At 39.8% G+C, this 255,332-nt stretch overlaps 1 protein-coding gene across 1 annotated transcript; it reads right to left on the bottom strand.

Moving 5' to 3' along the window:
• Positions 1 to 37,111: 37,111 nt before the first annotated feature.
• Positions 37,112 to 195,689, bottom strand: LOC131949376 (uncharacterized). The gene is made up of 18 exons (XM_059311241.1): positions 195,544 to 195,689; positions 76,079 to 76,309; positions 65,264 to 65,371; positions 64,631 to 64,824; positions 62,008 to 62,227; positions 59,865 to 60,031; positions 58,745 to 58,765; positions 56,817 to 57,021; positions 55,700 to 55,894; positions 54,830 to 55,029; positions 53,054 to 53,221; positions 50,621 to 50,702; positions 49,493 to 49,596; positions 48,758 to 48,874; positions 47,753 to 48,030; positions 44,097 to 44,156; positions 40,175 to 40,398; positions 37,112 to 39,119 (listed from the first exon to the last, which is right to left on the bottom strand). The coding sequence occupies exons 1-18, from the start codon at positions 195,617 to 195,619 to the stop codon at positions 37,366 to 37,368; spliced, it is 4,404 nt and encodes a 1,467-aa protein (XP_059167224.1). The 5' UTR covers positions 195,620 to 195,689; the 3' UTR covers positions 37,112 to 37,365.
• Between the last annotated feature and the right edge of the window lie 59,643 nt (positions 195,690 to 255,332).

The following is a 255,332-nucleotide window of genomic DNA, read 5'->3' as shown; positions in this document are numbered from 1 at the left end:
CTTTTTAATGCACTCCTTCCACATAAAAATACGACACTTTCTTTAGAGAAACACCATCGCTAAATGATTTTCAATAGGCCTACATAATGCGAAATCTGAATCTAAAAAAACCACAAAGAATGTGTATTATATCATAGATAAACACATTTTGCACTAGTAGATTATGTTTTATAATATTAACGCTTTGATAAACATAATGAATGTATAAGAAACAAAGCAGTCAATCGTGAAAAACAAAATCTTGGGGAAATAAACCGGAAGTGATCTCCCCTAAACTTTCTCGAATATTCTTATATAAAATAACAGGGGATGGGAACTCGGGCTATAGACATGATTTTTAATCCATTTTAAATACTTAAAGTTTTAAAAATAGAATAAAATCTCGTAGACAAATTAATTGCACACCAAGTGAACGCCAAATAAAAAAGCGCATAATAGTGCGCAATATTATTATTACTTTTAAAATTTACATTAGTTTTTTGAGAAATCGGAAGTAGCGTAAAGTACCACTTCCAGTCAACGGAAATGACTCAAAATTTAATAGAAGGTAGAGAATTAGATCTTTTACTTACGTATGAAATTTCATTTATCTATCTGAAATAGTACTCAAGTTATAGGCTTTTGAAAAATTCAAAGTAGGAAAAGTACCACTTCCGGTTATCGAAAATCGCTCAAAAGTTTATACGGATCTACGATTTTGATTAAATACTTATATATGAAATTTCATCAACCTAGCTGTAACGGTACTCAAGTTATCGTGTTTACACACGGACAGACAGACACACAGACAGACACACAGACAGACACACAGACATACGGACAAGATTGCAAAATTATGTTTTTCCGTATCAGTGAGGTGTGAAACGTCGAGATTTGTAAAAATCTCGATTTTTTTTTTTTTTGCACGATTACAAGACTTTCTCTATACTTCGTATATACGAGAAAGTAAAAAAAGGTCTTCCCATAATAGTGCTAAATATTATGCTAGTATGCTTGAAACATGTTTGCATTTTTTAAAATGATAATTTACACGTGTGCTTTGATGTCTTGTTTTACTGCCAATATAAGTATAAATGTATTTTGATTTCACAAAAAGTGGGCACTCTGCATGTTATCTAGAATACTTGGGAGAAATACCAAACCCTAACAAGTCTATAGCATCGCATGTAGAATTATAAAATATTCATCCGTGTTATGTTCGAGGATAGGGGAGGGGTGTCGACGGGAGGGGGAGGAGGGGTGTCGACGGGAGGGGAGGTGTAAAATAAGAGAACAACAAAGGCTAAACAACAAAGGTTATGAACGTGTCAACTGCGCATGCGTCCACCCGGGAAATTCCCAGCGCCGACAACTCGAGTCAATTTCTCCGGCGATTGCCACAAGGAGTTATCTTGCTGCGGGTGACATTAATGGCCGACATATGCTGGTCTAGCCGGGGGGAAATGGCTGGTTTATTGCTAACCGATTGCCAGCGAGGGGCGATTCTCTGACCAACAATAGCCTTGATGTCCGCGGACAGGTTCGATCATCGCGGTGATTTGTCACCTCCACGTGGATTCTCCCCCTTTGGACAGGCGCTTTATTAAACTTTTCAAAGAGTTTCTCCTTTGAATCTTTCACCGTTTCTTACTTATAATTGGGAATTTTCGGAATTTTGTTTTTGTTCTTTGTTACTCATGCTCAGACTGTTTGCTAATTATAAAATAATAATGTATTTTATAAAGAAGTTTTGATACAAATATATGGTTATGAAAAGTAAACATTCATTTTATGCAGAAAAATGAACGTGCTTTTACGTGAAGAAAAAAAAAACCAACAAAAACATGAATTATAATTTTATACTTTTTAAAAAAATTCTTTGATTTTTTTTTATTTTTTTTTTTTTTGCGATGATAATGTTTGCATGCAACTGAAAGACGAATTTAATTACATGCCCAATTCAGATGAAATATTTACGCAATAGTACGTACAGTGAATCCTATTTAATTGTAATAGTTACATGTAGTTTTTTATGCTGCTGTTTAGTAGTGTGTGCTTAAATTTCTTATAGTTATCTCAGTATTGTTTAGATACACACGATTGGGTAGTAAAAAGTAGTAAGTTTCCCTTTCAAACCTGACGGTCTATGGGGCAAGTGAAGTAGAGTTCACTTGTTTCTGTGACTTCGGCATATGAAGAGATAGTGTAGTACACTAGCACAGAGGCGTAGCGACCCATCCCGGCGCCCGGGGACATACTTTCAATTTGGCGCCCCCCTCGGGAGCAAAGTTTCGATTTGCACCCCCCCATCGAACTTTTCATTTGCACCCCCCCTCAAACTTTCAATTTGGCGCCCCCCCCCTAAGGTCGACGCCCGGGGACATATGTCCCCCCCCCCGCCCCCCCCCCCCCCTCGCTACGCCTCTGCACTAGCACGATTGGGTAGACACATTATATTCAAATATCATGGTGCATTTGGAAGAATAATTTGCCTCATTTTTTAATTTTAAATTATCATATTTTTTGAATGATTTTCTGATCTGAATTAACAATTGTAATATTTCATGGTAGTAAAAAATTCAGTGTGTAAATTATCAGGATTTATATTCGCACATCACTGCAACTTTACATCTCTAATTATGTGGTTGTCGGTTGTCGGTTAGGTGGTTGTTTATTATGTGGTTGTCTGTTGATGACAGTGTTATGTGGTTGAGTGGTATGTGGTTGTTATGTGATTACCAGTTGGTAATGCTAGCTAAAGCTGTCAATATAAGGTTATTGTTTAATGAAAATACTTTAATACTGATTGATCGCTAATTAGTTTTCTTTTAATTTTTAAAATAAATATTTTAAATAAATGGTTTGAAGAAAGTTTTGATAAAAATATTTACGAATTATAATGCAATCATAAACAGAAACGACAAAAGTTTAAATTAATCTCAACTGAAATAAATGGAGGCTAGTTAATAACTTAAGACGGTCAGCTGATTGAGTACTCACGTTGATATGCTCGTACATCCACAGTGATAAACTATGGGATATCCCATCCCATAACTTAATGTAGACAACACACACACAAGTTGATTCATTAATAAATTAATGTTTGTATCACGTGTTTTAATGTTATCGCTAACCTAGAGAGTAGGGTTAAACCATTTAAAATAGACTAAGGTTAACACCAGTTTGTTAAACAAGAGACTGTTAAACCACATATATTATTGAAACCGCCGTCACATTATTTAATCACGTGATCATCCGTACACAAATTAAATCCTAATTAACATGTGGATCAATTAATGAGAGCGGTTTCACACAGCGCCTCGTCAGATTAGGCGGAACACGACGTACGGACTGGATCAATTTAACTTTACCGGGTTTTTTTTTCATTAACCCCCACCCCGCCATGTGGGACACGCCCCCACCCCCCGTCGGTCCTGAGGTTAAACGACCTCACAACTTGGACAAATCGAGAAGTTGGATTGGGGGCAAATTTGGGGGAGAGGGGTGGGAGTGGGGGATTGGGAGGGGTAATGTTTCGAGAAGGAATCTCCACCACGCTTGTGTTGATTGATACAGTTTAGTGATCTGTGATAACACCATGTGAGGGATATACATATACATATATATATATATATATATAAATAAATAAATAAATAAATATATATATATATATATATATATATATATATATATATATGTATATATATAAATAAATAAATGTATATATATATATGTATATATATATATATATATATATATATATATATATATATATATATATAAATGTATATTTACATACTGTTGTGAAAAACGAAAGAGTTCATCAAAATTGTTACAACAATTATTGCGATACAAGTTGAGGTTGTACAGAAATGTTTATTAAACACATACAAAACGTTAAACCTAAGCACAACATTTTGAATATAATCGAACGTATTGTCCATGAAAAAAAAATGTTTTTCTTTATGATTTTCTTAATACAGTGCTGCATATCTTCCACATTATTATACTTAATCCCCTTCCCTATCCCCTAAAACTAAATTACTTATCTGGTTTATCTAGTATCATTCCCCTTTGTACCACAAACCTCCATCACTGATCGTACCGGATCATCCTTAAGGCGCCACGCCTGAATGTAGCTTACACTAATTCAATTAATTCTCCCTTCCCACGGCATTACCTCCCCCTCTTCTCACATGTCTCCACACCTCTCACCAGCATCACCATTTACCGAAAACATCTACACCTCCCACTCAAATCTCCACACCTCCCACTCAAATATCCACACCTCCCACACACCTTTCCAAAATTTCCCCTCCTTCCATAGGCCTCCACGCCTCTCAAAAACCTCCCCTTAACACAAATCTCCCCCCCCCCCCACACACACACAAATTTCGATACCTTGCACAAACTTCCTCCGAAAAATCTCCCCTTCTCCCATAAGTCTCTCTCTCTGCCTATCACACATCTCAATCCACCCCCCCCCCCCCCGAAAAATCTCTCCCACAATACATCTCACCAGTCCCCACCCTTTCCCCTGCAAATCTCAAATCCTCATACAAGCCTCCCTGACTCCAAACAACCTCCCCATAATCCATATAACCCACCCACCCCCCACACACAGAGACACACAAATCTCCCTGCCTCCAATAAACCTTCCCGCCCACACAAACCTCCCCACTACCCCACACATTTCTACCTCCCTCCCACACACACACAAAACAAATCTCCACTCCCCTACAAAACTCCCCGCCTCCAACAAATCTCCCCCCTCCCAAACAAACGTTCCCCTCCCCCGCAACCTCCCTGAGTGAACGTGCCTGAGCATCCTTAAGGCGCCACGCCCGAGACAGTTCCCCTGGAGCTTGTTTGAGTACCAGATTGCCACAGCCGGCCTAGGCGCATTAAGGGATTGAGCCGCACATTTTCTGTCTGTGTGTCCACAGCTTAGCACCAGTCCACCACGACATGCTACGCATATCGCTTCAGGCCTGCCCGGACCCCCACCCCAACCCCCGCCCGACCCCCAGGCCTCGCGGTCAGCGGATGTGACGTCATACGTTGAACTACCACGATATTTCATTCATAATTTAGGCGACTAAGTTGTTCGTACAACAGGACAAGTTAGTGCGCAACATATTCAAGTATGTGACATCGTTTCTAACCCCCCCCCCCCCACCACCCTACCTGTATGGGAGGGGCAGACAACCGCGTATTACCACCTAGAGTTTCACACTAACTCACCTCCCCTATCCTGCTAACGTGAATGGAATGGACGCGCATAAAACAGACCAAACTAAATGGGCGCCACGAAAGAGAAAAACCAGATTAAAACGGATGCAAATTAGCCGGTTCTAATGATAGGGGTGCGCAGACCGATCCTCCTAGTGGAGATTTACCTCCGTCGTCTTGGATTAATTATGTCTGGAATCCTGGCTAATAGCTTTAAAATATCCGCCGGAGACAATTCGGCAAGTCGCACTGTCGGAAATCTCGCACAAGTGGCTCAAGAAAATACCAAAAAAGTGAAAATTTCAATTGTATTTTCCGGTGACTAGTTTAGATAATTAATTTTATTTTCAAGCAATTTTGCAGTAGAAAATGTTGAATTATTTGAAGACGTGAACTTAACATTTGGTACTCGATGTTCTGTAGTATCGATACCACCATTATACACATTGGGTACTCATGTGTTGTGTAGAATCGATACCATCATCATAAACACATTTGGTACTCATATGTTGTGTAGTATCGATATCAACATCATATACAACGTGTGACGTTTATCTATAACAATGAACCAATACTTTTCCTTACGGGGAGAAAACTAAATTGAGCTTTTGTCCACGGAAGACGAGAGAGACAACTACTACTAATCGGATTTTCACCAAAAAAATTTAGTCGTGTGGTGTTGACTTAAACTGATTAAGAATGATCGGAATACAAAAGGGAAAAAAGCAAGCGTACAAATCTCATAACATGTTGACACGTAATACTTGTGTTGGATTAAATCCCATTAAGATTAAGATTATTTATTAAGAAAAAAAGAAAAAGATTATATTTCTGTAATTCTTAAACACTAAACATTAGAAAAGAAAAGAATGAAAATCGTTATTAAAACACAGGTTTAGGTAAATAAAATATTTCTGATATTTAAAAAAAGTGTATATTGTTGTATTATATTAAACAAACGAACATTTTTTTAAATTTTTTTTTTACTTCACGTTTTATAATGGTTACAGTGAAAATTAAAAAGTTAATAAAAAAATATTTTTAAAGTATATCTAAGGGTTTTACTTAAAGTTGACCATGACTAATTATCTTTAGGCTGAAGGTTCTAACTAGATTTTTTAAATTAACTTTTGTCAGCGAGTTTAAAAATGAAGAAACTATCTTAACAATCTTCATGGATAAATATAACCTATCTAATTAAAATGTATTCTTAAAAGAACCAAATATTAAAGATAATATTACACTAAATAAGAACCTCTTATTTATCAACTTTGTTTTTTTTTTTTTTTAAATATTAATTCTATTAAACTATAATAAAGCTTTGTAATTAGCTATATCCTAATTTTTTTTTATTTATCACTCTTAACGACATGTGCATCCAACCTATACATTCCAGTCATAAACGGTAAATGTAAAATATTGAACGGACATTTTTTAAAATTTTAACTAACACTATTTCAAACAATGAATAAGCATGTATGAATACATTATTTTACCTAGTAAACTTGACATTGTACTCAGTAATAAATCGCTACAACCAACGAAATCGATGTCGGTGTTCAACATTCGTTTCTCAACTTAATAAACTAAAATTGTACCTTAACAACAATGTGAATGTTATTTTTATTCCACAATTTTGTGTAAAATAAAATTCCATTCACGACCCATTCTTAAAATAATTGTCCTGAATTTATGACTCCCATCAAAGTATCGTGAAAACGAAATGGTCCCTTTTCTCTTCACTTTTTTTTTTTCACAAGTCTATAAATATTTGACTTAATGACAAATATGAAGTGTAACCAAGTGTTTGTATGGCACGCCGAAAAGTCAGAAGTCACGTTTTCCACATCAGAGGGTGTTTTAAACCAGACCATAAAACCTGGACCGCCTAGCCGGATCAGGGGCGGCGACTCAATAGAGGCTTGGGAAAACAATGGAGGAGGGGGAGTTGACGTTAGCTTAGACCTGAACCCTGTTACACTTGAAGCGAGGAAAAATTTGCTGTGTATGTGGGTGGTCGAGGGCAGGAGGCTGGGCGGTTAGGTCCGCTGGGTGGGGGGTTGGTTCCACTACGGGTGGGCAGTTGGGGTGGTTCAGTGGTCCGTTTAGAGACAATGATAACTATGGGCTGTTTGGGTCTATTGAGAATAGCGATGTTTTACCTCACACGTATGGAACGTAGGGTCCACTAAATGTGGGCCGTTTGACCCCCACACGTATGGGTCGCTAGGTCTTGTAAGTTGGAGAAATGGGCCCACTAAATATGGGCCATAGGGTCCACAAAATGTGGGCCGCTGGGTCCACTAAGTTTCCGTTGTGAGGTCAACTAAGCCGTTTGGTCCACTAAATGTGGGCCGTAGGGTCCACTAAATGTGGGCCGTTGGGTCCACTAAGTGTTGACCGTAGGGTCCACTAAATGTGGGCCGTTGGGTCCACTAAATGTGGGCCGCTGGGTCCACTATGTGTGGGCCATAGGGTCCACTGAAGTGCGAGAAACTGGGGGGGGGGGGGGGTACCTGGACATGGTTTAACGACTTGTGTTTCACGTTTAGCGACTGTCGTGTTTTTAACACCAGGCCACGCTTGATTGACTCCAGCGGGTCTGCGGTGGGTACTGGAGTCATTCAACCGTAGCGTGATTTGATGGCTGTATCGAGGTCACTAAGTTTAATAACACATTGTTACTGGCAACATTGTGATGGTGTTGTTAAGCTGTCGCCTTAATTGTCTAGTTGATGTGGTGTTTCTTTATGATCGTTTAACTGCAATCAATGAGGGTTATTCAATTTTGTGTTTACAAGAAGATCTAACTTCACAAATTTATTCGGAATTTATAAAAAAAAAATTATAAATTTATATACGTTTTCTGATTATTCAATAGTCAAATATTGAAATTATAAGACTGACCGATAAAGTTTTCATTTGTCTGTTAAAGGCGTATGTTTAGATTGCGAAAAAATCAGAAAAGATGCACAGGTTATGTGTACTTAAATATATCTGTTTTACCCTGTTGTCAAAGAACAGCTGCTTGAGAGAAAATAAAAATATAATTGACAGTAAGGGACAGTGAAGGCGAATGATAGGGAGAATTCGATCCGAGTTGACCAGTAGCTGACTAACTCGCCGACCTACAAGGAAACATCCCGGTGGGTCACCAGAAAAAGTGCTGTACTAGGCCTATTAGTGCTTAGATTTTTTGTAAAAAATAATTTGTCGCGCGAATTTCCTTCAAGTTGAGGATGATCATTAGTCTTTAATGAGGCAAAAATAAACAATGAAAAATTTAATTTAGGGTTGGGGTGAAATTTCCCCGGGCCTAACGGACAAGGCCAGTCCACCCCTGTAGATGAACCCTGTCATTGTCTTTACATGACAGTACGGATGACCCCTGTCATTGTCTTTACATGACCGTAAGGATGACCCCTGTCATTGTCCTTAGATGACCGTAAGGATGACCCCTGTCATTGTCCTTACATGACAGTACGGATGACCCCTGTCATTGTCCTTACATGACCGTAAGGATGACCCCTGTCATTGTCTTTACATGACAGTACGGATGACCCCTGTCATTGTCCTTACATGACAGTACGGATGACCCCTGTCATTGTCTTTACATGACAGTACGGATGACCCCTGTCATTGTCCTTAGATAACCGTAAGGATGACCCCTGTCATTGTCTTTACATGACAGTACGGATGACCCCTGTCATTGTCCTTACATGACCGTAAGGATGACCCCTGTCATTGTCCTTAGATAACCGTAAGGATGACCCCTGTAATAGTCCTTACATGACAGTACGGATGACCCCTGTCATTGTCCTTAGATAACCGTAAGGATGACCCCTGTCATAGTCCTTACATGACAGTACGGATGACCCCTGTCATTGTCCTTACATGACCGTAAGGATGACCCCTGTCATTGTCTTTACATGACAGTACGGATGACCCCTGTCATTGTCCTTAGATAACCGTAAGGATGACCCCTGTCATAGTCCTTACATGACAGTACGGATGACCCCTGTCATTGTCCTTACATGACCTTAAGGATGACCCCTGTCATAGTCCTTACATGACAGTACGGATGACCCCTGTCATTGTCCTTACATGACAGTACGGATGACCCCTGTCATTGTCCTTACATGACCTTAAGGATGACCCCTGTCATTGTCCTTACATGACAGTACGGATGACCCCTGTCATTGTCCTTACATGACCTTAAGGATGACCCCTGTCATTGTCCTTACATGACAGTACGTATGACCCCTGTCATTGTCCTTACATGACAGTACGGATGACCCCTGTCATTGTCCTTACATGACTAGGATACACTCAGATTAAAAATAATATACCAAATCAAAGCTTACATCCCCATTATAATTAGCCACAAAAATCGCAGGGTAAATAAAAAGTGAGAAAATATAGAAGTGAATATTTTCAGCGAATTTACTGGACACCAGTAGCGTAGCGAGGGGGGGGGGGGCGGGGGGGGGGGGGGACATATGTCCCAGGGCGCCGGGAAGGGTCGCTACGCCTCTGCTGGACACAACTGTGTTAGTTAAAAACATGAACCAGCGACTGGTGCCTTGACCACTACTCTTATAAACACTCAGTATTCTCTCTAGACTGATGTGTAATACAAAGGTGATGATGCATCTTGATTATGTAGAAAACTTATGAATTTATTTTCTGGTTTTGAAATAGTTGATCAAAGGTTTTAAATCTAAGAGAGGACTGAGACTTTACGATATAGGTTGAAGGTAATAGAGAGGAATGGAGAGATGGGCAGATGCTGGTGTACATTGGGAGAAGGGATGCTGCTGGTGATGGTGGGTACAATGTACCGACATAGGTTGGTGAGAGGACACTGTGTAGGGGAGGTGAAGATGTGTCGACTTAGTCCAGGATATGTGCAGATACGGTCTTAGAAATGTGCCGACATTGAGTGTTGTGCCGACATTGTCTAAAAAATGTGCCGCAAGGTCTAAAAGATGTGCAGACATGGTCTTAGAAATGTGCCGCAATGTCTAAGAAATGTGCCGCATGGTCTTAGAAATGTGCCGCAATGTCTAAGAAATGTGCCGCAAGGTCTAAGAAATGTGCCGACATTAAGTGTGGTGCCAACATTGTCTAAGAAATGTGCCGATATTGTCTAAGAAATGTGCCGACATTGAGTGATATGCTCACATGAACTGTGATTCCGACAAGTGTGTAATTTTTGTGCCGACAAAATTCGATACAAATATTTTTTTTTTCAGAATGAGATGATCCATTAAAAAATTTTTTTCATAAAAAACGTTTTAATAACAAGCGTTTATGTAATAATGCACTAAAAAGTAGAAAATAAATTATAGACTACTATTTAAATAACTATAAAGAAAAGCGTGGGTGTCTTCCTTAACATTAGTAAAGGTATCCAATAGATACTAAAGTGACCCACGCTTTTCTTTATAGTTATCTAAATAGTAGTCTATAATTTATTTTCTACTTTTTAGTGCATTATTACATAAAAGCTTGTTATTAAAACGTTTTTTATGAAAAAAAATTTCAGTACTTTACATGTTTTAATTACAATAAAGTTACATGACTAAAAACCATTTCGCGCCTACTGAACGTGATGACGCAGCCATTGAACGTGATGGCGCAGCTATTGAACGTGATGACGCGTATGGTGTGGTTGGATAGACATGCCTATTGATTCGGTCCAAATTTTAATTAATTCATAAAAAAATAATTAGGCATCCAATTAAGTCAAATTTAATTTCAGATTGCATTGTCTTCATGTCTTGACCTACGTGTCAACTGTGAATCGTATCGGTCAAGTAGAAGTGTCCGAATTTTCACTCTAGCATTTCGATCTAGACAGACAGACTGACGACAGAGGACGCGAGATAAATAAAAGCTTGTAAAAAAAAATTGAGCTTAGGAAATATGATTTATTGAAACAATACATCAACACAAAAAGGAAACGGCAATTGAATTTTAATTCTAAAGTAGCTAACTTGGTTGGTAGTTTATTAAAATAAAGTACGCTTATAAACTTTAAAGTTAATTGGGATTGTCGCGTCTGCAAGGATTTTTTTAATGTAGTTTTATGTATGATTGTGTTTGCGTTTGTAAGATTATCTGTGGGTTTGTATGATTATTTGTGGGTTTGTAAGATTGTGTAGGTTTCTTGGACTGTGTGTGGGTTTGAAGGATTATGTGTGTGTTTGTAGGATTGTGTTGGTATATAAAATTGTGTGTCTGCGATAGTAAAATTATATGATGGTTTGTAGTGTTGTGTGGTCAGTAAATTAATGGTGTGTACTATTGTAATGTTCACATTCGGTTTAGCTAGAATACTAAATGAACAGAAGTAAAAAATTATATAATAGTTAATTATGTTTTTGTTCGATATCGGCCCAAGCCTGCTAAGTCCCTAGTTTAACAGATGAGGTCCGATAGCTAAGGAAAGAAACCCATCTAGGAAAGAAAAAACTCAAAAAAAAAACAACAGAAAAGCAGACTGAAATCGGAGTCAGCGACAAAAAGGGGCGCATAATAAAGTTGACGTGTAATACTTAGTTGTGTCGAATATTTAAATTAAGAACGAATAAGGAGAAGATATCAAATTTTTGTTCGTTACATTATGTAGATTTTAATAAAATGACTTATTAGGCATGTTACCTATGTTAATGAAACTATTTATAAAACAAATATAATGTTTAGACACACAATGGCAGTGAGATTATCGTGTAATATCGTGAGAGTTATTTATTAATGGTAGACTGTCTCATGTTTGAGCCGACTCAGCTATTATGGGTATCAAACATATGTTGGCGAGGGAATGCAAGGTGCATAGACAGTTAATGAGAACATTGGTCCATTCTATTACTATTTCTCTATTAAAAAGAATGTTTGTTTTGCTTGACTGAACATAATACTTTTAATTAATCCGCTGTTCTAAATTATAATTAATTTTATACAAATTGGATTTGTCCGTATTAAAAAAGCATCGATTTTAAATATATAATATATACTCATGACATATTTTGATCCCATATAATATTGATATTTCATGCCACAAGTTATATCATTGACATTATAATGCTACAAATGACATCAGTGATATTTGATGACTCTTCGCTGTCGGCAAACATTTTATGCAAAAAGAACAACTCACCCCCACTCCTAAATGAAGTCACATTTAACTATTTTTCACCCCCCCCCTCGCTAAATATGCAGTTGCTTTTTTTAAACTTACGGAGTTTAAGAGAGACGGAGTTAGCATTGATTTATTTTGATTATAATAGAGATCTATATGTGTTATTTTTTTAAAAAATGTTTGAATAAACACTCGCGAAATAATTGCCAAAATCAGTTTCAAAGTTTCCTGTATTAATTCAAAATAGGTGTGACGCAGCTCACTTTTAATTAGTCCGAAATACTATCCCCCTCCCCTCCCCACCAACGTATAGAAGTGTGACGTCAATTATTGATGTCCCCCCACCCTCGTGTTCTGAAGTCAGACAGTAACAGTGAGTTCAATCATCGTTTCAATCAATTTCAATCATTGTTTCAATCAATTTCAATCATAGTTTCAATCAATTTCAATCATCGTTTCAATCAATTTCAATTATCGTTTCAATGAGTTTCAATAATAGTTTCAATCATAGTTTCAATCATATCTTAAATCATAGTTCCAATCATAGCTCAAATCACAGTTTCAATCATAGTTTCAATCGTAGTTTCGATCGATTTCAATCATTGTTTCAATCATAATTTCAATCATAATTTCAATAATAGTATCAATCAATTTCAATCATAGTTTCAATCATATCTTAAATCATAGTTCCAATCATAGCTCAAATCATAGTTTCAATCATAGTTTCAATCATCGTTTCAATCAATTTCAATTATCGTTTCAATCAATTTCAATCATCGTTTCAATCAATTTCAATCATTGTTTCATTGATTTTCAATCATAGTTTCAATCATAGTTTCAATCATAGTTTCAATCATAGTTTCAATCATAGTTTCAATCATAGTTTCAATCATAGTTTCAATCATATTTTAAATAATATTTCCAATCATAGTTCTAATCACAGTTTTATTCGTAGTTTCAATCAATTTTAATCATTGTTTCAATCATAATTTCAATCATAATTTCAATAATAGTGTCAATCAATTTCAATCATAGTTTCAATCATAGTTTCAATCGTAGTTTCAATCAATTTCAATCATTTTTAAAATCATAATTTCAATCATAATTTCAATCATAATTTCAATAATAGTTTCAATCAATTTCAATATTAGTTTAAATCATAGTTTGAATCGTAGTTTCAATTATAGTTTCATTTCTAGTTTCAATCATAATTCTAAACATAGTTTCAATCAAAACATCAAGCATAGTTCAATCATAATTTCAATCATAATTCCAATCATAGTTTCAATCATAATTTTAATTATAGTTACTATCACAGTTCCAATCATTGTTTCAATCAAAATTTATTTTAATGCAATCAATATTTAAATTGATTATTTTTACTATTTAAAAAAAATCACTAGAAAAAAAACAATTTCTTTGCGGTCAGTCGTGAACTAAAACAATTATAAATTACTGCTAATTATTAATCAATTACAAGTTATTCCTTAGATTAATTAGACAGTCCAAGTGTGAAGTATGGGAATTAGTCTAGCAACTAATGTATCACATTCTGTAACTGATAATATCTCATACTACATTAAACAATAGTATGTCTATATTTACATTTACCACTAAATATTATTTAACTCTGAATTAACTGATGATAATGTAATTACATGAAGTTAAAAGTAGAGTTAATATAATAAATTGGTAATTAATCAATAATTAATTATTAAAATATCAAGTTAACAGCATCATTACTATTTAATGAACAATAATCAACATGTTGGATGTGTATTCTAAAAGATAACTATTGATATGTCCATACAACAAATCGATTAGTCAAATCAGTTTTCAACTAGAACTTGCATCTAGAATTGTAAGCAATTGATTATTTTGTTGAAATTCGGATAATTATGATTTCATTTGTGATCAAATAAAAAAGATGAAATGAAAATGTAATTGATTATAGAGTATATAATAAGCATGTATATATATATATATATATTTATTTATTTTTTTTTTATTTTTATTAATATATCAAAGTATACATATACATACATACGTATTTATTTATATAAAATACGCATGTACATGAGCATCATAATTCTATTATGTTCGTTTGCTAATTTCATAAAGAGATTTTATCAAATAGAAAATGATGCCCTGAGGTAATATGGACTAAAATGTTTCTAATAATGATCAGCGTAAGAAACTTCGCTGTTTTGTTATTGATACGAATTTTTATAAATATATATATATATATATACATATATATATATATATATATATATATATATATATATATATATATATATATATATATATATATATATATATATATATATATATATATATATATATATATATATATATATATATATATATATATATATATATATATATCGACTAAAGCAAATATATATATATATATATATATATATATATATATATATAAACACACTACGATATACTACGACAGACGGTCGCAACATTATGACAGAAGGCTTTTGTCAGACGGACACGGTACTACGACAAACGTATTCGGCACTACACGACACTATGACCAACGTATCCGGCACTACACGACACTACGACAGACGAACACTGCTCTATGACAGACGGACGTAACATTACGACAGAGGCTTTTGTCAGATGGATACGGTACTACGACCGACGGACAAGGTACTACACGACACTACAACAGACGGACAAGGCACTACACACTACGACACATGGACACGGCACCAAATACACGACACGGCACCAAACACACACGACACATGGACACGGCACCAAACACACGACACGGCACCAAACACACGACACGGCACCAAATACACGACACGGCACCAAACACACACGACACATGGACACGGCACCAAACACACGACACGGCACCAAACACACGACACGGCACCAAATACACGACACGGCACCAAACACACACGACACATGGACACGGCACCAAACACACGACACGGCACCAAACACACGACACGGCACCAAACACACGACACGGCACCAAACACACACGACACATGGACACGGCACCAAACACACGACACGGCACCAAACACACGACACGGCACCAAACACACGACACGGCACCAAACACACACGACACATGGACACGGCACCAAACACACGACACGGCACCAAACACACGACACGGCACCAAACACACGACACGGCACCAAACACGCGTTACCTGTTGATAGCAACCTGTGCTCCACTCCTCATGCTCAGCTAATGACGACACTATTGGAACTAATCGTACCCTCCGAGGGTAGGTGTGTACGGGGGTGGGGGGTGGGGGACTCGACGTTTCATCTGGCTCGACACATTCGGGGGAAACTTTTTTTCGGTACATTCCCCTTAAACCGCTAACTACGTCATCATTACCCGCGCAGACGAAGGGAAAGAACTCCATCTTATATTTAGGTAACCAGCAATGAGTTCTGGTTTTTCTCTTAAAGTCTAGCATGCCAAATTGGCGTCTAGCAAGAATGTATACAATTGTTTCGGAAATAAAATATTTCCATTTTTTAAGTTCATACAAAAATTTAATTTTCTTAATTATTATGTAAATTTTGAAATTTTATATGAATTTCTATATTGCCTAAGATGACACGTTTTTCTAAATATATTTTTAAATATATAATAAAAGACTAGAACAGTTTTCATGTAGGTTTAAGGTTCTATAATAAATTTTATGCCTACACATAACAAGCGCATAATTAAGGTGTTACAATTAGTCGCACTGTGAAATATAAAAATCCGTGCAAATGTTTATTTAAAAATGACATTTGGGATAAATTCCGTAAATATATGTGTTAGGTAGTTAGTAGTATTTTAATCTCGATTAGGTTTTAAGGTTAGAAATTAGGGTAAGGCTCCTGTTAGGACTATGGTTGTGGTTAGAGTTAGAGATAGGGTTAGCATTAACTTGCTATGTGTGTATTTAGTTAAATATCAGTAACCTAACACCCCTTTTTAGGAAGATTCTATTACCGGGCACTTGTATAAAAAAAATTCCCCGAAATTTGCAGATGAAAATGTATGTAAATGATATCACAAGAGATGTATATCAGAAGTGGTTGTGATCATCAGTGACTTTTTATAGCAATCAAACTCACATAGTCAAACTCGCTTAGTTTTGTGTTGTTATCGTGTTATTTATTCTGTGCTGAATCATTCTTTGGTTAGAACTATATTGTACATTGCGTCGTACTGATACCCTGTGACTTATAATATTAGCTTTCCGTCGGTGTAGTTAGTCCAAAGAAATGTCGGAAAAAAAATGTGTCGGTAAAGAAGCATCGGAGGTTATTTGTCGGAAAATTGTGCAGGAAAATAAAAGTGCCAATGCTAATGTTAAAATACAGCAATAGTATGTGTGTAGTATGTGAATAGACCATAACGAATCATTGATACATCTGTTTGCTAAATTTCTGTATTCAGCGAGTCACGTGTTGCCCGTGTTATCGGTGAAGCGATGAAGTCGGTTATAAACTGAAGTGTAATGTTATCACATCGCCGCTATAACTTAACACTTTTCTTAACATTAACCTGTTTACCGTTAACCTGGTTAACTTTAACCTAGTTACTCCTTACCTGGTTACCACTAACATATTGCCACTAACATATTGCCACTAACCTGATGCCTCTAACCCTGATCACCATCAACCTGGTTACCATTAACCTGTTTACCACTAACCTGGTTATCACTAACCTGGTTGCCACTAACCTGATGCCTCTAACCCTGATCACCATCAACCTGGTTACCATTAACCTGTTTACCACTAACCTGTTTACCACTAACCTGGTTATCACTAACCTGGTTGCCACTAACCTGATGCCTCTAACCCTGATCACCATCAACCTGGTTACCACTAATCTGCTTACCACTAACCTGTTTACCATTGTCCCTCCACTCAACTGAATCAGATTTCCAACGTTATACTGACCAGCATGACTTCACAACACAGTCCATCACTAGCAGAGTTCTGGTATCTATGTCTTTGTTACTGGCATCTCAATTCAGCACTAATCCTTATTGCAAACTGCGTCATTTTAATCACTAACACAAACTATTCAAATAAACTTCAAATCTTATACCACTTTTCTTTTTAAAACTGTACAAAAAATTTCTGGTATTTTAAAATTTAATGTAGTTTTTTTTTTATTCCGTAAAAAAATACCACACCACAGACCGCGACTTTTTGGGTATTTTAAACACCGAAACCTAACCGAGATAACGCAAGGCCAAGAAGAAAGCTCTCCGTTGCTCGTGTAAACAAACAACAGTAACGTCTAACCACCGAGTTCCACCGCTCATGCCAATTTGTCACCGAGACCTCAAACCGTCACCCAAAAAAATCGGTTCACCCCCACCCCCCTCGGAGAAAAATCAGCATAGCATTTTAATATTTTTAACCCAACTTTAGAGAGGGTGAGAGTAGTTGGGGGTGGGGGTGCACGCCCCATCACTCCCCCCACCCCCTGTTGACCTGAAGACACGGACACACGATAAAGAAGATCTGGCCGAAGGCGGGTCATTTTCTTGAAAACATTTTCTAAGTGGCTACAAAGTACTCAAAATGTAAGCGATTTCTCGAACGAGCAAGGAGGTTCAAAATCTTTTAGTGTTACCAAAACTAACGAAAATGGTATTAAAACCCATTTTACCATCAAACGGTTAGAATGCAATAAAAAAATAGTTTTAAACTTTTTTAAAATAAAATTTTGGTAAAAAAAAATTTAAACTTGTAACATTTAAAAAAAAAAAATGTTCGTGTGATAAGTATAGAAAATGTGAAAAAAATAAATAAAAAGAAATTGTACGCACCATTTTATAACGGTATATAAAATCCTAAAAGATTATTGAAAACTTGATTAGGTGTAGAAAAAGACGTGTTTGAAATAAAAATGACTTGGCAATATCCAATGCGTTTTATCAATGACTTGCTTGGAATACAAAAATCGAATCAGACACTTTCAAAGAACCGATCGCAACAGACCTTAAAAGTGGATGAATCATGCCATTATATACTTAGCCACCCAACCGAGCTTAATGCTTCCATAAACATTCAAGAAAACGTTTTAATTTTTAATTTCGACCTAGGAAATACACAAAAGAAATTCTCCGCCTAATTGATAAGTTTATCAATTAGCAGGAGCCGAATATTTGACATACCACCACCATGACGCATGCGACTGTGTCACCCACGGTGGTATGTCTAACCCATTAGGGACTCCCAGGCTCAGAGCCATCTGCGAGAGCCACGCCGAGGAGCCCGAAAGATGCTGAGATAAAAGTTATTTCCCCTACATGTACGTGACCAGTTGCTTCCCCTGGTGAAAGAGGTCGGCAAAGCGTGACCGACGACGTAATTCAGAAGCCGTTGATTCTCTTGTCGCTTCTTGCTTTAGCAGTTTTGATCTGACTGGCTGTTGGGGGGTGGTTGAAAGTGGGAATGTTTTTATTGGTGACGCATACACAATGATTAGTTTATACATATTCGTTGTTTTTCTTTCTATATTATTTAAACTCAAATTATATTGTTACACATACATTTCTCCCACTGAATAAATCTGTTTAGACTAATTAATCATCCTGTAAATATTTCAAATATGTATAGTTTTTTTGTTGTTGATGTCGATGATTATTCGAGCATTTGTTTATCAGTGGGATAGGCGTGGTCGGGTCGGTAAAGCTCATGGCTGCTAAACCGATTAGCCCTGAGTTCGAAACCACGCGTAGATGAGGCTCGATAGTTAGGAGACAACTCCTAAGTCAAATAACTGCTGCCGTGCAGTTTGTTTTTGGTTGGTCAAAGACTATGAAAGCAAATCCACTTAATATTTAGATGTTTGAAGGAAATCCCATCCAACTTTACAATGAATCACGAAAAGAAGAAGTTCACGCATGCTGTACCGTGTTTGTATGTTTATTATTCTATGTATATCTATCATGTGAGCTGAACCGTTGTTCAAAAATAAAATTGTTTCCCAATAATTAGTTGTAAATGTCATTATTTTTAAGTCACTTACAGTCTACACGCAACACAGTTCATTAATATAATGTTTGACAGAAAAACAATTTATCACACCGTGAAATCACTAATCATTAATTTCACACTAAAAAATAATTGCACATTTTATCAATAGTGTTACGATCATCTTTTAATTAACTACTCATTTAGCAATCAAATACAAATTCTACCTCAAACTATACAATAATTAATCATCTGTACAAAAGTTAGTAAGGCACGCAAATATCAATTATAATTTTTAACCACACGTTCAATCATAAATTGCACACTTAGCATTACGTCAGCATTTGACAAGTAATTACACACTCAATTTTAATTACATACTCGGTCTTAATATACACACATTACATACATTTATTATAAACACACTAATTAATTACAAAATCATTTCTTATAAACACAAACATTTAAATTATTTTATACAGCAAACTATTCAATCATGAATTACACGTTTCTATTAATTACGCAGTCAATAGCAAGACTGTAAATTATTTAATTATTTCTTAATCCCATGATTATTTGTAAATAACATACTCAATCATTACGGGTTTGAATGATGCTAAATCCCTATTTGTCAATTATTAATTAACCACTAATTTGTTCACTTGCTCACGTGATAAATTAATGATCAACTGAAAGCATCTGTGATGTAAATTAATGATACACTGTCACATTCTGGGACTTGCATTAATGAACTACTGACATGAACCGTCTAATTCATTGACATAAACTTCTAATTAACTCCAACTCATCGAAAACATAAACACCAAAAATTACTTTCAAACTAATTCTAGTAGTATATATGGATTTGTCAAATCACATGAAAAAGAATAGGAACCAAATACAAATTCAACCAGATGTTGAATTATTTTTCATTGGAAAGTTGCCAAAAATTAAATGTTTTCTGATTTTTAATCTTGTCTCTTATCAGTTAATTCAAGTTCAAGCTAATTTGTTTGTACTACTAGGTCGTATTCAATTTTTTTTAAATAATAAAAACTTTGAAAAAACTGTTTTAATATAATAATATGCTTGAGAAATTTAATTTAATTTAATTTTTTTAAATAATTAAATAACAATTATTTAATTTTCCATTAATTTTTAACTATCTGAACATTAAATAAATGCAATTACTTGTTTGTTTGTTGTTTTTTTTTTTGTTTTTTTTTTTTTAAGTTTTAAGGAAACAATGAAACAATGACTAATAATAGAATATAAACGTACAAAATATTTATTACACGATGTCTAACTAAAAAAAAATTACTAGGACAGTGACTCTACACAAGTCGAAATTAGCCACCTCGTCAACTCACACATCCATCAATAGCACACATACTACTATAAATATCCAACCTTTGTAATTAACATCGTCTGAACTAAACAATTCGCGAAATATTTCTCTACTTCGCAGTAGGCTAGTGGGTACAGAGTTATAATAACGTGAAGAAACTTTGCGGGTCAAGATTTGGTTCAATGGTTAACCCTAACTTTAACGTATCGTTTGTATAACCTGTAAAATATGTGGTCACTAAGGCGTGTGATATTATGTTTGATTGTGTTCAAATATCGCTCCATATGTATCAACAGTGTTGTATATAATTTATGTTTTTTTGTTCAAACAAGTATAGTATTTGAGGTTATTTCCGTGTAGGTTTCTGTTTATATAAGTTCATTTTAAAAAAAAAACAACAACGCATGAAGTGAAATATCTTCAAACGCGTCTTTAAATGCACATTTAAAACGAATATTTCTTATCTAATTGAATTATTCGATTAGTTTTAAATATATCTCTGGTGTTAAGTGGTTCCGCATAACCGCTCGGGTTTATCAACGTCTAAATTTAGAAGTAAAAAAAAAACGGGAATTTCCAAACATGCCCCGTTGAACTTTTTTTATTGTGCAACAAAAAACTCGAGCAGGGAAGGTTCATGTTACCGAACATAATGTTCAGTTCAAACCTATTAAATGTCTATCAAATGGGTTGTAATACTATATGAACATACACGAGTCTAACTTTGTCTTAAAGGGTTTGACCATAAATAAAAGTCACGCACACGGTGGACGTGTGTGTGTGGTGGGGGGGGGGGTTGTCCAAAGTGAAGAAGAAGGGGGGGGGAGATGTTGTGATCGTGTTATCGATAGTTTGAGAACCGGGTAGGTGCAGAGAACTTTGGCAGACTGTGAACTTTTATCAACGTATTTTTTGTTGATCCATGGGACGGCGTGGCATAGCGGTGGAGCGCTAGACTGCTAACCCGAGAGTTTCGAGTTCGAATCCGGCTTCAAGTTTGTGGAACGTCGCTGAGTCCACCCAACTCTGATGGGTACCGAACTCACGTTAGGGAAAGTAAAGGCGGCAGGGCATAGTGCTGACAACATTATCTCTTTATATGCCGAGGTCAAGAAACATATCAACTCCACCAAAAAAAAAAAAAAAGAAATAAAACGTATGCTCTGTAGGTCACGTGACTAAAACCTATGCTCTTGCTCATCACGTGATCAAACCTATGATTGTAAGTCACGTGATGTAGGTCACTACGTTCATACAATTTTGTGGAATCTGAGCAGCTGAGAAAGGATTGGTGCTAATTAACTCGGGGGTTAATTAAATCATTCACGCGGAACAGCTGAGCCATAGAAGTACATATTGGTGTAATGGTTCCTCCATGTAATGCAGAGGCGTAGCGACCCTTCCCGGCGCCAGGCGACAATATTTCAATTTGGCGCCCCCCCCCCCCCATATATTTTTTATATTTACAATGCAAAGCTGCAGCTAAAATGAGCTTTTAAATTTTTTCCAATCCAATTTGGCGCCCCCTAAGGTCGGCGCCTGGGGATATATGTATTCCCCCCCCCCCCCTACGCCACTGATGTAATGCCCCCCCCCCCCCAGCCGGAGATGACGTCATTTGATGACACAGTTCTATCCTCGACAATAGAGGTACGGCTATGTTACCAGTTATTATTAGTGGACGAAGTAATTATATGTATAGCTGACGGTACGGCTAATCCACCAGCCAAACAACAGTCGTTATGACTTGTGTTACGTCATACCACACGTCACATCTGTCATAATTTTACAAACTTTAAAAACAAAAGTCCCAGCATGTCAGTCATTATTTTTAATTCGCAGAGAAGATTTTTTATAACGCAAGAACAAGCAAATAAAAGAATTGTGCATCAACAACGATGTAAATTTTTTTTTAAACACGTAACTTACATTTTTTTAAATTTAATTTTTTTTTTAAAAGTTGAATAGCTAAGCTTCACTTTTTTTTTCTTTCTTTTTGTTTTCTTCCAGGCGGGACAACTCCTGTCAACGAAATCCCCACCCATTTTAACACACCCGGGGTAAGCCGATACACTTACAATCACAGATTCAATTCGCAGCCCCTGGCCAGGCAACACTTGACTTGTCGCGCTGATTAAGTTGCCAGATAAACTCGTCGTAAACTTGCAACACCTAGCTCTGTGTGACTCACCGATTGCCGGCACTTTGTGTTCGATTCAAATTTGCGTCTCCTTGTTGCGTTCAGTCGCAGCAGTAAAAAAAATATAAACACGGCGACATTCTCAATTTTTTTTTTAAGTTTCCTTACATAAACAGTTAATTAAAATTTAGGAATGTCTAGATTCATTATTAAAAATTTTAAACGATGACAATTTATCGACCCGCCGCCATGAGTGTACGGGTATTAATAAAACTTTTTTTATCAACATTAAGCGCGGTTTATTTTTAAAAATAAATAAATTGTAAGTCCAAGACCATATCAATGGGTTACTGTTTAGAAAAGTTTCATATATTTTAAATATGTTGGGTTAATATCTAGTGCGATGTGTTTAACATAATAAACGAATTCGTATGGCTTAACAAGTGGTAATTGTATGGCGGGTTTAAATGGCTATTTAATGTTTTTGTTATAAACCTAAGTATTGTGAAATTAGATAGTAATGAACAGAATCGGGTAAAATAATGCATATTCTTGGTCTTTAAATTAATGTAATTTTAATTACTGTTAAAGTCGAATCGATTTTTAAAAATGTGTTGTTGAGAATAAATTTTTTTATGTTCGTGAATGTATGTTATTAAAAACACACTAAGTAGCATAACGTTTAACCCGGAACTGATGCTTTCTGGAATTTTTGTTGTTTTCACGAAATAAAGAAAGACAAAAGTAACGTTCGAAAACTCGAACCACATCAAGAAAGACAACCCACAGAAAGCTCTACGTAAATAAGAAGGGCGGGAGTTATCTGATCTTTGTCAATACAGGAAACATCTTTTAATAATTAACTGAAGTGAAAATATCAACTGTGCCATACGGAAATTTACATTTTATAACAGATTGTGTATGTAAATTCAGGTCCAAACTATATATATATATATATATATGTATATATATATATATATATATATATATATATATATATATATATATATATATATATATATATATATATATATATATATGTATATATATATATATATATATATATATATATATATATATATATATATATATATAATTTATTTACATTTCTTTTTTTAGAAAGTAAATCTTCAGTTATGCGATTTACTTACAACACTATAGCTGATCAGCTTTAGCCAAAAGAACTAGGTATGTTCCCAACCCTCTCCAACTCCTAACCCCTTCCCCACCCTACCCTACATCTCACCTCGCACATTTATCCAGATTAAAAATGCTTTAGCATGAATCATTTAACGAGTTTTAAAAAAATGATCAACTCAAGTTCTATTCGTGTCCTTACAATAAAACTCCCCAATATAAAAAAAAAAAAACAACCAATCAGCCTTTATTTACAGCCGGTCTGTCTATTGCGGCACGCACCAGTACTTGTCTATAGAATTACAATCTGGCACATCAAAGCTGGGAACACAGAGATTGTACTGGCCACTCATATGTTTTCACTTGCCAGGTACAATCAAAAATTGTTGGCCAAATAAACAGGGAGGACCACACACGAGAGAACCATACAATCGATATGTATAGAAACAGATTTAAGCCTATATAAATATATATATATATATATATATATATATTTATATATATATATATATATATATATATATATATATATATATATATATATATATATATATATATATATATATATTAAAATATGTATATTTATACATCTATATATATATTGATTTATTTTTACTTTTATAGATATACATAAATATATATTTGAAATATATATTAAAATATATTTGAAATATATATATATATATATATATATATATATATATATATATATATATATATATATATATATATATATATAATATATATATATATATATATATATATATATAGAGAGAGAGAGAGAGAGAGAGAGAGAGAGAGAGAGATATAGGCCTATGAATTTTATTTCTTTTGTTAAAGTAAGTTTCGTTAAATCGCGGAGCTAAAATTAGAAACAGTGATGAAAGTACATTGAGTGATGTCCCTTTAACTTGGCATGTTGTAATTTCCCCTTCCACGCACACCGGAAGTGCGCAGTTCGCCCCACACGCAACGGGAGAGCTGGGAAAAAAATTCGTCAGCTTACCGGTGGCACCCTGGTTCTCGTGACCCCCAGGTAGAGTCCAGGTATCGGCGCGGTGGTCCCAGGTCCGTGGTACCATGGTGGTTGTGCTGGTGTTGGTAGGGTTGACGGACTGACGAGTGTTATCGCTGCACTATCAGCTTGTGAGTGTGGCTTTGTTACAAACAACTTTCGATAACAAGATTAGCCCGGTTTGATGTGGGACTGTGGGAATAGACGTGGGCAGCGGCGGAGGCGGTGGGTGGTTGGGATGGGGGTGGCTGGTATTTTGAGGGTAGGGGCGTAGGTGGTGTTTTGTTGTAGTGGGGTGGTATTTAGAGGACATGTGAGTAGGTGGTGTTTTGTCAAGTGGGGGGGGGGGGAGGTTGGTGTTTAGAGGACAGGGGCGGAGGTGGTGGTTGGTTGGGGTGGGGGTGGCTGGTATTTTGAGGGTAGGGGCGTAGGTGGTGTTTTGTTGCAGTGGGGTGGTATTTAGAGGATAGGTGAGTAGGTGGTGTTTGGTCAAGGGGGAGGAGGTTGGTGTTTAGAGGACAGGGGCGTAGGTGGTGTTTTGTTGGGGGTGGGTTTGCTGATATTTAGAGGACAAGGGCGTAGGGGCGGTTTTGTTGGGATGGGGGGGGGTGCTGGTACTTAGACGACAGAGGCGTAGGTGGTGTTTTTGTAGCGGATAGGGATGGGGGGGGGGTGGTAATTAGAGAACAGGCGTAGAAGTTGTTTGGTGGGTGTGGCAGGTATATAAATGACAAGGGGGTATTGTTTTGTAATGCTAACGATGGTAAATTCTAGATGAAAAGTGTGGGGATAAAATAAAATCTTGTGGTGGTGTGGGTGATTTATTAAAGAAAGTGGCAGCCATAGTGTTTTGTTGTGGTGGGGTGGGGTGTACATGGGTAAAGAGAATATTGTATTATGGGGTTGAGGATTGATAAGATAAACTGGGGAATGGGGCCCCTTTTTCTATTCTTTCGTGTAATATTATGAAATCGCTTAAAACAGTAAACAATTGTTGCATCGGTAACTATTCAAACGATCATTCTTTAGTTTATTATTGCTTTACTTAAAGATTTAAGAAGCAGCTTTGATTAATGCCACTGTAAATACTATCGCACGTTGATTTGAATACATTAACTTTCATTCTATGAATATGTTTATGTTGACAGCTGCACAATAAAGATCAACATTAAAGAGCCATTAAACAAACAACAGCCCAACTGTCACGTGACTCCTGTTTCTACAGTACTCCAACCCAGTACTGTAACAATATCTTAACACTACAACCCAATATTGTAGCACTATATAAACACTACAACCCGATAATGTATCAACAGCCTAAAACAACATCCCAACATTGTAACACTATCTTAACACTCTAACCCAATATTGTAACAACAGCCTAACACTACAACCCTATATTAAAACAATAGTCTAACACTACAACCCTATATTGTAACAACAGCCTAACACTACAAGTCAATACTGTAACAATAGTCTAACACTACAACCCAATATTAAAACAATAGTCTAACACTACAACCCAATATTAAAACAATAGTCTAACACTACAACCCTATATTGTAACAACAGCCTAACACTACAACTCAATACTGTAACAATAGTCTAACACTACAACCCACTACAGCTTAGCATTGAAAATGCACGTATTGCATGAAGGAGTAGGTTTTATAAAATATGTTTGTAATCATACTACTAGCAATAATAGCCGTTTTTTTGTGGCATTTATTTAGGCTTTCAAAATAACTTACTTTTCCTAATTATTTCAATAAAGTGTAAAGACAAATAACAGTAGTTAATAACTTGCTTCGAATATATATATATATATATATATATATATATATATATATATATATATATATATATATATATATATATATATATATATATATATATATATATATATATATATATATATATATGTGTGTGTGTGTGTGTGTGTGTGTGTGTGTGTAAGTGTGTATGTGTGTTGTAGTAAAGTGCTAGTTATGTGTTTACATGTGCATGTCTGTGAGAACCATGCTAAACACCATAGTGTGCTCATAAATTAAACACCAGACCATAATGATTGAACATTCCATAAACAGATAAACCTATAAAGTACTAAAATTCGTATTTGTAAAAACTAAACATGGTCCTAGAACTACTAGACACACTAGAAATTGATTTAGTTATACCTGATGAATGGAACTGATTTAGTTATACCTGATGAATGGAACTGATTTAGTTATACCTGATGAATGGAACTGATTTAGTTATACCTGATGAATGGAACTGATTTAGTTATACCTGATGAATGGAACTGATTTAGTTATACCTGATGAATGGAACTGAACCTTACCGTGTTTTCTGAAAGTAGTCCATTTCCTGTAGCCATCTTGTTTTCCTGCAACTGGGCTAGTGGTCTCAGTGTGTAGATCCATGTTATGTGAATTTCTGGAAGATTCTATAAGCAATATCTGACTTAAAGAATTTCTAGTCGCAATATCAGACGTAAACATATCATATTGACGAAATATTAGACTTAAATAAATTCTTGACGTAATGTCATCTTAAAACACATACAAGAAGCCTTACATTTCAACTATATGTAAAACGAGTCATACAAAATAAAAATTTAAACTCAAAATAACAAAGTCCGATAATTAGTAAACAAAGAACTTGTCACTATTTTTAAAACAACCGAAATATTCCATCACATTTATTCAGAATTGCCAAAACTTTGCACTAGAAACACAGAACGGCATTAAAAACTTTACAGTAGAAGATCATATCACTATGTAGCTTCATTAGTAGAAGTAATCTACGCCAGCTCTGACCCAGTTACATAATGATGACACCAGGTGTGGTTCTACCTAACACCCAGGCCACTTCCTGTACCAAGTCAAGCGTGAAGCGGAACGACCTATGACCCAACTGAAATATATCAGGTCTTAAAATCAATGGCCAATAATTGACTACTCACAACAAATCACATAACCTATAACTTTTTCCTTTAAAAAAAAATAAATTTCACAGAAAATCCAGATATACATTAAACCACATCATTTTTTTAAATACATGTGAAATAACTGTCTTGATATATTACATAAGAGTAACGGCAAATCACATCCTCATCGTTGGCTTAACGAAGTTACGTTAGCGTTACCAGGCCTGGCGAATAACGTTATAAGGCCTCCTCCATACACCAGCATCCATCCTAATAGAAAAAAAAAACATGAAAGAAAAAAACACCACAGCGAGAGAGATTGGCACATCAAAAGCTATTCCTTGCTAGACATCAAAAAAACTATCTCTTTCTTGTTTCGCTGTTAGCTTCTTTTGAACATCAAAGGGCTAAAAGTGATTCTTTGATATTTTTATGACCCAGATAATTGGCGCTTAAAAGTGTGGAAGTTGAAGCCACGACATACAGATACGTCATGCGTAATCACAGGGAGAAATATCACATTTATACCACCAGTCAGGACCCAGCATTGCGCGGATTTGGGTAGGTTTACACGCGTATCGTGAAAATTTGCGTTTAATTGATGTCGATTTACACCCTTGCGCCAGATGGTTACTTCCCCTTGATGTGGGGGAGGGGTGGAGCGGGGGAAGCGGGTGGGGCGAACATTATAGTACAACAAAAAAAGGGTTATTAGTTTCGTTATGTCGTGATGGTTTTAATGTCGCCCACGCTGATGAGGTTACCATGGTTACTAGGCGCGTCCGATGTTTTATACAGTGTGGACGCGGTCACGAGGCTGATGGTCTGTTCAGTTTTTTGTATCAATTCAGATCCGGATCGACTGGTCTGTGAATGTTGCAGGCGTCTGGTCGTTCTGCCGGAAGCTGGAGAGTTGAGAAGGTGACAACAGGAAGTAGAATTAAGGTCGGATTACCAAGTGGTATTAGGGTCTGTCTGATTATCCAGCCAGAAAATCTTACTTATCGCTCAGTGGCCTTAAGATCAGTGGCCTTTATCTCAGTGGCCTTTAGCTCAGTGGCCTTTAGCTCAGTGGCCTTTAGATCAGTGGCCTTTAGCTCAGTGGCCTTTAGATCAGTGGCCTTTAGCTAAGTGGTCTTTAGCTCAGTGGTCTTTAGATCGGTGGCCTTTAGATCAGTGGTCTTTAGCTCAGTGGTCTTTAGATCAGTGGCCTTTAGCTAAGTGGTCTTTAGCTCAGTGGTCTTTAGATCGGTGGCCTTTAGATCAGTGGCCTTTAGATCAGTGGCCTTTAGATCAGTGGTCTTTAGCTCAGTGACCATTAGCTCATTGGCCTTTAGATCAGTGGCCTTTAGCTCAGTGGTCTTTAGCTCAGTGGTCTTTAGATCGGTTGCCTTTAGATCAGTGGCCTTTAGATCAGTGGCCTTTAGATCAGTGGCCTTTAGCTCAGTGACCATTAGCTCATTGGCCTTTAGCTCAGTGGTCTTTAGATCAGTGGCCTTTAGCTCAGTGGCCTTTAGCCTAATGACCTTTAGCTCAATGGCCCACAACCCAGCGGCCATTTGATCACTGACCTGTTGCAGTTACCAAACACTATATGCAACAAATCCCACACACTATATGCAACAAATCCCACACACTATATGCAACAAATCCCACACACTATATGCAACAAATCCCACACACTATATGCAACAAATCCCACACACTATATGCAACAAATCCCACACACTATATGCAACAAATCCCACACACTATATGCAACAAATCCCACACACTATATGCAACAAATCCCACACACTATATGCAACAAATCCCACACACTATATGCAACAAATCCCACACACTATATGCAACAAATCCCACACACTATATGCAACAAATCCCACACACTATATGCAACAAATCCCACACACTATATGCAACAAATCCCACACACTATATGCAACAAATCCCACACACTATATGCAACAAATCCCACACACTATATGCAACAAATCCCACACACTATATGCAACAAATCCCACACACTATATGCAACAAATCCCACACACTATATGCAACAAATCCCACACACTATATGCAACAAATCCCACACACTATATGCAACAAATCCCACACACTATATGCAACAAATCCCACACACTATATGCAACAAATCCCACACGTTAATTAGCCCCGCATGTGTTTACTCTTTAATTCTAATTAAAATATTTCCATCAACACACTGAAGATTTAAATCAATACAGCGCCCACAGCTATTTTTAAACCTTAAATATCGTTTTCACACACCGTATATACCCTTACATAAAACAGGTACAAACCGGACTGAAGCAACTCACAGCACGAGAACTGAACAGGGACGAACGGGACAGGGTACTAAGTACAATTACCCCCATTCATGCCCCTTCACTCGTTCACTACAAGTAAATTTTTAAATTATTAATCTCTAATTTTGAGTCCACCCAGCTCTGATAGGTACCTAACTGATTTTAGGAAAAATAAAAGCGGCTGGGCATAGTGCTGACGACACTATCCCTTTATATGCCGGGGTCACTAATACAGATGAACTCTACTTCATCTACTTCATGTGTCTCGGGCACGAACGAGAAAAGACGATGATCAATTTGTAATCGATTTGTTAAAAATTCGATGGATTTCCTATACGTATCTGTAATTTTCAGTCGATTTCTATTTAACTTTTGCACTCGATTTTCTACATTTTATGATGAGTACAAATGTTCCTTTCTTATCACATTTTCTCTTTTTTTTTCTCATTAGAGTTATCTATCCTAACTTTACCAAAAATGTCTGCAAGCAATTTCGTTATCAATTTTTTTCACTTTCATTTCCTCAATTTCAGATAAACTTACACACACACTTTTCAATATATGCACCTAATGCATCACACATATAAACACAGTTTAAACATTAGAGTACACATTTGAACGCACACAAACACGTGTAAATGTTTTAACAATTCAGGTTTTGTTCCAAGTGCTTTTAGGTAAGTTATAGATTGTGACGTAATCGGCTCTCTGAAGTCACGCAAGCTTAGCTTAATTCCTGGCACCGATGTCATAGTCGACTTTTATTGAACACACGAGCCTCATCGTCATATACTTCTGGGCACTCTGACGTCAGAACGTCAAGGTTTTGACACTGGATGTGTGTATGGCTAATAAAACAGAACTGTTTGTATGGCTAGAAAAACTAGCTGTTCTATCATTCAGAAATAGGAGATGGTAGGAGTACTTTGTGGTTTTTTCTAAAAGCGTTATCCACTTATACATACACACGCACACACACACACACACACACACATATATATATATATATATATATATATATATATATATATATATATATATATATATATATATAATTGTATATAAATAAAGGCACAGAATCTGCAGCCCGATGCAGGACAAGACCCGCGTTACAACCAGCTCGGCACAAGTCAGAAGACAATAAAGAAAATACCCGGATGAAAATTTCAAGATGGCGTCTGTCTTGTTTTATCTATTTGTTTGCACAGCCTTTGTCCACAAGACGAGGCAGCGGTTAATTAATATTTTAATTAATTACAAAATTTCTCTCCTAGATTGGTTTATGTCCGAATTTCGGTCAGAATTTGTGACTTTTGGCGTCAGCAATCATTTGCTCCCCCCCCCCCCACCCCCACTACACAGTCCACGACCTTGAACTGATGTTTGAGTGATTCGAGAAAGTCAATCAACCATATTGACACAATTGAAATATGCGCTTATAGAAATGTGTTTCTCTGAGATTTTTTGCCTTGTCCGTCATGGCTCTAAATTTTCGAGCAAAATTTCCACCATTTTTAAAGAACCGATGTGTGTCAACGTTGTCACGTGGTACAAACCTGTACACTGTACAGTACGACACTCACTTTTATATAACAAAATGTTTAGTTTAGCATTAATCAATTAAAGATTCGTAAAGTACTAATTTTTTCACAATGTATCACACATTCATTACATTTTTAAATGCGATTTTTATAATTACGCGAATTTAATTTAATAAAAAAAATTAAAAAGCTAATAACCACCAGCTTTTTTTTTAGTTGTATATCATTAACATGCACCATCGTGAACAAAATAAAATAATTGTATTAAATAAATAATAATGTGTAACTATCAAAATTACTATAAATAAAGAGTGTGTAGCCGAAACAATTTTAGTCAGGGCTTTCAATACATAATGTAGCCACCAACGATTTTCTTTACAGTTTTATAAATAAAGGTTCATTAATATTTATTTAAAGGAAGTCAATTTATTTTCTTCTTCATAGTTCAATTATAAATGTATGTTATTAAAAAAGTTTATTAATATTTTTTTTCATGATACATTTTGACTTTTAAACCCACTCATTATTTTTTTTTTAAATCAGTGAATGCAAGTTAAACTTGACTTAAAATGTATGCAGCAGTCTCTAGCAGTTATCGCCCCTGCTCTAAGGGGCCGCGCTGTCGAGGGCCACGATTGAAGTTTTATTTTCAGCGGAGGCTTTGATCTCCCGGCTTAAGATAGACGGAGGGCCGGCGCGAGGGCCCTTCAACGTCCAGCCTTTCAAACCTGGGCCACTTTATCGTTGGGCCTGGGGTTTGATCCCACCGACAGGCAACGGGCCTGCGCGCCGTTTACCTGCTTTTTACTTCCGGTCGGTAGCCTTAGCTACTGGCATGTAGCCGTAGCTACTGGCTTGCTGTAGCCTTAGCTACTGGCTTGCTGTAGCCTTAGGTCAATTCAGTTGTTGCAAGCATTTTGTTGTAAACTTTGAATGAGTAGGATAACTTTTATGTTGGTTATATCTATATCTATATCTATATATATATATATATATATATATATATATATATATATATATATATATATATATATATATATACATATCTGAATAAAGGAATACATGGAAAAAATACAAAATGAATAAATGGATCAAAGGATATAAATGAAAAAATGAAAAAATGAAAAAATGAAAAAATGAATAAATGAATAAATGAATACATGAATACATGAATACATGAATAAATGAATAAATGAATAAATGAATAAATGAATAAATGAATAAATGAATAAATGAATAAATGAATAAATGAATAAATGAATAAATGAATAAATGAATAAATGAATAAATGAATAAATGAGTAAATGAGTAAATGAATAAATGAATAAATGAATAAATGAATAAATGAATAAATGAATAAATGAATAAATGAATAAATGAATAAATGAATAAATGAATAAATGAATAAATGAATAAATGAATAAATGAATAAATGAATAAATGAATAAATGAATAAATGAATAAATGAATAAATGAATAAATGAATAAATAATTGAATAAACAACTGGATAAATTTATAAATAGATCAAATGATAAATGAATAAATAAATGAAAATTTTACTGAATACGTTATTAAAAATGCAATGAAAAAAACAACAAATAAATAAATGTAAGAATAAATTATAACTAACAACGAATAATTAAATAAACGAATTAATAATCTTATGAATTAATGAATAAATGGATAAAAGAATAAATTAATACTGTAATAACAAATTAACTGTTAACTCTCGATTTTTATTTATTTAGTGTTTGATTAAAAATTAAAATGTTCATTGATTGTCAGACTGATAACATTAAATTATTTTTGAAAATAACGAAATCATAACAATTTTAAATTAAGTTTCAAATTAATTTTTATTGCAGCGCCTCGACTTGGAATGATTTTTTAAAAGAGATTTATCTGATAGCTGATTATCTGTGGAAGATAATCTCAAGATTACATTAACTGGGTCAGATAAAGATATACTGGGTCATGTAGCTCTTCATACCTGTGTGTTTCTCCACTGGTGGCAAGTTATTAACTGTTTCAAAGTTGTTTTTTTATTTGTTACTAAGTTTATACTTAAACCTTTGAAATATAGTGTTGTTTTTAAATAGAGTAGAGTAATAATAATTGATTAAAACTCACATATGCGTACATTAATACACACACATATAAACAGTCAAACACTTAAATTCAGAAACTCATCAAAAAAATATGTGATACTTCATAAAATTTAATTTATTACTCAAAAGTTGAATACATCACATACGCAATTTAATAAAGCATTCATACAATTTCTTTCAAATGTCGCACAATTTAATATAATATTAAATAACGAATCAAACATTCACACATGTAAATAGAATTTCACATTATTTAACAGTTTTCACAATCTTAACTTACGATTTACACACATTACCTCAGCATTAACAAAAATTAATTAACAATTAATTCAACATTCATTAAGTCTGACATTGACAGCTGTAATCACTGGCATAATGATGACAAGATGGAGACATCCCAGGAAAAGTGAAATAAATAATATGTCAACATCATGATCAAGATGACAGTTAACATCAGCTCCATCATGTTAGTTAACATCAATGTGATTGTGTTAGTTAACATCAGTTGATAGATTAACGCGAGTATGTTGTATGTCTTTATGAGTTTGAGTGTCGACGTAATGGGTCACAGATTACAGCGATACAAAATGGAGAATGTATGTTATGTTTGTTATGTGGGTGGGTGGTTACTTTAAAGTCGTGGCAAGGCTAATATTTAACGTAATGTAAGACCTAATGTAAGACTTAATGTAATACATAATGTAATACGTTATGTAAGACCAAGTGTAAGACTTAATGTAATACATAATGTAATACGTAATGTAAGACCAAGTGTAAGACCTAATGTATTACATAATGTAATACGTTATGTAAGACCAAGTGTAAGACCTAATGTATTACATAATGTAAGACTAGCTGTAAAACAAAATGTAATACATAATGTAAGACATATTGTAATACATAACGTAAGGCCTAATGTAAGATCTAATGTAAAACCTAATGTAAGTCTATTTGTAAGACCTAATGTAAGACCTATCGTAAGATCTAATGTAAGACCTAATGTAATATCTAATGTAGAACCTATTTCATAAAAAGTGGCTACAACGTTTTGGTAGCGCTGCGTTATGAAACGATTGTTTTTATCTGTGCACTTTTAGGTCACTACAAAGTATCAACCAGTGGTTGGCCTTGAGGAAAACCATATAGTCAAAGCCATGTAGCTAAAGCCATACATTTTTATTAGAAAAGTATGAATTATGAATGTGATGTAGCCAGTGGCGTAGCAAAGTCGGGTGTCACCCGGTGCGGCACTTAATGGTGTCACCCCCCAGAGGTGTAGCGACCCTTCGCGGGAACAAACTTTCAATTTTCTATTCGCACCCCCCCCCCCCCTCCTCAAACTTTCTATTTGCACACCCCCCCTCCCTCAAACTTTCGATTTGCACCCTCCCCCCCCCCCCCCAAACATTCGATTTGCACCTCTTTAAAGACTATTTAACACTCGAATTAATCACTTAATTAAGTAGAGTTATCATTTTTCTCTATATATTTTGCTATTTTTTGCTGTCACCCCCTAAATGGCGTCACGCGGTGCGGTCCGCACCCCCCGTCCCCCCCCCCCTCCTCTCGCTACGCCTCTGGATGTAGCTATATTTTGTATTTCTTAGATGAAAAAACAGATAAAAATTGTTAAATTTCCCTTACAGATAATAAGAGGTGTGAGGTGTGGAAATTTGTCATTTTAGAGGGATTTTGGATTAATATTTGTGGCTTGTGGTTTGTGGCTTGTGGTTTGTGGCTTGTGGTTTGTGGCGCTGTGCGTGGATGGGCTTCTACGGACAATAAGGGAAGAAGTGGATGAAGATGACGTAAGCCATGTAAAACAAACCTGAAAGCGTGGTGAGGGGGGGTTGTGGGGGTGAGGGGGTTCATTAGTTATCACGTTCAGGTAACTTAACCGATAATAAATTAAAAGATAATGAGGTAGATGAAATTGAAACAGAGGAAGAAAAAAATTAACTTTATAAAATAAGTTTTTAAAACGTGACGGCAATGAAAGAACAATACATTCATGACATTGTTGACTTGGGCTAAAGCAGTGTTTCTTTCAGGCATCTCTTCGGAGGGGGGAACGGGGGGGGGGGCACCGCCATCCCCCCTCCCCATCCGTCGAACGAAATGACATTTATACTTTTACCAATATTCGCTCCCCCCCCCCCAATCCGCCCCCGCCCCAAGTTTCAAGTGTCAACCCATTCCCCCCCCCCCCCCTACAGAAAAAAATATGGAGCGTCAAAATATAGTACTCTAAAATGTTTTCATTGCGAGATGCAAATACAAGGGAGGTAATATACAAATGGGATACAACCAGTGATATTTACAAAATGTATTCAAATATTTAGTTGAAAAGGCATGTGAAGGAACGAATTGCGTTCAAAGTCGCGTCTAAGTAGTTCATTTTAATTACGTCATACAAAACTTGCGGTATTTGAGAAGGTGGAGTAGAGTAGGTCTAGCTTCAGATAATGTCTTCACATTTATACAATGGATGAGATGCCGTTTTCTCGGATACAAGTTATTTTATTTATTGATCATTTCATGGCTGCAGATCGATGGTCGGATTTGATAACGTATAGCTTGTGATGTTTGGATGTTGATCTTTACCTGGCGATGTGTAGTTGATGTTTTGTAGCTAATTGTGTGTAGTTGATGATGTGGGTCTAATGATATGGAGCTAAAGATGTGAAACTTATGATTTGTAGTTTATGATGTGTAGTTTATGATGTGTAGTTTATGATGTGTAGTTTATGATGTGTAGTTTATGATGTGTAGTTTACGATGTGTAGTTTATGATGTGTAGCTGCTGATGCGTAGCTGATGATTTGTTAGAAAGCGGTGTCAATATTAAATAACATATACCATATTCTATAAATAGAAACGTAATCAAGTACTTTCAGAAAATTGTGCTGAAGACTTTGCCAAAAAATTTGGAATGACTTGTTAAAAAACACTGTTTCAGTACAGTATTCGTCATATTTATATTGACATGTTTTGTATACAACGTTGTGGTAGAGAAGTTTTTTATGAACAATGTATGGTAACAATGAACTTAGGATATCAAACAACAATCGTTCATTCGAATTTTTTTCTAAATAAAAAATATTCATTTTATATAAAAACGTTGTTACAAAAATTAAAACTTTTTCAGAACGCAAAGAGTGATACAAAATATCAAATGTTTGTTTTGTTTTGTATTTAGTCAGGTGATGTTTAAGGATTGAGACGAGAGGTAATTAAGAACGGCAAATATTTATCACAATGAGTTTCATTTTTCATAAACAGTAGTTGATAAAAATTGAGAAATGAACATACGCATTAGTAAGGTGATCATCGATGAATTATAATTACACAGTTCAAAGGTGTAATAATTTTGAGAATAATTGACGCTAATTTTAAAGTTTCACACGATAAAATGGTAGTGATGGTAATCAGTGTAGACCCTAACCACGTGATACGGGTCTAGGTCACGTGTCCGATTTTTTTACGTCAAGTTTTCTTTTGTCAAGTCCAGGTCGGATGCCGACTCGGCTTGGCTGAGAGGGGCGATAACTGGGGTATCATTTCCGGTTAGAGGGTCCGGAAACGGCGAGAATATTTCCAGGCGTTTCGTTGGCCGGTTGGTTTGGTTGGAATAATTTGGACCAATGGCAGACGTGGAGGCTGACCTTGACCTCTTGGTGTCCAACGAGGGCGGGGTTAAAACCGGAAGTTGCGACAGAGACGGGCTGTGCGTTTTGCTCGGGCAGAGGAGAAGAGGGTATTTTTCTGAGGCGGCGTCGGCGTCGATGAACTCAAGGTCGTCCGGGCTGCAAGGTGATCGACCTTTGACCTTGTGGGAAGAGGGCGAAGGTATCAGAGGTGTGTGAGTCTGTGGCGGGGGTGTGAGGCCTGCCAGGATGGGCAGGGAGGCGGAGCTTGTGCGGTCAGCTGGGGTCCCGGGGGAGGTGGGTTTGCTTGAAGCGCTGGAGGAGAACGAGACAGTTTTGTTGAGTTTTGTCGCGGAGTGCGACGAGCTGAGAGAAGATTTACTTCCGCTTCTTGACAGAGCTGACTTCCGTTTATGTTTAGGTATCGTTGACGGTGATGTGAGCTTGGCATCGATACCGCCGACTGTTTGTTTGTTGGGTAAAGGGTTGGAATCGCCCGTGATGTTTGTATCGAATTGAGGCGAGGGTGATGAAAATGAGAGGTCCATGTCTGAGAGTCGTAGAGCGCTGGCTTTCTCGCAGAGGCCTGATCTGGCATCGCAGGGTTCCAACTGGGTGAGGTGGTAGTACTGGTTCTGGAAGGTGTTGGTGTCTAGGGTGAGCGGGCTCAGGGCTTTCTCGCTGGCGGGGCTCAGGGAGAGGGAGGCGGAGGTGGAGGTGGCGGCCACGCAGGGTTCAACGGGTTTAGGGTTGGGTTGCTCGGGGAGTGAGCGAGCGGGTTTAGAGAAGAGGGATTTAGCCCGGCGTGACTGCAGGGGGGATAGGTTGGATGGTCTGCGGGTGGGGTTTTTGAGCGGGGAGGTCAGCGCGTCCATGTCGATGACGGTTGACCCCTGGGATATGGAGCTGGAGGTCAAGGCCGAGGGGGAAACTGAAGTCTGGCTAAGGGAGGTGAGTTTATCACACCGCGGGCCGGGCGAGTGTAAATGTCGTATACTGCCGGATTTATCTCCTCTTAGATCGTGCGACGTTTGAGCTGCCGGGATTCGATCGCTAGCGGGGTTCAAACCCAAACCACCGTTTCTGTTGAAGGAAGGGAAGTGGTTGAGTAGCGGGCTGGGGCTGTAGTTGATCCGAGGGCTTGCTAGAGGGCTAGGGGATCCAACCCCGTTGTTGATCCCTAGTTTAGACGAGTGGAATGGGCTCAGGAAATGGTCGCGGTTGTGTGAGAGGTACCCTGGCCAGTCCGGGGCGGGGGAGGACGTCGACTGCAGGCTGACCGTGTCCCGGGTGTCACCGTCCGTGGACTGACTGAAGTAGAAGCTGGGGGCCGGGTACAGGTTGGGGTTGGGGGAGGGGGAGGGGTTGTACGACGGCTGCAGGCTGTTGCTGGACAGGTAGATGTTGCTGGGCGAGGAGTTCTGGGACACCAGACGCAGCAGGCTGTTGACGTTCCGGGAAATGGTCGACAGGTCGTCGTGAAGGTCATCCAGCCGTCGCTCAAGGCCGATGACCGAATCACGTGTGCCCTCGAGCTCCATCTGTAGCGTGTGTACCATGACCTGTTCGACTGACCGGTCTGATGCCACTGTAAAATAATAGGGGGTGTGGGGGGGGGGGGGTATGGAAGAGTATAATGTTATATGTGCAAACATGCATTAAAGTAGCAAAAATCGTTGTTTAAACTTTGTTAAATAATATATATATATTCAATGTGAACAGTACTTCAAATTTTAATTCGATTGTTATTTGAAAATACATTTTGTAGTGCGCGAGTTCTTATAATTAACACGCCCAGTAAATATATTCATTTTAATCCTCGCATCTTTTGTAAAAAAAAAAAAACAACCGTCAAATAGTATTTTAGCTGTTTGTGTTGTCAAGGCAGGATTGACGTGTGAGAAAATGTTACCCGCTCATTTCTGAAGTCAACACTAAATACATTTTTTTACAGGAGTGTAAGATTTTGTATTTTGTGGTCTAAGAGGAACAACTCAATAATTTGTATGGAGGAAAAAAGAAAACCAAGAGTTATGTGTCTTAGTGTTTCAGTCATCAATCGTCATTATGTGTTATTGGTCAAACAATATTAGTTGTGTAAATTATGTAAGAGTAAAAGACAGCATAGGGTTATCGCTGTTGATTGAATGTAGGCACACTATTTGAATTCTTAGTCAAACAGCAATAGTCTAAAAATAAAAGTAACTGTATTGTTACTACATTTACTGCTGTCAGAACACTCGGAGTCAGCACGGTCAAAGCGAGATAACCGTGAAAAATAATAAACAAAAAAGTAATACTAGAGTTACTGCTGTTGATTGTCAGCACCGCTGTTGGCTGTTCGGTCAAAGCGAGATAACCGTGCAAAATAGTAAGCTAAATAGTACGGCTAGAGTTATTGTCGCTTAGTTTCGGAACTTTGGAGAATGCATGGTCAAAGGGAAATAACAATGAAAAATAGTTAAAAAATAGAAAATTCATGAGCTATTTCCCTTTCGGCTAATGAGTGGAATTAACCTTAAAATTAGTAATGTAAATAGTCTTGCTAGAGTTATTGCCGTTGAGTGACGGCATACTCTATGACTCATTGTCTTAAGGAAATAACCGTGAAAATATTAAAGTTAATAGTAAATCTAGAGTTACCGCTGTTGAGTGTCGGTAGAGTCCTGCATGGCTTTAGCTTGTCACGTGCCCGCCTGTGGATGAGCCGAGGCCCAGTCGAGGCCGTTCTCCTGAGTGCTAGAGCCGAGAGAATGGGGGGCGCCGCTGGCTTCACCCTCGTAGGGGCGTGGCTGGCCACCTGGGTGGGGGTGGTGGGCACAGAAGACACCAGAGGGTAGGCGGCAGGCCCGGCCGGGGCGTCGTCCCTATCAGGAGCAGGAGAAGTAGAGTTAACTATGTAAAGTATAATAAGTGGCTGATTATTAAATTTAATTATTTGGTTTTCTATTAATTTCTAGATGTATTAAACACATAACGCATATTATACACACTCAAACTTCGGCATGGGTTAGGTTAGTCACATTTTAGGTTAGGTTAACTTTTAGGGGTTTGAGCAAGTGCAAAATGTTTAGGTTAGAGTAAAGGTTAGGTAAACACAGAGACACAAATTTCATTGATTTGTACGGTTAAACTAGTGCCATTATCACCTTCATAGACTTATATCTATATTTAGCCGTTGACTCCAGTATGTATATACGGTTATTAAATGATTTGAATATTGTTACATGAAGGCTATTACATGAAATATGGAAAGGTGTGCCATTTAGGGTATTGTATAATATAAGGAAACATTTTCTTATTTAGGATTTCATTAAATAAATTTATGTTTTAAATATTTTCTAAATTAGATTTTAGAGAAACATTAAAGTAAATAAAAAAGAACATCTTTGATATGTAACTAAACATGACTTGATGATAGGATTGTGGGCATTAAAATTTTGACGTCAAGAAGGGCCAGGGTGAGAAAGTTCACTGGACATGCGCACTCACGTGTGTTTACGACATCAACAAATAGACAGTTCACTCTCTCACGTCTAAAGTAACAAAACTAGACTGACAAGTTAGGTAGTTGTTTCGTGACAAGTGTATGTGTATGTAGGGGGATGGGGGTAAACTAAAGTGAGATTTATATTGACGTTAGGTAGTTGTTTAGTGACAAGTGTATGTGTGTATGTGTGTGTGGGGGGGGGGAGATGAGGGGAGGGGTGGTGAAACTCATATTGACGTTAAATAGTCGTTTCGTGACAAGTGTATGTGTATGTAGGGGGAGGGGGTAAACTAAAGTGAGATTTATATTGACGTTAGGTAGTTGTTTAGTGACAAGTGTATGTGTGTATGTGTGTGTGGGGGGGGGGGGGGCTCAAGTGAGACTTATGTTGACGTCATCTGGAGCTGAAGCAAAGGTCAAAGGTAAAGTAAAATGAAATGATAAATTACAGATTTTAATTATAATTAAAAAATAATTTCAGAATTATTTGGTTGCCTGTTAGTCAAACATACCTTTTAAAACATGATGAATCAAGTAGGCTAAAACTATTCACTTAAGTCTTATTTTAAGTAAGAATACACGCATAAATATGAATTGTTTTACTGTTCTAAACCATGACTTTTTAAATATATCTGTATCATAAAAAATCACTTCATTAAATTATGTTAATTAGTTTAATGCAATTATTCTGAAAGTAGTCGAGCTAATTTGTTTTTCAATAGTCACTATTTCTTTGTATATTTTTGCAAAATAAAATGGCGCTAAACTTAGAACAACTGCAGTGGAATGGTGAAGTCGGGGATTGTAGTGTGTGTTGGTCGTGTATGTCGGATGGCAATGTTGGATGAGAGCAAGTTAGCAAGACAGCAGAGTTGTCAATGACACATGACATGTAATGACACGTTACTGTCACATACAAACGAAATGACAAAATACAACAACTAACAGAAGATGGACGGGAATTTATTTCTGGTGAACTAATTAAAACATTTCAGGTGAACAAATTAAAACATTTCAGGTTAACTAATTAAAACATTTCAGGTGAACTAATTAAAACAACACTGCCGCTAAAATTAAACTGTATATACATAAATTTATGTTCAATTTTACTCAGTATGTGAGGTTTATGTAAGGTATCATTCTCATGTTATCTTATTTCTTATATAAACTACTATTTAGATTTCTTTTTCAAACACCTTTCTTTTTCAAATTGTTTACATTTCATTTCTGTCGACCTAGTGGGTGGGGGTGGTGGGGGTGGTGGGGGTGGTGGGGTTGTATGCGTGGGTTAAGGTCAATTAAAATATAAAAATAAATGTACTGCATTAATCATTTTTGTAATTTATAATATGTAGTGTTGTCTGTAAATAGGTTTTTTTTAAATAATTAAATCATTACATAATTATAATCTGATTAAGATGAATAATTAAAGAAACTAGAAGCAAAATTCACACCGCGATACAAAAGCTTACTTACCTAGGCAAGCACACACCAACACCAACACACACACCAACCCGCACCCACACACAAACACACACACAATCCCACACCAACATGAGACAACAGACGTGTAACGGGAGTCACGTGATGTAAGCGTGCAGACACCAAGCAGGCGGGGAGGGGGGTGTTAGAAAGCATAGCGAGTAGCCTCTACCAGCAGTCTACGTGTAGCCTTTAGACTATGGGTAGCCTTCAGTCTACGTGTAGCCTTCAGACTATGGGTAGCCTTTAGACTATGGGTAGCCTTTAGACTATGGGTAGCCTTTAGTCTATGTGTAACTATCAGTCTACGTGTAGCCTTCAGACTACGTGTAGCCTTCAGACTATGTGTAGCCTTCAGACTTCGTGTAGCTTTCAGACTATGGGTAGCCTTCAGACTATGTGTAGCCTTCAGACTATGTGTAGCCTTCAGACTATGGGTAGCCTTCAGACTATGTGTAGCCTTCAGACTATGTGTAGCCTTCAGACTATGGGTAACCTTTAGTCTACGTGTAGCCTTATTAGACTATGGGTAGGCTTTAGTCTACGTGTAGCCTTTAGACTACACTAGCCTTTATCATACTTAATTACCTAAGTATTAATTACATCCCTTTTCTTATCTATTAATGACGTCATTCGACATAATTTTTTTCCAAATGGTGGTAATTGCCTTTACGTCACATATTATTTAAAATTATTAAATTTAGCTCATGTTCTGAGTTTAGGAAATCCCTAACATACATACGCACGTTCAAAGTCTATGTTGTATTATTGTATATACATCAACACCTGGAACCCCACCCATCCACCTACCCACCCACCACTAATTCTAATCGTCTGAACGAAATCTATACTATAGGTGTTATTTGTGGTTCCTGTTAGTTTCTAGTTCCTGCTAATATTTGCTACTAGCATCAAACCACCAGGTTTCCATCGCTGCCCAAGCATACATTTGTTACTAGCAAAGCCCTAAAAATAGCACAACCTTCCTCCGGCTAAACTTTGCTACAAGCAGCCAAAAACAGACCCCCTTCTTGCGACTCTAGGTTTGCTACTAGCAAAGCATCAGACATGAGGTGACATTTGCAAGCTACCGGATGTGACACCGAAAACTAAAAATAGCTTACATGTTCAGCCGCTTCTCGCTAAGACTTTTAAAAAAATGAATTTAAAAAAAAATTGTTGAAATCGTTAAAAACAGAAATTCTAGAAATGTGTATTGAAGAAAATAAAAATTAAATGAAAAAAAAGTGCATTGTGTTCGAATGTCCTAAAAAACTTTGAATTCAGGGTCTGAAATTTGACCATTTATATGTTTATCTTAAAGTTGTGTAAAGTCTAAGAAATAGTGCCTCAAGCATAGAGAGTGTGATAAAAAAAAGTAAAATATTTAGTTTTAAATAATAGCTAAATGATGAACTAAAAGCACATTTCATTATATGTAGAAAAAAAAAGTTTTAAGATGGTTAAAAAAATCATATAAAAACGTCCTTAAAATGAACCTGATTAACAATTGAATAACATTGATGTATATTATGTATTCTCTGAATAGCATGCTATAACACCAAGGGAAGTAATCGAGAAAAAAGTTTGTACCTTTTCCTAGCTCTAGATATCCACTCCTTTAGTTTATTCTGCTGGCTGGCCAATCGCATGCTAGTGAAACAATACAGTGTGAGCAAGGTGGGCGTGGTCAAGGTTGGGTTAGAGGTTGGCCCCTCCCACTAACGCTACCATATTAGGTGAGACGGTCAGGTTTAGGGCCCCTCACTCTAGCGATGGAGGATCATCCACCCCTCTCTGTCTTTAGTAAATGCCTCTTGCCACCCCCTCTCATCCCGACCCCTGTCATCCCGACCCCTGTTATCCTGATCCCTATCACGGTTATAATGTGCTAAGCTACACAAGCGCGTTCAAACACCTGTGTGAACTAACAATGCCGAGGTGTGTAGAGTTCACATGTGTGTAGAATAAGGATACACAGGTGTGTAGAAATATGAAACTTTGGCAACGGTGTGCTAAAATATTCGACAAATTAATCAATAACACCATAGCTTTCTGTCTTTTAGTCGTTATCTAGCCGACGTTACCTAATCGACCGTCGTCAAGCTAATCGATATATCGATCTTTGAATTGTGCAATCATACACCAACATCGAACCATTGATCTAATGACTGATCCAGTAGATTTGAACCTGTGTACAGTCACCCGCTAGTTACAATACACACAACCATTTATGTATCTTTTTATGTTTAGTTCAACTAGTAGAGATTGTGCTCTCTAACTCGAAAGTTAAGTATTAGACGACCTACGGGTTGTAGATCCACCTAGCTTTACATTAGCACTGATGGTAAATCCACCTAGCTTTACATTAGCATTGATTGTAAATCCCCCTAGCTTTACATTAGCATTGATTGTAAATCCCCATAGCTTTACATTAGCATTGATGGTAAATCCCCCTAGCTTTACATTCGCATTGATTGTAAATCCCCATAGCTTTACATTAGCATTGATTGTAAATCTCCGTAGCATTACATTCGCATTGATTGTAAATCCCCATAGCTTTACACAAGATGTGTAAATGCCCTGCAGACAACAAGCAGTGTTAAAGTTATGAGAATAAAAATGCTGGAGTTGTTAATTATTTCAAAGATGAGTAAATGCGCATGCGTAGATGGTAACAACATTAAAATACATAGGAAGATAATCAGGTTAAATAGTTTGAGAAACTTATGACAGCAAGTTAGGATTGATTAATGACACAATTTGGGTGGGGGGGGGGGGCATAGAAAGATGAGATCACGTGTGTATTATGACACGCCCACTATGGTGCGGACAGGGGTGGTGGGACATGAGCTATAATTAGACCGGAAGCGGAAACAGCCATAACAAAATGGCGTGGAGACTGAAGCTGATGAAGTTAGACCAAGCCAAAAAGAAGCAAACGACAACATTGGCACCTTGTTAAAGACGCCAGAACTACCATGCAGTTTTTCTGTGCTTTTCGTTTAGACTGTGCTATTTTAATCACTGAGGTTTTACAACTCTATTGTGCAAATTGGGGCCTTAACATGTCATGTAGATAAAACAAACACGATAAACCTGTCATTTAATAAATAATTTTTAACCAATTAGTGCGTAGAAATTGCAGATCAATTTAAACCTACACCCAGACTAAGGGAGGGAAACAAAAATTGTCACCAAAAAAAATATTTGACATAAATATGTCAAAATTTTACAGCATAAGTAACGTTTCCTCTGCTATAATACGACATATAACTTGTAGGTTATAGGTATTGCAACAGATTTTCAATAAATTATTTTGTTAATATTTCATTACATCTTGAATTTTTTTGTAAACAATTTTCCGAACTTATATGTAAAGTACTTAAAATTTGGCATAAACATTCCTTGCGTTATTGAAAGTCATTCATGGCATACCATTCGGATGAGAAATACATTTTTTTGGTCAGACTTTGAAAAATTTCAAAAGTTTCGAAATTTGTAACAATGAATATCTTCTAGTTCCAGATATGGGCTACCCGCTACCCTGTTATGCATCTCCTAGAGCAGGGGTCGGCAACCTTTTGAGATGGAAGAGCCAAACGTTACCATTTACACAATTTCTCAGCTTTCAAAGAGCCACTAACATTTTTATTTCAATATTATGATATTTGATTAGAATTCATTATATATATATATATATATATATATATATATATATATATATATATATATATATATATATATATATATAGCAATGTATGTATGTGTGTGTGTCTTTTATTTATGAATGCACCTTTCATCCGATCGCCATGATACTTTAGGAAGTTGTTGAGAATAATCCTGGGGATGTATCTGCGAAAATAAAATGTCAAATTCGCAGCGGTGGCGCCCCGACAGGGAGCGATTCGATTTATAAAAATTAAAGTCGATTGCGGGTTGACATCCTTTATCCGATCGCCATGAAACTTTGGGTAAGTTGGTTAGAAAACTCCAGGGGAGGTTACTTCACAAAAAAAATCGTTTTTTCTTTTTCGCAAGGGCGGCTTCCCGGGAGGGTGCGGTATATAAAATAAAAATAAAAGTCGGATGAGGTTAAAGACAGTTAATCCGAGTGCCATGAAACTTTGGAGAGTAGATTAGAATACTCCCGAGAAGATTTCTTTGAAAAAAAATGTCTTATGCGCAGCGCCCGGAAGGGTTCGATGTTAGGTTGCAATTAGGCGATCAGGACTATCACGCGAGCACTATGTTAGTTTTAAGGAGCGCCCTTCAATTTTGGTAATGCGGCACACGACATTCGATAATTCAACCGAGCTAGGGGCTGTACGAGACGCCCCTGCGATAGTGCAATCGGTTTCAAAAGTGTGCCACTCAAAAGAGTATCCCTGACACTTAGGCGGTGAGTGATTAACGGTGATATTACGGTGAGTGGTTAACTTACACTCAGGGCTTTCATACAGCACGCCATGGTGGTGGGCGACAGTGGGTAACCAGTGCCCCGATAAATATGTTCCAAACACAGGCATTGTTTACATTTAAAATAACTCAGTTTTAGAAGACAAGGTAGTACATCGAAATTGGGAGTAACTAAATATTCTAATAGAATAGCGAATGTTTATTGTTTATATTTATTATTATTTCGTTCATTACCGAGTGTTGCAGATTAAAAATTTTATGAGTTTCAAGAATAAATTAAAATATGTATTAATATTTGTGCATGGAGCTGAAGAGCCGCACCTTGACATCCAAAGAGCCGCATGCGGCTCGCGAGCCGCAGGTTGCCGACCCCTGTCCTAGAGTATTTTCAGCAGGAAGGGTCTAAATGTTGGAAAACCGCAGCCACAAATTACTTAGTAAAATTGTTTGTAAAATTATTCATAAAAATGTTTGCATCATACGTTAACTTTCTTTTATGTGCTGTTTTATAGCTCCTTGATATTTACTATTATGGTAAAAAATGTATGTGTGTATGTATAATAGTTTTTTTTTTGGCAAATTTTTTCGTCAATTTTCAAATTTTTGAGTGATACTGCCCCCTTAATAGGTTTTGATCTTTAAAACATATAAATTACAGCCAACTTTAGTACATTTTTAAATTTGTTCTTCTGACTAATCGATGTTTTTATCTAGATTTATTGAAAATTTTACAGAACAGACTATAGATTAAAGCATTGTTAACATATATATAGTTCTTATATCAGAGGTTGTGTTAAGTTTATAAGAAAGTAAAAATAGATTTCACTCACCCAATAGCGGCACCAATGTGGCCGTTCGGCATCCGCCCCCGACTAGCCAACCAATCGCTGCTCGTCTGGTCGCGGTTAAACTGGGTCAGCAAGGGGGACAACTGCGTGTTACCTCTGACGTCACTGGCGTCGTCGTCGTTGTCGTCCTTGATGCGGACGGGCTTGGGTCGTTTCTTGGAGTTGAGGTCGTTGTTATTGTCCTCTTCATCGTCTTCTTCTTCTTCGTCCTCAGATATGGAGGGGAGGGTGATGACAGGGGCGGCGGTGGACGACTCGTCCTGGGGGTAGATATCAGGGGTATGGGATGGGTTATATTATAAACCGCAGGTTCAGGGTTGGGGGAGTGGATTATACAGAGGCGTAGCGACTCCTCTCGGCGCCCATCCACTATATTTTTTGTGTTTATAATTCAAAACTGCAGTTAAAATAAGTTTTTAATTTTTTTTTTTAAACCCATTTTGGCGTCCCTTGGGTCGGCGCCCGGGGACGTATGTACCCCCCTCCCTTTCGCTACGCCTCTGGGTTTATATAGGGCAGGTAATGGGAGGGCGGAGTGAGGGGTGGATTATAGACCGTAGGTTCAGTGGTAGGAGGTGTGGCTTATGGATGGTTATAATTGGGGGAGTGGTTTATATAGGGCAGGTTCATGGTTTGGGCTGGGGGGGGGGGTGATTTATAGACGGCACGTTCAGGGTTTCAGGGTTGACGAGGTGGGTGATGTAAGGCAGGTCCATAGTTTATAATAATGGTATACTTTATTTAAAATGTACCTTTAAAAGAATCTTTAAGTTAAAAATTGAATTTTAAAACAATTGTTAACGTAGGCCTATATATTTTAACCCAGTATTTAGGGTATGAATGTTATTTAAAAATCATTAAAAATAACAGTATTACTGTTATAAAAACAAAAACTAGAAGTGTTATAAAAAATTAATATATAATTTAACAAAATAGTGAGAGCTATGACTGACAAAACCATAGGTTTAAAAAAAACGTCTTGCTTACGTCACTGTGGTCCTCGTGACCCTCCCTGACGTTGTAGGTGAGGTCATTGGGCAGCTCCGTGTTGAAGGTCTCGGCGTAGTCAGGGTAGAGCAGCAGGGACTCGACCAGACCTTTGACCTAATGATACACAGAGGTCACAGGTCAAAGGTTACAGCAAGCAGGGACAGCAACAAGTAGACTACATTGAGACAGTAGCATAACTCGAATTATTGGGGTGTAAGATGAAAGGCTGACATCAAAAAGGCCGACAGGGGAAAAAGCCGACATGAGTAAAAGGCCGAGGAGGACAAAAGACCAATATCAACAAGGTCGACTGGACATTAGGCTGACAGATTATAAACCCGACAGCCAAATGACAGATTCGCAAAATGCCAACAAACTGTAAAGCCGATATCTAAAAGGCCTTTAATCTGGATCCCGAATTATGCCCATTTAATGCTCCTGGGAAAGGGGATGCACATATAACTAACCAAATGTTATACGGGATAAGATCATTAATTATGAACGTTATTGAATTCACGGAAATTATCACACTTGTATCATTATATGTGCACTTGTCTATGATTGTATGTGCACTTGTGTATGATTGTATGTAGAACGTTCTTGTGGAGCTGAAGTGTAGGAGCTAACTGGCAGCAGTCGAGAGTTAAGTTCCTGAGAGCTAAGTGAGCTAAGTTCCTGTGAGCTGTTCTAAGAGGTACCTGTAAAGGCCTTCACAGCTTATGACGTCATTACCTGTATGCACAGCAGCTCACAGTAGGCTAGAGACCTGACGTCACATCCGCTGATGCTCACGGGGTCGTCATAGTCAAGGTCAGTGCCAAAGATGTCACCTTTACCTGCAAAAGATGAGGCAGATTTGAATATCATAAGAGTATTAACAAGGCATCAGTAAGTACCAACATAACATTAATAGAGTATTATTAAAGTATCAATATAAAACTAATAGATTATCAACAGTGACAAAGACGTATCATAAATTTTAGATGAGTAAAAGCTTTAACAGGTCTAAATCTGAACTAATCCCTTAAACAAATTAATCCCCTAACTAATCCTTTACTTGAGCTAAACCATAACTAACTTAACCCTAAATTTAAATTATCATGATACTTTTTTTTTTTTAATTTCGAGCACAACCTTAATTAATTAGAGCCTTTTGATTTGGGATTCATGTTATTCACTGGCACATGCACACATGCAGCATGTGAGAACCCACCCCACCCCACCCCAGTACTCACCCAAGATGGCCACCACCCACTCACCTTTGATCCCCCACCCCACCCTCCCCTGCACTCACCCAAGATGGCCACCACCCACTCACCTTTGATCCCCCACCCCACCCTCCCCTGCACTCACCCAAGATGGCCACCACCCACTCACCTTTGATCCCCCACCCCACCCCACCCCTGTACTCACCCAAGATGGCCACCACCCACTCACCTTTGATCCCCCACCCCACCCCTCCCCTGCACTCACCCAAGATGGCCACCACCCACTCACCTTTGATCCCCCACCCCACCCTCCCCTGCACTCACCCAAGATGGCCACCACCCACTCACCTTTGATCCCCCACCCCACCCTCCCCTGCACTCACCCAAGATGGCCACCACCCACTCACCTTTGATCCCCCACCCCCCCCCTTTACTCACCCAAGATGGCCACCACCCCACCCTCCCCTGCACTCACCCAAGATGGCCACCACCCACTCACCTTTGATCCCCCACCCCACCCTCCCCTGCACTCACCCAAGATGGCCACCACCCAGTCACCTTTGATCCCCCACCCCACCCTCTCCTGCACTCACCCAAGATGGCCACCACCCACTCACCTTTGATCCCACACCCCATCCTCCCCTGCACTCACCCAAGATGGCCACCACCTGCTCATCTTTTAGCACCTCCATGCTGCCACTACAGACGTAGTACAGGTAGTTGACCGCGTCACCCTGGGGAAAAAAAACGGCAGGTCACTTTTGTTAGCCGCTGGTCAACATTTGTTAACTTTTGTTAGCCGTTGGTCAACATTAGTTAACTTTTGTTAGCCGTTGGTCAACATTAGTTAACTTTTGTTAGCCGTTGGTCAACATTAGTTAACTTTTGTTAGCCGTTGGTCAACATTAGTTAACTTTTGTTAGCCGTTGGTCAACATTTGTTAACTTTTGTTAGCCGTTGGTCAACATTTGTTAACTTTTGTTAGCCGTTGGTCAACATTTGTTAACTTTTGTTAGCCGTTGGTCAACATTTGTTAACTTTTGTTAGCCGTTGGTCAACATTTGTTAACTTTTGTTAGCCGTTGGTCAACATTTGTTATTTTTTGTTAGCCGTTGGTCAACATTTGTTAACTTTTGTTAGCCGTTGGTCAACATTTGTTAACTTGTTTTAGCCGTTGGTCAACATTTGTTAACTTTTGTTAGCCGTTGGTCAACATTTGTTAACTACTGGCTTAAGGTCTCCATTGCGTTGTCACTGATAAGCATAAGCATCTCATGTTAAGTCAACCTCAAACTAAATTATTTTTTTAAACAAGTATTTGTAAATAGTCATTATAATGTGTTAATTTAGTAAAATTTGATAAACATGTACGTATGTCTTCGTAGTTTACACCTCATATGTCGGATTTTGTAAATAAAAAGGCGGGATCTGTGTAGAACTTGAGGGAAAATGTTGGTCTAGAATTCAGGGGTCTCCAAACTTTTCAGCCCGAGGGCCGCATTAACTATCAAATATACGTTCGGGGGCCAGAGTTTCTTCAAGACATCTCTTCGGGGTGGCAGCGCCCCCCCCCCCCCCTCGAAGAACGTGTATCGTCCTCCCCCCCCCCCCCCCCCCTTAACAAAATATAATTTATATAGAAATATACACAAATTTCAAGTGCCCCCTCCCCGGAGAAAAAATTCTGAAAGAAACACTGTCGGTGGCCAAAATCACACTCGAGGTCCAAGTTTGCTCTCAAATTGTTCTTCACGTATTTCAATCTTGAAAATATTTTTTCACACAGGTACCTTGTTACAAAATTTGAAAGGTACTTTGATGCAAAAGTTTGAATATTAGGAAAATCTTCCTTTTGCAAGAACTTATAAAAACCCACCCGCCCTTCTTTGAACGTGTCTCTAAAGACCTCCAGCTGCAGTTTACCTTTGCAACTGGCCACATTTGCTTCAAATGGGTTCTGAAACAGTCTCACTTTTTTCTGCCTTTGAATCCAAGTCAAACACCGCTACTGAAACTGCAGCTTGAAGTCTTTGATGATCTCGTATGCAAATGACGTTGGGAACTCAGTGGTTGCTTCAGCCTAAAGACCTTTCACTGCTGAGAGTGTTTAAGTTGTTGACGTGTACTTGTTTCAAAAACATGACAAGTTTGGATCTGAAAGCCTTTAGGTGTATAGATCAGAAACTAAATTTCCCTCTCTTGTAGTTTTAGGTTCAGAAAATTTAAATGACTAGTTTTGTTTGCAGCAGAGGCCCATTTCTATACCCACTCTTCATCAGGCAGTAAGTGCATCAGCTTGTGGCTTGCCTTTACTTTCAAGGAAGTCACCTATTTCCTTTCTTAACTTAAATACTCTGCCATCTTAGTGCTGTGAAATATGGTAAATCTTGCGATTCAGTGTTTCTATCTTTAAACATTTCTTTGAACTATTTTATTTTCTCTCCTGTAGCAGTGCCATACATTCTATGTAGGGAAGCCAGCTCTTGTGTTATGTTTATGTCTTCATCCACACCTTTAATGAACACAAGCAGTTGAGATGTGGAACAGCTGTCCAGCAACTGATCCATTACAATTAAAAAATGGCCAAACTTGCTTGCATTTTCGCTATTTGAGTCACGATGTTTTCACCAATGTCTGCAACACAGCGGGCAATGGTATTTGGACCCAACGCTACATTTTCAAATTGTTTTGAATTTTCTGGGCATAGTTTCTCAGCCACCTCTAACAAACATTTATTCCATGGACAAAAAGATCGGCGAGGGCCGGATGAGAGGACCTCGCGGGCCGCATCTGGCCCGCGGCCGTAGTTTGGAGACCCCTGGTCTAGATCTTTAAGATCAATCGCTGTTTTTTAACACGCAACGTTGACTTATGTAGGTGAACATCTCGCTTACCTAATGTAAGGTAACCAATTTACCTATGTAAATATCTTGCTTGCCTAATGTAAGGTAACCAGTTTACGTATATAATGTAAACCTCTCGCTTACCTTATGTAAGGTAACCAGTTTAATTATGTAATGTAAACCTCTCGCTTACCTTATGTAAGGTAACCAGTTTACCTATGTAATGTAAGCACCCCACTTACCTTATGTAAGATAAACTCTCCTGGCCCGCAGACGAATCTCTCTGTCTGTAACGAGACAGATTTGAGACACCCCGGGGGTGCCAGCTGAAAGATGGGTAGGGACAGGATCTCTCGGTGCAGGTGTAGCCCAATCTCTCCCCTCATGTCCTCGGGAAAATCTTTCAGGATCTACACACACACATTTTTCTAATTTAGTCAAATACATCCCATATTTTTATAATAGAACTTTTAATATTGATGAATCTTAGAACTGACAGTAACAACAAGCAATCGTATTACTACCATTGCCCACAAAGAATTAATAAATGTGTATCGATGAATTTTCATAATTTAATGAGTTATTTTTATTTTTCTTACACCAAACTTAAAATTTCGCGCTTTATCATAAGTGTAAACCATCTTTTATCATAGTTACTCCTGAATATAAATAGTTCAGTATTCATAATCAGTTAAATTATTCTCAATTAAGTTAGTATCCTTGTATACACTCTTTGCACTAACATCTACTAAATATTCAGTAATCTCTAACCAACACTGTACACCACTAGCTACTATGTATAGAAGCTGCACCTACCAACAGACAAATAGACCATAACCTTTTCGCAAATTGAACCCTAACCACTTTAAAAATAGACCCATAACCTTTACGCCAATTGAATCCTAAACCTTCTACAAATAGACCAATAACCTTTAAGCCAATTGAATCCTAAACCCTCTACAAATAGACCCAAAACCTTTAAACCAATTAAATCCCAACCTATCAACAAATAGACCCTAAACAACTAGACACATTAACCCTTAACCTCAAGCCAAACGCCCACTAATCTAGACATCGTGACCTCTGACCCCCAGCCTAACGCCCCACAAATCTCTAAACATCGTGACCTCTGACCTCGCTTAACCTCCAGCCTAACGCCCCACAAATCTCTAAACATCGTGACCTCTGACCCCCAGCCAAACGCCCCACTAATCTCTAAACATCGTGACCTCTGACCTCCAGCCAAACGCCCCACTAATCTCTAAACATCGTGACCTCTGACCTCCAGCCAAATGCCCCACTAATCTCTAAACATCGTGACCTCTGACCCCCAGCCTAACGCCCCACTAATCTCTAAACATGGTGACCTCTGACCTCCAGCCTAACGCCCCACTAATCTCTAAACATCGTGACCTCTGACCTCCAGCCTAACGCCCCACTAATCTCTAAACATCGTGACCTCTGACCTCCAGCCAAATGCCCCACTAATCTCTAAACATCGTGACCTCTGACCCCCAGCCTAACGCCCCACTAATCTCTAAACATCATGACTTCTGACCTCCAGCCAAACGCCCCACTAATCTCTAAACATCGTGACCTCTGACCCCCAGCCTAACGCCCCACTAATCTCTAAACATCGTGACCTCTGACCTCCAGCCAAATGCCCCACTAATCTCTAAACATCGTGACCTCTGACCCCCAGCCTAACGCCCCACTAATCTCTAAACATCGTGACCTCTGACCCCCAGCCAAACGCCCCACTAATCTCTAAACATCGTGACCTCTGACCCCCAGCCAAACGCCCCACTAATCTCTAAACATCGTGACCTCTGACCTCCAGCCAAATGCCCCACTAATCTCTAAACATCGTGACCTCTGACCCCCAGCCTAACGCCCCACTAATCTCTAAACATCGTGACCTCTGACCTCCAGCCAAACGCCCCACTAATCTCTAAACATCGTGACCTCTGACCCCCAGCCTAACGCCCCACTAATCTCTAAACATCGTGACCTCTGACCTCCTTAAAATCGATGCCGTTGTTAATAGACCACATAGCCTGGAAGTAGTCCCTCATCCGGTGCTTGAGTGGCTTGGGGAAGTGGTGGATACGGAAGAAGTCCTTCAGGTCCTTTGTCTTGGAGTGGAAGGTGGCGCGGCGCGCGTACATGCGCTGGATGATGGTGGTCACGTTACCGAACACAACGGCGTGCATGATGGCTGGGTGGGGGGGGGGGGGGGGGAAAGAAGGGTGGGGTAAGTCATGGGTGAGTAGGTTTTGGTTTCCTCCACACATCCGCATGCACCCCCGCACATCCCCCACACATCCCTATACACCCCCTAAACATCCCCACACATCCCCCACACATCCAACACACATCCATGTACACCTCCCACACACCCCACACACACATCCCCCACACATCCCTATACACCTACACACCCCCACACACACATTCCTAAATACCCCCTATATATATATATATATATATATATATACCCCAAAAATCCCCCACACATCCCTATACACCCCCTGTATATCCCCCACACATTCCCACACATCCTCCACACCATAAACCCATACATCCTTACACCATGTATTCATACATCCCCCACATCATCTAAGCACACATCCTCCCGCACATCCTCGACATCCACACACTCACCACCCACACACCCCTATACATATAGCCCCCAACACATCCCCCACACATCCTTCACACATCACCCACACATCTCCCACACATCCCTACATACCTCTATATATCCCCCACACATTCCCACATATCCTCCACACCATGAACCGACACATCCCCAGACCATGTACCTATACATCCTCCCCACATCATCTACCCACACATCCTCCCACACACCACCCACACGCACTCACCTCCCACCAACATGGCGCAGACAGAGAAAATTTTCTCAGCGTTAGTGTTAGCCGAGACGTTGCCGAACCCGACGCTGGTGAGACTGGAGCAGGTGAAGTAGAGTGCGGTTAGGTATGACGTCATCATATCTGGAATGTTCTCTGACTTGTTGAATATCTTGTTGTCCAGTCGCTCGGACAGCTCGTACAGCCAGCCTGGTGGTGGACAGCAAGGTCAAGGTCAAGATCTATTTTAAGCCTCGCTATAAACATGTCAACAGTTCTATTAGACAAAAACATATTGCATCTTTAAAATGCAGCTCCCCCCCCCCACTCCACTGTTGACCAATACAACTACACATCTTTGGACCATCCCCCCCCCCCCACCTACCGACCCACCTTCCCCACTAGCTTATGGACCAGTCCCCCTACCCCACCCCATCTACCGATACCTCCCCCACTCACCTATGGACGTCACCCCCCCCCCCGACACAGGCCTCCCCTTCCACCACTCCACACACACACACTCACCTATCGACCAGTTCCACCACCTACCGACCCCCCCCCCCACCCTACATTCCGTCCTCCTTCCCCCCTCCCCACTCACCTATGGACCAGTCCCCCCCACTCACCCACCCCCCTCCCCCGCTCACCTTTGGACCTGTCCCCCCCACTCACCCACCCCCCTCCCCCACTCACCTATGGACCAGTCCCCCCCACTCACCCACCCCCCTCCCCCGCTCAGCTATGGACCAGTCCCCCCCACTCACCCACCCCCCTCCCCCACTCACCTATGGACCAGTCCCCCCTCCCCCCCACACACACACTCACCTATGGACCAGTCCCCCCACTCACCCACCCCCCTCCCCCACTCACCTATGGACCAGTCCCCCCTCCCCCCCCCCTCCCCCACTCACCTATGGACCAGTCCCCCCTCCCCCCACACCCCCACTCACCTATGGACCAGTCCCCCTCCCCCCCCCACACCCCCACTCACCTATGGACCATTCCCCCCACACCCCCACTCACCTATGGACCATTCCCCCCACACCCCCACTCACCTATGGACCATTCCCCCCACACCCCCACTCACCTATGGACCAGTCCCCCACTCCCCCCCCCCCACCCCGCCACTCACCTATGGACCAGTTCCCGTCGTTCTCATCCAGCTCGGCCTTGCCAATGGCGTACCAGATGCAGGCGAGCCAGTGCGCCAGTAGGGCGAACATGCACATGAGTAGGGCGAGCACCAGGACGCTGTACTGGTTGTACCGCTCCAGCTTCTGTAGGAGCCGGGCCAGCCGGAGCAGCCGGGCCACTTTCAGCAGGTGCACCATGGTCGCCTGGGCGGGAGAGACAGAGTTCAAGGTCAGCGGGGGCCAAAGGTCAAACACTGGGTCACGGTGACATTCGTTAAAATTTCCAATAAATTATGTTTATATCAGCGTGTTTTATAATTAGTTAAAAAGGCGGTTATTTGCACACATCTAATTAAACCTGTCATTGTTAAAATAAATATTTTCAACATAATTTAATTATAAATTAACGTGCATATGGTTATGTAATATTTTAAAGTTTTCAGTTGAGTAAAATTATCTCTCAACAAGCCCATCAAAAACATAACCTATAGCCGGCTAAGTTCTGAAATAAACAGCCACCAACCAATCACCCTTTCCTCCTCCTCCCCCCCCCTCGCTTCTACCCAAAAAAAACAGAAAAAAACCTGCTCCATAGAAATTACCACATTTTTTTTACTGGTTTATGGTTAACTAAAATACTGTATTTAGATGGGAATAACTTAACAAAGTATCTAAAATAGCATCTACATTATTTCCTACTAAGTAAAATTAATAAACAGTTTGAAAATAAAAAAGATCCCTATGAAAATAGACAATATCCCTATGAGAATAGACAATATCCCTATGAGAAAAGAGAATATTCCTTCACCATTGTGTGACAAGTAATAAATCTAGGTCTAGTTTAGGGAAGGGATTTAACTCTTTATACACCATCACACTGTTAGTCTAATGTAAATACCATTTGATCATTTTAAAAATAAAACATAAAAGTGTTAATTTTATCGACGAAATTTTAATTATTTTAATAAAATGTTAGTTAATTTAATACTAAAAGTTAAAAAGCAAAAACAAAAAAATTTCTTAAACAAACTAATGTTAGAAAATTTATGTAAATTTAGTATTGAACCTTAACATAAGCATGTTAGAAGTTAGCAAGTACTTTCATGCAAATTTGTTGACCCTCATAGTATCTATATTTACATCACATTTAACAATGCAGGCAATATGCAGTTGGTCCATTCATAGTTAGGCTACAGAACAACATAAACACCGAACATAAAAGGTTTTTTCAACAAATTGATGTAGTGATGTGTTTAAAAAAAAAGTGATTTATTTCTGATGTGATCTATTTGTGATGCGATCTGTGAACTATGGGATGGATTTGTCACGTGATCAGTAAAGCTTGTGGTACAAAATTCATACAATCAAAATGTTGTTTATCTGTTTGTCAGTGGTCTCATATAGTGGTCTCATAGAGTAGTCTCAAGTTTTATTTTGTCCAGTCATATATATATATATATATATATATATATATATATATATATATATATATATATATATATATATATATATATCGTCTACACATGCAACTAGAAGTTCAGCTAATAAGGAATCTATAAAGAAGAATGTTAACTTCCTGTCTATTGTATTAAAAATAGTACATTTTAAATTTTCTTCAGAACTCGATGCCTCTAGTGAGTCTAGTGTATATAAAGTATGCATGCTATAAATACAACTCAATAAAAACTTTTATGAAGAAAAACATGTATGTTGTGTAATTTATGTGCAAAATTTACATGCTAATAAATCAAAAAGTCCAAAAGTAAATTAAGAAATTAGAAAAAATAAATAAGATTTTATATTAAGTCTTTGGTGCTGTGTGAAAAAAAAGTTAAAAAAGGAAATTTATTTTTTTAAGTTTGAGAAAGAAATGAACAGCCCCTTAAGGTTGATTGTAATACCAAAACGAGGGTAGGTTTAAATTTACCATGTTTGTGATGGAATCTCCCTGCGATAGTAGGATAGAACAGTGATCAGAGGGTTAGTGCTTTACAGGCAACAGGGGGTTAAGGTCTGGTAATATATTCATACAAAACACGGAGGTTAGAATTTTAGTCTTTTCGTTAACGATCACTAATTAGGCCTATATTACTAGTTTAAATTGAAAAAGCAGTCTATATTTTTTTTATGAATAAATCTCAAAAGAACAAAAATCTCAGAAACATTGCTATTTTTAAAAAATCACGGACAGCTTTGTTATTCTATTAAATAAATAACAAATGATCTTTAAATGACCTTTTCGTTACTTGCCTATATTCTAATGACTTATATAAGACTATAAAAATATGGCGAGATTTATTTATTTGGCTATTAATTCCTTAGTTTAGATTGATGTAGATGTTCAATACTACTGGTTTAAAATAGGAAAATATTAATATTAAGGGTAAGTATGAATTTTGTACTAAAATAGCTACACTTTCTATCGCTATGTAGAGTGTAATTAGTCCAGGTTTAGCTAATCAACTAATTGGCCAACCAAACACAAACAACGACAGTTACAACGGCAGCATCTCTAAGAGCAAATAAAGGTATTACGTCACACACAACCACGTGACATCAATGTTTTGATGCAAAGAATAGATTTACAACACTTGCAACGTAAACAATCAACATCCGGTATTTTAATATCGCTGCATTTTTAAAAAAAACTTTGATTCCAACTAAAAGTTTATTCTATATTTTTTAGTTCGAGTTAGTATAAGCTCTTATTCGATGCAAGAAGACTTTAATGATAAAAGGTGTTTATTTTACAGCCCAAAATTTTAATTTTAATTGGTTTACAGCTATAACAGGAAAGACAACAATTAAATTAAATTTTCAAAATTTAAAACAAAAATAGTCCAAGGATCTTTTGGGTAAATGTATAATTTTTAGACTAATTCGTGAAATTCTCTTATGATAATGTACTGTACTGTAAATCATGAAATTAACCCTGATATTTTAGGTAAATAAGGAGTTAAATGTAAATCATGAGATTTTGGGGTAGACATTGTTTAAGATGAGGGGAACGACGAAGAAGAAGAAATCTGAAACCGACAAGGACTTACATCTCGTACCGTCTCCACGCTGAAGGCGTACATGAGGTCAAAGGGTATGGCGGCCAGAAGGTCAAGGAGAAACCAGCCCTTGATGTAGTTCAGCACGATGAGCCTGGAGTCGTAGACCACCTGCCCGCTCTTGTTCAGGAACGTCGTTCTAAAGTTGAGGAAGATGTCTGCAACCAATGACGTCACACGTTACTCACACGTCACCAGTACCATGACGTTGCGTTAAACTATTATAACATGTTGTAAATTGAGCACTGCGTGGCCTAATGGTTGAGCGCTAGGGTGCTAACCCGAACGTCTCGAGTTCGAATCTGGATTACTGAGTCGACCCAGCTCTGATGGGTAGGCTACTTAACTCAGGTAAACGAAAGTAAACGAAAGTAAAGGCCGTAGGGCATAGTGCGGGTTATACTGTCCTTTCATATGTCGAGGTCACCTGCCCCTAGATCACAAAAGGAAGTTTGACATTGACCTAAAGAACGACATTGACCTCTGACATCTTAAACCTTGACACAACATTGACCACGACATTGCCATCCAGCAACAGATTTCAACGCTCTAGTCGATTCCGTGTATAAACAATCAATGTTCTGCTCTTAAAGCTTTCAACTAATAAAAGAACCAAAAATTAATTACTTTTTAAGCAAATCTACTCGCAGCTAAATAGACTTAAAATGCATATTCCCTCCCTTTCCAGCCAACCAATTTCATCCCTTTAGTAGTTCTGACAGCCATCGTAAAGCTATTCTAGCCATGTATCTTATTTACGTCTTTCTCAGAGTGTTGTGGGCATCTTTAAGACTAACCTCCGCTAATTATATGGTGAGTAGTACAGTGAATAGACGGTAACATGGTGTCTTGAACTTCCAAACGCAGCAGTATATTTCAATAGTCTAGTAAAAACCCTTCATAAGTCCATGTAAACCCTTCATTAATCACATGTAAACCCTTCATAATCTCGTTTAAACCCTTCAATAGTCTCTTATAAATCTCCATTAATCTCGTGTAAGCCTTACCTAACTTCACACATAAACACACACAGTCTAGTCACGTGCATATTTAAACCTAAGTGTGGCTCTCGTGGCTCTCAGGGCCCATTCTGGCTCTCGTGGCTCTCATAACATTTCTGGCTCTCGTGGCTGTTATGGCCCTTCTGGCTCTCGCGAATCTCATATCTTTAGCACAATCTCTCCCATCACGACATTAAGCTTCAATTAGCTCAAGATACCTGTCACAAGCCCCCCCCCCCACACTACTCACACACAATCCTACAACTTACCAGTACCATAAAGATCCTACACCACCCCTTATTTTAATTTCCTAACGCCGCACCCCACAATCCTCAACCCACACAATACCCCACACTCATGCCCAAACCCCACAATCCTCAACCCACACAATACCCCACACTCATGCCCAAACCCCACAATCCTCAACCCACACAATACCCCACACTCATGCCCAAACCCCACAATCCTCAACCCACACAATACCCCACACTCATGCCCAAACCCCACAATCCTCAACCCACACAATACCCCACACTCATGCCCAAACCCCACAATCCTCAACCCACACAATACCCCACACTCATGCCCAAACCCCACAATCCTCAACCCACACAATACCCCACACTCATGCCCAAACCCCACAATCCTCAACCCACACAATACCCCACACTCATGCCCAAACCCCACAATCCTCAACCCACACAATACCCCACACTCATGCCCAAACCCCACAATCCTCAACCCACACAATACCCCACACTCATGCCCAAACCCCACAATCCTCAACCCACACAATACCCCACACTCATGCCCAAACCCCACAATCCTCAACCCACACAATACCCCACACTCATGCCCAAACCCCACAATCCTCAACCCACACAATACCCCACACTCATGCCCAAACCCCACAATCCTCAACCCACACAATACCCCACACTCATGCCCAAACCCCACAATCCTCAACCCACACAATACCCCACACTCATGCCCAAACCCCACAATCCTCAACTTACCAATTGCAAAGAGCAACTTATGCCCACTCCACCTCACCGCAAATCTTCAAATTATAGGCCTAAGTAGTAAAAAAAAAAACACCCCCACACCACCAGACCCCCACATCCTCAACTCACCAATAGCGAACAGCACCTCCACGCCAGCGTCTATATACATGAAGTCTTTAATCCTGCCGTTCTTCCTGAAGGCCGCGTTAAATGGCACCATGATGGCGATATAGAATGTACACAACAGTATCAACCAATCCCAGCCTATCTTGAATATCCCGTAATGCACGATGATAAAGCGTGACTTCTTGACTTCCTGTACCTTATATTCGGGCATCTGGGATGCGAGCTGCCGAAAAAAGAAAAACTCCGTTACAACATGGGTAGGTGAAGTAGTGTTTGGGTATCCGGATCCTCTGTTTTATAACCCACTTGTGGAGTTGGACTCGAGGTTAAAAGCCCCCCACAAGAACAAATTTAAAACCTAATGCATTTTGGGATTGACGTCATATAAAGGGGGAGAATGCAGAGGGTGAAATGCTTTAGCCCTTCACTAGCCGGGTGCGTCGGTTATCGGGACACAAACTAGATAAGAGCGGAAGGAGTTCAGGTAACGTCGACATCAAAGAAAGGAAAATTACGAGATGTTAAGAAAATATGAGGATGGGTAGGGGAGGTAAGAGGTGGTTGTGGATAACTGAAGAGCTGCGCCCCGTGGGTGCAATAAAATGGAAGTGTTTTGAGAAAAAAATGTTGTGTGTGTTTATCTGCTTGGAAATGGACGATGCGCTAAATTTTGCTTCAGGTACTAGCGCAGTGTTTTTTTTTTTTAAAAAGCTTAGTTTTGGTTTGAATGTTTACAAATTTTAGAATAACCGAGATTTCGTTTTTGTGTGAAAGCAAAAGTTTATTTTAAAGTTATGAGCAATTGAGAGTTAAAATTATAAAATCTTCAATGTTATATATATATATATATATATATATATATATATATATATATATATATATATATATATATGTATATATATATATATATATATATATATATGTGTGTGTGTGTGTGTGTATGTGTGTATGTGTGTTTGTGTGTTTGTGTGTGTGACACATACGATATAAGATATACGTATCAATTGTTTAACAATATTTGTAACAATATATTGTGTATGTATATATTCATACACAGAATCGTTTTCTATCTTTAGCGCATCCATAGGACTAACTGGTGAGGTAAGACATATTTTGATAATGTAACACGTTTTTACTTTCTCGTATATACGAAGTATAGAGAAAGTCTTGTAATCGTGCAAAAAAAAAAATCGAGATTTTTGCAAATCTCGACGTTTTACATCTCACTGATACGGAAAAACATAATTTTGCAATCTTGTCCGTATGTCTGTGTGTCCGTGTGTGTGTGTGTGTGTGTGTGTGTGTGTGTGTCCGTGTGTAAACACGATAACTTGAGTACCGTTACAGCTAGGTTGATGAAATTTCATATACAAGTATTATATCAAAATCGTAGATCCGTATCAACTTTTGAGCGATTTCGGATAACCGGAAGTGGTACTTTTTCTACTTTGAATTTTTCAAAAGCCTATAACTTGAGTACTATTTCAGATAGATAAATGAAATTTCACATGTAAGTAAAAGATCTAATTCTCTACCTTCTGTTAAATTTTGAGTAATTTCCGTTGACCGGAAGTAGTACTTTACGCTACTTCCGATTTCTCAAAAAACTAATGTAAATTTATAAAGTACTAATACTATTGCGCACTATTATACACACCTTTATTAGGCGTTCGCTTGGTGCGCAATTGTTTTTTACTGAGATTCTATTCTATTTTTAAAAGTTTCAGTATTTAAAATGGATTAAAGATCATAACTATATCCCCAGTTACCATCCCCTGTTGTTTTATATAAGAATATTCGAGAAAGTTTAGGGGAGATCACTACCGGTTAATTTTTTTCTGTGAAAGACAAGTGTAATTTACCGCTAAAAGTACTCTGTAATACAAGTGTTTAGAGGAGGGAAAAAAAAAATAACAAGTAAAAGTGAATTTGTCACATTTGACCTATATTACAGCATAAAGTTTCCTCTCACAATAATTTCTTAAGAATATCGTACATTTTAAACTAAGGTATGCAACTCAAAATACAAAACAGTTTTATTTTCGCGTATTGTATCCCTTGGAATTATTTCTTTTTTCTCGTTTAACTTTTAATGAAGTAGCCGAAAGTTGTATCTTCATAAAATGGAGGCTCCAGTATATATTTTCAAGAAGTAATGCTAACATCTTAGCGTTACTTTTTTACGTATATCTAAGTATATACACGTATGTATGAATATATATATATATATATATATATATATATATATATATATATATATATATATATATATATATATATATATATATATGTATATATATATGTATTATTAATGTATAAGTATATATATAAAATTATATATAGATAAATATATGTGTGTGTATATTTATGTGTGTATATGTATGTGTATATACGTATGTGTGTGTATATTTATGTGTGTATATGTATGTGTATATACGTATGTGTGTGTATCCATAGAGCACTAAACCTGTTGAGATGCTGTAGTTTATGTGTGTGTGTGTCTGTCTGTCTGTGTGTGTGACTGTGTATCTGTGTATCCATAGAGCACTAACCCTTTTGAACTGCTGTAGTTTGCATGTGTGTGTGTATGTGTGTATTAGAGTGTGAGTCCCCATTGACCACTCACCCTATTAAGCTGCTGTAGTTTACTCTTAGCCTTGTTGTGTTTGTTCAGCTGCCCACTGATGTGGTACAGCACTGCCCGACTACGTCGTCTGCCGTAGTCGTAGTTCTCGGGCATAGGATCGTCGTCGTTGTCGTTGTCGTCATCTGAGGATTCCTCGCTGTCGCTCTTCGTCGTCGGGGAGTCGGCGTGGTGCTCTGTGGGGGTGGATGTTGGGGGTGGGGGGGAATAAATCAGATATTTATAATTATAGTCATACCTCAACTTGATATGTATCGTTAATTTGTTTAATTTAATTTTTTTTTTTTAATTTAAACATTGTTTTAAAAATTTAAACATTTTAAATTTAATGCATTTTTTAAGTTTTTATTTAAATTTAAACATATCTAAGATTTTAATTTCATAAATTTTAAATAGTTTTTTTTTTTATTTCTTAAATATTTTTAAGTTAAACACACTTTCAAAGATATTATTTTGAAATCAGGTATTAAAGAAGACATTTGAAGTCTATACACGTTTTCCTTGGATATCTTTATGTTGACCAACTTAACTAAACTCTTACAATACTGTTCAATACATGCCCTTGGTGTGACCTTGTTGTGACCTTGGTGTGACCTTGGTGTAACCTTGACCTACCTTTATCCTTCTCTTTAGTGATGTCCTTGTGAGACACCAGGAACAGAACGACGTCACGTTTCTCGTTCTTGATGGGTACGATGTCCAGCAGGCACCAGAACGGCGTCCCTGGAAACGGAAGTGACCAGTGTTTTAACTCGTCCGTATCGTAAATCATCATTCATAAATAAAGGGTTCAGCTTATGGATAATACACACAATGAATCTCAACCATCACACACACACAATCATGCCCAACACACAGACAATCATGCCCAACACACAGACAATCATGCCCAACACACAGACAATCATGCCCAACACACAGACAATCATGCCCAACACACAGACAATCATGCCCAACACACAGACAATCATGCCCAACACACAGACAATCACACCCAACACACACATGGCTAAAACACCTAGAATAAGGCAAAATACATACACATGCACACACACACACACACACACACAATCATGCCCAACACACACACACACAATCACGCCTCACACACACAACATCACGTCCAACACTCATATAAAGCTGTACAGTACGAATAAAAACAGCCTCTATTACCTACGTAACATTTTATACATTAACATAGTCTTGGTGTCAAATGTCCTTTACTGTTAAATCCAGAAAATAATCCATGCACAGCTTTAAAGTGTCATTTCTTAATCACTAAGATATTTTATAAATGTGGTTTTATGACCTTTTACCAACACATCATAAATATGGCGTTATAACCTCACTATTGAAGTAGAACCATAAATCACACCTTAATGCGAAACATAAATAACAAATCTATTTTCTAAACTCACACCTCGAGTAAACGTTTTACTTCTAGACGCAGGCTACACAATGAAAGCACCCACAAACGCTATGAGTGACTTTTCAGCAACACCACACAGAGCGAGAATCGACAGGCAATAATTTGGTTTACTAGAAATGTGTATTATTAATGAGACACAAATATCAACCAATATTTGTATAGGAAAGCTGTCGACGGGTAGATTAACCCTGTACACACGATATTACGGATCTATTAACACAAATACCACATAGGATTAACGCTATACAAACCATGATACTGGTATATTTGTTCTACGCGCAAATATCACCCCGCATTATTAACTCTAAACAAACTATATTCCTGAGCACAAATAGCACATACGATTGATCCTTTACAAAGGATACTATTGATCAAAAATATCACATTGACCACATATAAACCATGATATGGGTCTATTAATTCAACGCACAAATATCACTCCGCGTCATTTACCCTAAACAAACTATAATACTGGACATTGACACACTAACACCACACAGAATTAACCCTATACAAACTGTGATACTGGTATATTTATTCTACACCCACATATCACCACGCATTATTAACACTATACATTATACAAACTATATTCCTGAGCATAAACACAAAAAGCACATACGATTAACTATATACAAAAGATACTACTGATTTATTAACACACAAATATCACATAGCATTAACCCTATACAAACCATGATACTGGCATATTAATTTAACACACTAATAGCAAACAGCATTAACCCTACACAAACCATGATACTGGTATATTTATTTAACGCGCAAATACCACACAGCATTAACCCTATACGAACCATGATACTGGCATATTAATTTAACACACTTATACCACACAGCATTAACCCTATACAAACCATGATACGAGTATATTAATTCAACGCGCAAACATCACCCCGCATCATTAACACAATATAAACTACAAAATTAACCCTAAACTAGCTAAAGCGCTAAAACTAACCCTAACCATTGAGACCCGCCACAAGGACCGTCCAGGTAAAAGCAACTGACCCAGCACCTGGGTGTTGTTTACTACAAGCTTAAGTGGCCAGCCAAACTTGCCAGACTAGTTATGGAGAGACAAGTTTCAGTGCCAACTGAAAATTCCTCTCATTAAAAATTAACACGTCTCCGTAGTATCGACATCAGAGATCTTTAGTTCTGCAAGGATCGATACTGCCATACGGAGGTAAGGTGTCGATACTGCCACAATGTGTTATGGTGTCTCTGTTAATATCTCCATTTCTTATAACTAGTGGTCATTTAACCCGCCACACCATCTAGCCAACAACTTTGGGGTGGGGGGGGGGTCTGTAACTGTCAAGTTATACAGGGGAGGGTGGTTTGAAGACCCCCATGATTGTCAATGTCACATTTCCAACGAAAGGCAAAAAAAAACCCAAACTTTTTTAATGATTATGAAGGTTAAAAATTGTAATTCATGGAGACAAAATAATTGAGAATAATGGTCGTTTCTATCCCTTAAATATCTACACGTGTATTAACATACGAGCGAATTCTAAAATGTTCGTGTCTGGGTTTCTGCTTTAAGTCATCTCGCTGCTGGGAAAGGCGTGGTTGGGCGGAGCAACCCATCTAGTAGAGAAAACTCCAACCCATCTAGTAGAGAAAAGTCCAACCCGTCTAGTAGAGAAAAGTACAACCCATCTAGTAGAGAAAAGTACAACCCATCTAGTAGAGAAAACTCCAAACAACTGCTGCCTAGCAGATTCTTCTTGGGTTGATGACGATGAAAGCAAATAAAGAAAGAAAAGCATGCTGAAATCGGAGTCAGGATTATGGCGCTTAACATGTTGACCATAAATAATTGAGTTAGGGATGCCCTCTTCAATTTATATACGAAAACGAAGGAGAAGAAGAAATCACACTACTTCTGCTAATGAAGACCTTAAGTCGAAACTTCTATATTAATTGAAGTTTAATTATTCAGTCACCCAATAGATACCTGACTCGGTGAAAAAATTGTGTTGAGAATGCCAGAACTAAAGTGTGGCTTGAGGTTTCATGTTCTGTTGGGATTAACACGTGACCTAATCTGCCTCATCACAGCAACAGTCACGTCAAGTATCACGTAATCACGTGACGTGACATGGTGAGTTTCCGGTGGTTTGGATTTACCTGTGATGGTAGACGTGAGCTTATGTGTGTTGTGTTTGACTGACATTGCATGACGTGCCTTAGGACTGGACCTTGGAGTACTCACGTACAGATCTACCTTGACGTGTGTGTGTGTGTGCACGTGCTTGCGTGCGTGTCCATGGTTGAGCTCTAAATTAGGTTGTAATTAGCTTCAGATCATTTGGCCTAATTGGAGCTTTAATTACGATCGATTCCTCCCCCTGTCCAATCTTCCAGCAAATCCCAGCACTTTCGACCTTGAGTTATCGCCCCTGACAGCAAGGCCGACAACTTGGCAGAAAGATGGCCGACATCTCGCCAGTGACGAGAGCTAACGAGATGGACCGGGGCCCGGCTCAATCTTGACCAGCTTTAACCAATATCCGCCTGGACTGGTGGTCGTGGAGGAGTTAAGCCCCCTAGAGTTGAATTAGTCAGCGAGTGACCTCACATCCGGTCCCTGGATCACGTGGGATCTGACGGAGTGAACGCCCTCGACAGCTTAGTGGCTCGGCTAAGTACATGAGACTAGCGGGGGGAAATTGTTTTCATTTGCTCGCATTTTCATTCGTACTTTTGGCTGGGTCACGTGGGATCCACAACACGTGGGGCAGGTGGGCCTTATAGTACATGGGACAGGTGGGCTTTATAGTACATGGGACAGGTGGGCTTTACAATCCAATGGGTGGTGGGCTTCAAAATACAAGGGCAGGTGGGCTTCAAAATACAAGGACAGGTGGGCTTTACAATCCAATGGGTGGTGGGCTTCAAAATACAAGGGCAGGTGGGCTTCAAAATACAAGGGCAGGTGGGCTTTACAATCCAATGGGTGGTGGGCTTCAAAATACAAGGGAAGGTGGGCTTCAAAATACAAGGGCAGGTGGGCTTCAAAATACAAGGACAGGTGGGCTTTACAATCCAATGGGTGGTGGGCTTCAAAATACAAGGGAAGGTGGGCTTCAAAATACAAGGGCAGGTGGGCTTTACAATCCAATGGGTGGTGGGCTTCAAAATACAAGGGCAGGTGGGCTTTACAATCCAATGGGTGGTGGGCTTCAAAATACAAGGGAAGGTGGGCTTCAAAATACAAGGGCAGGTGGGCTTTACAATCCAATGGGTGGTGGGCTTCAAAATACAAGGGAAGGTGGGCTTCAAAATACAAGGGCAGGTGGGCTTTACAATCCAATGGGTGGTGGGCTTCAAAATACAAGGGAAGGTGGGCTTCAAAATACAAGGGCAGGTGGGCTTTATAGTACATGGGGTGGTGGGCTTCACAATACAATGGGTGGTGGGCTTTACAACACATGGGATACGTGGGCTTTGAGTTATAGGCTTTTAGGAAGGGTGAGATCGTAAACGAAAATGAGGCTGTCAAGAAAGAAAAAACTGGGAAAACACCATCAGACAATGGATGGGTTGCAGAACTGGGACAAGTGCTGGGGGTGATGGGGGGGGGGGACTTGTGGCACCCTAAGACATCAGCTACTGGACTTCAGAAAAAATATTATAAAACAGGTCAAACTGACGACAATGACCTAATCCTGTTTCTCAAGACCTAACACTGCGTACATCACGCAGGAACATTTTCTGACACACTGCCGCATCAGCACATAACATAAGACGCTAAACCAAACCCAACACAACCCCATTGATTACATTACCCGAAGGAATGCGTTTATCATGGGCTATTGTGGTTTTAAAACTTAATGTTATTACTCCAGCCAGCCATATTTTATTCTCACGAATAATGTGGTTGTCTCCCTTTCCCTGTTGACAAAATGCGCAGGTTTTATTAGGAAGGGCTGCGCATGACTGCGTATCTCGATTTGATCAGGCGTTCACGAGGGCGTGAGGTGAATTATGCAAAGGTTCGTTTGTAGAGGTTTGTATGGTGGATGGGAGGGTGGGGTGTTGGTGTGGTGGGTTGGTGGAGTGTAGAGTGGTTGGTTAGTGGAGTGTGGGGTGTTGGTGAGGTTGGTTGGTGGAGTGTGGGGTGGATTGGGGAATGGGGGAGGAGTGGATGGTTGGTGGAGTGTGTGGTGGATGGTTAGTGAAGTGTAGAGTGGTTGGTTAGTGGAGTGTGGGGTGGATTAGGGAGTGGGGGAGGAGTGGATGGTTGGTGGAGTGTGTGGTGGATGGTTAGTGAAGTGTGGAGTGGATAGTTAGTGGAGTGTGGAGGGGAGAGGATGGTTAGTGGAGTGTGGAGGGGAGTGGATGGTTAGTGGAGTGTGGAGGGGAGAAGATGGTTAGTGGAGTGTGGAGGGGAGTGGATGGTTAGTGGAGTGTGGAGGGGAGTGGATGGTTAGTGAAGTGTGGAGTGGATGGTTAGTGGAGTGGATGGTTAGTGGAGTGGATGGTTAGTGGAGTGGATGGTTAGTGAAGTGGATGGTTAGTGGAGTGGATGGTTAGTGGAGTGGGTGGTTAGTGGAGTGGATGGTTAGTGGAGTGTGGAGTGGATGGTTAGTGAAGTGCGGAGTGGATGGTTAGTGAAGTGTGGAGTGGATGGTTAATGGAGTGTGGAGTGGATGGTTAGTGAAGTGTGGAGTGGATGGTTAGTGGAGTGTGGAGGGGAGTGGATGGTTAGTGGAGTGTGGAGGGGAGTGGATGGTTAGTGAAGTGTGCAGTTGATGGTTAGTGGAGTGGATGGTTAGTGAAGTGGATGGTTAGTGGAGTGGATGGTTAGTGGAGTGGATGGTTAGTGGAGTGGATGGTTAGTGGAGTGGATGGTTAGTTGAGTGGATGGTTAGTGGAGTGGGTGGTTAGTGGAGTGGATGGTTAGTGGTGTGTGGAGTGGATGGTTAGTGAAGTGCGGAGTGGATGGTTAGTGAAGTGTGGAGTGGATGGTTAGTGGAGTGTGGAGTGGATGGTTAGTGAAGTGTGGAGTGGATGGTTAGTGGAGTGTGGAGGGGAGTGGATGGTTAGTGGAGTGTGGAGGGGAGTGGATGGTTAGTGGAGTGTGGAGGGGAGTGGATAGTTAGTGGAGTGTGGAGGGGAGTGGATGGTTAGTGAAGTGTGCAGTGGATGGTTAGTGGAGTGGATGGTTAGTGGAGTGGATGGTTAGTGGAGTGGATGGTTAGTGGAGTGGATGGTTAGTGGAGTGGATGGTTAGTTGAGTGGATGGTTAGTGGAGTGGATGGTTAGTGGAGTGGATGGTTAGTGGAGTGTGGATTGGATGGTTGGTGGAGTGTGGAGTGGATGGTTAATGGAGTGTGAAGTGAATGGTTAGTGGAGTGGATGGTTAGTGGAATGTGGAGAGGAGTGGATGGTTAGTGGAGTGTGGAGGGGAGTGGATGGTTAGTGGAGTGTAGAGGAGAGTGGATGGTTAGTGGAGTGTGGAGTGGATGGTTAGTGGAATGTGGAGAGGAGTGGATGGTTAGTGGAATGTGGAGAGGAGTGGATGGTTAGTGGAGTGTGGAGGGGAGTGGATGGTTAGTGGAGTGTGGAGGTGAGTGGATGGTTAGTGGAATGTGGAGAGGAGTGGATGGTTAGTGGAATGTGGAGAGGAGTGGATGGTTAGTGGAATGTGGAGAGGAGTGGATGGTTAGTGGAGTGTGGAGGGGAGTGGATGGTTAGTGGAGTGTGGAGTGGATGGTTAGTGGAGTGTGGAGTGGATGGTTAGTGGAGTGTGGAGGGGAGTGGATGGTTAGTGGATGGTTAGTTAGTGTTAGTGTTAGCGTGGGATGTTAGCGTGGGGTATTAGCGTGGGATGTTAGCCTGGGGTGTTAGCATATGGCGTTAAATTGGTTCATAAAAATAGAAAGTCACGAATAGTGTCCATGAGAGCACTATATTATTAAATAAAGTTGACAATCACTCAAACAATCAATCATCACACAACCACTATGTTGTACAGGGGGCGGAAGGGGATGGGGAACATCACAGTTTAGTTTGTTTTTGTTTTTTAAAATATCTATCTTTCTCGGTCTTGTGACGCTTTAAGTAATTCTCCAAAGCAGCCTAGTCCTTTCCTTGATGTCCTCTCTCCTATTGCGTCTAGATTATATTTTAATCTAAAAATCACTTGTTCCGTAGTAGTTTTTTGCTATATCAGAGTTTACACTTCCTTTTTAGTATTCTTAGCTATTTATGTTATTTTTTAAATTTATAAAACAAAGCTACACAGTTAGTTTGAAGAGAATTTTTTTTAAAGTCTCTCCATCAAACAAAATAGTATGTTGCGAGAGTCAGCACAAGAGAATGTCTCAACGTTTAATGTCCTGTTGCGGTAATTACACCAGTCAAACACTGGGCTAAAAATAGAAACTTTCTGTGACGAGTGCCTCACCGTGTGTGATAAAATGGTGATAAACGTCACCAGTGTCTGCTGATGACGTAGCCTAGGTTAAATAAAGCTCGCTTGACAACAGAGATGTTAATTACGATTGGATGGCACAATAATAGCGAGTAGTAATAACAGTTGTGATTGGTTGAAAAGGGTTTTTTATCTGGAGATAGTGGTCGTCACTAGTAGGGATTGATGAGTTACGTTACAAATGGTGTGAGTGTGGGTGTGGGTGTGGCTGGTTGGGTGTGGAGGTGGGAGTTGATGTACGCGCGCGTACGCATATATATGGTTGTGAGAGATTGGGTGTGCACGTATGTGTATGTTTGTGCGTGTGTGTGTGTGTGTTTGCGTGTTTCTGAACATTCATGCATGTATTGGTGTGTTAGTAAGTCGTGCGTGCTTGTACGTTGCAATATATGTAAATCATCAATATATTTCATAAAGTAAATTTAGAATTGTAAAAGGTTCAACCAAAAAGTTATTTTATTTTGCTGTTGCGAGCTATTTACACGTGTTTGTGTGTGAGCGTTTGTTGTGTGTGGACAAGTGTTAATTATGCGTATGTGTGTGTCGCGAGTATGTATGCGTGTCGAGAGAAAAAAAATACGTTATGCGGTTTGTAATGTCCTACTTGGAGCTAATACAAGAGCAGATTCTCCGGTTACATTGGTCTCTTTTGTTTCTGCTCCATTAATATTTGAACCCGTTCGATCGGTAAGCCAGATAATTGAAATGTACGGGTTGGGGAGGTGGGGGGGGGGGGGGTGTAAATATAAAATGGGGGGGGGAGGAGTCCTACTAAAGGAGGGGAAGATATGTCCTACTAAAGAACAGGAGTGGAGTGTGGCTAATCCTAAAGGAGGTGGGTCCTATAAAAGGTGGGAATCAAAGAGATTTTGTTTGGTGGCGTTCGAGCAGTGGAAATGTGGACTTTTTTGTGTGTGTATGGAATGGAGGGGGGGGGGTGAATAGATTTAAAATCTTAGGTTTTACAAAAATCAAGGACAATGTAGGATGGGGGGAGGGGGGTAAATGAAAACTGTCAAAAAAACAGGTGGCTAGGAGGTTTAAAAAACGGCCATGAACTTTGATAAAATTGGTCAAAATGGATCCGTTACCGTGCCACTTAAGGTGAACTGAGGTGAACCTGTGGCGGTGTCTGCAGTGTAAATATCATAGAGTTCACTGGGGTGACGATTTGATGGGGTATACAGTGGTAGGTTAAAGATTGGCGTGATGGAGGTTTGTTGACTTTTCATGTCGATAGCACCCGGGGTGGGGCGTAGGCAATGGCGGGTGTCTACCTCAGGGTAGGAGGGCGATAACGGTGGGTGTCAGCTGTAGGGTGGGGCGTCGGTAATGAATAGCGTCATTTGAAGGCTTTAGAAAAGCGGGGTTAGTATGGGCGATTTTCGTTTTGATGGTCTTGTGACGTCATCGTGACGTCGTCCAGTGCACCAAGATTGCCATGTGAGATAAATGAGTATTGGAGGGCTCATAAGGTCACGTGACAATACTCACAAGATCACGTGATTTTATACAGGGTTACATAACAAAGGTGAAAGAGTGTTATAAAATTAAAGGGTTATAAAAAATAATATTATTCACCAATATACTTAAGAGAAAGGGAAGTAACCGATCAATTTAAAGTTAAAAGTTTTTAGATTTGTAGTCTCGATGAATTGTGGACGGAAGCGTGGGTTCAGTGGTGATGTTGAGGTGTGTGTGGTGTGTGTGACATTAAAGCTGTAATTTTAATGTGTGTGTATGTATGTGTATATGTGTAAATGCTACTAGCTATATTCGATTAGTTACATTAGATGAGTACATCAAGAGCAACGTGGAACAGTACGGGTTTCTTGCCAATAGTTAAACAAGGACGCTAACCCTTACACCACCCAGGGTCACTACCATATTGTTAAATAGTAGTCACTAACCCATGCTTCAACTAGGGTCACTTAACCCGTGGTTCGACTAGGGTCAATAACCCATGGTTCATCCCCCTTAATTACAACGCTGACCTTGTATCTAAGGGCAAGCTACTCAGGCGAACATCGTTTACTTTCTAACGAAAAAAAATACCGGAACAAAACAGCATAAAATTATCATACTCAAACATTCCACTGCGCGCTGCATGCCGGACAATAATTGTTTGGTCTAAATTTATCACATCGCAGCCATAACGGGAGCGAACCTAGGAGACGCGACATTATAAAACTGGCATTTTACCGGTTATTTCCCCTGGTTTATGCGCGGGCACAGCCTCAGCTTCAGGAGTTATTTACCCTGAGAATTGAATTTTGTCGTCTGCTCGATGTCGTGATGACATCATAATAAGTTGCTTGTTGCGTTTTTTTCGTTGATGACGTGAGTGGTTACGTAAGTGTGTATGTGTGTTTTTGTATATGTTTATACGTGTGTGCGAATCTGTATGTAAGTGTATGTGTGTATACGAAGGTGTTCCTGTCTGTGTATGGGCTGTGCACCAGATAGACTATATGTAGACTGCAAACACTTTTCAACCTTTATTTAACATCGTTAAAAGTTCGGTTGAAAAATTTCTTGAAAACACTAATAAGTTGGTAAGATATATAATAATATCAAACTATTTTTATTGACAAAAACCTGTGTAAAATCATATTTTCTCAAAGCATTTTTAAAAATACAAGATTGCTGTTAGTTTTTAATCGCTAACAGTAGAAAACAGTTTTTTTCTGATATCGATTTTTAATTGGGTTAAATATGATGTCATGAGTTGAGGGGTTGAGACCAGTTAGATGTATATGTCAAGGTGAGGGTTCGAATCTTTACGCTTCTAATGAGATTGTGTTCACGCCAAGCGTACTCACTGTCTGGTGACCTTGTAGGTGAGCCGTACCTGTCATGTACTCACCAAATTTGTTGTTCAGTTTTAACTCACATGAACGTGCACGCGTCTGTAGACATACTTCACGTGTATACATACTATACTTGTAGTACAGTTGTACCCCACCTGAACATGCATGTGTACTCACCATTCTTACGGTACACTTACATCCCACCTGAACATGCATGTGTAGTCACCATTCTTGCGGTACACTTACCCCCCCCCCACGTGCACGTGTACTCACCACTCTTGCTGTACACTTACCCCCCCCCCCCCACGTGCACGTGTACTCACCATTCTTGCTGTACACTTACCCCCCCCCCCCACGTGCACGTGTACTCACCATTCTTGCTGTACACTTACCCCCCCCCACGTGCACATATACTCACCATTCATGCGGTACACTTACCCCCCACGTGCACGTGTACTTACCATTCTTACGGTACACTCACCACCCCACCCAACGTCTACTCACCATTCTTGCTGTACACTTACCCCCCCCCCCCCCACCTGAACATGCCCATGCACATCTACTCACCATTCTTACGGTACACTTACCCCCCCCCCCCACCTGAACATGCACCTGTACTCACCATTCTTACGGTACGATTACACCCCACCTCAACATGCACGTGTACCTGTACTCACCATTCTTGCGGTACACTTACACCCCACACGTGCACGTGTACTCACCATTCTTGCGGTACAGGTGTAGTTCCGTCTTCAGCTCACGCTTCTCCTCTAGCGCCTCCTGTATCTTGGCCGTCTCCGTCTCGCTGGTGTCCGTGCCGTACAGGAACCGGCAGCCGGAACCCTTGGCCATGACATTGGCGCGTGAGTAGCCGGTGAGCTCACAGAAGCCATCTGAGCAGTAGACGATAGGCCAGCCGCTGGCTTGGGCGTTACCCAGGACAAAGTTGCTGTCTGTGGAGAGGAGAGGACACGGTTAGAGGACTCTAGGACATTGTTGTAGTGATGTAGGACATGGTTAGAGGATTGTAGGACATTGTTATAGTGGTGTAGGACTTGGTTACATGACTATAGGACACGGTTAGAGGACTGTAGGATATTGTCACAAGACTGAAGGACAGTGTTATATTATTGTAGGACATTGTTGCATGGACGTAGGACATGGGTATAGGACAAACAGGCTGTCTGTGGAGGGGGAGGACACAGTTAGAGGACTGTAGGAAATTGTTATAGTGATGTAGGACATGGTTACAAGACTATAGGACACGGTTATAGGTATGCAGGACATTGTCACAAGATTGTAGGACAATGTTAGTGTACTGTAGGACATTGTTACAACGTTGCAGGACATTGTTACATGCCCATATGGCATGGTATATGGTTGTAGGACATTGTCACAAGAATAGAGGACAGTGTTATAGGACTGTAAGACATTGTTACAGTGATATAGGACACGGTTACAAGACTATAGGACATTATTATTGATTGTAGGACATTGGGACTTGTAGGGCATTGTTACAGGGTTGTAGGACATTGTTACGTGGACGTAGCACATGGTTATAGGTCAAACAGGCAGTCTGTGACGATTATAGGCCACAGTCAAGACAACGAGGCATTTTTTATTGAACCATAGAACACTGTTGCATGACAAACCTTACAACTTTGGAGAAGAAAATAGCCGCATGTTTTTCAAGCCTGTGTCAGACATACACACCGATGTCAGACACATAGCACAGGATGTCATTAACACTGCAGAGATTGTCAGACAAACATGCAGCACAGAATTCCAGACATACATACAGCACATGATGTTAGACATACGTTTAACAGACGAATGTAACGACGCCTTTTTGTAAATTCCCAGCCATTGTTAACTTATAATGTGTTTAGTTATGTAAGAATTACATCACGTTAATTGGTTATGTAACAGACAGGAGATGGCTGACGTCATTAGACAACTTGAAGCCGTGCAAAAGCCGGTGTACCGGCAGCTGCCATAAAAAAGCCGGTTTGCCGGCAGTTTGACATGGAGAGGTCAGGGTTAATAAGTGCGTTCAATCAGATCATTAGACAGTGGCTAAAATTCACGTTAATGAGATGTGTTAATGATACATTAATTTTCAGACAGACATGAAATATGACGAGAACGTAGTTTCCTGACAGATAAGCAGATAATCTGATTCAGATATTTTATAATTACATGACAGCCAAAACGATTTTAAAATCAACTCTAGTTGCATGTTGCAACGCATCAACATCTTCTACATCGCAACATTCCGCACTTAGCTCTGATTAAAAACTAATATATGATTATACACTAGTCAAAATTCAAACTATTAATTAACACTTCATTAAGTTCACACCTTTTACTAAAGAATAATTTAGAAACGAATATTAAATAAATTAAATAGAATAACTTAATATTTAATCCATAAAATATTTAATTTCTGTGCTTTAAATATATTGTCCAATTAGATTATTGAGAATATTATTTCTTAATTAATTATTTCATTGATCAACTACATTTTTAACATAATTATAACAGATCAGTCTGTTTCATAATCATTTAAATTCTAGATTGTTTTATTGCTTTAAAGCCTGTGATAATTAATTTCTTAATTAATCCAGTTAAGCACCCAGTACACATTTTGCGTTTTTTACTTTCTCGTATATACGAAGTATAGAGAAAGTCTTGTAATCGTGCAAAAAAAAAACCAAGATTTTTACAAATCTCGACGTTTTACATCTCACTGATACGGAAAATCATAATTTTGCAATCTTGTCCGTATGTCTGTGTGTGTGTGTGTGTGTATGTCCGTGTGTAAACACGATAACTTGAGTACCGTTACAGCTAGGTTGATGAAATTTCATATACAAGTATTTTATCAAAATCGTAGATCCGTATCAACTTTTGAGCGATTTCCGATAACCGGAAGTGGTACTTTTTCTACTTTGAATTTTTCAAAAGCCTATAACTTGAGTACTATTTCAGATAGATAAATGAAATTTGATAGTAAGTAAAAGATCTAATTCTCTACCTTCTGTCAAATTTTGAGTAATTTCCGTTGACCGAAAGTACTTATTTACGCAATTTCCGATTTCTCAAAAAACGCATGTAAATTTATAAAGTACTAATAAGATTGCGCACTATTATGCACATCTTTATTTAGCGTTCACTTGGTGTGCATTTCTTTTTTCTACGAGATTATATTCTATTTTTAAAAATTTGAGTAATTAAAATGGATTAAAAATTATGTCTAGAAGTCTATATCCCGAGTTGCCATCCCCCATAGTGTTATATTAGAATATTCGAGAGAGTTTAGGGGAGATCACTCCCGGTTTATTATTCCTCAAATCTGCGAAATATTTGCTAATAACTTTCTTAATTATTTCCGTTCTCGGTCTCAATTCCAACGATTCCCACTAGCCAGCTATCAACTAGACAACAACATCTCGTTGCTAGGCAACCAGTTGTGATGAAAGTCTCATTTAGTCGTGGAGGTGACGGAAAACAAAGCGGCATAACTCTAAAGTTAAATGAACAGACTGCTTAAATCCCTTGAGACATGAGCGGGCTGTCAGAAGGCCGACTCTATGAACGGTATTCATTCATCACGTTACAATCAGATATCGATTATGTCTCATTGAATGTGATGTAGTATCGATACTTATGTCAGATTTAAACCCGGATTAGCTTGGGACTTTATGTTTACTGGGGATAGAGGACATTTACAAGACAAAATCTATCTATCTATCTATATATATATATATATATATAATGCTCTTCCTGGAGAAGTTAGCAAACACCAAGCTGTAAGCGCGCTCCCAACCACCCCCCCCCCCACCCCTACATGGTCTGGTGAGATGTGGTTCACGCTAAATGTTTACAATCGTAGAGCCGGTTTAGTGACGGCTATTAGGGGTAGATAATGTAGTTTGAAACGATTTTAAACTTAGGGGAGGTAACTAAGAGGAGTTTGCTTTAACCGGGGGGGGGGGGTAGGGGTTGGGGAAAGGAGGGGGGTTATAATTTGTTAGGTGTTTTTTTTTTAATCAACGAAAATGTCTTATAGACGGCTGTCATATGGGGGTGGGGGGGGGGGGTGGCCCTGGATATTTTAAAACTAAGAACTTAAGCCAATTAATTACATATTACGTCAGCTTATTAGGACGTATTAGCATTTGATTCGTGTATTGGAGAGCTGACGTTAACATCAAGGTTGTCAGATAACGTTGTACGTTGGATGACATTCTTATATCTTGAATGACATTTGTTATACGATGGGTGACATTTGTTATGCGTCGAAGGACATTCGTCGTACGATGGGTGACGTTGACGTGATTGTAATTGGGCAGGGGCACATACTGCACATGACATTATGCAGCACTTGACATTTATGTTCACAGGTGTTTACATGACATCTGTTTAGCTGGGCTATGCGATGTGGTAGATATGGGTCATGACGTGTGCTAGGTGGGGGTCATGACTTTTGTCAGGTGGGTCATGACGTGTTAGATGGGTCATGACGTGTGTTAAACCGGACTGTGACATGTCATACACCTAGACACATCATGACGTCAACTCGCGTGCACCATGACCTACATCAAGAATATTGTGTTATTCCAGCTTAAAATTCCGCTGCCATTAAATCAACACATTAAAGTTAATCATTTAATCACCGCGTTCAAAATCTTACCGATACCAATGCACAGGGTAGACAAAAATTGATTTTTACAAGAGAAATCTTGATGTGGCCAGGTCTATGAAAGGTGTGGGATTGATTTTTACCTGGTTGGGAGGTTCATAAACCTGGAGGTGTGGCACACATTAGGGAAGGGATGGGTGCTAGATGTATGTGGGGGGCTGGGGTGGGGGTGGGTCGGTAGAGGGATGGGTGGAGTTGAGGGGTGGGTTAGAGGGTGGGGTGGGGTGGGGTAGTTCAGTGCAGGGTGGGTAAGGTAGAGGGTGGAACGTGGGTAGGTCGGTGTGGGGGAGGGATGATTTGTAGGAAACTATTCCGAGCTGACTATAAAAATATCATCATCTAGTTTGTGTATCGTTATTATGTCGAGGACATTTTACAGTATAAAATAAACATGGAAATTTAATTATAATTAGTATATGTCAGCACAGATTTGGCTAGGTCTTATTTTAGAAGACCAGATTTCATTATATAGGCTATATATATATATATATATATATATATATATATATATATATATATATATATATATATATATATATATATATATATAATAAGCTTTATTGTACCAAAACTACAAGTTGAAAAGGATTAAAAGTATTTAAAAGTAAAGTTGAGCCCACTAACACTAACCCTAACACCATGGCACTAACTGTGGCTGGCATGAATGAAGCGTCACGGATCATTGATTTCTCCGCCTCTAATTACCCGTGGCGAGCACGCACGTGGCGTGCAGGTGAGCGCCATTGATCTGAGGCATGCGGCGCGTCATCGACTGACGGTAAGCAGCGCATGACGTCATAAGTATACCGTCTTACCTAGCCCCCCCCCCCTATTTTCACCCCCCCCCCCCCCACTCACTCGTCGACCTGATAACCCACCACGGCACGCGCCACTCAAGGCTAAAGTAAACACATCGATACCTGTGTCATGACCTGCATCGGGTACAGCTCTTCGTCCTTGACCTTTGAGCTCACTCACTCTCACAACAAGCTTTACTCAGAGGCGTAGCGACCCCTCCCGGCGCCCGGGGCGAACTTTCAGTTTGGCGCCCTCCCATATATATATATATATATATATATATATATATATATATATATATATATATATATATATATATATATATATATATATATATATATATATATATATATATATATATATGTGTGTGTGTGTGTGTGTGTATGTGTGTGCGAAAGTCCGGAAAAAAAATTATAATTACGCTGTATGATTGTCGTTCCTTAAAACTTAACTCGTCGCCAATTAAATTCCCCTTAAGATGCATTATCCTTTAAAAAATGATGATCAGTAATGTCAGAAAAAAAAAATATTGTAGCGGTGCTAATTCATTTAGGACAGTCTTTTATGTTTTATCTTTGGAACAGTCTCTTTTATGATATAGTACATAGTTGGATTATAAGTTTGTTAGATTAAGGTCATACAATTGACATACAATAGCAAATGCATTATTCACATTGGAATACGATATGGGTATTTCGTTGACTGGTTGATTGTATAATGAAACAAGCAAGAGGAATCCAACAGGCAATGCAGCTCGAAGTCTTGGATTTATCACATGTGCGCTACCTTCTCGCACACAGTCAACAACAAATTCAGAACTAATTGTACTGGATGAAGAAGCAGTAATAACTGGTTTAATGATAACGAGCCGGCCCGCGGCATAACATACGCCGCTATTTAGTTGTTTCTAATTTTCAATAATTCATAATTTGTGAATTCGACAGTACCAACGCTGACACTGAAAATATTTCTTTAAAACACTATAAGTAGCTCGTTAAGGACCATAACCCCCCCCCCCCCCTTCCTTCCCCCTCCCCCCCCCCCCCCCCCCCCCTACGTTTAAAATCGTTGGCTCTGCTTGTAAACATTTAGAGTGAACACAGCTCACTAAAACCATGTAGGGGTGGGGAGGTAGGGAGAGCGTTTGCAGCTTGTTTTCTAACGGCTCGAAGAAGAGAATTATATATATAGATAGCTGACGTCCATGACGTTCAGGAGGAGGCTGGATTATTAGGGTTCGATCTTCATAAAAATCAAGTGAGTTGACGAGTGTTGCCTACGTCTATGTTCCTTAGGGAGCCGAATTGAATACAATGAAGAAAATCAAAAGAGCTTAAAACAGTGGGTTCCATCGAACCCAAGAGGTTCAGTAAGTCAGTCTCAGGGCTTCCGCGGAGGTCAAGACACACACCCGACTCATATAACTCACGATCGGATTTTGTCAGGGTGGACTATACAACTGTTAAGAAGGGTTCGGTGATTGCGCATATGAAACTGTGGGGTTCGGTACCTCCAAAAAGTTAAGAACCATTGCTTTAGAGTGTATTTTGTAGAAGGTGCAAGCTTATTTGGTCTACTTCTTGATAATAGTAGGCCTATATTACAATTCTAAATTTTTAGTTAGGTTGAACAAAGTAATAATCCACCACCCGCTCCGACAGACTGTAATTTTACTGATCGGATAGCGATACAATAATCCGTGATATTTATTTCTCTTAAATGAAGTCATCCAGGTAAGATGTAATGCAATCAAGTAAAACTATCTGATCTCTCACGATAAAGTTGAGAATCGTAAGAATCTTACAAAGAACTAGTAGCGTTATTACTTAACAAAACTAAGAAGGGAAGTCGTACATTAAGTGTTAATACAATTGATTTCTTTTCTAAGTGTTAAAAGAATTATCTAGTAACCGATCCAGTACAAATCCAACGATTTTTGTTGGTGAAAAAGCGCCCCACCATCTTGGACAGAAAATGGTAGAGCGGATTTTAAACGTCACTAACTCTTTTTTTATGTTACACAATCGTGAATTACGCTTTAGTTCAATGGGTTTCTTTTCTGAGTGATATCGGTTATTTATTTCTTAGTCCGATGTGAATTTTTCCGATTTTAGTCTTCGAAAAAGCGCCCCCCCCCCCCCATCTAGGAAAGCTGGAAAGCGGTTTTTCCGGTCACTGTTTTTTAAGGATATACGTTTTACAGTTACACAATCAAGGTAGAAAACAGTTAAATCTATATGCAAATGCTCTTAGCCGTTAAATTTCTTTACTTTGACTGTTTATAATTCAAAACTGCAGCTTAAAATGAGTTGTTTTTTTTTTATTTCTACCCCTTTTGGCGCCCCCCTAGGGTCGGCGCCCGGGGCGGCCGCCCTCCCCGCCCTCCCCTAGCTACGCCTCTGGCTTTACTCCCCCCTCCCCCTCCCCCACACACCACATAACCCCGTCCCCACAGTACCTGAGTATCCAGAGAATGTCTGGAAGTCTTGACTAGCTCACGACGTCCTTGTCCTGGATTTGAACCCTACGTTATTGACAGTGATCAGTGAAGGCGGGCGAGCTAGTGACTCGACCAATATTTGGCCATCTTAATAAACAAAAGCAACTACAGGTCGATTACATAGACAGAGACCACATGAGTTACATCAGATTTAAGTATGCATTCAGGCCTTGCTCTGGCTGTAGTACAAAAACAGTAGAGTTTAGCTAAATTTTTTTTTTCTTTTTTTTACAAGTTTGGTAACATTTATTTTAGTTCTGGGATAATAAATAATCTGCAAGCAGTTTCTGGGTTTTCCATGTCACTGAAATGACTGATGGTTGTTATGGCTTAAACAGACAATAATTGTATGCTTATCTAAATTAATAGGACACACATTATTTGTAATACCTCGTTAACACATTAATACTACACGTCTTGTTAAATAAATACATAATGATTACAAAAGCAGCGCTACAACTACAACTAGCCCCCACAAAGATATTAGCAACGAATTACATTTATTCCAATTTTCTCCCCGTTGATTTATGAATTGGTATTGTATTACATCAAATACCTTGTTTCACATACGTTTCTCCTTACTGTGCGATGTCCCGCTTTTTTTATACGCCTAAGTTCCTACCCCTCTATCATGAGAACCGCTGGGCTGATCTCACTTACACGATCATCTCCCCCCCCCCCCAAACATGTGCAAACCGCCGGGAAACGCCAACATTATCTCCCATCTCTGGGGATGACCACTACCCCCTTCTCACAGAATAGCCCCCACCCCCAACAACATGACCCTCAGATAGACCTGGCCGGGTGTACTGTAATCCATGTGTTGTCCCGTCCGTCAATCATTAACTGATGTACCCCCGGGGGGTAAGGGATAAGTAATAGACGGTATGTACTTTCTGTTGCTGCTTCTGTAGACAGTATGTACTTTCTTGTACTGTAGACAGTATGTACTTTCTGGTGATGTAGACAGTATGTACTTTCTGGTACTGTAGACAGTATGTACTTTCTGGTGATGAAGACAGTATGTACTTTCTTGTACTGTAGACAGTATGTACTTTCTGGTGATGAAGACAGTATGTACTTTCTGGTGATGTAGACAGTATGTACTTTCTGTTACTGTAGACAGTATGTACTTTCTGTTACTGTAGACAGTATGTACTTTATTGTGATGTAGACAGTATGTACTTTCTGGTGATGCTTCTATTTATGTACAGACCACTTCTATACCTACCATAATTCCGTGGCTTTTTACTTTCTCGTATATACGTAGTATAGAGAAAGTATTGTAATCGTGCAAAAAAAAAAAAATCGAGATTTTTACAAATCTCGACGTTTTACACCTCACTGATACGGAAAAACATAATTTTGCAATCTTGTCCGTATGTCTGTGTGTGTGTGTGTCTGTGTGTCTGTCCGTGTGTAAACACGATAACTTGAGTACCGTTACAGCTAGGTTGATGAAATTTCATATATAAGTATTTTATCAAAATCGTAGATCCGTATCAACTTTTGAGCGATTTCCGATAACCGGAAGTGGTACTTTTCCTACTTTGAATTTTTCAAAAGCCTATAACTTGAGTACTATTTCAGATAGATAAATGAAATTTCACATGTAAGTAAAAGATCTAATTCTCTACCTTCTGTTAAATTTTGAGTAATTTCCGTTGACTGGAAGTAGTAATTTACGCTACTTCCGATTTCTCAAAAAACTAATGTAAATTTTTAAAGTACTAATAATATTGCGCACTATTATACGCGTTTTTATTCGGCGTTTGCTTGGTGCGCAATGTTTTTTTATGAGATTCTATTCTATTTTTAAAAGTTTAAGTATTTAAAATGGATTAAAAATCATAACTATATCCCCAGTTACCATCCCCTGTTGTTTTATATAAGAATATTCGAGAAAGTTTAGGGGAGATCACTACCGGTTTATTACTTTCTTGATTACAAATGTTGACTGAAATGTTTAATTGTGCGTAAAATCGAAAACGGACATTTTGATAAATCTCAATGTTTTACACCTACCCAAGTAGGGAAAACACAGTTTTTCAATGATGTCAATATGTTTGTGTTTGTGTTTGTGAGTGTTTTTTTCACATACACGATTACTGTTTCAATTAATTGAAAAATGTCACATATAAGTATTAGATCATATAAATCCTATAAGTAGGTTTATGTCAAAACAATTTTAAGGAAATAACTGATGTAGTTCTAGCCGTGTAAACAATTTATTTTAAACATCCTTAAAGCCAGAGTTAAGATTGAGCTTACTTCTAACGTTACGACACGGGACAGCGTGGCCTAAGCGGCAGAGCGCTACCTCAAAAGTCTCGATTGCTGACCACATCTTCCCTTTAAATGCCGAGGTCGAGAAACATTAACTCTACTTCATCTGCCCAATGGATTGCTCGGTCTAAAGATGTTTCTTTACTTTTTTTATTCTTAACGATGCGACAACCGGGGTCGGCGTGGTCGAGTCGGTAAAGCTCAAGGTTGCTAAACCGAAAAGTGTCTTTAGCTGGGGACAGCAACTCTTCTAGGAGAGACAACTGCAAAATCAAACAACTGCTGCCTTGTAGTTTGTTCTTGGTTGGACAAAGGCTGTGAAAGCAAATCCAAAAAGAAAAGCAGGCTGAAATCTGAGTCAATGGCCTCAATGGCGCATAACCAGTTGACACGTATACTTAATTGTTTTGGAAGGGATTCCTACCATCACTAAACTTAAGAACAAAGAGGAAGAACGACAACCGTCCTAGGTTAGGGCTTCCGAAAATCAAGTAACACTATCGACTCGACTTCCAATAAAGGGTACGGCTAACCCAAAAGAATACTTATCTTGTTGATCCAATATGGAGAGCATGGCCTGATACAACCAACGCTTTAATATATTTAAATTCTGTACTTTTAATCTGGTATTAAAGTACATTTTTGTCTGGCTTTTTTATTTTCCTGTTGTGGTTTAAGTGTATCCCATCCATGACAAGGTTGTGTTCAAACTGTTCAGACAAAACCGTTCAATTTTTATTGCTTTTAAATGCCAGTGTTTGTGTGTGTGTGTGGGGGGGGGGGGATTTGTAATGTTAAGTTGAACCTCTTAAAGTGGTCTGTATTGTGCAATATAATTACGATTTTAAATGTTAGAGTTCACTTATTCACAAAGTAAATGGAAATGTTTAAGCTACATCGAACTAACGAACTAAGATCAAATTAGCGTTGGGTGAATACATTAACCTGCAGCGCCTTGCTCCCCAGGGGGGAGGGGCACGAAGAAATAAGTCGAGTAAGTCAAGTAAGTCAAGTAAGAAAGTCAAGTAAGTAAGTCAAGTAAGTCGAGTAACTCGAGTAAGTCAAGTAAGTCAAGTAAGTCGAGTAAGTCAAGTAATTCAAGTAAGTCAAGTAAGTCAAGTAAGCCAAGTAAGTCAGGTAAGTCACGTAAGTCAAGTAAGTCACGTAAGTCAAGTAAGAAAGTCAAGTAAATAAGTCAAGTAAGTCAAGTAAGTTAAGTAAGTTAAGTAAGTCAAGTAAATCAAGTAATTCAAGTAAGTCAAGTAAGTCAAGTAAGTCAAGTAAGTCAAGTAAGTCAAGTAAGTCAAGTAAGTCAAGTAACTCGAGTAACTCGAGTAAGTCAAGTAAGTCAAGTAAGTCGAGTAAGTCAAGTAATTCAAGTAATTCAAGTAAGTCAAGTAAGTCAAGTAAATCAAGTAAGTCAAGTAAGTCAAGTAAGTCAAGTAAGTCAAGTAAATCAAGTAATTCAAGTAAGTCAAGTAAGTCAAGTAAGTCAAGTAAATCAAGTAAATCAAGTAATTCAAGTAAATCAAGTAAGTCAAGTAAGTCAAGTAAGTCAAGTAAGTCAAGTAAGTCAAGTAAGTCAAGTTAGTCAGGTAAGTCAGGTAAGTCAAGTAAGTCAAGTAAGTCAAGTATACATTAACCGAATCTCAACAGGATTGGATGCTGAACACTGCCAAAAGTGAAACTTAAAAAAAAACAAATCTAAATTAGTATACTTTGCTGTGTTAGTGCATCTTATTGTCTTCGGTGCTTGAGGGAAGTTTAAAGAACATGTCTTAACTTGGGCATAGGATCTGAAATAGGCAGGTGTCTTAGGCAGGTATCCCCGAAGCCCTGCATGAACCCAATTGACTCAGAACCCCTGCATAAGCCCAGGTAACCCAAACCCCTGCATAAACCCAGGTAACTCTGAACCCCTGAATGAACCCAGGTAACCCCGAACATTTGCATAACCTTCCCCATCTACTGAGTCCGGTGCCACCAGCCCTGTCATACAACCATCAGTGCCACAAATGCCAGGAGGGGGTGTGGTGAGGGTCAGGTGGGGACGGTGAAGATTGAGGGGTCTCTGACACGTGCACCTGGGGTTAAATATTCTTATAATTTGCCCCCTCCCCCCCCCCCCCATACACGCCTAGTCACCATCAAAAAACCATCAACCAACTTTTGTATAAATCAAGTTAATGGAAAAATTTTAACTCGAATATTGTTAGATGCAGTAATTATTATTTATATCCATTCTCCGTTCATATGACTTTGCGTGACTAAGCCGATTGAATATATTGGAACTTTTAACAGTATAGGTGGCCATAATCTACGGTTAGTATGCCTTAATCCAAATTTAGTAGGCCTTAATCTAAGTTTAGTCCAATTTTACTCGATTTGAATCACTGTTAGCTGGTTGTCCATATTGAATAACAATAAATCAAGTTAATATAGGGACGCTGAGTGGGGCCATACCGAGGTAACATAGTGGCCCTGAGACAGGTGGGGCCATACCGAGGTAACATAGTGGCCCTGAGACAGGTGGGGCCATACCGAGGTAACATAGTGGCCCTGAGACAGGTGGGGCCATACCGAGGTAACATAGTGGCCCTGAGACAAGTGGGGCCATATCGAGGTAACATGGTGGCCATGAGACAAGCAGAGGCGTAGCTAGGGGGGGGGGCGGCCGCCCCGGGCGCCGACCCTATGGGGGCGCCAAAAGGGGTGGGAAAATTTTTTTTAAAGCTGATTTTATGCTGCAGTTTTGAATTATAAACTGTCTAAGTTAAGAAATGTAATGGCTACACGCATTTACATACTGATTTAACTGTTTTCTATCTTGATTTCTTAATGTAAAACATATACTCTTAAGAAACAGTGACCGGCAAAACCGCTTTGAAGCTTATCCTAGATGGGGGGGGGGGCGCTTTTTCGAGACTTAAAACGGAAGAATTTACACTAGATTGTTGAGTCGATAAACGTTACCACTATTAAAAGAAACCAATTGTATTAAAACGTATTGTACGATTGTTGAACTGTAAAATACGTTAGTGACTTTTATCAAGATGGTGCAGGAGGGCGCTTTTAGGCTAAATAAAATAGCAAAATTACACAGGATTCTGAGTAAACAACCTTTAGCTCTCAGAAAGAAACGAATTGTACTGTGCATTGTATAATTGTGTAACATTTTTTTTTAAAAAGTTAGTTACGTTAAAAACCGCTTTACAAACTTTGTCCAAGATGGTTGTGATGAGTGTGTGTGGGGGTGGGGGGGGGGCGCTTTTTTCGCTAACAAAAATCGTAAGTATTTGTACTGGATTGGTGAGTAGATAACTCTCTTAACACTTAGTAAAGAAACCAAGTGTATTAACGCGTAATGTACAATTTCAATAGCCAGTTTTGTTAAAAAAAAGACGCGACTAGTTCTTTGTAAGATTCTTACGATTCTCTCAACTTCAACGTGAGAGATCAGATACTTTTGATCAGTGTTTCTTCCAGACTTTTTTCTCCGGGGGGGGGGGGGGCACTTGAAATCTTCGGGGGGAGGGGGGAGGCGGTAAACTTTCTTCGGGGGGGGGGGGGCGGACACTGTTAAAAGTATATATTTTCTATATATAAATTATATAAATTTCATTTCGTTCGGGGGGGCGTAAAAATTTTTCCGGGGGGCTTCGCCCCCCCCCCGAAAAGATGCCTGGAAGAAACTGTGTGCGAGAAGGCAGGGCAAATCTGCGAAATCCAAGACTACGAGCTGTTAACATCCGTTGGATTCCAGTTTGTTTTCTCTAGCTTGTTTTGTCATACCATCAACCAATCAACGAAATACCCATGTCGTATTCCAATGTGAACAATAAATATTTCTGATAACTTCTTCTTGTATGTCACTTGTGTGTCCTTACTCTAACAAACTTCGAATCCAACTATGTACCATATCACAACAGAGATCGTTCAAAACTAGAACATAAAAGGTTGGTCTAAACATATTAGCGTTAGCTACAAACTACCCTCTAACACAGATCAGGCTTATTTTTTTAACTGACATTACTAATCTTTCGCAAAAAAAGTTAAACGCATCTTAATGGGAATTAGATTGTCGTAAAGTTTTAAGGAATGAAAATCATACAATGTAATTATTAAACCTTGTCCGGACTGTAGCATACACGCTTACACACACGCTTACACACACAAATACACTCTTACCCTCACACAAGCTTATATAAAAACACACTATCACACACACATAATTATACACACACACACACATATATATATATATATATATATATATATATATATATATATATATATATATATATATATGTATATATATATATATATATATATATATATATATATATATATATATATATATATATATATATATAAATAAGCGGGGGGGGGGGGGCGCCAAATTGAAAGTTCGCCCCGGGCGCCGGGAAGGGTCGCTACGCCTCTGGAGACAAGTGGGGCCATATCGAGGTAACATAGTGGCCCTGAGACAAGTAGGGCCATACTGAGTCAACAGCCCTGAGCTGAAATGCCACCAGTGGCGTCACCAAGTCGGGTGTCACCAGATGCGGTAACAATTTTGTATTTTATATTTAGTATCACCCTCACTCCTCTAACCGTACAAGTTTTGTTATTTTAACTAGAAAAATCATTGTTTTCACAGAAAATTTTAAGATTTTACTCGTGGTGTCACCCCATGAACGGTACACTCGGTGCGCCCCCTGCCTCAGCCTTGTGACGCCACTACCCGCCGCTCCTTTGTCTCGCAAAAAAAACCTCTGTTGATGAGACAAGACTCTATTAAAGATAAGACAAAAACAAGTTGATGCCCTATATACCCCACAGATTACATCTAAGACGATCTGACAAGAAAACACAAACCCAGAGCATTGTCTTGTAAGACATTGTCTTGTAAGACACGGGAGCGACACAAATTGGCAGAAATTCCCTGCCAGATAGACAATCTTTCAGCCAAACCAAGCACGTTGTCCCCATCACGATGCCGCCAAAAGTAATCCACTTCGACAGACGACATGCCTGTCCGTTATGCAAATCATGCAGCAAGAATCTTGTCTAGCATGCGTCTTTTCACCCCCCCCCCCACACCCCTCCCGCCACCCTTATGATAACTTAACTCCCAACAATCGAATACGGTTTGACGTGATTCTACATCATGATTTAGTTGTTACATGACAAGGGTAACCGAATGACGTCTTTAAATGTATTGTTATAATGTCTAATGTTCTTGTTGTCAAATGAGGTCATAATGGAATTGTTGTAAAAAAAATGACGTCAAGATTAGGTGCTGTTGAATTGACATACAAAATGGGAGTTAGGCCTACACTATAACGTTTATCTCCGAATGTTATTACTAACTAACAAACCGTGAAGTTGGGGTGAAGACGTCGGGCCCTCACCCCCAGAGCTGAAGAAAATAGTGATGTAACATCAAATTAACGCCAAATCTTGTCTGAGTGTAGTTTCTAACCTTGTCTTGATGAAAACCAATTTGTTGTATGCATGTCCCTACAGAGTATACAATACTATTAATGTAAACATGTTTTATTGTTTTTGTTTTGCTCGAAGTTAATTGACATAACAATATTTCCTTAAAGTATGCACGGTTTGTTAATTACGCATCTCATTAGTGTCCATGACGTCCGCCCCCCGCTGCGTGGGAGTGGTTGGGCCGCTCTTTGATGCCGGAGCGGATGTTCTAGAAGTGAGGGGATCAAAGCTGACTAGTCAGGCGGAACCGGAACATGGGGCGGCGCAATGCGTGCGTCGTTGAGACCAGTGTGTCATTTGCAGAGGACTCGGTGTGTCAGTAGTTGGGTTATAGGCAGTGTTTCTTCCAGACTTTTTTCTCCGGGAGGCACTTGAATTTTTCAGGGGTGGGGGGGGGGGGGTTAAGACTTTCTTGTGGGGGGCGGACACCGATAAAAGTATATATATTTTCTATATAAATTTCATTTCGTTCGGAGGGGGGGGGGTAGACTTTCTTCGCACCCCCCCCCCCGGAGAGATGCCTGGAAGAAACTCTGGTTATAGGTATCTGGAGTTTTAGCTATATGTTGTAAGATATGGCGTTAAAGTATAGGTGGTTAACACATGTTGTAAAACTATGGGGTAGTGCATGTGGTTACAGGAAAGTTACGAGAAAATCTAAACTATCATAAATTATAAGAGAGAAGAGATTTAGCAATCATCCGGATAAAACCAATCAACAATAGTAAAGGTGAAATTAATCAGCCATTGTAATGATGAGAAAAATCAGCTATTGTGATGAAGAATGTAATCAGCTATTGTATTCATGAAGAATTTAATCAACCATTGTACTGTTAAAAAGCATCAACTTTAGCCTTAGAATCTAATTGTTTCCGAATCTATAAATAGAACCTGATAATAATTCCGGAGACTCTTAATTTCCCCTCTCCGCTCAGCGCTTTAATCAAAGTTTAACAGCTTCATTCATTAAACTTTAAATTGGCAGTTTGCTGGACATTGGCTGTAGGACTAATTACCTCATTAAGACTCATTCTTAACTGTACGCTGGGCCGTCTCTGATGAGAAGCAATGACGTCACAGCGGATGGAAACGGGCAACGGTGGGAGGAGGGGGGGGGGGGGTTGAAAGCATACCAGTGACACCCATAGAATCAATACGAAATGGGAACAATTAACTATTTCTTTTAAACTTTGATGTAGCACTTCAAGAGCAGATTAGCAGGAGTTTTACAGTACATGTTAAGATAATTAACGCGGGTTACCTCATAAATATTGGGTAGAGTTCAGTCCCTTAATTAAAAAAAAATACAATTTGGATAGATGGCGAAATGCCAAATTAAAGAATGCTACTATTTCTAAAGGACCCGAGTGACAATGTAATTGCTAATTAGACTAGTTATACGATAACTTATTGTTGTATAAGCAACAGTACACAGCTAACAATAACACACCAGACTTATTAGACCGTAACACCCGTCTCACTTGACCGGTGTTTTAAGCATATTTTAAAACACCACCCTATAACGTCGCGCACAGTAACAAATCTGGAGAGCCACGCCCCCTTGAAATGCCCAGCAGACGATCCTTCAGGGCACGGTGCCAGGAGTGTGAAGACGACAGAGGAAAGGACGACATTGGATGGAGGACGTCGAGGAACGGACTGGGCCGTCTGGGTCAGAACTACTTAAAGCAGTAGAAGACAGAAAGATGGTAAAGGAATTCGAAAAGCAATCAACTGTGGTGCCTTAACAAACTGTAAACTCCAGAAGTCATAGGATGATTGATAAAGAACTAAAATCTACACCATCTCTTCAATACTAAGACATTCACCAACAGATTTATGACATAGTCCGACACTAGAATTTCTACAACTAATGTTATTAACAAAAGCTATGCAATATTATGACCCCACAAAATAATCCATCAAAAAAAGTAAGTTTTTCAAAAAAACATTATTCGACAAAAACCAACCAACAAAAAACAACCGAAAAAAAAATCTAAAAAAAATGGCCATAAAATCGATGCAACAAAAAACAGTGCTTCTTTCAGTCACCTCTTCCAGCCCCTCCCCGCCCCCAGAAGCATATCTATTCCCCCTCCCCCCCTCCTCCCCCCCCCCCCCCCCCCGCCTGCGAACGAAAAAGAATGTAAATATATAAAATATATACTTTTACCATTGTACACCCTCACCCCGCCGGAAAATTTAGTCTGTACATCCCCAAAATGTTTATGTTCCCCCATCCCCCCTGGAGAAATAAAAAACGATCCAACAAAAACATCCAACAAAAACTCTATCCAACAAACTGTCCCACACAATCGAGTACACAACAAACGTCACGTCTCCTCTCAAGAAATCACGACCGTGCTGATGAAGGCCTTATGCCGAACAATCCCCCCCCCCCCCTCAAGAAATCACGACCGTGCTGATGAAGGCCTTATGCCGAACAATCCCCCAGAATGTGATCTGTTCGATGTTTGTCTAGGTTTTATTTTAAACCAGGCTAAATCAACACCGGCAAAAATCGAAGGAAATATTTAATTTTCTTTTTTTTTCTGTTTCATACGCTCCGCGGCATTTAAAACTACAATAAGACATTACCTCAGGCAAAATACATTTTTTTTTTTCTGGAAAATATATCAAAGTGAAGTAAATTTACATTAGGATTAGGTAAACTGGGTATTCTTGGTACATGCTACGGGAGTTGGTAGAGCAGCGATACATCATATAGGGGTCGTCCATAAACGACGTCAAACTCCTAGGGGGGGGAGGTGAGTTTGGAAATTTGTTATGACGCGTGTCGAGTGGGAGGGGGAGTATTCATAAAGTTTGACGACCCCCACCCCTTATATGACACTAAAAAGCATTCAAACTAGATTTTCTAACATTGGATTACATCACAGTCACTTTCTCTTTCTCAAGTTACCGTAAAAATTATTCTAGTTAATTTCTGCTCTCGAAAATGTGTACATTTAGAACAATGCATTTCGGTACAAAAGTAGCTTGTCGTTGTGTTTCGGTTATTGCAATGACCGTATTCAGCTACAACAAAAAAATCAACCATACGACTAAGCGATCAGTTAAACGGCCGGGCATAGAACAACGGGCGTCACGTGGTGCGTTATCAACAACTGTCTCGCGCTCATTACCTTCGCGATGACAGGGGGAGTAATTCACCTTTAATAGGACTACAGGAAGCCGGCGGATGCGTTGCTATGGTAACGTTTATACGGCTGCGCTGCGGAGTTATTTATCGAACACTTCACGTCCAGGGAGAGGAGGGGAGGTGGGGGTAAAAGTCAGGAGGGATGTGGTCAGTTATGTGCTGATGTCAGGGACAGTTGGTCGTCTGCTTTAGACGGGGGGGGGGGGCGGGGGGTACATATGTCCCCGGGCGCCAACCCTAGGGGCGCCAAAATAAACTCATTATAGCTGCTACTTTGAATAATAAATATAAAAAATATATTGGGGGTAGGGGGGGGGGCGCCAAATTGAAAGTTAGTCCCTGGGGTCGCTACGCCTCTGAGCGTCAGTTACAGGCGGTGAATGCCGTAGACCTTGTATATTTAACACAATAGCTTAACATATGAAACGAAAACTGAGTTCGGCAGACATGATTGGACCAAAATACGGAGTTCAAGAAACAATTTCCAATTGTAAACGAGTTCATCTTTTTTTTTGTTTTCAATTTTATATTTCTGTTCCACAAATCAATAAAGTAATCACAACTTTATGGACGAGATTAGCGTGTCAAATTTCGGATGCACCTGGTTACGCTGTAGTTGAGGTACAGACATATTCTACAGCTTCTATCACAAGAGGTACAGACTTATCCTACAGCTTTCATTCAGCACAAGATATACTTGGTTGAGGTACAGACATATTCTACAGCTTCTATCACAAGAGGTACAGACTTATCCTACAGCTTTCATTCAGCACAAGATATACTTGGTTGGGGTACAGACATATTCTACAGCTTCTATCACAAGAGGTACAGACTTATCCTACAGCTTTCATTCAGCACAAGACATACTTGGTTGAGGTACAGACATATTCTACAGCTTCTATCACAAGAGGTACAGACTTATCCTACAGCTTTCATTCAGCACAAGATATACTTGGTTGAGGTACAGACATATTCTACAGCTTCTATCACAAGAGGTACAGACTTATCCTACAGCTTTCATTCAGCACAAGATATACTTGGTTGAGGTACAGACATATTCTACAGCTTCTATCACAAGAGGTACAGACTTATCCTACAGCTTTCATTCAGCACAAGACATACTTGGTTGAGGTGCAGACATATTCTACAGCTTCTATCACAAGAGGTACAGACTTATCCTACAGCTTTCATTCAGCACAAGATATACTTGGTTGAGGTACAGACATATTCTACAGCTTCTAGCACAAGAGGTACAGACTTATCCTACAGCTTTCATTCAGCACAAGATATACTTGGTTGAGGTACAGACATATCCTACAGCTTCTAGCACAAGAGGTACAGACTTATCCTACAGCTTTCATTCAGCACAAGATATACTTGGTTGAGGTACAGACATATTCTACAGCTTTCATTCAGCATAAGGTGTAGGCCTGTTTGGTAGATCTTCAGACCTATTCGACATTTTCAGTAAAGATGTACTTGGCTAAGCTGTAGATGAATTATTCAGCTTTTAGCGCTGAATTGATTGTGTTAAGTATCAGGACAAGCACGCAAATACAATTTCTAAAACTTGATTTTTTTTTTTTAAAAATGATTGTTCTACATTAATTGCATTTAAAAAGAGTTGTTATTAAAAACTGAAGCAAATTCTTCAACAAATAAGATGTTCCAAGATTGCTAAATGCTTGCTTGTCGGTGTTCATTGATTGTTTAACCGTCTCGCTTCACTTGATTTCTCCGTGAATGGTTCACAATTATTAATGAACACAGAATTCGAGAATCGACGTTTTAAACTTGTTTTTTTTTTAAATCGATTAATCGGTGTGGTTAATTGGTGCATGTTGTGTCGGGTGCATTAAAATATTCCGCTTTCAAGGGTCATGTCTCGCCCAACTTGTCAATTTGACAATGTTAGCTGAAAATTTAAATTGTAAACAAACAGGAAATAATAGCGCTGTAACTGTAACTAGGAATAGAAGAATTCACACAATATAAACAAATCAGTCACATGATTTTTATAACCAATCGGTGAGTGCTATGAAGCGGTAAATGGGAACTTAAATATCTTATCATTTGGTTGGGTATTGTGACTAACTAATGTTCCTACAATGACTAGAAATTATTTCCAACGGACAAAGCCCATATGTTGGAACAATAGATACTGAAGCATATAAAAGAAGTTTTATAGAGGCCAAAATTTGGCCAAAGTTTGACGTCATAATCGATAGAGTACGTTTGAAATTTCTCATTAAAACTTTACATCCAATTTAACAAATTCATCTTGTAACATTAAAACACATAATATAACCAGATTAGTATGATGTTATCGATTAAATCGATAGAAAAACTTTAGCTAGACCTTCATGCCACATCATTTTTCATGATATACGAGGATCAACGTTGAAGAAATATAAATACTGAGGTGTTTGTCAGTAGCTGATGTGCGCTAATCATTGAGCAATCCTATTAGAGACTCAATTTTATTGGGGCGCGGGGCTGGGGAGGGGAAGCATGTCCTCTGATTGACATACTGTAGTTAAACAGAAAAAAACAGGTCATAAACGCATGAACAGACGCACTCACGCACGAACACACCCTTAACAAGCATGCGCTGAGGAACACACGCACAAATACACGCATACATAATTACACACAAACATACATACTTACACACACTCACATAGTCTATCACAAAAGGAAAATGTACAGATACCTATATACACGCGCACTCACACACACTCACACACACACACATACACACACAAAAACACACACACACAAGAACATAGTCACGCGCAAGAATACAAACATTCACTCACAAAAAAACACATTCACACTCGCCTGACATATGAGGACGCAGACATACACACATATACGCAGATATAAACACACATATAAACATACACAGAAAACCACACAAACACAAATTATATATCTCAAATGACTAACGTTTACAGACAAATACACATACATACACAATGACATAACCCATATAACATCTGAACACACATACACACACACACACACACACACACATATATATATATATATATATATATATATATATATATATATATATATATATATATATATATATATATATATATATATATATATATATATAAGCATGAAGCATGACAGCGCAGACAAGCTGAGAAAATGCTTTAGTTTAATGCAAACCAAAAACGCCACATAGTGTCACGAGTTAGTGTTAAAGTATCGATCCTTAACTAATTACTTGAAATCGATACTCGTCCAATGAGAGATATGATGTCATCGCCAATTAGTGATAGCTGCCTCGTTTCACTAATGAGTTGACGCTGAATTGAATTTTTTTTTTTAAATTTAAACCTAAACCAAAAGTTTCAGCTAGAAACAGTGTTTGTGGCAGATCTGAATGCGCAGACTGGCAAAAAGGAATGTCTATACAGTCTACTGGAGTGGAATCTTCCTTAAAGACTGCTAGAGTTAGATTTTTTATAAAGACTGCTAGAGTTAGATTTTTTATAAAGACTGCTAGAGTTAGATTTTTTATAAAGACTGCTAGAGTTAGATTTTTTATAAAGACTGCTAGAGTTAGATTTTTTATAAAGACTGCTAGAGTTAGATTTTTTATAAAGACTGCTAGAGTTAGATTTTTTATAAAGACTGCTAGAGTTAGATATTTTATAAAGACTGCTAGAGTTAAATCTTCTATAAAGACTGCTAGAGTTAAATCTTCTATAAAGACTGCTAGAGTTAAATCTTCTAACAAGATTTCTTGAGTTAAATCTTCTATAAAGACTGCTAGAGTTAAATCTTCTATAAAGACTCCTATAGTTAAATCTTCTATAAAGACTGCTAGAGTTAAATCTTCTATAAAGTCTGCTAGAGTTAAATCTTCTATAAAGACTGCTAGAGTTAAATCTTCTATAAAGACTGCTAGAGTTAAATCTTCTATAAAGTCTGCTAGAGTTAAATCTTCTATAAAGATTTCTAGAGTTAAATCTTCTATAACAAAATACAGCTAAATGATTTGAAAAGGAGGCTTAGAAATGTAGTAAAAGAATAGTCAGCTACTTTAATTGGAACGATAAAAATTGAAATAATGGTAATGAGACTCCACACGCCCTCTCTTTCCTACGCCTGTTTTGTACAACAATTAGTGTTATAATTTTATATATGTTTTTGTGTGTGCGTGTGTGTGCGTGTTTGCGTGCGTGCGTATGTGCGTATGTGCGTGTGTGTGAGTATATGTTTGCTAGAAAAATATTAAATACAAGATAACGCAAAAAAAATTAATTGGAAAACATATTTTTCTCCAAACTTTTCTATACCGTTAGTTAACGCAAATATAAGCCGAAATTTTTTCCTATTTTTTTTTTCGCTATATCCGCATAATTCCATACAACAACACGATCAGAAAGAAAATAATTGCTTTACGGCTTTTCCTGACAGCCAAATCTGGCTAGCCCACTTTATCTTTTAGCCTCCTATAGTATTAAAATGCATCGAGTGCCGTTTTGATTTCACGCTTCAGAACAGCACAATTGCTTTTGGCTTTTTTTTTTAACTGCCAGTTTATCTGGCTTAAGGGATGTGACGTACTCTTGCTTCAACGTTTTTTATTTGCTGGCTGGGCGGTCCAACATTTTCGTTCGTCAGCAGTTTGGTACAGCATTAGAGTTGATACAGACTACAGCATGTCATGCACCAGGAACTTGATCCAACAGACTCATCTGTCAAAGTTTCGGTTCAACATTTTCATAAGTCAGATATGTAGTACAACATTTCATCCGTCATAGATGATCCAATTAAATTCCTCAATATTGGTCAAGGTTACACGAATATAAGGTTTTAAAATTGAAAATTGAACGCCCCAAAATTTGATGGGAATTTGATTTTAAATTTCCCGTTGATTTCAGTGTAGACTGGGCCACGGCAGGTGGTAGGGAAATTGGAAAATCCGATGTTTATTTTTCGAAGAACCCATTACTGGCGTGGGCATTCACATAAACACATACGAAATAATTATCATTAAAAAAGTTTTACAAAACCCACGTTTTCTGATTGAACTAAAAAGTTTGAAAAAAAAATACTATACATCACAATAATGCAAGCGATCACTCTACTATAAGCGATGAAAAACGTGGGGCGCCGAAGTAAAAGTTTTTTATCGGTCAATGTTAATATAAGATGTAAAAGTTATATTACTATTGATTAGATAATACTATTGACTTTTATTAGGGAGCTTGTAGAGAGTCAACAGTATTAGAAACTGTAAGAAAATCACGGCGCCCCACGTTTTTCATCGCTTATAGTAGAGTGATCGCTTGCATTATTGTGATGTATAGTATTTATTTTCTACTTTTTAGTTCAATCAGAAAACGTGGGTTTTTTTTAAAACTTTTTTAATGATAATTATTTTCTACTTTTTAGTCTTTGTCTGTTTGTTTGCATTAAAATCTTACTATCGATTTTATCTTTTCGCATTCACTTTTTTTTTTGGGTAAACGAAGACAACTCGTAAAAAACACGTGCCTTGAACCCGTGTCGAGTGGGTTAGCAATCGTGTGCCCAACCACTCGACCATATCGTCTCCCCCATACTGGCCAGCAGTTGTTACGTTCCGGTTGTTTGTACACAAACACCGCGTGACCACTACTCAGTATACTCAGTAAGCCAAAAGAGGGAGAGTACCGAACCTTGTTTTCATCAAATTACAATTACTGGGTTATGTCCCCTTTTCCCACGTTTTTTGTACAAATATATAGCGGTCTAAAATGATCAATTGAACAATTGAATATTCTATTGTCATCGGAAACAAAGCTTCCCTGAAAATTTCAGCGCGCTAGCTAACTGGGAAGTGCCCGAAATTTCGATCGCAAGATTTGATTGGAGAACCAAACAAACAAACAAACAGACGCGAAAGAAAGTTAAAGAAAACGTGGGAAAATGGATATCTCTGTCGGCGTAAGCAAAGAGTGAATGTGACTTTAAACATAAGCAGTGATAGTTGACTTAGAGTATTAAAAAACTGAAGTTAACACGAAGATAGATACCTTACAATGTTGACAAACTAAAATTGACACGAGAGATAGTTGGCTTATAATGTTAAAAAGTTGAAGTTAACGCTGTAGTTTAGTTAAGATTGTTGAAATACTGATATTTCAAGTTAGCTAAACAATGAGAGCTATTTTTAGCTCTACGATTGGCCGAATATGGGACGGCGTGGTCTAGCGTTAGAGCACTGGTGTGCTAACCTGAGAGCTCGAGTTCAAATCCGCGTTCCAGTTAGTTGAACCTCCCAGAGTTCACTCAGCTCTGAATGGGTACCTAAATCACGTTAGGGAAAGTAAATGCGGCAGGACATGGTGCAGACCACGTTAGTCCTTTAAATGCCGATGTCACAGAAACAGGTGAACTCTACTTCTCCTGCCCCCTGGACCATTTGGTTCGGAAAAAGGAACGTCATTTGCCGTCTGCAAGGAGGTTAAATACTTCAAGGTCATCATACTTTCAATGTCAACTTGACAGCCATTGGTTAACTTCCGAGGATTCGGAAACCTTAATCAAAAAAATTCGCCAGCGCACCAACATTTTCACCAGTAATTGAGTTCGGATGGTGGCGCGTACACACACCCACACACACCACACAGAACACACACCCACACACCACACAGAACACACACCCACACACCACACAGAACACACACCCACACACACCACACAGAACACACACACACACACCACACAGAACACACCCACACACACCACACAGAACACACACACACACACCACACAGAACACACACCCACACACCACACAGAACACACACCCACACACCACACAGAACACACACCCACACACCACACACCACACACGCCACACAGAACACACACATAAAACATTTGAATGTATCTCTTGGTGTCGGAAAACTGCACTTTTGTTTGCACAAAAAACAGCTTTGTTTTAAAGTAGAGTCAACATTTGTAATAAAAACTAAAAGTTTATGCTGTAAAACAAGGCATTTTGTGAAGAAAAAAAGAATTTGGCATTTTTGAACATAAACAATGACACGCTGTTATAAATAAGTTTTATGTTTGAGGAACAAGGTCTGCTAGAGTCGTAAAATTGTGCAAGGGGTGTTCTTGTAAAAAGGGGGGGGGGGAGATGGAGCGGTGGGTGCGATGTGCCAAGTGGGGTGGGGGTGGGGGTGGTTAAGTGAGAATGGGGGTGTTAGGTTTGGATGGGAAGAGGTGTTAGGCATGGATAGGGATAGACGATAAGTGGGGGTGTGGAGAGATGTTTTGGGATGATGAGGAGAGGCGCTAGGTTGGGATGGGGAGAGGCGCTAGACGTGGGTGGCAGTAGGTGCTGGTTAGGGAGGCGTTAAAGAGAGTTCTGGAAGGTGCTCGGCTCAAGTGGTGTGGGTGTTAAGGTTGGGATGGTTGATATTACGTTGGGGTGTTGGGGGCATTGGTGTAGCGAGGTCGGGTGTCACCTGGTGCAGCACTTAATGGTGTCACCCCCCCCCCCCCCAGAGGCGTAGCGACCCTTCCCGGTGCCCGGGAACAAACTTTCAATTTTCGATTTCTACCCCCCCCCCCCCAAATTTGCTCTTAAAAGACTTTTTAACACTCGAATTAATCAATTAAGTGGAATTATTATTTCTCTCTATATATTTTGCTATTTTTTGCCTTGGTGTCACCCCCCTAAATGGTGTCACCCGACCCCCCCCCTCACTTCGCCACTGGTAGGGGGGGTCTGCTAGGTGTTCTAGGTGTGTGCGTGTGTGCTAAGAGGGCGGGGGGGGCAGTTAAAGTGTTAAAGAGAATATTTCTAGAAACAGATGTCTGGGGTGGCGATCTTGATATTCCATTACGTCACAATCGGGAAATCTGATGGTGACTGAAGTTGAGAATGGTGAGGGGGGGGGGGAGTTAGCGCGATCCGATAGATAAGAGAAGCGACTAACTGGATACGTTTGGGGTGGGGGGGGGGGTGGAGGGTCATTGTGAGAGACAGCAGGAACTCGGCGAGTATAAGAAAATATGAAAATAGCACCTAGAATTTAAATCAAAATTGTTTTACTGACTATTTTTAAAATTGTTAAATAATTAATACATTTGTAAACTATGTTCTTTTTGTGAATGATGTAAGTATGAAAGACGAAAACAGGTGGTGAAATGCATTAAAATCTTGCTTCTCTAACAGTTCTCACATAAAGAGCAGTCACTCTGGTGGTGTGTATTTGTATTTACTTCCCCTGCTTGGTAGCTGCCTAGGGCTAAAACGAGGCTGGACTAGCCGCCATATTTGTGTCACGTCTAATCGCACGTGACACGTGGCGGATGTCGTACCACTGGCGTTAGGCAGACTTGAAGATGTCACGTGTCTGTATTACGTAGGTCTTGTAACATTTTTACAGCTCTTTAACTTGGGTTACGTACCCCTGAAAGCTATTCCTGCAAAAATTCCTGACCTAATTTCTGGTAACTATGTCACCTACTTATTATGTTATCCTGTGATTGTTTGGTCAATCTGCCCTGTCATTTGGTGGTCCTGACATTTGGTCATTCAGACATCACGTGACTCTAGCACCGTTCTGACACCCACTCACAAATAATTTTGTAACTATTTAAAGAACTGTATAGAGAGAACGGGAATACCCCATCACTAAAGACAGAGGCGTAGCGAGAGGGGTACATCTGTCCCCGGGCGCCGACCCTATGGGTCGCCATAATGGGTTGAAAAAAAATTAAAAGCTCATTTTAGCTGCAGTTTTGCATTATAAATATAAAAAATAAATGGGGGGAGGGGAGGGGGCGCCAAATTGAAAGTTTGTCCCAGGACGCCGAGAAGAGTCGCTACGCCTCTGACTAAAGAAATATGTAATTTGCTACTTTAAAATACCAGCTTGTCACAGTACTATGACTCTATGTGTTTGCACTTACACAAATTACATTAATGACGACTGAATTCTCACTAGTATTGTCGAAATGAAGATAATTAACATAGCACATTTATATTTGGATAAGGAACGGCGTGACCTAGCGGTACAGACTTCCAACCCTACGGTCTCGAGTTCGAATCCGGGCGAAAATAGTAAAACGTCCCTTTGTCCACCCAGCTTTGATGGGTACCTAACTCACGTTAATGAGTGACCACATTATCCCTTTGTATGCCGATGTAAGTGAAACAGACGAACTCTACTTCATCTGCCCCATGTATGTTGGGTACAAACGGTATAAGATGATGAAGATTATATATGTAGAAAAAACTTATTTACGAAATCTTAAAACAAAATATGTCTGGACATAAAAACGTGTTTGTTTATATGTAGCTAATAAATTACCGGGTTTCGTTAATTATCCACATAATTTACCTCCACTAATACCAATATTTATGCGTTTTAACGTGTCTATGCCCTTTAGCTACCTAAGAAAAGCTTTATTATAGCTGTAACTGAAGTTTTGTTTATATTGCACAGCCATTTTCTCTGACGTCATCTAGCCGTGACGTCATGTGTGACGTGTGAAGTCGTGAATGACGATTCCGGAAGGAAACATGTTCGCCATCAGCTTGAGGCATTAAATTTTCACCAACCCTCACACCTTCCCACACACTAACCCTCACACCTTCCCCACACCTTCCCACACACCAACCCCCACACCTCACAAAAGTGTGAGTACCCCCACAAATCCCCTCACCACCAACAACTGACGTGGGACGGGTACGTCGGACTCTCCTTCCCTACCAGCGTCTAATTAGGTTTTAATTATTCAGGTCAGTAATGAGAGAAAGCCTGTGGATGGCGTGGTATGGAGGTGTCTGGAGGTGTCTTGAGGTGTCTGATCAACGACACATCTGGCAGGCACCAACACCTGTCTCACGTGCTCATTGCTAATCCTCCCAAAGCTGCTCACACCTTTTATAGCGCCCTACTTTCACCACAGGAATGTCTTCAATTTAGAGCATTTTTTTTTTGAGGTACTGAAGCCCAAACATTTCGTATTCACCGAACCCCTTTTAATAATAATATCGTCCTCATTGACAAAATACGATCACAATATGAGTCGGGTGTGTGTCTGACTTCCGCCGAACCCCTGAGACTGACTCATCGAACCCCTGAGACTGACTCACCGAACCCCTGAGACTGACTCACCAAACCCCTGAGACTGACTCACCGAACCCCTGGGGTTTGACCAAACCCAGGTTAAGAACCACTGATGTAGAAGCTTATGTAGGTATTGCTCAAGGGGGGGGGGGAGGGGGTGTTTTAAATTCCATTTAACTTAAAATTAGCCAAACTACCATTTTGGGGGGTCGTAGCATAGAGGGGGGGGGGGGGTAATCAACGGTTCTACTGTCACGAATGGATTATCTCACCCTATCTGCTTCCTGCCAGACTTCATACGATAATCCATTTCCCAATGTAAAATGCTTAACCCGTGGTATATAGTACCTACTTGAAGCCTTTGATAAAAACATAATACAAATTGTATCCGTCAAAAGCTGAGACTTTAAAAGCGGGGGTGGGGGACGTGGTGGTGGGGGTCTTCTGGATATGAAGTTGTTTTTTACACTTTTTTTTACATAACAAACAAACAAACAAACATACAAGTGTGTTACGATACATAGCCCATGATACTATTAAAAACTGCCCGTGAAAACAAAACAAAATAACGGAGATCAATGCTAGAGATATGAGACAGTTGAGTCTATTTTTAGATCACACCTATGTAAACACCTACACCTGGCGGAAACTGCTCCACACAGGTGCGGTCTTGGTGCCAGGCGTGCATGGAATCAACAGACGAGACCGGTCGTCACGTGACTGTCACTTTTCACGCGCCAAGCTGTCAGTATCACCTCCTGTTGTGGGGGTGTAAGGTACGCAAAACTCATCCCATTTGACTTGAAACTTTAAAAACGTGAAAATCTACTGTTAGGATTAAAACCTCAAGGATTAGTGTTAGGATTAAGCATTATTTAATACAATCTGTTACATTAACTCAAGTCTTTGTGAAGCGATTCAAGTCCTCGACAGTTTCTCCATTCTGTCAGTGACTCCAGTTCTTGTCAGTGACTCCAGTCCTTGTCAGTGAATTTACTCTGTCAGTGACTCCAGTTCTCGTCAGTGACTCCAGTCCTTGTCAGTGAATCCACTCTGTCAGTGACTCCAGTTCTCGTCAGTGACTCCAGTTCTCGTCAGTGACTCAAGTCCTTGTCAGTGACTTCAGAATTGTCAGTGACTCCAGTCCTTGTCAGTGACTCCAGAATTGTCAGTGACTCCAGTCCTTGTCAGTGGCTTGACTCTGTCAGTGACTCCACTCTGTCAGTGACTCCAATCTGTCAGTGACTCCACTCTGTCAGTAGCTCCCGTCTTTGTCAGTTATTCTAGTCTTTCACAGTGACTCCAGAATTGTCTTTGACTCCAGAATTCAGTGACTCCAGTCTTGATAGTGACTCCAGTACTTGTCAGTGACTGCAGTACTTGATAGTAATTTGTTGGTGACTCCAGTCCTTGTCAGTTCAATCCTCTAAAGCTCAACCACGATATCCTCCAACCGATGATCTTTCTAGCAGTCATAGTCATCACCTTCCCACGTCCACACACCACGGTGTTGTATTCCATATTAAAACAGTCTGAAATCCCCACACACCATAGTATTGTATTCCATATTAAAACAGTATGAAGTCCCAACACACCACGGCGTTGTATTCCATATTAAAACAGTCTGTAGTCCCCACACACCACGGTGTTGTATTCCATATTAAAACAGTATGAAGTCCCCACACACCACGGTGTTGTATTCCATATTAAAACAATCTGAAGTCCCCACACACCAAGATATTGTACTCCATATTAAAACAGTCTGAAGTCCCCACACCATGGTATTGTATTCCATATTAAAACAGTCTGAAGTCCCCACACACCACGGTGTTGTATTCCATATTAAAACAGTCTGAACTCCCCACACACCATAGTATTGTATTCCATATTAAAACAACCTTGAAGTGACAAAAATTTTGTTTTTTAAATCTTCGGGCTAAACATCGCAAAAATAAAATGTCAACGCAGTTCAAATTTGTAATTTAATACAGTGGCGTCTCAAGGTTTTTAAACCAATTACTGCCGGGGTGTATTCCGTTACATGGGTGACCTTTAAACTAAAGGAAAGTAGGTCAAGGCCTGGACTTTTGACTTTTAACAAACAAAGTATCATAACTTCAGGCATCTCCGTTATATGGTACCATGTGGTCGGTACGGTTAGGACAATCTACTCATTAAATGGTGACACGTAACCATTTATCATCACCTACAAGAGGGTCATCTCCGTTCTACAGTACCAAGCAATCATATGTCAGTAGCCTTCGAGAGTCATTGACATGGTGGCAAAAAACAAACTCAATAAGAGGCAGTGTGGTCGGATGGTTAAGCTTGCGTTGCTAACCCGAAAGTCCAGGGTTCGGATACCTGGTTCTGTAAGACGTTCCTTAGTCTACCCAGCTCCGATGGGTACCTGACTCACGTTAGGGAAACCAAGGCGGCTGGGTACAACGCTGACCACACTCTCTTCCTGAACTCTACTTCATCTGGCCATGAGGCATAGGCACGATAAAGAAAAGATGATAATGATAAAAGAAGAAAAAAGAAAGAGAATCAATTGACATTCGCTATAGTTAAAACAATAGCAAGACGCCGGATAAGACATATACTAGATGTAAAGTTTTCTATTTTATTATATAAACCGCTGATAAAATGGGCTAATCGGCCTTATGTTGTGTTTTGGTGAGTGAATGAACCAAGGTTCTAATCGGCCTTTAGTGTTTTAAGAAGTGGATGAACCACGGGTCTAATCGGCCTTGTGTTGTGTTTCAATAAGATCATGAACCACGGGTCTAATCGGCCCAGGAAACGCGTCAGCACGCTAAGGGGATCGTCTGCAAGGATCACGTGTAAACAGATACAAATGAAATTTACAAACACTTCAAACCGATTCGTTTTGATGAAATACAACTGTGTATTAGATCCAGAATGTTAAATTAAAATTAAAGTGAACGAATACAATCGCTTCTGTCTGAGGATTAGTTAAAAGAGGATATCTGTTTACGTTTGCTTCACACTATCTCTCTAGTTGGACCTCTAGATTAACATAATCGTTTCATCAAGCTACCATAGTTAGGTGTTTCGTTTTTGTTATTTTTATTTCCCCATGTGGAATTCTATATTTAGGGCTGTCACAGACTGTATAATTATGTATGTTTATATTATTGTGTTTTACATGAAGTTGCATGAATGAAGAGTACCTGGCTAGCGGAAGGACTGTTTGAGCGATCGTCATGTGTTTTTTCATGCTTTTGGTTGAGATCGCTCATTGACGTAAGGGGAGAGAAAGTGGTGAATAAAAGAGAGAGCGAAAGGTGAACGGGTGTTGTGTGCTAGGACTGGGGACTGGAACGATGGCAGTGAATGTAAGATGTCTCCATGACTTGGAGTCGTGATTATTATTTGTACCTATATCAGTTGATCTTCAAATATGGATGTACCACGGATTTATCTGTACATAGTGTAAATAAAGTTGTCATTTGAAGTTGCCACTGTTGCTCGTGTTCCTGTATGAAAGCTAACCCACAACAACAAAGAATACATGTTGTTACATATGGTGTCAGAAGTGGGGGCAACAACAGTTGCTACATTGTGAGCGTCTACTATTACTGTTACATATGGTGTCAGAAGTGGAGGCAATAAAGTGATGTTGCTACATTGTATTACTGTTACTTATGATGTCACAAGTGGTTGAAGAATTGGTGCTACATATGTCAGAAATGGAGATATTACAGTCTGTGGTCTTCCACTGTTTACCAAGTACGTCAAGTTCTTGAAAGTCATCTATCTACACTCAAGTCAGAAGGGTTGCTGTAGTCAAGTCAGACGTTTTGTTCAAGTCAAGTCATCAACGTGATAATTTTTATCACCTTAATTCGATATTGTCTCACCAATGTCGAGTAAATATCGTCTGTGTGTTTTTTCTGTTTGGATTTAGCCGATCAAGTCTTAGTGTTTCTTTTCTACTGTTTGGATTTAGCTGTTCAAGTTTGTTCTATATGGATTAGCTGTTCAAGTTCTTCTACTGTGGATGAGCAGATCTAGTTTATTAATTGTAAACTGTTCCTAAAGATGTCTTATCTAAAACTGGACACATTTCTACTCTGTAACAGGCTACTAGAACTATTTTGAATTTTTTCAACTTTTTGGAATCAACAAAGTGAACTATTTTTGTACTATATATGTACTATGAACTTTTCTTGGATTACTAGATGTCTCTAATCAACTGAACAAAGCCAGAATACAAGAAAGGGTATTGTAAATTAATTAACATTTATCTATTGTCAACTAATGAATTATATTTTATGTCATAAATAGAATATATATCAAAATGTCAAGTCGTACATATTATAAAGAGCTAATGAAGGAGCTCGACATTCCGATGGTTAAGATGTCGAGACTAGAAGAATATATGGAAATGGCGAGGGATCTAGGCATTAAGAAGATGAAGAAGAAGATAGCCTGGGCAACCAATCGACTTGAACAAGACAGAGAAGGAGAAAAAGAAGCATTGGACAAAGAAACAGAACAACCCCGACTAGTTCATGAAGAAGTAATTAGAGAATTAGATGATGAGATAGAAATAATGCGTGATAGATTAAGAGATGCTACATACACACATGAACCTAAATTAGAAAGTCAACAGGCAGAACTTGAAGAAGTAAATATTGGCAACCTTTGGAATGAAGAACAGAGTAACATAGTCCAGGAAGAATTGAAACTCAAGGATAAAACAGAGGTTGAACTTAATAATGATTTAAATGTGACAGATACATTAGAATGTCTTAAGATTGACTCTTTATTGACTCAAACGCAGGTACACGAGAATATTATTGAAAGTTGTATCGTAAGTCCATCAAAGAATGGCAGTAAACAAGAAACAAGTCCATCAGAGAATGGCAGTAAACAAGAAACAAGTCCATCAGAGAATGGTAGTCAACAAGAAACAAGTCCATCAGAGAATGGTAGTCAAAATGATTTAATAAGCCCATCAGTTAATGGCAGTGATGATTTAATAAGTCCATCGGAGAATGGCAGGAATCATGATAAACTAATGATGATTAATGAATCAGTGAACTTAATAAGCCACAATGAAGAGAACGTACCTATTGAAGATTTACTTCGAAAATTGGAGTCAAACTATAAAGAACATATACTAGAACTCAAGAATAAATTTAACAAAGAAATGGAGAAATTAACACAGAAATTTATGTGTGAATTAGAATCAATAAAGAAGCACAAGGAAGTTAAGAAAGATGAAACAGTAACTAGAAACTACAATGTCATTGATGCACAGAATGAAAGTAAAAGAAATTTAGCAAACTATGAATACAGTCACCATGTTAATAAAAATGTCATTAATGTCATTAATGCACAGAATGAAAGAAAAAGAAATTTAGCAAACTATGAATACAGTCACCATGTTTATAAGAAGCCAAAATCTAGATGTTTTTACTGCGGAAAAACAGGTCATTACCAAAATCAATGTTGGCATAGGTTGGCAAATCAGAGAAGAAACAATTATGTACACAGAAAGTCATGTGAGAAATACAGTAATTTAAGAAATAATGTATCAAGTTCAAATCAGAATAACAAAAGTGTGAATAAGTATACTAATGGAAGTTACCGACGCAACACATATTATGAGAGGCCAAAGCAATGCCATAATATTTATATTAAGTTGGTTGATGAACCAAACGAACGTACACAAAGCAAGATAACTACTGACGTTGTTCAGAAACCAGAGGAGAATATTAAAACAAATGAAGTAACACAAGTTACACGAAATCTAGGAAAACATTATGGTAGCAAAGCTGAAAGCTACAATTTGAGGGAGAGATGGCATACAGGTCATCGTCAACTGCACGAGAACGATTACTCATGCTATAGAGGATGCTAAGATTAAATTATCAATTGACAGTTTATTAATATTATACAGTCTGTAACTGTAATATATAAATATCAAATAATGTGTTTGAGTAAACATAAATTGTGTACTATATCTAAAGAATGTAAACTGTATTATGTTAAACCTATTCTATACTATTAATTAACAGTGAATAAAGTAAATAAATAAAAGTTAGAGACTATTTATTCCGCATAACAATAAGACGGAAGTCTCAATGATGAATTGTATTAGTCAATACCTGTGAAAGGCAAGAATGTTGTTGTGTTGTGACCTAGATATGACTGAAATGGGTCGACTAGGGGAGACAACAAAGTATATTACTCATGCGTGGTAATAACATACCTTGATGATAAGGAAGTTTTTTTTTACCACATAGGATATAGTTATTTAAATTATGAGTTGAATTAAGTCTTTGATAATTTCAACTATGTATTATGTTTGGTAATAAGGTCATGTACCAGACTCGTTTGGTAATTTATTAAACTCAATTGTCTTGTTTATACTACAATGACTGGGTAATTGAAATGTTTTTTTCTCCTATGTGAATGTATATTGATGCATTAAATACTGACATATTTTAATTATCACTGATATAGTCACTACATACTGTTGTATTTGTATGCACTATAAATTTATGACTACAAGTGCTTAGTTTAAAATGAATATATTTTACTCTACTTTGAGTTGTACACAATTTTTTGTTGTCTGGCACATGATCCTGCCCTACCAATACTGTATTTATAAATTCTGTTGTCTGGCACATGATCCTGCCCTACCAATATTGTATTTATAAATTTTGTTACACAAAATTTTATTTGAAGGGGGGACGTGTCACAGACTGTATAATTATGTATGTTTATATTATTGTGTTTTACATGAAGTTGCATGAATGAAGAGTACCTGGCTAGCGGAAGGACTGTTTGAGCGATCGTCATGTGTTTTTTCATGCTTTTGGTTGAGATCGCTCATTGACGTAAGGGGAGAGAAAGTGGTGAATAAAAGAGAGAGCGAAAGGTGAACGGGTGTTGTGTGCTAGGACTGGGGACTGGAACGATGGCAGTGAATGTAAGATGTCTCCATGACTTGGAGTCGTGATTATTATTTGTACCTATATCAGTTGATCTTCAAATATGGATGTACCACGGATTTATCTGTACATAGTGTAAATAAAGTTGTCATTTGAAGTTGCCACTGTTGCTCGTGTTCCTGTATGAAAGCTAACCCACAACAACAAAGAATACATGTTGTTACAAGGGCCTTGTTAAAAAATGATTCAATTGAATATTTAGTTGTCATGTTATGCTTGACATTTTTACTCGTTTTTTTTTATTTATCCTGAAAAAAAACTTTGCGCACACATAAAAAAGATACAAGTTTAAAATTATCTATAAAACTTATTTGTGTGCGTAAATAATTTAAAAAATAACTTTGTCGATATTTATTAAAATTTTGATCTTATCTACAATAATGAGATGTCCATAAAATATAAGATCATATAATGATTAGCTATGAAGAAGCGACTGTAAATTCTCAAAATCCATTAAAAATATATTGGGCTTGTTAATCATAATAAATCAAATGTCAGAAAAATATTTCTGTGCAATGTTTTTTTGTTGTTTTTTTTGTGTCTGTGTAATACTGCAATACGCCTTTACAATTCGTTGTCGCTATGAAATAATCTTGTCACGGATCCTTACATCCCTTTACGGCTCTTACAATGAACTCGCCTGATTGTCAACAACATTGTACACAAATAAAAACAATGTAGCGGACGAGTCTATTTTAAAGGATGGGTACAGCAGGTTCAACTTGCTCACACATCAACCCCGTAATGTTTTTTTCATCAATCTAATTAATGAAAAAATTCCACTGGTGGATTCTAACCAAATCGAGGCTGGCGCTTCAGTGCGCCACAAACCGTGGTTTCATCACAAAAATCTACCAGATATTTTTGTAATTAAACCATGCAGAGCTTAATTAGTTTTTTTTCTCCGCCGCTGCCCAGTGAACTAATGCGTACCTGATTACAAAATAAAAATTTGTTTTCTAGAGTTGGTACTGGTAACGAGCGATCCAAGTTTTTGATTAGCCGGAGTTCATGTTTTTCTAGCAGATGGGGTAGAGTGATTGCTTGATGTTTGTTTACATTCTTGCGTCAGGGGCGGTAATTAGGCGCTTACACAACTGTAATGGTGCAGTTGATAGTGGCGGGCTTGTACCCAGTGAACACAGTTTATATGTTCATATATATATATATATATATATATATATATATATATATATATATATATATATATATATATATATATATATATATATATATATATATATATATATATATATATAGGCCTATACGATTTATATGATGTATGATTTATTTATTTAGGGTTGTACCAATAGCATCTAACAGATCAGAAGATACACAGCGCGCTTATTTCCTCTGCAGGGGAATAGAGCAAATACACTGAGTGATTATATCCACTTACAGTTTAGACTAAATACGTGTGTTGCTTATTTCCTCAAATAGTACAAGAAAAGGTCTGATTGAAAAACAAAAACGTCAACAAAATATGTAGGACAAAATATTATGAACCTTGGCTTTTATAAAAATCGTTGTAATCATATTCATAGACCAGCTCTAACCCTAATTTAGACAAAAGGGGGTCAAAAAGTATAATTTCCTGTCGTTTGTACTACAACAGAAAATGAACATATATTTTGTTTATTGTGTAGGTCTACATTTTGGGTGATCTTTCTGCTGATTTTATGAATACTTCAAATTTGCTTAACATTTGAAAAGAGAGATGATTTATACAGCTGCATTTTTTATTATTCAATTTTCTTTATCGAGAATGACATAGATAATTTAAAAATGTAAATCCTCAATAAAAACGTGTCAGCCATTTTTATATTTTGAGAAAAAAATTACAAGAAGTATTCGGCGGTTGATGAAAAATTATCCCCGATTACTCCAGACCGATACTATCGGACGATTCTTCCAGTCGATTACAAATTCGCTTACACACCCGATTACGTAACTAAGTATCGAATTTGTTAAATTACATCTTCTGCACGCGCCACTGCCCGTGCTAACCCAGGCGTGTCAATCTGGCCAGATTTTTGCGGCGTGAACAGAGGGCTAATTTCCCAGGGCTAGGGCCAGCTTTAAATGGCCGCAGTTAAAAGGGTTAGGACAAAACTTTTTAAAAAATATATCAAGACTGGAGTTGATTAGGAAACAATAGGTAGTTTGTGTGAACTTCAAGCGTTAATGCAATACACTCTCTCTCTCTCTCTCTCTCTCTCTCTCTCTCTCTCTCTCTCTCTCTCGCTCTCCCTCTCTCTCCTGACTTGAAGGCATCGACACGCTCGAATAGGTTACCTGACTAGACGTGGTTTGATGGTGTATGATAGGTATTCACTGTGGTGTTTTGTATTATAATATAATCAACATAATTTTTGTGAATTACTTCTTTATACTGGAGGATTATATTGCGCAATATGTATCCCTTAATTTACAATGTAACAATATCATTTAGCCTTATACGCCAGCATGATATGCAGTCAGCAATATTACAAACCGACATTATGTCAATACATTAAAAACTTTATTATGTCAATACATTAAAAACTTTATGATGTCAATACACTAAAAACTTTATGATGTCAATACATTAAAAACTTTATGATGTCAATACATTAAAAACTTTATGATGTCAATACATTAAAAACTTTATGATGTCAATACATTACAAACTTTATGATGTCAATACATTACAAACCTACAAAATGTCAATACATTACAAACCTATATGCAGTTTAAAATTTCAGACTGTTGACATACGTAATATTGTTTCTACCGTGAGCAGTCACTTAACATTGTATGACCTGTGAGCCGCGCTAAATGCAAGCTAAAACCAACACTGAGGTTAAGAACCGCGAAACATGTATCTCATGGATTTGTGCCGGGGATTTGTTCTGCTCTACATGCCCATGATCAAGATGAATATTTATGGATTAACATAAATTCAAAAGGGGAATTAAGTCTCAATTTATAAATTTAAATAGGGGGTTGTTTGTAAACTCTCACGAACCTTTAATACATGGCCAGAAAAATGTTTGAGAAAAGAAACATATTTAAAATTTGTATTCAGCTAAAGCTATTTTGAGACGCATGTGTTAATATGTATAGGGGTTTAGATATATATATATATATATATATATATATATATATATATATATATATATATATATATATATATATATATATATATATATATATATATATATATATATATATATATATATATTACAAGAATCATACTCGCCGAAATTTTTGAGTCACAGATTCCGGGAAATGTTTTAGCCTACATGTGAGGTTAATGCTGTAATTAGAGATTCCACGTTCATGTACATGCCCTGATCTGATTTTTGGTTTGACATTCTGGAACTCTCTCTCTCTAGAGGGTGCCAGACATGATGAGAGGTGACGGAGCAAGGTGTGAGAACCTGGGTCCCATGGGTCAACCAGACCCAGATACTGACCAACTTTACCCAGAGGACTTTCTTGTGAGTACATTACTGCACGCATCAGTAGAGTTTCTTTACATCACTTGGTGAATACAATACAAAAAAAATAAACACATAATTGTGAAATAAATAATGTTGTCTCAACTGTAAAAAAAAAAGTGTGCATTTTGTAAACCACATATAATTTACAGGAATTCAATGCCACTTACGCATCAAATAATTTATAGTTGGAGGTATATACTGAAAGTATAAATAGATTTTTGTGGAATAATAGCTTCGCTAGTCGCCACGTTATTTTGGTTTATGGTTAAAATGTTAAAATATCGATTTTTGTACCTGTGTCGAGCAATGATCGATTTTTCATCGATAGTAAGAACACGCATAATTTAGACTCGACACCACAAGTATTTTTTTTTAAAACGTGATTTGCGTTACAAAAATCAGGGACTGGCTTAATGGTTGTAGCCTCGATGTACGGATAACTGAATCTAAAATCATCAGCAAACACACAGACACTAACACACGTATACACACACCGACACAAGATTAAATATCAAGGATGAACGCTCGCTGGTGCAAACATACACAGTAACAAACAAGCAAGTACACACACAGACACACAAACAAGCAACTACACACAGACACACAAATACACGTACACACACAGAAACACACATGTACTCATACACTCATACAGACACAAACACACACCTTAATTCTCAAGATGAACACACCCAGCATTTTCTTTAATCTATTCAGATGGCTATCCCTCCCCAGCCCTCCTGACCCCCCCCCCCCCGCTTCATCATCCCCACCCCTAATCCCCACAAAGTGGTGTTTTTTTCCCTCCCTAGATTCGCCTAGACCTGACCTTAAAAAGCGCCATCTTGATAGACTTATAAGCTTTATTGGAACCTTCGTTTCTTTTAAGCCCAAAGAGCTCGTGATGTTCGGTTGCCAAAATAAAATTTGACCAAGAATTTTTATGCGAGGTGGCAAGTTTTAAAGGTTAGCAATTACATGGACATTGTCTTCTGATACTTGCTGTAAAACTTTGATTCGGTGATTAGTGTTTTGGGAATGGAATACATTTTAAGTACGTAATTAATGTCATCAAGAGTGCGAGTTGAACCGAAATTTTAAAAAAATGTAAGCTTAGATGGAAGATTATTTCTGCCTTTTTAATTATTAAGTTGCTTGTAGTTTTTGAGGCCATTCAGTTATAATATATCTGAAAATTTCATAAAATCATAATTAAATTTCGCAGTAAAAGAAAAAAAAAATAAAGTTCGCTTTCGAACCTGACTGTCAGTGAGGCAAGTGAAGTAGAGTTCACTTGTTTTTGTTACCTATGCATATAAAGGGATAGTGTGGTCACCCCCTCTACTTGTGAAGGTGTCACCGCTTTCTCTAACTGTGTCACCTTTGGTGTCACACCTCTCCAGTTGTTAACTTATAGTAATAACTGGATGAAACCTTGATATTTTAGTTCATTTTTCGATGTAATATTACCGCTAAATGGAGTTACCCCCCCCCCCCACCCCCACACACACACACCATTCTACTGGCAATGATGTGAAGCACATTTTAAAAGATTGATCTCTGTTTGTTTTACATCTGTTAATCATGTCCATTAATTAACCCACATCTTAATGAAAGATTGATCAACATTTGCAGTGTTTTATAATTTAAACCTGCTTTTTCAGTAATTAACACATTTATTTGTAATCTTATTTCTCTTCAATGTACAAATTGTTATTCATTATTTCACTATTATTCTTGGAGGTCTTTAAATTTATGTTTTGGTGTTTCTATATAGCTTTGTTTTTAGCTTTAGCGTCAGTGAACTTAGATGCTTACAAGTACAGGAGCGACAAGTGAAACCTTTTTAATGTACTTCTCTCCCCTTGCTCCTAGCAGCACCGCGTATAACACGACGGTCTATACTAATGTGCGAGCTGTTAGATAGATTCCCTTCTGTCAACCCCCCCCCCCCAAATTATATCCCCACCCCCACTTACCGTCACCCTCGTACTCGATCGATCCCACTTTCTTTTTATTCTAATGCCCGTGGGTTATTCCGTTCTTCGGGGACTTCAGGTTGACCTACATCCTACATAAAACAATGGGACATGGCTTCTTTTTACATCTTTATAATGCACATCGCGGTATATATATATATATATATATATATATATATATATATATATATATATATATATATATATATATATATATATATCGTATGCTTATAGATGCAATGATTAGGAAGTATAGCAAACTTGCCATTTATCACAATTAACATTACCGCTAGATGAAATACAACGATAAAATAAGTTATGTTTGTAGGGTTGGGGGAGGGTGTAAGTTGTTATCTAATAATCCACAATCATAATTCCACTACCATTATTGACGTTTCTTAACGTAAGCCTTGAAGGGATCTTTCAGACAAGTTGCGCCATGCGAACCACGCAGTACGAGCTACTTGATAGAAACGAAAAATTTGAAAGGAACTCTGTCATGATGCAGGTATGGAAGTTGTTTTTTATCGGATTCCTAACGATCGGTCCCAGTATGACCCGGATGTAGCTGCCCGAGCCGAGAGAATAGTGTGAAAGAGTGTGTGTGGAGGGGGGGGGATGGAGGTAATGAGTTGGATGCTTTGAATGCTGTCTAAATAGATGGGGGTTTGGGTGCTTAGAGGTGATCGTGTGTTGTCTAGGTGTGGTGGTTGGAAGATAGGGGGTGGGGTGTTAGGAAGATGGGGGGTGGGGTGTTAGGTCACGGTGTACTTGCCAGGTATAAGGGTTAGATGACTGGTGATAGTGGGCACGTTGGTGATGGTGGGCATGTTGGTGATGGTGGGCATGTTGGTGATGGTGGAGGTAATGGGTGAGTTGGGGGGGGGGTGGTGGGGATAGCGGGCGTATTTTCAGGTTGAGAGATGTGTATCATCTGACATGACGGCCCGCCCTTTTCAATCAGAACCAGCCTCCTGTCTTCAACAAAACAGCACTTTTGACAAGGACACGACCCCCGTCACATTCTACTCTAGCAAGGACACGCCTCCTATTATAATTGATTGTATCGAGGACACGCCCCATATCTGCTTCTCCATTAAATATCGGTACATCAAAAGTCGCCACGATCTCAACTAGCAGATTGAAAACATGACACAATAACCTAACAGGACCCCCAAACGTGACAGATTCTGCTAAAAGGACCTCAAACGTGACAAATTCTGCTAGCAGCCCCCCCCCCCCCAAAAAAAAAACGTGACATTCTGCTAATAGGACCCCAGACGTGACAAATTCTGCTAGCAGCCCCTCCCCCCCACCAAAAAAAAAACGTGACATTCTGCTAATAGGACCCCAGACGTGACAAATTCTGCTAGCAGCCCCTCCCCCCCCAAAAAAAAACGTGACATTCTGCTAATAGGACCCCAGACGTGACAAATTCTGCAAGCAGCCCCCCCCCCCCCCACCCCCCAAAAACGTGACAAATTCTGTTAGCAGGACCCCCAAACGTGATAGCTAACATGCAACAAAAGACTCTACCAGCATGTGCCAAATACGCAACAATCTACCACCAGACATTAAAAAATACCAGACTTCACAAAAAAAAAACCCAGACTATGCAAGGAAAAAAAGAGAACTACACTCAACCAATAACTAGCCTACAAAGTCACGCGACCAGACGGTCCGACAAAAAAAAATCCCTTCTAAAAACTTACTGGAAGAATTATTTTTTAAGTGTGTCGATATTAAACCGGACAGGACACGCTTCCAACTTAATTAGAGTTTTGTCTTTTTTCACTTCCGGGATGGGCAGAACTAGCAAGCAGAGTTGTCTTTCGTGGATCTGTCGGATACACATTTCGTTACACGTTTTGTGATACAAATTTTGGTATACATTTTGGTACACATTTTGGGATACAAATTTTGGTATACATTTTGGTACACATTTTGGGACACATTTTGGTACACATTTCGGTACACATTTTATGATAAAAATTTTGGTATACATTTTGGTACACATTTTGGGACACATTTTGATACACATTTCGGTACACATTTTGTGATACAAATTTTGGTATACATTTTGGGACACATTTTGATACACATTTCGGTACACATTTTGTGATACCAATTTTGGTATACATTTTGGGACACATTTTGATACACATTTCAGTACACGTTTAGTGATACAAATTTTGGAATACATTTTGGGACACATTTTGTGATGCAAATTTTGGTATACATTTTGGTACACATTTTGGTACACATTTCGGTACACATTTTATGATACAAATGTTGGTATACATTTTGGTACACATTTTGGGACACATTTTGATACACATTTCGGTACACATTTTGTGATACAAATTTTGGTATACATTTTGGTACACATTTTGGGACACATTTTGTAATACACATTTTGGTATACATTTTGGTACACATTTTGGGACACATTTTGGTACACATTTTGTGATACACATTTTGTGATACACATTTTCTGATACACATTTTGGTACACATTTTGGTACTTCTTTTTGTTATACACATTTTTGTACACATTTGGGGACACATTTTGAGATAAACTTTTTGTGATACACATTTTGGTACACATTTCGGTACACATTTTGGTACATATTTTGGGACACATTTTGTGATACACTTTTGTGGTAAACGTTTAGTGATACAAATTTTGGTACACATTTTATGGTACACTTTTTGTAGCACACATTGTTGGAGTTTATTTTATGTTACACGTTTGTGGTATTCATTTTGTACTACACATTTTGTGGTACATTATTTTTGTTATGTAAGTGGTGCATTATTTAAAGAAAAATAATTTTGCTTTCTTTTTTTTAGATTATATATTAAATCTTGTTATTATAAAGATTTTTTTATTAAAAAAAAAGAATGTCACCATTATCCTAGATGTAAACAATAAATTAGGTCACAAATTTTTCGATGCGATGTAGAAATTATCGAAAGTTCATTCACATACATGGAACCAAATCATTGCAAAACAAAAAAATGGCTGATGAATGTTATTACCCTCATCTCAACCCCTTTTACCCTGCACCATCCCCCCGACAACAAACCCCCGTTAAAACGGAACCCTCCGTACAGTTCACTGATCACTAGTTTATTCCCCAGCTATTTCACATGACCTCGTACCTTGAGCCACATATACGTGACCTTTGACCGGAAGCAACCAAATGGAATGGTAAACACTAGCAGGCGTTTTTTGTCTGTAATGGCTGGCATTAACCGTCTGGTCGGACTTCTCTGTAACCACGCGCTGGGTGTGATACGGTAATTGGGGAGTGGTGTCACCCAATCAATGGACGGCTAACGGGGGCAGGAGACTTTGGGTTGTGTCACCCAGAGATCAATGGACGGCCAACGGCTGTGTCACCCAGAGATCAATGGACGGCCAACGGCTGTGTCACCCAGAGATCAATGGACGGCCAACGGCTGTGTCACCCAGAGATCAATGGACGGCCAACGGGGGCACGAGACTATGGACTGTGTCACCCAGAGATCAATGGACGGCCAACGGCTGTGTCACCCAGAGATCAATGGACGGCCAACGGCTGTGTCACCCAGAGATCAATGGACGGCCAACGGCTGTGTCACCCAGAGATCAATGGACGGCCAACGGGGGCACGAGACTATGGACTGTGTCACCCAGAGATCAATGGACGGCCAACGGCTGTGTCACCCAGAGATCAATGGACGGCAAACGGCTGTGTCACCCAGAGATCAATGGACGGCCAACGGCTGTGTCACCCAGAGATCAATGGACGGCCAACGGGGGCACGAGACTATGGGCTGTGTCACCCAGAGATCAATGGACGGCCAACGGCTGTGTCACCCAGAGATCAATGGACGGCCAACGGCTGTGTCACCCAGAGATCAATGGACGGCCAACGGGGGCACGAGACTATGGACTGTGTCACCCAGAGATCAATGGACGGCCAACGGGGGCACGAGACTATGGACTGTGTCACCCAGAGATCAATGGACGGCCAACGGGGGCACGAGACTATGGACTGTGTCACCCAGAGATCAATGGACGGCCAACGGCTGTGTCACCCAGAGATCAATGGACGGCCAACGGCTGTGTCACCCAGAGATCATTGGACGGCCAAAGTTACGAGACTATGGGCTGTGTCACCCAGCGATAAATGGACGGCCAACGTTAACCTGATACGTTGTCCTTCAACTTGTACTGAAACTGGGATATATTAAACCGACGAAAATCTTTGCCCTTGATCTGAAACTAGGCTTTTGTTGAACTGATATACGTCCTTCACCTTGTAATGGAAGGTGAGTATATTCCAACATGACGTGAAAGCAACAAGTCTGCACCGAGAGTGCCCACTTCGATGTAAAGATTCTCCACAAATGCGGACAAGCATTGTCTGTGACGTAACTTTGGTAACGGTGCTGTAATGTGAGTCTGGCTTCAGATTACGTCCCTTGCCTGTTTAAATTAGAGTTGGGTTCAAATTACCTCCCTTGTCAGTTTAAATGAGCATTGTCGTTAATTTAAAGTTGGAGCAGAGTTACGTATTGTAAGATCACGGCATTTTCTCTGTCTCTGTATCTGTCTGTCTGTCTCTGTATCTGTCTGCCTGTCTGATCTAGAATTGTCGTTTTTAATAATTCATGATTTTACTATGGTCTATGTTCTCAAGCGTTGGCATAACTAATTACACTAATTAGCAGGTTCTCGTTTAGGTTTGATATCAGATCAACGACACTGAGCAATCGATGTTAGAGTATTACATAAGACAGCCGACTAAATCACTTACATAACACAGCGAATTACCTAACTTACACAACAAGACAGCTGCACGGTGAATGTGGCACGATTCTTTTCTTTTATTTAACAAAACCATCCGTCTTGTCCTTAAAGACCTTTAAACCCTTTGATTTTTGTCTAATACACAACTTTAGCTTCGATAGTTTCAATTAACACCCTATCCCAGAATGCAGTAGCACACAACAACCCAAATGTTTACCTCACTAAACAAACTCAACAAGTCTCAAGCAGTACAAAACTGTCAAACCTCAAGTTTTAACTTCAAAATTTTTTTTACCACTGGTATTGTTTTGTTATCAATAGCAACTTCCGGTATTTATGTGTTTAACAGGCGAGCGAGGGGTGGGTGTTTACGTCGTTTTGTTTACACGACAAACGTCACTGAGATAGGTGTAACATCTCAATATAGCTTGTTGCTTTTTGCTGTGTAATACGTCACACCTGCAAGCCGTGGTCTGACGTCACTCCGGGCAAAAAATAATTGGCGCCAAATTGGGAGGGTCAGAACAGGGCGAGGAGTGGCTGTCCCACACCTCCCACACGATGTCACACGATTACCACACATCCCCCACACAACCCCCACACAGCGTCTCAGATCTCACACAGACTGCTTACATATTATCATACCGCACTACATTACCCACACACACACCACTCACACATACCCTCTCACACGATGTTAGCACATCACCTTACAACCGCACACACACCACTCACACACAACCCACCCACACACCACTCACACACTACCCACCCACACACCACTCTCACACTACCCACCCACACACCACTCTCACACTACCCACCCACACACCACTCTCACACTACCCACCCACACACCACTCACACTACCCACCCACACACCACTTTCACACTACCCACACACAACTCACCACCTACCCACCCACACACCACTCTCACACTACCCCCCCCCACACACACACACCACTCACACATTACCCACCGACATTCCACTCTTCTACAACCTCACATCACTCCCCCTCACAACCACTACCCTCTCCCCACCCTCCCACACACACGCACATACACACCCACTCCGCTCCCCACCCTCCCAGTGCAACAAGGTTCAACAACTCCTGGCACAACATCAAATCTCCGACACCAACAGCCGAACTTTTTCACACCCCCACAGCTAAACAAAACAATCAACTTTTGGCAGGTGTTGTTGCTGTTATCACCCTGTTACCATGTTTAAAAAATGGTGATGTTGTGTCTCTAATGTTTACATGTTAATAAAGAAAATAGCTTCGGCATAACCTTCAAAGTTATTTCAATAGAATATTTTTACTGGGGAATATTTAGTAAACAGAAGAAGTCACCTATCCCACAACTTACTTGAATGGGAAACGCTTTAACAATATTTTTCTCGTTTAAAAACCTGCTATGAAAGTTGTTGAAACAAAACTTGATGGATGTATAAAATTAAGAAAATAAGAAAAATAAATCATTCCTCCCTGATCACATTTCTACTTCAGTCTATCCAAGAGTTTTAAAATTTCCGTTAGCGTACATCAGGGGTTAATGACCTCCCTTATTGGCTTGCCAAACACCGGGCCGTATGGTCGTGATTGAAGGGTTTAATTAGAATTGGCTTCCAACAGGTCATTGACCTAGCCTGTTCGGTTGGTTAATTGAAAACACGAATTTTACTGACCGAATATTTTGTGAGCTAAGGGATTAACAAATAAGTGAGAAATGGATGAGCTAAGGGAAGGTTACAGTTTGAGCTGAAGGAGTGGCTGCAATATGAGCTAAGGGGAGAGTTTAATCTGAGCTCAGGAAGAGGCAAGATTACAATTAAGTGTAGGAGTTTAATCAGACTGAGGTGAGCTTTTAAGGGGATATGCTCAATTTTTTTTTACTTTTTTACAATTTAAGATCTAAAGCCTTTTGAATACTTTTACCATGGTTGGCACATGAAAGTAAGTGTTAAACCGCAAAAAAAAGGGTTGAAAACCATTTTGGTTGTCATGGAAACCCGAAAAAAAACGCCATTTAAAATTTTTTGGTGCTTTAAAAACGCTATGGCTTTTTTATGCACTTATAGCAATCAGATTTACGCCGCTTATATTTTAGTATATTTTAAAACTTTTGTCACGACAACTTTTTGAAAGAGCTACTGGTCAAGGCACAACTTTATCCTAAGTTTAAAGTAGGGTTTTATTTTGAGCTAAGGGCAGAACTAGACTTTGAACTAAAGGATAGCAAGTAGTTGAGTTATAGTCTCGTTTAATACGTAGATTGACGTCAGAACTGGTGATTTGGGTAAAGGACATAGCTGAAGATTGTACTTAGCTCAAGCTTACAGAAAACAGTCTTTTTATCTTCCAAGGTTTAGCTCACGGTACAGTCCCCTTAGTGCAAAACAGGTGAGATAATTTTCTCCTAAAGTTTGTAGGCTAAAACCTAATCACACCACAATAACCGCGACAAATTTCCAACCGTTTCATTGGCTGCCGTAAATACCACGTGATAGATTTTTTAAAACGTCGGCGGCGCAGACAAATTGTCCGCACCGAGATTGCGAACGGAATGGTTTGATTGGTTTTAAGGTCATTAATCGTGTCGTGACCAGTTCTCGCCCTTGTAATTACCCCGTGAGTTATCTCCCTTGTGATAGGTTTATTTGGACAACTTACCCGACCCTGATTAAAGTTACAGTCTAGTTACAGACTGTGTGTACTATGGCTATATCACATAGGTCTATATCACATAGGTCTATATCACATAGGTCTATATCACATAGGTCTATATCACATAGGTCCAGAGGCGTAGCGAGGGGGGGGGGGGGGCGGGTGTGTGTGGAACTCACCGGGTGACACCATTTAGGGGGGGGGGGGGTGACACCAAGGAAAAAAATAGCAAATCGAAAGTTTGAGGGGGGGGGGTGCAAATCAAAAGTTTGAGAGGGGGTTGCAAATTGAAAATTTGAAAGTTTGTCCCCGGGAAGGGTCGCTACGCCTCTGGGGGTGACACCATTAAGTGCCGCACCGGGTGACACCCGACCTCGCTACGCCACTGCATAGGTCTATATCACACAGATTTATATCACATAGGTCTGTATCACATAGATCTATATCACACAGGTCTATATCAGATAGGTCTATATCACATAGGTCTATATCAGATAGGTCTATATCACATAAGTATATATCAAATAAGTCTATATCACATAGGTCTATATCACATAGGTCTATATCACATAGGTCTATATCACACAGGTCTATATCACATAAGTATATATCAAATAAGTCAATATCACATAGGTCTATATCACATAAGTCTATATCACATAGGTCTATATCACACAGGTCTATATCACATAGGTCTATATCAGATAGGTCTATATCACATAAGTATATATCAAATAAGTCTATATCACATAGGTCTATATCACATAGGTCTATATCACACAGGTCTATATCACATAAGTATATATCAAATAAGTCTATATCACATAGGTCTATATCACATAGGTCTATATCACATAGGTCTATATCACACAGGTCTATATCACATAGGTCTATATCACACAGGTCTATATCAGACAGGTCTATATCACACAGGTCTATATCAGATAGGTCTATATCACATAAGTATATATCAAATAAGTCTATATCACATAGGCCAACACACCTCCTATATCACATATGCGAACATACATCCAATATCACATATGCAAACATACATCCAATATCACATATGCAAACATACATCCAATACCACATATGCGAACATTCATCCAATATCACACAGACCAACATACGCCCTATATCACATATGTCAACATTCATCCATTAAACATACAGTGACTACATCAAATAGGACAACCAACGTCTAATAGACCGTGTTTATACCCCATAGGTCAACAGACGACGGACAAACATAAAGGTCAATTACTATCACAACAAACCTTGATGTCAAATGTTGACAGATCTATTGCCGTCTAGATAGATTGAAAGGCCAACCAGACTCGAGTGCTAATTTAGGTTCGTCTAAATATTCTAGTGCTAATTTAGGTTCGTCTAAACAATCTAGTGCTAATTTAGGTTCGTCTAAACAATTAGTGCTAATTTAGGTTTGTCTAAACACTCTAGTGCTAATTTAGGTTCGTCTAAACAATAGAGTGCTAATTTAGGTTCGTCCAAACAATTTAGTGCTAATTTAGGTTCGTCTAAACAATCTAGTGCTAATTTAGGTTCGTCTAAACAATCTATTGCTAATTTAGGTTCGTCTAAACAATAGAGTGCTAATTTAGGTTCGTCTAAACATTCTTGTCCTAATTTAGGTTCGTCTAAACAATCTATTGCTAATTTAGGTTCGTCTAAACAATTTAGTGCTAATTTAGGTTCGTCTGAACAATTTAGTGCTAATTTAGGTTCGTCTAAACAATTAGTGCTAATTTAGGTTCGTCTAAACATTCTAGTGTTAATGTAGGTTCGTCTGAACATTCTAGTGCTAATTTAGGTTCGTCTAAACAATCTAGTGCTAATTTAGGTTCGTCTAAACAATCTAGTGCTAATTTAGGTTCGTCTAAACCATCTAGTGCTAATTTAGGTTCGTCTAAACAATTTAGTGCTACTTTAGGTTCGTCTAAACAGTCTAGTGCTAATTTAGATCTTTCTAAACAACTAAATCATGTCGACTCTCATTGCATACAAAGACGAATATAATTGTATATACATACATTCATACACACAAACCATATAACCACAAACCATACAACCACAAAATCACCAACCCCACAACCACCAACGACACAACCACCAACGACACAACCACACAACGACACAACCACACACCGACACAACCACCAACCACCAACCACACAACTACCAACCACACAACCACCAACCACATAACCATCAACCACACATCCACATAACCACACAACTAAGCAACCACGCAGCCACCAACCACACAACCACCAAACACACAACCACCAAACACACAATCACCAATCACACAACCATATAACCACGCAACCACACAACGACACAACCACACAACCACCAACCACACAACCACCAACCACAGCCACACTAAGAAGCCTGACTATACTCCCCACCAACAACTAAGCTAGCAAAAAATTGTCATCTATTCGACTACAGACGAACCAATCAACGGACCAATCACCGTACCCCTCGACCCCATCTGAAGACCCAATTAACCGTTAATTAACCCCAATAATTATCCTATAAGGCTATTAAAGTTATAAACAACACGACCGCCCTACGATGGAGATTTCGTCAACCTTGAACGAGTGACAGTAAGTAGATTATAATTAGCCGTGACGTCAGAACTTAATGAGCTTCTTTGACATTTTTTTTACGTCATGTCGTCTTGAGATAAGGTCGCGTTTAAGCAAAACTGTCCTGAACCGCGACGTCTGATTGGTTGGAAGATATGTCATGAATGCTGTGATTGGCTGTTTACAAAAGACACAAAGGAAACGATTGGTCTCTAAGAATGAAGTTCAGGGTTTTGAATGTTCTTGCTCAGATACAAATATGCTTAAAAAGCTCATTAAAAGATTTTCCTGGAAAGTTCTACAGCTTACAATTAATTAAGCTATATCTCTCATCGTTAAAATGTTTCAATGAGAAAATAAAAATTTAAATAAAAAATCTCCAATACCGAGACTTTTGTCTGTCCTTTATTCTAAAGTTTAGAATAAAATAGCATTAGGATTTTAGTTGGAGTTGGTTAACAGTTTAATTATCGTCACCGGTGGAAATAATTGCAGATTATGTAGGTTTGGTTTATTACTGTAGACAAAATGTATATTGAATTATTTTATTCTATTCATATCCGGTTTCTTTTTTATGAATTTAAATTTAAACGCGCGTCACAGCTGTGGTTGTCATTGGCAACCGATGTAAACATTTAGTTGAATCAGAGAGTGAAGGAACTTCTTTCTTCTTAATTTTTTAGTGTTAGAAGGGATCGAACTCGAGACTTTTCTTTACCGACTCGACCACGCCGACCCCTTTCCTATACAATTAACTTTACGTATCAACTGGTTTTGCACCACTGAGGCCCTTGACTCCGATTTCAGCCTGCTTTTCTTTTTGGATTTGCTTCCATAGCCTTTGTCCAAACAAGAACAAACCACAAGGCAGCAGTTGTTTGATTTTGGAGTTGTCTCTCCTAGAAGAGTGGCTGTCCCCAGCAAATGCGCCTCATCTGTCCGAGGGTTCGAACTCGAGACTTTTCGGATTAGCAAACATGAGCTTTACCGACTCGACCACGCCGAAATGGACGACCAGGCCGAAATGACAAGCAAGACAAGAGACATAACCGTGTCGGGATAATTTCAGTCAGAGCCAGAATTACGGCCCCTGGGACCCCACTCACACCAGCTCAGGATGGGGAATCGATACCCGAATTGCTGCGAATACGGGCGAGACGATACCTCGGTTGGGGGTCACACTTTGGGGAAATGATGAAACTTGTCGAAGCGGTTGTCGCCCTTGTCCACACAATGTGTCTCTGGTTGTCGCCCTTGCGTGAAAGGTTGCGACGGAATAATCAAACGAGGGCGTTGACATTTGGGTATGAAAATATTTCGGTATTTTTATCGTCATCTCTCTCTCTCTCTCTCTCTTTCACTGAAAAAGCACAACAATGAAAAATATGAATGGGAATATTGCACTCCACAATTACTACACATTTTTTAAACTAGCTTTACGTGTATGTTGTACATGTATGTTTGAATGTGTTCATTCTCCACGAGTAGTGTCGCATACGCATTATGTTTTTCATATACAAAAATGCATGTGCATAGATGTGAGTATACATACATACATACATATATATATATATATATATATATATATATATATATATATATATATATATATATATATGGTAATTTCATCCATTTAAGGCCTAGCGGCTGATACTACCGAAAATATTATGTTGTGTTTAATTAGTATCCTGTATTTTTGACATGTATCACCATATAATCATAATTACATAGACAATATATATCGAGTCGCCATTTAGACGTGTCCAGGTTTGTAACACCAGTCAGACTGTCTGGTCACATGACTGGCCATCCACCGTCACAGCTACGTGTCCAGGAACTACGTCACAGTCACATGTCCAGGAACTACGTCACAACATCGCATTTGTTTTCCTGTCAGGGTCAGACCATTTGTCACCAGAGTGTCGGAGTGCCGGAGTGTCGTGGTTTATTCATGCCCTGACTACAACCTGCAGGCAGGGTGATGTACCCGGGGTGACAGGCAGAAAGTCGTGTCTATCAACTTTACTGAAATACAAGTCTATCAACTTTACAGAAATACGAGTCTATCAACTTTACAGAAATACGAGTCTATCAACTTTACAGAAATACGAGTCTATCAACTTTACAGAAATACGAGTCTATCAACTTTACAGAAATACGAGTCTATCAACTTTACAGAAATACGAGTCTATCAACTTTACAGAAATACGAGTCTATCAACTTTACAGAAATACGTGTCTATCAGCTTTCCAGAAATACGAGTTTATCAACTTTACAGAAATACGTGTCTATCAACTTTACAGAAATATGTGTCTATCAACTTTACAGAAATATGTGTTTATCAACTGTATAGAAATATGTGTCTATCAACTTTACAGCAATACGTGTCTATCAACTTTACAGAAATACGTGTCTATCAACTTTACAGAAATATGTGTCTATCAACTTTACAGAAATACGAGTCTATCAACTTTACAGAAATACGAGTCTATCAACTTTACAGAAATACGAGTCTATCAACTTTACAGAAATACGAGTCTACCAACATTACAGAAATGTGAGTCTATCAACTTTACAGAAATACGAGTCTATCAACTTTACAGAAATACGAGTCTATCAACTTTACAGAAATACGAGTCTATCAACTTTAAAGAAATACGTGTCTATCAACTTTACAGAAATACGAGTCTATCAACTTTACAGAAATACGAGTCTATCAACTTTACAGAAATACGAGTCTACCAACATTACAGAAATGTGAGTCTATCAACTTTACAGAAATACGAGTCTATCAACTTTACAGAAATACGAGTCTATCAACTTTACAGAAATACGAGTCTACCAACATTACAGAAATGTGAGTCTATCAACTTTACTGAAATACGAGTCTATCAACTTTACAGAAATACGAGTCTATCAACTTTACAGAAATACGAGTCTATCTACTTTACAGAAATACGAGTCTATCAACTTTACAGAAATACGAGTCTATCAACTTTACAGAAATACGAGTCTATCTACTTTACAGAAATACGAGTCTATCGACTTTACAGAAATACGAGTCTATCATTATCAATGTTACAGAAATACGAGTCTATCAACTTTACAGAAATACGAGTCTATCAACTTTACAGAAATACGAGTCTATCAACTTTATTGAAATAAGCTTCCCTCAACACTACTGAAATAAGCATTTATCAACATTACAGAAATACGAGTTGATCAGCCTTAAAGAAATACACGTCTATCAACATTACAGTGTATCTTTCAACATTACAATGTATCTATCAACATTACAACCCGTCTATCAACATTACAACCCGTCTATCAACATTACAACCCGTCTATCAACATTACAACTCGTCTATCAACTACTCAGAAAGATGTGTACACCTGAGTAAAGGTATATGTTGACAAGATCGAAATGAATTTTTTCTCAAACACCACCCTTATCACTTATCTCATTCCTTTTTTTTTTCGTCATTAGTCTAATTTACGACTGCCGTCCGAGTGATTTGTGACGTCAGCTGTTATGTGACGTCACATGTCACGCCCCTTCTTACTTTATATCATAACAACTTGTCTGATTTAGAAACATGACAATGATTGAAACGGTATTTTTTTATATCGCCATTTGGATATTTCGTCAATTAAACGACGCAGGTTTTATCGTTTTTTGGACACTTCGTCAATCGCAAAGAAAAAATTTGATTGCGGCTGAATGGGCGAAAAATTCTTTACCGCTGGCGTCCCACGTGACTAGACAGGTGCGCTTGTCTGGCGTATTTAATTGGGAAAATTTTTTTATCATTTATGTGGGGACATTTTTTTTTATCATTTATGTGGGAACATTTTTTATAATTATTTTTGGAGTGGTTGAAGATGTAGGCGTTTGTTCCCAATCAACGATCAATGCTAATTGCTTGACAAGGCAAATATATTTATAGAAACAAATTATTTTGATTCAATGTTTAAAAACAAATTTAAAATTTAAAATAAGAGTGCATATAGAAAAATTTTTGATTTTTTAAAAACCGTTTATTTTTGCTAATTTTATCTCAATACACTGAGCTCGTATACTTAAGGGAGTTAAGCTGCGAAATAGGAAAAATATTAATCGGAATTAACTGCAAAAGAGAGTTAAATGCTAAATGAAAAAAGAAATGAGGGCGTTAAATATTAAACGAAAACAAACTAAATTCAAGGGAGGTAACTGCTGAACAAAATTAAATATAAGGGAGGTAACTGCTGGACGAGGCAAAGATTACTGTAGAGCACACAAAATTCATTTCATCCCGGTCGATTGATCTTCTCGGGCCAGTGGCCAGTGAACGACATGAACAGATCGTAAACACTGCTTCGTCTACAGGCTGCGTCTACCCCATCTAATGAGCAGGTTAGATAACATCAAATTGTCTCCCTTGGGTAATTCTCTCCCCCTGCCGCTAGCAGGTTGAACAGGGGCAAACAGCCAACAACAGGGACGACATGCTTTGGTAAGAGAGCGCATGAGTTAACTCCAAAAGCCACGAGTTCAGATCCCGGGCAGATGCTGTCTTGCAGATTATTCTTGCATGGGCAAAACAAAAGCATGGCTGGAGTCCTGAGAGAAAAGAATGTTGTAGTCGGAGCCAATCGGTCAGGTGAAGTATAACATTCACAGAGGCGTAGCGACCCTTCCCGGCGCCCGGGGACAAACTTTTCGATTTGCACCCCCCCCTCCCCCTCAAACGTTCGATTTGCACCCCCCCCCCCCCCTCAAGATTTTGATTTGCAACCCCCCCCCCCTCAAACTTTCGATTTGCACCCCCCCTCCTCAAACCTTCAATTTGCACCCCCCCTCAACCTTTCAATTTATTTTTCCAAGCCATTTTGGCGACCCCTAAGGTCGGCGCCCGGGGACATATGTCCACCCCCCTCGCCCCCCTCGCTACGCTACTGAACAGTCATGTTGACACTAAATATTAATATGTGTTGAAGGAGACCCCATTAAATATTACAACTTTAAGAGGTCAACGCGGTCCTTTTCTAGCGAACTTGGCGAGTACTATTGAGAATCACAACATCATGACATCACAAGTGGCATTCAAACACATCGCGATGTCATTCGAGGCTCTTACAATTGAGAACCACAACATCATGACATCACAAGTGGCATTCAAACACATCGCGATGTCATTCGAGGCTCTTACAATTGAGAACCTACTTTAAGAGATCAACAAGGGGCATCTAATTAGGGCTGATTAGGTCTAAATACACCAGGTCAGGTAAAACGCATCGCATGCAGGAAAAAATTACCAAATTTGTTATGAAACAAATATAAGAACCTTTATAACAACTAGCTTTTAAATATACTGAGAATAAGAAAACGAAACAAACTTTTTTTTTATAAAAGCTTTGGTAGCTAAAATGTGTAAGAGAAATTAAGTTACAAGATTTGCCAGAAACACACAGATGTTGTAACCTAAGTAAAAGCTTGTAAAACCACAATACATTGATGTAACTCGTTGTAATAAAGTTGATCGTGAAATGTGTAACTAAGATTTTCCGGGATAATAAATACCCGATATGCGAAATGCACGAAAAGACAAATTTTGGATGAGAGTTTATTCAAAAAATAAATTTTAATGACAGAAATTTAGTTTAGAATTGAGGGGTAGATTGGGGGGGGGGGGGGGGGGGCAGTGCCGGCGCCAGGTTATTTAGCGTCCTAGGCAAAACTTATCAAAGCGCCCCTTCCACACAAATAAATTACTAAAACATACGTATAAGAAAACAATTAATTAAAAGTGACAGACTAATAATTAATTTATTATCAATTGCATACACGTTATTAGTAGACATCAAAATCAAATTTTACTTGCCTCCTTCGTCGCTAAAGTTTGTACTAATTCCTTCAATTCCAGTTTGCAAGCGTAATCACATTCTAATGAAATCGTTGCTAAGTCTACGAGTCTACTATGTACTTTACGACATAGCCCCCCCCCCCCCCCAACCTTAGAAAATTTCAAGTGCTCCCCCCCCCCCCCTCCCGGGAGAAATAAGTCTGAAACAAAACCACTGAAAAAAAACACAGCTTTTGTGAGTTCTAAAACGGAACTTACCTGTTTTAAGATTGACTGTCTTTAGTTTTAATTGTAAAATGTCTATATTGTGTAATTATGTAATGATTTTTGTTTTTGAAAAAGTTTACAAATGTTATAGATTCCAGCCTACAATTGTTATATATGAATCCTTTAGGAGAGGGTGAAAAATATCAACAAAACACTTAATTAATTAGATCATTAATTTGCCACTAAGACTATTTTAGACGCATTTGTTGTATGTCTACTAACATTAAGTATTGCAATATACAACGGCTGCTGATGTATTTGTTTTAAACTTGATAATGCAAGAACACCTACCAAACTATTTTGTTTAGAACTTCGGCTCTTTATAATTTTTTTTTAAATAGCAAATAATAACTTAAAGTTGTATTTATAAGTAAGTGGTCAACCTAGGGTGCAAGAATTTGAAATTAATGTAAAGTTAACGAATTATCTCCCTTTTTGAAATCCTAACACCAATATTTTATTCAAGGGAAATAACTTTCACAAGAATAGCTAAAATAAACAAGTGTTACTAAGACATGCTTGAAAAACACAATAAAACGTTATAAATTTCATTACGTAATAATTGTAATAAATTTGTTATATTAGCTATGTAACTATTTCAACAAAATATTTTTTACCGATTGACTACTTAACTGTAAGTTTTATGTGAAAGTTTAAACACGGTAGCTTTATTATAACATACTTGTAGTCAATTTTTGATGACAATCATTCAAATGCGCTGTACTGGGATTAGGTGATGTGATTATTTAATTTAAAAAAATTCGTGACTAATCGTGATCATAAATCCAAGAGTTCAAAGTATATCAAATCTAAATAATGAGTTAAAAATACTAGTCAGATAAAGAAAATAAGTACATTTCTTTTGAAGATTTAACCCATCCCAAGAAATGTATTTTATAAAACTAAGAGACAGGAAATATATCCTACTGCTCAATATACTGAATGTTATAAATTATGTCTTTAAAGACATTATAAAACAACCTTCAATATTTATTTGAGTCTGTCATCTTAATGAATATTCACGAGTTTTGCTTTACTTATATTAGTCATTGAAATAAAATATACATATACCAAAAAAAAAAAAAAAAAAATTCGTGAACTGGTTAAGACATTGTCATAATTATTGATTACATTTTTTAAAAATTAGTTATAAATTCCAGCATACATAATATTATATATTAATAGAGTGGTAATATAGATTCCTAAATAACAAGTTATAGAACGCCTGCCTTTCTTTGTAGTGTGTTCCATCCTGAATTGAAATCATCTAACTTACGATAAACTCAACTACTCGATATAATCTACTACATTCACAACACATTATAAACTTCAATACCTAAACATAACTAGACTCGATGCTCCAGAACTACGACACCACCTCGCTTAACTTCACCAAACTCTACAAGCGATGCTCCCAATCAACAAAGATTTAACTGGACCTACTACTTCACGCTAACAGTCATCACACTTCGATACCTTAATACCGCAAGGCCGATACTCCCGAACTCCAGAAATACGAAACCTCATCGCCTACATTATCATTTGTCTACTACCTATCACATTCCACTAGACCTACTACTACACAACAGACAAATAAAAATACGACACTTTAACACTTCGATACTTTATACTTACGAAAAAATATCAACAACAGCCTTCCGCCGTTACTCCCAAATCTAAACGATTCATCAAAACTTACCAAACAAGTACAATATTTTGAACATCCTGTCATTACAAAACTCTATACACCTGAACAGAATTCTAATTCAAAGTAAGAGAAAACAAGACTTATAAGCCCTATTAAAAACCCAAATTGCATATTGTGTTTTGTAAAGCACCGTCATGCACTAGATCAGGGGTCTCCAAACTTTTCAGCCCGAGGGCCGCATTAACCATCGAGTTTCAGTTCGGGGGCCAGTTTCTTCCAGGCATATCTTTGATTTTTTCTGCGCAAAGTTCTTCAGCCATTACCAACAAACGATTTTTCCTTGGACAAAAAGATCTCCGCGGGCCGGATCATAGAACTTCGCGGGCCGCATCCGGTCCGAGGGCCGTAGTTTGGAGACCCCTGCACTAGATCGATCATAAAAACGACATTAAAATTAGATAACGGTTTGAAATGTTCGAAATGTAAATTACGGACTTATTTAATCGTTTTCTACATCCATTATGTAACACCAAAATAAAAAGGCAAAGTGACTGGTAAAAATGCCCCGACCTTTCCAAATTAGGGAGGTGGGGTTGTATTCTCACCATCGCGAATAAATATAGCCCTAATTTGTGGGTGGGGGCGCAAAACTGATAGTTCGTCCTGGGCGCCGAAATAGATCGCTACTCCTTTGCATATTACCATCCATAGTTTATAAAAGATAATCAAAGTTTTTAATTATTAGGTACTTTTTGATAATAGAGATTAAACCTTTTTTCGAGGGCGCCCTAGGTAGCGCCGGCCCGGGGGGTGGGGGGGTCTGTATTTGTGTAACCACGTGCTGTGAGTGGGGTGGGGGATGTTAACATGATAAAGCATACATGCGGCGTGATTTTATTTCGCGTGACTTCATTCTTGGACAAGTCATGACTTCACTAACTGTTTATGACTTTCACTGAATCTCAGACATGACTTTACGTTAAAAAAATATGACTCTACGCCCCACTAAATCCCATTAGTACCGCAATTAGAGGGTAATGACTTTCCTTCATGTCCGCAGCTATAGACTTCTACTGTGCAATCTTCTCAAAAAACAATTTTCTTGTATTTTTGTCTAAACACAATAAAGAACACAATAAAGGCAGCTTCAACTACGTAGAAAACGGCTGCATTTTGTTGACAAAAAAACTTGACTTTTTACGCTACTATCTATTATCTATAACGTGACGTAACAAATTATCTGTTTATTCTTCTTATCGCAACATCATGACATCACAAGGGGCAGTCAAGCACATCGCGATGTCATTCGAAGAAAAATACAAAATTGTTTAAAAAATTAATGGTGACAAACTAGGTAAAAAATATTGTATTCCACTTGACTGAATCGCACTTTATTCCTAAGACTCAGAATCGGAAATTCTCATTAAATGTTGCGCAATACGCGTTGTAACAGTTTAAAAACTTCAACTACTTATAGTAATGACTCCACAAATACGCAGCAAATTTGATGAGGTAATGACTCGATAAAGGTCCAATCAAGGACGTGACAAATGGCGGACTAATGAGTACGAGCTTACGTCAGGTGAGTCGATATATTTTAACTCAGTCGTTAGTGGTGGCCAGGTAATGGCCAGGTAGGTTGTTGACAGGTAGGTTGTTGACAGGTAGGTTGTTGACATGTAGGTTGTTGACAGGTAGGTTGTTGACAGGTAGGTTGTTGACAGGTAGGTTGTTGACAGGTAGGTTGTTGACAGGTAGGTTGTTGACAGGTAGGTTGTTGACAGGTAGGTTGTTGACAGGTAGGTTGTTGACAAGTAGGTTGTTGACAGGTAGGTCGTTGACAGGTAGGTTGTTGACAGGTAGGTTGTTGACAGGTAGGTTGTTGACAGGTAGGTTGTGGACAGGTAGGTTGTTGACAGGTAGGTTGTTGACAGGTAGGTTGTTGACAGGTAGGTTGTTGACAGGTAGGGGTGAGTTGATCGACAGGTACTAACTGCCAAGGTTAAGGCCAACTTCAAAACATAATGGCAATGGTTAATTTATCAACACCCAGGCAGTGGTGAAATCATTATAAATATAATGTCAAACCAGGCTACAATCATGTAATCTTCAAAGTATCAACACACGTAAGGAACTAATCTACACTATTGAAGAATGACAACTCTATTGAAGAACGTCAACTCTATTGAAGAACGACAACTCTATTGAAGAACGACAACTCTATTGAAGAACGACAACTCTATTGAAGAACGACCACCCCCTTGATTTGACAATATTTTCACGTGGTTGAAAATTGTAATGCTTTTAAAAATATATCTAGAAGCATGGAACATATAAATTTAATTCGCAACAGTTCAAATATTCGACAGCTAGACCGGTTAGTAGAGCGCTGGACTGCTTACCCAAAAGATTGAGGTTCAACCCAGCTCTGATAGGTACCTGACTCACATTAGGAAAAGTAAAATCGGCTGGGCATGGTGTTGACCACACAATCTTTCATATGCCGAGGTCCCAGGTGAACTCTTTTTCATGGATGGGTCAAAAATGGTACCTGAGTCAATACGACGGTCAGGTAGCTAAACAGGTGTGGAACACCTCACATACCAACAACACCTCTTTCTGTCTACGTGAATTTAGCGAGGGAATTTCTCACCTTTATAAAAAATGCAGTGCTTTTGTACGAGTAATCAGACCATCAGTTGATTAACAAAAGTACATTAAGGTGAGCACTAACTCGCGTGAGGAAAATAACTCAACATATCTGCACGCGCGCTGACAACCACTCACGTTTTGACATACACTCCCCTCGCCTCAACTGATTGATGGCGTGGACCTTCTTCCTAAAACAGGTCACAGAAGGTCAATGGCGTTTGATTTCGCGGGAAATGATACAATAATCATGAGGACCTTTGGGCTGAAGCGCTGGCTGTTTGAGTACTGAAGCAACACAAATGTGTCTGTTGACACAAAGTTTCACGCTGGACTTTGCAATACAGCTTGTTGATGTTTCACCATATAGTTCTATTTTGTTTTTTTATATTTTTGTTTTACTATCTAGTCCTCCATGGCTGTTTGTGGTTATTTTATGGCCGTTAGTGGCTGTTATCATATACATTACATGGCTGTTTGTGGCTGTTTTAATTTCTAGTTCTCTTTGCTGTATGGCTGTTTTACCTTATAGTCCCCATTGCTTTGTATATGTTTTACCATCTTGTTCCCAATGCTATTGTGTCTGTTTCATTCTCTAGTTCACGGGTGATGTTGTGGCTGTTTCATTCTCTAGTTCCCAGTGATGTTGTGGCTGTTTCATTCTCTAGTTCACGGTGATGTTGTGGCTGTTTCATTCTCTCATTCTCTAGTTCACGGTGATGTTGTGGCTGTTTCATTCTCTAGTTCACAGTGATGTTGTGGCTGTTTCATTCTCTAGTTCACGATGATGTTGTGGGTGTTTCTTTCTCTAGTTCCCAATGCTGTTGTAGCTGATTCATTCTCTAGTTCCCAATGCTGTTGTAGCTGATTCATTCTCTAGTTCACAATGTTGTTTCTGTTGTACCCTCAATTTCCTCCAGTTGTAGCAAGTAACGTTTCAGTGCACCACCCCTAGATTACACCACACTCACATTTTTACTCTCTGACATCGATTTATGTCATTGTCAGGAAGATTTATATTTCTTTCCCCGTTTCTTCTGATGTTGTTTTTTTAATACTCGCATCCAAGACAGCAGGTGTAGAGTTTCCTTAAGGCATCCGTCTTATAACTTGACGTGGCTTTGTGACGGTAAATAATGAGCTCACACGCTAAAGTCGTACACTGTAGCAGTCACGAGACTTGGTGGTTCGTAAGACAGGGGGAGCAGAGTGGTTCTGTAATTTCAGCCTTTACCGGTACTGTGCACAGCCGTCCATACATTGTTTGTTTATTACACACACGCACACTCATATATACATATGTGTGTGTGTGAATGTGTTTAGCATATACATAAATATTGCAAATATATAGATCTTTCATCTCAACATCTTTTTCCCTTTCGTGCCTAAGACACATGAAGCCATTTCAATATAATCGATATATTGTTTATATATATATATATACATATATATATATATATATATATATATATATATATATATATATATATATATATGTACTACTAAGTCAAAGTAAAATGCAATTTTCACCCTAACGACATTGGATGAATATTCAATCGAACCGTCCATTGTCCTTATTGCGTAAACCCTTAGCACTGCTGCTTATATATTTCTCCAAGGTCTCCGGTATATTTATTACCTGCAATAAAACGCATCCATCTGTAATCTAGTATACCCATCGACCGGCTGTACGTCTGACCGCCATTGTTGTAGCGATACAACAAAGGACCTGGCTCACAATGGAAGAAACGGATTAACATTTAAAGCGGGGGTTTTCACCGGGGTGATAAATCTATTTATAGACTTGACTTAATCATTGACCATTTGACAAAATCGTTGACCTTTTGATTGAATTATTGACCTCTGTTTGTTTGTTTGTCACCCGGCTCGCTTTGTTCTAGAACAATCTTTGCCCGGTGAGCGGAGAAAGTAGGTCAACCGTGCAGTCATTGCAGCCAATCAGAGCGTGAGCGTGCTTTGAAGTCTCGACGTCACCTCGTCCAAGGAGTTATTGATTGATTTATTGCAGCTCCATCAGGAGATCGATCAAGTCTCATGGTTTGATTAAATTTAAGCTGGGTATATATGAGCTGGGCTAGGTGTTTCTAAATATTTCAAGCGAATCCTGAAACAACATATGATACATCTTCCATAATATAAAATGTAATGCTGAATTTTAAAATAAAATGTGTATACAACTTTAAGTCACATCTAAATGCATATTCTACTATCAGTAACAAGACGCATAGGGCAGATGAAGTAGAATGTATCTGTTTTAATTACATTACCACATAAATGGATAGTGTGATCAATACGATACATCGTAGTCATCTTAGTTTTCCCATAAATTATACACTTTTTCTTTTTTATTTACTTTTTTATTTCTTCTTTTTTTTTGTTTTTATTTTTAAATTTATTTGTTTGTTTATTTATTTATTTTTAATCCACCTTAGAGCTAGGTGTACTTAGGGATATTCTGCGGACAAAAATCCTGGATCTGAACTCGAGGATTACGGTTGGTTTAAAATTGTCCGCTTTACCACTCGACCACGCCGTCCCTACACCTACATGCAGTTCCAATCTAGAAGTTACTGGTCTAAATCTAATTCTCCGCCCCTGTCTCTAGCGCGTGGGTCTAAATCTAATTCTCCGCCCCTGTCTCTAGCGCGTGGCTCTAAATCTAATTCTCCGCCCCTGTCTGTAGCACGTGGGTCTAAATCTAATTCTCCGCCCCTGTCTCTAGCACGTGGGTCTAAATCTAATTCTCCGCCCCTGTCTCTAGCACGTGGGTCTAAATCTAATTCTCCGCCCCTGTCTCTAGCGCGTGGCTCTAAATCTAATTCTCCGCCCCTGTCTGTAGCACGTGGCTCTAAATCTAATTCTCCGCCCCTGTCTGTAGCACGTGGGTCTAAATCTAATTCTCCGCCCCTGTAGCAAGTGGGTCTAAATCTAATTCTCCGCCCCTGTCTAAATCACGTGGGTCTAAATCTAATTCTCCGCCCATATCTGTAGCACGTGGGTCTAAATCTAATTCTCCGCCCATGTCCCTAGCCCGTGGGTCTAAATCTTATTCTCCGCCCCTGTCTGTAGCAAGTAGGTCTAAATCTAATTCTCCGCCCCTGTCTGTAGCAAGTAGGTCTAAACCTAATTCTCCGCCCCTGTCCCTAGCCCGTGGGTCTAAATCTAATTCTCCGCCCCTGTCTGTAGCAAGTAGGTCTAAATCTAAGTCTCCGCCCCTGTCTCTAACACGTGGGTCTAAATCTAATTCTCCGCCCCTGTCTGTAGCAAGTAGGTCTAAATCTAATTCTCCGCCCCTGTCTGTAGCAAGTAGGTCTAAATCTAATTCTCCGCCCCTGTCTCTAGCACGTGCCGCAGTAACTCACGGGTCGATCCGTCGCCGACGTTTCCTAGAACTCACCCATTCACGTGCGGGATTAACCGACAAGTACAAACATGAGCATTTCACCAACCAGGCTAATCCTAACCTAATCCCACCACAGGGGGCCCACCTACACTCCCGTTCTACGTTTGATACGACTTTCGGTTCCAATAGGTAACCCGGCAGAACAATAGTGGGTTTTTTTTATTCCTTTGTTTGTTGTTAAATCAATATTCAGATTAAATTTAAAACCAGGGATATAAAATTAAAATCTCATTGGACAATGGGTAGGACTAGGTTTTGGATTAGGGCCTTGGTTAAGAAAAATTAAAAAAAATAAAAGAATACACCGAACCAAATGTGTCAAATTTTTAGAGTGACGATTGTTTGTCCCATTTATATGACATACACACCCTATTTTTGTGACCCCCGAAGTAAATAAACGTAAACGTTCATTTCACGCCCCTTTCACACGAGAATAAAAATTAAATACAATACACGATTTACTCCCCTTTGCCGCGCTTACGTCCCCTTCCTCAATAAAGTTTCAAGTTGCCAGAAAAATTGGCCGATAAAAGGCTAAATATAACTGTTGTCCTCTGGAGGTACGACGCGCCATGGAATTGTTATGTATTACATGTTCTCGTTCTAGCCATTAGCTGGGGTTAATGCGGGGGAAATTACAGACTAGTTTTTGTCGCTTATCAAAGCGAGGCTGGTGTAATGGCATCCGAGCTCGCACAACGAGAGATGTTTTTATGATTTTAAATATAATGGAGAAGTGGGCGTGGTCGAGCTGGAGAAGTGGGCGTGGTCGAGCTGGAGAAGGGGGCGGGGTCATGTTGTCTGGGGTGTTGTGTGGCTCGGGGGTCTGATTAATAGGAAAAAACTGTTGGTGGGGTGTTGTGTGGTTGTTGTACGATGGTGGTGGTGGTGGTGTTGATTATGTTGAGAAGGAAGATGGTAGTAACGATGATGAGGGTGGTAGATACGATGGTGATGGCGATGTTAGTAGTCGTGGTGATGAGGATTTTGCTGATGAGGAAGAGGAAGAAAGTGATGATGCTGATGTTGGTTGTTGTGATGTTGGTTATGATGATGATATTAACGATCATGATAGTAATAGAAATGATGTTGGTGTTGCTGTCGATAAGGAGGAGGAAGATGGTGATGATGTTGGTTACGATGATGATATTAATGATCATAATGATATTAGAAATGGTATTGGTATAATGTATGACAAGGATTTAATTACCATAATAATGTTATCAAACTCATGTGGAAACAGTGGCGTCCCTTCTATTTTGTTAAGCTAGCAAAGAAAAAACAGCGTGTGCCCCCTCACCTCCACCCCCACACACTCCTTCCCTCCCCCCCCCCCCCTTCCCCAACAGCTCGAAGATGAAAAAAAATAAGTTAAATTGTCTTCGACGAACGATTTAACGTGGCACCCCTCGAATCACCGTGACCTCCCCTTATCGCAAGGTTACGCTTCATCACCATGGCAACCACGCTCCCGCGTGTCGTGCAGTAATCGATACCCAGTATGGCGTATTCAAGGTCATGGCCAATATTTTTTTTTTAATGTGAAAATAATGTTCGCTGAAAATAATCCACAAGAAACCAGGATTACGGTAGACCCATAAAACATGATTGTTTTCGTCGAGTTTTTATTTTTTTATTTCCTTAATCGAAAATGTAAGTCCTGGATAAAAACTGTTTCGAGGATGTTGCACTGCTGATGTTGAAGATTAGCCCTCGCGTAAGTCTGATAAATACACGATGTATGGGTTTTAAAAGGAAGCTGCGGAGCTTAGTTTAGCTCCGGCGGACGATGCGAATCTTGACACGGAGACTGAGAGTCCGTGTCTAGATCGGGTAGTCTAAAGTACGGTGGGGAAAATGTTGGGGGGGGGGGGTTGTAGTGAGACAATATAGATTTGTATTGTTTAACGTAAGGTTTGCAACATTTTTAGACAAAGCAGTTCACCAAAAACATTAGCTCTGGAGGCAGAGGCGTACTGACGTATTCCGGCGCCCGGGGCGAACTATAAATTTTTCGCCCCACCCCCATTTATACATACATATTTGTATTGTTGAACCACCCCCTGTGGGTCGCAGTAGTCTCTGCTGACCATGCGATAGGGGTCTGTGGGTCGCAGTCGCACCTGTTGACCTAAGGACAGTGGACGCGAGAGACCGCTCAGAACCCTGTTGGAGTTTTTTCACACTGCAGCTTATGTCTTTCATGGTCCATTAGAACAGAGAGGGCGATCTAGTGTGTGTGTTCGTCTGTATTAACGTGTGTGTGCGTCAGTGTGTGTATGTCTGAATGTGTGTGTTTGTTAGTTGTCTTTGGCAGAACGTATAAGCGCTACTAAGACACATTAAGAAGAGAAAATATTATCCTTGAAACTATTTATAGAATCAAATAAGATAAGAATAGATTATACGAGTTGGTTATGGAAAACTGATTGAAAAGAGCTATAAATAGAACCATAGCGTGAAAAGAAAAGGATTTTTAGCCTGCGAGTGATATTTAGGCTAACACAACATGCAATATTTGAAAAGTTGAAAGAAAACGCAGCATGGATAGTGTTATCCACAGCATGGATAATGTTATCCGCAGCTTGTTGTAAGTCATTAGCACCTGCGGGTTTTATTCCATTACATGTTGTTTACATTCATTTGTGTAAAAATATAACTGTCATGTTTACAGTCACCTGTGTAAATATATGACTGTGTAAATATATAACTGTCATGTTTATAAACACCTGTGTAAATATATAACTGTCATGTTTACAGTCACCTGTGTAAATATATAACTGTCATGTTTACAGTCACTTGTGTAAATATATAACTTTCATGTTTACAGTCACCTTTTTAAACATATAACTGTCATGTTTATAAACACCTGTGTATAAATATAACTAACAGGTCAGTTTGGGAGTGAAAAGTTTATCATACATGTTTTGTGCGTTGCTAGTTGTTCGATTCTTGCAATCCAAAACACGCCATTGTGATGTGGTACACATTATTATTAGGTGGTACACGTCATTGTGATGTCGTACACGTCATTGTGAGGGGCACACGTCATTGTGATGTGGCACACGCCATTGTGATGTCGTACACGCCATTGTGATGTCGTACACGTCATTGGTATTGCGTACACGTCATTGTGATGGGGTACACATCATTATGATGTTGTACACGTCATTGCGATGTGGCACACGTCATTGTGATGGGGTACACGTCATTGTGATAAGGGAAACTCAATTTTTATTCAGCATACATCATGGCCTTTAATGCCCATCCCCCCCCCCCCTCCCTCTCTGCGTTACATTACGCCACAAAAAGCCACACCACCTACTTAAAATGACGTCACAATTTAACTCCCTACACCACAACAATTGTAACGAAAAACGAATTTGATGTTCTTGTCTCAGCTGATACAAATATTACGTCACACGTTCTTAAACTCCTACTTTTAAGTCAAACACTTAACCCTTAAATGCATACCGGTACAAATCTGCAACATACCAGTTACCTTCCCATAAAATATTAGCCTAAACATGTTTTATTCTGTGCATCACGTTGTTTGACTGCTACAATGTTAACCTACAGCTTGCGCATGTCTAAGTGACCTAGATTTGTTTTACCGCCAAGCCGATCTCAAATTTGTGCATGATCACAAGGTTTTTTATATCAGCATTTTTGGTTGGCGTTTCAGAGTTCATCAAAGTCAAATAAACTGGTTTTGGAATTTCAAAAAATATGTTTCTGACAACCTAAGGTATGTATTACATATTGTATGTGTTGTTTTGAAAATCAATTCATAATTTATTTTAAAATCTTCACAAAACTTAGGTTGCAGTGCTGCAACGTTATGCATGTTGACCTACTTTTGCACTATTTTTTTTACTTTATACATCAGCATTGGTGATTATATAGTACCTTGTTTTTCTTCTAGTTTCAGCATAATCATTAAGAAATCAATGTGAATCAAGGTGAAGAATAATATGAAGTAGATGCTCTTGGTGATCCAGAGTATCTTCCTGGATCTCCTGGACCAGTGTGGACCCTAGATATCCTGGACCAGTGTGGACCCTAGATATCCTGTACCAGTGTGGACCCTGGATCTCCTGGACCAGTGTGGACCCTAGATATCCTGGACCAGTGTAAACCCTAGATATCCTGGACCAGTGTAAACCCTAGATATCCTGGACCAGTGTGGACCCTAGATATCCTGTACCAGTGTGGACCCTGGATCTCCTGGACCAGTATGGACTCTAGATATCCTGGACCAGTGTAAACCCTAGATATCCTGGACCAGTGTGGACCCTAGATATCCTGGACCAGTGTGGACCCTAGATATCCTGGACCAGTGTGGACCCTAGATATCCTGGACCAGTGTGGACCCTAGATATCCTGGACCAGTGTAAACCCTAGATATCCTGGACCAGTGTGGACCCTAGATATTCTGGACCAGTGTGGACCCTAGATATCCTGGATCTGTGTGGACCCTAGATATCCTGGACCAGTGTGGACCCTAGATATCCTGGACCAGTGTAAACCCTAGATATCCTGGACCAGTGTGGACCCTAGATATCCTGTACCAGTGTGGACCCTGGATCGCTTGGACCAGTGTAAACCCTAGATATCCTGGACCAGTGTAAACCCTAGATATCCTGGACCAGTGTGGACCCTAGATATCCTGGACCAGTGTGGACCCTGGATATCCTGGACCAGTGTGGACCCTGGATCTCCTGGACCAGTGTGGACCATAGATACCCTGGACCAGTGTGGAACCTAGATATCCTGGACCAGTGTGGACCCTAGATATCCTGGACCAGTTTTGACCCTGGATCTACAAGACCAGTGTGGACCCTGGATCTCCTGGACCAGTGTGGACCCTGGATATCCTTGACCAGTGTGGACCCTGCATCTCATGGACCAGTGTGGACCCTGGATAAGTGTGGACCCTGGATCTCCTGGACCAGTGTGGACCCTGGATCTCCTGGACCAGTGTGGACCCTAGATATCCTGGACCAGTGTGGACCCTAGATATCCTGGACCAGTGTGGACCCTAGATATCCTGGACCAGTGTGGACCCTGGATATCCTGGACCAGTGTGGACCCTAGATATCCTGGACCAGTGTGGACCCTGGATCTCCTGGACCAGTGTGGACCCTAGATATCCTGGACCAGTGTGGACCCTAGATATCCTGGACCAGTGTGGACCCTAGATATCCTGGACCAGAATGGACCCTGGATCTCCTGGACCAGTGTGGACCCTGGATCTCCTGGACCAGTGTGGACACTAAGTCTCGTGAAATAGTGCAATGACAGGTGCAAATTCACATCAAGCTCAAACAGTTTGCCACAAGTGCAACATATATCTTTGATGTAACAAGATCAACAACTGTCTTAAAAAGTATCACCTTACTACATAATGTTGCAGACATGCAACATTTCGGATTTTAATTAAAGAACATGTTTAAACTAAAAACATTTTTTTACTTGACTATACTCTTCATATACCCACCAAAACAATATAAAAATATTTTTTTCAATCATTATTAAAAAGTCATGCATTTAAGGGTTAAACTAAATCCCTCATCCTCTCCCCTCTCTCCAGGGAGTGAAACTATTTGAGACGACATTTTAGTTCATTACGTGTTCCGACTGCTACGGTAGGTGGTTACACATTATGTGGTCGGATTTCTGTTTCAGTAGATCAAAGCGGCGTTAGTGTGTAGTGTGTGTGCCGGCTTGGTGGGTTGAATGTCTGTTGGTTTTGTCATGGTAGTCTTGTTATAGTAGCCTTGTTATAGTAGCCTTGTTATGGTAGCATTGTGATGGTAGCATGGATATGGTGGTCTTGTTATGGTAGCCTTGTGATGGTAGCCTTGTGATGGTAGCCTTGTGATGGTAGCCTTGTTGTGGTAGCCTTGTGATGGTAGTTTTGTTATGGTAGCCTAGTGATGGTAGCATTGTGATGGCAGCTTTGTGATGGTAGCATTGTTATGGTAGCCTTGTGATGGTAGCATTGTTATGGTAGCCTAGTGATTGTAGCGCTGGGATGGTACACTTTCGTGATGGCCTGGTGATGCTAGTCGTGTAATGGTAGCCTTCATGGAGTAGCCCTGTGGTGGTAGCCTTATGATGGTAGCCAGCTTGTAGCATAGGGATGGTAGCATTAGTGTAATAGCAGGGAATAGTAGCTCTGTAATGGTAGATCTCCGATGATAGCCTGTGATAGAATCCATATACTGGTAGCTCTATGACTGTAGCCCTGCTACGGTAGCCTTCTGTTTTTTACCTGTAGCGGACTCCCATGAAAGCACCTGTACAGCCACATCGACCCCCGTCCTGGCAAATCTCTGCCTCCTGTACCAAATTTACCTGAAAAAATTTAATTTGTTCACACTCCTAGACCCTATCGTCAGGAGTGGTGAACTCTTAAACCCCATCTTCCTCTGTTCTGGACTATCATTCAAACGTCAAACCACCTGGCCAAAACGTACCTGGCAAATCTATTTTGTAACTTTAATTTGATCAAACCGTTAGACCTTAGCCTCGGGTTTGTTACACTGCCATTCACTGTCGCTTCCAGCGGGATTTTGTGACGTTTCCCAGGATTAGATTGGATACACCGGCATCACGTGATACTATCACAGCTAGTGAAGACAGACGCGAGCAGGGGGCAGAAGTATCAGTTGATGGATCAAATATTTTATAGGTGACACAGGCTCACCATTGGGTAAATTGTGATCTAGCTAGATAGTGGATAAATGGCGATCTAGATGGTGATACACGCGGAAATGAAACCAATATAGATATGTTGGGCAATGCCATTCAAGTGGGGTCTACGGTGGGAAAGAAACATGAGTTTCAAGGATAGGTAGTGGGCGGATAACCTTGTGGGCTTACACTACAAGAACTTTGTGGTTGAATGATGTCTTGGTCTGTGGGTAATGGAACAGTGTGGTTTCCAGACTAGCTTCATGGGCTGTGGGTAATGGAACAGTGTGGTTTCCAGACTAGCTTCATGGGCTGTGGGTAATGGAATCGTGTGGTTTCCAGACTAGCTTCATGGTCTGTGGGTAATGGAACAGTGTGGTTTCCAGACTAGCTTCATGGTCTGTGGGTAATGGAACAGTGTGGTTGACTGACTGTGGAATCTGATGTGGAGAGTATGGCTTGATAAAGTGAAAATTATCGATTTACGAGGTCTAAATGGCTGCTAGTTAGATAGTCTGGCATTAATGGAACTTGCAGTGTTTCTAGCTAGTAACTGGTCTAGCGGTAGAGCGCTAGACTGTTAACCCGAGAGTCACGAGTTCAAATCCAGGTTCAAGTTAGTACAAAGCCCCTGAGTGATTGCAGCCTTGATGGGTACCTAACTCCATAGTAAAGTAAAGGAGGCTGAACAAAGCGCTGACTACACTATACCTTCATCTGTCGAGGTCACAGATACAGGTGAACTCTACTTCTTTTGCTTCATCGACGGTCAGTTTCGAAAAAAAGGAAATTTTACCTTAAAGCCGTACAAAGATCAAACCTTTCTCTATTGGTGACAAGATCAAACCTACCGCTATTGATAACGACACGATCAAGATTCGATCCCACCTAATATCGATCTATAACGCCTCTTCTATAACTAAAAATCTATATATGATCCATTGAAATATGTTTACAATCAATAATTAGCTATCGGTAAATCAATTACCAATCGTCACACGACGCAGTCAAAATGTCAGAACTTTATTGTCAGATATTTCCAGCTTTCCATTGTCTGTTCTTTATTGTCAGCGACCCGTCTATGACAACTGAAGAAAATCGTTGACACTATAGTGCCAGAAGCTGTAATGCATTAAGTGGGACGTTGCCTGGAAGCTTAATGCAGTCATGCGAGGCGGGGCGGCTGTATCGACGCCGCAGTCATTAAGGTAGTCAGGGTGTGTTAATGAGAAGTTAATGTAGGTTGCGCTAAAAAAAAGATAAAAATAAAGGGAGAGAAGTACAAATATTGCAGAGTTCTTTGCTGTTGGTTTTATGTCTGATTTTATCATACCTGCACCGGTGTTAACGTTTATTTAACACCGGTGTTAACGTTTATTTAGCACCGGTGTTAAAGTTTATTTAACAGTGGTGTTAAAGTTTATTAAACAGTGGATATAACATTGGTTAGGTACTTTAGCACTTTAACAGCTAGACATAATTCAATACTTTATGTTGATATACAAACGTGTACACCACACCCCACAGCACCCCATACTATGCACACGATCATGTACACATTTAGGTTCCAATAAGTACACCACACCACACCCCACCATCAACACACCACACCATCATCACATCTTAAGTGTATCATCACGTACACACATTCAGGTTTCAACATCACACTCCACCAGCACCAACAGCACCACACCACACCATCACCATCACCACACCATCACCACACCATCACCACACCATCACCACACCATCACCACACCATCACTACACCGCACCATCACCACACCATCACCACACCATCACTACACCACACTATCACTACACCACACCATCACTACACCACACCATCACCACACCATCACCACACCATCACCACACCATCACCACACCATCACCACACCATCACCACACCATCACCACACCACCACCATACCATCACCACACCATCACTACACCACACCATCACTACACCAGACCATCACCACACCATCACCACACCATCACTACACCACACCATCACTACACCAGACCATCACCACACCATCACCACACCACACCACACCATCACCACACCATCACCACATCATCACCACACCATCACCACACCATCACTACACCACACCATCACTACACCACACCATCACTACACCACACCATCACTACACCACACCATCACCACACCATCACCACACCATCACCACACCATCACCACACCATCACCACACCATCACTACACCATCACCACATCATCACCACACCATCACCACACCATCACCACACCATCACCATACCACACCATCACCACACCATCACTACACCACACCATCACTACACCACACCATCACTACACCACACCATTACTACACCACACCATCACCACACCATCACCACACCATCACCACATCATCACCACACCACCACCATACCATCACCACACCATCATCACATCTTACCCGCACCATCACGTACACACATTCAGGTTCCAACATCACACTCCACCAGCACCAACCGCACCATCACCATATGCCACTTGCACCATCATCTTCACACATTCAGGTTCTATTGTAAGGCTTCCGCCTACATTACATCAGTATAACCTCCCCCCTCCTCCACCCTCTTGCGCAATCCCTTTCCAATACCCACATCTATGTCCAATATCAGCCCATGTCCAATACCACAATCATCATGGACATGTACCCCCTCCCCCAATAGCATTGTGGTAATGCAACGTAATGATTCCTATCTGCGATAAATTTGTAAATATATATATATATATATATATATATATATATATATATATATATATATATATATATATATATATATATATATATATATATATATATATATATATATATATGACGTCAGACAAGTCTATGGAACCCCTTCATCAATTGAGTAACCAGCAACAGGACCATAAGCCATACATCGAGTACTATGGTAGACACTAAACCAGTGTATCGATGTAAGCCATACATCCAGTACTATGGTAGACACTAAACCAGTGTATCGATGTAAGCCATACATCCAGTACTATGGTAGACACTAAACCAGTGTATCGATGTAAGCCATACATCCAGTACTATGGTAGACACTAAACCAGTGTATCGATGTAAGCCATACAGGCGGTACTATGGTAGACACTAAACCAGTGTATCGATGTAAGCCATACAGGCGGTACTATGGTAGACACTAAACCAGTGTATCGATGTAAGCCATACAGGCGGTACTATGGTAGACACTAAACCAGTGTATCGATGTAAGCCATACAGGCGGTACTATGGTAGACACTAAACCAGTGTATCGATGTAAGCCATACAGGCGGTACTATGGTAGACACTAAACCAGTGTATCGATGTAAGCCATACAGGCGGTACTATGGTAGACACTAAACCAGTGTATCGATGTAAGCCATACAGGCGGTACTATGGTAGACACTAAACCAGTGTATCGATATAAGCCCAATGAATAAATTACCCCCTGTGGTACCTCCTGGTGTGAGATTTGTTTGCTGCCCGACCCCTGGGACTGTGCTGAAGTCTGGAACATAGTGCCGGTGTCGTAACGTCTTTATTGGAACCATCGCCCCAGACGTTATAGTAAGATCTTGAGAGTAGTTGTTATATAACTAAACATTTTTGAGGATCTCTGTAAGATTTGAACTTGTTGTTTACTCAATTGTTGTACCTATCGTCCGAGGGGTTGCTGCTAGTTAATTAAATTGTACGACTGTCCTTATGAATACTACCTTATAAGGTAGTGACGTTCATAGGGTAGAAAATGTAATGTTAAAACTTAATTCCGTACTCAGTAGACAACTTCGGATGAATATCCTAGAGGAGTCAGCACTGGCGCCGTTGCCATGTGATGTGGTGACGCCACCGGTAATGTAATAGAAGAGGCGGGGCAGCCATCACTCAACTTTGAAGGTTGATTCACACTCGAAGATCCTTAAGTCAAGGGGAGATAAAACTGCTCACAAACGTGAGTTATGGAACTTTGACATCACTTTATAAAACAAAGTGAAATTAGGGGTTAAAATTTGGACCATATTGTGTGACTACAACATGTGATTATAAGATATGATTTCAACGTTGTGATTAAAACATATGATTACAATATGACTTTTCAACATATGAATTAAACATGGCATTACAATATAAGATTTTAACTAATTATAGTTCCATGTGATTACTATATGGATAAAAATACATAATTACAATATGTGGTTACATTATGTGATTACAACATATGATTAAAACACAGTAGCATAGTCAGGATCGTCTCATGGGGGGGGGGGGGGGGTTCAAATTTTTACCCGGGGACAAACTTTCCATTTGCACCCCCTCCCCCTCAAACTATTGATTTGCACCCCCTCCTCAAACTTTTGATTTGCACCCCCCCCCCTCAAACTTTCGATTTACACCCCCCTCATACTTTATATATATATACCGAGGGGTCTATGGGGGGGTTATGACCCCCCTAACCCCCCCCCCCCTGCCTACGCCACTGTTAAAACATATGTTTGCAGTTTGTGGATATAACAACAGCTTGCGGAAATAGGCCCGACAGTATACACAAGAGGGAAGGTCAGAATGACCAGGGTGTGATTTATTGCGGTCAGTGTGGAGTGATGTAGTTAGTCGCCCGGATGTTGGTGGGTAACTAAATAACACGGACGGTGATTGGCTAACTCAACAATACAGCCACGTTGATTGGTTGCGGGGGATTTACGTGAAGGCAACTAGGGTTACATTCTACATCAACAGACTGGTGTTTTTTTTCTAGTTGACTTTACTAGAAGTATGACTGATGACTTTATTAGATCTGTGACTTTACTAGATATGTGACTTTACTAGATCTATGACTGTTTTATGACTTTACTAGATATATGACTGATGACTTTACTAGGTCTATGACTTAACTAGATCTATGATTTTACTAAATTTATGACTTTACTAGATCTGTGACTGATTTATAAGTTTACTAGATCTATGACTAATTATTGACTTTACTAGATCTATGACTCAATTATGATTTTTCTAGATCTATGACTGATGACTGTACTAGATCTATGACTTAACTAGATCTAGTTTTATGACTTTACTGGATATGTGACTGATTTATTACTTCACTAGATATGTGACTGAATAATGACTTTACTAGATCTATGACTAATTAATGACTTTACTAGATCTATGATTGATTTATGACTATACAAAATCTATAACTGATTTTTAGGCTGACTAGAATATATGACTGATTGATAGGAATGACTTAACTTCATGTATGGCTGACCGAATGACTGACTTACAGATTAGTAAATGTATGAATGATTGATTTATCGATTATGCATTGTTTTCTTTTCAAATGTTGAATCAGATAAAATATAGTTTTATTTCATTGATGTATTCGTTTTATTTCTCTATTGAACAGGATCGATCATTAATGCCAGCCAGGAATAATCAATTGATTGATTTTCTTTAATTAAAATTCACAAAAGTCATCGAAATTTGTTTACTCATTTTATTGCAGTAATTATAATTAAAGAAAAATGTGTCTATTTACGTTTTACCATAACTATAGCAACACACACACACACATTCTAATGTGTATTTAATCTAGCCAATAAAGCCTACATTATTAACAAGTACAAATAATACATTTGACATATCAAAGTTAAATTAACACTTATAAATATCTTACTATACAGACATCTTAATTAACATTGTGGAATATGTAGATATTTATACAGTATACCTTTAAACGAAATTAACTTCAGCAAATATTGGTTGGAAAATTAAAGTTCCAATTAAATATTATATCGTCATAACCCCCATCATCGTGGACTCAAGAACGTTCTAGACCACGGATTGGAACTTGAGACATCGGGTTAGTGGTCGTATGCTGTACCATTTGACCACACAGACAACTACAAGAATGCATCTATTTACGCATTTGGTTTCACGACAATAACATGAGTACATAGTTGTTTTTTGTCTATTTACACATCCAGAAACGTCTCTAGCTCAGCGACAAATTTATGTGTAATTATTTATTGATTTGTGATGTTCAATGACCATCAAAATCGCGAATACATTAAATAAATGGGGATAATCAAAGTAATGCCGCACATTTATAAGGTGACTATCGCCTCGAAACATTCATAATTGATGGAACCGCTACTCGATTTGGTATCGATACTACGCATCGATACATTAGTACCCCCAGGGGAGCCATCGCAGCTCATCTGTAAGATTCTAATGTACTCGAGTACCTATATATCAACTGCTGACGATACCTATCTGTTATTTATGGGCTCTGGCTCTCATCTAGTATCGTACGGCGGATCGCTGCTGGTTTATTGAATTATAGAGTATCGATTACAGCTCAGGGAATACCCATCGTGTGTGTATTAGATTTATGTACAGCCTCAGGAGACGTGTACATTTGTTAGGTGTACACAGATGAAAAGCTCTACAGTTCTGATATTTACATATTGTCTTCGAGGCAGTTACAATAAATCTACAAATTATCTATTATTAGAAAAAATATTAAAGCTCATGCTCAAAGCCAATATAAGGATACATTGAAAATATAACTATCTTATCAGTACGGCCTACTTTTATAAGGCCAAACACCTTCACCAAAACAATACTTAAACCACCCAATCATCTTCTTCTTCGTTCTTAATTTTTAGTGTTGGGAGGGATCGAGCCTTATCTGCCAGAGGGTTTGAACTCGAGACTTTTTTTTTCGTATTTATCAACCATGAGCTTTGCCGACTCGACCATGCTTCCGTCACAATTAAGGATTACGTGTCAACTGGTTATGCGCCATTGAGGACATTGACTCCGATTTTAGCCTGCTTTTCTTTTTGGATTTGCTTCCATAGCCTTTGTCCAAGCAAGAACAAACTACAAGGCAGCAGTTGTTTGAATTTTGGAGTTGTCTCTCCTAGAAGTGTGGCTGTCCCCAGCTAACGAGCCTCATCTGCCCGAGGGTTCGAACTCGAGACTTTACGGTTTAGCAACCATGAGCTTTACCGACTCGACCACGCCGACCCCTAACCACCCAATAATATCACTATACGGACGCAAAACATATTATACAATCATCAATCCCTAATATGCTCAATGTTGCTGATCAAATTGATTGGTAGGTTTATTGCTCTACTGGATAAACTCAACAAATGTTATATATTAAATGTGTTACGAAATCAAAATGTATTACAACATCTTCGCTCTTATTACATTGAGGTGTTTATATACGAAAAGGAAGTATATGTAGTACCGATGGTATATACTGAAAAATAACTAATGTCTCTAGTTTGCGATTCCAGGAAAATGATACGTTCAATAATATATTTTTTGAAAATAATAATTCATTTCTGATGGATTAATTTTTTTTAAATTATACATTGTTTACATGTTTATACCAATTACACCTTGCTTGTCATTTCTATGCTTCATATTATGTAACTTATACAAAGAGTCTGAAAATGAGGTTACGCTTCGGTTTAAAATGTTTTTTTTTTTTAAATAGCGACAACTTTATCGAGAAGTAATCAATTTCCAATGAAGATGTTTCATTTGTCTAGTAATACTTATTTGCTAACACTACTGGTTTTCTCATTTCAACTACAATATTCTTTTAGTCCAGATATTTATCAAATGTGTACAATCGACCAGGTTTTATAAATATCATTAAATACCTAACCATAAAAAAACATTAAACCGTTAATCACTTTTAAAATATAAGTATGAATGATTTTTTTTCATTTATATTGGCGACTCATAATTTCATATATGGGTGATTTCCCTTAGATGTTGTGGCTTATTAACGGGAAGTAGTAAACACGATTTATGTGTGTAGGCCATTGTAGTCTACAGTTTCATATTTCTTACTTCTTTATAACCATTTTTTCTAAACTAATTAAACGACAATGTATACTACATTTCATACATACATATATATATATATATATATATATATATATATATATATATATATATATATATATATATATATATATATATATATATATATAAATATATATATATATATATATATATATATGTGTATATGTATATATTTATATATATATTTATGGCTTGTTGTTTGTTGTTCGAACAGTGTTATGTAGAAACGTTTAGAAAGTCAACTCAACACACTTTAATCTAAATAAACGGAGAAAAAATGTGCTATTGTAACACTTATATTTACATAAATGTGTTTACTTAATACGACTCCCCTAATACTAATTCAGCCTCCGTAGTTAGTGCACCTTCTGTAAGCCCCTGAGTTCCATATTTTCCACCTGCAATATCTATGAAACGTTTCCTTATGGTAATATACTCGCCAACACATAGAAGCTTCTAGATCCTCACATAGATCACATCTACCCCCCCCCCCCCTTAATACTTAGATTGAGCAAGCTTGTATGGACACACATAATAAATGTTTTTTTCCTCTCTCTAAGGGACGTAACCCAGAGATCTGCCAGCAAGAGGGAGATAACTCTATTCACCCCAGGACACTGGACTGTCAGAGTTGTCGTCCCTGGGTTCAGGGAGTGGGCTAGGAAGGCTGGGGCCGGACATCGCGATGTGTCTATGTTGACAGGGGTGTCTGTCAGGTCGTGAACACGAGTTGACTCACAGGGTCCCTGCGACAGGCACTTGTGTCTACAGAATGTTTCCGCCATCTTCACCCAGTCTTTGGGTTCTTGTCACAAGGTCTTGTGACAAGTTTTTTGGGGAAATGTTTTCGGAAGAGATTCTAAGCGGAACTGGTTGTGAGAATAATATGCTTGACCCACGTATTGGAACATGTCTTTGTTTACAGGTTAAGTTTGCTTTAAATTATTGCACTTTACGATGCATCTTCAGTGTTTCTTCCAGACTTTTTTCTCCGGGGGTGGGGAGGGGGGAGGGCACTTGATATATTCGGGGGGGGGGGTGAACATTTTCCGGGCTGAGCACCCCCCCCCCCCCCCCGAAGAGATGCCTGGAAGAAACTCTGCGCACCTTTCCTTTCCAAAAAGGATCTGGAAATGTAAACATTAAAATATTTGATGATTGTAATTTTTTAAAAAATGGTCCTACTATTGTAGTGTAGTAATAATGGGAGAAGGGTGGTAGAACTACTTCTTAGCCACGCTAACTAAACCGCCTCACACAGTACGAGTGTATCAATGTTTTGGCTTAAGCTCTCATGTACAGGCCCTGAAAAGTCCTAAAATTGTCCTACATTAACAATCAATAGGAGAGAGAAATTAATTGTTTCAGGAGATCAAAGATTTATGAACCAAATCCCTAAAACGTCGCAATAACGCACGTGAGGATGAGTTATCTGCCACTAAAGGTAGGTTATGGAGAGTTATCTGCCACTAAAGGTAGGTTATGGAGAGTTATCTGCCACTAAAGGTAGGTTATGGAGAGTTATCTGCCACTAAAGGTAGGTTATGGAGAGTTATCTGCCGCTGGATGTCAGTTATCTGCCGCTGGATGTCAGTTATCTGCCGCTGGATGTCAGTTATCTGCCGCTGGATGTCAGTTATCTGCCGCTGGATGTCAGTTATCTGCCGCTGGATGTCAGTTATCTGCCGCTGGATGTCAGTTATCTGCCGCTGGATGTCATTTATCTGCCGCTGGATGTCAGTTATCTGCCGCTGGATGTCAGTTATCTGCCGCTGGATGTCAGTTATCTGCCGCTGGATGTCAGTTATCTGCCGCTGGATGTCAGTTATCTGCCGCTGGATGTCAGTTATCTGCCGCTGGATGTCAGTTATCTGCCGCTGGATGTCAGTTATCTGCCGCTGGATGTCATTTATCTGCCGCTGGATGTCAGTTATCTGCCGCTGGATGTCAGTTATCTGCCGCTGGATGTCAGTTATCTGCCGCTGGATGTCAGTTATCTGCCGCTGGATGTCATTTATCTGCCGCTGGATGTCAGTTATCTGCCGCTGGATGTCAGTTATCTGCCGCTGGATGTCAGTTATCTGCCGCTGGATGTCAGTTATCTGCCGCTGGATGTCAGTTATCTGCCGCTGGATGTCAGTTATCTGCCACTGGATGTGAGTTATCTGCCGCTGGATGTCAGTTATCTGCCGCTGGATGTTAGTTATCTGCCGCTGGATGTCAGTTATCTGCCGCTGGATGTCAGTTATCTGCCGCTGGATGTCAGTTATCTGCCGCTGGATGTCAGTTATCTGCCGCTGGATGTTAGTTATCTGCCGCTGGATGTCAGTTATCTGCCGCTGGATGTGAGTTAACTTCCACTGAATGTGCTATAATTTATTCACAACTCAACCACGCATGCACGTGCAATTTTTACTCAATATGGATCCTAATGTCTTCGGTCAAGATTTTTTTTTTCGAATTTTAAAAGCCGACAGGAAAATTGCATTCTACTTCATTTGGCCCTTGCACTTTAGGGCAACGTATTGTATAACTGGCCAGAAAAGAATTAGGGCATAGTATTATATTACTCTCATTAACAATTCTATTAGGATGTTTTATTGAAAATAGTTTAATGTATATTTTTATCCAACCAATTCAAAGAATTATTTCATTTCCGAGAAACTGATTATATTTGATTTTCTCAATTGTTTTAATATTAAGTCGCAAGTCAACTTTGGCGAGGGTGGGGGGGGGGGGGGGGGGGGGCGGGGTGGAGGTCTGGAAGTTTTGGAATCTTAGGTTACGTATACGGGGTCGTTGTTAGGGTAAAATTGTGGGTGGTAGTTCACTATGTTTTTATCAACAAGCGCTTCAAGCATAAACCAAACAATTATCAACACGGCGTAGTCAGTTGAAAACTGACGTCATAGCTTAGAAAATATTTTGTATTGATGCCCATCCCAGAAATTTTATGTTTGTTTTTTACTGCATCCCCCCCTCCCTCCATCACACACACACACACACACACCCACAGACACTTCTCTTACCTTGTTCTAATGTATCATCTCGTTATATTTGTTGATGTATTACATACCATGCCACTCAGTGCACAACATGTTTTATAGCAGCCAATACGGTAACTCTACCTAACATGTAAGTTCTCTCCCTTGTAGTAGTATTATAGTATTACAAGCCATTGCACCTAGGTTTAAAGTATTTGTTTACATGACCATGATCACACGACTTTTTTGCACTTTAAAATAGGTCAACCACCTGAATTATAAAAATAGATAAACTACCCACATTACAAAATAGGTAAACTACCCACATTGCAAAATAGGTAAACTACCCACATTGCAAAACAGTTAAAATACCCACATTGCACAATAGATTGTAGAAAAAAAGTCACAGGAAAAAAAGTCACAAATATATATTTGCATGGAATTCGTTAATACTTTTATCAATTATATATTCTGTGACTTTTTTTCTGTGACTTTTTTCCCGTTCACCGCAAAATAGGCTACCACCTTTTAACATCCCTAACTTTGTACCGAACCCAACCCTACACACAACTGTACTAATGACACTTAATGTTTTAACGGTCTATGACTGCCTGTAATTAGAGAAGTGTGTACAGTTTAACACGTACGTGTCAACACGCGTCATTTAACTGACAAATTAAAGTTCACCAAAATGAAAACGATCAAAATGTTTCAACTAAAGTTGAGTCTGACCTAGCAAATTGTTTCATTTTTTTTTTAATGAAAAAGGCTTTTAAATTCTGACAGAAAGGATTTGTTTTGCGAACTAAGTGGACGGAAATATAAAAATAAACTTCATCTTCTGTCCAATTATTTTCTTCTGTGTTTCAATTCCTGATGGGTTTTTTTTTTTCAATGTTTGATGATTTTAATGTTGAGTTTCGAAGTCGAGAATTCGAGTTAGAAAATGTGTTATTACGTTGTTGATTAATGATTGCAATTTGTAAGTGATTGTCAATTACAAACTCAACATCAAAGTGATTTGTCTTTCTCCAGGCTATTACAAAACTACCAAGAAATCCAAAAAATCCATCATGTGCCTTCATTTCATCTGGACCGTAATCAGTGTTTTTGTGGAACCCCAATTTAAGTTTCATTTGATGTCATTTGATAGTCTGGTGGTAGAACACGTACATAGAAGCCAGAAGGTCACACGTTCAAAACCCGCAAGTCATCCAAAGGTGTTCAACAACATGCGGACGTGATTGCAATGGGGGGGGAGGGGGTAGGAAGAAAAGCATGGGGGAACCACATATCTAGGGCAGCATGCAGAGTTTCTTTCAGGCATATCTGGGGGGTGGGTGAGGGGCACTGCCCCTGAGCACTTTCGCCGTTTCCGTCTTTATGTTGAAAGTTAATGGACTAAAATCATTGTGTCATAGTTGCCTGACATGGCCAGATTTTTTATCATTGTGTCACAGTTGCCAAACGTGGCAGATTTTTTATCATTGTGTCACAGTTGCCTCACATGGCCAGAATTTTTATCATTGTGTCACAGTTGCCTCACATGACCAGATTTTTTATCATTGTGTCACAGTTGCCTCGCATGGCCAGATTTTTATCATTGTGTCATAGTTGCCTCACATGGCCAGATTTTTATCATTGTGTCACAGTTGCCTCACATGGCCAGATTTTTATCATTGTGTCACAGTTGCCTCACATGGCCAGATTTTTTATCATTGTGTCACAGTTGCTAAACGTGGCCAGATTTTTTATCATTGTGTCACAGTTGCCAAAAGTAGCCACATTTTTATCATTGTGTCACAGTTGCCTCACATGGCCAGATTTTATCATTGTGTCACAGTTGCCTCATATGGCGAGATTTTTATCATTGTGTCACAGTTGCCTCACATGGCCAGAATTTTCATTATTGTGTGACAGTTGCCTCATAAGGCCAGATTTTTATCATTGTGTCACAGTTGCCTCACATGGCCAGATTTTTTATCATTGTGTCACAGTTGCCAAACGTGGCCAGATTTTTTATCATTGTTTCACAGTTGCCAAACGTGGCCAGATTTTTTATCATTGTGTCACAGTTGCCTCACATGGCCAGATTCTTTATCATTGTGTCACAGTTGCCTCACATTGTCAGTTTTTTTTAACATTGTGTCACAGTTGCCAAACGTAGCAATATTTTTTATTACTGTGCCATAGTTGCCTCATAATGACCAGATTTTTTATCATTGTGTCACATTTGCCAGATTTCTATCGCGGGTAGCCGCGAATCTCTCACGTCAACGCACACAACCTTACCGTAGATTCGACCTCTGACCTCTGACGATTGTGCCAGGTAAGCGTAAAATCTTCACTCTCCGTGTTGCCAGATAATCACCTCCGATTGCAGTACCCGCCTGCAGCGATTAAAGCTGAATGGAAGCCGTACGGGACGCTTCATGAATGAATGAAAAAAATATCTGAAGCACCGGTTACTATGGCGACAGTTAAACAACTTCTCCGCCCTGAAAACGCACCGGTCTGTGTGATTGCTTTCTTTGTTCGTTTGTTTTATTTCGTTTCTTTCTCACGTGCGACGTTTTAATCTAACTCGGCGGTTCTCAGTTTCTTGGTCCAGTAAAAATAAAAGAACTTTTTCCAAGAGGGAAGATGTAGTAGAGTTTACCTGTTTCTGTTATTATGGCAGATGAAGGGATAGTATGGTCAACATTAGAATTAGAATTAATGCTAAGTCTAGAGTTAAGATGGATTTGAGTTAGCTATAGAGACCATCAATATTAGTTGACAATATCCTTTTAATTTCCCTCGATTGTTCTCTGAACTAGCTAGACAAAGCCTAGTTGGGGTAGTGGCTATACCAAGGCCGAGAACCGCTGTGTACTGTCCAGGGAAATAACTTAGCTGGGAGAATTGAAAGAGTTACACAATAAATCGTTGTACTTGTCGCCCTTGTTTTTCATTGAGTTTTTTTTTTTGTAGGTTAAGTAAAAGATTGATGATAGTGGTATTTAGTTTTGTAAAGGTTGGTGGTAATTTAGGGAATGTGGTATTTATTTTGTGAAGTGTGGTTGTGATTGGAGAATGGTGGTATTTAGCTCTGTGGGGATAGTGGTAATTATCTCGTTTTATAAGACCATCCACCATGTGAAATGATACATTCCCTCGCACACACACACACAACAACTTTATTATCTTTCCCCATGATGACAATCCAAATTATCACTTCAATCGAGTACCCCTGATGTTGAAAGTAATTTGTTTTCATTAATTAAATGCTTTATATGTATGTGGTTGAATCATATTACTGACATTTACATGTAGCCAAAGTCATAATGTCAATTATGTGACATATATACGTGCATACTGCTCCGCTGGTATGAGAAAGCAGAAGGATCCATTGAATAACAGATTGCTGCAACAGTTCAACTCAAGACCTCTCAACAGTTCTCATTGACTTACGTAAAAAAAATATTTGAGAAAACATATGTAAATCTTTGTAAAAGTACAATTATACACTTTTGTAAGTTGTAAGATAAAAAAATATATACTTGAATAGTCGACTTGAAAGGCACATTAGAAAATCGTGGGGGGGGGGGAGGTATGTCCTCCCTGCCTACGTCATCTCTGTAGGTCTGCTACAAAAAGTCTGGAACCGACGGAGCCCTTTGTTCGTGTTACTTGACCTTACTAATAAACTCCGGCGGACAAGTCTGTTAGTGGGGGATGTACTCACGGCCTTGATTGTTAGGGCTGGGGGATGTACTCACGGCCTTGATTGTTAGGGCTGGGGGATGTACTCACGGCCTTGATTGTTAGGGCTGGGGGATGTACTCACGGCCTTGATTGTTAGGGCTGGGGGATGTACTCACGGCCTTGATTGTTAGGGCTGGGGGATGTACTCACGGCCTTGATTGTTAGGGCTGGGAGATGTACTCACGGCCTTGATTGTTAGGGCCGGGGGATGTACTCACGGCCTTGGTGAGCACGTGCGGTCTGGAACTTTCTATGGGTGTCTGTCTGAGGCTTTTGTCTGCGGCAGACATGAGTGGCATCATAACAGACAGGAGTGGAGTAGAGTCTGGTGTTGGGGGAACAATGGGGAGAGGGGGGGGGGCAATAGGGAGAGGGGGGACAATGGGGAGGGGGGGACAATGGGGAAGGGGGGAAAATAGGGAGGGGGGGGCATAGTGTAAAGGATAGAGTGGTGAATGACAAGCATTCACATAAAAGTTCCTATAGTACACACATTCACATAAAAGTTCCTATAGTACACACATTCACATATAAGTTCATATAGTTCATACATTCACATAAAATTTCCTATAGTACATACATTCACATAAAAGTTCCTATAGTACACACACTCACATAAAAGTTCATATAGTACACACATTCACATAAAAGTTCCTATAGTACACACATTCACATAAAATTTCCTAAAGTACACACATTCACATAAAAGTTCCTATGGTACACACATTCACATAAAAGTTCCTATAGTACACACATTCACATAAAAGATCCTGTAGTACAAAGATTGACATAAAAGTTCCTATTGTATAGAGATTCACATAAAGTTCATGTAATACAGAGATTCACGTATAAAAATGTGCGAAAGATTGAGGACTGCAAGACATAGATTCCCATCAACTTCTATGAGTGCACGGTGTAGAGATGGATTATAATGGATAGGCACTGATCTACGACTTTTGGTTTCATGACTGACAATACGACAATTGAAAGTCAGCAAATTCACATAGGAATTTCTCAATTATTTTAAACCAGAAAAAAAATTATTTCGGGAGTTATCGTCCGTTACGTAATACCAGCATCACGTGATGCAGGAGAAAGCTGAACTAGTGTGTGGAGGATATGACGTCATATTCTTACATCGAGATACCCATCCAATTTTGGATGCTGTAAATGCAAGATGTGTGTCTCAACTAAATGTATTGAGCTCTCTGTAAATGGCGGTCTTGTGTCTTACCAACATGATTGCAACATTATATAAAAGGAGGTCAAACATGTTTACATTTCCTCCCCCCACCCCCACTCCCCCCTTACCCCATCCGACGCGCAATCGTGTTCAGGCTCAATGTCTTCGTCAGATAAAAGGCGAAAAGAAAATGAGTTGTCTCACACGGAGATGTGACGTAGGAGTTGTAAACAAAGTCTGATGCTGACAAATGTCTTTTTTTGACAGACAAATACGTCTGGGTAGCGTCTGGTTGAGGGTCTGGGTAGTGTTGCACGCTGATTGTGTGGACGATATGTCTTGATCTAGGTGACGTTGGATGGTGTAGGTGTGGGCGTATGGTCTGGGTGTGGGGGTGGGGGGGGGGGGTGGGGGATGAGGTAAGTAAGGGGGAGTATGAGTTGTGGTGTAAGCGTGAAATGCAAGGAGGGGGGTAATGTAGAAGAGAGACTCTAATGTAAAGGGTGTGATAAGGGGTAAATTTATGGGGGGGGGGGGGGGTGGTGGTGTGGGGATGTGATGTAGTTGTAATGTGGGGGGTTGATGTGATGTAAGAAAGAGATGATGTGGTGTATGATGGTGATGATAGTGAGATGTTGGGTGTAATTTGAGGCTGTCTTTTGTTGAGGGTGTAGCGTGTTTGATATGGGGTGTAATGTGGGACTGAGATAAGGTGTAAGGGTGTAATGTGGGTGTGATATGACACCTCTAGTTGTGTCCTGGGTGTTATCCACCCATGTAGTGTTCACACCAGTGTTAGCTAAGTCGTGTGAAATATCAGGGCAGTTTAGCTCTCCGCCCCTCCGTACCAATTACCTCCCATGTTAGACTGAATGAAGAGAAAGTAAGAAAGTGCTCGCCCGTGGTAAAAGAAAAAAAAAACTAGATCGAACTTGCTACAGCAGTGTCGGGATCTCTCCTCACAGAACTCAACTGGTTTATGTTAAGCACAGTTCTAGTGCTCCTGCACTCAAACATAATTGGAAGGTTCTAGAAATTCTAAGTAATGAACGTATGACTGGGGTCCACAAGTACTGGATCATTTTAAACATCCTATATAAAATTCAAGAAATGTGACAACAATATAAACAGCGGAAAATAGTTATTGGATTTGTGATTTTTTTTTTGTACAATTTTATTCGTATGGGGACTTAGATTAATATTCTATTAATACACATCCGGTAGTAAGGATGTGAAAATTTTGATTTGCTAATGTAGTTTAATTCTCTAAAGCGTGGTTTAAAAATCTCTAAACTCAAATATAATAAAACGGTTAATGCGATTAAATTTATGACAACAATTGAAATTAGAATATTACTAATAAGTTGTTGTTTTTTTTCTTTTGCTATAATAATTCATTATTTAGCTAAGTACATAAGATTTAATTTTTCACATGCAAGAGTTTTAATTTTTCAAATATATAGGCCCTATATATATATATATATATATATATATATATATATATATATATATATATATATATATATATATATATATATATATATATATATATATGATAGTAAAACATCACGCAACTTACGTTAAAGAAAAAACATCCCCCAAGCTATTTAAAATACCGTTACTATTAAGTTGTTAAAATTATCGTCACATTAATTGTTCACAAAATGCTGACGTGAAGGATGAAATTGAAATCGATGTTTTTGTAGGGCTGAAATGTCAAGGCCGTCTGGCTGGTAAAGTACTTCCCACACGTGGGTGTGGTTCCGCTAATGGCGGCCACGACACGTTGGGGGTTGGCGGCAATTAGGCGGGTCAACGTGTTTGTGACGTCACTAATTACCCCGTCATTAAGTGTGTTATAATGCAGAGGCGGAGGGACATTAAGATAAAGCGAATTATATTTTTTTTTAAAAACTGGAAAAATAAATCTGGTGAATTTTTTTAATCCGAAGAACTCGTCGCGTGTGACAATAATTCACTGGAAGGTTGACCCCGTGACCGGAAGTGTGCGCAGTGAGGTATGAACACGTGGTGGGGCGCTCTTGTCGTCTGCTAATGAGATATCCGTGTTTGGTGGGCGTGGCTGGTCTGTGTTTGTCCAATCAACGCGTTTGTTTCTCCGCCTCATTTCGGGGTTTTTGCTGTTGTTGTTTTTTATGTGGTGGTATAATATTTTGCGTGGAGGCAAGTTTATAGAGGCGGGCACAAAATGGAAGTCCATGTTAAGTGTGACGACTTCCGGGTCGATTATGTCACGCTCAAGTCAAAAGACAAAGTAGTTATTTATAGACGAATAAAAAGTTAAGCTGCTTTTCAAAATGGCAGAACAATGTCTGACCGTTAAACGATTACCTCTTTATTAAAAAATACAATGTCTGCAATCTTTTTTTCTGAGAATGGATCATTTATCAGAACATTTATTTCTCTCTTTCACTAGCTATCTCACTCTCTCTCTCTCTTTCTCTCTCTCTCTCTCTCTCTCTCTCTCCATTTTGGTCTCTCCAGTTCTCCCCTCCACTACCCGAACACTCCCAGTAAGTATTAGTGTATTTTAGGTTTCTTCTTGTATGCTGTTTTCTGCAAGCTAATGCCTCTAAAAGTGCCGGATAACACCTCAAACAGTGCCGGCCAATGCATAGCAGTGCCGACCAATACCTCTAGCTGTGCAAGCCAATGGCTCTAGCTGCGCCGGCTAATGCCTCAAACAGTCCCGGCCAATGCTCTTAGCTGTGCCGGCAAACATACTATACACGCCCATTTCCCACCCTTCACGCAACTGTTTTGCTTAAAAAAAACCAGTAAACAAAGTTTTCTACGCTAGTTCTGGAACACAACACACCTTCAGACCACCACAAACCCCGACACCACACCACAACAACCAAACACCATACAACAACAAACAACCACACCACAATAACAAACCACCACACCACAACAACAAACCACCACACCACAATAACAAACCACCACACCACAACAACAAACCACCACACCACAATAACAAACCACCACACCACAATCACAAACCACCACACCACAACAACAAACCACCACACCACAACAACAAACCACCACACCACAACAACAAATCACCACAACATACCACCACATCACAACAACAAACCACTCCACCACACCACAACAACAAACCACCACACCACAATAACAAACCACCACACCACAACAACAAACCACCACACCACAACAACAAACCACCACACCACAATCACAAACCACCACACCACAACACAACAGCAAACCACCACACCACAACAACAAATCACCACAACAAACCACCACACTACAACAACAATCCTCTCCACCGCACCACAACAACAAACAACCACACCACAACAACAAACCAATACACCACAACAACAAACCACCACACCACAACAACAAACCAACACACCTTAACAACAAACCAACACACCACAACAACGAACCACCACACCACAACAACAAACCACCACACCACAACAACAAACCACTCCACCACACCACACCACAACAACAAACCACCACACAACAACAACAAACCAACACACCACAACAACGAACCACCACACCACAACAACAAACCACCACACCACAACAACAAACCACCACACCACAACAACAAACCACCACACCACAACAACAAACCACACCACAACAACAACACGTTACACTCGCCTGGTCGAGTCGCTAAGACGTGAGGTTATCACCACACCACACCACACCACAACAACAACAACACCACACCACAACAACAACCCACCACACCACAACAACCCACCACACCACCACAACATGTTACCCTCGCCTGGTCGAGTCACTAAGACGTGAGGTTATCACCACAGAATCGCGCGATCGATGCAGGTCTCGAGTGGGGCTCTTCTCGCGGCTCTACGGGAGACACGTGACAGACATCGATTCTTTCATTGGTTACTCGAGTCTGAGGCGAATGTTTAAATAAAATTCAAATGTTCAAGAACAAGGGGAGGTAACTATCACGCTCAACCTTGTAACTAGAGGACAGGGTTACTCAACTTCCTGACATTAAACTCTGCAATGTTTTTTTTCACATCACACGGTCAGTCAGGTAATGGTTGTGCAGACTATCTAGACCTAATAGACAGGAAATAATTCATAAGCTATGTGACCCTTTACTTTTCATACAAATTAGTGTCTTATTTACGATGAATATAATCATAATCAAAAACTATTTGAACGACTCGTTTTATTTTACCCTTTTATACACCCTTATACGACCCCTTTCTTCAGCTGTACTTCATAGGACCCTACATTTTATGACACCTCTCCCCACCACCCTTAGTCTGACCCCTCCACATACTGGATATATAATGCCCTGTGTGTACATTGAGTATACATCTAAATGTGTACAAGCTTGAAGCTAGTATAACGTACACAAGATCCGAAGTTGTGTTCGTGTGCGTACTCGTATGATCTGATGATGGTGTCGGTATGGTGATAGAGGGTTTCAGTCGTTGAAGACTTCACTTTTCGTGTGACTATTTCACGTTTCATGTGACTTCTTCGCGTTTTTGTCAGCTCTGCAAAACATCCATGATTGTAAAACATCCATGATTGTAAAACATCAATGATTGTAAAACATCCATGATTGTAAAACATCCATGATTGTAAAACATCCATGATTGTAAAACATCCATGATTGTAAAACATCCATGATTGTAAAACATCCATGATTGTAAAACATCCATCATTGTAAAACATCCATGATTGTAAAACATCCATGATTGTAAAACATCCATGATTGTAAAACATCCATCATTGTAAAACATCCATCATTGTAAAACATCCATGATTGTAAAACATCCATGATTGTAAAACATAGTAAAACAACCATGTAAAAACATCCCATGTAAAAACATCCTCTGTAAAACATCACCAGTAAAACCCCCCATGTAAAAACATCCCCCAAAAGTCCAAAAAAAAATTGTGAGACAGTAGAAAGTGGAATCAAAATAACCTCAAGTGGAGGAATTAGGAGGCAAGGGCAACAACTTTCTCGAGAGAAAAATAGGGGATTTTTACGGGGAGGTAATCGAGTGCACTCTAACAAGGGAAGTCACTCCATTGTCCGGAGGTTTTTAAAGTCATGGTGACAAAATGTCTGTCATAGTACCAGTGTGGGGGATTGTGTATGTGTGTTTGTGTGTTTGTGTGTGCCAGTGCGTGAGAGTTTCAGTATTCGAGATAGTCTGTTTGTGTGTGTATGTGTGCGTGTGTGTGTTACTATGAGAGTACGTGTGATATAGCGCATCTATCTTTTCTTCGTACACATTGCATAGGTCTGTATTAAACTTATATCTCTGAGGTGTATTATCAGAAAATATTTATTCTAATGCTACATGAAAAATGTTGTTAGTCAGCTCATTAACTCTGATTGACTCATTAACCAACTAATTTAAGGAATCTTTAGTGACCCCAAACGTCATTTGTTACGTTCAATCTGTGACCCATTTCAGTTTTCAAGTCGTCTAAACTAAGCCAGTGACCTTGTGAAATAGACACATAACAGATTTTCCCATCAGTTTTCAAGTCGTCTAAACTAAGCCAGTGACCTTGTGAAATAGACACATAACAGATTTTTCCATCAGTTTTCAAGGTCGCCTAAACTAAGCCAGTGACCTTGTGAAATAGACACATAACAGATTTTTCCATCAGTTTTCAAGGTCGCCTAAACTAAGCCAGTGACCTTGTGAAATAGACACATAACAGATTTTCCCATCAGTTTTCAAGTCGCCTAAACTAAGCCAGTGACCTTGTGAAATAGACACATAACAGATTTTCCCATCAGTTTTCAAGTCGCCTAAACTAAGCCAGTGACCTTGTGAAATAGACACATAACAGATTTTCCCATCAGTTTTCAAGTCGCCTAAACTAAGCCAGTGACCTTGTGAAATAGACACATAACAGATTTTCCCATCAGTTTTCAAGTCGCCTAAACTAAGCCAGTGACCTTGCTGTCAAATAGACATAACATATTCCTCCATCAGTATTCAAGTCGCCTAAACTAAGCCAGTGACCTTGCTGTAAAATAGACACATAACAGATTTCCCAATCAGACCTTACATGACAAGCTACGATTTTCACGACAGTCTGTCAAATTAAAATGTCTGTCCAGAAAAAATGTCTGAGCTTGTCACGAAGCGATGATGAAAACAGAAATGGTAGAAATTACCTTGTTTGTGGAGTAGACGGGTGGGTGGACAGGTGGGATGGGAGGGGGGGGGGGGGCAGGTGAGATAGGGGACAGGGACAGGTGAGATAGGGGGACAGGGACAGGTGAGATAGGGGGACAGGAACAGGTGAGATAGGGGACAGGGACAGGTGAGATAGGGGGGTAGGGACAGGTGAGATAGGGGGACAGGAACAGGTGAGATAGGGGACAGGGACAGGTGAGATAGGGGACAGGTGAGATAGGGGACAGGGGCAGGTGAGATAGAGGACAGGGACAGGTGAGATAGGGGACAGGGACAGGTTAGATAGGGGACAGGGCTAGGTGAGATAGGGGACAGGGACAGGTGAGATAGGGGACAGGGACAGGTGAGATAGGGGACAGGGACAGGTGAGATAGGTGGCAGGGACAGGTGAGATAGGGGGTAGGGTAAGGTGAGATAGGGGACAGGGACAGGTGAGATAGGGGACAGGGACAGGTGAGATAGGGGACAGGTGAGATAGGGGACAGGGACAGGTGAGATATGGGACAGGGACAGGTGAGATAGGGGACAGGTGAGATAGGGGACAGGGACATGTGAGATAGGGGACAGGGACAGGTGAGATAGAGGGACAGGGACAGGTGAGATAGGGGGTAGGGTAAGGTGAGATAGGGGGTAGGGTAAGGTGAGATAGAGGGACAGGGACAGGTAGGATAGGGGACAGGGACAGGTGAGATAGGGGACAGGGACAGGTGAGATAGGGGACAGGGACAGGTGAGATAGGTGGCAGGGATAGGGACAGGTGACATAGGTGGCAGGGACAGGTGAGATAGGTGGCAGGGACAGGGACAGGTGAGATAGGGACAGGTGAGATAGGGGACAGGTGAGATAGGGGACAGGGACAGGTGAGATAGGGGACAGGGACAGGTGAGATAGGGGACAGGGACAGGTGAGATAGGGGGACAGGAACAGGTGAGATAGGGGACAGGGACAGGTGAGATAGGGGACAGGGACAGGGACAGGTGAGATAGGGGACAGGGACAGGTGAGATAGGTGGCAGGGATAGGGACAGGTGAGATAGGTGGCAGGGACAGGTGAGATAGGTGGCAGGGACAGGGACAGGTGAGATAGGGGACAGGTGAGATAGGGGACAGTGACAGGTGAGATAGGGGACAGGGACAGGTGAGATAGGGGACAGGGACAGGTGAGATAGGGGACAGGGACAGGTGAGATAGGGGCAGGGACAGGTGAGATAGGGGGTAGGACAGGTGAGATAGGGGGTAGGACAGGTGAGATAGGTGGTAGGGACAGGTGAGATAGGGGGTAGGGACAGGTGAGATAGGTGGTAATGACAGGTGAGATCGGGGACAGGTGAGACAGGGGACAGGTGAGATAGGGGACAGGTGAGATAGGGGGTAGGGACAGGTGAGATAGAGGGTAGGGACAGGTGAGATAGGTGGTAGGGACAGGTGAGATAGGTGGTAGGGACAGGTTAGATAGAGGGTAGGGACAGGTGAGATAGGGGACAGGTGAGATAGGGGACAGGGACAGGTGAGATAGGGGACAGGTGAGATAGGGGACAGGGACAGGTGAGATAGGGGACAGGTGAGATAGGGGACAGGTGAGATAGGGGACAGGGACAGGTGAGATAGGGGACAGGGACAGGTGAGATAGGGGACAGGTGAGATAGGGGACAGGTGAGATAGGGGACAGGTGAGATAGGGGACTGGTGAGATAGGGGACAGGTGAGATAGGGGACAGGTGAGATAGGGGACAGGTGAGATATGGGACTGGTGAGATAGGGGACAGGTGAGATAGGGGACAGGTGAGATATGGGACAGGGACAGGTGAGATAGGGGACAGGGACAGGTGAGATAGGGGACAGGTGAGATAGGGGACAGGGACAGGTGAGATAGCTGGCAGGCAGGGACAGGTGGGTTAAATGACAGGGACGGGTTTTAGATAGGGATGGAGAGAAGGGAGGGAATGTCGTCACTATTTGGGCCACAGACCACAATAAACAAGATAAAAGTACTAGTTAGTATCGATACCAAAGTCACTTCTTCCTCAAACAACACAATTATTGATTCAATTATTTTCGTGTACTTTATCGACCCGTAATCGATTACGTCCAAGTGACACTTTAAAAACAATATAAGGATTGTCAATATGTATAAAAAAAAGTCAGGTTAGTCTTGTGCAAGGAGGATCAAGCTTACAGACTTTTACACACACACACACACACAAATATATATATATATATATATATATATATATATATATATATATATATATATATATATATATATATATATATATATATATATATATATATATATATATATATATGCCTGTAAACTGTATATATGAAATGCCTGATAAAATCTACCCCTCCCCACCTACATAGATAAACCCTTCCGACGTCCTACATAACATCTGTAGCAACCTAAATCCAGCTCAACATAAAAATAAACAACAGCCGGGATTTATGTTTCATAACTTTAGTCAAAATAGATTTTTCCATTGTTATCATTTTCCTTATCATATCTTTAATTAAATTTGTGACATTTTTTTTTTGTTTTGTTTAGATTTGTTTACTTAAGTAGATATTTTTACATTCACCACACACGGCCAAGTCTATTTTTAGCATATCGAGTAGACTTATCTCCCTTCGTTGTTCCTGTTGCTATTTATAGCTGTTTACTTTCGCGAGACAATATATTAATTGTGACAAAAGAAAATTGATGGTTGTTTTGTGTATTGGGCGATATGAGAATATTTATTGGGGGAGGGGGGGGTGGAGTCGTGGAGTGGGGCAGGTTCGGAGGGACGGAGGGAATGTTCGAATTGAATGTGTGAGAAAGGAAAAAGGGATTGGGAATTGAAGTTAAAATATTCGGGAATTGATAATAGCAGGGTAGGTAGGGAGAAAAATAACGAGATGGGGGGGGGGGGAGATGTGGTGGAATGAGGTAAAGAGAAGAGAGCAGGTGATGAGGGAAAAGTGTAAATAGGCTGTTCTGTCTATTGGACTCAATCGGAAGAAAGTAAAACGAAGCTGTTCTGTCTATCGAACGGAAGAGGAAGAAAGTAAAAAGAGGCTGTTCTGTCTATCGGACGGAAGAGGAAGAAAGTAAAAAGAGGCTGTTCTGTCTATCGGACATAATAGGAAGAAAGTAAAACGAAGCTGTTCTGTCTATCGGACGGAATAGGAAAAAAGTAAAAAGAGGCTGTTCTGTCTATCGGACGGAATAGGAAGAAAGTAAAAAGAGGCTGTTCTGTCTATCGGACGGAATATGAAGAAAGTAAAAAGAGGCTGTTCTGTCTATCGGACGGAATAGGAAGAAAGTAAAAAGAGGCTGTTCTGTCTATGGGACGGAATAGGAAGAAAGTAAAAAGAGGCTGTTCTGTCTATCGGACGGAATAGGAAGAAAGTAAAAAAGAGGCTGTTCTGTCTATCGGACGGAATAGGAAGAAAGTAAAAAGAGGCTGTTCTGTCTATTAGATGGAGTCGGTACCAATCGCCGGTAATTCTGTTTGTTTTGTTTTCCTGCGGTGGGTGACTAAAACCCTCATCACACCTGGGGTCAGGAATGTCTGCTATGTTTACGTTTGCTCCACCACCTCCCCCTCCCTACAGGTGTTTAATATCTAGGTGAGCGGGATAGAACTACTTGTGTACTCACTGCTTGTGTATTCAATAACTGTGTACTGACTGCTTGTATACTTACTAATTGTGTACTCACTAATTATGTCTTCACTACCTGTGTACACACTATTTGTGTAAAATTTGTCACACTGCTTGTAGTGACTGCCTGCTCTAGCCTACTAAACCAGAAAGTCAAAAGTTACCCCCACTAAACCAAACTACCCTTTATGCCCCCACCAAATTTGCGAGAGGAACCAAAATCCTGTAAGTAACCCACCCACATGAACTATGACTGGCATCCCGGGCTAAAGAAATACCGGAGACATTAACCCTGTTGTGTCAGCCTGACTTGTGAGAGAAAGCTGAGCTTGCAATGACCGTAGGAGAGACATACTGACTCGCTATGTTATGGGAGTCATATCGCGGCGTCAGTATAACTTGGAGTCACTAGAGCGTAAACTGGATAAAAATTCCCACAATTTCAGATCTCTTGTCAACATAACAAAACCAAAAGTTGTCTAATCTGACTCAGTAAAGTGTTAAGACTGCTTCAAATCAAACTAAAAATGAACCAAAAAAAGATTATCTAATCATACTCAGTAAAGTTCTAAGACTGCCTCCAATCAAACAAAAAATGAACGACAAGTAACTTTCATTGTTTATTTCAACTCTGAAAGTACAACGTGGCAGAATTTCAAATCCCAGGAGTTTAGGCGGGTTTTTAACAAATTGGAATTTTAAAAAGAGGGGGAAAAATATCTTTGAAATAAAAAAAACCTCTAGACATCCAATTAAAAAAATAAGAGAAAATTTGTACTGTGGCAAAATAATTTAGTCTGTACATAATTTTAAAAAAAAAAAGAGTTCTAAGACAGAAAATAAAGGACGAGTGAAGTAGCGATAAGGAATTTATAACCACCGTATAGTGTGTGTGTGTGTGTGTGTGTGTGTGTGTGTGTGTGTGTGTGTGTGTTTGTGTGTTTGTGTGTGTGTGTGTGTGTGTGTGTATGTGTGTATGTGTGTGTGTGTGTGTGTGTGTGTGTGTGTGTGTGTGTGTGTGTGTGTGTGCGCACAGATTTCTCTAATTAATTACACAACGATAAATTTAATCAAGGACAGTGCTGTGTCACAACCGTTGTATTTATTGTCACCCCCATATCTTACGGTGAAAATGTGATACGGCTATTGGCGACTTCACACAATCTGTTGTAGTGGGGTGGGGGGGTGGGGGAGGAGGTTATAGGTGGGGATGAGAGTAGCCTTAGGGCCGGGACACTAGAGGATAGAATTAACAGGAATTCAATAAAAGCTGAACGGTTTCTATCAGGCTAGGGGAGCCATGAGCCCTGGGTTAGAGATAAACAAATGTTACAGCTAGGACGTATGTAGGACAAATGTTACAGATAGGACGTATGTAGGACAAATGTTACAGATAGGACGTATGTAGGACAAATGTTACAGATAGGACGTATGTAGGACAAATGTTACAGATAGGACGTATGTAGGACAAATGTTACAGATAGGACGTATGTAGGACAAATGTTACAGATAGGACGTATGTAGGACAAATGTTACAGATAGGACGTATGTAGGACAAATGTTACAGATAGGACGTATGTAGGACAAATGTTAAAAATAAATGTTGCGTATGTTGACTTCAAAGTAAACCTGACAATTGTAAACAACATACAAGTCATATACGTGAACACCTTCACTCATTTATTTTTGAACATTTAAGGACAACTTTTAGTCTTATATGCATAGAACAAATTCTACCTAAAGCCTATTCTACCTGAAGCCTATGCTACCTAATGCCTATTCTACCTTAAGCCTATGCTACCTGAAGCCTATTCCACCTGAAGCCTATTCCACCTGAAGCCTATTCCACCTGAAGCCTATTCTACCTGAAGCCTATTCTACCAGAAGCCTATTCTACCTGAAGCCTATTCCATCTAAAGCATATTCCACCAGAAGCCTATTCTACCTGAAGCCTATTCTACCAGAAGCCTATTCTACCTGAAGCCTATTCTACCTGAAGCCTATTCCACCTGAAGTCTATACTACCTGAAGCCTATTCTACCTGAAGCCTATTCTACCTGAAGCCTATTCTACCTGAAGTCTATACTACCTGAAGCCTATTCCACCTAAAGCCTATTCTATGCTAGAAGCCAATTTTTGTAACCAGTAGCCTAGGGGCTTTCAGCAGCGGGAAGTAACTCCTAGCAGTGAATTATCCTCGGCTAGGGGAAGTAACAAGACCCGGGGCTATCACCGTTTTGACAGGTTTCAGTGAATTGAATTTTCTCTCTACAATTTGAATTAGAGTCAGAATGCTAATGTTGGAGTTGTCTCCCTGCCCTCATATTGTATGGCTACTGTGAATGCTAAGTAGAAATGTGTTGAGCTAATAGAAAAATATTATCATGTAGATATGGTTGGCGATGTAGTAATAGAACGAAAGGCGTAGAGCTAATGTAATTTAGGTGTAGGTGTAATAGAATAATATGTGTATATGTAATGGTAGTATTATTGTTGCTGTACTGGTATTTTGTATTGTAGAATAATTCGTATTATTTATGTACTCTAGAATGGTTTTCAATACGTACGTTTTTGTTTTTTAAAGTCAGTTGCATTCACATACAACAATATGTTGCTCAGTAATCTCAATCATGATGGATGTGAGTGGCTGTCTTGTACAAATGTAAGTCGTGGAAATAGGCGAGAATCGTGATGGATGGGTGAGACTGTCTTATAAATATTTAAGTTGTGGAAATAGGCAAGTTTGTGAAATAGTGTGTAGTGTACCACTGCGGTGTGTGAGATGACGTAGAGTGCATATTAAACCTGAAGCAGATTCTTACGATTTCTGGCTAGTGTATAGATCTATGTACTATAAGACAATAAGAGTCATAATAAAATGTAGATTTTGTATTGTTGTAGGCTCTAAAGATTTTTTTTTTAAACGGAGTTGTATATTTTAAGTCGACACAACAACCAACCCCTAACAGCGAGTCGGAATTTGAGGGATTTTTTCATACTTTAACATGTAGCAAATCTGCAACATGGTGTGTAATATAGTCTGGTTGTGCTCTGGTTTTGTACATCTCATCACAAGGATGGGGTGTATGTAACACAGTCCTGGAACCCCTGGTGTTAATAAATGAGTTCAGCAGCTGGTCTAGACGTGGGTATTGCGCGTGATGTGGAGTGGCCAATGTGTGTGTGAGTGTGTGTGTTGTGTAGGCTGCACGTGATGTGGAGTGTCCAATGTGTGTGTGAGTGTGTGTGTGCGTTGTGTTAGACTATTGTGAGATTAGAGGTACGTAGCCAAGGACATAGGGATTCAGGGAGGGGTGGGGGGGGGTACTTTGAGATAATGTTGTGGGGTTTTTTGTATTCGGAACAATACATTTGCGTTTCGAGTTTTCTTGTTTTCTTTTGTTACTGTTAGTGTTGTAGTTACACTGTTAAGTTCAGGATTTGAGTAAAAGTTAGTTACGGTCAAGGCGAGTTAAAATTTGGGCCCTTTTAATGTAACAATAAATCATTGCCAATACAATTGACCAATGAGGACAAAGTTTATAATTTCCGTTTCTGTGTACCGCAGTTAATTTTTAGAGATCCAATAAAACCGATTGCTGGTAGTAAAATATTATTTTACAGGGAGGGGCGGCGTGACCTAGCGTTAAAGCTAACCCGATAGTCTCGAGTTCGAATCCGGGAACAAGTGAGTACCTAACTAACGTTAGAAAAAGTAAAGGCGGCTGGGCAAAATGCTGACCAACTATACGCAGGTGATACAAAGACATGTGTACTCTTCTTCACTTGCCCAATGGATCGTTAGTTTCGAAAAGGAAACTTGCATACTTTAGCTACAGGCCTTCACCTCTATGGCTAGTTCCGATATATACATCACAATTTTAGCTGACAGCTATAGATTATATGTGTGGCTGCTCTAAGCTATTTTTTATGTGCAGCTGCTAAAAACCAAAAGGAACTACATCCTACAACACAATGCACCGCAACGGTATCTTTATGTCAGCTCACTGACAATGACATGACGAAGCTAATGTATTCATATCAGTCGTCATCCAAGGTAGCGCTAATTAAGCACTGTATCATTTCATTCTCCTCATTCTACACAACGTGTAACTCACTCTAAACTTAACCTAACCAATGGCGGGTCTAACCAATCATTTGAGGCCGAGGGGGGGGGGGGGTAGATATACAAATACAAATATTTATGCTTCAGGTGCAAGCTAACCTTCTTTTTTCTGCCAGAGATTCGACCACTACTGCACACATATTCGCCATAGAAACATTAAGAAAAGAACGTCTCATAAAATATCGTAAAATTAACAAATAAGTCGAACAATTCTTCCGCTTGATAGGCCTGGCATGAGCCAAAATCAACCCTTCTTCCCCCCCCCCCCCCTCCTTGAGCCACCAATTACATCCGTCTGTACGGTAACTTCGGTTGTTTTTCTACGTATTGAAATCCCTAAAACATCTGTTACGAAGCTTGAGAATTTTGAACAAAATAGTAACTTGCGAATTCAACATTGTCTTGAAAGAAATAAAATTGGGTGATGGGCGGTGACGTCATGTTGAAAGATTTTTACTTTCTCGTATACAAAGTATAGAGGAAGTATTGTAACTTGTTCTGCGTTTGGTTTTTCTACGAGATTCTATTTTTTTTTTCATTAATTAAAAAAGGATTAAAAATCATGTCTATATCCCGAGTTGCCATCTCCCGTCGTATATATAAGAATATTTGAGAAAGGGGAGATCACTCCCACTTTATTTAAGAAGGTTTCAAGAAATCTTCAAATAGATGGGTTGAAATGCGAGGATAATAAGTTTAAAACAACAGTCCCGATTTCATCGACTTCAAAGTTTGTATAAACTACGGCAAGCGGTTACGTTTTTTTTTTTCAGTTGATCAAATTGTTTTTATACAAGGAACTGGAGACTTTGATGTTTTAATGAAATTACACAACTTTTTTTTTTATCATTCGCATAGCTATTTCGGAATAAATGTAATTGTAAAAGTAGTATTAAGAATGAACACAAAGAGTGATACTTATGTATTAAGTTAGTTGCCAGAAAAAATTAGAAAACCAAGTTAGATAGACATAGACCAAATAACATTCAGTAATTTTTCACGTGTCATCACGGTTTACAGTTTTTATCAACTTCGGAGCTGTCAGGTAACGGGATCGAATCCAGTTGAGGCAGGTGGTTCTTGGCAGCGTGATTCAAGTTATTTTTAAAATCCCAATTTTTGCGATAGCTGATGTTTGGCACATGTTGCAGCGACATTTGTTGCACGCTAATTGGTTTATTTTCTGTTGCCATACACACTTGTTTACATAGATTTTTTTGTAAAGATATCAAGTTACATAACACACTTGTTTACGTTCACACACATACGCAACATTTTTACTTTTTCGTACACGAAGTATACAGGAAGTATTGTAGTCGTGTAAAAAAATCGAAATTGAGATTTCACAAATCGGAAAAACAAGAAAAACATAGTTGTGCAATTTTGTCTGTATGTGTCTGTGTGGATGTATGTATGTGTGTCTGTGAACACGATAACTTGAGTACCGTTACAGTTATGTTGATAAAATTTCATATCAACTTTTCAGCGATTTCCGGTTACAGGAAGTTGAACTTATTCTAATTTTGGATTTTCAAAAGCCTTTAACTTGAGTACTGTTTAAGACAGATAGACGAAATTTGACGTAAAATTAAAAGATCTAATTCGCTGGCTTCTTTCAAATTCTGAATAATTTCCGCTGACCGGAAGTAGTACTTAACGTTTTTTTCCGATTTATCAAAAAAACGCATATGAATTTATGGCTCTAATATTCCGTATTATTATACATACATTGTTTGCTGTTCTCTCGATGCGCAATTCTTTTTTTTTTCTACGAGATTCTATCTTACTTTTAAAAGTTTAAGTAGGTAAAAATTGATTTCAAAGCATGTCAATATCCCGAGTTGCCATCCCCCGTAGTGTTTTATAAGAATATTCAAGAAAGTTTTGGGGCGATCACTCCCGCTATATTTAGAAAATATTAAGTTGTTCATAACACTGTTTGTTTCCATTTACTAAAAAGATTTTTTGTTAAATGTATTAATAAGTTGTTCATAACATGCTTGTTTAGATGTCTTAACAATAATAATTCCTTTGTGATATTATGCTGTAAGAAATACATGGTAATACTTTTGTATCCAAAATACCGCTAGCTGATATGCCACATGCCATCACATATTATACCTGCCTGATAATTTGTCAATACCTGCATATCTTCTATCTGCTTGCTAATTTGCTACCTGCTTGCAAATATAATAAGCTTACCTGCCTGATAATATGCTAATACCTGCAGATGTGTCCCTATCTACAAGTATATCACCTGCGTGTCACTACCTGCCAGGCATTCTACTAGCTCACGGTCAACTTGCTACCTGCCTGTCGCTATGTTACCTGCCAGTCTACCTGCTCCCTGCCTGTCGCTGTTACCTGCCTGTCAACCTGCTTCCTGCCTGCAGGTATGTTACCTGCCTGTCAACCTGCTACCTGCCTGTATGTTTGTTACCTGCCTTTCAATGTACTACCTGCCTGTCGTTTGTTACCTGCCTGTCAACCTGCTACCTGCCTGCAGGTATGTTACCTGCCTGTCAACCTGCTACCTGCCTGTCGTTTGTTACCTGCCTGTCAACCGGCTACTTGCCTGTCAATCTGCTAAGATTGAACAATTTATTTTGAGAAAACAGGTCTCATCAACCTAGACCTGCTTTAACTGTACACACACCTTTCTAAGTCCTAATCCGTATCGCATTACACCTGAAACCTCAGCCATGTTGTATATACCTACGGACCAGACATCCCTACCACCCCCGCCCCCTCCCCACACTCCCCAGACACACTCACTCACACCGTGTTTACCAGCGACCCCAGTACCATACAGGCGCTATGGTCTTGATAGTACTACAACAATCTTAGACACGCTGTTGTCAAATACTGGAGCGGCTTCGGGTCAAGGCCAAACAACAGACAGAGAATCGGAAATCGCAACTAAAAATAGAAGTCAGCCATCTTATTAAAAGGTGAACTCTCCAGGAAAGAAAAAAAAACGAAAATCACGGCGTCGCTATGAATAAGCAATTCTTCCTCTTGAAATCATTGTAAAGTAATGGAGTTGTCCTTCCGGGGAAGAAGTTTGAGAACCGGTCGATCAGGGACATTCACTCTGTTCACAATGGATAGCTGCTTTCTCGATTTTTTAACGATTTTGTTTTCGTCGATTGTTTTGGTTCCTGCTTGAAATAGAAATGTGTGGTGGGGTGTGGTCAAGCGATTTGGTTAAGAGAGGTCAGTTCAATTGGTAGTTTTATGAATTAGGGTTAGGTGGTTCAAGGAGGGGTCAGTTGGTTAAAGTGGTCAGTTGACTAAATGAGTGGTCAGATAAGTGATTCAAGAGCGGTCTGTTACTTCAATTAGTGGTCAGTTGGCTCAAGGCGTGGTCAGTTGGCTAAAAGGATGGGCTCTTGACCTAAGTAGAGGTCTGAAGGCTCAAGAAGTGGTGAGATAAGTGATTCAAGCAGTGGTCAGTTGGCTCAAGGAGTGGTCGGTTGGCTAAAAGGGTGGGGTCTTGATCTAAGTAGTGGTCTGTAGGCTCAAGACGTGGTCAGATTAGTGATTCAACGGGTGGTCAGTTAGCTTTAAGAGTGGTCAGTTGGTTCATGAAGTGGTCAGATAAGTTACTCAAGGAAGGTTAGTTGGCTCAAAGAGTGATCAGCTGACTCAAAGAGTGGTCAGATAAAAGATTCAAGAAGTGGTCAGTTTGTTAAATGAGTGGTCAGTTGGCTCAAATAGTATTCATTTGACTCAATGAGTGCTCAGTTGGCTCAAATAGTGGTCATTTGACTCAATGAGTGGTCAGTTGGCTCAAATAGTAGTCATTTGACTCAATGAGTGGTCAGTTGGCTAAAATAGTGGTCATTTGACTCAATGAATGGTCAGTTGGCTCAAATAGTATTCATTTGACTCAATGAATGGTCAGTTGGCTAAAATAGTGTCATTTAACCCAATGAGTGGTCAATTGACACAAGAAGAGGGCACTTGACTGAAGCAGTAATCATCTAGCTCAAGGACAAGTGGACATACAGGTGGCTCAGGTAGAGTGGTCAGTAAAAACGTGATGCTCCTAACTCACATAGTTGCCAGCCTGGGGTCTAAAGCCCTCCATAAAAGTCTATTCCTGTCCACACGTTGAGGCACAATCTGTTCTTTATTAATCCACTACAATTTTAATCACTTTAAGTGTTAAGTTGTGTTACGTTTTTGTTAAGCCGCTACAGTTATAATCAATTAGTATTAAGCTGAGATAAAACGGGACAATCAATACTTTAACTCAAGAAAACGGTAAACGAATCGATAACCAAATCTGTTTATTCTAAATTAATTATTATAATTAAAACTAGTTAACAGGTAAGTAACTTATCCAGCAAATTAGTCAGACAGAATCATCATCTATGGTTAAGGTGAAGTTTATAATAAAATAATAGAGCAATAAAATTGCTAACAGGTTTTAATGGAGACATGCTAAGCATGACAAGATTGCCAAGATGTAAAGATTTAAAGCATTGGTGAACCATTTTCGCTCGACGATTATTCCAAAATTCTTGCTCAAACTCCGCAGTCCTTGAACAGTTTTCACCAATCGCTATTTTTTTTCTAGTTCGTCTTACCCCCAAACAACACCCCACCTCACACATACACACACACACACACACACACACAAATACACATACACACATCTCTTAACACGGCAATGAAGACTTCTCTTACCAAATCGCCAATCATTCAAAATACCCTCCCTACTCCCTATTCCCTTCATCCCCACCCCCAACTCGATTCTTACGTCAATCACCATCTATTTAATGTCCGCTCCAACCCACTCCCGGATTCTCCCTACATTCACCATTTATCCAACCCACCCCCCCCCCCACCACCCTCCCGTCCTGTGCACCCCGCCGTTAGTACCCGCGCCATGTGACCAGACCTTCAGTTAGTCCTGCTTGCTTCTCTTACCTTTTTCTCCCACCGGAAATGACGCCACACATCGGGAATCCCCTTCCCCCCCCCCCCCACCCACACCGTTGTGACGATCATATTTCTCTCAATATCTGATAGCTAAGCTGTTTTTTAAAAAAAGACCGGTCAGAAAAAAAAAATGTTCGTCTAAATGGGATTTGAACCTGCAGGCAAGAGCGATGAAGGCACGAGCGTTTATTAATGAAGTGGGCGACAGGAAAAAATTAAATGTGAGAACGCCAAATGGAAGCATGGGGGGGGGGGGGGAGCAGGCACGGGGGGGGGGGGCTTCACATTGCTCTAAGCGATCTTATGCTGTTTATTTTTCAAGGCTACAAAGAACGGAACAACGGGTACAGATGAAAGTAAATCTGTAAGTAAAGTTACCTTTCAAACCTGACGGTCTACGGGGCAAGTGAAGTAGAGTCCACTTATTTCTGTGACCTCGGCATATGAAGGGATAGTGTGGTCAGCACTATACCCAGCCGTCTTTACTTACCCTAACGTGAGTTAGGTACCCATAAGAGCTAGATCGACTCAGGGACGGTCTACTGAATTGAACCTCGATTCGACCTCGAGATTTTCGGGTTAGCAGTCCGGCATGTGTGTACTAGAGAAAAATCTGATATTTTACTGTGCTGGTATGCGAAGTGTACTAGAGAATAATCTGATAATTTACTGTGTACTGTTATGTTCTAGTATAATCATATCTTGAGCCTAAAACTATCAGATTCTGTACTTCAAATGTACTTCATTAATCTCTTTAACCTATCACATTAATTCCACTTTAACTTTACTTCAATTGGCTGGAGTTCTGTTATGTTGTGAAGGACGGTTAAAGATTTTTTTCTGTTCGAGGATTTCAACGTTTGAGTTCGGTCAAGTCCCCTCCACACATTCACTAGGTGGGGGAGTTTTAGTGTAGGATATTGTGTGGAACCTTGACAGTGTGTGTGGGATATGTGTGAGCGCCCACACATTGTGTGTGGGATATGTGTGGGCACCCACACATTGCGTGTGGGATATGTGTGGGCACCCACACATTGCGTGTGGGATATGTGTGGGCACCCACACACTGTGTGTAGGATATTGTGTGGGCACCTTTGACATTGTGTGTGTGATATGTGCTTGCACCCAGCCATTGTGTGTGGAATGTGTGTGGGCACCCACACATTGTGTGTGGGTTATTATGTAGCCAGCTTTGACATTGTGTGGGATGTGTTTGAGCACCCATAAAGCTACATTGTGTGTGGGATGTGTGAGCACCCACACAGTGTGTGTGGGATATTGTGTGTTTCTTCTTCGTTCTTTACACTGAGCGTGATTTCCCCCAACATAATTAAGTTTTACATGTCAACATGTTTTAATTACTTTTCTTTCTGGATTCGCTTCCACAGCCCTCATCCACCCAAGAACAATCTGCTAGGCAGCATTTATTTAGTAGTACGGTTTTCTCTTCTGGGTAGGGGGGTGGGGGTATGGGAGAGGGGGGGGGGGGTCTATGCCCAGCTAACAAGCCTCATCTGCAAGGGAACTCGATGTCTGAATGTAAAAAAAAAAATTATGGAATGTCGTGATTTTTATTTTATTTAAATTTTTTTTTACGTCGTAGAAAGACAAAAAAATCTTTTAAATTGCTATCACGTGATGTATAAATCCGGCGACCTCTGACCTTTCTTGCCATCTGGTTTAACAGAAAATAAATTGTTTCGTTTCAAATTTCAATTTAAATTGTTGGCGGTTTCAAATTTCACTCAAGAACTGAGTAACAAATTTATTCTTTTTCTTCGTTTATTTTTCTCTCCTTTTTGTTCTCTTCAAAGTGTAGTGAGTTTCTTCCCCTGTTCAATGTCCATCCAAGCGGTAGGCGCTCAATTATCGCCCCTGTCACTAAAAAAAAAGTTCACGTTTGCTTCTATTTATAAAAGTGTTTTAGTAACTTTATCAGGGGACGTTTAGTTTTTATTACGTTTCGATAGTAGAGGCTTCACTAGCGATGTTAAACGGTTGAAACCGAATAGGTTTTTATCGCTAGGAAACAGATGTGGAGTAACATTAGAGATTAGATAAAAATAACTGGAGGTTATTGTATGCCAATCCTAGGCCCCACACCCCATTACTCCATATGTGCTATTAAGTTTAATGGTTGCGTATTACATACATACACACACACAAACGCACCAACATATATATATATATATATATATATATATATATATATATATATATATATATATATATATATATATATATATATATATATATATATATATATATATATATATATATATATATATATATGGAGAAATGTGTGTAGTATATGTTCGTTGTGTTGTATGTGAGACTAAAAAACAAGTTTTGAAGAGTATGTCATATAGGCATGGAAATAATTCCTGTATGTCATTTTTATGCAACGTTACGTCATGTTCCGTGGGAATTTTTTAAATACCCTCCAAATTTTACAGATTAAAAAAATATTTGAGTAATATTTTTTAGCGTTTAACGAAGGCAATGAAAATAATTAGCTGATAAATCGCACTTAATGAGGCTAAAATTATGACGGCTTATTATTTAATTAGCAATCAATGACTTGAATCTGCCAATTTTTTTTTACCATAGACATCTAAACTAAAGTCTTAAGATAATTAATATAACGAGGCTTATCAGATGTATCATACATTCGGCAAACACAATATCTATGGATAACAAAATCGTATCCTTGGATAATGTGGATATCCCAATCATACGCCTGGATCAGCCTACAGTTTCAGCTGTTAATCGCTTTCATCCATGGATGATAGCCCCGTTTGTTAATCACTCGCTTCTCATCCTTACCGGATATTTTTTATCCACGGTTCGTCGTTTTTACCCGTCTTTAGCCTTGGAGAAATAGCTGATCTAAGCAATATCGATTTTTAAAGATGGCCGTAATGAAACTTTCTGCACTTAATATTTTTTTATCCATCGTGTGTATGTGCGGGTGTGTGATGGTCGATGGACATGGGGGGGGGGGGGGGGGGCTCTGCAATCAGTTTGCTCCAGGAAATAATTACGCAATAAACGTGAGACAATTAGAAACCACGTGACGTGGAGAGATATCAACGGGCACATTCAGACAGTGGAGTTGTCGTTCCTGTTTGGGGTAGAAATGTTCTGGTCGTGGTGTGGTGACTGGTCCTATGGTACATTTGTTCTTGTTTGAGTTTAAAATGTTCTGGGTGTGGTATGGTGACATGTATGGTACATTTGTTCTTGTTTGGGTTTAAATTGTTCTGGGTGTGGTGTGGTGACATGTATGGTACATTTGTTCTTGTTTGAGTTTAAAATGTTCTGGTTGGTGTGGTGACGTATATGGTACATTTGTTCTTGTTTGAATTTAAAATGTTCTGGTTGGTATGGTGACATGTATGGTACATTTGTTCTTGTTTGAGTTTAAAATGTTCTGGTTGGTGTGGTGACGTATATGGTACATTTGTTCTTGTTTGAATTTAAAATGTTCTCGTTGGTATGGTGACATGTATGGTACATTTGTTCTTGTTTGAGTTTAAAATGTTCTGGGTGTGGTATGGTGACATGTATGGTACATTTGTTCTTGTTTGAGTTTAAAATGTTCTGGTTGGTATGGTGACATGTATGGTACATTTGTTCTTGTTTGGGTTTAAAATGTTCTGGGTGTGGTATGGTGACATGTATGGTACATTTGTTCTTGTTTGAGTTTAAAATGTTCTGGGTGTGGTATGGTGACATGTATGGTACATTTGTTCTTGTTTGAGTTTAAAATGTTCTGGTTGGTGTGGTGACGTATATGGTACATTTGTTCTTGTTTGAATTTAAAATGTTCTGGTTGGTATGGTGACATGTATGGTACATTTGTTCTTGTTTGAGTTTAAAATGTTCTGGGTGTGGTATGGTGACATGTATGGTACATTTGTTCTTGTTTGAGTTTAAAATGTTCTGGTTGGTATGGTGACATGTATGGTACATTTGTTCTTGTTTGAGTTTAAAATGTTCTGGGTGTGGTATGGTGTCATGTATGGTACATTTGTTCTTGTTTGAGTTTAAAATGTTCTGGGTGTGGTATGGTGACATGTATGGTACATTTGTTCTTGTTTGGGTTTAAAATGTTCTGGGTGTGGTATGGTGACATGTATGGTACATTTGTTCTTGTTTGAGTTTAAAATGTTCTGGTTGGTGTGGTGACGTATATGGTACATTTGTTCTTGTTTGAATTTAAAATGTTCTGGTTGGTATGGTGACATGTATGGTACATTTGTTCTTGTTTGAGTTTAAAATGTTCTGGGTGTGGTATGGTGACATGTATGGTACATTTGTTCTTGTTTGAGTTTAAAATGTTCTGGTTGGTATTGTGACATGTATGGTACATTTGTTCTTGTTTGAGTTTAAAATGTTCTGGGTGTGGTATGGTGACATGTATGGTACATTTGTTCTTGTTTGAGTTTAAAATGTTCTGGGTGTGGTATGGTGACATGTATGGTACATTTGTTCTTGTTTGAGTTTAAAATGTTCTGGGTGTGGTATGGTGACATGTATGGTACATTTGTTCTTGTTTGAGTTTAAAATGTTCTGGTTGGTATGGTGACATGTATGGTACATTTGTTCTTGTTTGAGTTTAAAATGTTCTGGGTGTGGTATGGTGACATGTATGGTACATTTGTTCTTGTTTGAGTTTAAAATGTTCTGGTTGGTATGGTGACATGTATGGTACATTTGTTCTTGTTTGGGTTTAAAATGTTCTGGGTGTGGTATGGTGACATGTATGGTACATTTGTTCTTGTTTGAGTTTAAAATGTTCTGGGTGTGGTATGGTGACATGTATGGTACATTTGTTCTTGTTTGAGTTTAAAATGTTCTGGTTGGTGTGGTGACGTATATGGTACATTTGTTCTTGTTTGAATTTAAAATGTTCTGGTTGGTATGGTGACATGTATGGTACATTTGTTCTTGTTTGAGTTTAAAATGTTCTGGGTGTGGTATGGTGACATGTATGGTACATTTGTTCTTGTTTGAGTTTAAAATGTTCTGGTTGGTATGGTGACATGTATGGTACATTTGTTCTTGTTTGAGTTTAAAATGTTCTGGGTGTGGTATGGTGACATGTATGGTACATTTGTTCTTGTTTGAGTTTAAAATGTTCTGGGTGTGGTATGGTGACATGTATGGTACATTTGTTCTTGTTTGGGGTAGAACTTGTATCTATACGCTGTGGTGACTGACGAGATGAAAACAATGTTGCAGGGACGCACCCAACTTAAAGAAAGCAAAGAAACTCTTGTCATCTGATGTACAGTGTTGAGTGATAAACGCTGTTGCAATTAGTTTATCGACAAATTCCTGCAACTTTTTAATGATACAATTTTCACGTTTTTCTCTCACTGGCGTATAACGTGTTCTACAACTAGTAAATATTCTGGATACAAGTGCCATATTCTAAATACAAGTGCTATGTTCTATATACAAGTGCCATGTTCTATATACAAGTGTCATGTTCTATATACAAGTGTCATGTTCTATATACAAGTGCCATGTTCTATATACAAGTGTCATGTTCTATATACAAGTGTCATGTTCTATATACAAGTGTCATGTTCTATATACAAGTGTCATGTTCTATATACAAGTGTCATGTTCTATATACAAGCGTCATGTTCTATATACAAGTGTCATGTTCTATATACAAGTGTCATGTTCTATATACAAGTGTCATGTTCTATATACAAGTGTCATGTTCTATATACAAGTGTCATGTTCTATATACAAGTGCCATGTTCTATATACAAGTGTCATGTTCTATATACAAGTGCCATGTTCTATATACAAGTGCCATGTTCTATATACAAGTGCCATGTTCCCCAAGAAGTGAGGTAATGACAGGTACGGCTAAATACAATCGTTAAGTCGCACGTCTGATGAGTACCTTGTTTCTATCATGTCTAACTTGGCTGATCCAACTACCTACAAACCGTCTAGTGACTAGACTCTAGTCGATCGAACAACGACCAGGGCACCTAGTCAACTCGAGCCTCCAGATTTGACGTCGCAAATCAGACGTCATGTATTTGACGTCATATCTTACCGTAATTAGTAGCCCGTGGTCTGATACATACATGGACACGAACAACTCGTGCTGATGGTCGCGATCACCCCCCCCCCCCTCCACTATGTCAATGTATGTTTTCTACTTTGGGCTTGTTCGCGCTGTAGTCCTCCCCCCCCCCCCCTCCTTCCACCCCGCCTCCCTTAAGAAAATAAACCGACGATATAGTTTATATTACGGGTATTTAGTGTTGTTTTATAACCAAAAAGCTGTAGTTGAGGTGTTCAAAGAGAAGCTGATGTTGCCGGAAGTAGCAGGGTGATGGTGTGGGCAGCTGCACTTGAAATCTATTTACTGCCAGCTGTAATTGTGAGATGTAATTGTAAGCTGTAATTATGATATGTAATTGGGAGCTGTAATTGTAAGCTGTATATCGGATATAGATATAGACTTAGAAGGTGTGTTGCAAACGTTTTATCCATCCTGACCATTTCCCATCAGTTCCCCAGATACACGAGGCCGCCACAGTAAGTGATGGTAAAATTATATCCAAATAAAATGTATGTCACTTCTAGCCTCAGATTGTAGCTTCCTCCACAATTGTCTCAATTCTCAGGATGTTCGTGCTCAATACAGATGGGCACCGGAAATGATAAATTAAACTTTGTCCTGGAAGAGCGGTTTCCAATTGGTCAATTTTTTGTGTGATAATTTTTGTGGTAATTATTGGAAATTCCTCTCAATTTATTATACTAGTTATATATATATATATATATATATATATATATATATTATATATATATATATATTATATATATATATATATAATAAATATATTTATTTTTGTGATGAGTGCTAATAAGTGGTTTATTGTGTAAGGTCACCAGTGTGTATAAAGTTGTTTTGTTCCATGTTTCAACTGATATTGGACACTTGCCTGATATTTGGACCGACCATCCACTATTATTTGGACCTTCCCTCGACTGCTATTTGGACCTTCCCTCGACTGATATTTGGACCAACCCTCGACTGATATTTGGACCTTCGCTCGACTGATATTTGGACCTTCCCTCGACTGATATTTGGACCTTCCCTCGACTGATATTTTGGACCTTCCCTCGACTGATATTTGGACCAACCCTCGACTGATATTTGGACCTTCGCTCGACTGCTATTTGGACCAACCCTCGACTGATATTTGGACCAACCCTCGACTGCTATTTGGACCTTCCCTTGACTGCTATTTGGACCAACCCTCGACTGCTATTTGGACCAACCCTCGACTGCTATTTGGACCAACCCTCGACTGCTATTTGGACCAACCTTCCTCTGATATTTCGACAAACCCTTGACTGATAACAATCAGAATGATGACTCAGCAACTTAATTACTATTACATAACAGCGGATAATGAAATCATTACCGCGGACGATAAGACATGTTATTGCGCAGATCTGCGCATGCGCCAGGCGCGAGTGCAGTGCATCAATTATTGAAATGTTGGATCTAGAGGAAGTCGGGCTCTGCATGACAGGCACTGAAGGTCATCGAGAAAGGTCAGACCCTGCTGATAAAACCGGAAGTGGCGTCTGTTTTATATGTCCCCCTCGTGACGTGTATCTGATCAATCAGATTAATGATTGATTAAATGCATACAATTATCACAACACGACATGCATATTTATAATACAGAGCTGCTGGTGAGCTATATTTAACAAAAAATGTTTTTAACTGTATGGTAGTGAAAATCAAACATGTAATTGTGTTGATAATGTTAAGGCTGTACCTATACTGCTTGGTTCAAAATCAAATCGAATCAGAAATAATCGTATTTCTGTTAAATATCGGAGCAATGTTTCTTTTTAGACCTTTTTTCTCCGTGGGGGGGGGGCGCTTGATATTTGCGGGGGCGGGACTTAATTTTCCGTGGAGCGGACGCTGGTAAAAGTATATATTTTCTATATAAATTACATTTCAATTCGGGGGGGGGGGGGGGGCGGTGGACTTTCTCCAGGGGTTAGGGTTAGGGTTGGGGAGGGGATTGGGGGGGGGGGCGAAGAGATGCCTGGAAGAAACCCTGTATTGGAGACGTTTGTTGTCCAGTTTCATCTTCTTCCTCTTCGTTCTTAATTTTTAGTGTTGGAAGTGATCGAACTTTATCTGCCAGTTTCATGTCAATGACTTCACTTACATTTTACATTACAGATGCTCCATCTTTCTTTTATTTGACAAGTACTTACATAAATTATGCTATCGTCATTATTTGTGAAATTATATTTTTAAATTCCCACTTTGTTACACCAACATATTTTCGTCCTACTTTGTGAAACTATCATCAAAACGTCCGCATCGTTATTCATTGTCATGTACTCGTCGTAACTTGTTATATTTTCCTCTTCAAGCCATTATTTAGCTGCCACTGTATCCTTCGTTATCACCATATTTTACTTACAGCTGTCTATGTGATCTAAATATCTGTTGCTACGTCCACATGTGTGGTACGTCACATCTCTGACGTCACAACTGAAAATTTAGGCCGTGCCCTACTGAAGTTGTAAAGTCAAAAACCACAAACTGACAAACTGATAATACTGATATCCGTGCACTCATACAAAAGCCTTCTCCCCCCCCCCCCACCCCTTATTAAAGTCAATCCCGCCCCCACAATATTCTCTTCATTAATGACAATCTAAGAACAGTAATCCATGCCGACAACATTCATGACTATTCTCCCCTTGTCAGGCCGAGTGCTCTGCCCTGCGCTGGAACGCCATTAATATGTTATAAACTCGGCTAGGAGACAACTCTACCTTCATTGATTTCTAGATTACGTCCCCTTGCGCTGATAGCGTCTAACTTTCCTGTCGCTTCACTGCTGTTTGCCTGCCCTTCTCTAGACAATCATTACGTGGACTCCACGCTAATTGGCCAGCTTAAAAACATCATTAATATTAGACAGTGCGATCGTAATTAGTCACCCCGACCCACATTAACGGGTAATCCCGGAATTCCACACACCGAAATAATTGATAGAGTACCAACGCCTGATAGTAGTTCCAGCCGTATGTACAGTATAAATATTTACTATCAAACTGATGTACTCATACCAGTAATCCTATATACTATCAAACAGATAAACTAGGCGCATTTATACTATCATGGGGTCTCCTATCAGGCAGAACTACTAACACACTAACACTTAAATACTCTCTCTCTCACACACACACACACACACACACACACACACACACACACATATATATATATATATATATATATATATATATATATATATATATATATATATATATATATATATATATATATATATATATATATATATATATATATATATATATATATATATATATATATATATATATATATATATATATATATAGGTGGCAAGGAGAATTTGTGTGAGTATTATTAGGTAATCTTATGTCATTATCTTAATTAACGAATCTATATCAATAACTGTGGTCAAATTCACTTAGATCCATAAAATACAGCAGATCAGCTCTACTTCGCCTGTAAAAAATGTATCCAAACTAAACATTACTTGTCTAGTGCACTCAGATCACATTAGCTTAGTTTTTTAATTAGCCTTTAAACAACTTGACTGAAATTAATTATCTTTTAAGAACTCAAATTAATTAGTTTTTAAACAACTTGACTGAAATTAATTATCTTTTAAAAACTTGACTAAAATTAATTAGCTTTTAAACAACTTGACTGAAATAAACAAACGAACCGACAAATAACTATTTGCTATGTTTTCTAAAGAATTTTTTTGACTACAAGTTACATTAGGTAGATGATAAATGTGTTGTATTTGTTGCGCACAAGATGCCATGCGCATCTCACTTCCGGTTTAGGGATCTCTCATACTATCACTTCCATTAAACTGGATTTTTAAAAAACCGAAAGCCTTATAAATCAAATTTTTAACGTAAACGAAAAGAAATAAGTTAACTAAAGTTATCGTTTTCAAATGAAGTAGAAAAATGACTTCGTGAACGAAAACATGAACATACATCAACTCTACTTGAACTGCAATGACAACAACAACACAGAAAACTAACTACAACTCTCCCCTCCCCCTCCCCAACTGAATACACCGTCAAGAGATTTATGCCGCAGTTGTGGAAGGGTTACTGAAAAGGGCCATAACTCTAAACCACAAGGGCTAATGACAGGTCAGAGGGAAAAAAAAACCTTAAAAAACCAACTATTTTTTTTTTAAATTAGTTAGAGTACAAAAATGTGTATGTTTCCCCGGACTAAAAGTCCAAGACTGTGTATGCAATATAAAAAGAAAACGTCAATCATTGAATACATTCTATATGTCTGAAACCATTTTTTTTCTTGTGGTAGTAATTACATCCAGACATTGATGTCAGTATTGATTTTAAAATAATGAAATGTCTACGATTATAAATGTGAAGTGTTCTGTAAAAAGTCAAACGCATTCTTAACTTAAATATCAAATGTTATTTGAACACAAGCATGAAGCGATTGTACTCAAATGTCAATGCACATTGACGACAAATGACATTTGTAATCAAACATCACAAGTGATCGATACTCAAAAAACAAATGTCATTTTTCTTAAATCAGCATTACTTTGTCGTTACAGTGTGATGAGTAGACTACACGCGTCCAATCCTCACCCTAATCCTATTCCTAATCTGAGAATAGTTCCAGCCCAGGTGTTTCAGAAATCCCAGGTGTAAGGAAACTGTTGCATAATTTCTCTTTTCTGCATTTTATATTTCTTTCACAAGACCGAGGCAAAGTTTTTTTGTGATCTTCGCTCTCAAAATTCCGAGTTGAAATACAGGGGAGAAAACCTTGTTTAAAAAAATGAATAGAATTTGTCGGGGAAAAAATTTGACGTTAAAAAATAAATTTTGGGAAGCGAACTTTTTTTTTTACATTTCGACTGTGGAAGCGATGACGGGTAAGGGGTAAGAAAAACTTCTGGAAAATTCTAAAAAAGAAACGGCGTAAAAAGTGGCCGTAAATGATGGCTGGTCGTCAATTTGCGAGGCGTAAAGTAGACGGTGTTAATTGTCGCCAGCTTATCATTCAGTCTGTGATAAGGGGGGGGGGGGGGGGGCATGTGGGGGCAGTTTCTTGAGGGTGGGGGTTTCGTGCGTAGGGGAGTTAATATGCAGGGGGTCGGGGGTTTCTGGTGACTGGGGTTAAATGTGAAGTGGGAGCTAGGGGTTAATGTGCGGGGAGGAGGGGGGGGGGGCAGATTTTCTGGTGTGGATGAGTTTTATGTGTGTGGGACATGGTAGAGGTTAAAGGTTAATTTAAGCAATTTGGAATTTTAAAGTGGGCGGATTTTTACGTGTTGGGCTAGAGGGTATACTGTGAGTTAGGGTTTTTGCGTGAGTAGAGCTTGAGGGCGAGTTTGGAGTTTAAAGATGTCAGGTTGTGCTTTGATATTGGGGGGGGGGGAGGTTAATGTTTTAGGCGGTTGTCATTGAACGTAGACTGGTCGCTCGTGTGGCGAATGTGGCGAGTTTGGTGATTTATGGCGAGTGTGGCGAATGTGGCGAATGTGGCAATGTGGATGTGGCGAATTTGGCGAGTGTGAGCTCATGTGTTGATAAGAGTTGAGGAGAAAAGCAGAAGCTCAAAGCTTAGTCTGAAATTTTTCCTTTCATTCTAATACGCTCTGTCCTGTTAATTACTGGATAATGATTTAGTTAGCTCTTTAATATCCGTCCTGTAATGAAATATAAACAGATATGCTATGCTGGTTGTATGGGTGTATCTGCGGTTCAGATATGCTGTGCTGGTTGTAAGGGTGTATCTGTGGTTCAATATCACCACACGACCCTTGCTATTAAAGTGCCTCAAAATCTCTCATATAAGCACGTTCATCTACCCCTCCCCCCCCCCCCTCCCCCACCCTCTTCCTCAACAAATTTAACACTGCGATATTTTTTGTCCCTACACGCTCTACGCGCATGGCTGCTGACCTCTAACCCAATTAATTATGAATAAACCGAGGATGACAGCCTTGATGACGTCATACTTGATTTCATTACCACGTCATTCGGTAATCTCGTCGACATTACCTTCAATTTCCACATGACCTAACGAAGGAAACTAGTACGGGTATTTTCATTGGCTGCTTGGGTGTCTATTTTTAGCCACTCATTACGCTAAAGTCTTGTGTGTATGTATCCTGTCTTTGTCTAGTCCAATTATCCAGAATTACGTTCAGATGTCACGTGATATAGACAGAAATGTCATTGGTTAATGTCATCTAGCCTGTTTATATTTCACATACACATACACACAATATTCAAAATTGTTTCATCGCTGGAGCAACTTAAATTGTGTTTTTTCGAATAACTTGAAAATATTCGACAATCGTCTGCTAATGATTTCAAAACACAAAGAAACATGAGCAAAAGCCATGATGATTATTTTAGGGTGACATACCAAAAATCCTGAAATACAAAAAAATATTTGACCAAGATATAGACCTACATAAAGTAAACATATAGAATGTTGACGTCACACATATAGGTCACATAGAGCTCAGGTTCGACCACAATGAAGGTCACGATGAGGTAAAGGTCACATCGTATTACTGGTCAGCATATCAATAAATAGCAAGAGTTTGAAAAAGTATGAATGTGTAGGCACGACACTGTGTACGTGTGTTTGTGTACATGTGTCTGTGTTTAGGTGTGTTTGTCCGTGGGTGTAATATGTCTGTGTGTTTGTGTGTCTGTGTCAGTGTGTCTGTGTGTTAGTGTTTCTGTGTGTAAATGTGTATGTGTGTATTTGTGTTTGTCTGTGTGTTTGTGTGTCTGTGTGTTAGTTTGTTAGTGTGTATGTGTGTTAGTGTGTTAGGATATATGTGTGTATTTGTGTGTATGTGTGTATTTGTGTTTGTCTGTGTGTCGGTGTGTTTGTCTGTCTGTGTGTTAGTGTGTCTGAATGTTAATATGTCTGTGTGTTAGTGTATCTTTGAGTTTGTGTGTCTGTGAGCTTGTGTGTCTGTGAGTTTGTGTGTATATGAGTATTTGTGTTTCTCTGTATGTCTGTGTGGCTGTGTGTTAGTGTGTATGTGTGTATTTGTGTTTGTTTGTGTGTCTGTGAGTTTGTGTTTTAGTGTGTCTGTGAATTTGTGTTAGTCTGTGTGTCTGTGAGTTTGTGTGTCTGTGTGTCTGTGTGTCTTGGGTACTCACGGATGCCATCGAATCTGGTTGCTATGGTGTCCAGGAACGTGTTCTGTGATGACGTGGCGTTCCTCTTCTGCGGCATACTGATGTCATGTAATCCAAGCCTGCCCCGCCCAAATTTCTGACGTAAGCGGATATCCTGTCACCTGCGCGGACTGACATGCGTGGCGAAAACTCAGTCGATCACTCCGATCGCGGTCGATCCGGCGTCAGTCGAGAAAGTTTTTATTTAATTTTAAAACTATCTTTTTTTTAGTTGCGAATGTGCTAGAGGGTATGTGATCGATTTTTTAAAGAAAATTTCACGTTTGGTCTTCTTTTAACTAGATAGTTGTAGGGTTTGGGTGTTTCAAGTCTGGAATCGACGACTTAGTTCCAGAATTCTCCATGGCCAAGTGGCCAGGTGCCCAAGTCCGAAGACAGTACGCTGTCCGGTTTGTCAGTTGCCACGTTGGCTGATGACGTAACTGATCTCCACATGGTGGTGTTTGGCGCTTGCTTACAAAAACGTTGTAGGATTGCAGACGACAGCCCAGTATCCTTTGTTGTCTGCCCCTAGTTGCGACTACTGTCTGAAGGTCTTCAAGTCTGTGAATATAAAAAAAAGATCAAACGTCAACATTACAATTTTTATATACAGGATTAGAAAATACAAACCTTTTATACTTCAGGAGGTGGGGGGGAGGTCACGGGACATTTAATATGATTGCCCATTAGTTCAGCTAGTTGGGTGTTTAGTAAGTTAGGATGATTGTTGTGGGTGTTGGAGTTATTGGGGTTGTGTGGTTTGTAGAAAATGTGTATGTGTGTGTGGGGGGGTGGAGTTTTCGGAGATGCAGCAGTTGTTGAGGGTTGTTGGAGATGTTGAGGAATTTGGGGATGTTGGGGTTGTTATGCCATAAAAAATGTATGGCTATGTTTTTCCCATGGGGGACAACTGCTGCAACCAGAGAAGTGATTTCCTATGGACACATATCAGAGCATAAGATGAAGAGACCATAGTATTGTGATCCCACTCTTAACCTTTGTCGGTATAATCCTGTGTAACGCTAGACTATACGTTTGGTACCGGCTTCTATGGACTAGCTGCAGAAAGGAAACCAGAGTTGGTAACCCTTTAGCCTAAGGGGCTCCACTCTTGTGTGATTTCGGAGTTGTCTCTCCTAGTAGAGTTGTTGTTCCTAGCTAACGTGTCTCATCTGCCGGGGGGTTCGAACTCGAGACTTCCCGGTTAACAGCCATGAGCTCTCAATCTCGACCACGTCATAACAAAAATAATGACCGGATGAAACATTAACAGATCAAGTTTGTATTTATATTTTACTGCCAGTGTCAATATTCGGGTCAAGAATAGATTAAAGAGATTAATACAAACGTCGTTGAATGTATTTAAAATAGATCAAAACAAAGCACTGTTTTAAAATCTCACCTTACATTGTTATATTTATACTGTTAGTAGTTTTCAACAGCCATATTTCTATCGGGCACTTTCAACCACACGCAATTAAAAAATAATCGACAGAAAGTGCTATCTGTAAAGTACACTGCTTTATTTCCCAGACAGCACACCCGAGTCTTGTAAGCTGATTTGTCTGTCAATACTGTGGGGTGTATTCTCCCCCCCCCCTCATCTCCTGCGGCCAGACACACGATGCTAGTTCCTTTATAACAGATCAAGTTACAATATCAATGCTAGGTCGCATAGAATTTCACACAAAGCCATATAGAATTTCACACATTATCGCAAGAGTGAGAACTAAGTTTGTTTATTTACTAGTTCGTGATTATCACAACACGCGATGCATCGATAAAGGTACTTCATCAGAATAAACTCTACATTTCAAACACTTGAAATATTGAGTGTTTTCATTTTATTTGTTTATTCTACAAAGAACGATAATAACGTTGAAACTCTTTTATTTCATGAGTTGTTTTTTCACCATTAAACTAAAGCTTTGTGTGTTTGAAATGTTTTGATTGTACCGTCATTGTGAGCGATTGTTGAGCGGTCTGGATCACGTGGTCACGTTAAAGCTTTCCTGTCACGTTATACATCGACGTGATCAATCATAATTCTCAAACAGTAAAAGTAAAATACAGGTAAGTGACCCAATAACATTGGTTTATGGTGTTCTAGGTGATACACTGGTATCATGTTCTAGGTGATACACTGGTATCATGTTCTAGGTGATACAAGGTATCGTGTTCTAGGTGATACAAGGTATCATGTTCTATGTGATACACTGGTATCATGTTCTAGGTGATACAAGGTATCATGTTCTAGGTGATACACTGGTATCATGTTCTAGGTGATACACTGGTATCATATTCTAGGTGATACACTGGTATCATGTTCTAGGTGATACACTGGTATCATGTTCTAGGTGATACACTGGTATCATGTTTTAGGTGATACACTGGTATCATGTTTTAGGTGATACACTGGTATCATGTTTTAGGTGATACACTGGTATCATGTTCTAGGTGATACACTGGTATCATGTTCTAGGTGATACAAGGTATCGTGAAGAAAACAGACCTTGGATCTAAACAACCTTTATAACGAGACAGCCTTAAATTAAGTCAGCAACATAATAGTAAAGCAAGAAGTTTTTACGACCGAACTTTCATTCAACTCCAAACACGGTTCGAGGCTCTATTCAAACCTTTATTTTACTTGTCATCGTCATCATTACACCACAAGCCCTCGACTCTAGCCGCTACCAACAAGCCCTCGACCCTAGCCGCTACCAACAAGCCCTCGACCCTAGCCGCTACCAACAAGCCCTTGACCCTAGCCGCTACCAATCAACCCTCGACCCTAGCCGCTACCAACAAGCCCTAGCCGCTGCCAACCAACCCTCGACTCTAGCCGCTACCAACCAACACTCGACCCTAGCCGCTACCAACAAGCCCTCGACCCTAGCCGCTACCAACAAGCCCTCGACCCTAGCCGCTACCAACAAGCCCTCGACCCTAGCCGCTACCAACCTCAACCCTAGCCGCTACCAACCAAGCCCTCGACCCTAGCCGCTACCAACAAGCCCTCGACCCTAGCCGCTACCAACCTCGACCCTAGCCGCTACCAACCTCAACCCTAGCCGCTACCAACAAGCCCCTAGCCGCTACCAACCAAGCCCTCGACCCTAGCCGCTACCAACAAGCCCTCGACCCTAGCCGCTACCAACCTCGACCCTAGCCGCTACCAACCTCAACCCTAGCCGCTACCAACAAGCCCCTAGCCGCTACCAACAAGCCCTCGACCCTAGCCGCTACCAACAAGCCCTCGACCCTAGCCGCTACCAACAAGCCCTCGACCCTAGCCGCTACCAACCTCGACCCTAGCCGCTACCAACCTCAACCCTAGCCGCTACCAACCAAGCCCTCGACCCTAGCCGCTACCAACAAGCCCCTAGCCGCTACCAACAAGCCTTCGACCCTAGTCGTTACCAACCAACCCTCGACCCTAGCCGCTACCAACAAGCCCTCGACCCTAGCCGCTACCAACAAGCCCCTAGCCGCTACCAACAAGCCTTCGACCCTAGTCATTACCAACCAACCCTCGACCCTAGCCGCTACCAACAAGCCCTCGACCCTAGCCGCTACCAACCTCGACCCTAGCCGCTACCAACAAGCCCTCGACCCTAGCCGCTACCAACGAGCCCTCTACCCTAGCCGCTACCAACCTCGACCCTAGCCGCTACCAACAAGCCCTCGACCCTAGCCGCTACCAACAAGCCCTAGCCGCTACCAACCTTGACCCTAGCCGCTACCAACAAGCCCTCGACCCTAGCCGCTACCAACGAGCCCTCTACCCTAGCCGCTACCAACCTCGACCCTAGCCGCTACCAACAAGCCCTTGACCCTAGCCGCTACCAACGAGCCCTCTACCCTAGCCGCTACCAACCTCGACCCTAGCCGCTACCAACAAGCCCTCGACCCTAGCCGCTACCAACAAGCCCTAGCCGCTACCAACCTTGACCCTAGCCGCTACCAACAAGCCCTCGACCCTAGCCGCTACCAACGAGCCCTCTACCCTAGCCGCTACCAACAAACCCCTAGCCGCTACCAACCAAGCCCTCGACCCTAGCCGCTACCAACAAGCCCTCGACCCTAGCCGCTACCAACCAAGCCCTCGACCCTAGCCGCTACCAACAAGCCCTCTACCCTAGCCGCTACCAACCTCAACCCTAGCCGCTACCAACAAGCCCCTAGCCGCTACCAACAAGCCCTCGACCCTAGCCGCTACCAACGAGCCCTCTACCCTAGCCGCTACCAACAAGCCCTCGACTCTAGCCGCTACCAACGAGCCCTCTAGCCGCTACCAACAAACCCTCGACCCTAGCCGCTACCAACCAAGCCCTCGACCCTAGCCGCTACCAACGAGCCCTCTACCCTAGCCGCTACCAACCAAGCCCTCGACCCTAGCCGCTACCAACCAAGCCCCTAGCCGCTACCAACGAGCCCTCTACCCTAGCCGCTACCAACCAAGCCCTCAACCCTAGCCGCTACCAACAAGCCCCTAGCCGCTACCAACCAAGCCCTCGACCCTAGCCGCTACCAACGAGCCCTCTACCCTAGCCGCTACCAACCAAGCCCTCGACCCTAGCCGCTACCAACCAAGCCCTCGACCCTAGCCGCTACCAACGAGCCCTCTACCCTAGCCGCTACCAACCAAGCCCTCGACCCTAGCCGCTACCAACAAGCCCTCGACCCTAGCCGCTACCAACAAACCCTCGACCCTAGCCGCTACCAACGAGCCCTCGACTCTAGCCGCTACCAACGAGCCCTCTACTCTAGCCGCTACCAACAAACCCTCGACCCTAGCCGCTACCAACAAACCCTCGACCCTAGCCGCTACCAACAAGCCCTCGACCCTAGCCGCTACCAACAAACCCTCGACCCTAGCCGCTACCAACAAACCCTCGACCCTAGCCGCTACCAACAAGCCCTCGACCCTAGCCGCTACCAAGAAGCCCTAGCCGCTACCAACCAAGCCCTCGACCCTAGCCGCTACCAACAAGCCCTCAACCCTAGCCGCTACCAACAAGCCCCTAGCCGCTACCAACCAAGCCCTCAACCCTAGCCGCTACCAACAAGCCCTAGACCCTAGCCGCTACCAACCAAGCCCTCAACCCTAGCCGCTACCAACAAGCCCTAGCCGCTACCAAGAAGCCCTAGCCGCTACCAAGAAGCCCTAGCCGCTACCAACCAAGCCCTCGTCCCTAGCCGCTACCAACCAAGCCCACCTCACAATCGTTCACTCCATCTTTTATACCCGCACTCGACCTTGGGATAACAATACCTAAACACCCCGGGGTTAACTCAACTCACACACGCCTCTCCCCTACGTTCTAGACTATTCTAACTTATCTAACCTACAACTGACCCGTAACACAAGCCACTAAAGACATCTAACATCATAATGGGACAACCTTCAACTAAAACACATCCAACATCACAAAGGGACAGCCTTCAACTAAAACACATCCAACATCACAATGGGACAGCCTTCAACTAAAACACATCCAACATCACAAAGGGACAGCCTTCAACTAAAACACATCCAACATCAGCTACCGTATATCTTCGGTTGTCAATGCGTTATTGAGTTTACTCAGCTTAAATTGATACCTAGCATTAATTCACGTTTTAATGCATTAAACTTAACGAGAATATGAACCAATGCGTCAAGCTTGAGCTATCATGGACGACAACTCTAAACAAATCGAGCCAGCAGCGCTAATGACTGGGAGATAAAAATGTTTTCTTTACAAATATTCAACGCGTGATAACTCCGATCATCCGGGTTTATCTGTGTTTCCCCATTCTAGGAAGTGACGTCACAGATCAACAACCTCAAATAAATAAAAACGTTCGTTCGAACTTGATGTGTTTTATTTTTATTTCGTTTATTCTCTCTGTTACATAATTTAGAAAATTGTGTTTTGTTTTGTTATAATTTTATCGTGGTGTATTTTTTTTTTCAAAATAATACGAAATTAAAACAAGCATAGAATTCTTGTATAATAACACGCATTTAAATGCCATCAAAATATCCGAATAGAAGAAGGAAAAAGCTCATGAATATTTAACTCATTTTAGCAGTCAGCGTTTATACCGCTTTATATCGAAAGGAAGAACATGATTTTTTTTCTTATTGTAAGGCTTATTTGTAAAGTTTTATATATTCGTGTTTTTATCTACGTTTTAGTATCGAGAAATTGTAAAAAAAAAATTTTATCGGCATCAAGTTTTAATAACAAATAGCACGTTTTATGTTTGTTCCGTTCTCTTTGTTTTGAACTATGTAAACACGCCATACAAAAATATTGGTTATATTCACAGAACACCAGAATAGGATAACTAACTTCAAACGACCACGTGACTTTGACGTTACACAAAACGCAACGAGTTATCGCGTCTACTCAGTTATCTCCATTTAGCTGTTGTATAATTAAAACTTTAAATAAGCTGCAATTACTACTTCAATTTTAGATCGCTTAAAAGTTAAGTTAAAATTAGATATTCTTGCACTGCATTCAAAGATGTACTAATCTAGAAAAAATGGAAAGACTTCGATCCATTTGATATGGGTCAAATTTAGTTACACAACCTCGTGGAAGACAATCGAGCTTTTGACCCATGGAGAACATTTGGCCCATGTAGAACATTTGGCTAATGTAGAACATTTGGCCCATTTGGAACATTTGGCCCATGTAGAACATTTGGCTAATGTAAAACATTTGGCCCATGTATAACATTTGGCTAGTGTAGAACATTTGGCTAGTGTAGAACATTTGGCTCGTGTAGAGCATTTGGCTAGTGTAGAACATTTGGCCCATGTAGAACATTTGGCTAGTGTAGAACATTTGGCTAATGTAGAACATTTAGCCCATTTGGAACATTTGGCTCATGTAGAACATTTGGCTAATGTAGAACATTTGGCCCATGTAGAACATTTGGCTAGTGTAGAACATTTGGCTAGTGTAGAACATTTGGCCCATTTGGAACATTTGGCCCATGTAGAACATTTGGCTAGTGTAGAACATTTGGCTAGTGTAGAACATTTGGCTAGTGTAGAACATTTGGCCCATTTAGAACACTTGGCCCATGCAGAAGCAGAACATTTGGCCCATGTAGAACATTAGATTTCCGAACCTAATAAATAATAAACCGTGAGTGATCTCCCCTAAATTTTCTCGAATATTCTTATATAAAACAACAGGGGATGGGAACTCGGGATATAGTTATGATTTTTAATCCATTTTAAATACTTAAACTTTTAAAAATAAAATAGAATCTCATAGAAAAAAGTATTGCGCACCAAGCGAACGCCGAATAAAGATGTTCATAATGGTGCGCAATATTATTAGTACTTTATAAATTTAGATGCGTTTTTGAGAAATCGGAAATAGCGTAAATTAGTACTTCCCGTCAATGGAAATTACTCAAAATTTAACAGAACGAAGAGAATTAGATCTTTTACTTACATGTGAAATTTCATTTATCTATCTGAAATAGTACTCAAGTTATAGGCTTTTGAAAAATTCAAAGTAGAAAAAGTACCACTTCCGGTTATCGGAAATCGCTCAAAAGTTGATACGGATCTACGATTTTGATAAAATACTTATATATGAAATTTCATCAACCTAGCTGTAACGGTACTCAAGTTATCATGTTTACACACACACACACACACACAGACATACGGACAAGATTGCAAAATTATGTTTTTCCGTATCAGTGAGATGTAAAACGATTAAAAGACTTTCTCTATACTTCATATATACGAGAAAGTAAAAAGGACAGTAAAAATCAAGTTGTGAGCTCCTCTCCCCTCTCTACAACATATGCGTGTTAGATCCAACAGATTAAAAAACGTATTAGCTAAAGCGATTAACCCATCAGATTAGCGCTTCTATTTACATATGTATGTCTACACTCTAGCGTGCATACAACATACATGTAACAGTACATAGAATAGAGTGGAAGTCAACAGTATACGGTTACGGTAAATGTAGTTACAAGAAGTACTAACACATAAAGTACCACCACACAAGTACTATCACACAAAGTGCTATCACACAAAGTGCTATCACACAAAGTGCTATCACACAAAGTGCTATCACATAAAGCGCTATCACATAAAGTGCTATCATACAAAGTGCTATCACACAAAGTGCTATCACACAAAGTGCTATCACACAAAGTGCTATCACATAAAGTGCTATCCAGCTAAATATCTAACACCCGGTGCCACTCTAGTGTGCTAATGACATCACACTATAAACCCAATGATGAAGCGGGGGTGGGAGAGTGAGAGTGAGAGAGGGGGGGGTGGGGCTAATGTAAAACAAATCCTCATTTTTCTTCTCCACTGACTTCACTCGGTCTGTACCATTTCTTGGATTGTCAGTTTTTATAGTCTCACCCACACACTCCACACACTTCACACACTCACACACATACACACATACACACAGGCACATACACACAAACATACACACACAAACACACACACATTCACAAAAGTCACACACATACTGAACAATGTGAGGCAGAGACAGAGACACAGGCACACACACACACACAAAAACACACACAAACTCACACACATACTGAACCATGTGCTGGAAATAGAGACACACAGGCACATACAAACACATACAAACACACACATATACTGAACCATGTGAGGGAGACACAGACACACACATACAAACAAACATACACACACACACAAACACACTCAAATACTGAACCATGAGGAGTGCGAGACACACAGGCACACAAACACACACAAACAAACACACACACACACACACTACAATCGTACAGTCCCCACATCAATCCCACACTGTCCTGCCCGCAGACGATCATTTGTTTTATAGTCACGTGTTTCAGACAGTTACTTTTCCTTTGACTCCGCCTCGACCAGCGGCCACCTTATCTTGGTCAGCAGACACGGAACCTAGGTTGAGGTTTTTTGTTTTTGTTTTTGGTTTGTTTGTTGTTGTTGTTTTTTTGTTTTTTTTTTTGGGGGGGGGGGGGAGTTCTGTTTTTTTTTTAAAGGATTTTTTCCTTTCGGTTATATTCCGGCGTGGTCGAGTAGGTAAAAGCTCATGGTTGCTAAACAGAAAAGTCTCTAGTTCGAACTCTCGGGCAGATGATGCTCGTTAGCTGGGGACAGGTGATGGAGGCGTGGTCGAGTGGGCAAAAGCTCATGGTTGATAAATTTGAAAAAAAAAAAAAAGACTCGAGTTCAAACCCCTGGCAGATAAGGCTCGATCCCTTCCAACACTAAAAATTAAGAACGGAGAAGAAGAAGAAGGTTACATATAATAACAAAAACATGTGAAGACGTAGACAATTTTGAAATAATGTCTTTTATTACTGAAATAATTTTCTGAATTAATATTCCTTGTAGATAATGTAACTTTGTTATTTGCTATTTTTTACAAATGTTTTTATAATGAACTATAATATTTGAACTGTGTCTTTAGTCTTAACAATGTAATACATTTTCTATTCCAGACAGGAGTTTAGAAAAAAATATATATTAAAAAAACTAAAACTCTGAATTATTAATTAAGTATTTATACATTTAAATACCAAAACTTCTACAACAAGAAAAAAAAAATTTTCTTTCAGTAGTGACTTAAAAGTTCGAGATAATTTTTTTTTTTTTTTTTTTTTTTCGTATAGAGGCCTGGAACACAAAACTAGCTAATGAAGTAACAATAGACGGCACGAACGACAACTCAACCGGCTATTATTGCAGCGTTTTTTTTTTCCGTCGGTTAATCTCGTGGAATCGATAGCCGTCACAAAGCCGAATGGCCGCTGGTCTAGATCGATTACCTGGCCAGGCCTCCTGTTATTGCTGCTGTTGTTGTTGGTATGCCTGGTTGGCTACGCCTGCGCATTCGATTGAATTAAAACTTAATTTGTTTCTACAATGCGAAAACTGAGAATGGGTAGTGGGTCGGGTGGGGGGGGGAGGGGGGGGGGGGGGGGCTACACAATGATGAATACAAGACCCTGGTGACTTTTTGTTAGCAGGGGGGGTAGGGAGAGAGGGGGAGAATTTCCAACCAGGAAATGTTTGAACCTCAGGGGAATTTAAAGTTGAGTTGGAAGTGGGACAATGGAGGCGTGACGTAACATTGAAACCGGCGTGAACTGGAAAGCGTGAATGTGTTGTTGATTGTTGTTGTTGTTCCACACATATAGGTGAGAACGGCGAGTCATTAATTAATGAGCGCCTGTGATGAGGACCGGGGCGTGTGTGTGTGTGTGTGTGTGTGTGTGTGGGTGGGTGTAGCTGTGGTGAGAAGGTCAACGTAACAAGGTTGTGGAAATCAAATCGTCCTGTAACGATGCTGCTTGGGGTTTGTGCAGCGAGGTCACGTTGATGAGTGCGGGTTTGCTGAGCTGTAACTCAGCTCGAATTAGTACCTAGCATAACTTAGTGATATAGGGTAATAATGTGTTTACGGTGGGAAAACAATGACGTGTTTTATCGATCACAAACTCTGGTGTAGATTTTTAAATACTCAGTAGAGCCTAGAATACCATCCAGTGCCTAGAATACCCAACTGCCTGGAACACCCAGCAGTTAAGAGAAGGTAAAACAGTGCATAGGACACCATTTCGAGCCTAAAATAAACTAGAACGCCTAGTAGCACTACAGCTTGACCTGTTAGAGTTATAAAATCTATTTATGTAACGATCGAAATTTTTCGTGATCCGCCCCCCCCCCCCCCTTCCCTTTCACATGATATACACACAAGCATCAACAGCCACAAAAACACACATACACTCACACATGTACACATTCATGATACCCACCCACACATACATACACAAATGCACGATACACACAAAATCATACTATACTGTAATAAATCCCATGTGTTAAGTTGTTTAAAACTCTCCTTATCTCAACAAGCATACGGCGGATCTCCAACACAGGGTTCTAATCTTCGTCATACTGCTGTAGACTTGGACTCCTGATTTTCATTTGGATGTGGCCAAATGCCGAGAAATTTAGGGAATAAGGGAGCGAAATCAGGACAATCCAACTCATTCCCTTTTACTTAATGCAACCCATTCCCTTTTATTTAATGCAACCCATTCCCTTTTACTTAATCCAACCCATTCCCTTTTACTTAATCTTATTCATTACATTTCCTTAAATATCCCAACCCATTCCCTTTCCTTTTACTTAACAAACCCAATCCATTCCCTTCTATTAAACAACCCAATCCATTCCCTTTTATTAAACAACCCAATCCATTCCCTTTTATTAAACAGCCCAATCTATTCCCTTTTACTTAAGCAATCCAACCCATCTAACGAGAGAACAACGTAATCCATGACATATTCTAACAATCCAACCCATTACAAAATTGAATCATCTACTCGATTATCGAACAACCCACCTATTCAATAATTAATCAATCCTGTTTACTATGTGATTGAGCAATCCACACATTCAATGATTGAACAATCGAATCCACCCCAGGATTGAACAACAATCCCACCGATTCTCTTGCGCTTGAACAATCCCATCGGCGCTGCATCAACAACTCCTTCAAAATGCAAATGTCATTTGATTCGGGGATTTTCTATTAAAGTTTTTAGAACAACATTTTACAATAACATCCCCTCCCTCCTTCCCCCTCCATCTACCCCTCCCTACTCCCCCTCCCCAATGGCGTCTGAATTAGGCTGGCAAAAACCTGAAGTCCATACCCCGTACCATTAGATCCTGCCTCGATCTAAGAACGGTTTACACGGGGCCATGAATATTTAAACGGGAGATTAAAGAACTGACTCAATCAAGTGAGCTTTCTTTACTCCAGCCCGGGGGAGGGGGGGGAGAGAGAAGGGGGAGGGAGAGAGGGGTGTGGAAGGGAGTTGGGTGGGGGAGAGGTGGTGGAGATGTGGTTAGGGGGTAAGGGATGAGTGGGTAAGAAGTGGATGATGGGGGGAGGTGGGTGGTGGAGAGGTGGGGGATGTGGGTGTGTGGTGTGGGTGGTGTGGGTGGGCGGATGTGGGAAGAGATGGGTGGGGGAGTGATGTGGGGGATAGGTTGCAATACAGCCCCATTACACTAACGTATTATTTTAATGTACTGACCACACCATCAGCTCAACTAAAAAATGTGGTGAGTGGAGTGGGGTGGGGGGGAGGGGGGCTGCGGTCACTTCGGGCGTCGACTCTTGGAATACTTGCCACATCCGTTTCAGAAGTATAACTTACAACATCTAGTTGAACCGGTAACTCAAATTATATATATATATATATATATATATATATATATATATATATATATATATATATATATATATATATATATATATATATATATATATATATATGCCTACTGTTCAACATTAAAGCGGTCGCTACGCCTCTGCTTATAATGGCATTCTACTGATGACATAATATAGTCATCATTGCAGAAGACTGGCTCTCATGCCTAAGTTGCGGAAAATATTAACAACCCACCCTACACACCCCACCCTACACACCCCACCCTCCACACCCCAACCTACACACCCCACCCTACACACGCCACCCTACACACCCCATTTTACACACCCCACCCTACACACCTCACCCTACAAACCCCACCCTACACACCCCAGACTGTCGTCAGTTAATATGCTGGGCCAATCTAACATGCCAGCCACACAATTCCCTCACATCTTTGTCAGACTACATAACGTTATGTGAGGCGATCTTTTGTATGACGTCGCAAATCTCGTCCACCCCCCCCCATCCACCCCGTCCCACTAGTATTTTGATGCTATATATAGACGAGCCCTATCTCTCGAGCTTGCATCTCTAAATGAATAATTCATGCCAAAATTTTGAACCGATTACCACGAAGATACTCGGGTCAACCAGTTAGGCATACTTCTCGGTTGTTAGCGCTGTTTCTAGCGTGGCTATATCTCAGCCGTGGTCGGTGTTCAGAGGATTATTTATACGGCACGGTTCATTTCACGGGACAGACCGCGTGAAAATATGTTCAGTTGTTTAGTTCAAGCCGTAAGTGGGCGTGGCAAAAGTGAACAAACACCGGAATGTTTGTTTATTGCCATGGTGATGTAACGCCACCTGGTGCTGCCGGTTCATGGCCCGGTTTTCAGCCATTTGTAACAGACGCGTGCTGTTAGACTAATTGTCAATGTAGTTAAATGTAGAACTTGTTTCATGAAATGGTTTTTATCCCGTTTAATGTAATCAGTTTGCGTCATGAAGAGGTTTTTAAAAGCTGGCTACATCTAGTGCTCACACCAAAAAATGTATCATATTAAAGGCCTGCATATATATGTGTGTGAATATTTTTTTTATACATAAGTGCAATGTTAAAAAATCGATTTAAAGATTATAAAATCGTTAAGTAAATTCAGAAAACAAATATATTGAATATGTATTTAGTTTTACTTTGTATATTAATTTGCTAATTACTTCCCTTAAAAACAACCAAGGGAGATGACACTTAACAACGTACTAAAAGTCATTGAAATTGCAAGAAAATTCAGTAGTAATAAACTAACTTAACTCGATTATTGCTCATTATTTAATTTAAAAAATAATTTAATAAATCTTGTATGAATGTTTCTAAAATAAACATTGTTTAATGATTTTTGATTAATCAACGAATTAGAGTTTAGATTTTGAAACGATATGTTTATTGAATAATGCATGGACTTTTAATGAACTTATATTTTTAAATAGATTAGTGTTCCATACAAATTGTATTAGATCTATAATTATTTTGGATCCCGCTTTAGGGGACATTTAAAAAAAAATAAGTACGACAGAATTTTTTTTAATACAGCACAAAGATTGAAATAGATGTGTCGCAATTTGCAAGTGAATTACCACCTATGTCGGCACCATAAACTGAGTTAAAACTTTCCAGATGCATTCGTTTCCGATGACCAAGCAAGAATATACATATTTTTAAAAAAATCTAATTAGATTGAATAACATAAGATGAAAGGACCAGATTTTAAAAAAACGCGATTTGTAGATGAGGCTATTATGAGGTGATGTCATTTTTTTCTCACGCTTGAGTGGCCACCAGTCACGTTAAGATGGACCAGAGCATTGTCTTTTATGGTCGCAGGCTATCTTTCAGGTTTTAAAGCATTTTCTGTCAAATGTTCTAAAACCTAGGAAAAAATACGATCGCATGCTATCTTTCAGGTTTTAAAGCATTTTCTGTCAAATGTTCTAAAACCTAGGAAAAAATACAATCGCAGGCTATCTTTCAGGTTTTAAAGTATTTTCTGTCATATGTTATAAAACCTGGGAAAATATGTTGTTTCTTTTCTTTTACAGAGTTCTTAGATTTTATACCATTGACCAACAGGCTATAATTCTAGAACCTCTGATTTAAAGAAGCTATTTTAGAACATCGGGAAGTTGTTCATTACGTAATGGGGAATTTCCGAATACATTTTCCCCCACTAAGCTGTACGCTGCATTTTTAACGCTAGAAATACATTCAGCACACATCAAACATGGGAGATCATCCCGTAGTCGTCATTATCAATTCATTGTTTTTTGTTGGTCGGACGGTGTTGTTGTGTCCAGTACCCAATAACAGGTCTGGCACCGGTCTGGCACCACGATAATGGTGACAGCGATCTGGTGCTTTATTATTCTAATCAACGGCCGAGAAGATGAGGATGGCGTCACGCAAGGGGCGTGGCGGTCACGTCATCAAAAGTCGGTGGCCGAATGGGTGGAGAGTTCAGTGGGTTTTTAGGTGGAGGGGGGGGGGGTGTCCTGGTCAACTTATGTAGGTGGGGGGGGGGGTCCTGGTCAACTTATGTAGGTGGGGGGAGGGGGTTCCTGGTCAACTTATGTAGGTGGGGGGGGGGGTCCTGGTCAACTTATGTAGGTGGGGGGAGGGGGTTCCTGGTCAACTTATGTAGGTGGTTTTAGAGATCTGGGGGGGGGGGGGTGATTGTGGAAAAGGGTGGGGGTTCTTTGCTGATGGTGTATTTTATTTAGATGGGGTGGTAGGTCTGATTGAGAGTAGGGGTGGGTGGAAGAGCGTTGCGTGATGTGATAATGGTTTTCACAGATCATGAAGTGAGGTTTACTCCCCACATCTGCTACGTCATCTTTCACGATGGCTGTGGGGTGGGGAGAGGATGGGAAGGGGTAGGGACGATAAAAATCTTAATGATCTGCTACTGCAAGTGGTACTTTAGCTGGACCAGTAGTTGAGTGCGGAGACTTGCGGAGATTAGACAGTAGAGACGGGATAGCTTCTAAAGGCGACTCGATGACATCTTCAGGCAAGACAAGACAGCTATCTTAGATAAGACAGACACCATTCTCCAGTAAGTCAGGATATTTTCAGGTAAAACAGGACATTTTTTGTAAGAAAGGACAACAGTTTCAGTTATGACAGGACAACTTTCTTAAGACACGACAACAATCTCAGCTAAGACAGTAGAAGTACAGCATCTTCTGATGACAATAAATAAAAACCCCACAAATTAAAGCTGAGCTTAGTACAGCTGGAGCACTACATTTGACAACTGAAGCCCTTAGCTTCACTATCAGGGGATTTTGTTCACCTGTATGTGTGTACACAACTACCTGCGTACATGCCTTAACATACAGCTTTATAGTTGTGTGACTTTGTACATTAACGTCTGTGTATGCTTTGACACGCCTGCTAGCGTACATGTACACAGTTCACTCCTATAGCTTTGTACACAACTGTCTGTGTACACTTTGACACACCTGTCTGCGTACGTGTGTGTGTGTCCATATATTGAATGTGAAAAAAATATTTCCCGATAAAACGGCCGTAAACAAAGCATCAAACTGCGTCTTTTAGAGCCTGGGTCCATCGGTCACGTGGTCACGCGAGCCCATATCCCAGGCCAGGCTTACATGGAAGTGGAACTGGATTCTGTGAGCTCTGCGGTGTAATCCGGGTATTTTCCGCAGCCGCAGTCTTCGGCGCTGACAGCCCGGATAAAAACGCGATTACGTCAGGACAAAGCTACTTCCGGTTAAGGGAAAAACACAGTGGATTCAGGGGCAGACTGGGAGGGTGAGGCTACAGTAGGTGTAGTATACACTACCACACTATCACACTACCACACATCATGTGCCACACTACCACACATCATGTGCCACACTACCACACATCATGTGCCACACTACCACACATCATGTGCCACACTACCACACATCATGTGCCACAATACCACACATTATGTGCCACACTACCACACTACCACATATTATGTGGTGCACTACCAAACTACCCCACCTCATGTGCCACACTCCACATTACCACACTGCCTCATTCGACTATTGCGTAATACAACACAACTTCCCTCACATAAATGCAAAATCTCCTCCCTCCCCCCACCCCATTTAATGTTTACATTGTCCCACTCCGATTCAATGCCTAGATCTTCTCCCCTTCCATTTAAAACCGAAATCTCCCCCCCCCCCCCATTTAATGTATCCACCCGTCTTCTACAAATATTGCCGTGTGTGTATCAACAATTGTGTGGGTGTATTTTCCAATTGAACATATTTTGAATATCTTTTGTTAAACAAAATGCAATTGTAAAAAAAAATATTCCAACCTTTCTGAGTTAAATCCAAGATAGAAAAGATTATTTTTGTTTACATTTTTTTTCATGTTGTTTTTTTTTTTTTATCAACTCCATTGTGTTGAAACAATGTAAGAACATTTGATTTAGTTTACATACACTTGTGTCTCTGTTCATCTGTTAGATAATATCACGCCAGATAATTGTCTTGAGGATTGTCTTCAGTGTTTTTATGTAGCAAATGTCGCTGGGCATTTCTCGCTACAGGGGCTAAGTCGGTTATGTTCAGAGGCGTAGCTAGGGGAGGGCGAGTGGGGCGGCCACCCCTTCGCACACCTTATTGGGACTTTGAGACGCCGAACAGGGTAAATAGAAATTTAAAAATTGCTCATTTTGAGCTGTATTACTAAATTTATACACAGTCGAAGATTGTTAAATAACCCGTAAAACCAAGTCTATTTTACTGTTTTCTCCATCAATTGAATGTCACCAAGACATAAGCAGTGACGGGTAAAAACCACCCCCGAAAGGAAGGGGGGGGGGGGGGGCGCTTTTTTGCCAAGCCAATATGAATTACTATACAAACGAGGGGGGGGGGGAGTCGCAGTTTATAGTTAGCCCCGGGCGTTTGAATGGGTCGCTACGCCTCTATCTTACGCTGGTGATTAAACTAAACATAGAAATATAGGGCCTACTACGCATACGGGATACATTTTTAGTAAGAGCCTGTATTCACCACCCCGTAGTTATACTACTCAGTCTGCTAGTATTTCTACCTAAGGGACAGCATTAGGTCTGTAAATTGATCACCTGTTAATGATTCAAGTGTAATTCAAATCTAAACTACTACGAGAGTAAGTGTTAAGTAATGAAAACACGCTACGGATTCAGATTACAATTACAGCCTTGGGTTGTTTATTTGCGTTGCCTTAGTAACGAATCTCCATCATTTTAATTCTAATCTGTTTTAGTTTGCACTAATTTAACTTCCTAGTAGGTCATATCTGACCAAACACCATCTGACTACGTTAGATTATATGTGACTAAATAGTATCCGGCTATAAAGGGATGTATGGGACTAAATACCGTCCACGTGACTAGTTAAGCTATATGTAAACAAGGATTAGGGCCATATATAGATATATGTGAGTAGGGATTAAAGTCATCTGTAGCTATATGCCAGCAGGGATAATGACCATATATAGCTATATGTATGAAGTAATTAGGACTATCTGTAAGTAGGGATTAGGGCCACCTGTAGCTGTATGTGTGAAGTAATTAGGACTATGTAGCTATATGTATAAATGGATTATGCCATCTGTACCTATATGTATGTAGGGATTAGGGCCAACTGTAGCTAAAAGTATGAAGTAATTAGGACTAGCTGTAGCTATATGTATGAAGGGATTAGGACTAGCTGTAGCTATATGTATGAAGGGATTAGGGCCACATGTAGCTATATGTGAGAATGGATTAGGGACAACTGTAGCTATATGCCAGCAGGTATAGGCCCATCTGTCTATATGCCACCCTCCACACGTGTTTGGCTCCAGAACGACAAAAATCTGGCCAGTAAAGGACACGCCTGCCGATGTTGCCTGATGGCACAATGTGACGCGTCGCTGAGCACGTCCTGTGCAAGAATGAGCCATCACCCTGACGGACAGCTAACTGTTTGCACTTCCGGTTGGTGCATCCGTCAGCCTCGATGTGAACCCAGTACCAGAGAGTTCAATGTTTTACTGTCATGGCCGCCATTTTGGCAATTTGTGTGGAATTTTGTTTTGTTTTGGTGGATGTTTGTTTTCCATTAGAATGTCAAGCGCTTTGATTATAGTTTGGATTCCCGATAAGCTATTATTAGCATCGGGTATTTGAAGGTAGGTGGGTTTCGATGGAGGTTTAAATCGGGCATGAAGGAGATATATTGCATGTAGCATTTGTGGGCAATAGCCTAGTTTCTAGGGAGCCGAATACATAGCATCTTAGTCTTAATCATATAGTGGTGCTTTAATTCTCTACTTCATTAAAATCCTCTGAATGACAAAATGTTAATTGTTGGTTAATTTAAAATTATTTGTTTGGGTAGGAGTTATGGAATTTAAACTAATAAGGAAGCAAAGATTGTTTAATTATAATAAAAACTATAATGAGAAGACATGAAGAACTATTACCAAATCTAAATTTAAAATATTTTTTTTTATTTGAACACAGATCGTAAGGCACGGTTAATTAACCTTGGGTGCTAATGAGTTGTGTCTGTCTTGATTAGTGTGGTGATGATGTTGATTTGCGTACGGCTCAGAACAACTGGCTGCCGAGTATTTTTTTTTATTTCAGTCTATTGTCGGTAGATCAGTGTTGTGGACCCTCCTACCGTTTGGAGGTAACAGTAACTCACGCTAGTGCTGACCACACTCCGTATGCCAAGATCACAGAAACAGGTGAACTCTACTTGCCTCATGAGCCGCCAGGTTCGAAACAGGAACTTTACTTATAACACGGAAAGAAAGATTGTGATATATCATCCTTTCCATACACATTTGTTTGTATTATTTAATACATTCAAAAGACATTTTAGTAAGTTTATATCGTTGTATATTTCTAGGTAAGGGAAACGTTGTTTTGTTGTTTACGTTAGTTGTTTGTTTTTGTTTTCTAATCACAGGCTGTTTGAATGTAAACAAAATATTTGTGTTACCAGACCTCCTATGGAGGGTTGGGGGTGTTGACGGTAGGGGTTGGGGGGGGATGACATGAGTGGTTGTTTTGTTACATTAGTTTTCATACAGTTGATCAAGTTGGTGAGTTTCCGATAGAGTGGAAGGGGGGGGGGGGGGGGGTGGGCATGTTTCACCGCGGGGGGGGGGGGCATGTTTCACCGCCCTCCAACTACGGGCCAACGCCTGAATTATTCACACAGTAATGGCCCCTGTATTTTATCACATCAATTCCATTCGCGCTTTCATCTGGAAACTGCTCCTGTTACGTTGTGCGGCGGGGGGTGGGGTGGTGTGTAGGTTATGGGGGGGGGGGGGTAGTTCTTACATGATGCAATATATGAGCGCAGCAATACATTCATTGTTTATTCAACAATACATTCATTACTATTTTTTTTCCCATTTTTCATTGTTTGCTAAATTATGCAAACATTATTCCGCCAACTGGAGAGTTCAATAAATGACGTGATTTTAACATGCGAACTACGTCACAGCGACTACCATGTGTACTACGTCACGGCTTTTGTATTTTATTCAAACCTTGGGCTAATACGTTTTGGACTCACTGGAGCACATCCAATTAGCATGATTAATTAATGCTAAAAATAGAATACGCAGATGAGGCCTCAAATATGATTGTATTTTTTTCACCACGCTGGTCACCTAGGCGCCACAAACTGTAAACAACAATGACCTACTTAACTAATGGATCAGCTCATAACGCATCCATACAATGGCCGCGTATCTAAAAATAGAACCGGGTCTGTCAGTATTATCATTAAAAATGCATTGCCTCTGCTCTGTATATAGGTCATCGCCCCCCGGGGTGTGACGTGAGGTGGGTGGGGGGAAGAGAGGGGGAGGGGGTGGGAGTTCTGCCATCCAGTGACTTCTGCCAACAAGGGACCTAATTCTTCCCTTCTGCTGTTCCGGCTGCCTTTCACGCGGTCCCACTCGCAACAGATCTGTTTCGCGCGCTGTTTCCGGTACGGAATTGACGTGGACGGGATCGATACTGTCAAAAATTAATTAAGATTCGAATCCACGGAGAGAGAAAAAAACATTCACGAACAAAGAGATGGTGGTCAAGTTCAATCAGATATGATAAAAACTGTTCTCGGTTGTTGTTGTTGTTATTGTTATTTTTTTTTTACAAAAAAAAATAATTTGATTGTTTTTCAATTAAATTTTTTTTATAATTATTTTTATTTGATTCAGGTTTAATCCTTCCATTTTAACCAGATTGGTATCCGATTATAATTTTAAAAATCGTTTAAAAAATTATTTTAAAAAGACCAGATTTTAAAATTGATGAAGTTCAAAATTATGTTACGTAAACTATAGCTGCTAGGAAAGTTAATTTAGAAAATATTTCAGTATGTATGGATGTATGGAATGAGAGATGTGGTAAGCATGTGAATTGTGTAAAGTTGACTCATGATATATGACTTCATTGATATTAGCTTGACTTTGGAAAATATTAATATGACACATTACTTTAGTAAAATTAGCTTGACTAGATAATCCAAACATGATACATGACTGTATTTGACTTTAAATAGTAAAAACTGCAGTGATATTCGTTTGACTTTAGATAATCAAAACATGATACATGACTGCATTATGACTTTAAATAGTAAAAACTGCAGTGATATTCGTTTGACTTAAGATAATCAAAACATGATACATGACTGCATTATGACTTTAACAAACATGATCCATGTGACATCACCTTGACTGGATGCACTAGAGTTCAAGGCCACCTAGAGCTGCCTAACGTAAGTCTTGTCAGACTAATTCCTCAGGTAAAAGTTGCTACAATAGTGCGTGTGTGTGTGAGTGTGTGAGTGAGTGAGTGAGTGAGTATGTGTGTGTTTCTCTGAGTATGTGTGTGTGTGCGCGTTCGTGTCTCTGTGTATGTGTGTGTGTGCGTGTCTGTGTGTGTGCGTGTCTGTGTGTGTGTGTTTGTGTGTGTGAGTGAGTATGTGTGTGTGTGTCTCTGTGTATGTGTGTGTGAGCGTGTCTCTGTGTGTGTGCGTGTCTGTGTGTGTGTGTTTGTGTGTGTGAGTGAGTATGTGTGTGTGTCTCTGTGTATGTGTGTGTATGCGTGGCTCTGTGTAAGTGTGTATGTGCCTGTGTGTGCCTGAATGTGCCTGTGTGTAAGTGTGTCTATGTGTGTGTGTGTGTGTGTGTGCTAGTTTAGCTGTTGGACTCGTCCGTTTTGGGTCATGACCTCAACGCACTTGAATGGTAGAAACTCACAGACACACACATAGTACACGTGAGTTGACCCACGTGACCTTTAAGGTCATGCTATGGCATTCTCTCACCTTGTGAATAAATTAAACTCCAGACTTGTCCGATCATTATTATCTCGGCAAATCAAGTTTGACGCCATCTATGAAAACAATTCTATTTACGTCCTCCTCGGGAATTTCCAAATCAAAAATAGCAATTGAATTAACAAACCTAATTAACCACTCTAAATAGTTTTCGGACAACTTAATTTAGTGCACGCTAAGTAGATTTGATTGCATTAAGTTCGAATATTTGTTTCTTGAAAGATTAAAAAAAATCCCTAAAGTTTACATCTATTTTTTTCAAATGTTGTTCTTATATTTGTATTATCTAGTTCCCTTACTTGGGAGGGGTTTGATAAGGTTTGTTTACAAACAAACTCTGAGATTAAGACGGACATATTTACACGCGTGTTTACACAGTCCCGTGCATGTTTACATACATTCACACTAGCAACCGTATTGTTTACCTTAGCAACGATACATCAGGAAAGTAAAAAAAAATTCCTGGCAGTGTTGCGTAATGCCCCAGTAATGACCTAGAAGACGCAGGTTTCTTCACTGCACGTGAGTGTTGGAGCTTTCACGATGGCGGGCACACAGACGTTTAACACTAACCCTAAACCAGACGACTAACGCAGGGTTTCTTTCAGGCATCTCTTTAGGGGATCTCCGTCTACCGCTTCTCCCCCCATCCACGAATAAATTAGAATGTATATAGAAAATACATACTTTATATTTGGCCACTGTGGGATAGATATGACCAACTTCTCTATAATGTTGCCAATTTCTAAACATTTCGGCCAACATGGGATAGGTTTCGTCAACTTCTCCATAATGTGGCCAAGATGTAAACATTTGGCCACTATGTACCATAATTGACAATACATCTGCTCAAACTGTTATTCGCCGAGAAAATGAACCCAAATAAATGCGACATGCAGATAAGATATGGTCGAATATTCTCATTCATCCCCCTCTTATCACTGTTTACATGCTAGTGTGTGATGTTGGTACACGGACGGTTAACATCACAGTTTACATGCTCGTGTGTGATGTTGGTACATGGAGGGTTAACATTACTGTTTACATGCTAGTGTGTGATGTTGGTATACGGAGGGTTAACATCACTGTTTACATGCTAGTGCGATGTTGGTACACGGAGGGTTAACATCACAGTTTACATGCTAGTGTGTGATGTTGGTACACGGAGGGTTAACATCACTGTTTACATGCTAGTGTGTGATGTTGGTACACGGAGGGTTAACATCACTGTTTACATGCTAGTGCGATGTTGGTACACGGAGGGTTAACATCACAGTTTACATGCTAGTGTGTGATGTTGGTACACGGAGGGTTAACATCACTGTTTACATGCTAGTGTGTGATGTTGGTACACGGAGGGTTAACATCACTGTTTACATGCTAGTGCGATGTTGGTACACGGAGGGTTAACATCACAGTTTACATGCTAGTGTGTGATGTTGGTACACGGAGGGTTAACATCACTGTTTACATGCTAGTGCGATGTTGGTACACGGAGGGTTAACATCACTGTTTACATGCTAGTGTGTGATGTTGGTACACGGAGGGTTAACATCACTGTTTACATGCTAGTGTGTGATGTTGGTACACGGAGGGTTAACATCACTGTTTACATGCTGTGTGTGATGTTGGTACACTTAGGGTTAACATTACAAACATCGATCTCGTTACTTCAATGGCGTGTTTGTATACAAGTTCAAGGAAAATCACTCTGGGGGTCAAGGTTTTGTTTGGGGTCAAGGTTTTATTTGGGGTCAAGGAAGATCACCCAGTGGAAATATTTCAATTTGTGGTCTTGGGAAAAAACTCGAAGGGGTGGGGGAGGGGAGGGGGGGGGCGTCATGTTTGTAACTTGGAGTTAATGAAAATAACTCAAAAGGTTTGTATGTATATACAAAAAATGTTTTACCTATACCATTATCGTATTTTAAAATATTGTAAGTTTTGAAATTGTTAGTAATTTAAAACTTAGAAAAAAAAATTATCCTGCAGTCGTTAGTGCTGATAAACCAACATTCTTTAGTTTCTACAGAGCTAAAACTAAATGAAGTTACGTATCTGTTATTGTTCTGTCTGGCACCTGTCAGCTACATGGGTTTAAAAGTTGGGAAAACCTGACAATAATTTGGTAGGTTTGTAATTAAAAGAAACAATTTTTGTTATGGTTGGTGGAGGATTTATCTAGTTTTATGACGGATGTAGATCTGAGATGTAATTTTAAATATAATGTTAAAATATTTTAATCGAATTTAAACCCCGAAATAGAATTTTTTTAATTGAGGAATAGGCCTAGGATAAATTGATTTTGTAATCCGTAATTTGTTGCGTCATATCCACATAATTTCATATGGAAAATAAATGTGTTTCAACATAGATTACAAAACTGACTGCTTTGATCAGACCTTACCATACGAACAGCAAACCACCACAGCATGATTCAAGTATTTTGCCACACACCTTCAAAAATGTCACTAGTGTGCATCCAGTATTGTCAATGGAGTGCAGGATTAAATACCAAACTTTGGATGCGGGTGTGTAAGAAGTCAGAAACTAACTCTATGACATCGTAGAAACCACTTGGTGACATCACAGAAACCATCCTCTGATGTCACAGAAACCACTCAATGACATCGCTGAAACCAATCTCCGACGTCACAAAAGCCACCTAGTGACATCATCGAAACCACCAAAGGACGTCTCAGAAACCACCAACTGTAGGCTATGAAACCACCCAGTGATTGACCCTGTAACACTCGTAAATGGAGCCGAGTACAAGATAGCCATAAGCAGAGCTGGAACCTTCTGGAGAAAGCAGAAACAAGACGTAGAATGCCGATGATAAGGCAATCTTGGCTGTATTTAGATCTGTCTACAGACAGGCTACACATGAGAGCAGTTATGACACGAGTTGTCAAAGACATGATCTGACGACATCTTGAGGTTTGTTGCTATCTTGTGTATTGTCAAACACCTACCTGCCTACCTACCAGCCATCTACCTACTTGTCTGCCTACCTACCAACCGTCTACCTGCCTACCTACCAACCGTCTACCTGCCTACCTACCAACCGTCTACCTGCCTACCTACCAACCGTCTACCTGCCTACCTACCAACCGTCTACCTGCCTACCTACCAACCGTCTACCTGCCTACCTACCAACCGTCTACCTGCCTGCTTACCAACCGTCTACCTGCCTACCTACCAACCGTCTACCTGCCTACTTACCAACCGTCTACCTGCCTACCTACCAACCGTCTACCTGCCTACCTACCAACCATCTACCTGCCTACCTACCAACCGTCTACCTGCCTACCTACCAACCGTCAACCTGCCTACCTACCAGCCATGTAACTGCCTACGTGCCTATCATCTATCTTACCATCTATCTGTCACAATTCTAAAATAATCTTCTCAAAATAAATTGAAAATATCACCAACTTCATGGACATTTTCTATAATATCTTTAATAACCTAGCCGGGAATCAATCGGAATTTCCCGGTTTATATTTTAATCAATCGGGACTTCCCGGTGTTTGAGCTAGCGATTAAAGAAGACGAACTTAATGTTCCGTGTCAGCTCCACTACAAAGTAATCGATCTCGTCCTAAGACTGAAATCAAACAACCCAAAATCTGGGTCAGAGAACAGTGCACTATGGGTTAATCAGATGATGATATTTCATTACGTAAAAATAAATTTACAAAAGGGTGATATTTCATTACGCAAAAACAGATTTACAAAAGGGCGATAATTGATTACGTAAAAACAGATTTACCAAAGGGCGATAATTCATCACGTAAAACAGATTTTTAAAAGGCGATAATTCATTACGTAAAAATAAATTTTCAAAAGAGCGATAATTCATTATCTTAAAATAGTCTCCCGAAAATGTTCCGACAAGGAACAGTGGTAGACATACAGATAAAGAAAAAGAAAACAAAGGGAAGACAACAACAGGGAATGGACGGGTTCAACATAGGGAGTGGCACTGGGGATGGGGAGGACATAAAGTATTGGGGGAATAGAGCCAAAAGACACTATTGGTGCCTTGAAGACAGGAGAAGAACGAAGAAGAGGGGGGGGGGGGGTGATTATGCTGGTCTATGAGTAGGTAGATACTAATTAGTTAGTTCATTAATTAAACAATTCCATTTCTGCACGACATCCAGCCACGACGGTGCTGACAGGTGGTTGTGGTGACGTTATTAACCAAACGGTCATGTCGAGTCATCTCACGCATCAGGTGAGTGGTAGCACGGACTAGTGCGTGTGAGGGGTGAACGTTAGTGGTGTGTGTGAAGATGTATGTCATTGGTGTGTGGTGGTGGTGTATGTGAGTGGTGTGTGAGAGTTGTGTGTGTGTTGGTGTGTGTGTGTGGTGTGTGTGAAGATGTATGTCAGTGGTGTGCGTGAGTGATGTGTGGCAGTGCTGTGTGTGAGTATTAGTTAACACACAGATTAATGACAACACAGAAGTATGAAACACAAGGACAAAACTTAGCTGACGTAGACAATGTATGAAAACAAACCTTGTTCTTTTCCTAAATTTCTAAGGTCACAGTGTATATGTTAGCTTATGTTTGTATGATAAATTATAGCCCACACATAGCGTCGTAAGTCAGCTTTAATATAATCTATGTATAATAAACATTTGCCTAGAAATAGCGTCATATGTTAACCTATATAAAATCTGTGCATAATACGTTATTTCCAAAACATAGCGTCATATGTTAGCTTACATAGAATAATAAATAATTTCCCACACATAGCTTCATATAGCAGACTTGTAAGAGCTTTCTGACTGCTGTTAAGGAACTCCATATTTTACGTGCGTGCGTTTATCGTGCCGCTCTTTAAAATTTAATGAGCAATTGTTTTTTTAATGACGAATTGCGAGACCTAATGGAAGTGGCCAGCTTAAATGGACAGAACTTAACATGTCTGGGTGGGGAGGGGGGGGGGGGGACGGGGGGGACGGGGGGGGTGGGGGGTAGGAGGATACGTTTGCTGCCCCTGGTGACTGGTGTGGGCTATCAAATAGTTGAAGGTCAGAGGTCAAGGTGAGCAGAAAATGTATTGGTCTAGAGGTGGACAGCGGCGGCGTTTGATATGCAGGACCAATGGTAGCAAGATGCTAGATCACGTGACGTGGTCCCCGGGGAGGGGGGAGTGTCGCGTGTCCATTAGTGGTGTCAGGGCCCGTGGGATGGGAGTTTGTTGTAGCATGGGAGATGGGGTAAGATAACATGAGAGGTGGTAGGATTGGGAGAGTGTATAGGATTGGGAGAGTGTATGGGATGGGGAGAATGTATGGGATGGGGAGAGGGTATGGGATGGGATGGGGAGAGTGTATGGGATGGGGAGAGTGTATGGGATGGGGAGAGTGTATGGGATGGGGAGAGTGTATGGGATGGGGAGAGTGTATGGGATGGGATGGGGAGAGTGTATGGGATGGGGAGATTTATGGGATGGGGAGAGTGTATGGGATGGGGAGAGTGTATGGGATGGGGAGAGTGTATGGGATGGGATGGGGAGAGTGTATGGGATGGGGAGAGTGTATGAGATGGGGAAAGTGTATGAGATGGGGAGAGTGTATGGGATGGGGGAGAGTGTATGGGATGGGGAGATTTATGGGATGGGGAGAGTGGATGGGATGGGGAGAGTGTATGGGATGGGGAGAGTGTATGGGATGGGGAGATTTATGGGATGGGGAGAGTGTATGGGATGGGATACATGGGAAAAAACTGAATTTTAGACAAAACGATAATAGTATATGAATTGCCATGATAGGATGTTACTGCCCTATGCCCCAAAAAGAGACATGGTGGAGTTTGTCGCTGCCTTATGCCCCGCAGGGTGGCTTGGCGGAGTTAAGTTGCTGTCCTATGCCCACAGAGAGGCATGGCAGAGTATGGTTACTGACTTAAGCTCACCACGAATCGACGACGGTTGGATTTTTTAAAAAACCAAGCGGGTAATGGAAAAGATAAAATGGCAGGCCTGGGCATTGCGCAACTTTTACGTACAAGTAAATAATTCGTACGGGATGTCACGTGGTCGAATCGAAATGGAAATCTTCGAATGCTGAGTATTTATTGCGGCTGAGTCATTTTAAAGCTAGACGCAAAGGTGTTAAGTCTAATAGATGATTATGTTAGAGGTGTGTGCTGTATTCACAAATGCAGAATATATATATATATATATATATATATATATATATATATATATATATATATATATATATATATATATTAAAAAGTTAAAGTAATACAACGGTAGTCAGAAACGGAACAATCAGGACGACGGTTAGGAGAGTAAAGATAAAATAAATTAAATTGATCGCATTTCTCCTTCAATGAATGAATGCAATATTGCGAAATTGCGAAATTAAAATGGGATTTATAATCTCAATTCATTATTTGACTGAAATAAAACGTCGAGGTTAAAAATATAATTTTAATTATTTGTAACAGTCGTGATTGGCAGTTAGAAGTATTGCATGTCTGGGTCGACATGAGAGCAATTAAAATATTTGACGTTTGATAGTGTATTTTATTTGAGTCGTTTTGGTGAAACTGACATTTTTGTAACAGGAATTTTGGTGGAACTAATATTTTTGTGACAGTTTTGGTGAAACTGACATTTTTGTGACAGGAGTTTTGGTGGAACTGACATTTTTGTGACATGAGTTTTGGTGAAACTGACATTTTTGTGAAAGGAGTTTTGGTGGTGCTGATATTTTTGTGACAGTTTTGGTGAAACTGACATTTTTGTGACAGGAGTTTTGGTAAAACTGACTTTTTTTGTGGCAGGAGTTTTGGTGGAGCTGAAGTTTTAGCGACGTTGGCGTTTGTCCCTTGTGTTACAGCCGTAGTTTTGTAACTGCTAGGTGTTTGACAGCTGCTGTATTGTGACAACCATATGTTGACAGACAGCTGATCAACATATTTTTAATATGACGGTCAGCTGTTAAAGTATGACAAACAGCAGTAGATTTATGACGGACAACTGTTGAATTATGAAAACAACTGTTAAATTATGACAGATTTAGAATTATGTCAGGCAAACGTTGAATGATGATAGACAGTAGCCTGACATAATGACAGACAGTTGTTGAATGATGATAGACAGTAATCTGACATAATGACAGACAGTTGTTGAATGATGATAGACAGTTGCCTAACATAATGATAGACAGTTGTTGAATGATGATAGACAGTTGCCTGACATAATGATAGACAGTTGTTGAATGATGATAGACAGTTGCCTGACATAATGATAGACAGTTGTTGAATGATGATAGACAGTTGCCTGACATAATGATAGACAGTTGTTGAATGATGATAGACAGCTTAACGTAAACATGTCTAAGACCATCAATAACCTTATTACAACACCACGTAACTCAAACATAGTCGTCATTAACTAATTACACCACATCACTAGCCAGATTTCATTCCTCCATTCCATTAGAAACTCCCCGGACTGGCTCTAACCATAAGCTAGATCTAATAGAAGTCTGAAAAACTTTGCGAGAATTTCAACGACTTGTCTAATTGTTTAAATGGCATCACTTAGAAAGACATTTCTGAATGTCATAAAATTTCAAGTCTATTTTAAAACTGAAGTCTGTATTTTGAAGATAATGAAAACGAAGGCAACACCGACTTGCCTGGATTCGAACCCAGGACTGTTGAACAGGGTCAGAGGCGTAGCGGGGGGGGGGGTCGGGGTAGCGGACCGCACCGGGTGACACCATTTAGGGGGGTGACACCAAGGCAAAAAATAGCAAAATATATAGAGAAAAATTTAGGGGGGGGGTGCAAATCGTAAGTTTGAGGAGGGGGGGGTGCAAATCGAAAATTGAAAGTTTGTCACCGGGAAAGGTCGTTACGCCTCTAGGGGTGACACCATTGTGTCGCACCGGGTGACACCCGACCTCGCTACGCCACTGAACAGGGTTTATGTTTGTATTAAACCAAGCAGTACTTCAATGAAAACTGTTTTCCCAGAAATTATTTTTTCACGACAGAGAATTCCGTAGAATCAATAGAGACAAACCTACGCGCGGAGCTGGGCTGTTCTTATTGATGCGTGTGCGAAGTTTTAAAAGCTGAACTGTAATTTGATTGGTTTAAACATTATTCTCTACACTTATGTGACTTGGCGCACTATATTATTATCGTAGAGAGTTACATCAAATACTTTATGTTGGTTTCAGGTTAAGGTAAACAAAATCCAATTCAGGTTTCTTGGTTACTGTTAAATATTTTTTTTTTATATTTTAGAACAGAATTTTTTTGTTACGTAATTATAAATTTCAAACTACATTTTCCCCAACTACAAAAAAAAATGTCAGCCTTTATAAAAAAAAAAGACGTACTCCTATTTCTAAGACCCGTCCTTGTAAAAAAAAAACGCTTGAAATAGCCGGTTTTACCTTAGACCGGAAAGCCGGTCTTGCCGGCTGCTAACGATACAATATTGAGTTAAATATTGCCCTGACCTCCATCTGTGGCTCCGGGCACAAAGCAAGGGCGAGCTACTCTTGTATTCCTCGCGCTGGAACAGAGTTATCTCACATTCCTTCTCTTTAATATTCATGTCAGAGGAATCTAGCAGCGGACGGTGTTGCAATATTGCAACATTTTTCTATTTAATATTTAAGTGTGGGTTCTTGACGTCCTATTGTATGACAGACATCTGATGTTTAAGACAGGCATATGTTGTCCTTAATACCGAAATATGTTGTCTGTATGACAAACATATGTTGTATTATGACAGACATATTATGTTTGTATGACATTAATGTTCCCGATGTATCCACCAAAGGAGTGTCTAATTAAACAAGAGTACTAACTTCTGGTTTAACATTGACGTCATCTTAAAATATCTGGTCAAACATGTATGTCATACTTGCAGGGCATAGTGCTAACCACAGCACTCCTTAAATAGGCCGAGGTCACAGAAACAGGTGAGCTCTACTTTCGCTTCAGTTCGAAAAGGTAACAAACTATTCCTGTATTTATCAAAGGCATGTCTAACTTCAAGTGTGTAGTTCAACTTTCCTGTCAGACATTGATCGCCTCATCTTTTTTCCATCCATCCTTTGCGTGACGATCTAAATCTGTCGAGTGCTTCATGTAAGAGGTCTGGGATCGAAACCAAGCGAGACGCTACTACAACTTCCTTCAATGAGTACATGCGTCTTTTTAACCATTTGAAATTTTCTTTAAGAGAGATGAATCGGCTCAACATTTGCGCACTAAATCTAATGCTCATTTGGCAGGCTAGAGAAACGTCGAACCTTAACCACTAATTTTACTGCGTTTTTTTTGTGTGTGTGAATGATGACCTTTTGAATAAATGAACCCTTCTGCCCCACATTTGACAGCAGCATTCATCACTCGACATCCAACATCATGCAACTAACCACATCCAACATGCATCAAATCACATCAAACATGCATTAAACCACATCCAACATGCAAATAACCACATCCAACATGCATCAAACCACATCCAACATGCAAATAACCACATCCAACATGCATCAAACCACATCCAACATGCATCAAACCACATCCAACATGCATCAAGTTACATCCAACATGCATTAAACCACATCCAACATACATTAAACCACATCCAACATGCAACTAACCACATCCAACATGCATTAAACCACATCCAACATGCAAATAACCACATCTAACATGCAACAAGCCACATCCAGCATGCATCAAGCCACATCCAACATACATCAAGCCACATCCAGCATGCATCAAGCCACATCCAACATGCATCAAACCACATCCAACATGCAACTAACCACAGAGTTCATATGTTTCTTGACCTCGGCACTATGGCCAGCCACTTAACTTTCCCCAACATAAATCTGGTACCTATTAGAGCTAAGTAGACTTAGGGACGTTCTACTGTCACTAGTCCGAACCTAGATCTGAACTTGAGACCTTCGTGCTAGCAGCTAAGGGCTCTATCATTCAGCCACGCTATCCCAAATGTAAACAATACCACGTGCTAAAACCCTTTCAGTGAGTACATTTCTGTAAATGGAGTCTCACCATAAACCGTGAAAAAATGTAAATCTAATGTCACCAAAATAAAGAAATATTGTAAACCTAGTCTCACCAAAATGATGAAATACTTTGAATATAGTCTCACCAAATTGCTGAAATATTGTAAACCTAGTCTCACCAAAAATGATGAAATATTGTTCACCAAAATGGTCGACCTCTCCATAAGATTCCCCTACAAGAGAAGGCAATTACGTTTCAAGGGGAGACTAGTCTTGGCGATCAGGGGACGGAACTTCAATTTCAGTTTGAGTTAGTGAGCTGAGTGAAAAACTTAAAGGCCCATAACTCCGTGACTCTTTGGTCTGGTGGCTGTCTCAGTACTTCACAGGGGCGACAACCTTTCTGTACGCGCTAAGGCTAATATAAGGGGGTAACTAGATTAGCTATGTTGTGTATAATAAGCGTCAATTATATTCCGACAACTCGAAATTGGGAATATTATTAAGCTTAATTTCAGTTTAGGAATTAATGTTAGATATAATTTAAATGTCTGTAGAGTTATGTTTATTATAGGACCTTAGCTACATAATATTTTCTATCCGTAGGTCGGCATTATGAATGTGCTTGAAATAGTTTAAATGTTTTTAGAGTTATGTTTAATGTAGGACCAGAGTTGCTCGGATCACCCCCGGGCTGAAATGGCTGTGGGTTCTTGAGATTTTCAGGCCACACGCAGTGATATTGTGATACCAAGCCTGTAAGTGTGGGAGTGAGTGGGGGAGGGGGAGATATGGGGAGGGATATGGGGAGCGCCGACGTTACGTAAGTTTTTTTCCCAGCATGCTTCATGCTTGGCTGCAACACATGGCTGCGCCAGATGTGCTTGTTTGTAGGACAGGTGAAGTAGAGCTCATCTGTCTTGAAGGAGATACAATGTGAAAGGTTAATTTCATTTTTTTACATTATTGTTCAGATCAAGTCCTTGTTAGGGAAGACAATATTGGTCAATATCAGTATGTTTTGTTGTAAGCCTTTGACTGCAAACGTATAGATGACATTTGACATTAGACATCTAGATGACATCAAACATACATATGGCATTTTAAATCAGACATCTATATGGTATAGAACATATAGATGACACTATAAACCTGGCTTCTTGTTGACAGATATATACTTCTAGATGGCCGTGGACTCTGTAGAAGATTTCTAGTCAGAACACAGACAGACAACCCTAAACACAAAGATCAAGACACTCCACCTATCATTCTAACTAATGTCTTAAGACTTTCACTCAAGCAGAGAAAAAAAGATTTTTTTTAAAATTACCTAAGTAGTGACGTTTAGATAAACTGTCAGCCGCGCTTTGCGCTCACAGTTTACTGAAGTACTCGAGTAAATTTTTTCTTGTTAAGTTGACGTCAGCATTTTAAAAATTAATTCCTGAATATTTCCTCGTCGTAGGCCTGACAAGAATTATGACGGTAGAGTGTATCGTCTGCTGTACGACATGCCGAACTTTTAAAAAGTATGATCAGTCGTTCAGAGTTAGTAGACCGTTATCGTTGTATGACAGAATTGTTTCCCCTTTGTTACAATTTTAAGTTGTTTCCCTTGATGGAGTATTTGCACGGCAGAAAGGGGGAGAGGGTGTGGTTGGTTAAAAATATTAAAAGAAAGTTGCAAGCAACTTGGTTAATTGAATTTTCCAGATTTTTTCTCGGATTAAAAAACCCAAGATGCCGTCATAATGTTTTGTTTCTACATGAGGGATACAAAAATCTGGTCAAATTTCTATTCACTGGTGGGGGTGGGGGTGTTAGGGGGGGGGGGGGCTGGTTTTTTTGGCCTGTCAATTGTTTGATTGTGCGACATGATGTAATACTCTCAATGTTGGCCATATTTTAATACTATCACACTGGCCAACTTTAAGTTTTCTCCCACTGGCCAACTTTACGTTCTCTCATATTATATATTATTTAGAACTCTCTTGTGTTGGCCAAGTGTAGTATTCTCATTTTGGCCATCTTTAAGTATTTTCATTTTGGCCATCTTTAATTACTCTCACATAGGCCATGTTTTAGTACTCTATCGTGCTGGCCAAGCTAGTGCTCTCACAACTTTGGCCATCTACTTTAAAAGTCATGACACAAGAAACGCGTGCCACACAACATCACCAAAAATTCCACATCACACTACATCACCAATAATTCATCACACAACATCACCAACATATGACTCATTAAACGACATCACCAACCTAATTCTTCATCACATCACCAATTATTCCTAACCAACATCACCAACATAATTCCTCATCACAACATCACCAACCTAATTCCTCATCACACAACATCACCAACCTAATTCCTCATCACAACATCACCAACCTAATTCCACATCATACAACAACACCAACCTTATTCCTCATCACAGCATCACCAACCTAATTCCACATCACACAACATCACCAACCTAATTCCACATCACACAACCTCACCAACCTAATTCCACATCACACAACCTCACCAACCTAATTCCACATCACACAACATCACCAACCTAATTCCACATCACACAACATCACCAACCTAATTCCTCACCAAACGACATTATCAACATAATACCTCACCCAACAACATCACCACATTATCAAATAAACAACAGATTAGTTAATTAGAAAATCAAAAACACAAAAACCACATCAACACATCCAATCATAATTTTTTAACCACCGACATGAAAATGTCCATCACAAGAAATGTCCACCAAAAATGTCCAGCTTGACCAGACAAGATGACGGCTTGACGGACAATTCATTGGAGCTGTCGTGGAGGAACACAAGACACGCTAACCTCCATGTTTATGCCATCTTTTAATTCTATCAATCTGACCTGCTAATTAGCGGACCAGCCCACCCAATCTGACCTGCTAATTAGCGGACCAGCCCACCCAATCTGACCTGCTAATTAGCGGACCAGCCCGCCCAATCTGACCTGCTAATTAGCGGACCAGCCCACCCAATCTGACCTGCTAATTAGCGGACCAGCCCACCCAATCTGACCTGCTAATTAGCGGACCAGCCCACCCAATCTGACCTGCTAATTAGCGGACCAGCCCACCCAATCTGACCTGCTAATTAGCGGACCAGCCCGCCCAATCTGACCTGCTAATTAGCCGGACCAGCCCGCCCAATCAGACCTGCTAATTAGCGGACCAGCCCCTGACCTGCTAATTAGCGGACCAGCCCCTGACCTGCTAATTAGCGGACCAGCCCGCCCAATCTGACCTGCTAATTAGCGGACCAGCCCCTGACCTGCTAATTAGCGGACCAGCCCGCCCAATCTGACCTGCTAATTAGCGGACCAGCCCCTGACCTGCTAATTAGCGGACCAGCCCGCCCAATCTGACCTGCTAATTAGCGGACCAGCCCGCCCAATCTGACCTGCTAATTAGCGGACCAGCCCGCCCAATCTGACCTGCTAATTAGCCGGACCAGCCCACCCAGTCTGACCTGCTAATTAGCCGGACCAGCCCGCCCAATCTGCTAATTAGCGGACCTGCCCACCACCCTACCCCAGGCTCTGCTTAACGCGGCCGTGCTCAATTATTAAAACCCAACTACAATTGCTAAGTGGATCTGCTTAATTACTTAATAGCTGAGTGGACCTTGTTAATTACTAGATTTTTACATCGGGGTAACAGATTGAATCTTGATGACGTCAGAATTCACTCGTATGCACCTAATGATGTTACGTAACGTATCTCTAGATGAACGTTAAATGTCTACAAAATCCTCTACTTCAGTGGCATCGCTAGGTCGGGTGTCACCCCCCCCCCCCCTGGGTAAAAGCTTTAAAATGTTAACATTTAATAATAATGATGTTTACCCATAGTCCGTTGTAAATACAGCTTGGTGTAGCATCGTTTTCTCTATAGTTTGCATGTTTACGTCATGGTGTCCCGTCCCTCTCCCCCTCCTCCCCTCCCAACCTCCCCTTGTCGGGATCGTAATTATGTACTTAAAATACTTTTTAACTTTAATTGATAATTCATTGAACTGGCCAAAAACATATTTATTCTATAAATCTTGCAATTTTTTTTATCTCGGTGTCACCCTCCCCCCCCCCCTAAATGGTGTCATCCGGTGCGGTCCGCACCCCCCGCCCTCGCCTCGCGACGCCTCTGCTCTACTTCATCCATCTTATTGGCATTTATCCCACTCTTTACATCACAACTACAAATATTTACAGAGCACAACAATAAAATCAAGAATATTTGTAGCAGCTTCTTCGACGCGTACGTCAAAACCACGCTAACCTACAAGAAGTATCAAAACACAAGTTCTTTCCCTTCTCTGTTTTCATCCGCCCCCTCACGAATCGACCCCCCCCCCCCCCCACTTTTTTTTTCTCTCTCTCTCTCTCTCCCCCCGCGGCATTTAGTACCATTCACGTGCATCCTGTCGTAATATTGTTCATGTGTTTCCTACCCGCACTAGTACCGCCAAGATCGATTTGACCGTGAGCTAGAAACGGATGCTCGTGAAGAAAGACGCCATCGGATTGTGTCCCTTGAAAGACTAGACAGAAATTGTTTCGTGCTCGTGGGTCTGAAAGTCCTTGTCATTTTAATCTGCGCGTGTTTACCCTTCCCGCCACTTCCGGCTATAGCTTTGCCAGATTTTTTAGCGACCTAAGGCCAGAACAATCATTGAATGGTCATAGGTTTACGACATGTTCAACGTGGTATCAGTTGCCAGAAACTAAAAAAGTTTCTCTTGAGTAAAAAAAAATGTTATCATTTTGTTTTATAATGTTTTCAAATTGGAAGCGTATTTTTTAAAATGTTTTAAACTTGCAGTAAAATTCTTGATTTGATTTAAAAATTTAATTTAATTATTATTAGCGTGACTTTTCGATCCAATTTCATGAGGTTTTTTCAACTCTTATAGATTTAAAAGGTCACATTTTTTTTTTAAATGTCAGACAATTTTTAAAAAGGCGGAAATTAATTTTTTTGTGTTAGTGATTTATTTCTATAATTAGCTGCGTTTCAAAAGTTCGCAAAGTCTTTTTTTTTAAAGCTACTTGATAAAGACTGTGTTTTGTTAAACAATTTAAGTTGTGGTTGTTTGTTTGTTTGTTTGTTGTTTTTTTTTTTGCGGATGGGGGTTGAAAGCTTGTATTTCGTCTTTCTGGTATTAATATCTAGATCTAGATGCAATTCAAGAGTTTGAGGTTCTGTAGTAACGATCCTTATACAGGATGTAGCCAGCCTACTTAATAAAAATAATATGCATGTTTTTTTTTAATCTTCCTTAGGTTAAAAGTACATTTATGTGTTGATCTACTAAAACTCGCTACACGTAATATTTTCATCGACACATATAACAAAACATTTACCATATATATAATTTTTATCTGGTATATCCTTTATTTAATTTTATATAACTGATCTTTTTAATGTAATGAAATGAAATCTAAATTTAAAATACAAGAGAAAAAAAATTGCAACACTAATTATGCGCTAATTAGAGTAATTAGGTTACAAGGTAGTGATTAAGATTTTAGTTCCGTTAAGCCAAGAAAATAAAAACAGGTTATTTTTGTCTTGTGTGTGGGGAGTGTGTGGGTCACAATTGTGTGGGGGACAGGTAGTGTGTGGGTCACCGTTGTGTTGTGTGGGGGACAGGGAATGTGTGGGTCATAATTGTGTTGTGTGGGGGACAGGGAATGTGTGGGACATAATTGTGTGGTGTGGGGACAGGGAATGTGTGGATCACAGTTGTGTTGTGTGGGGGACAGGGAATGTGTGGGTCACTGTTGTGTGTTGGGGGGGGGGGGGTGGGGGGGGGGGGGGGTGACGGAGAATGTATGGGTCACCGATTTCTTGTTTGGGGTGACAGGGACAGTGCTGGTCACCACTATGGTGTATGGTGTCTGTATAGGTCACCACTGGGGTGTTGTATGGTGTCTGTATAGGTCACCGCTAGGGTGTATAGTGCGGGTCTGTACGGGTCACCACAGTGTTGTATGTGGAGGTGCGGATCTCTACAAGTCACCATTGTGTCACATATTAACCCAACATGGTAAAATATTTTGACAGAACTAGACAATAGCACGGGGCTGAAAACTACGTCCATATTTAGAACAAAACGTCTAAACTAATTAACGTTAATTATAATTGCAAGTAATTTTTTCTGTCTTATTTAATTCAATCAGGCCATGTCCACCACAAAACATTAAAACCGTTGCTTTTTGCAGAGTCCGAATTTTTACATTTTTCAAAAAGTTTAATTAGTTTACGTAACAACAAATAAAAAATAAAGTTCGTTTCGTTGCTACTTGCGCAGGTTGTGAAATGCTGAACATTGCTTGAATGTGACGTTAACAATATTTTTTTTAATTTGAACGTACTGATGTCGTATGTTTTTAACACGCCGATCTACGTATGTGAAATCCCAGACGCTGATTGATTATATCCGATAAATTCAAAGCGAGGCTGACAGACTTTCTGCCACGTGACGACATCTTCTGGGGGTCAAGGTCGTCCGCAATGTTTTGAAATCAATTTTTTTTTTACTTTACCCAATCTCCGAAAGTGCTCGATTTTAAATTTTAAATATTTTTGAAGGCCCTGTAAGGTCAAGGTCAGTTAGATAACGCTAAGGATGTAACGTTGGAGTCAGCTTAAGGTATGTTGGTGCTGTTTTATCCAACGACATCAACGTTTAAATGATGTTTTGACAGTAGGTTGCATTCAGAACAAAAAGCAATAACACACTACACAAAAGCGGTATATAAACATAATTTAACATCAGCAAATATAGGCGTTATATATTATTCCATAATGACGAACATTATATCGAAACAGGAGGGTTAGACCGTAGGGGAGCATAGGATATGGCCGGTCCCCCTGATTCAATTTTTAGTTTAGTAAAATGTGCAAATTTTAGTATCATAATCATCTTTTCCCGTGTGCGCCCAAGACCCATGGGGCAGATGAAGTAGAGTCCCCCTATTTCAAAGATCTCGGCATGCAAGGTGTGGTCAACTACCTCTGTTTCCCTTACGTGAGTCAGGTACCCATCAGAGTTGGGTGGACTAAAGGAATTCCTAACGACTCAAGCACAGGATCCGAACTTATTACCTTCGGGTAAGCAGTCTAACACTCTACCTCTAGGCCATGCAGTCTCCATAATTTTTGTGTAGGTGATTGGTACCTTCTCACCCACTAGCCGTTTGTCCTCCCCCGATATCTTGGCTGCGCTCCTAATCAAAGCATCCACTTTCTTCTCATATTTGCGTCATATTGTTTTTAAAATAACACTATCTCTTCACTTTATTATAATTGTATACTCATCACCATAGCTATGTGCACGGCTATTTAACTTGATTACTAACACTCTCCCGATTCTAACTTTAGTCAATCGACTTAATTTTTTTTTCTGGCAACTTCTTCTCACGCCCTTTATTTAATTCTGGTGGCACTGACGGATATTTTCATGTGTGAAGAATGGCACATCGATATGAAATCCACGGCTCTGGCAATTTGCATGGCGATGCCAAGGGCGAGCCTGGGATAATTTGATGAGCGTTGAATAATGTCGGAGTTATTGCCCCTGCGCGTCCTGCATGCAATAAAATACCGACTTGTTTACGGGACCTGGCGATGTTTTCAAAGTTGTTTTTTAAGGCAGGTTCAGGGGGGTTGTGGACATCTTCAGGTGGTTTGTGGACATTTTCAGGGGGTTTGTGGACATCTTCAAGGGGTTTGTGGACATCTTTAGGGGGTTTGTGGACATCTTTAGGGGGTTTGTGGACATCTTTAGGGGGTTTTTGGACATCTTCAGGGGGTTTGTGGACATCTTCAAGGGGTTTGTGGACATCTTTAGGGGGTTTGTGGACATCTTCAGGGGGTTCGTGGACATCTTTACATACCGTGTATGGTAGACGATATGGAGAGAGGGAGAGGTGGAGAGACGGAGAGATGGAGAGAGATAGAGGGATGGAGAGACGGAGAGATAGAGAGATGGAGAAATGGAGAAATTGAGAGATTGAGAGATGGAGAGACGGAGAGATGGAGAGATTGAGAGATGGAGAGATGGAGAGATGGAGAGATAGAGAGATGGAGAGATAGAGAGATAGAGAGATAGAGAGATAGAGAGATAGAGAGATAGAGAGATAGAGAGATGGAGAGATGGAGAGAGGTTGGATCTCACGTATCAGGTATGTGCAGTTTGAGATATGACTTTGGTGTTTGTCATAGTTCAATCAATGATTTGAATGGCGTAGATTTCGCAAAGTGACATGGCTTTTATAGTTTATAATTACACGCTTTTGGTTTGGTCGGTAGATGTCACACATATATAGTGCTGATGTGCTGCGTGACGTCAAAGATACCTGTAGCTACGTCACAATCAAAGTATGTCGTGTAAAGTATTGCAAGATGATTTTGCACCGGGCGAAGTGGCACCCAACACCTCAACAGCCCAGCGTCCTTACTACGCGATTACCAAAATTCGCGCCGTCCGCCCCTGTCCCTGCCCCACCCACCTTACCCCACTTGACCTGACCTCCCCCCATCAGCCTCCAACCTCGCTGGGTCACGTCAACCTCCCATGCCCTAACCTAACCAGAATGTCGATGAAACAAATAAAAACGCGATCACCTCGAACAATAAAAACTAAACAGGATTATATTCCCTCCACACTAACCCCACCCCTCGCCCAGCATATTAAATATCTGTCCAGCCTCACCACGACAACTAAAGGATCAGCGCATACAATTATCAAATCTTGTTACATGCAGGGACATCACTCCAGTTTTTTTTTTTGTCTTCAAATGTTATCCAGCACCTCACAGCTAGATGCCAGAAAACGGATATGACGTCACACGAGAAAAGGATGTTTTGTTAGCTGCGACCTGCCAATAGAAGCGGTCATTTGATACTCTCAGTGCACGTTTCTGGTTGGTTGAAGTGGAGACAGATTTGAAATCACATGGTTGAACTGAACTATTATAAAGTAACAATAGTTTAAACAGTCCAACTGAACTATTATAGAGTAACAATTGGTTAAATAGTCAACTGAACTATTATAAAGTAACAATTGGTTAAACAGTTCATTTGAACTATTATAAAGTAACAATAGGTTAAACAGTCCAACTGAACTATTGTAAAGTAACAATGTTATAAATAGTCCAACTTAACTATTATAAAGTAACGATTGGTTAAATAGTCAAACTGAGCTACTAAGAACTAACAATTCATAAAATATTCCAACGAAACAACATTGGTAAGTAAATAAATGGTCCTACTAGTTATTGGTTAGCTACTATTTTGAACTTGGGGGGGGGGGTCAATAGGGCAGATGGAGAAGAGTTAATGAAATTCTCTGAGCTCGACATTTCAAGGTATAACAAGGTTAGTTCTACACCCAGCCGCCTTTACTTGCCATAACGTGATTCAGATATCCATCAGACTTTAGCTCGAAATCCGAACCCAACATGTTTGGGTTATCAGCCCTGAGCTCTACCGCTTGACCAGGCCGTCCAACCAACAGTTATTAACATATGGTTAAATGCTCCAATTGAACAGAATTAGGTGTCGGCATGGTCGGGTCGGTAAAGCTCAGGGTTGCTGAACTGGAAAGTACCGAGTTCGAACCCCCGGGGCAGACGAGGCTCGATGTCTGGGGACGGCAACTCATCTCGAAGAGACAACTCCAAAATCAAACAACTGCTGCCTTGTAGTTTGTTATTGGTTGGACAAAGGCTATGGAAGTAAATCGAAATAAGGAAAGCAGGCTGAACTCGGAGTCAATGTGCTATGCGGCCCATAACAGGTTAACACGTAATTTTTAATTCTACTGGCAGACATCCCGTAGAACGACGAAGAACAGAATCAACAGTTGGTTAAATGGCTAAGAACTGAAGAGCTAACTGATAGGAATAAAAGTCTTTATCTATTCGTTAAGTGGTCTGCGAAACTAGACAGAACAGTAAACCAAAAATGGATTTAAAAATAAATTGATTGATGTGGAGAAGAATATTTTTTTTAAAAAAAACACAGGTAGCAAGACAGAGCCAAAAAGAAATTAAATAAACTTTACTGTTCTGTTCTCTGAGTGTTCGTCCCGTCAAATGTTACACAAGAATATACCTATACGTTTGATGTTTTTATCATACGTTTTTTTATTCTCCACCAAACCTACCTGCCGTATGAGATGTCTTTACCTGTACGACAACATTAGCTGACTTCCTTTAGTGCTTGTTTATTGTAGTCTTACGGTACAGGGTAATTCTTAAATGTGCTTTTTATTTATTTTGTATACGGTTGTAGAAGTTCGGTTTATGTAGGTGGAGAAATAGTTGATGAAAGTAACAGAACGTTTATAACTGATAGTTGGGAAATTAGCGTTAGTTTAAAAACAACAAAGTTAGTAGAAAACATCGAAACAATTGTAGGAAAAATGTAAGGAAAGCTGCTTGATGTCGGAGTTTCTGTTGGACTAACGCACAAGAATGCATCGAAAATGGGATCTTATTTATTGATCTTCAAATGTATCATAATATCCTTGAATAGTATAATAATTGTGAAATCTTTAAATAGTTTATTTTTTAATGGACTAACAGAAACCTTAAGCATTGAGTTAGTTCATATATAAATATTCTAGAAAACATGACAGCTATCAGAATTGTCGTGAGAATATCCATTTCACATAAGTGCATTGTCCCGCTTCCTCTCCCCCCCCCACCACCCCTACCCCCCACCCCGCCAATCCCTTGATAAAAGATTTTCCCCATTACCTCCAATGTGTGGAAATCACCCGAGTATTCAAAGGAATTAAATTTCATCAAAGTTACATCACGTTTCAAAGTCAATGCTAAAAGCCATCAATTCAGGTTTCACTTTCAAAGCAATTTGTTTTAAAGAGGAAATGTTTTACAAAAAGGAGAGGGAAACTTGTGTGCTAGTTTTAGGGTGTGGGGCAGAGAGTTATGGGTACTCGTCGGGTAGGAAAGATCATGGTTGCTATCCCGAAGTTCCCGAGTTCTAACCCCCGGGTAGATGATGCTCGTTAGCTAGAGACAGCAGCCATTGTAGGGGAGATAACTCCAAAATCAAACAGGAGTGGATGCCCCTGGGCGATAGGACTACAAGCATTGGTCTCTTTCAGCAGACCCTGCAACTAAGGTTGGTGCCAAAAGTATTGTTTGGGATTCTTTTGGTCTTTACTGGCAACGTTAGAGAGAGGAATCATGGACAACGAATGATCTCTGATTCAATGCCCGTTACGTACCCTAGCGGTAGAGCACTAGACTGCTAACCTGAAAGTCTTGAGTTGGAATCCGGGTTCAAATTAGTAGAAACTCCCTGAGTCTACCCAGCTTTGATGGGTACCAAACTCACGTTAGGGAAAACAAAGGCGGCAGGGTACAGTGCTGACCACACCTTCCCTTCATATGCTGAGGTCTCTTAAACATAAACTCTACATCATCTGCCCCATGTGCCCTGGGCACGAACGGGACAAGATGATGAGATGATAAAGTGCCCTCTAGGGTTCCACTTCTCTTGGGACATGCAATGTCCCTTAAGTGAAAAAGGAGACACATAATTAAATGTAGGACTAGGGTTAGATAGGATTTACAACTAGGGTTAGAATTATTGCTGTGTTTGGTTTAATGTTTATGATTGACGTCACATTTAAGGTTGATATTTCTTGATGAGTTGGTAAAATGTTTGTCAAGATTTGACGTCACATTTAAGGTTGATATTTCTTGATGAGTTGGCCAAACGTATGTCATGACCTGTTTATTTTCACATTTTAATGATTCCACTAATTTCATTAACCTCGCCTTAACGTTTTTATGAAGTCTCACATCCCCCCTTCACCCCACACACACACCTGACCCACTCACCCAGTTCCACCCAACCTACCAACAATGCCCCCCCCCCCCCCCCCAACATCCGACCAAGTCTGCTAGCGAGGTCACCTCTCATACCATCAGCTATAACCACACACCACCGCTACACCAGCCGGTGAGTCACCACTCATTTGTCTTCTACGTCACTGAAATATGTGTACCACCTCACGCGGCGACCTTTGGTATTTCATAGAGCGCGCACAGATCGCGCGCCTAATGGTCGAAAGTAAAATTAGAAACACGATATCTACGGGAATTCCCAATTAACATTAACAAGTTGTGACGAATGGGTCGATTTCTGTTGCTAGCATTGGAAAAATGTTACACTTTTTAAATATCAAACTTAATAAATTTGAACATAATAACAAGAGAATAATATTGATTTATACAGTATAAAAAACTACAAGCTATAGCTCTTAACATAACCTAACCAAACTTTAAATCTTACGCTTATCCATGCCCAGTGTAGAGGTACACTGGCAATCAAAAAGTATTAGTTTTTACTTACGCTATATGATTTTATATAAGATACATTACAAACACTTTGTAACATACAAACCAAACATATTTTAACTTATATACCAAATACCTTTTCATACAACAATATGTCTTGTGTGTATGTAACTTACAACCAAACATTTGAAACATATAAACCAAATATATTTGAAACCAAAATATATTTGAACGTGTGTATAATTTTTTTTGTAACAAACAAATTTGCTTTAATTGAGAAACCAGGCACTAGTACAGCACCTTTGTGTGACTTAGCTCCACCCTAGAGGTACATCACGGTTGGGGGTGGGGTCAGCTACCCCACCCGAACATACGCACCAGTAAAAAAAACAACACACCCCACCCCAACAAAAACAGGTCACTACAAAACGCTAAAAAAATCATCTATATGACATGTAAAAACTAACTCATGTAAACGACGTGCTAAACAAACACCATAACTCCATAACGTTAGTTTTACTCAAACCCTTACAACAACATAAACTATTTTCAACAAAAAGCTATATCATTCGTAATTTGTTATAAATTAAAAAGTACTAACTCTACATCGTCATGTAACATAAAACAACGAAACAACGTTTTAAATAGTTCCCCCCCCCCCCCCTCTTCCACCAGCCTGTCAAAAGTGGACTTTAAAAACGTGTCAGTCGCGAAAATTAAAACGTCCTTGACCGCTGAAGCGTGTAACAAGTTTAGAAAAATCAATAAGTTGTCACATAAATTACCTGCTAAATTGGGTGACCGTTAATGGAGCGACACGCCGCCCCATTTTTTTGCTACAACTTTAAATCGTCATCAGCGACACATCATGCCACATCTTGATATCGTGTCCAGCGACACACTACAGCTTTATATCATCATCAGCGACACACTACAACATTACACACCATCAGCGACACACTACAACATTATACCACCATCAGCGACACACTACAACATTATACAACAATCAGCGACACACTACAACATTATACCACCATCAGCGACACACTACAACATTATACAACCATCAGCGACACACTACAACATTACACACCATCAGCGACACGCTACAACCTTATACAACCATCAGCGACACACTACAACATTATACAACCATCAGCGACACACTACAACATTATACCACCATCAGCGACACACTACAACATTATACAACCATCAGCGACACACTACAACATTATACAACCATCAGCGACACACTACAACCTTATACCACCATCAGCGACACACTACAACATTATACAACCATCAGCGACACACTACAACCTTATACCACCATCAGCGACACATTGCAACATTATACCACCATCAGCGACACACTACAACATTATACCACCATCAGCGACACACTACAACATTATACCACCATCAGCGACACACTACAACATTATACCACCATCAGCGACACACTACAACATTATACCACCATCAGCGACACACTACAACAATCAGCGACACACTACAACATTATACCACCATCAGCGACACACTACAACATTATACCACCATCAGCGACACACTACAACATTATACCACCATCAGCGACACACTACAACAATCAGCGACACACTACAACATTATACCACAATCAGCGACACACACAACATTATACCACCATCAGCGACACACTACAACATTATACCACCATCAGCGACACACTACAACATTATACCACCATCAGCGACACACTACAACATTATACCACCATCAGCGACACACTACAACATTATACCACCATCAGCGACACACTACAACATTATACCACCATCAGCGACACACTACAACATTATACCACCATCAGCGACACACTACAACATTATACCACCATCAGCGACACACTACAACATTATACCACCATCAGCGACACACTACAACATTATACCACCATCAGCGACACACTACAACATTATACCACCATCAGCGACACACTACAACCTTATACCACCATCAGCGACACACTACAACATTATACCACCATCAGCGACACACTACAACATTATACCACCATCAGCGACACACTACAACATTATACCACCATCAGCGACACACTACAACATTATACCACCATCAGCGACACACTACAACATTATACCACCATCAGCGACACACTACAACATTATACCACCATCAGCGACACACTACAACATTATACCACCATCAGCGACACACTACAACATTATACCACCATCAGCGACACGCTACAACATTATACAACCATCAGCGACACACTACAACATTATACCACCATCAGCGACACACTACAACATTATACCACCATCAGCGACACACTACAACATTATACCACCATCAGCGACACACTACAACATTATACAACCATCAGCGACACACTACAACATTATACCACCATCAGCGACACACTACAACATTATACCACCATCAGCGACACACTACAACATTATACCACCATCAGCGACACACTACAACATTATACCACCATCAGCGACACACTACAACATTATACCACCATCAGCGACACACTACAACATTATACCACCATCAGCGACACGCTACAACATTGTACTGGACCCCTCCCCCCACTCGAGGAAGGGTACTGGCCCCCACCCCCCGAACGAATAGAATCTAAATAGAAATTAAATACTTCTATCAGTGTCCGTCCCCCTTCCTCACCCCCCCCCCCCCTCCACAGAAAATTTAGTCCACCCCCCTGAAAACTTCAAGTGCACCCTCCATTCCCCGGAGAAAGAAGTCTGAAGAAAAACTGTATGTCATTTTTCACATACTCCCACAAAACGTAATACAACAGAAAATAGCACCACATACCATAGCACGTCACAATATACCTGACACTACATATTGCCACATAAAACCATCAAACAAAATAAGCCAAACTATTACCAAATAATCTTCTCGCTAATACATGTATACCGTGACGTCATTATCCTCTTACTGCAGATTTTCTGGTCTAAAACACACACAAACCATCGCGTGAGTACCTAATACACGCAAACACGCGCGTGCATTTTCAGACCACCTGGTTTCATTCACTGCTCACCTGCCCCACCCCCCCTGCATGCTCAGATGGCGTGATGCCTGTTTACCCTGACCCCTGGGTCTGTGCATTCATGCCTGACCCCCTGGTGAGTCGATCAGCCATGAGTGAAAATATTTTCTTCACCTAAATACGTATCCCCCCCCCCCCCACTCCTACCCTATTCCTAACAAAACATGCCAGCACTATGTTAGATAGAGTAAAAAATGAAACTTCTCGCAGCCACAATACATGTGTGTAAAAAATTTTCGAAATGCTCGAAATTTTGGTAAGAAAATTTTAAAGAACCCATTAATATAAGCAGGGATAATATTTTATCAATAACATTTCCTGGCTTGTTTTTTTCTGTGTGAATACCATTCCCACCCTCTTCCCTCCCCTGCCCCATCCAGTATATTGAGGAATTAATACTTTCAAAGGGAGCATCAAGGAGCTCAAAGGAGCTTAAGACTCTCTGAGCTCAAGCTAATCAGTGATTTACATGAGCATAACATGGTCGTAAAACTTGTCAACTCTGCTGCACCTGCTCACTTCACAGTTTGTTGCTGTGACGAGACCGAGTTTACTGCAATACAAAAAGTAGCGCAAAAAACCACCATTTCTACTTTTTTATCAGTCGTATAATTCCTTTCGTCGTCGTATTAGATGATAGTTGTTTTTTTTATTAGGTGCGGTATATTTGTTTTGGTCTTTTCATTGTATAGGTAGATTTCTTATGGTGGCCTTCGAACTGCCACAAACTGGAGATTGACAATTAATGTGGCCAACTTGACCATTAATGTGGCCCACTTGACCATTAATGTGGCCCACTTGACCATTAATGTGGCTCACTTGTACATTAATGTGGCTCACTTGAACATTAATGTGGCTCACCTGAACATTAATGTGGCTCACCTGACCATTAATGTGGCTCACCATAGCATTAATGTGGCTCACCTGAACATTAATGTGGCTCACCTGAACATTACCGTGGCTCACCATAGCATTAATGTGACTCACTTGAACATTAATGTGGCTCACCTGAACATTAATGTGGCTCACCATAGCATTAATGTGGCTCACCTGAACATTAATGTGGCTCACCTGAACATTAATGTGGCTCACCATAGCATTAATGTGACTCACTTGAACATTAATGTGGCTCACCTGAACATTAATGTGGCTCACCTGACCATTAATGTGGCTCACCATAGCATTAATGTGGCTCACCTGAACATTAATGTGGCTCACCTGAACATTACCGTGGCTCACCATAGCATTAATGTGACTCACTTGAACATTAATGTGGCTCACCTGAACATTAATGTGGCTCACCATAGCATTAATGTGACTCACTTGAACATTAATGTGGCTCACCTGACCATTAATGTGGGTCACCATAGCATTAATGTGGCTCACCTGAACATTAATGTGGCTCACCTGACCATTAATGTGGCCGACTTGACCATTAATGTGGCTCACCTGAGCGTCAATGTGGAACACTGGAACATTAATGTAGACCCACTACATCAACCCCCCCCCCCCCCCCCACTTCTACACCGTACCAACCCGCATGAAACCTTTCAAATTATCCAAGCGGAAAATCCCGTGACCTATTGACCTGTCGTTTCATCCTGCAGGCGGGTTGTTGTTAAACAAAAGTCTACAAGTTTTTATCAAAGACAAATCAACATCGCATAAGAGACTCTTTAACACAAAATCTTATGTGAGAGATGGTGGAAACGGTGGAGATATATGAAGTCAGGTTTTCTTACAAATGTAACATACAAATACAAGAGATTAATGACATAGAGATTAATTAAGTACAACAAGCGTAAACCGTTAATATATTTAATTTGTATTTTTTATTTAGAGGAATGGAATATTATATATAAATTTATATATATATATATATATATATATATATATATATATATATATATATATATATATATATATATATAGGCCTATATACATATATTAGAGCGGCATAATCGAGAGACGTCCAACGCGTCAAAAACGTAGTTTTACGCCTTGGTCTGTTGCAACAAAATTCGGAAGTTGTAAAAACACGCCAACTTTGAAGAGTGACCGCAAACAACAACAAACTGTAAACCGCCGATAAGGCGCCGACATCACAGAGAGACGTGGAACAGTTACACCACTCGCCACTTTACGGCGCCGTATAAAAACATGCGCGCAGGGATACAATGACGTCATGCCGGCTACACCACGGCAACACCACGTGATTTGTTAAAGCCTGCGTGAAAAGAGTTCTATTTTATTATTTTATTTACAGATGTTTACGTTTTAAAAAAAAAACATCTAAATTTGAAGAAACACTGAATGACTTAGTTGCATAACTAAATTTGAGACTTATGCAACTAAGTCATTCAATGTTTCCTCCAGACTTTTTTTCTCCGGGGAGAGGGAGGGGGGAGGACACTGTTAGACGTATACATTTTCAATATAAATTCCATTTTGTTCGGGGGGGGGGGGGGAGGGCGGTAGACTTTCTTCGGGGGGGGGGGGGGGGGGGGGCGGAAATCATTGTTATAGTTTTTTGTTTTGTTATAAATAAAAAATATTCTATATCCTCAAGCATAGAGAACCCTTTAAAGACAGTTTTCAGATAGTTATCAATTCAACTGGTTTTAAGGTCGCTTTAACTCCAATATATATATATAATAACAGAAAGAAATGTGATGACCTGTTACCGACCCCCCCCCCCCTTTTCCTCCTACCCCCCCCCCCCCCCCCCCGACCCACACACACACATATGGCCCGTGGGGTAAGCTGTGGATTACTCCAATACCAAACATATCGTAAAACAGATTGATAAGAGAGACGGGCATGTTCAATGAAGGAACGTATTTATAGACAGGATAAATGTGATGTAATAAATAGATATCAATACAAGGATATATAACAGCAATACAGAGATATATGATAATATGGTATTTACAAAAACAAATCTAAGGGCAGAAAAAAAACATCTAAAGGAAACAAACACTTTTAAAGGATGGGGTAAAAATACATTACAATAATAGGACACACATCAAAGGGAGAGAACGTAATAGCGCTGGCACATAGCCAGGTAATAGATTAATGAAAGAATGGAGACTGTTAAGCACAGGTGAGGCTGATAGCCAATTTAAGGAGATGCGACGTCATGTTACTTGATTAATGACGTAATAGTAATATGAGGACGGGTGTTGTTACGATGACGTGGAGATGTGACGCTTACCTAAGTAAACAACAATAATAAACAATTTTTGTTTTACTTTTGTAGAAACAAAATAAGCTTGGGAATTTCCGGAAAAAAAATGTAAACTAACGAACTTTGACAACAGCTATTTTTTTTTTTTTTTGCCGAATGTTGTGAGTTCGAATCCAATTTAAGTAAGTATACACAGCTTATCTGGGTACCTATTAATATATCACTTGTTAAACATCAACTAGTGACGTCATATTAATGCTACTTAAAAACAATAGGATATTTAAAACTTTGACTAGGTTTATCGTGGAGGTTTTCGGGTGTCAAGTATTAAGAAAAGGGTTTTTTTTTTTTTTTTTTTTTTTTTTTTTTTTTTTTTTTTTTTTTACGGAATGGTAGATTCTGAAAAGATAGAAATTCGAACAGAGCGGACACGTGTTGTGATACAGAGGACAACCTTGTAATCACGACACACTGTCAGGGGTGTGACACAACATACACAAGTCGTATGACACACATAAACACAGCGTTTGACATACATACACACGGTGTATGACACACATAAACACGGCGTATGACACACATAAACACGGCGTATGACACACATAAACACGGCGTATGACACACATAAACACGGCGTATGACACACATAGACAAGACCATGTCATGCACCAGACTACCATGTTTGTCTACACCATGTTTCCATCGATCTAACGTCATTGTTGCCGACATAACCTTTGTAGTTAGCGCGCGCCCTGCTTGCTCTACTCGGAGCTTAAAATAAACATTATGATCTACTTTATGTAAACTTTACTGGTGTCTTACCAGCTTTAACTGGGGTCGCAGTGATCCTTTCTTACAGGCATTTACTGGGGTCGCATTACTACATAAAATATTGTTATTAATACGCGTATCTTGCAATTTTCGGTAGGATTTGTTTTTATTATCGGTTTATAAGTCGTGAAAAAGATTTACAAAATTATCTTCCTTACATGTAGGTTTACTATTACTCATGTTTATATATAATATTATATATATATATATATATATATATATATATATATATATATATATATATATATATATATATATATATATATATATATATATATATATATATATAAACAAAGTGGGTGCGCAATACTTTTTAGTCATGCAACTCTATACTACTGAGAAATATAATTAAACGAGATAAAAAAAATCACTTTTCAGGGAGTTTTTAGGTAATTGTAACAATCTCAAAAATGTAAAAGACATATTGAACTATGGACAAGCATAAATAAAGTAATTTGATTGTTTTTTCTTTTTTAAAGACTATTACATAGTCAAAAACTAAAGTTTTTTGTTTAAATATATATAATAATTTTAAACAAGTAATAACAATATACATTTTTTTAAAAACCTTTCAATTTTACACGTATTTGTTTTTGTTTATTTTTTAATAAAATGGTGTGCGAGATTAAGTATGTTTGTCTTTTTGTATTTATTTTGTCACGAAGATTAGTGTAACTATAGTTGCAATTGTTTCCCTTGAAAAAAATGTATTAAAATAGCTGAGTTCATTAATGGGAGATAAATATCTTAAGTCATAACCGACTATACAAAAGTTTTTACCCTTTCCTTATAAATTAAAAAACTTATATCGACATGTGTTTTTTTTTTTTTTTTTTTTTGCCTGTCGTCTGTAATTCTTGTTTGTCATCACGCTCTTAAAATCTTTACAAGTCTTGGTTTTATTACAGTACCATATTGTTTTACAAACTAATCTGGGAGATGGCCAGGGAGTGACATGGAGATGGCCAGGGGGTGACAGGGAGATGGCCAGGGGGTGACAGGGAGATGGCCAGGGGGTGACAGGGAGATGGCCAGGGGGTGACAGGGAGATGGCCAGGGGGTGACAGGGAGATGGCCAGGGGGGGGCAGGGAGATGGCCAGGGGTGACAGGGAGATGGCCAGGGGTGATAGGGAGATGGACAGGGGTGATAGGGGGATGGCCAGGGGTGACAGGGAGATGGCCACGGGTGACAGGGAGATGGCCAGGGAGTGACAGGGAGATGGCCAGGGACTGTCAGGGAGATGGCCAGGGACTGTCAGGGAGATGGCCAGGGGGTGACAGGGAGATGGCCACGGGTGACAGGGAGATGGCCAGGGAGTGACAGGGAGATGGCCAGGGACTGTCAGGGAGATGGCCAGGGGGTGACATGGAGATGGCCAGGGGTGACAGAGAGATGGCCGAGAGACTGACAGTGGATGGCCAGGGAGTGACAGGGACTGACAGGAGATGACCAGGAACTAGGTAAAACTAGCTATAACTACCGTTATCCTATAAACTATCCTGTGTATAAAAAAAACTAATAACCCGAACTACTGTAGTAAGAACACGCCGAATTAAAGTAGAATTAATAATACATTTTTTTTTAAACAACATTTCAATACTACATGAAAAGGCCTTCAACTTTTATTTTTAATCTTTTCTATGAATCTGATAAATAGATGTATTATTATTGTTTTTAGTTAACTAATTCAGTAAAGATACGTACGCAAACTCAACGATGCACGTGAACACACCCACACATAAAGATTCACACGAATACGAACACACGACTGCCAACAGTTCAACAAATAACGTCGACATTAAGCTCCAAGACCTTCTATCCATTCATACCATCCACCATTTATTTATACCATCCACCATTCATACCATCCACCATTCATACCATCCGCCATTCATATCATCCGCCATTCATACCATCCACCATTCATACCATCCGCCATTCATACCATCCGCCATTCATACCATCCGCCATTCATACCATCCACCATTCAGACCATCCACCATTCATACCATCCACCATTCAGACCATCCACCATTCAGACCATCCACCATTCAGACCATCCACCATTTATTTATACCATCCGCCATTCATACCATCCACCATTCATACCATCCGATCAATTCACACCATCCGCCGTTCATACCATCCACCATTCATACCATCCGCCATTTATACCATCCACCATTCATACAATCCGCCATTCATACCATCCGCCATTCATACCATCCACCATTCATACCATCTGCCATTCATACCATCCGCTATTCATACCATCCGATCAATTCATACCATCCACCATTCATACCACCCTCCATTTATACCATCCACCATTCATACCATCCGATCAATTCATACCATCCACCATTCATACCACCCTCCATTTATACCATCCACCATTCATACCATCTGATCAATTCATACCATCCGCCATTTATACCATCCGCCATTAATACCATCCGCTATTCATAAAATCCGATCAATTCATACCATCCGATCAATTCATACCATCCGCCACAAATGACGCAGCCATCAATTAATAGCTCTTGTCACTATACCACCTAAGGGAAGCAACAACCCCCAAAGGGAAGTAACCACGTCTGGCTATTTGTCGTTCTTTTCGAACAGCAGTAGCAACTATACCCCAGGAAACCAACAGGTTAATAGTTGTATGTGTTATTGTATTGCATATCGGTTAATTCATATCGCATTAAACACAGGAAATTATTTTTCATTCATAAAAATAAGCGAAGTTAGGGGAGATAACTAAAACGTTTTAAAAATTGATTATCTTACCTTGAGAGAAATAAATAGTCCAACTTGAATTAATCCATCGGAGTCCGTACAAATAAAATTAATTAATTACTCTCTGCAAGATCAATAAACCATGTAACTGGGTATGTCTGTTGAGTAAACTCTGATAATTTTTAAAATATTTTTCTCACGTTTGATGTTTATCCGAGTTTGTTCCTTCTGATATGTATCCGATATGAGTTGTGTATTTGTCTGAAGTTTGTCTGCTATTAGTCTGTTGATTGTCTGCTTGAGGTGACCAGCGACGGAGCCAGCACCAGCGGTTGTAACCGGCGAATGACACGGCGTGACGCGGCAGGAGTTGCCGCGCTTGTTGTCATCCCCTCCCCCTGTGTCAGACCAGTCACTCACCCCGCGCTCAATGTCTGCGCGTGCTTTACGCACGTGGATCAATAGCCTTAGCGCAGCACGCACAAAGGATCGGCTGCCACACTGTCCGAATTGTGTCTGATGCTGTTGTTGTTGTGGTGGTGCTGGTGTAGCAGTGGTGGTTGTGGTGAAGCAGATGAGAGCTGTCATATTGTTTTAACGCCGTTTTAAAATTCACGAGATGTTCTCACACTGCGTGGATTTCAACACTAGGTGAATTCTTACAGTGCTCACATCGTTACTTGGGGTAAACAGATACTCGATTTCACACGAACTGCTTATAATCTGTACTTTTAAGATCTGGCGGTAGGCTATCTGTCCGGAGATGATGGGGGGGGGGGGGAGGTACACTCAAACCAGTGTTTCTTCCAGACTTTTTTCTTCGGGGAAGGGGGGGGGGGGGCACTTGAAATTTTTTTTGGGGGGGGGGGGGTAAACTTTCTTCGGGGGCGGGGGGGGGGGCGGACACTGTTAAAAGTATATATTTTCTATATAAATTATATAAATTTCATTTCTGGAAGAAACTCTTACTCAAACTATCTTAAAATTGGCAAAAGCAAATTATTAATGCAACAACGGAACTAAAATCGTGGAATTTTAGACAAAGTTGTAAAAAAAAACACAATGTCGTTTCTAAGGCGCCGTGTTAATAGTTTGGCAGAAGATGAGAGAAGGCTAATGAGGTCAGGGTGAGTTGACTTTAACCGGGTTTTGATTAAACACTTTGATCTATCGCCTTGTGTCGACTAGATCAGGAATCTCTGGAATGTTATCCTAAAAATTTCCAAGTTATTCCACACGTGGGTTTAGTTTTGTTACATTATTTTCTTTAGAAAAACTGTGGTAAGCTCATGATTTTCACATTACGGTGGTGGAACAAGGGACGTAATGGCATTGTTATCTCCCCTCGTCTATCCAGCGTTCGTGCAGTCTGCCTTGGCTGACAGATAATTTTTGATGTACCTGCGCAGTAGCGCCAAAAATTGTACAACGCGCAGCAATAGATAGCCGGGGACATTTTGACTGGCTGATGAGCTTTGATGGTGTTTTGGACTTAATTTATGTACAGGCGTCGTGAGGTGGGGCCCGGGATAACACCATTTAGGGGGGTGACACCGAGTCAAAAAAAAATTATTATATAGAAGCAAATGCTTTTTGAAAACTAATTAGAGTTAAAAACTATTTTAAGTACAAATTGGGGGAGGGGGGGACGACTCCATGAGGTAAACATGCTAACTATACAGAAAACACAATGCTACATCCAGGTATATTAATAACCGAGTATGGATAAACATCGTTACTATTTACTTTGACCACTTTAAAGCTATCGCCCGAGAAGGGGTGACACCAGCTGCTAAATTTACAGAGGAAATAAAAGTTTAGTTGAATATTTTCAATAACTAATAAGTCAGTCAACGACTGGGTTGGTGTGACACCATAAGGTGCCGCACCGGATAACACCCGACCTAGTGACGCCCATTGATTTAATGGCTATAGAATAGCTAGGTGCGAAGATAAATAATGGGCAGTAAATTTTCATTATTTAAGGTGGCTATAAAGGAAAATTTTGTTTATGTATTAAAAATGCGCATGCTAAATTATATAATAATACAATTTCTAATAAAGTTGCTAACGCAGGTCTTCGTGGGGTAAAAAATAAGTGGAAAAATGGAAAATACTTCACAATATCAGAGAATTTAAAGTTTTAAGTCGTCTTTCTAACTATTGATTTGGATGGAAAAAAAATCATTTTTCTATTGAAATGTATCGATTTTTTAAAAAACAAAAGTTGAAGATTGCTGATGTAACATTTTAGACGTCGAGATGTTTGTTGAATCACATCAAGATAGCCAGGTAAATTACACTCAGTACACACCAAATGTATGTACGACCTTCACTTGTGTTCTCGTTGTTTGTGTAATATGATGGATTAAAGCTAGTAATCTAATTCACGCCTGGTGCAACCATATTTTTTTATTAACGTTGTTTAAATTAAATGCAATGTTAAAAAAATCGCCATGCATTTTCCTTTTCTAAAAATCCCCCCCCCCCTCAAAATTGAATCGCCATGATCGATGTCCGAGCCCTACCCTGGCACCGCCCCTGGCATGGCAAGTCTGGTCACGTGGTTAAGTGGTTCTCAAGCGAGATTAGAAACCCCCTCTGTCCCTGCCCTTCCCCCCACTCAGGTCCACATCTCGTATGTTTAATGTTCCCCTTCAGGCTGTGAGGTGTGTTTTATGACGTCATCCGGTGCACGTGACGTAATGGGAGAAACCCAGTACAAGTAAGTCACACACAAAATGGGGGCACGCAGTTGCCAATACGTAACTTTCGGTTGTAAAAAAATGAAACGAGCAATAAAACGTGCTGCTGAAGTCTGTTTTTTTGGCATGAAACTAAGTTTTAAGTAATGGGTTGGTGTTTGTACACACACGCACCTTTGGATCGACATTCACATAAAGATGCGGGTCGTGGCTAGTGCATCATTGGTGCTTTTTTTTACTTGTTCGCCAAACAAAAGTTGAGCAGTGGAACATACTGTAATTACGCCATGTTTTATCCAATACCTGGTTAATATCTGGAACAATGTCTGATCCAAAGTCTGTCTGGTCCATTGTCTGTCTGGTTTAATGTCTGTCTGATCCAATATCTGTCTTGTCCAATGTCTGGTCCAATGTCTGGTCCAATTTCTGGTCCAATGTCTGTCTGGTTTAATGTCTGTCTGGTCCAATGTTTGGTCTAGTGTCTGTCTGGTCCAATGTCTGTCTGGCTTAATGTCTGGTCCAATGTCTGGTCCAATGTCTGTCTGGTCTAATGTCTGGTCCAATGTCTGTCTGGTCTAATGTCTGGTCCAATGTCTGTCTGATCTAATGTCTGGTCCAATGTCTGGTCCAATGTCTGGTCTAATGTCTGGTCCAAAGTCTGTCTGGTCTAATGTCTGGTCCAATGTCTGGTCCAATGTCTGTCTGGTCCAATGTCTAGTCCAATGTCTGGTCCAATGTCTCTCTGGTCCAATGTCTGTCTGGTCCATAGTCTGGTCCAATGTCTGTCTGGTCCAATGTCTGGTCCAATGTCTGGTCCAATGTCTGTCTGGTCCAATGTCTGTCTGGTCTAATGTCTGGTCCAATGTCTGGTCCAATGTCTGGTCTAATGTCTGGTCCAAAGTCTGTCTGGTCTAATGTCTGGTCCAATGTATGGTCCAATGTCTGTCTGGTCCAATGTCTAGTCCAATGTCTGGTCCAATGTCTCTCTGGTCCAATGTCTGTCTGGTCCATTGTCTGGTCCAATGTCTGGTCCAATGTCTGGTCCAATGTCTGGTCCAATGTCTGTCTGGTCCAATGTCTGTCTAGTCCAATGTCTGGTCCAATGTCTGGTCTAATGTCTGTCTTGTCCAATGTCTGTCTAGTCCAATGTCTGGTCCAATGTCTGGTCCAATGTCTGTCTGGTCCGATATCTGTCTAGTCTAATATCTGGTCCAGTATCTGGGTTCATCAGATGTCACCTATCAACAGTACATCGCTAATGTTTTGATCAAACAAATGATTACATCAGCATTAACCATTGATGAAACGTATGACTACATCAGCAGTAATCATTACATCCAAATATGACAAGTTCCTACTAGTCAAATCTCCCTCTAGATCACCCGCAGCTCTCTTGGCATCAAACACAACAACACCACAACCCACTTCCGGTTCGTACGAAGTTCAGGGCACCAAAAAAACCCGCGTTCAAATAATGTCAGATGAGTGCGTTGGCGCGTGTGGTGAACAACATCATTTCACGCTTTGTGATTACAGCAGCCATCAAATGACCAACTACGTCACATCCTGTAGCGGAACCATACAACTGTACTCTTAATATTTGCGTACAAAAAAACTAATCCGCATGCAACTCGTTCAAAAGAATATTTTTTTGCAACACGCTCCTCATTTGCATGATATTTCTCTTCTATTGTTTTACACCCTATGACGTCACCCCAATGCTTTGACTTATCTCCATAGTCTATTGTCCTACCTACGTCCAGCGCCTCTACCAGTCTATTGTCACAGTCTATTTTCTATACTCTATGTTAATAGTCGGCCATCGATTAGCAGGAACGATAATTTCGTCGTATCCTTTTTTAACAAAGGGAGAATACCGCATCGATTACTCTAAACAAACAGCTCCTCATTCAAACACAGCGGGGACAAGCAGTCTGCAAATATATGCCTTGTTCCGCTGATAAACATGTGATGCCATTCAAAGCCCTTGCAGGATTGTAAGTTTCCATGGATGGGACCCTCCCCCCCCCCCCCCCGGGCACAATGCCCGGTACAGTAATGTGTTTGGTCAACCGGATGTGATCACTCCCTGATGGGGGGAGGGGGGCTCATCCGCTAACAACAAAAAAAGCAAACAATTCGTTTATTTGGACGGTAGAAATACATCCGCGGAACTACATTTTAAAGAAAAAACCGGAACGATTTATCCATAAGAGGTTAGGATGCTCAGGAAACCGGAAACAGTTAATCCACGAGCCGTGTGGGATAATCCTGGCCACATTTTTCTTCATCCGCTCCAAAAAATCCAAGCCGAAATCATGTCCGAATATGAAACTCAATGTGTTTTATGTGTAGATGAAGTAGAGTTCACCTGTTCCGTTTAAAGCTAGTGCTGTGTAACCGGAATGGTATCACAAACAAAAGGCGATGGGTATTTTGTGGTGGGCGGTCTTACGATTTTAATATGTCAAAATGTCGTCTTATCAATGACGTCAAAAACCTACTGGTATGAGAGGTCATTTAAATGCAGGTGAGTGACGTAATGAAACCGTTGCGAAATAAATATGGTATCTGGATGACGACATAATGGGATTCCCCAAAGAATGGCCCTCTCTCTCTATCCACTCCCGCCCACCCTATCCCCCCCCCCCTATTGTATTGCTAACACTATGGCTACTCGAATTGCTTACATAGGAGAAATACACTACACTACACTACACTTGCGTTAGGTCTTTATTAAAAATACTAGGCATGCTGCCCAGCTTCGCTTAGGCTTTCGAAAACATTGAGAATTTGAATGCTTAATTAATTCGCCCGAGGGTCGGTCTACGACCTCAAGAGTTATGAAGAGGTTCCTCCGTGGACATTTTTTTTCGATTTATAGCTCATATAAGGTACCGGTCAGTCGAGGTCAGTTTTGACCCCCTCATCGTAGACTTTTCGGCCAACCGGCCCCCGTGCTCTGTCGCCCCAAGGCAAGATCCTGCCAAATTTGAAGCGCCTGCGGCGCCGGGAAGTGCCTTATCGGACACCCGACAATCTAGATCTAGATCTAGAATCGTAATTGAATTTTTTTTTTAAGTTTAGTCCGAGCAAAATAAAAAAAAAATACATTAACCAA

Source organism: Physella acuta, unplaced genomic scaffold (assembly GCF_028476545.2).
Source record: "Physella acuta isolate Inbredline_101_S28 unplaced genomic scaffold, ASM2847654v3 ptg000692l, whole genome shotgun sequence".
Classification (NCBI taxonomy): domain Eukaryota; kingdom Metazoa; phylum Mollusca; class Gastropoda; family Physidae; genus Physella; species Physella acuta.
The sequence above is the reverse complement of the archived record's forward strand: the minus strand, read 5'-3'. Positions and strand labels throughout refer to the sequence as shown.

Bases quoted from the DNA above. Each gene is read 5' to 3' on its own strand.
- LOC131949376 (XM_059311241.1), bottom strand. From the start codon at position 195,619: ATGCCGCAGAAGAGGAACGCCACGTCATCACAGAACACGTTCCTGGAC. The intron at 55,895-56,816 runs GTGAGTGGCGGG...GTCCACCACCAG, and splicing joins CGACGGGAACTGGTCCATAG to GCTGGCTGTACGAGCTGTCC. The intron at 53,222-54,829 runs GTCAGAGGTCAC...GTGTGTGTGTAG, and splicing joins ACGGCATCGATTTTAAGGAG to ATCCTGAAAGATTTTCCCGA.